The 254,564-nt window shown below is 40.4% G+C and overlaps 8 protein-coding genes and 3 pseudogenes across 8 annotated transcripts; 1 reads left to right on the top strand and 10 right to left on the bottom strand.

Moving 5' to 3' along the window:
* Positions 1-213: 213 nt before the first annotated feature.
* Positions 214-22,877, bottom strand: LOC137260541 (cell adhesion molecule 4-like; annotated as a pseudogene).
* Positions 15,883-17,614, bottom strand: LOC137258106 (uncharacterized). The gene has a single exon (XM_067795671.1). It carries the CDS (start codon positions 17,612-17,614, stop codon positions 16,196-16,198), a length of 1,419 nt encoding a protein of 472 aa, XP_067651772.1. The 3' UTR covers positions 15,883-16,195.
* A 6,946-nt stretch (positions 22,878-29,823) lies between the features above and the next one.
* LOC137260654 (carcinoembryonic antigen-related cell adhesion molecule 6-like) lies at positions 29,824-39,282 on the bottom strand (annotated as a pseudogene).
* A 10,096-nt stretch (positions 39,283-49,378) lies between these two features.
* LOC137260766 (nectin-4-like) lies at positions 49,379-59,015 on the bottom strand. The gene is made up of 11 exons (XM_067798367.1): positions 58,940-59,015; positions 56,969-57,268; positions 55,206-55,472; positions 54,335-54,465; positions 52,547-52,560; positions 51,847-51,902; positions 51,478-51,499; positions 51,085-51,140; positions 50,407-50,523; positions 49,909-49,924; positions 49,379-49,562 (listed from the first exon to the last, which is right to left on the bottom strand). Exons 1-11 carry the CDS (start codon positions 59,013-59,015, stop codon positions 49,379-49,381), a joined length of 1,239 nt encoding a protein of 412 aa, XP_067654468.1.
* A 12,200-nt stretch (positions 59,016-71,215) lies between these two features.
* LOC137260877 (cell adhesion molecule 4-like) lies at positions 71,216-80,467 on the bottom strand. The gene is made up of 12 exons (XM_067798452.1): positions 80,176-80,467; positions 78,900-79,199; positions 77,043-77,309; positions 76,467-76,589; positions 74,441-74,462; positions 74,008-74,063; positions 73,650-73,671; positions 73,256-73,311; positions 72,578-72,691; positions 71,992-72,007; positions 71,469-71,648; positions 71,216-71,318 (listed from the first exon to the last, which is right to left on the bottom strand). The coding sequence occupies exons 1-12, from the start codon at positions 80,465-80,467 to the stop codon at positions 71,216-71,218; spliced, it is 1,551 nt and encodes a 516-aa protein (XP_067654553.1).
* A 3,087-nt stretch (positions 80,468-83,554) lies between these two features.
* LOC137260961 (hemicentin-2-like) lies at positions 83,555-150,990 on the bottom strand. The gene is made up of 16 exons (XM_067798575.1): positions 150,645-150,990; positions 149,569-149,871; positions 147,706-147,972; positions 147,130-147,252; positions 146,943-146,952; positions 144,945-145,000; positions 144,587-144,608; positions 144,194-144,249; positions 143,516-143,632; positions 142,930-142,945; positions 142,414-142,586; positions 117,623-117,922; positions 116,803-117,063; positions 115,522-115,644; positions 90,497-90,838; positions 83,555-83,787 (listed from the first exon to the last, which is right to left on the bottom strand). The coding sequence occupies exons 1-16, from the start codon at positions 150,985-150,987 to the stop codon at positions 83,555-83,557; spliced, it is 2,745 nt and encodes a 914-aa protein (XP_067654676.1). The 5' UTR covers positions 150,988-150,990.
* Positions 150,991-161,293: 10,303 nt separating this feature from the next.
* On the bottom strand, positions 161,294-170,498 carry LOC137261020 (cell adhesion molecule 4-like). Its single transcript, XM_067798703.1, has 11 exons — positions 170,213-170,498; positions 168,956-169,255; positions 167,087-167,353; positions 166,388-166,510; positions 164,344-164,365; positions 163,911-163,966; positions 163,553-163,574; positions 163,160-163,215; positions 162,482-162,595; positions 161,896-161,911; positions 161,294-161,550 (listed from the first exon to the last, which is right to left on the bottom strand). The coding sequence occupies exons 1-11, from the start codon at positions 170,496-170,498 to the stop codon at positions 161,367-161,369; spliced, it is 1,446 nt and encodes a 481-aa protein (XP_067654804.1). The 3' UTR covers positions 161,294-161,366.
* Positions 170,499-179,563: 9,065 nt separating this feature from the next.
* Positions 179,564-193,187, bottom strand: LOC137261100 (carcinoembryonic antigen-related cell adhesion molecule 1-like). Its single transcript, XM_067798816.1, has 10 exons — positions 193,145-193,187; positions 192,532-192,900; positions 191,480-191,779; positions 186,409-186,675; positions 185,029-185,151; positions 181,226-181,348; positions 180,614-180,629; positions 180,149-180,328; positions 179,900-179,998; positions 179,564-179,666 (listed from the first exon to the last, which is right to left on the bottom strand). Exons 1-10 carry the CDS (start codon positions 193,185-193,187, stop codon positions 179,564-179,566), a joined length of 1,623 nt encoding a protein of 540 aa, XP_067654917.1.
* Positions 193,188-198,100: 4,913 nt separating this feature from the next.
* On the top strand, positions 198,101-221,112 carry LOC137261185 (vascular cell adhesion protein 1-like). Its single transcript, XM_067798927.1, has 15 exons — positions 198,101-198,287; positions 198,462-198,761; positions 209,133-209,189; positions 209,705-209,797; positions 212,251-212,564; positions 213,220-213,580; positions 214,156-214,422; positions 215,054-215,176; positions 215,936-215,957; positions 218,051-218,106; positions 218,448-218,469; positions 218,736-218,791; positions 219,842-219,958; positions 220,587-220,602; positions 220,929-221,112. The coding sequence occupies exons 1-15, from the start codon at positions 198,101-198,103 to the stop codon at positions 221,110-221,112; spliced, it is 2,175 nt and encodes a 724-aa protein (XP_067655028.1).
* An 8,352-nt stretch (positions 221,113-229,464) lies between these two features.
* Positions 229,465-233,414, bottom strand: LOC137261368 (cell adhesion molecule 4-like; annotated as a pseudogene).
* Positions 233,415-244,145: 10,731 nt separating this feature from the next.
* LOC137261466 (cell adhesion molecule 4-like) lies at positions 244,146-252,819 on the bottom strand. The gene is made up of 11 exons (XM_067799251.1): positions 252,528-252,819; positions 251,241-251,540; positions 249,894-250,160; positions 249,191-249,313; positions 247,123-247,144; positions 246,690-246,745; positions 246,332-246,353; positions 245,939-245,994; positions 245,261-245,374; positions 244,675-244,690; positions 244,146-244,329 (listed from the first exon to the last, which is right to left on the bottom strand). Exons 1-11 carry the CDS (start codon positions 252,817-252,819, stop codon positions 244,146-244,148), a joined length of 1,452 nt encoding a protein of 483 aa, XP_067655352.1.
* Between the last annotated feature and the right edge of the window lie 1,745 nt (positions 252,820-254,564).

A 254,564-nucleotide genomic window follows, 5' to 3' on the forward strand; every position in this document is an offset into this window, starting at 1 on the left:
TAAGTGGAGTACTCTTGTTTTTCCAGCTGAAATGATGAGCTAGCTGAGGTGTTAAACTGTATAGGTTCTGTGGAAGAAGTTGAAGAGTGGAGAGACGTATAGATGTGGAACTGTTCCGTCAGTTTAGGCTTCACCTGGTACTGTGATCCTCTGTTGAGGAAGATGAAGAGTGGTGAGACGTGTAGATGTGGAACTGAAATGTCAGTATAGGCTTCACCTGGTACTGTTGCCATGTGCTGAGGAAGATGAAGGATAGAGAGACGTGTAGATGTAGAACTGTTCCCTCAGGGGTAGCTCGTAATCATGTAGAGGTAAGAAATCGTTGTTGGAAGCACGAGGTACACCAATGAAGTCATGGGATAATCTCTCTGCCATCACAGTAAGGTAGTCACCACATCTGTAATTACAACATTACACTTATATTGCCCTTAATTTTGACTTGTCCATAAGTGCCTGCATTTTTCTTTCAAGTAGTGTGCAGTGGAAATCACCTCCCACTTCAACCATGATCATACATTTCCTACCCTTTTTTAACAAATTGTGCATAAGTTACATAGATACATTTGTTACTTTTTCAGTCATTTCCACAGTTAATCTGTGAAGGCTTATAGTCTAAGATTTCTGAAGTAAGTTGAGTAAATGGTGTTTCACACCAAAGACAACAATCGTTTATTTGATGACTTGTTCTCTGGTTATTACGATGTCTGACATACGAGTCCAGATGAAAACGTAAAAACATGTACCTGTTGTCCTGGTTCTCTGCATGTAAAACAAAAGACAAACTTGAACATTTCTGAACAGATCGGTTCGTCCACACAGAGTAACAGTAAAGAATAAGTCGCTTTTAGAATAGTCCATCAACATCACCAAAACCAGAACACCACAATTGCGCTTCATGATAACCATGTGGGGAATCGAACCTAAGTCTTTGGCGTGAACACCTTATCCAGTGGCCTACCGACCACTTCCGTAATGAATCGAAAAATCAAAAAAACATTTACAAACTAAAATGAGGACACATTTTGCAGCACATGAAGGTGAACCGCGGATATGCTCCCATACTGTTCGACGCTGCTTTCAGCAATATCCCACCAATACTACGCTTGTCTGAAATATGCCGAGAACACCCGGATTGTAACCTGTTGTAACATGCATGGTTGTATAAGACAGGTTCTGACCAGATCGTGCACGTTGGGGTAATATTGTGTCGTCTGTGGTGTGTTGGGAATTGTAGGGGGTTGACACTTACATTGCATGCAAAAATATTCATGCATTCTTTGTACCTTTTACGTCCTTGCAGACAAGAACAGCGACTGCTGCCACCACCACTGCCACAGCAGTCAGCATAACGGAGCAGACAGCTACGACAGGGACGATGTCGTCTACGTTTGCTTCACCCTCTGATATAAGACACATATAAGATGACACATATCTGTGTTAAGTATGACAATTCAAGTGACAATACAGCGACGTATTCACCATGGAGTATTGTCTTGTTCCTATTAAAGCATTAATCAACTTTATGGCATAAATAATGTTTTTAAACTGAGGAAATAGTATTTTTTCTCTACAGGAACGGTAAAGTAATAAAGTAAGCAAGCCATGAATAAGGAAGAATCATTCGGGATGACCGTTACAGCTGTCCAGACTAGTGGATCCTTTTCCCCAACACGACCCATCACCAATTTCTGGTTGAACACTGAAAAATGTCTTAAGTATTGGGACATCTAGAATATCAACGAATTTGACTCTATTTACAATGTTGTAGCTATTCTATTATGGCTATTTCAAACTAAATAATCGGGGGTTTTGGTATCTTTCCTTGGTTTGAGACACGACTCCTGTTCCAGGCTTCAGACATTAGACAGTTCGAGCTACGTTTCATTATACCATACACGGTAGTTCGTGTTTCACAGCCCATGCACTGTCTGTAAATTATCGAGTCTCGTCCAGACAATCCAGTGATCAACAGCATGACCACCGATCTGCTCAAATGGGAACCGATGACATGTGGGCATTGCAAGCATGGGTATCTGAAGGCTATCTACCCCAGATCTTCAAGGGTCCTTCAGATGGGAGATAGGTCGAGCTACGTTCACTCGACATATTAGTACCCTATACGGCAGTTCGAGTTTCACAGTCGTTACAAATCACGCTAGTTGTTAACCTTCAGACACCAACCTTCTATTTCCTGGTAGCTCCCATCGTTTTCGTCTTCCCAGTGATACGACACCAGGCTGATGAAAGTGAACATTGAACGTGAGCATAATGAGAGGAAATTATTAAGCTGGGACGCACTCTCAATTTATATCGCGCCCCAAATCGTGTATATTCTTGCCTGATTGGTTTGTTGTTTAACGCCACAATCAGCAATATCAAAGATATATGTCGACGGTCTGTAAATAAATGGTTCTGGGCCAGACAATCCAGTGTTCAACAGCATAACCATCGATCCGGTTCGTCAGCTTTCGCGACAAGTATGGGTTGATGAAAATCACTTTACCACGGGTAATTACACCTATGTGGTGATGAAATATTTATTCATCTTACTTGAAGATTGATGAACATACTCACCGATGACGAGCACATCCTCTCTCTGAAAGTTTAAAGTGTGTGGAAACAATTATGCATTCAAAATTAACTAATTAATTACTAACTTTAAGTTTCATCACGGATGTATTGTGCACATCTGTATATACCACCCCCGTACATTGCACACTGATGTTATTATTTTTCTCTACTTAGAAGTTTAAGAGTTTAAGAGATACTTTACATCATACGGCATTAGTTTCAGTAGGTCAATCACTGCTCATAGTTGTCAGAATTTGAAAATGCTTATACAACTTTAGTTTTGTATGTTGACAGCTTACCAAAAGTCCAAGACTGCTTTTCAGACATTGTACATAACACTACCCCTTTAATAATTCGTATGACCTGTTTAACGTCATCGGAATCAACTGACGTGGAGTACAACAATGACGTCCAGCACCAACCTGCTATCTCCTCGTAGCCTCCGTCTGTGTCTGCGTCACGGGTGTATGTGACAACGCTAGGGGAAAGAAATGTAGAAAGTGGTCGGAATCAAGGATATTTAAAAAAAACAAAAACAATCCGCTTTCCTTAGACACAGAATCTTGCAAAGGACAAGATAGTTGTAACAGTTAAATGCATGAATGTGTTCACAAAAAGGGTAAGCACGTTCTGAGTTATGGGTAGTTAAGGATCTTCTAACATTTGCCTGAAATGACAAAAACTGTGATACCAGCAGCTCATTAGCTCATTGTGCTATTAATTCAGATTGGGTTCAGTATTCCATATATACTGCTACTGATTAGTGTAGCATAGCCAATAAAATCACTGTGTTTGTAATTAAGTGTTTCTACAGTAACTTGGAAAAATAGCAGATACTACGAAGTTTTAAGTCAGTTGTTTAGTCATTTGTCTTACTTGTACCTGATAGCAGGTACTCACCTATTAAATGTGTATCCTTTACCTGAAACAAATAAGTCTGTGCAAATAGTTACATATGCGCAATGTTAGATGAAAAATATAAGATAAACAAATTTCCCGTATAGTTAGAAATAAACAACTTGAAATTTGTAGACCGACATGCTTTTTTAACAAATGTCGATTAAAATTAGTGTCTTCGAGACTGAAGGTCATTAAATCTGTAAATATGTGCACACTGTTGATTCATATCCTCTTCAAGCACCTTGGCTTGATTCCATACTGAACTACTTCTGAAACCCCAGCATACCATTATTATCATTAATCATGGAAGATGTAAAACGAATTTTGAACCCAAACTGTGCTTGAAGTAATCTGACTTTGACAGATAAACACGATGCACATTAAGAAATGCGTGCATTCCTGTCTGGTGACGTGATCCACCATTTGCTGAAAATGACCATTTTACCTGCAAATCACGTAGAAATACATAAAACGTGGCGTTTCCACAACACATTGTCAGATCAGTCAACTGTGTATCAAAATGATACCGAAAGTTTCAACAGCACCAAATTGTTGTGATCGAGCACACCCTTGACAACCATTTGTCCAGCCAGAGATCACCACATTTTCTTCACTCATTGAAGGAACAGGACTGAGTGTATTCTCTTCACAAGTCCTGATTTCATCTCAGTCAGGGGTATAGAAGGATCACACTGACGTGGAAAGTGTAACGCTGACTGTTGAGTTCAGCAGGGTTGATGGAAGCGTACTGATCTGTAGAGAGACTGGTAGTCATGACAGGACACATATACACGTCTGTTGTGGTCGAGTTACAGCTCAAACGCATACATACTGAGAGCCACTGTTGTTTCTGTTCCCAACATGGCGGAGATCAGCGCCTCCACATTTTGCAGAAGGATTATGCAAATGATGGCCATACCCGTTACTGACATTGACTGTGAAACCTTTGACCACGGTTGGAAATAAGTTTGACCCCCTTCAACGTTATCGTTAATTCATTTTTGCACTAATTTGAGAATGATTACTTTAGCTTTTATTTGTGTTTCAATCCTCATTGACAATTTCAGTGTCAACGGGGACAAGTTCTTTTCTTCGTGTACCACGGACATTAAACATTTTATCCCAGTGGTGCGTTTCTAAAGTAGTTCAGTATACTTGCACCGCCTTCTCTTACAATTTATCCTCTCTCTCAAACTCCTCCTTAAAGGCCGGTCTCAGACTCCATCTCCCCACAAGAGACTTAATGACACCACCAAGGACAATTTAATATTTAATCAAGATACACCACAGACACGTTGCAAATCAGACCTGGGCAGGATCAGTCACTATAGATAGGACAAAATGATCATATCGTCGAAAATGTCAGTATGAATGGATATACTTATCAGCTAGCTTTCTACTGAGTGTGAGTGGAAATAGACATCTAGACATCAGGCGCTACATACAAAAGTATTGTTATATGCTTTGCTCTGGACACCTCATTCACCCCACCCATCCACCCCCTGCCCCCAAACCCCACCCAGCCACCAACAACGCCCACCATCCCTCCTCGCCACCCACCCCCTTCACCCTTCACCCTTCCTCACCACCTCGCCCTTATCCCTGACTGTCATACATTATTCACCACATATAAGAATGTGCAGTTGGATAACTTAGTGACGATGCATACGCGCACACACTCAGGCAAGAGTATTACCTCCACGTCTGCGGTTTCTACAAACAACAAATATGACGACAACGGCGATGACCACGATCAGGACGGAGCAGACAGCAGTCACGGGGACGATGGAAACGACATCAGATTCAGTAACCTCACGTGCTGAAATATTTAATATGGACAATATTCAGTTCAGTATAATATAATCATGTTTACTTTTCAGAAAAAAATAACATCCAAGACACGTTGCTTTATTTAAGTTACATGATGTGCTTACAAAATACCAGACATATAATGTACACCAGGATTAGAAATATAACCAGGACTGCCCCGTATCTGCGAAATTGAGTGGGTAGGTGAGTGAGTATATGAGTGAAGTTTTGTGCCACTTATACCCCAAAATCACGCCTCTTCAGAAGTTCATCTGAAATAACACTTTCCAACTGCATTGCAACCTGTTGCGTTCTCGCTACAACGCCCATCGACTACAACGCCTATTTTCACAGACGGATTCAACGGTAATGGTCAAATTGCAAGTGATACAGTCATTGGATCCAAAACCATTCTAAGAACTTCATCGATTTTACAGTCAACCAGCCAGTCGGTCAATCAGCCAGTTAGTCAGTCAGTCAGTCAGTCAGTCAGTCAGTCAGTCAGTCAGTCAGTCAGTCAGTCAGTCAGTCAGTCAGTCAGTCAGTCAGTCAGCCAGTCAGCCAGTCAGTCAGCCAGTCAGTCAGTCAGTTAGTCAGCGAGTCAGACAGTTAGTCAGCGAGTCTGTTGGTCCGTCAGTCAGCAAGTCAGACAGACAGTCAGTCAGTCAGCCAGTCAGTCAGTCAGTCATAGAGTCAGTCAACTTGATACAACAATGTCACTCTTTACGTCAACACAACAAGAGACCATGCAACGTCAGCGTTCAACAATTTCCAAGTAACATCACTGGTCTTCAGGAGACTTCAATCTGATTCAGACATGTTTAATGGGTTGACACATGCGATGTTCATCTGGAATAATCTTTCTCACTGGACATCCCCATCAACCTCACTGTCTACGCCAGTTCAACAGGAGGCCATGCAACGTTGGAAACATCAGCGATCTAACTAGTGCAGGCGAAGTTCTAAAGAGACGGAAAAGTGTCGAGTTTGGTGTCACATATAAAGGGAAGATTAGGAGGCATCTGTGCCGCTTGGATGCTTTTTGATTTTACAAAAACATTGTCGTGATATTGACATTTGATTGACGTTCTTATCAATATTACGAGTTGATACGGCTAATGATTTTGAATCGTTGAGTACCACTGCCGTTGGTGTTCTCGCAGGTGTTCCATCACGTTAAGGTGAATGGAAAGGCAGATGTCATCCAAAAGACAGGTTGTATGTTATAGATTCTATTGTACAACTGTTGACTTACAGAAGACATCCAGTGTCAGGTTCCGTGATGCACTTCCATGTGTGTTGTTGACGTGACACATGTACTGTCTAGACACAGACACATCTACAGCTGGTATAGACAACACAGCCTTGCTGTGTCCTGTCATCACCATCTGTCTTGATGTGTCCCACCATGTTACAGTGCAGGCAGGGTTACAGTCAGCAGAACATCTCGTCGTTACAGGTTTCCCTTCCTCCAGTTTGCCCCTTATGCCGTCAAAGTGTATCTGGTCAGGTCCATCTGCAATGCATGTGAGATGGTCAGCTAGGAAGGAAGTCTTTTTCTGAGATATAAGTCTAGTTTCCGTCTGTGACGTAAATGTCTGAATAAAGACCAGCTGCTTGGTTTGGCCTGTGCTCTTGGGATTCATAAGAATGGCAAACTTCCCTGTTTCGCGATCTTATCAAGTTGTTTTCCTCTAACAATAAGTACCGTCTACAGCTGGGACACCGTTGTAACTCACCCACCCACTCTGTTGCTATGCGCAACTCTTGACAACATATCCGGGTGATCATACCAGCGCCCCGTTCCTCAAAGCGATCGTAATTCTCATACTTTACCACAGACGTACGACAGTTCGCTTTGAGGAACGGGGCCCAGCCGCAGTTTTGAACATTTCAACTGATCATTGAAGCAAACCTGTCGCTCATTCCTATCAGGACTTTCACAATAATGATTTCTGTTCTGTTTACACAGAACTTCTGCGAAAGAAACTTGTCACAAAAGTGTGATTCAGCAGAGTTTCAAGGATACTTAATACGAGGTTCTGTTACCTAAAGCAAGGTAGGTTCTTACTCACAGAGAACATCCAGCACATGTTCTTGACTCCAGTCAGACTTCAGTCCCTCCTCCACAGCCTGGCAACTGTAGATGTCTCCCCAGTTCTCTCTGCTGGCGTGAATTATTGTCAGGTCATCTCCACCTGTAGGAGACTCATCACCAGATTCTAGCAGGGTCCTGTCCCTTCTCCAGATGTAGGTCATGGTCAGTGGGGGATGGTCCTGGGGTAGACTCCGGGAGGTGGAGGAGCATGTAAGGGTGACATTCTCACCTGATACAGGTGAGGCAGGTCCGGTGATGGTAGGTGTGGTTGGCCTCTCTGTGAAAAAATATCACAAAGACCTTAACCTTAACGCTTGTGTCAATGTACTACAATGTCAATGTTTTTACTAAATCCTCTATACTTGTTCATTAATTTTCCATCTATTAAATGTTAAACAGTTTAAGTGTTCTCTCGTCACGCCAAGGATCCTCACTCACTCACTCAGTGTTCCACAGTTACAACAGGGAATACGTGTTGACTGGATCTTAATGCTTCAAACCGTTTTGTTGATTAAATATGATAGTTACCGCGCAACTACTTACTGAATCGAGTTAACAGTATTTTCCATAGAGAGGCGGTAAAAGATGCAAGACTGGTGCACTCGGATACACTTATTCATGTTAACCTGCGATAAAGCTTCTTTGTCGGCTTATATATCTCTTTTGGCATGGTTAATATCCTGCATTGGGAATAAACATTGTATTTAGCGACCCTTGTGCGTAGTAATGCGTGACGTCACAAGCTCAGTTTTCTAATGATCACTCATTTGACTGCGTTACATTATGTAGTTCCCAGTCAACTTTTATGTTAAAGAATGTATTGTTGTCACCAAATATTAACTTAGTTTGAAAAATGACAAGAAACACATATGGAATTTGGGAAACTTTCAGTTAAACTTTTGAACAACAAATATAATGTTCTCCCCATCGAAACAATACCCCTTATGAACTCTCCAGTCTCATGTGTAAATTACTCATCGGTATCATGAAAAAGAACGGATCTGACCCCGAACAACTAGTTCTCAGATGTAAATTAGAGAGATCATATCTCTCATTACGAGACAACAATTTTCTCTCATCAAGGCACTCACAGTGCACGGCCGTCAATCTGGACACGATCGCCAATAGATGGGCGTGTTTGTTTACCGTGTGAAAGTAGTCACTAAAATTTGCATATGACCTCTCTAATTTGCATCGGTATATGCATATGACCGCAAGGGATACCGAAAATATCCTTTGGCTTTATGGAATAGTTGACATAAATACCACACACAATACACACACATGCACACACACAATACACACATGCACACACACAATACACAAATTCACACACACAATATACCCATGCACACACAATGCACACATGCACACACACAATGCACACATGTACACACAATACTATGGAATATTGTAAGGGGCATTCTCGCGATCTCGACCTTTGGAAGCAATTTTAAATAGCCAAAAGTGCGAGAATGCGAGATCGCGTGAACGTGAGATTTGGCCAAAATCTCGCGTTCTCGCGATCTCGCATTCTCGTGTTTTTGGTACAGAGCACGTTTCTGTCAAAAGTCGATAACATGAGAATTCGACATTTGTACATGCTGTCAGATCTCGCAAACTCGCAAACTCGACTTGTCAAATAAGGCCACAAAAACACGAAATCACGAGAAAACGAGAATGCGACGTTTCATTTTCTCGCATTCTCGCGATCTCATGATCTCACGTTTAGACGTTGGTGTTGCGCATGCGCAATATCTCGAGGTCAAAGCGCATGCGCATGTTAGTAGCGTTGTGGTCATGCTTCATTCACGCTTTTTACTGCCCAAGCATTTAACAAATTTATGACAATGCTTGAAAATCCTTTGTAGTGTATGTAAGCCCGCTCCTGTTGTTATAATTTCTTATGTACTTCAAAATCCTGAACATGTTCGATATAATTTAATAAACGAAATCGTGAACATGGAGGTCAAATATAAGCGGAAAGACTAAAGTGTGCTGAAGCTGGAAAAGGTTAACGTCAGTGAGTGATAAACTATTGGATAAAGCCGCCTCAGTTCGCGACTATTCGCAGCTACACTGTATAGAAATAATCACTGACCTGGGCTTTTCTACATGATGTAATCTCATGCAAAGCTATCATTAGTCTGTCTCACAGTCCCTAAACACAACTTTGTCCCTCCTGCCTAGCCCTCAGTGCAATGCTTAAGCCCTAAGCGAAGCAAGTATAGATTTCATCAGGTCAGGTTCAGGTCTGGTCTCCCTTGAACTCCTTTTCATTTTATACCAATCTATTTGTCACAATCAAAATTATATATTCACAGACAAAGCCTTAGTCTATGCTAGTAGTGTGTAGCAGGCTGCTAAAATGTGCTTGTCTAGTGTTTATTCGACACCATATTAACTACTTTCGGCCCAAAATACTAGTTTGTCTTCCGCTCCCACCTGACTGCAAAACATCCTGACTTACACAGTTCTTTGTCTCCTGGCTCCAAGAAATAGAAATACATTTGTGTCGCTAATATTTGTGTTCCTGTAGCGGCCATGACACAGTGAGTCCAATGCTTTATTAACGCAGACTACGGGTTATGAGTGACATCTCTGTTCCATATCGGGGTGGAAGAAGGCTCTCTGTAACACAAATATACACAATATGCATAACATAGCATCACATCTAATAAGCTTGTCGTCATAATCATCATCATCGTAAATGCATAATCATAATGCATAAAGGTGCACGTACAGTGATTAAGCGCCGCAATATAGTACAGATGACTTACGTTATCACAGGTTTACAGTGATATACAAAACGAGAGTTAGCAAAAATATTTATATTAATACATAGTATAATAATGAAATGGACTAGATATACAGTGTACAGAACATGGGGGTAACGCGAAAGATATTGTACAAAGAAACCTATAACGTGTGAGTGACACGAGAGTGGGTCTGCATATCCAGCAACACCACAGTCAACGCATGCATTAAACGCATATATGTACAACACACTGATCAAATGTAATCTGTGTCAAGTACATACAATATACATGATAGGTGAGATAGATCAATCTTTGAAGATACAGACACTAGACAGCAAACAAGAACTCTATCCAGCATATTGCCTAAACAGAAAACAACTTAACCATAAATGATTCAAACTGATTCATACAAGTTAAATGGTACACTGTATATTGACTTTTGTTTTGTTTACCATGAGCACATTTGTACCTACTTTGTGTAGTGATTAATATTAGGGTTTAATTGACTATGTGTGTCACTATTAAAATGCCCAGCAACTAACCTTTGACTCTGACCTATAACTGTGACACAGCATTGTAAATGAAACTAAAAGACAAGATGCAGCTGACAACTACTTACAGCTGAAATACATAAAACATGCGTGCTCTACGAGACCACTATATTCTGATATAAGATAATATACAACGTATGCCTATTATTTATTTATTTGTGTACACAATATGCAACCACTTAATTCATCCCTATTACACCATACGTTCTTTCCTTGGTGAAATACTCCACAAACGTATCGTACGACAGTAATTTACACAGGTACCCAAAAAAGTTCGCCTTCAAAAAAGTAAATGTGGTTTAATATTCCTTCCGTCTTCCATGCTTTTTAGAAATTAATCAACCTCTCTGAGCTACCCGTGATCTGAATTCAACATGACTGTATAGGTAACTGGCAGAAAAGCGCGAGATTGCGAGATTGCGAGATTGCGAGATTGCGAGATCGCGAGATTTGTCAAGTGTCGCAATCTCGCGTTCTCACGTCCTCGCGTTCTCGTGTTTTTGAAAATGGCTATCTAGAACTGTATATGCAATTGGTACAAAAGCACGAGAACGCGACATTGCGAGATCGCGAGATCTCGTGTTCTCGCGTTCTCGTGTTTTTGAAAATGGGTATCTAGAACTGTATAGGCAATTGGTACAAAAGCACGAGAACGCGACATTGCGAGATCGCGAGATTTGTCAAGTGTCGCAATCTCGTGTTCTCGCGTTCTCGTGTTTTTGAAAATGGCTATCTAGAACTGTATAATTTTATGCAATTGGTTCAAAAGCACGAGAATGCAAGATCGCGAGATTTTTCAATTGTCGCAATTTCGCGTTCTCGTGTTTTTGCTAATGATTACATAGAACTGAATAGGTAAATGAAACCAAAACTACGAGAACGCGATATTGCGAGATCGCGAGATTTGTCAAGTGTCGCCATCTCGCGTTCTCGTGTTTTTGAAATCACAGTCTAGTACTATATTGGCACTTGGAACAAAAACACGAGAACGCGAGATCGCTAGATTTCTTAAAAATCGCAATGTCGCGTTCTCGTGTTTTTGAAAATCGCTACAATGCCATGGAAAAATATCTACTGCGCCAGTTGATGGTTAAAGTATGGATTGATAAGATGAAATCTATTTAACTTGATATTTCCATCTTCATTGTGATGGTAACAAATGAAACATTTGAAGTTTAACTATCTGCCAGTGGGAACATTGTGAGGACTGAAAAGTAACGAAGTCAATGTACATCTTTAGACTTATATAATAATATATAATCCTAATATATATATATATATATATAATCCTAATTAGTTTTGTTATCATATTATTTCGCGTTTTGAAACTTAATAAGAAGCGTCATCATATACGTATAGTGCATATATAACATTGTACATGTGGTAATATCTAGACATTTTATAGATTGGCAACCTGAATCATATTTCACACACACGCCTTAAGTGCGATCTAGTGTATGTTGAATCATTACCAAACTGAAAAATTAGTCTCATCGATCAGTTCAGACAATGATCTACAGCTCGTCCAATCCGATTTTTTTTCGTGTGAAAGTGAAAAGAGACAATGCAAACATCTATTGTTACACGAAATTCCAATTCCTTCTTTCATAAGCAAATGGTATTTACAAATTAATTTCAATTTTAAAGATTTTAAAAAGTCGTATTTCTATATTTAATATCGAGGTTTAGGCAGCATGGCGTTAACTGAGACGTCACAGACTGCCACTGTTTGAAGTTAAGGGGTTTGGTGGCAAATGTAAGCGGGCGGAGCAGAAAAAAAATCCCCAGCAAAGCCCGGAGAGATTTTCACGACTCAAAGGGGTTACATATGCTACCAAAACCGAGGAGGAGTATTTTATCCAAATTTGAACAGTCATGAATGTAAAACACAAATACTAGTTTGTATTAATTCAGATTTGTGCAATTTTTCTTGTGTGAACACTATATTGATGGAACAGCCCTCAAATGATGGATCAGCCTGGCATTCAAAACCTTGTCTTGCACGTTCATAACACGTGCTAAACGTGCCCTGCACGTGCGGCTGCTCATTCTTCTCTGGTATCCTTCGTAGTCTAGTGGATAAAACCTCCACGCAAGAGAGCGAACGGTTGCGGATTCCAAACCAGTTACCAGCTGTATTTTGGAGTGTGTGAGTGAGTATAGTTTTACGCCGCACTCACCAATATTCCAGCTATTTGGAAGCGGTCTGCAAATAATCGAGTCTGGACCAGACAATCTAATGAGCAACAACATGAGCAGAGATCTGTCCAACTGGGAACCGATGACATGTGTCAACCAAGTCAGCGAGCCTGACTACCTGATCCCCTGTATTTTGAAAGTTTTCAGTAATGTAATATTTTGTGATAGCTGTATCAGTCATAAAAAGCATGGTCATTCCACCTTTCATTTGGTTAAATAACGACCATTTCCAAACCTAAATTATGACATGGTCGAAATGTAACCTGACATGAGATTTCAAAACGTGTTCTTCAAAACCTAGGTTTAGATTGAGTGAGTTTAGTTTTACGCCGCACTCAGCAATATTACAGCTATATGGCGGTGGTCTGTAAATAATCGAGTCTGGACCAGACAATCCAGTGATCAACAACATGAGCATCGATCTGCGCAATTGGGAATCGATGACATGTGACCACCCGATCCCGTTAGTCGCCTCTTACGACCAGTTGAGTCGCCTTTTATGGCAAGCATGGGTTGCCGGAGGCCTATTCTACCCCGGGACCTTCACGGGTCCTAGGTTTAGAAATGATCAGTGCAACGTCACAGCAGAGCACTACCTGATTACGGAAGAAACCTAGTTTACTGCAGACAAAATCGGAGATAGGTTAATAAGAGATCGTTATCAATCTTCATTGCGCTTCTATGAACGTTTTATCACCGCCACTACGTTTCGTTTCGTTTCCTATGCTATCCTATTCCCTTGTTTTGTTTTGTTTTTTTCATTAAACGTCCGGCTCTCGCCGTGTCTGTATTGAAGCGTTGGTGTTGTTGTTTACTGGCGCTCGCTATACAACTAATAGTGTCCACGTTCTATCACGATCAATTACGCTCCTTTGTGCTACGACACATTCTTCTGCGTTTGGTGTGCTTTCCTATGAATTGTGTCACGCTGCCAGACAAAATTAATTATTGTGAATTCATGACATAGCTTGAAAATCCTTTGTAATTTGCATAACGAAGTGTATGGTAGTGTATATAAGCCCGCTCCCGTTGATAGAATTTCCTATGTACTTCAGAATCCTCAACATGTTCATTATACTTTAACAAACGAAATAGTGAACTTAAGTGTCAAATATAAGTAAAATCATGAAAGTGTCTGGAAGCTGAGGAAAATATTTACGTCAGTGAGCGATAAAATAATGCTTAAGGTCGTATCGGTTCGCAGCTATTCGCAGCAAGACCGGCAGTTACAGCAAAATTCACAGACCAGTGAGAATCTCAATAACGTAATATCACATACGGCTATCATTAGTTTGTCTCACAGTCCCTAAAGACGTATTTGAGCCCACCCATGGGAGAGATTTTTAATATCGCTCTCAATTAGCGGAATTAAATAAACATGAGCTGAAATTTGTCAGGATACTTACAGACATACTTTCATTTATTTAGAACCCCCAAAATATTACTTCGGCTAGGGCCGAGCTCTCAAAGCTTAAATCTAGAACATGGATCTTGAATTGTAGTTAAATCCCTAGATTGGTATCATATCTACAGATGTTTACGTAAATATGATTCCAATCTATGGCTTGAAATACACTTGAAGATACATTTGAGAGGTCAAAGATGCTTCTGAAGGAACGTGCCAAGCCGGACAGAACGCTTGTGATATAGTGTGTCTGTTGAGACTATATAGAAAAGAGTGCTGTGCTTTGAGCAAACTTGTTGGCTCATGCTCTATTAAGTTTTATTTAGGTAGATATAATTGCATTTTGTCTGTCATGTGTACTAGTAAATTTATGCATTTGCATACTCGCGGGCTAACGGCTTTCGGTTCAATTTATGCTTTTCAGAATACAGTGGAAATACATACGATTTTTGTACGTGCGAATGCTTGGTTTGATCCTTTATAACATAGTACAAAATGTTGTGATTTAATATATTTCTTTTAAGACATATTAATAATCATGTCACAGTTGCCCATGGCCACTCTTCTTTAACATAAACGTGCTGATGCAGCATGAGACAATAAAGGTTAATTAGGAAACCCCAAGAGTTTTAATTAAGGAAAGAAAAGCTGTCAAAACACTGTCACTTCCTGCCCAGGACCCCAGGATGTCACACCCTCACAAGCTAAGAGAAGTAAGGAACCTTCTCACACAGCTAGACAACACATAACAACAAGACAGTATCTTTTCTCTGGGACTCTCGGTATGTTATGAATGTTGGTTTTTCATCGTTAACTATACATTTTCAACCAAACCATACCTGGAATTCAGATTTCGTTTTAATATTCTGCATTCCAGTTTTAGTAGTACCCGGTGGCCCCATTTAGGCCATCCCGCAATCAGGTGTTCTCGCGTTCTTATGTTTATTGAGATCGGTACATAAAATAGAAGAGTACGGGCAACTCCTGCAAAAGCACGAGATCTGTCAAATGTCGCGATCTCAGAAATCATTACCTGGAACTGTATGGGCCATGGACACAAAAGCACGTGAACGCGAGACTGCGAGATATAACTGATGCAAACTCTTGTCAGTTTCAAGTCCTGCTTTGTACTTGGACGAATGACAGATTCCAGCCACGCAGTAGTTTACCATCTCTAATGACATGATTTTTGATTGGATCGAGCGCAAATTCAGAGAATTCATGTATTTTCCAAACCCAACATCTCTATATACATTCTTCATGGATAACGACTTGTTTTAGTGTGTATGATTTTGTTTGACAACATTATATGAATCCATACTGAAACGACGCATCAAGTACACAAAAAGAAGTTGTTATCCATAAAGAATCTTACTTTCTTGTGACTCGCTATACTTCTAAAATGCCCATCAAACAGATCATCTGTCTGTACACACAATGAACCCTCAGCATATCAGCAAATGAAACAGCCAGTCTTTCAATATCTTTCAATAGTTTATTTATTTCAATACTGAAAGGCCTCAGGCCTATAGTATAAAACACACATCATACTACTCATGATATAAAGTAGTATAATATCATGGAGTCATATCATACCATATAATGCTGTATCACGTCATATTAGATCATATGATATCAGATGGTACCATGTCATGTCATGTCGTATCATATATGTTCTCACATCGGAAATAGTATCATACCATATCATAATACATCATATCATCGTCTCACGTCATATCCTATATATCATATGTCAAAGATCAGCTTGTACATCATATATAATGGCATATCAAATCATATACATGACATTTTAGCAAATGTAATATAGTATCATGCTAAATCACTCACTTCTCGATATCACACATATCTTTATATCATTTGTAGGGCGCACTCCATATACATATCATTTATAGAAGAATTGTCTGGATAGCATAGCTTTGTGAATAAAAATTGCAATATTTTGGATTACCTTTTCATTTGAACACGTCAACAGTGAAGAGAATTTGGCAATCGATGGATGTACAAAATAGTATTCTTTCATATATTTTCTACGTAGTGTATCAAATGCTGGACAGACAAGAAGGAAATGATATTCGTCTTCTATTGCATTGTTAGTGCAACATTTACATAGTCTATCTTCTCTTTTTATATTCATAAATCTCCCCTTTTCAATCAATAAATCATGGGATGAGCAACGAAAACGTGATAATGCTGTTCTGAATTTCTTAACATTTACACATGATAGATAACCTTCAGTATAAATGTGGGTTTTTAGTGTTGAGTAATACTTACACTTTGTTGATAATGAAACAATTCCCAACCACTTTTGTTGATATATGTCTTTTAATCTTTGTGTGAATGTGTTTAAAAACAGTGATGGGGCGAACACTTTTTGATCATACCATAGGTTATGGAATCCAGTTGAGAAGAGTAGGTTTTTTACTTCTGATACCCAGTTCTGCTTACCGTTTTCATGCAACAATAACATCATTTCATAACATTTTTTGGGTAAACGGTGTGATGACATGTTTAATAACTTTATCCAATATTTGATCACTCTAGTTTGCTGGAATATGTGGAGGGGAAACCTGCCACATTCTCCATATACCATAACGTCTGGTGTGCTCATCTTTACTCCGAGAAATGTTTTACAAGCAAATAGGTGAACTTTTTCTATACAATCAAAGTATTTCAAGCCCCAAATTTCGGCACCATAAAGTAAAATCGGACTGATTTTGGTGTCAAATATTCTAAAAAAGGATGCTAGATTTATATCTCCTAATACTCTCAGGTTTCTTAATATACCGATTAGAGCCTTACGTGCTTGCACAGATGCGTATTTTGTGTGTGTCGACCATGACAGAATGTTTGTAAAATATACTCCAAGGTATTTGTATGATGTAGTTCTTTCTACGACATTACCCTTATAATACCATATTTCCTTTTTCGATAGTTTACCTCCTTTCTTGAATGCAATTATTTTTGTTTTATTCATGTTTACACTTAGACAATAATTTTGGCAATAGGTTTCTAATTCGTTTATCTGCTTCTGTAGGCCGTTTATAGTGCTAGAAATGAGAACAATGTCATCTGCAAATAATAAGAGGAAAAGATAGAACATATCGGGATGCAACTGGATACCATGTGAGCAATTTCGCTCAATCTGTACCGCTAGCTCGTTTATGAAAAAAGAGAACAGGAACGGGCTGAGTACGCATCCTTGCCTAACTCCAATGTTTACATCGAATGTTGCAGACACCTCGGTGTTGTTTCTAACACAGGCTTTCACATTTTGATATATATCACTTAATAACTTACTCATTTTGGGGCTAAGTCCATTCATGTTAAATAATGACCAAAGTTTATGTCTTTGGACAGAATCAAATGCCTTAGAAAAATCAACAAACATTGCATATAGCTTACCACTCTGTGTATTCAAATATCTCTGGATCACACTCTGTAGTATAAACATGTTATCGGTTGTTGTGTAACCCTTTCTAAATCCTGCCTGGGCTTCATTTATTTTGTCCATTGATTCACCCCAAAAAATTAGTCTTTGGTTAACAATCGATGTGAACACTTTACTGAATATGCTCAGCAATGTGATTCCTCTGTAGTTATCTACTTTATTTAAATTTCCTTGCTTATGTATAGGCACTATTATCCCAACCGACCAGGCTGTAGGAAAGGTCCCTTTTTCTAATATCAGATTAAAAATCAATTCTAAATACGGTAGAAGAAGATCAGCAGAGTGTTTAAAGAATTCTGGAATTACATCATCTATTCCCGGGGATTTGTTAACTTTAAGGTTATTGATACTTTCTAGAATCTCTTGTCTCGATATAGGAGAGTCAAGTATATCTTTTGAAACGTCACTGGTTGGGTTAGAGTCTTCTGGCCCACCTTCATTACTTTTTGTGTCTTCCTCGCTACCCGTATTTTGACATGCAAATAGGTCTCTAAAGTGGTGGAACCATTCCTGGGTTTGGATATCATTATAAGAATCCTTTTTCTTATTTAGGGATTTAAGTTCCTGCCAAAATCGTTTTGAGTCATTTATATTTTCTTCTATTATTTTTTGCTTATTGTTATAAAATGAAGTACGTTTATATTTGCAGAGGGCATTATATTTATTTCTTAACAGGTTATACTGTATCAATGAGCATTTATCTTTATCTTTCCTGAACCTATTCAAAGATTTACAGCGTTCAGCTTTGAGTTTTCTGCATTCATCGTCAAACCATTCGTTCAGATCATTTCTCGTACTTCTACACTTTCTTTTCATATCTGACGCTGCCAGGCAAAGGGCATCTACTATAAGATTAACGCTAGTGTCTATACATGTGAATGCACTGTCCACAGATTTATCTAAAATATCTTGCACAGGGTCCGAGAGAATGTTCTCTCTGAAGGAGTCAAGCTTGTTATGATCCCAAACAAATCTATAAGTATTCTTACAACCAGATTTCGTACGCGACGATTTCACATGAAGCGTACGTAACTTCATAGTGAGCGGAAGATGCGTTGACTCGGGTCGAGACGTTATCTCAAAATCAGATACATATTCAAACAACGGTGCAGATGATATAATATAATCGACGACGCTTGCGCCGTTATTGCCAATGAAAGTGAAATCTCCAACTTTAGTGTCAGACCCACATCGCCCGTTCATTATGTGTATGTTAATTACTGCACAGAGATCCAGAAAACATTTTCCAAAGTTGTTTATTATCTTATCGGCAGAGTAACGCACTTGGTTGAAATTATCACATATAAAGTCTAGGAATGCAAAGTTTTGATTTTCAACTTGTTCAAGTATATCGTCTTCGACAAAATCTGCATCTGTACCTGTCCGTGCGTTAAAATCTCCACCGCATAAGATCAAAACATCTTCGGGGATGTCACTAAGTATTTGCAGTAGACTATCTTGGAAAATACTAATACCATTTTTACATGATAACACAGGTCTGTTGTACCAGGTAGATGATTCTGGGTGTACATAGACACAGGCATATAGAATATTCTCATCCAGACCAAACATCTTTTTGTCAAACATAATAAATATGGAATTTTCAGTGATTTTCGACCACAGTAAAAAACTTCTCAAACTCTTTTTTTATCAAGACAAATATTCCACCAGATAATCTACCGCATTTAGCAATTCGTTCAGCATGTTTGCTTATCGAAACGTAGTTTGAAAATACATCTTGTATATACAGATCATCTACCCAAGTCTCAGTTAAACCTATTACATCAAAACTCTGTAAGTAATTTATAAAGTCGGATTCAGAAAGTTTATGGAAAATTCCTGAAATGTTCCAAAATATAAAATGGATGTCTTTATCTGACCCATTTGTGTTTGATCACATTTGTGTCAGAAGCCGTCGTTACTCCTGAGTGCACATTCAGGTGCTAAGACTGGGTTCGGTCTCCCGAGGACTTCGTTTCGGGGGAAGTAAGTCCAAGTACAACATATTGCACTTTTGAATCGCGATTGTACACTTATAATTTTGTTTATTTCTTTTTTGTAAAAGCAGCAATGTATATTACATATCATGAATAAGTGATGAATGTGTTTTAATTATGTTTGATTTTTTGGTTGCATGTGACCTTTAATCATTGAACACAACAGGTATTAATATGCTTGTAAACCAAATAAAACTCAGCACTCGGAATATCATTTAACAAATTGTAGTAGTTCGTGTTTGGTACTATGTTCTCTATCCTATAAGTATGAATACATTTGACCAGTGTATGGCACTTATACGAGGTTATTGCATACGTTGACTGTGCGGATGCTGGATGTGTGGACACAGTCCCGTGTCACCCACAAGATAGGTTTCGTTGTACAATATTTTTAGTATATTCTAATTCAGCTTAGTATGTAACACGACTTCTGACTGGTCAATGCTATGAATTTCCGACCGTATAATCAGCATATACGGCAGCAATTTGAAAACCGATTAACCAAAACCTTTGAATGAATCCCAACACTGTCAGGGTAACGCTGTTTTTTCATATTTTGTATACATTTGCAGAAGCACTAGGTCAGTTAACTCACCTATCCCACAAAAAATGGATGGAAAGACAGCGCAGTATCATAAATTTTGTTGTAAGATCAAACAATTTACTTGCAACAGGCTGTTCACCCATCATTGTTAGATCATGGAACAAGATTCATGACGTCATTATGGAGTGTCACGTCAACCACTATAACGTCATTTGACTAAAGAACTGTAACGGTCCGTCGGTAAGGAATCAAAGGACCATTATCATTTACAGCGGTCCGCTCATTTCTGATAACCAGAGGGCGGTTTCATGTTAATTCCATTTTATTTTAACTGTAACACTATGATTTATTCATCATAGTCAGGCTTAGTCAGTGTGAACATAACAACCGTGCTGAAGGGAACTAATTTGTCTGGTGATTGTGTAAGTTCATGGAGTGATATGATTAACCTTTGAGCTAGGGGAACTTTGACCTGATTTAAAAAAATAATTTTGTTTTCACTAAAACCAGCATAAAACGAGTTGAATTAGAATTGGGATAATGTACTGTGGTTGACGAATTAGGGACGTAATTAAGTTATATAACCTACGGTACACATCCCCAGTCCGTCAAACTCAGTACAGTTATCCCCTCTTTTCACCATTAGGCCACATGTTATTTTAAGGTAACGCTATTTTTCAGGGCATATCATTTGCGAAAGCCCGAGGTCTTTCACAAAATGCCCGACGAAGGATCGCAGTTAGAAAGGACCGAGGGATCCTGTAAATGATAATGCCCTGACAATTAGCGTTACCGTTATTATAGCTAAAATAAATATAATTTTAGTAAAAAAGAACACAAGCAACGCCATCGGTTTAGAAGCATTTACTGCTAACAACAAACGACGAAGATCAATGACACACATTTTACAAATATAGACACGACATAGAACAACACAGATGACGTCAGTGCTCAACAACGTTAGCCTTCCAGTCGATATTTTTATTGCTGTATGTTGTAATTTATGGAACGATTGTGATGGTTGGCACAAGCAAGAAAGTGCATGATGACACATGTGTATGTGACGAATGTGATCATTATATTGTCAATAATGAGCTCAGGTTCAAACGAGCCGTAGGTGATTGAACTTCAACTGCTGAGCTACTTATGACGTCACCTAACAACGGGATGGATAATGACCCTCATCAAGCATTTTACAGGCATTAGCAAGCTACATTGACCGCTCATTTCCGATAACGTGCGATAATAATTCTATCCATTTCAGCTCTAAAACTCTTTACGCAACGTTCATTTTGTTGATCACTGTAAACATGTAATCACGAAAGTGACCTGTGTTATATTGCATGGCGTAATACATGTATACGCCCTCTGTTCATTATGAAGGCATGTTCATCAGATGTGTTTTAATGTTATGTACATAGTGTATATTATTGTTATTACAGGGTGTGTTCTTCCCGAAATATATGGAAATAAACAGGTATCTCACACATAACCCCTAGTCTGTGGTTAATAAGACATTGGAACTTATGGCTACCACAGGAAAACTAATATTTACGAAACAAATGTATTTCTATTTCTTTGAATGTGGAGACAAAAGATTAATGCAAGGCAGGGTGTTTTGTAGTCAGGCTGGAGCAGAAGAAAATATATTGATTAATATTTCATGGCCCATAGTGATGAAAATGGTGTCGAGTAAAACATTGGACACGCTCATTTTAGCCGATTGATACAATTTGGTGTGTTAGAATTTTGCTTGAACGTATATGTTAGCCTGGCATTAACGTTTTGCCTGTGAATATATACATTTTTGATTGTATACCCATTTAAACTGAAACTGCGCCCAAGACAGAATAGACCTGAACCCGAGGAAAATCAAGACTTGCTTCATTTAGGGCTAAACCATTGCAGTGAGGGCTGGACAGTAGAGAAAGATAATGTCTTCAGGGACTGTGAGACAGACTAATGCTGGCCTCGTATGATATTACATAATGGAGAAACTCACTGGTCTGTGATTATTTCTGTGACTGCCGGTGTTGCTGCGACTAGCTGCGAACTGACGCGGCTTTAAGCATTATTCCATACAATACACACATGAACACACACAATGCACACATGTACACACTCACTGCACACTAACACACACATATTCGGACCCATGTCGCTATATACCAGCATACGATAATTTCCTCCCCTCAGCTTTCACTATTGGCAATAGAAGGTTAAACAGCTATTCATTCATGTTGGTGATGCATTGCAACAGTCAACCTTTATTCTTCATATACTACTCACGTACTACAACGAGGACCTGTCTACATCCAGTAACTTCCTACCTATTGGTTCCCTGACAGTAGTAAGTACCAGCGTCCTGTACAGTAACATTGTAGATGGTAAACCCCAGCTGTCCGGTCTGTGATGGTGAGTCCTCCCCGGTGTATCTGATCCTGGTCCTGTAGCCGGTGTGACTGCTGTTAATTACCTCTACACGGTGTGTCCTGGGCTGGACCAGTAACAGTCTCCCAGGTACCGAACCATTCAGCCATACAAAATATACGAAGCTGACATCCTTTGGCTTCATGGTCATGGTAACATCTTCGCCAACACGTGTAACAATGTATGGGTATCCAGTTGTCATGGAGGCAAGACCTGCACTCAAAACAAATAATACTCACTAGGTTGACATAAATATTGGAGCATATTATTTCAGCCTGCTCCATATAATACAAGTTCACAGATACATACCACATATACAGGCACGCAAACGAAATGTAAGTCACAAATTAAAGCGTCAAAATATGAAGCAATACTATTTTCATAGAAAACACTGGTCACTTATAAAAAGTCATGTAAAGCTCAGGATAATTCAAATGCTCTTTTCAGCTAGCACATACATACCACACACATGTAAGCCCCAAAACAGAATGTGAGTCACAGACATATCTACTGGCGTGGTAAATTCATACTGACACATCACGCACTTTGACATTTGTTTTTAAGCGTTGAAATATTTAGTTTCGCTGGATAATATTTCCCTAAAAAAGCGGGTAACTTCCCGTTGAATTTGAACCTATGTTTACGTGCGCTTAACGTTACATAGTCAGTAATGAGTTGTTTACATTCATATCCACAGACAAATAATGTTGGTGACAAATTACTCACAAAACTGCTTTTGTTAAGTATTATTGCAGCTATATGGCGGCGGTTTGTATATAATCGAGTCTGGAATAGAGAATCCAGTGATCAATAGCATGAACATCAACTGCTCAACCAAGTCAACTAGTCACCCGATACCGTTAATCAGACAGATTGTTGTATTGGTTATGGGGTCATGTTTGCCTGTACAGTTTACAAATCATCTACGAATGGTCAAAATATGGGTATAGAAAGGTTGATCGATGTTTGAAGATATTGTGAGGGAATAAAGTGGTTATATTGAACATTCGGCAGGAACAGTTAGTTGTCCATAATAAACATTTTGTAGCAGTGAAAACTATTCATCTCGTATATCCTGTTTTTTTCCTAACAAATGAAAAAAATAGGGTTGTATGTTTGAGTTTGTGCCGACCATCACAGTGTGAACGGTAAAATTCTGTTATTGGTGTATCATCGTCATTCCTATATATGTTGACTTTGAAATGGTTGTGGGATGCTCTATATTTACAAAATCCCTGGATCAAATGATGAGTTCTAGTTTCGAGCGTAATAATGTTCATTCATTAACAACAACTTGAAACAGAACTTACTTACTTTTATTTGGGTACGTGGAGTTCCTTCTTATTATTGAAAATTCTAAATACAGACAAACAGACTTTATACGCTTGTTGAACCAGTCTCGATGAAAATATTATACTGAGATATTTATAATGCGTCACTAACAGTCACTGACAATGATGACGTCGTTACGGAGCACAATAATAGCTGATGTGTCGAGATTCAGTTCCAAACCCACTGGGGCAAAACGATTCCAGAAAATTCAATTGTCTTTGGAGACCATAGATGATGTTACATAGACTTACAACTAGGAAATGAGTTAAATGGCCTACAAGCTATATTCAATCCAGAACGTTCATGTGTTAAGCCTTGAGTCGACGAACGGATTATATTTTCTTAGCCAATATCTATTGTCTATCTAATTAGCACATGAACTGAATCCACATGTAAACCTAATATCTACTTTTGTCCAGAGATGATTCAACCGTTTTCATTATGGTTTGCCTAAAGGGACACGCATTTTAAGCGAAATGTCTCGAGTGCGTGCCACTGTATACGTATTTGGGTATTACTTGCTTCTCCGACTAGTGAAGGTTCGGGGTAGAATAGACCTTCAGCAACCCATGCTTGCCATAAAAGGCGACTAACGGGATCGGATGGTCAGGCTCGATGACTTGGTTGACATACGTCATCGGTTCCCAATTGCGCAGATCGATGCTCACGTTGTTGGTCACTGGATTGTCTGATCCAGACTCGACTATTTACAGACCACCATCATATAGCTGGATTATTGCTGAGTGAGGCGTAAAACTAAACTCACTCACTCGTTTGCTTCTCCTAATATGTTTTAGTAGTATAAGCAGATTTGATATGTGTTATTGAAAACTGGAGATATTAAAACTAACTGACCATGCTTCTCAGTCTTAAATATGTCAAAGTTCACACTGGTAACGAGTATCCGGGCCCAGTATCTCTAAAGCTAATAGAACCAAGGCGTTGTACGTTTATCTGTTTTGAATGGATATATCCCAGGGTCAAATCCCCTACCACATATGCCCGTGGAATGCTTGCGACTGACTATCGTCCAAACTAATCTCAAGTTCACAATAGTAAGTTTTATATGTGAACGCGATTATCTGCGATAGCTAGAACAGAACAGAATACGAATAACAGTCGCAACTTAAGGGGTGTAGTAAATTCAGTCAGGTATGTAACGTTGCTTCCTTCTGGTTCGATAAATTTTTACTACTGCTATTCTATTTTAACTTCAATCTAACGGACATCGCTTTACTATTTGTTTCCCTTGGCACTACCTTCACGTTGATGTGCAACGGTGCAACCTCTACCAAAGTCAAAAGGTTTATTGTACAAACGGCAACCCACTCATATACATATCATACTGTTTCACACGGGAATGATACATTCTTTAAAGACTTTGTTACTTTTAACTAGTGCATGTTTATTATAATAATGTATAGTGAAAGGTTTGATATCTGAGGTTCGTTCTTAGTCCTTATCAAATGATTTGTAATATATTTCTTTCGAAGATCACTATAAAATGGACAGACGCACACAGAGTGAATTTCATTTCCTATTTGTATATGCATAACTGACATATTCGTTCCGATTTTGCAATGAACAATTTTCTTCCCTCATTTTCGACATGGTCTAATGAACCTAGCCCATATTAGATGAAACGGTTCCCTACAGTTTCCGGCGTGAGTATTGATGAAAAAAATTCCGGTTGAAATAAAGTCTTGAACGTTTTGTAATAGGCATAACGTGAATCATCTTCTAAAGTTGAATGCCACTCGAGCTAAATATATTTACAGACCGAGTTCAAAATTCTTTGAGAAACATGTCTACATTTCCAACTGAATCACCAAACCATATACAACCATAGCCATGGACAAATAGAAGATTCCTTACACGCGATACCTGTGTAATTTCCCCCATGTTATCTGAATGTAAAATCACGTTGTAGCTATACTGGGAAGACGGTGTCCATGCATATGGAGAAGTTTGAACCAGTGTTTTAAACATCTGGGAATTAATATATATTGGCTTTCTCCCACATTCACCATGCACCATACAATTTGGTGTAGAGGAGCCAACACTAAGAACGTTCTCCAAACATTCATACCGCTGGAATCCCCATACCCCTGAATCGTATGATAAAGTTGGTTGTATAATATGGCTCACGTATTCTGCATTACTGTTTAAGAAAGTTCATTTAATACGGTTAACGCTACGCTGTTTTGTGAAAATGTAGGTTGAGTGAACGTCCACCGTGCTGATGTGTGAGTATTAACTGAACAATTGCTTTACCTGTATACTTTTGAATGTTATCGAGACCAATGTAGTATCTGTAACAAATCTATATGTGATGTTTATGTTCTTTGTTAGCTGATTGCTTTGTGAACATGCTGTGATAATTCGTTGTAAACCATTCTGTTAATGACTACGTAGCACACCATTCAGCTACTGGTCGTTTATGTACGAGGGAATATAAAGGAGGTTCTAATTATCACCAAGACGTTTTCAGGGTAGAAACTTCATTTTTGATTTTTGGACCTTAAGAGCTCTTTACATTGTCACCATCCACAGTAACATATTTCTCCCAACATTTCTTGACCTTGTGCAGACCTCTTAAATAGACCCCCTAATTTCATGTAAACACTCCGTCTCTTCAATGACCTCAAAGGTATCATCATAATGGTGTCCACATCTTGGCTCATTTGTCAGCGACATATGTTCAGTTTGAAAATTCCGTTTTACATCTCACAAGTATCAAAAGATGGACTGTCTTCATCATAAACAGATTTCATCTCCTTTTGATTCTGTCGGGCAGTGCAACCATTCAATTGCAAAAGGTTGATAACACTGCATGACTCAATCTTCTGGAAACATGGGGTTACTTGTGTTTAGGATGAACTACCAGAAGAATTAATAAAGTGAAGCAAGACGTTACTGGTCCATTAATTAGATAGGGATTACTGATATTGCCTTGTCGTTTTCAGCACAATTTACAATACATTCCTGGCGATAAAATTATTCTTATTTTACTGCATGAGTCTGAGGTTTGCTGAGTTAGAGAGCGTAACAAATATACAAACCATTCACATCTTTGTATGTAGAAGCTTTCTTGGAGTGAAGACATTGACACCAACCTACACAGTATTGGGTATATGTGGCAGAAATCCTTTGTATATTCTTACATTTAAATGTTCCATGAAATATTGAATTAGAGTATTATATGTACCTAATTTAAGATAGCATATTTAATGCAAGTGGCAAGAATACAATGTTCGCTTGAACCGGACTCTCACTCCCATCGCTTCTGCAGTTCTAAACCTAGAAGTTATACTTTCTGAAAGGGTACTTTTGGCAGCATACCTCAAGTAACAAACAATTGCAAAATCCCCTAGGAAGAGAAGTGTCAGACAGGAATTAAAGACAGGAAACAGAAAGCAGTGGTGGAACTAGAAGAGCATGTCTTTGATGACTGGACGTGTTAATGACAGACTGGTAAATAAGTGGAAACATGAAGTAGTTGGAAACCATATTTTAAGAACCAGTCTGTAATGACGTCTTCCTTCCTGGTCATTAACAATCTATTACGCCCAGCTCCATTGAAAACTGCCTCGTGCCTTTGTCCGATCTGAAACCACGTACAGTTAAAATCGTTTTCTGTGCCACAGTACAGAAATACACAGCTGTATCGTTTTCGAAGGGTGTTATTTCACATTCCATTTGTAACTTCAGCATTTATCATCCAAAACTGTGTACAACAGGAGATATGGATTGTGTCAGATCAGACAACATCTCGTAGGAGATATCATTTTAACAGTAGATTTTGCACAAAGCCCTGACAATGCTATGACGTCATGAACTCGATAACGTCACAATGTTATGACATCGATGCACCGGAAGTCTGATGGCAGTGCAGTCTTCAGACATGTACAGTTTTCACTGAAAACTAATCAAGAATGATTTTGGATGATAAACAGAATCTCACTCTCGTGTTTACTGATATCAATTATATCAATACCCGTTGGTAAAGGTGATAATATCCTTGCCAAGCCTCGGATATTTGTTACTTTATCAACTTGTGTTGATATACTTGATATCAGTAGACATTTCGATGAGATTCTCTATTTCTTTACACGAGTGGTTGACTGATATCTGCAGGAAACGGGTTGTTCAAATGTCAGCTGGTGTTAAGCTACAGATCACGATACGTCAGTCCTAAGACAAATACCTCCTGAGGAATACATTCTAGGCAGAGTGATACCAATCCGGAAGTAGGATAGCAGTAATGTGAATTCCTGTTTAATGTGGGACATCTGTTTGAAGTAATCTGGTTGATCAAATTTGCAGCATTTAAAACTAAAGTAAAACTTTTAAAACATTTATAGAAGACATAAAAACAACGATTTAACGATTTTTAGCGATTCTTATTGAATCGTGTGTGAGAGTGTTAGTCCGTGCGTGCGTGCGTGAGTGCGTGCGTGCGTGAGTGCGTGTGTGTCCATGCGCGCGTGTGCATGTATGTTGAGAATGGGTATTATATTTATGTAGAGTTTTATTTGAGGTGCTGACAATCAAAAGATCACAATCGGAAACCGATCTGTTACTTATGATTTATGGAATTAAGAAATTGTGGAGCCTTGGCCGACAAGCCCATCCATTTACCTCATGTGCAAATTACCATGTGCAATCCTATTATGTGTGTAGTGTTTGATATATAGAGAAAACTAAACTATGTCCCATGTAATACCTTATTTATCAAACGAGTGAATGGTTTGGGGTCTAAATCGCTTTCGCTCGTTAGATACCGATGCCATTCACGAGTTTTATAAATATGGTGTTACACGGGACACAGTTTCGTATTTTATTTATTACTCACCCGGCATTAGCAAAATAATATCGAGCAAAGTACTTCTTTACTAGGAATTCCACGAGTGTGATGACACTAAGCTTTCCGAAAGTCAAGCAAGGTCTAATGCTATTGTGACCGAGGTATTAGCACGTCATAACAATAAAACACTTTGACGTCATACGTACGCCATCACGTGATGTTATTACACAATGTGTAACTTTCTAAAATTACCTAACAGTGATTTCTACAACGGATGAGTAATAAAATGTCGATCGGTGTGTTGAGAAAGCATAAGAGTTAAATCTTTCTGATAAAAAAGGTTAAAGCTATATTGATTGACAAATTGTGTGCACAATCCTCTGTTAAAAATAGCATCGTGGAAAACATTTCCTGTTGTTGGATGATTAGTAAATGAAGTACTTTTGTTTTGGCAGCTGAAACGTTAGCTTGTTGAGATGTTGAACTGTATAGGCTGTGTTGAAAAGTGGAGACACGTGCAGATGTGGAACTGTACCGTCAGTTTGGGTTTCACCTAGTACTGTGGTCCTCTGTTGAGGAAGATGAAGGATGGAAAGACGTGTAGATGTGGAACTGTACCGTCAGTTTAGGTTTCACCTAGTACTGTGGTCCTCTGTTGAGGAAGATGAAGGATGGAAAGACGTGCAGATGTGGAACTGTACCGTCAGTTTGGGTTTCACCTAGTACTGTGGTCCTCTGTTGAGGAAGATGAAGGATGGAGAGACGTGTAGATGTGGAACTGTACCGTCAGTATAGGTTTTAGCTGGTACTGTGGTCCCCTGTTGAGGAAGATGAAGGATGGAGAGACGTGTAGCCGTGGAACTGTACCGTCAGTTTAGGTTTCACCTGGTACTGTGGTCCATTGATGAGGAAGATGAAGGATGGAGAGACGTGTAGCCGTGGAACTGTACCGTCAGTTTAGGTTTCACCTGGTACTGTGGTCCTCTTTTGAGGAAGATGAAGGATGGAGAGATGTGTAGATGTGGAACTGATCCCGCAGGAGTCGTTCGTAATCGTATAGGGGTAAGACATCGTTGTTGGAAGCACGAGGTACATCACTGAAGTCATGGGATAATCTCTCTGCCATCACAGTGAGATATTCACCAAATCTGTAATCACAACATTACACTTATGTTGCACTTGCCCATAGGTGTATGTATTTTTCTTTCAAGCAGTGTGCAACGGAAATCACCTCCTATAAACCACTTCAACTATGGTCATAGATTTCCAACACTTTTTTAGCAAATTGTGCATCAGTTACATAGATACATTTGCTACTTTCTCTGTCATTTCCACAGGTAATCGATGCCGGCGTTTATCTAAGATTTCTAAAGGTACGTTGAGTAAATGGTGTTTGACACAGAAGACAGCAACCGTTCATATGAAGATTTGTTCACTAGTTATTACGATGACTGACTCCAGCACTTAAGATAAAAACATGAAAACGTGTACCTGTTGTCCTGGATCTCTGCAAGTAAAACAAAAGACTGAGTAACAGTAAAGAATTAGTCGCTCTCAGACTAGTCCATCAATATCACCAAAACTAGAACACTATAAATATGGCTTCATTATGCTCATATGGGGAATCGAACCTGCGTCTGTGGCGTGAACACCCTATCCACTGGCCTACCGACCGCTCCATTACTGAATAAAGGAATCAAAACAACTTCACAAACTAAAATGAGAAGAAAATATTGCAGCACGTCAAGGTGAACCACGGATATGCCCGTATACTGTTCGACGCTGCATTCAACAATATCCCAGCTAGACTACGCTTGTCTGATACACGCCAGACTTGCCGAGAACACCCAGTGGTTGATATAAAGATTTACGCAACTGGGATACGTCGGAAAAACATGCATGAGCATAATCAACCAGCGTTTCTCACCTGTTGTAACAAGCATGGTTGTTGAAGTTCTGACCAGGCCCTCACGTTGGGGTAAATTTTTGTTGGTTGTGGTGTGTTGGGGATTGGAGGGGTGGGGGTTGAAACTTACATTGCATGCAAAAATATTCATGCATTCGTTGTACCTTTCACGTCCCTGCAAACAAGAACAGTGACTGCTGCCACCACAACTGCCACAGCAGTCAGCATAATGGAGTAGACAGCTACGATGGGGACGATGTCGTCTACGTTTGCATCACCTTCTGATACAAGACAAAGATGACACATATCCGTATTAAGTATGATAATTCATGTGACAATATAGCGACGTATTTCACCATGGTGTATTTTCTAGTTCCTGTTACAGCACTAAATAACTTTATGACATAAATAATGTCAACTGACAAAACAGTATTTTGCTCTACAAGAACTATGACACAATAAAGTAAGCAAGCGATGAATAAGGAAGAATCATTCACCGGGATGACCATTACAGCTCTCCAGACTAGTGGATCCTTTTCCCCAACACGTCCTATCACCAATATCTGGTCGTCCTTTATGAACACTGAGAAATGTCCTACGTATTCGGACATCTGGAATATCCGACTCTATTTACAATGTTATAGCTATTCTATTATGGCTATTTCAGACTAAATAATCGGGGGTTTTGGTCTCCTTGGTTGGTTTGAGACACAGTCCTGTTCCAGGCTTCAGACACTAGCCAGTTCGTGCTACGTTTACTCGACATATCAGTACCCTATACGGCAGTTCGAGTTTCACAGTGGTTACACATCATGCTAGTTGTTAACCTTCAGACACCAACCTTCTATTTCCTGGTAGCTCCCATCATTTTCGTCTTCCCTGTGATACGACACCACACTGGTAAAAGGGAACATTGAACGTGAGCATAATGAGAGGAAATTATTAAGCTGTGACACGCTCTCAGTTCATGTCGCGCTCCTAGTCGTGTATAGTTTTGTCTGGTTGGTTTGTTGTTTAACGCCACACTCAACAATATGACAACTATATGTTGACGATCTATAAATAAATGGTCTTGGATCACATAATCCAGTGTTCAACAGCACAAGCTGTTCGTCAGCTTTTACGACAAGTATGGGTTGATGAAAATCACTTTACCACGGGTAATTACACCCATGTGGTGATGAAATATTTATTCATCTTACTTGAAGATTGATGAACATACTCACCGATGACGAGCACATCCTCTCTCTGAAAGTTTAAAGTGTGTGGGAACAATTATGCATACCAACTTAAAGTATATATTTATTTCTTGCACACTGATGTTACCATTTTTTCTCCATTTAGAAGTTTAAGAGTTTAAGAGATACTGTACATCATACGGTATGAGTTTCAGTAGAAGGTCAATCAGTGCTAATAGTTGTCAGAATTATAAAATGTTAATAGACCTGTAGTCTTGGTTGCAAACGGTTCCGGACTGTTTTTCAGACATTCTACATAACACTACCCCTTAAATACTTCGCATGACCTGTTTAACGTCATCTGAATCAACCGACGTGACGTACTAGAATGACGTCCAGCACCAACCTACTATCTCCTCGTAGCCTCCGCCTGTGTCTGCGTCACGGGTGTAAGTGACAACGCTGGGGGAAGGAAATGTAGAAGGTAGTTGGAATCAAGGATATTTACAAAAAGCAATCCGCTGTCCTCAGACACAAAATTTTGCAAAAGGACAAAAAAGTTGTTACAGTTATATGCATGAATGTGTTAGCAAAATGGGTAAGTAAGTTAATAGTATTTGAAGCTCTTCTAACGTTTGCCTGAAAGAACGAAATCTTTTTGACACCAACAGCTCATTACCGATGTGCCATTAATTCTGCTTGGGCTTATGCCTCACATATACTGCTACTGATAAGTGAAATAGAGCTAATCAAATCACTGTATTTGTGATTAAGTGTTTCCACAATAGCAGCTACTACATAATTTTAAGTCAGCTGTTTACACATTTGGCCTTACTCACCGATTACATGTGCATCCTTTACCTGAAACAAATAATTTTGTGTAAATAATGACATATCCACAATGTTAGATGCAAAATAGAAGATAAACGAATTTCCGGTATAATTATACATCTTTGAAGTGGAAATAAATATCTTGCTATTTGTAGAACGACATGTTTATAGAACGACATGTTTGTAGAACGACATGTTTGTAGAACAAACGCAACCTGAGTAACACCAGTGTCTTGAAGCATGAATGTCGATTAAAACTAGTGTCCTGGAGCCAATGTAAACATAAACTTGGAAACTGAAGTCCATTAAACATGTAAATTTGTGCACACTGTTGATATATATCCTCTTCAAGCATCATCTTGAAGGTTCCATACAGAATTACTTTAGAAACGCGAGTATCATATTATCATTCATTATGGAGGATGCAAAACGAACAGAAACTGTGCTCAAATTAATCTGACTTTCACAGATGAACTTGACGCATACCAAGAAATGCCCACGTGACCCACCATTTGCTGGAAATCAACTTTTCACCTGCAAAATCCGTGAAAATGCATAAACGTGGCGTTTTCACAACACATTGTCAGATCAGTCAACTGTATACCAAAATCACACCGAAATTTTGAACTGCACCAAATTGTTGACTTGGGTACAACATGTGATCGAGCACATCTTTGCCAACCATGTGTCTAGCCCGAGATCGCCGCATACAAGTTCAAGCCAGCCTCCAGAACAGATATTACCATTCATGGAAGAAGGGATATCGTCAGTCTCCAGACGGTACGATAGCGATTACGTCAGCAAGGGCTGCGTGCGCATAAGTATTCTATTCACTGACGAGTCCTGATTTCATCTCAGTCATGCGTATACAAGGATCAGAGTGACGTGGACAGCGTAACGGTGATTGTTGAGTTCAGCAGGGCTGAGGGAAGCGTATTACTAATGATTTGTTGAGAGACTGATAGTCATGGTAGGACACGTGTGGACGTCTGCCGTAGTCGAGTTACAGCTCAAAATGATACTTACTGAGAACAAGAGTCGTTCCTGCTCCCAGCATGGCGCCAGATCAACGTCTTCACATTTTGCAGCAGGATTATGCAAATGACGGTCAAAACCGTTACTGACATTGGCTCTGTGAAAGTTTTGAGCGCGTTTGGAAATAAATTTGATCCCTTCAACGTTATCGTTAATTCAACTTTGCACTGACTACTTTTGTTTTTTCTTGTGTTTCAACCCTGATTGACAATTTCAGTGTCAAGAGGGACAAGTTCTTTTCTTCGTTTAAAACGGAGATTCAACGTCTTATCCCAATGGTGCGTTTCTAAAGTAGTTCAGTATACTTCACAGTCTCCTCTCACAATCTGTCCTCTTTCAAACTCTTCCTTAAAGACGGTCTCAGATTCCATTTCCCCACAAGAGACTTAGTCTTCTTCCTTGATGAATTGTTACCATCAAGGACACTTTTACATTTAATCAAGATACACAACAGACACGTAACAAATCACACCTAGAGAGAATCAGTAATATAGGTAGGACAAAATCATCATTTCCTTGAAAATGTATCACATGTCAGTATGAAGTGAAATAATTATCAGCTAGCTTTCTACTGAGTATGGGTGGAAATAGACATCAGCCTCTACATACCAAAGTATTGTAATATGTTTTACAGACAAAGAAGAGGCTTGAAATCAATACTTATTAGTACTGCTTAACATTTCTATAGGTGCATAGATGTATATGAGTTGTGGGGTAAAACTATTTAAAGTACTACTCTGGTAACTATCTGATCCCCCATCCCCACCTTCCTAACCAGCGCGTCGTTTTCCCAGACTGTCATACATTATTCACTACATATAAGAAAGTGCAAAGGGATAACTTACTGACGATGCACTGAACACATACACACGCACACACGCACACACGCACACACGCACACGCACACTCACGCACACGCACAAGCATCCACTCAACACGCTATTAAGTGAGATCGGTATATGTAATTACTGAACCAAAGTGTTTGTGAGTTCTAGTCATTCACTGTCACATCACACCGTTTTACCTCCACGTCTCTGTTTTCTACAAACAACAACCATGACGACGACAGTGATGATCACGATCAGGATGGAGCAGACAGCAGTCACTGGGACGATGGAAACGACACCAGATTCATTAAGCTCACGTGCTGAAACATTTAATATGGACAACATTCAGTTTAGCATTGTATAATCCTGTTTACTTTTCAGAAACAAATAACATCCAAGATATGTTGCTTTATTTAAGGTACATGATGTGAGTGAGTAAATGAGTGGAGTTTTATATCACTTATACCCCAGAAACATCACCCCTCTTAAGAAGATTTTAATTAGGTTCATGGCATGTCAACCGGGTTGACCCTTCCGATGTTCATCTAAAATGACACTTTCCAACTGCAATATAACCAGTTGCGTTCTCGATACAACACCCATCGATCCATCTTCATAGAGGGATCCAATAATAATGGTCAAGTTACCAGTGCTACTGTCATTGCATCAATTTGAAGGGAGTAAAAACTTTATTACATATCTCATGCAAATATAATCTTGAATTTTACATATTCTGTCACAAAGCATGTTTCCGGAATCTGTGGAGGCCTTACTGAAGACCTCTAGTGTCAGGTTGCGTGATGCACTCCCATGGCTGTTGTTGACGTGACACGTGTACTGTCCAGACACAGACACATCTATAGCTGGTATAGACAACACAGCCTTCCTGTGTCCTGTAATCACCATCTGTCTGGATGTGTCCCACCAGGTTACAGTGCAGGCAGGGTTACAGTCAGCAGAACATCTCACTGTTACAGGTTTCCCTTCTTCTACCTCCAGATCGTCCCTTGTGCCGTGAAACTGTATCTGGTCAGGTCCATCTGCAAAGCATGTGATATAATCAGAAATAATAATTTGATAACTTGATATTTTCTTCTATCATACCAATACCACTGTCACATACCAAAGTAACCACAACAGAAGAATAGTTTGTTTTGCAAAACTTTATTCCTCCCCTTAAGATATAAGTAACCCCAATACCTATACTAAACTAATTCTACAGGTGCAAATACAACTAACTAATCTAATTACCTAACCTAGCTACATATACAGTTCTGTCTACCACTTATATTGCTAAAGTTCTAATAATACTACTACTACTACTAACTACACTAAAATCCTAATACCCTCACTAATATAGATAATGATTACATATAATCCCAATCAGAAACTAAACAATTGAACTAAATAACAATAAAGGAATTTTCCACTCAGAGAGAACACTTTCTCTTTACAATGTAATCAGAATGTCAGTGCACTTTGGTTCCACTTGGTGACGTCATAGTATTTGTGTGGTATCCCTCACACCCAGGCGATGGTTTCCCTCACGGAGTTTAAGGGGCTTGTGTAATGGTTGATGGCTGTGCCATATATAACAATATATAACACACTCTAACAATACCATACTACATCTATTTACAGTACCATAAACTAATTATATAAACGAAATCATCTGTGATCTTGACAACCACCTTATATCAATTTCACTTGAATTAATATTTCATCAACTTTCGGTTTAGACTTTTGAAGTTGGTTAGGTTTTATTTTTTACTCAATGCCTATTCTACTTTTAGTGTTGATCACATCTACATCTGCTAGCCTTGTCGAGTCTAGGCTCACCAATATAAGACTCCCAGTTTCAAAGATCTTACTGTTGTCACGAAAATATTACATTCAAATGCAAACGACGACACATTACGCACATTCTGTTTTCGTTCCTCTAAGTCATACGTGTACGTATCAGTCAGGTATTCCGACTGGATGGTCGACCGCGACCGCAGCAGGGGAAACGTCCAATGTTTTCTTTGTACGAGCTGGATAGCCGCTCAACTGTGATTTTGTTAACAGTGGGAATCTACAGTCAACTGTATTTTGTATGTACACGTCCGATATTGTCATGTGTATGCTCCGCCTGACCAACGTTGACAGTTCGAGTCATGTATTATCTTGACGTTCCTGTATATCTCATCTGATGCCCTTACGATTGTATCTCTAATGATCAGTGCCTGTACCAGATATTGTCAACGTTTCATGCATTTTACCGTATTCTTAATTGTAAACCCAATATTGTCACGATTTTAAAAAGAAGCGTTTTTGAGGACAAAAACCCCATGAGTGAGTGAGTGAGTAGGTTGAGTTTTACGCCGCACTCAGCAATATTCCAGCTATATAGCAGCGGCCTATAAATAATCGAGTCTGGACCAGACAATCCAGTGATCAATAACATGACCATCGATCTGCGCAAATGGGAACCGATGACATGTGTCAACCAAGTCAGCGAGCCTGACCACCCCATTCCGTTAGTCGCGTCCTACGACAAGCAGAGTCGCTTTTTATGGCAAGCATAGGTTGCTGAAGGCCTATTCTACCCCGGGACCTTTACGGGTACTCGTCGATAAATCACTGTAGATTATTTTTCCCATAATTTTCTTGCATCTGTGCATGGTCAGAGTTTTCAGGGTCAAATCACACACTCCTGACTGAAAATTGTAAACATGAAATTTTCATGCCATACTTTCAATCGCTTTGATCTGATTCAGTACATATTATGTATTGTTAGTTTTGTGTCGATCTTTCGTATTTCAGCTGAGTGGCCCGTGCCCGTTTTTTGCTCATTTAAAATATATGTCCAGGTGAGAAACAATGACATTACATAATTTTAAAGTGTTCGTGTATATTGGACATAACACCTGACACCGCTTGCCTTTGAAGCTGAAAGCCTTCACCACAGATTCTGGCTGTGTTCTCTTCCGAAAGTTCTATATCAACGGACGCCAGTAATGCCTTTTTGTTAGCGCTATGAGTAAACATGGTGTGGAGTTTGGAGCTATATAAATTGACACATTATTGTGTAGCTGTCATTAAGTCCTATCAGAACCACAAAGGTACTATCATAATAATGATTTAGAACATAACGGTTCTATGTAAGTTGTATGCTAAGTTGCATAGATATGCGAGGTTCCTGTACCGTAAACAAAGGTACGTTCTTACTCACAGAGGACATCCAGTACATGTTCGTGACTCCAGTCAGACTCCAGCCCCTCCTCCACAGCCTGGCAGCTGTAGGTGTCTCCCTGGTTCTCTCCGCTGACCTGGGTTATTGTCAAGTTATCTCCACCTGTTGGAGACTCATCACCAGATTCTAGGAGGGTCCTGTCCCTCCTCCAGATGTAGGTCATGGTCAGTTGGGGGTGGTCCGGGGGCAGACTCCGGGACGAGGAGTTGGAGCATGTGAGGGTGACATTCTCACCTGATACAGGTGAGGCAGGTCCGGTGATGGTAGGTGTGGTTGGCCTCTCTGTGAAAACAATTTAACAGCTTCGCCGAGACCTTAACACCAGTACTAATCAACATGGTTTTACGAAATGTGTGAAAAACATTTTAAAATATGAATCCACTGAGACATAATGAACTAAATGAACTGAATGAACTAAATGCTCTGACACTTTTATTAATGACGTATTCACCTTTATTGTCAATCAAATAAGCGCCAGCGACACGCTAATACTCCTAATCGGTTTGTTGATTAAATGTTCTACACAACATTTAATCAGTTGGCTGGACTAATCCCAAGGTGCGGCGTAAAAATGACATTAGATATGCTCGTTGTTGTTACCTTGACTGGCGCTCGGGATTATAGCAACGAGACAGGTGGATTCGGATATACTGCGAGTGAGTAGTTGGTTGGACTGTTGTTAACACGTAAGAACATTCCATATATATATATATATATATGGCTGCGATCTGTAAATAATCAAGTCTGGACCGGACAATCCCGTGACCAGCATCATGAGCATACATCTACGCAATTGGGATACGATAACATGTGTCAACCAAGTCAGCGAGTCTGACTACCCAATCCCATTAGTCGTCTCGTGCGACAAGCAAGGGGTAAAGAAGACCAATTCTAACCCGGATCTTCACGGGTATACTGTGAGTAGGCTTGCCATGTGTAACTCGACAAAAGCACATGCATGCACACGCACGTACACACACACGAGTCTTTATATATGGTTAATTACGTTTTAGTTTAGACGCATTCTTTTAGTTATCTACCGTTCTGTTAACTCCACTCAGTACTCACGTGCTACAACGAGGACATGTCTACATCCAGTAACTTTCTCTCCATTGCTTCCGTGACAGTAGTAAGTACCAGCGTCCTGTACAGTAACATTGTAGATGGTAAACCTCAGCTGTCCGGTCTGTGATGGTGAGTCCTCCCCGGTGTATCGTATCCTGGTAATGTAGCCATTGTTGAATACCCGTACACGGTGTGTCTTGGGCTGGACCAGTAACAGTCTCTTAGATACAGAACCATTCCCCGCTAAATAATACTGGAAGCTGACATTTTCTGGGTTCATGGCCATGGTAACATCTTCACCAGCACGTGTAACAGTGTGTGGGTATCCAATTGTCATGGACACTAGAGCTGTATACGAAAAGGTAATTAGAATCAGAACTCAACAACACTAGATACAGACGTTAGACATTGCGTAAGATTAAAGTGAAAAGCAACTTAATCAGAGATTCAATATATATTTCAGTTTTCGAAAACAGATACATACCAAACCCACATAGTGCTACGGACACAATGGAACCCAGAAACATTGTCACTACTACGGTGAGCAGAAACTGACAGATACAGTCTCTGATATAATGCGTCACATAATGTAGTTTCACTAAGCAATATTTCCTGATAAACATTTCCCGGTGAACCTTACGTTGTGCGACGATATTTCACTGTGAATGATATACGTTTTTTTGTGAATATGTCCTCCATCAACGCCCACATGGATACAATGTGTCAAACCCATCTCTGGTGATCACCCACTCACGCACAGATTCATCCACTCACTCACCCACCGATTCAACTACTCACCAAATCACCCACTCACTCATTCACCTACCCATTCACCCACCCATATTTACCTACCCAAACACTCACTCACCAACCCACCTATTCACACACCCATTCACCCACTGATTCACCAATCAGTTTTACTGCTTGTACGGAAAAGTACTGTGTTTGACTCGGGGTATCGCTACAAGTGATACCTATTTAAAATATTGATAATCTGTCTACAAATCTGACATGACGCGATAACGCTAAATATAATTTCGCTGACAAATGAGTATTAAATGTTAAAATCTCAGTGCTTACAAATACATATTTTCACCTCCTCCACAGCATGGCTGCTTAATTTGAATACACCTCTCTACCCACACACCACTGCAACCCAACCACTCACACCGAGATTCACCCTCTCGTGAACTGTCAAGAGTAATATTCCCTCTATCAAACATTTACTATTTGACCAGCCACGTCTTTCTCCTCTCACGTACACACATACAAAATATAATGCAGTACGAATATGGCAGGTAGCGTTTTGATGTGAAGAATGAAACACCACTCCGAAATTTTGATAGCAAGTGTAAACCAGCGGGGGAGGGAAAATCCCAGGGATATAGAAACGAGTTCCGTACTTCCGTAAACTTTGTGCGAAGCAGGTCTCCTGAACTATTTGTGATAGCTTGGTACACATGTCAAACATGATCCCAAGATGTGTGTTTTCGAGGTTAGACCCTGATATGGTTTCATATGGTTTCCCCGTTTGGAAATGACTTAGCCTGTGATTAAGGGGATGTCAACTTGTTCAGAGCAGATCTCGTAGCTAGCTTCGTAGAACTTGGAACACATGCCAAGCATAATTGATCCCTTTCGGGGATTAGACCCGGACACGAATTTTTTTTAGGTTTCCATGTCCTTTGCAGATCACCCAAACGTTTGCTTTATCAAACGTGGTACACATGTTCGCTTTGTTCACCATCATCCCTAGATGTGTCTTTCGGGTGTTGCACCAGTGTGTGAAATTTGTTTGTTATTTTTTGTTTGGTTGGTTGGTTGGGTTTTTTTTCTTTGTTACCTTGAGAAGACGTTTGACATTGAAATTGGAACAGAACCTTAAAACTGTTCACTATTACTTCACCAAACTTGGCATATGGATAGGCCTGGTGGTATAGTGACGCCTTCTTTTAGGTTTGGATATCTGAATAAAATATTTTGGGCGTTTAGATGGCAACAACTTCGACCTCGACTGACTTTGGTGGTAGTGTTCTTTCTAGGAGCACAACTGTAAAACCTTACAAGCCTCCCACTCTACCATATGCACAGCAAAACACTGGCATACAGTTGCGGGGGATATTGATGACTTTTGTCTTAATGGTTCGTTCCTATTGACAGCAGGGTGATTATTTAGAGAGATATTCAATCTACATACCTCAAGGAATATACAAATAGTCCTTATAAACCTCATTGCAAAATGCCTGCGATACTTGTGATCATATTCTGTCCTTCACTTGATGAAGGGAAGGAAGTAGCCCAGAAAAGTCGTGTTGTAAATAATAAAGACGTTGTAAATCCATACACGATGCAGTGGTTTGTCAGACAGCTTCTCCACAGTGACCGACTCCTGGTAGACTTGGTGAAGGATTTCACTTGATGTACATCACTGTACTGTCGATCATCACTGTACATCACCATCAACAAAACCTTCCAAATTCAAACCTTGGCACACAGAGAATAGCTGTGGAATTCCTTGTTTTCGTTATGAGTCTTGACATGCATCATCAGAGGATCATCACATAAATACATATGTGCAAAAGTACACAATAAGATTCTGCCATGAAGAGCCTCCACATTAATCAAAACCCGGCCTTCCGAATTGATTGGCATACACAAAGGATTAACAGACTTAGAAGCGTTAGAATGGAAAATTCTAAAACAGTGAATCACCATGTTTGAAAGGTATTTTTGACTAATAAGAATAAAGGAAACAGCTGTATGTGCTGCACTGCAACATGGCCATTACAGACAGTAACATTGGTGATTTATGGATTAAGCACGAGCCAAAGTGAGTGAATGTGTTGCAATATGGAAAGAACTAGATGACATTGAAAACTCAGTATCTGAAAAAGTTAATACAGCGTCTACAAGTACAGTTAAGTTCTGTCTGAAGTGTTGCCAAAACCTTAGTGAAACGACACTTTGAAATGAAAAGTCAAGGGCTGTTTGAGTATAGGTAGGTTCGATTCTCCTCGTATGAAAACTTGTTGAAGTATGTTGCATTTTTGGCATTCATGCCATAAATGGTACATTATGTGACCAGTTTATATGCTTTGCTTATAATAGTCTCAGTGCTGTTGCCTATGTTAGGTTCTTCCTCGTTGCTTCCCTTCATCATACACTTTAACTCATGTCACTTGCTCGTCTCATGCACAGTCAAGCTCCCCACATCGCTCTTTGACACACATTCACCTCTAACAGCAATACACATGAGGATAAACCGGACAAATGGACAAAATACATGTGGCACGAGGGTGAAAATAGTGCATTCTTTACAAACATTAGGTTACACTTTCACACTGGTAACTCTTTTTCCGAAAGCAGCTGATTACACAAAAACATACATGATGGTACATTTGCTTTAACAAATCAGAACACAACCGCTGTGGTGGGATTAGGAATTCAAAATATAAAGCATGAGAAATATGCAGCACTCTGAGCTCAAAGAGATCACAATGAAGAAAGACAGTTACGAACACTCTTCAAATATACTTTCGAATCAAAAACAAATTAACAAGCTCTAATCCTTAATTATTTTGGGAAACATTTTCAACTAATATCACAATTGTTACGGTTGATAAATTGCCATTAAAATAGGTATAAGAAATATCCATCGACAGATCAAAATATTACACAGACAAGTCTAAAATACTGCGAGTGAGTAGTTGGTTGCATGGCTGTTAACACTTATAAACATTCCATATATATGGCGGCGATCTGTAAATAATCGAGTCTGGACCAGACAGTCCGGTGATCAGCACCATGAGCATACATATACGCAATTGGGATACGATGACATGTGTCAACCAAGTCAGAGAGCCTGAGTACCCGATCCCCTTAGTCGTCTTTTACGACAAGCAATGGGTAATGAAGACCAATTCCCGCCCTGATCTTCACATGTATACTTCCATCTTTAACTCCTAAAAAGCACACGCATGCACACGCATGTACACACGCACGTATACAACACACACGTATGGTTAATTACGTTTTACATTCATTTACTTATATACCGTTCTGTTAACTCCACTCACGTGCTACAACGAGGACATGTCTACATCCAGTAACTTCCTGTCCATTGGTTCCTTGACAGTAGTAAGTACCAGCGTCCTGTACAGTAACATTGTAGATGGTAAACCTCAGTTGTCCGGTCTGTGATGGTGAGTCCTCCTCGGTGTATCTGATCCTGGTGCTGTAGCCAACTACTGTTGAGTACCTCTAGACGGTGTGACTTGGACTGGACCAGTAACAGTCTCTTAGATACCGAACCATTCACCCATACAAAATATAAGAAGCTGACATTGTCTGGGTTCATGGCCATGGTAACATCTTCACCAACACGTGTAACAGTGTATGGGTATCCAGTTGTCATGGAGACTAGAGCTGCACTCAAAACAAATATTACTCATGAAAACAAGGCTGACATAAATATTCAAGCACATTATTTAAACCCTCTCAATATATTACAAGCTGACAGATACATGGCACGTATACAGGCAAGCAAACGATATGTAAACCAGGAATTAAGGCGTCAAACTATCTAGTTTCTCTGAATAATATTTTATTAGAGAAATCTGGTCACTTATAAAAAGTCATGTAAAGCTCATGTAATTCAAATAATGTTCTTTTCAGCTGACAGGTACATGTCGCACGCACGTAAGCCCAAAAACAGAATGTAAGCCAAAAACCTAGCTACTGGCGTGGTAAATTCATACTGACACATCACGCACTTTAACAATTGTTTACAAGAGATGAAATATTTAGTTTCGATGGATAATATTTCCCTAGAAAAAACGGTAGCTTCCCGTTGAATTTTAACACATGCCTACGAGGTCTTAACCTTTAATAGTCAGTAATTAGGTGTTTACATTCATATGGACAGACAAGTAACGTTGATGACAGATTATTCACAAAACTGCTTTTGGTAGGTAATATTGCAGCTATATCGCACAGTTCTGTATATAATCGAGCCTGGATCAGACAATCTAGTGATCAATAGTATGAACATCAACCTGCTCAGTCGGAATACCATGGTATTTCTCAACCAGGTCAGCGAGTCACCAGATTTCGTTAGTCAGACAGATTGTTTTATTCATTATGCCGGCATATTTGCCCATAATACAGTTTACAGTTTGACGATATTGTGAGGGAATAAAGCGGTTATTTGAATATTCGACTGGAATAGTTAGTTGGCTATTATAAACATTTTGTAGCAGTGAAAACTAGTCATGCCGTATGTGCTGTTTCTTCTGACAAATGTGAAACATGAGGTTTTCAGTTTGAGTTTCAGGCCGACCAAAATTCTGTTGTTGTTAATGATCCCCGAGAAAGAGCCGTGAGACTTTCATCACCTCACAGAAATTAGGCAAGGAGCACTTCAGTATACTCTGCTTTTTCTTTCCTGCTTTTATTGTATTTTCTCAAACCGGCCTGGAATAGCTCAATAAAGTCCCAAGTGCTAAAACTGCCACATGTTAAGACATTAACTCGCAAGGTTCACCCGACGAAGGAAGAAGTTCACTGACTGAAATGAGAAATTAAAGGGATTCCACAGGAGGACAGAGGGGGACTACGGAGGTCTAGAGGTCCGACGATAAAAGTACAGTTTTAGTTGTTCTGTCGCCACAAATGCCGCCTTATACCAAGACGTCTCTTTCCTTGAAGACCCTCCGAGACATCGATAAACCCAGCCGCCGTTTCTGAACAGACTGATCCAACATTCATCAGTAGACAGCACTCTCTACCAATCACGTCGCTGCCACCCTCTTCCACTTGCAGTCGGCGTTGACGGTGTAGACGGGGGGTCAATGTCATTACACGGAAGGAGCGTGCCAGCCATACCAAGTCGTGGAAAGACTGTTCGTGTGCTCATGGCGTGTCCTAGTATTATAGCTGCCGTCCATAGTAAGGTCACGAATCTGCAGACTTTCAGTTTGTGTCGTGACTCTTTCCGATCTCATAATTTCAAGCATCTTTAGAATAAAATAGGCATCTATTTAGAGAAAAACGTCGTATATTTTGGACAATTGCCTACGACAAGGCCGGATTTTGACGAGAGATAGTCCACATTGACACGTATATTTATTCCCGTGATTTCACGGTTTTTATAGAAAAGAAAAGTGGGAAGTTTATTCTCTATTTGTAGATTTGATCAACCATGAATGATTTTGGGAAGGATAGGAGTTTCTTCAAAAATGTTAAATGGCGTACAAGCTATATACACTCGAGAACCTTCATGTGTTAAGCCTTGATTTGACGACAGGGTTATATCCTTAGCCAATATCTATTCTCTTTCTAAATAGCATGTGAACTGAATACACATGTAAACCTAATATCTAGTTTCGTCCAGAGATGATTGAACTGTTTTCACTATGGTTTGCCGAAAGGGATACGCATTTTAAATGGGATAAGACTGAAGTTGGTGTTTTAAAAAGTGGTAGTATTCTCTCAAGAAGTGGCAGTTGGTATAATTGGTAGAAAATCTCTCGAGAGCGTGCCATTGTATACGTATCTGGGTATTAATTGCTTCTAATATATCATCGTGGAATAAGCATATTTGATGTGTTATTGAAAAATGGAGATTTTAAAACTAACTGACCATGCGTCCCAGTCTTAACCATGTCAAAGTTCACACTGGTAACGAATATCCGGGCCCAGTATCTCTAAAGCTAACAGAACCAAGGCGTTGTGCGTTTTTCTGTATTGAGTGTATATGGCCCAGGGCCAAATCCCCTGCCACATATGCCTTCGTGGAATACTTGCGACTGACCATCGATGCTTCGTCCCAACTATATGATATAATCTCAATTTCACAACAAAACAACGTCGTCGTAAGTTGGGGTTTTTTTTTGTCTGTAAACGCGATTATCTGTGATAGCTAGAATAGAATAGAATATGGATTACAGTCACAAATCAGAGAGCCTAGTAAATTCAGTCAAGTATATAACCTTACTTTCTTCTAGTCCGAGAAGTCTTTACTATTGTTATTCTATGTTAACTTAAATCTAATGGACATATCTTTACTGTTTGTTTCCCTTTACACTAACTTCAGGTTGATGTGCAACGGTTCAGCCTTTATCGTATGGTTCATATATTCTGCATTAATGTTTAAAATTGTTTATATAAGACTCTTAACACTACGTTGTTTTGTGAAAATGTAGATTCTGTGAACGTCCACAGTGGTGATGTGTAGAGTATTAATTGAACAATTATCCTGACCATTCTAGTATCTGTAACAAATCTACATGTGATGTTCAGGTCCTTTAATGGCTGATTGCTTTGTGAACATGTTGTAATAATTAATTGTAAACCTTTCTGTTAAAGCCTAACCAACACGCCGTTCCTTCAATGACCTCACTGGTGACGTCAAAATGGTGGCCAGATCTTGACTCATCTGTCAAAGACATATAATCGGTTGGAAAATTTCTTTTTTTACATCTCACAACAGAATCATAAGATGGACTATTTCCAGATTTCATTTCCTCTTAATTCTGTCGGGAAGTGCAACCATTTAATTGCAAAAAGTTGATGCATGACTCAGTCTTCTGGAAACATGGGGTTACTGAAATACAAGAAGAATGAATAAAGTGAAGCAAATAGTTTCTGGTCCATTAACTAGGTAAAGATTACTCATATTGCCACATCAGTTTCAACATAATTTACAATAAATTCATGGCGATAATTAGAACATTCTTATTTCCCTTTACTAATATGTTGTGTATGGGTTGGTACGGTCAAACCTCTTACCAAGAGAACTGATTCCCTAACTCTCTCGCACTGTACTATGACAAATATTACATAGATTCATGCCATCAGTTTGAATAATTCTTCATGATATTTGACACTAAAATTATTCTTATTTTACTCCATGTGTCTGAGATTTGCTGAGTTAGAGAGCGTAACAAATATACAAACCATTCACATCTTTGTATGTAGAAGCTTTCTTGGAGTGAAAACATTGACACCAACCTACACAGTATTGGGTATATGTGACAAAAATCCTTTCTATATTCTTACATTTAAATGTTCCATGAAATATTGAATTGGACTATTATATATACCTAATTTAAGATAGCATATTTAATGCAGAACATGTGGTAAGATTAAAATGTTCCCTTGAACCGGACTATCACTCCACTCTCTCCTGCAGTTCTAAACCTAGAAGTTAAACTTTCTGAAAGGGTACTTTTGGCAGCATACCTCAAGTAACTAACAATTGCAAATTCGCCTTGGAAGAAAAGTGTCAGACAGGAATTAAAGACAGGAAACAGAAAGCAGTGGTGGAACTAGAAGAGCATGTCTTTGATGACTGGACGTGTTAATGACAGACTGGTAAATAAGTGGAAACATGAAGTAGTTGGAAACCATATTTTAAGAACCAGTCTGTAATGACGTCTTCCTTCCTGGTCATTAACGATCTATTACGCCCAGCTCGACTGAAAACTGTCTCGTGCCTTTGTCCGATCTGAAAACACGTACAGTTAAGATCGTTTTCTGTGTCACAGTACAGAAATACAAGGCTGTATCGTTTTCGAAGGGTGTTATTTCACATTCCATTTGTAACTTCAGCATTTATCATCCAAAACTGTGTTCCACGGGAGATATGGACTGTGTCAGATCAGACGACATCTCGTAGGAGATATCGTTTTGACAGTAGATTTTGCACAAAGCCCTGACAATGCTATGACGTCATGAACTTGATAACGTCACAATGTTATGACATCGATGCACTGGAAGTCTGATGGCAGTGCTCTGTTCAGACATGTACAGTTTTCACTGAAAACTAATCAAGATTGATTTTTGGATGATAAACAGAATCTCACTCTCGTGTCTACTGATATCAATTATATCAATACCCGTTGGTAAAGGTGAAAATATCCTTGCCAAGCCTCGGATATTTGTTACCAACTTGTGTTGATATATTTGATATCAGTAGACATTTCGATGAGATTTTCTATAGTCTTTTACCAGAGTGGTTGACTGATATCTGCAGGAAACGGGTTGTTAACAGTTGTTCAAATGTCAGCTGGTGTTAAGCTACAGATCACAATACGTCAGTCCTAAGACAAATACTTCCTGAGGAATACATTCTAGGCAGAGTGATACCAATACAGAAGTAGGAAAGCAGTACTGTGAATTCTGTTCATTCCTGTACAATAAGGGAGATCTGTTTGAAGTAATCTGGTTGATCAAATTTGCAGCATTTAAAAATAATGTAAAACTTTTAAAGCATTTATAGAAGACATAAAAACAACGATTCAAAGATTTTTAACGATTCTTATTGAATCGTGTGTGAGACTGTTAGTCCGTGCGTGCGTGCGTGCGTGCATGCGCGTGTGCCTGTGCATCCACGTGCGCGTGTGCATGTATGTTGCAAATGGGTATTATACTTATGTAGAGTTTTATTTGAGGTGCTGACAATCAAAAGATCACAATCGGAAACCGATCCGTTATTGATGACTTATGGAATTAAGAAATTGTGGAGCCTTAGTCGACAAGCCCATCCATTTAGCTCATGTGCAAATTACCATGTGCAATCCTATTGTGTGTGTAGTGTTTGATATATAGAGAAACCTAAACTATGTCCCGTGTAATACCATGTTTATCAAACGAGTGAATGGTTTGGTATCTAAATAGCTTTCGCTCGTTAGATACCGATACCATTCACCAATTTCATAAATATGGTGTTACACGGGACACACTCCCGTATTTTATTAATTACCCACCCAGCATTACCAAAATAATATCGAGCAAAGTACTTCTTTCCTGGGAATTCCACTAGTGTGATGACACTAAGCTTTCCGAGAGTCAAGCAAGGTCTTATGCTATTGTGACCGAGGTATTAGCATTTTGACGTCATAACAATAAAACACTTTGACGTCATACGTACGCCATCACGTGATGTTATTACACAATGTGTAATAACTTTCTAAAATTATCTAACAGTGATATCTACAACGGATGAGTAATAAAATGTTGATCGGTGTGCTGAGAAAGCATAAGAGTTAAATGTTTCTGATAAAACAGGTTAAAGCTATATTGATTGAAAAATTGTGTTTTCACATTATCGCTGTTGATGAAATATAACATAAGTTTCATGAAACGAAAATAAAAGGTTTTAACTTTATTAATTGAATAAAAATGTTTATGCTAAATCAGTGTTGTTAATATACTTTGATATACATTAGTTAAGCTCCTAGATCGATACCAGTACAATCCTCTGTTAAAAATGGCATCGTGGAAAACATTTCCTGTTGTTGGGTGATTAGTAAATCAAGTACTCTTGTTTTGACAGCTGAAACGTTAGCTTGTTGAGATGTTAAAATGCATCGGCTCTGTTGAAAAGTGGAGACACGTCCAGATGTGGAACTCTACCATCAGTTTGGGCTTCACCTGGTACCGAGGTCATTTGTTGAGGAAGATGAAGGGTGGAGAGACGTGTAGATGGGGAACTGATCCCGCAGGAGTCGTTCATAACCGTATAGGGGCAAGACATCGTTGTTGGAAGCACGAGGTACATGACTGAAGTCATGGGATAATCTCTCTGCCATCACAGTGAGATATTCACCACATCTGTAATCACAACATTACACTTATATTGCACTTGCCCATAGGTGCATGTATTTTTCTTTCAAGCGGTGTGTAGAGGAAATCAACTCCTATAAACCACTTCAACTATGATCATAGATTTCCAACACTTTTTTTTAGCAAATTGTGCATCAGTTACATAGGTACAATTGCTACTTTCTCTGTCATTTCCACAGGTAATCAATGCCGGCTTATAGTCTAAGATTTCTAATGGTACGTTGAGTAAATGGTGTTTGACACAGAAGACAGCAACCGTTTATATCAAGATTTGTTCACTAGTTATTACGATGACTGACTCCAGCACTTAAGATAAAAACATGAAAACGTGTACCTGTTGTCCTGGTTCTCTGCAAGTAAAACAAAACACAAACTTGTACATTTCTAAACGGATCGATTCATCCAACACTGAGTAACAGTAAAGAATTAGTCGCTCTCAGAATAGTCCATCAACATCACCAAAACCAGAACACCATAAATATGGCTATACCCATATTGGGAATCCAACCTGTGTCTGTGGCGTGAACACCTTTTCCACTGGCCTACCGACCGCTCCATTACTCAATAAAAGAATCAAAACAAACTTCACAAACTAAAATGGGAACAAAATATGGATATGCCCGTATACTGTTCGACGCTGCATTCAACAATATCCCAGCTAGACTACGCTTGTTTCATATATGCTGCATATAGATGATATATATGTTGTTGAAGACAGGTTCTGACCAGGCCCTGCACGGTGGGGTAATTTTTTGTTGGTTGTGGTGTGTTGGGGATTGGAGGTGGATTGAAAGTTACACTGCCTGCAAAAATGTTCATGCACTCTTTGTACCTTTCACGTCCTTGCAGACAAGAACAGTGACTGCTGCCACCACAACTGCCACAGCAGTCAGCATAACGGAGTAGACAGCTACGATGGGGACGAGGTCGTCTACGTTAGCATCACCTTCTGATATAAGACAAAGATGACACATATCTGTATTAAGTGTGATAATTCAAGTGACAATGCAGCGACGTATTTCATCATGGTGTACTTTCTAGTTCCTGTTACAGCACTGATTAACTTGATGACATAAATAATGTCAACTGACAAACTAGTATCTTCCTCTACAAGAACTATAACGTGATAAAGTAAGTAAGCGATGAATAAGGAAGAATCATTCACCGGGATGACCATTACAGCTCTCCAGACTAGTGGATCCTTTTCCCTAACACGGCCTATCACCAATATCTAGTAGTGCTTTATGAACACTGAGAAATGTCATAACTACTCGCACATCTAGAATATCCGAGTCTATTTACAATGCTTTAACTATTCTATTATGGCTATTTCAGACTAAATAATCGGGGGTTTTGGTCTCCTTGGTTGGTTTGAGACACGACTCCCGTTCCAGGCTTCAGACACTAGACAGTTCGAGCTACGTTTACTTGACATATCAGTACCCTATACGGCAGTTCGAGTTTCACAATCCTTACAAATCACGCTAGTTGTTAACCTTCAGACACCAACCTTCTATTTCCTGGTAGCTCCCATCGTTTTCGTCTTCCCTGTGATACGACACCAGACTGGTAAAAGTGAACATTGAACGTGAGCATAATGAGAGGAAATTATTAAGCTGTGACACATTCTCAGTTCATATCGCGCTCCAAGTCGTGTATAGTTCTGTCTGGTTGGTTTGTTGTTTAACGCCGCACTCAGCAATATCACAGGTATATGTCGACGGTCTGTAAATAAATGGTTCTGGACCAGATAATCCAGTGTTCAACAACATAAGCATCGATCCCGTTCATCACCTTTTACGACAAGTATGGGTTGATGAAAATCACTTTACCACGGGTAATTACACCAATGTGGTGATGAAATATTTATTCATCTTACTTGAAGATTGATGAACATACTCACCGATGACGAGCACATCCTCTCTCTGAAAGTTTAAAGTGTGTGGGAACAATTATGCATACAAACTTAAAGTATATATTTATTTCTTGCACACTGATGTTACCATTTTTTCTCCATTTAGAAGTTTAAGAGTTTAAGGGAAACTGTACATCATACGGTATGAGTTTCAGTAGAAGGTCAATCAGTGCTAACAGTTGTCACGGATTTTAAAATGTTAAAGATCCATAGTTTTGAATGTCGACAGCTTGCAACAAGTCCAGGACTGTTTTTCAGACATTCTACATAACACTACCCCTTTAACAATTCGTATGACCTCTTTAACGTCATCAGATTTAACTGACGTGGCGTACAACAGTGACGTCCTGCACCAACCTACTATCTCCTCGTAGCCTCCGTCTGTGTTTGCGTCACGGGTGTATGTGACAACGCTGGTGGAAGGAAATGTAGAAAGTGGTTGGAATCAAGAATATTTACAAAAAACAATCAGCTTTCCTCAGACACAGAATCTTGCAAGGAACAAAAATTGCTGTTACAGTTATATGCATGAATGTGTTCACAAAATGGGTAAGCAAGTTCTGCCTTATCGGTATTTCACGCTCTTCTAACATTTACCTGAAAGAACGAAATCATTTTGACACCAACAGCTCATTAGCGATGTGCCATTAATTCTGTTTGGGCTTATGCTCCACATATACTGCTACTAATAAGTGAAGTATAGCTAATCAAATCACTGTATTTCTGATTAAGTGTTTCCACAATACCCTTGACAATTAGCAGCTACTACAAAAATTTAAGTCACCTGTTTACACATTTAGCCTTACTCACCGATAATATGTGCATCCTCTACCTGAAACAAATCCTTTTGTGTAAATAATGACATATATACAATGTTAGATGAAAAATAGAAGATAAACGAATGTCCTGTATAATTATACATCTTTGAAGTGGAAATAAATATCTTGCTATTTGTAGAACGACATGTTTGTAGAACAAATGTCAGCTGATTAACACCAGTGTCTTGAAGCAAACACTTGGAAACTGAAGTCCATTAAACATGTAAATTTGTGCACACTGTTGATTTATATCCTCTTCAAGCATCAACTTGAAGGTTCCATACTGAACCACTTTAGAAACGCGCGTATCATATTATTATCATTCATTATGGAGGAGGCAAAACGAACAGAATCTGTCCTTGATGTAATCTGACTTTCACAGATGAACTTGATGCACACCAAGAAATGCGTGCATTCCTGTATGGTCAAGTGACCCACCATTTGTTGGAAATCACCTTTTCACCTGCAAATCGCGTAAACGTGCATAAAACGTGACGTTTTCACGACACATTGTCAGATCAGTCAACTGTGCACCAAAATCACACCGAAATTGTGAACTGCACCAAATTGTTGACTTTGGCACCACACGTGATCGAGCACATCCTGACAACCATGTGTCCAGCTCGAGATCGCCGCATTGTCTTCACTCTTTTCTAAGGAACAGGTTCAAGTCAATCTCCAGAAGAGACATTACCATTCACGGAAGAAGGGATATCGTCAGTCTCCAGACGGTACGATTGTGATTACGTCAGCTGGGACTGTGTGCGCATAAGTATTCTCTTTACTGACGAGTCCTGATCTCATCTCAGTCATGCATATACAAGGGCGACGTGGACAGCGTAACGCCCATTGTTGAGTTCAGCAGGGATGATGGAGGCGTAATGATTTGTAGCGAGTGTAGTGATGGCAGGACACACGTGCACGTCTGTCGTGGTCGAGTTACAGCTCAAATGAATACGTACTGAGAACAAGAGTCGTTCCTTTTCCCAACAGGAAGGCAGATCAACGACTTCACATTTTCCAGCAGGATGATGCAAATGATGGCCATACCCGTTACTGACACTGACTGTGAAACTTTTGAGCGCGTTTGGAAATAAATGTGACCCCCTTCAACGTTATCGCTAATTCATGTTTGCACTAAACTGAGAATGACTAATTTTGATTTTACTCGTGTTTCAATCTTGTTTGACGACTTCGGTTTCAACAAGGACAAGTTCTTTTCTTCGTTTATCACGGAGATTCAAGGTCTTATCCCAGTGATGCGTTTTTAAAGTAGTTCAGTATACTTTCACCGCCTTCTCTTATAATCTATCCTCTCTGTCAAACTCTTCCTTAAAGGCCTGGCTCAAATTCCATCTCCCCACAACAGACATGGCCTTCTTCCTTGATGAATACCAATTGTCACCATCAAGGACACTTTTACATTTAGTCAAGATACACCACAGACACGTTACAAATCACACCTGGAGAGAATCAGTTAATATAGGTAGGACAAAATGATCATTTCGTCGAAAATGTATCACATGTCAGTATGAAGTGAAATAATTATTAGCTAACTCTTTACTGAGTATGTGTGGCAATAGACATCAGACGCGACATACCAAAGTATTGTTGTATCTTCTGCAGACAAAGAAGAGGCATGAAATCAATACTTATTACTATTGCTTAACATTTCTATAGGTGTATATATGTATATGAGTTGTTGGGTAAAACGTTTTAAAGTACTACTCTGGTAAATATCTGACGTGCCCTTTTCCCCGCTCCCCACTACCCTCTCCCACTACCCTCTCTAGTGACGATGCACTCAACACGTACACATACACACGCACACGCACACGCACACGCACACGCACACGCACACGCACACGCACACGCACACGCACACGCACACGCACACGCACACACTCAACACGCTATTAAGTGAGATCGGTATACGTAATTACTGAACCAAAGTGCAAAGGAAGTGTTTGTGAGAGAGACCACTTCACGTCACTCTCGAGTTCTAGTCATTCACTGTCACATCACACAGTATTACCTCCACGTCTCTGGTTTCTACAAACAACAACTATGACGACAACGGCGATGACCACGATCAGGATGGAGGAGACAGCAGTCACTGGGACGATGTTGACGACACCAGATTCATTAAGCTCACGTGCTGAAACATTTAATATGGACAATATTCAGTTTAACATTGTATAATCCTGTTTACTTTTCAGAAAAAAATAAGATAAAAGATATGTTGCTTTATTTAAGGTACATGATGTGAGTGAGTAAATGAGTGGAGTTTTATATCACTTATAACCCAGAAACATCACCCCTCTTAAGAAGATTTTAATTAGGTTCATGGCATGTCAACCGGGTTGACCCTTCCGATGTTCATGTAAAATGACACTTTCCAACTGCAATATAACCAGTTGCGTTCTCGATACAACACCAATCAATCCATTTTCACACACGGATCCAATAATAATGGTCATGTTGCCAGTGCTACTGTCATTGCATCCAAGACTGTCGCCTCTAGAATTCCCGACAATCGTTCCATTTTCACTGCTGATGCCAAAGCTATCTTCACAGGTATTATATTATATTAAACAGCAGAACCATTCTAAGAACTTCATCGTTTTTACACTCAACCAGCCAGTGAGCCAGTCAGTGAGCCAGTCAGGCACTCACTCAGTCAGTCACTCAGTCAGTCATATCATCACATTAATAGTCAAGATTGACCTCCTGAGCCATATTGCTAGTTTGTATAATACCTGTTCAGAATGTCTGTGTGTTTTGAGAAATTTGAAGGGAGTAAAAACTTAAAAGTCATTATATAACTGATTCAAATGTAATCTTGAATTTTACATATTCTGCGACGAAATATGTTTCCGGAATCTGTGGAGGCCTTACTGAAGACCTCTAGTGTCAGGCTGCGTGATGCATTCCCATGGCTGTTGTTGACGTGACACATGTACTGTCCAGATACAGACATATCTACAGCTGGTATAGACAACACAGCCTTCCTGTGTCCTGTAATCGCCATCTGTCTGGATGTGTCCCACCAGGTTACAGTGCAGGCAGGGTTACAGTCAACGGAACATCTCACTGTTACAGGTTTCCCTTCTTCTACCTCCAGATTGTCCCTTGTGCCATCAAACTGTATCTGGTCAGGTCCATCTGCAAAGCATGTGAGATGAGAAATAACAATTTGTTAACTTGATATTTTTTCTATCATACCAATACCAGCATATATCAATTTCACTTGAATTGATTTTTCATCAACTTTGGGTTTAGAGGGGGTTTTTTTTCTCATGCCAATTCTACTTTTAGGGCTGATCACATCTACATCTGCTAGCCTTGTCGAGTCAAGGCTCACCAATATAAGACTCCCAGTTTCAAAGATCTTACTGTTGTCACGAATCATTACATTCAAATGCAAACGACGACACATTACGCATATTCTGTTTTTGTTCCTATAAGTCATACGTGTACGTATCCGTCAGGTATTCCGACTGGATGGTCGACCGCGAGCGGGAGTTTCCCGCTCGGCGGGAACGTCCAATGTTTTCTTTGTACGAGCTGGGCAGCCGCTCAGCTGAGATTTTGTTAACAGCTGGATTCTCCGATCACCTGTATTTTGTGTGTACACGTCCAATATTGTCATCGGTATGCTCCGCGTGACCAACGTTGACAATTCGATTCATGTATTATCTTGACGTTCCTGTATATCTCATCTGATGCCCTTACGATTATATCTCTAATTATCAGTGCTTGTATCAGACATTGTCAGCGTTTCATGCATTTCACCATATTCTTAAGTGTAAACCCAATGTTGTCACTATTTTAAAAAGAAGCGTTTTGAGGACAAAAGCCCCATGAGTGAGTGAGTGATTGGGTTGAGTGTTACGCCGCACTCAGCAATATTCCAGCTATATAGCAGTGGTCTATAAATAAGGTAACCAGTTAAAACCCCCTTCGTTTAGTGAACGCCCACCATTCAGCAATGCTTGCTTGAAATGCCGTGAACATTTAGCCCCGTGGTTGGTATTGAGTCTCCTGTCTTCCGTATTTTCCTGATGTTTTACATAACCTTCTTTTGACCTTTGTCCGTCACCGTACATTTACATTCTCTGAAATCTGCATGTTTGACGATAGAATTGCGAACCCGAGGAACATAAATTGGCGCTTTCCGTAACCCGATTCAATCTGATTCAGTACATGTTATGTATTGTTAGTTTTGTGTTGATCTTTTGTATTTGTGCTGAGTGGTCCATGCCCGATTTTGCTCATTCAAAACATATGTCCAGGTGAGCAACAATGACATGACATAATTTTAAAGTGTTCGTGTATATTGGACATAACACCCGACACCGCTTGCCTTTGGAGCTGAAAACCCTCACCACAGATTCTGGCTGTGTTCTCTTCCGAAAGTTCTAAATCAACGGACGCCAGTAATGCCTTTTTGTTAGCGCTATGAGTAAACATGGTGTGGAGTTTGGAGCTATATATATATATTGACACATTATTATGTTGCTGTCATTAAGTCCCATCCGAACCACAAAGATACTATCATAATAATGATTCAGGACATAACGGTTCTATGTAAGTTTCATACTAAGTTGCATAGATATGTGAGGTTCCTGTACCGTAAACAAGGGTACGTTCTTACTCACAGAGGACATTCAGTACATGTCCGGGACTCCAGTCAGACTCCAGCCCCTCCTCCACAGTCTGGCAACTGTAGGTGTCTCCCTGGTTCTCTCTGCTGACGTGGGGTATTGTCAGGTCATCTCCAACTGTAGGAGACTCATCACCAGATTCTAGCAGGGCTATGTCCCTCCTCCAGATGTAGGTCATGGTCAGTGGGGGATGGTCCGGGGGTAGACTCCGGGAGGAGGAGGAGCATGTGAGGGTGACATACTCACCTGATACAAGTGAGGCAGGTCCGGAGATAGTAGGTGTGGTTGGCCTCTCTGTGAAAAAAAATATAACAAATGATCCGAGATCTTAACACCAATGCCAATAAACATGGTTTTACTAAATGTGTGGTTGGCCTGTCTGTGAAAAACATTTTAGAATATGAATTCACTGAGACATAATAAACTGAATGAACTAAATGCTCTGACACTTTTATTAATGAAGTATTCACCTTTATTGTCAATTAAATAAGCGCTAGCGAGCTGCTAATACTCCTAACCGATGTGTTGATTAATGCACTACACAACTACTTTCCCCTTGGTCAGATGAATAAATCATTTGCCCGGAGAGAGATGGGTTGCTGGATTGATCCCAAGGTGCGTCGCAAAAATGACGTTAGATATGCTAGTTGTTGTTACCCTGACTGGCGCTTGGGATTATTGTAACAAGACAGGTGGATTCAGACTGTTGTTTTTAACACCGCGCTCAACAACATTCGAGCTATATGGCGGAGATCTGTAAATAATCGAGTCTGGGCCAGACAATCCAGTGATCAACATCATAAGCATACATTTACGCAGTTTGGGGTACGATGACATGTGTTAACCATGTCAAGGAGCCTGACTGTCCTACCAGTTGATCCCAAGGTGCGTCGCAAATGACGTTAGGTATGCAAGTTTTTGTTACCCTGACTGGCGCTTGGGATTACAGCAACAAGACAAGTGGATTCGGACTGTTGTTTTTAACACCGCGCTTAACAACATTAGAGCTATATCTTAATACTCCAAACCGTTTTGTTGATTACGTATGATAGTTACCAAACAACTACTGGCTGAATCGCGTTAAGCGTATTTTCCAGAGAGAGGCATTGAAAGATGCAAGACTAATCGATTCGGATACACTTATACATGTATTAACATGGTGGAAATGCACAATATTTTATAAAGATTCTATGACAGAATATTTTATTGAAATATCGAAATGCTACACGTGCCACATCTTCAGTCTGCCAAGGGTCACACTGATAACGAAGGTCCAAGACCAGGATCTTGTAAGTGTCAACAGATAGAGGTAGGCTAATCCAATTTATCGTGTACTTCACTCGTGGTCACACTGATATCGAATGTCCACGACAAATATCTTGTATGTGTCAGCAGATGCATCGTGTCTTTCGCTTGTCAACGCCGTTGTGGTCAAATACGTTATGAAAATCTTTATGTAATTCTGACAGATAGAGTAACTCAACTTCGCAGTAGGTACGTTATCGGTACTCGAATTAGGCAATAGGATTGAGATACAACAACTTATCAGCAATATTATCAGTAAACCCGATTAGCTATGACAACTGGGAAAGGGTATAAAACAGGGACGACCACAGTCACAAATCATCCTGTGACTGTGGCGCAATAAACTCCTTGTTTATTCACTCAGAGGGTCCCATGTGTTGTGTGGGTTGGTTGTGCCACTGGCGCCTCTGCTGAGCGAGTTGAAACTTCAGCTCGTTCTTGATGGGCGGCGGAGGGCCAGTAGTGACCATGGCGGCTCACCAACCCACACACGTGGCAACAACGGACGCAGGACCCAGACGACCCATCCACAGACGACCCCCTGACTCCACCACAGAACCGGGTGGAACGGACCAGCCACCGGAGGATCCCACAAACCACTGCCCCGGGCACCAACACCACAGGAACCCCCCAGTTACGATCTGTGGGTTTACGTCCTACCTGTCCACTTCGCAGTGAAGCACCGGTAGCTGGTTGACATGAGGGACGACAAAGACAGCGTCACCTCGATCGTCATCATGGATAACAATAGAAGGAGACCAGACGCAGAAGCCGTTACAATCCGGACATCATCAAGATGTCAGCCGTTTACCAACAAATCAACTCCTTCTGGACCCAACAATCAAGTGAGTGAATCAACGTTCAAGATCAAGTCAACCTCGGCATACCTCAAGAATCATCTGTAAGTTTCTTCCGATGTTTGTGACAATATCTGTGAACTTTGGTTCTGACTCTCACCGTCAACTGTGGACGTGAACTTTTCAAGGACGTTCTTGTGTATGTGAGGTATGTTAGTACTTATGTTGTATCTTCTCCGGTCACTGAAAGGTCGTGTTCACGTTTGTCATGGTTGCATATACTGAGTACGTATTGCAATCTATGTGATGTTATCAGACATGCATTTTTATCAGATGAAGTTGTTGAAATCGGCTAGGTTCTTACTCTACGGTACGATATGGTTACGTCCTACGTCCTACGTCCTACGTCCTACGCCCTACGCATTTACGCATTTAGTGCAGATCAACGTTATCTGCGGGATCCGAGTCTTCCCATACAAACCAGACTCCCGGTTTCAAGGATTTTTCTCATACGTTGTATGTCTATACCCATCGCTTTAGATAATAGCTCTCAAAGAGTTAATCAGTACCCTGTGATTTCATGCTTACATTTTCATATCGTTCTTTTTGAGCATGTGAGCATCAAATTTATAAGTACTCATTGTGGACATGATATATTCGTGCTTTATCATTAGCTACATGTAAACGTATACATATGTTGTGAAGACCCATTGCTTGGCATATTCCACGAGCTACCTATAAATATCTTCAGATAACGTAGATCACGGGGATTTGGGATGTGTCCTTCATACCTAAATTTAATTATGTCAACACCATCTAGATCAAACATAGTTCTAAAGTGCTAGAAATTGCCCGGACAATTTCACCCAAACCCTATATGTTGTTCTATTTGGTGTACACATTCAGTAACTCACATTTTCTTGTGTTTTGTTTAAAGGAAGGGGGCCCATCTTTAACATCCTCTGTATCCTGATAGTCGCCATTTCCCATCCATTGTTTGCCTCACCACCGCCCTTTGAAGGCTCCGTACATAACAAATGGTCCCAAATGCATTTTCATACCCATTGCCCAACTGACCAAATGCATCACGCAATACAACATAGAGGCTCCGGTGAACATCACCAATCTCCAGATAGTAGGTTGGTTTCGTCCTAGATTATATGTTGACATGACAGGGCTTACCATCACTGACGTTTCTTTAGGTAAGGCTGTCACCTTACCTTCTTCCTTTCTATTGCCATTCAGAATTGCCTCCTGTTTGCATCCAATTTTAAAGCGGCCATCATGGGTACATACTGCCAGTCGGCTCTGTGAAACGTGCAGGGACACTCTCTGCTATCTCTATCTACCCATCTCTGGTTGCGTAAATCTGTATAGCGTCATTCTTCATGCAAAATTTCGGGGCGAAATTTTAAAACGAACGGGGGAATATTATTAAGATGGTGGAAATGCACAATATTTTATAAAGATTCTATGACAGAATATTTTATTGAAATATCGAAATGCTACACGTGCCACATCTTCAGTCTGCCAAGGGTCACACTGATAACGAAGGTCCAAGACCAGGATCTTGTAAGTGTCAACAGATAGAGGTAGGCTAATCCAATTTATCGTGTACTTCACTCGTGGTCACACTGATATCGAATGTCCACGACAAATATCTTGTATGTGTCAGCAGATGCATCGTGTCTTTCGCTTGTCAACGCCGTTGTGGTCAAATACGTTATGAAAATCTTTATGTAATTCTGACAGATAGAGTAACTTAACTTCGCAGTAGGTACGTTATCGGTACTCGAATTAGGCAATAGGATTGAGATACAACAACTTATCAGCAATATTATCAGTAAACCCGATTAGCTATGACAACTGGGAAAGGGTATAAAACAGGGACGACCACAGTCACAAATCATCCTGTGACTGTGGCGCAATAAACTCCTTGTTTATTTACTCAGGTAAGACCCTTTACTTTCTTCTACCTTGGCAAATCGTTACCATTACTGTTCAATGTTTTCTGCAGTACATTTTTGCTATCATGACCACATGTTAAGATCCTTGGCAAGGTCGTAATGTTTAGGTGGAACGTGGTCGTTAATATATTTTAGACTGTATTACTCTCTATTGCTCTGTTCAGGAGCGGCGAGGTACCCTAGTGGCCAGAGCGTTTGCTCGTCACGCTGAAGGCCCGGGTTCAATTCCCCACGTGGGCACAATGTGTTAAGCCCATTTCTGGTGTCCTAAGCTATTGCTGAAATATTGTTAAAAGCGCTGTAAAACCCAAATCGCACCCTGTACTGCTGTTCATGTTTTGTCTGTTTGATAATAGTGGTTTCGTGGCTGTCGTAGAGCTTGTCGTGTATTGTTTCAATTGTTGTATTATGAGTAAATACTTTCCAGTGTTGAATGATCCTGGTATAATGTATAGAGTGTGTTCGACACTGTGTATTTCATTATGTACTGCGTAATGTTGTTTTGGATATGCTAGTATTTAATTTATAAGATGTATGAACGAAATTGTGTTGATGCTATGTGTTAGAAATGTATCTTGATTTATGTAGTATGTGTTGTGTACATCGACGTATGATGATTATGTACTTTGTATAGCAGCATGTAATGATAATGTATTTTGACAACTGATTACTGATTGTCTATATGTTTTAATAATTATTTGTACCCTATATTATTGTGATTAATTATGTAAAATCATCCTGTGACTGTGGCGCAATAAACTCCTTGTTTATTTACTCAGGTTCTCGTGTTGTGTGTGGGTTGGTATAGTTACACCTCCTAGCTGCCAAGCGAGCTGATTCCCCAAACTCGCGAGTTAACACATGTTAACCTGCGATAAAGCTTCTTCTCGGCAGGTACAGAAGAACCAGCGTTTCTCTGAAATAGTTGACATACACACCATACACACTTGCACACACGCAAGCACACACACATTAACACAAACATTCCCTCCAGACTCATGTCACCATATCCGATAATTTCCTCTCACCTAAGCTTTCGCTATTGGTAATACAAGGTTGCACAACTGTTCATTCATGTTGGAGATGCATTAAGACAGTTAAGCTTCATTCTTCATATACTACTCACGTGCCACAACGAGGACCTGTCTACACCCAGTAACTTTCTGTCCATTGCTTCCCTGACAGTAGTAAGTACCAGCGTCCTGTACAATAACATTGTAGATGGTAAACCTCAGCTGTCCGGTCTGTGATGGTGAGTCCTCCCCGGTGTATCTGATCCTGGTCCTGCTGCGTACCACTACACGGTGTGACAAGGGGTGGACCAGTAACAGTCTCACAGATACCGAACCATCCACCCATACATAATACACAAAGCTGACATTCTGTGGGTTCATGGTCATGGTAACATCTTCACCAACGCGTGTAACAGTGCGTGGGTATCCAGTTGTCATGGAGGCAAGAGCAGTATACAAAAAGGTAATTAGAATCAGATACATAGCCATTACTATGGTGAGCAGAAACTGACAGATGCAGTGTCTGATATAATGCGTCGCATAATGTAGTTTCACTGGACAATATTTCCTTATAAACATTTCCCGGTGAACCTTACGTTGTGCTACGATATTGTCCTGTGAATAATATATGTTGTTGTTGTTTTTTGTGAATATGTCCCCCATCAAGGCCCACATGGGTACAATGTGTGAAGCCCATTTCTGGTGATCACCCACTCATTCAACCACAGATTCACACACTCACCAAATCACCAACTCACTCATTCGCCTACCCACTCACTCAATCACTCATCCACTTACCTATTCGCACACTTCCTCGACCACTGATTTACCCTCCCACTCACTCGCTCACCGACTCACCAACTTGTTTTCACACACTCACTCACCCACTGATACAGCCTTTCAAAAATCAATTCTCCCATTCACTCTCTGATTCACCAATCACCTTTCACTGCACTGCTTGTACTGAAAAGTACTGTGTTTGAGTCGGGCTATGGCTACAAGTGATACCTATTTAAAACATTGATAATCTGTCCACAAATCTGACATGACGTGAAAACACAAACAGATGAACTTGGTACACATACCTAGCATAATTGATCCCTTTTAGGGGATTACACCCGGACATGAATGTTTTTAGGTTTCCATGTCCTTAGCAGATCACCCAAACGTTTGCTTTATCAAACGTGGTACACATAGTCGCTATGTTCACCATGATTCCTAGATGTGTCTTTCGGGTGTTGCACCAGTGTGTGAAATTTGTTTGTTATTTTTTCTTTGTTTGTTTGGTTGGTTGGTTGGTGGTTTTTTTCTTTGTTTCCATGACAAGACGTTTGACATTGAAATTGGAGCAGAACCTTAAAACTGTTCACTATTACTTCACCAAACTTGGCATATGGATAGGTCTGGTGGTATAGTGACGCCTTCTTTTAGGTTTGGATTTCTGAATAAAATATTTTTGGCGTTTAGATGGCAACAAGTTCGACCTCGACTGACTTTGGTGGTAGTGTTCTTTCTAGGAGAAAAAACTGTAAAACCTTACAAGCCTTCCAATCTGCCATATACACACGAAAACACTGGCATACAGTTGCGGGGGATATTGATGACTTTTGTCTTAAGGGTTTGTTCCTATTGACAGCAGGGTAATTATTTAGTGGGATATTTAAGCTACACAACTCAAGGAATATACACATATTCCGTATAAACCTCGTTGCAAAATGCCTGCAATATTTGTGATCATATTCTGTCCTTCACCTGATGAAGGGGAAGGAAGTAGCCGACAAACGTCGTGTTGTAAATAATAAAGACGTTGTAAATCCATACACGATGCAGTGGTTTCTCAGAAAGCTTCTCCACAGTGACCGACTCTTGGTAGACTTGGTGAAGAACTTCACTTGATGTACATCACATCGCTGTACTGTCGAGCAGTACATCACCATCAACAAAACCTTCAAACTTCAAACCTTGGCACACAGAGAATAGCTGTGGAATTCCTTGTTTTCGTTATGAGTCTTGACATGCATCATCAGAGGATCATCACATAAATAAATATGTGCAAAAGTACACAATAAGATTCTACCATGAAGAGCCTCCACATTAATCAAAACCCGGCCTACCGAATTGATTGGCATACACAAAGGATTAAGAGATTTAGAAGCGTTAGAATGGAAAATTCTAAAACAGTGAATCACCATGTTTGAAAGGTATTTTTGACTAATAAGAATAAAGGAAACAGCTATTTGTGCTGCACTGCAACATGGCCGTTACAGACGTAAATCGGTGATTTATGGATTAAGCATGTGCCAGAGTGAGTGAATGTGTTGCAATATGGAAAGATGACATTGAAAACTCTGTATCTGAAAAAGTTAATACGGCTTCTACAGGTACAGTTAAGTTCTATCTGAAGTGTTGCCAAAAAAAACCATTAACAAGCTGTAACCCTAAATTATTTGGGAAACATTTTCAACTAATATCACAATTGTTACAGTTGATAAATTGGCATGAAAAAAGGTATAAGCAATATGCTTCGAAATATCAAAATATTACACAGACAAATCGAAAACACTGCGAGTGAGTAGTTGGTTGCGTTGCTGTTTACACATAACAACATTCCATATCTATGGAGCCGATCTGTAAATAATCGAGTCTGGACCAGACAACCCGGTGATCAGCATCATGAGCATACATATACGCAATTGGGATACGATGACATGTGTCAACCAAGTCAGAGAGCTTCCCGATCCCGTTAGTCGTCTCGTACGACAAGCAGTGGGCAATGAAGACCAATTCCCGCCCTGATCTTCACATGTATACTGCCATCTTTAACTCCACAAAAGCACACGCATGCACACGCATGCACACGCACGTTTACACACACATGTTTATATATGGTTAATTACGTTTTAGTTTAGGCGCATTCATTTAGTGATTTACCGTTCTGTTAACTCCACTCTCATGCTACAACGGGGACATGTCTACATCCAGTAACTTCCTGTCCATTCTTTCCTTGACAGTAGTAAGTACCAGCGTCATGTACAGTAACATTGTAGATGGTAAACCTCAGCTGTCCGGTCTGTGATGGTGAGTCCTCTCCGGTGTATGTGATCCTTGTCCTGTAGCCGACTACTGTTGAGTAATTCTACACGGTGTGCCTTGGGTTGGACCAGTAACAGTCTCTTAGATACAGAACCATTCCCCCATACATAATATAGGAAGCTGACATTTTCTGGGTTCATGGTCATGGTAACATCTTCACCAACACGTGTAACAGTGTATGGGTATCCAGTTGTCACGGAGACTAGAGCTGCACTCCAAACAAATATTACTGATGAAAACAAGGCTAACAGTTGACATAAATATTCAAGCACATTATTTAAGCCAGCTCAATATATTACAAGTTGACAGACACATGGCACATATACAGACACGCAAACGAAATGTAAACCAGAAATTAAGGCGTCAAAATATCTAGCTTCTCTGAATAATATTTTATTAGAGAAGACTGGTCACTTATAAACAGTCATGTAAAGCTCATGTAATTCAAATAATGTTCTTTTCAGCTGACAGGTACATGCCGCATGCACGTAAGCCCCAAAACAGAATGTAAGCCCAAGACCTAGCTACTAGCGTGGTAAATTCATACTGACACATCACGCACTTTAACAATTGTTTTCAAGAGATGAAATATTTAGTTTCCCTGGATAATATTTCCCTAGAAAAAATGGGTAACCCGTTGTATTTTAACACATGCCTACGAGGTCTTAACCTTTAATAGTTAGTAATTAGGTGTTTACATCCATATGGACAGGCAATTAACGTTGATGACAGATTATTCACAAAACTGCTTTTGGTAGGTAATATTGCAGCTATATCGCAGAGCTCTGTATATAATCAAGTCTGGACCAGACAATCTAGTGATCAAGAGCATGAGCATCAACCTGCTCAATCGGAATACCATGGTATTTCTCAACCAGGTCAGCGAGTTACCAGATTTCGTTAGTCAGACAGGTTGTTTATTAATTATGCGGGCCTGTGTGCCTATAACACAGTTTACAAGTTTGAATATATTGTGAGGGAATAAAGCGGTTATTTGGAATATTCGACTGAAATAGTTAGTTGGCTATTATAAACATTTTGTAACAGTGAAAACTATTCATGTCGTATGCGCTGTTTTTTTTTCTGACAAAAGTGAAAAATGAGGTTTGCAGTTTGAGTTTCAGGCCAAAATTCTGTTATTGGTAATGATCCCCGAGAAAGAGCCGTGAGACTTTCATCACCTCACAGAAATTAGGCAAGGAGGTATACTCTGCTTTTTCTCTCCTGCCTTTATTGTATTTTCTCAAACCGGCCTGGAATGGTTCAATAAAGTCCCATGTGCTAAAACTGCCACATGTTAAGACATTAACTCGCAAGGTTCACCCGAAGAAGGAAGAAGTTCACTGACTGAAATGAGAAATTAAAGGGATTCCACAGGAGGACAGAGGGGGACTACAGAGGTCTAGAGGTCCGACGATAAAAGTACAGTTTTAGTTGTTCTGTCGCCACAAATGAAGCCTCATAAAAAAGACGTCTCTTTCCTTGAAGACCCTCCGATACATCGAAAAACCCAGCCGTTTCTGAACAGACTGATCCAACATTCATCAGTAGACAGCACTCTCTACCAATCACGTCGTTGCCACCCACGTCCAGTTGCAGTCGGCGTTAGCGGTGTAGACGGGGGGTCAATGTCATTGCACGGAAGGAACGTGCCAGCCATACCAAGTCGTGGAAAGACTGTTCGTGTGTTCATGTCCTAGTATTATAGGTGCGTTCATAGTAAGGTCACGAATCTGCAGACGTTCAGTTTGTGTCGTGATTCTTTCCTATCGCATAATTTCAAGCATCTTTAGAATAAAATAGGTATCCATTTAGAAAAAAAACGTCGTACATTTTTGACAATTGCCTACGACTTACCCGTGGAATTACAGGCCGGATTTTGATGAGATTCCCGTGATTTCACGGTTTTTATAGAAAAGAAAAGTGGGAAATTTATGCTCTATTTGTAGATTTGATCAACCATGAATGATTTTGGGAAGGATAGGAGTTTCTTCAAAACGGTTTAATGGCGTACAAGCTATATACACTCGAGAACTTCCCTGTATTAAGCCTTCATTCGGCGACCGGGTTATATATCCCTAGCCATATATCTATTCTCTTTCTAAATACCATGTGATCTGAATACAAATGTAAACCTAATATCTAGTTTCGTCCAGAGATGATTGAACTGTTTTCAGCGTGCCATTGTATACGTATTTGGGTATTAATTGCTTCTAATATATCATCGTGGAATAAGCATATTTGGTGTGTTATTGAAAACTGGAGATATTAAAACTAACTGACCGTGCTTCTCAGTCTTAACCATGTCAAAGTTCACACTGGCAACGAATATCCGGGCCCAGTATCTCTAAAACTAATAGAAGCAAGGCGTTGTGCGTTTTTCTGTATTGAGTGTATATTGCAAAGGGTCAAATCCCCTACCACATATGCCTTCGTGGAATACTTGCGACTGGCCATCGATGCTTCGTCCCAACTGTATGATATAATATCAATTTCACAACAAAACGTCATCGTAAGTTGTTTTTTGTCTGTAAACGCGATTATCTGTGATAGCTAGAATAGAACAGAATATGGATTACATTCACAAATCAGAGAGTCTAGTAAATTCAGTCAAGTATATAACCTTACTTTCTTCTAGTCCGAGAAGTCTTTACTATTGTTATTCTATGTTAACTTTAATCTAATGGACATCTCTTTACTGTTTGTTTCCCTTTACACTAACTTCAGGTTGATGTGCAACGGTTCAGCCTTTATCGTATGGTTCATATATTCTGCATTAATGTTTAAAATTGTTTATATAAGACTGTTAACACTAAGTTGTTTTGTGAAAATGTAGATTCTGTGAACGTCCACAGTGGTGACGTGTAGAGTATTAACTGAACAATTACCCTGACCATTCTAGTATCTGTAACAAATCTACATGTAATGTTTAGGTCCTTTAATGGCTGATTGCTTTGTGAAGATGTTGTAATAATTCATTGTAAACCTTTCTGTTAATGCCTAACCAACACACCGTTTCTTCAATGACCTCACTGGTAACGTCAAAATGGTGGCCAGATCTTGACTCATCTGTCAAAGACATATAATCGGTTTGAAAATTCCTTTTTACATCTCCCAACTGAAACGTAAGATGGACTATTTCCAGATTTCATTTCCTCTTAATTCTGTCGGGAGGTGCAACCATTCAATTGCAAAAAGTTGATGCATGACTCAGTCTTCTGGAAACATGGGGTTACTGAAATACAAGAAGAATGAATAAAGTGAAGCAAATAGTTTCTGATTCATTAACTAGGATTACTCATATTGCCACACTAGTTTCAACATAATTTACAATAAATTCATGGCGATAATTAGAACATTCTTATTTCCCTTTACTAATATGTTGTGTATGGATTGGTATGGTCAGACCTCTTACCAAGAGAACTGATTCCCTAACTCTCTCGCACTGTACTATGACAGATATTACATAGATTTATACCAATTCCGTTTGAATTATTCTTCAAGGTATTTGACACTAAAATTATTCCTATTTTACTGCATGAGTCTGAGGTTTGCTGAGTTAGAGAGCGTAATAAATATAGATACCATTCACATCTTTGTATGTAGAAGCTTTCTTGGAGTGAAGACATTGACACCATCCTATACAGTATTGGGTATATGTGGCAGAAATCCTTTGTATATTCTTACATTTAAATGTTCCATGAAATTTTAAATTAGAGTATAATATATGCACAATGTAAGATAGCATATTTCATGCAGGACATGTGGCAAGATTAAAATGTTCCCTTGTACAGGACTGGCACTCCCCTCTCTTCTGCAGTTCTAAACCTAGAAGTTCAACTTTCTGAAAGGGCACTTTTGGCAGCATACCTCAAGTAACTAACAATTGCAAAATACCCGAGGAAGAGAAGTGTCAGACAGGAATTAAAGACAAGAAACAGAAAGCAATGGTATTGCTAGAAGAGCATGCCTTTGATGACTGGACGTGTAATGACACACTGGTAAGTGGAAACATGAAGTAGTTCCAATACATATTTTAAGAGCCAGTATGTAATGACGTCTTCCTTCCTGGTCATTAACGATCTATTACGTACAGCTCCATTGAAAACTGTCTCGTGCCTTTGTCCGATCTGAAACCACGTACAGTTAAAATCGTTTTCTGTGCCACAGTACAGAAACACACGGCTGTATCGTTTTCGAAGGGTGCTATTTTACATTCCATTTGTAACTTCAGCATTTATCATCCAAAACTGTGTACCGCAGGAGATGTGGATTGTTTCAGATCAGACGACATCTAAGAGATATCGTTTTGACAGTAGATTTTCCACAAAGCCCTGACAATGATATGACGTCATGAACTCGATAACGTCACAATGTTATGACATCGATGCACTGGAAGTCTGATGGTAGTGCTGTCTTCAGACATGTACAGTTTTCACTGAAAACTAATCAAGAATGATTTTGGATGATAGACAGAATCTCAATCTCGTGTTTCCTGATATCAATTATATCAATACCGTTGGTAAAGGTGAAAATATCCTTGCCAAGCCTCGGATATTTGTTACTTTATCAACTTGTGTTGATATATTTGATATCAGGAAACACGAGAGTAAGATTCTCTATTTTTTTACACGAGTGGTTGACTGATATCTGCAGGAAACGGGTTGTTAACAGTTGTTCAAATGTCAGCTGGTGTTAAGCTACTGCTCACGATACGTCACTCCTATGACAAATACTTCCTGAGGAATACATTCTAGGCAGAGTGATACCAATACGGAAGTAGGATAGCAGTACTGTGAATTCTGCGCATTCCTGTACAATGTGGAACATCTGTTTGAAGTAATCTGGTTGATCAAATTTGCAGCATTTAAAACTAAAGTAAAACTTTGAAAGCATTTATAGAAGACATAAAAACAACGATTTAACGATTTTTAACGATTCTTATTGAATCGTGTGTGAGAGTGTCAGTCCGTGCGTACGTGCGTGTGTGTCCACGAGCACGTGTGCATGTAATTTGAAAATGGGTATTATATTTATGTAGAGTTTTATTTGAGGTGCTGACAATCAAAAGATCACAATCGGAAACCGATCTGTTACTGATGACTTATGGAATTAAGAAATTGTGGAGCCTTAGCCGACAAGCCCATCCATTTAGCTCATGTGCAAATTACCATGTGCAATCCTATTATGTGTGTAGTGTTTGATATACAGAGAAAACTAAACTATGTCCCATGTAATACCTTATTTATCAACCGAGTGAATGCTTTGGTATCTAAATCGCTTTCGCTCGTTAGATACCGATACCATTCACGAGTTTTATAAATATGGTGTTACACGGGACACAGTTTCGTATTTTATTTATTACTCACCCAGCATTAGCTAAATAATATCGAGCAAAGTACTTCTTTACTAGGAATTCAACGAGTGTGATGACACTAAGCTTTCCGAGAGTGAAGCAAGGTCTAATGCTATTGTGACCGAGGTATGAGCATTTTGACGTCATAACAATAAAACACTCGGACGTCATACGTACGTCATCACGTGGTGTTATTACACAATGTGTAATAACTTTCTAACATTACCTAACAGTGATATCTACAACGGATGAGTAATAAAATATTGATCGGTGTGTTGAGAAAGCATAAGAGTTAAATCTTTCTGATAAAACAGGTTAAAGCTATATTGATTGAAACATTGTGTTTTCACAGTATCGCTGTTGATGAAATATAACATAAGTTTCATCAAACGAAAATAAAAGGTTTTAACTTTATTAATTGAATAAGAATGTTGATGCTAAATCAGTGTTGTTAATATACTTTGAAATACATCAGTTAAGCTCAGAGACCAATACCAGTACAATCCTCTGTTAAAAATAGCATCGTGGAAAACATTTCCTGTTGTTGGGTGATTAGTAAATGAAGTATAGGGTCTGTTGAAAAGTGGAGACACGTCCAGATGTGGAACTGTACCGTCAGTTTAGGTTTCACCTAGTACTGTGGTCCTCTGTTGAGGAAGATGAAGGATGGAAAGACGTGTAGATGTGAAACTGTACCGTCAGTTTAGGTTTCACCCAGTACTGTGGTCCTCTGTTGAGGAAGATGAAGGATGGAGAGACGTGTAGCCGTGGAACTGTACAGTTAGTTTAGGTTTCACCTGGTACTGTGGTCCTCTGTTGAGGAAGATGAAGGATGGAGAGACGTGTAAGTGTGGAACTGTACCGTCAGTTTAGGTTTCACCTAGTACTGTGGTCCATTGATGAGGAAGATGAAGGATGGCGAGACGTGTAGACGTGGAACTGTACCGTCAGTTTAGGTTTCACCTAGTACTGTGGTCCATTGATGAGGAAGATGAAGGATGGAGAGATGTGTAGATGTGGAACTGATCCCGCAGGAGTCGTTCGTAATCGTATAGGGGTAAGACAACGTTGTTGGAAGCACGAGGTACATCTCTGAAGTGATGGCATGATCTCTCTGCCATCACAGTGAGATATTCACCAAATCTGTAATCACAACATTACACTTATGTTGCACTTGCCCATAGGTGCATGTATTTTTCTTTCAAGCAGTGTGCAGCGGAAATCACCTCCTATAAACCACTTCAACTATGGTCATAGATTTCCAACACTTTTTTAGCAAATTGTGCATCAGTTACATAGATACATTTGCTACTTTCTCTGTCATTTCCACAGGTAATCGATGCCGGCGTTTATCTAAGATTTCTAAAGGTACGTTGACTAAATGGTGTTTGACACAGAAGACAGCAACCGTTGATATGAAGATTTGTTCACTAGTTATTACGATGACTGACTCCAGCACTTAAGATAAAAACATGAAAACGTGTACCTGTTGTCCTGGTTCTCTGCAAGTAAAACAAAAGACTGAGTAACCGTAAAGAATTAGTCGCTCTCAGACTAGTATATCAACATCACCAAAACTAGAACACCATAAATATGGCTTCATTATGCTCATATAGGGAATCGAACCTGCGTCTGTGGCGTGAACACCCTATCCACTGGCCTACCGACCGCTCCATTACTGAATAAAGGAATCAAAACAACTTCACAAACTAAAATGAGAAGAAAATATTGCAGCACGTCAAGGTGAACCACGGATATGCCCGTATACTGTTCGACGCTGCATTCAACAATATCCCAGCTAGACTACGCTTGTCTGATACACGCCAGACTTGCCGAGAACACCCAGTGGTTGATATAAAGAGCGTCGATATACGCAACTGGGATACGTCGGAAAAACATGCATGAGCATAATCAACCAGCGTTTCTCACCTGTTGTAACAAGCATGGTTGTTGAAGTTCTGACCAGGCCCTCACGTTGGGGTAAATTTTTGTTGGTTGTGGTGTGTTGGGGATTGGAGGGGTGGGGGTTGAAACTTACATTGCATGCAAAAATATTCATGCATTCGTTGTACCTTTCACGTCCCTGCAAACAAGAACAGTGACTGCTGCCACCACAACTGCCACAGCAGTCAGCATAATGGAGTAGACAGCTACGATGGGGACGATGTCGTCTACGTTTGCATCACCTTCTGATACAAGACAAAGATGACACATATTTGTATTAAGTATGATAATTCATGTGACAATATAGCGACGTATTTCACCATGGTGTATTTTCTAGTTCCTGTTAGAGCACTAAATAACTTTATGACATAAATAATGTCAACTGACAAAACAGTATTTTGCTCTACAAGAACTATGACACAATAAAGTAAACAAGCGATGAATAAGAAAGAATCATTCACCGGGATGACCATTACAGCTCTCCAGACTAGTGGATCCTTTTCCCCAACACGGCCTATCACCAATATCTGGTAGTGCTTTATGAACACTGAGAAATGTCATAACTATTCGGACATCTAGAATATCCGACACTATTTACAATGTTATAGCAATTCTATTATGGCTATTTAAGACTAAATAATCGGGGGTTTTGGTCTCCTTGGTCGGTTTGAGACACGAGTCCTGTTCCAGGCTTCAGACACTAGACAGTTCCAGCTACGTTTACTCGACATATCAGTACCCTATACGGCAGTTCGAGTTTCACAGTCGTTACACATCATGCTAGTTGTTAACCTTCAGACACCAACCTTCTATTTCCTGGTAGCTCCCATCGTTTTCGTCTTCCCTGTGATACGACACCACACTGATAAAAATGAACATTGAATGTTAGCATAATGAGAGGAAATTATTAAGCTGTGACACGCTCTCAGTTCATATCGCGCTCCAAGTCGTGTATAGTTTTTGTCTGGTTGGTTTGTTGTTTAACGCCACACTCAGCAATATGACAACTATATGTTGACGATCTATAAATAAATGGTCTTGGATCACATAATCCAGTGTTCAACAGCACAAGCATCGATCCCGTTCGTCAGCTTTTACGACAAGTATGGGTTGATGAAAATCACTTTACCACGGGTACTTACACCAATGTGGTGATGAAATATTTATTCATCTTACTTGAAGATTGATGAACATACTCACCGATGACGAGCACATCCTCTCTCTGAAAGTTTAAAGTGTGTGGGAACAATTATGCATACAAACTTAAAGTATATATTTATTTCTTGCACACTGATGTTACCATTTTTTCTCCATTTAGAAGTTTAAGAGTTTAAGAGATACTGTACATCATACGGTATGAGTTTCAGTAGAAGGTCAATCAGTGCTAATAGTTGTCAGAATTATAAAATGTTAATAGACCTGTAGTTTTGGTTGCAAACGGTTCCGGACTGTTTTTCAGACATTCTACATAACACTACCCCTTAAATAATTCGTATGACCTGTTTAACGTCATCTGAATCAACCGACGTGACGCACTAGAATGACGTCCAGCACCAACCTACTATCTCCTCGTAGCCTCCGCCTGTGTCTGCGTCACGGGTGTATGTGACAACGCTGGGGGAAGGAAATGTAGAAAGTGGTTGGATTCAAGAATATTTACAAAAAACAATCAGCTGTCCTCAGACACAAAATTTTGCAAAAGGACAAAATAGTTGTTACAGTTATATGCATGAATGTGTTCACAAAATGGGTAAGCAAGTTATCAGTATTTGAAGCTCTTCTAACGTTTGCCTGAAAGAACGAAATCTTTTTGACACCAACAGCTCATTAACGATGTGCCATTAATTCTGCTTGGGCTTATGCCTCACATATACTGCTACTGATAAGTGAAATAGAGCTAATCAAATCACTGTATTTGTGATTAAGTGTTTCCACAATAGCAGCTACTACATAATTTTAAGTCAGCTGTTTACACATTTGGCCTTACTCACCGATTATATGTGCATCCTCTACCTGAAACAAATAATTTTGTGTAAATAATGACATATCCACAATGTTAGATGCAAAATAGAAGATAAACGAATTTCCTGTATAATTATACATCTTTGAAGTGGAAATAAATATCTTGCTATTTGTAGAACGACATGTTTATAGAACGACATGTTTGTACAACGACATGTTTGTAGAACAAACGCAACCTGAGTAACACCAGTGTCTTGAGGCATGAATGTCGATTAAAACTAGTGTCCTGGAGCCAATGTAAACATAAACTTGGAAACTGAAGTTCATTAAACATGTAAATTTGTGCACACTGTTGATATATATCCTCTTCAAGCATCATCTTGAAGGTTCCATACTGAATTACTTTAGAAACGCGAGTATCATATTATCATTCATTATGGAGGATGCAAAACGAACAGAAACTGTGCTCGAATTAATCTGACTTTCACAGATGAACTTGACGCATACCAAGAACTGCCCACGTGACCCACCATTTGCTGGAAATCAACTTTTCACCTGCAAAATCCGTGAAAATGCATAAACGTGGCGTTTTCACAACACATTGTCAGATCAGTCAACTGTGCACCAAAATCACGCCGAAATTTTGAACTGCACCAAATTGTTGACTTGGGCACAACATGTGATCGAGCACATCCTTGCCAACCATGTGTCTAGCCCGAGATCGCCGCATACAAGTTCAAGCCAGCCTCCAGAACAGATATTACCATTCATGGAAGAAGGGATATCGTCAGTCTCCAGACGGTACGATAGCGATTACGTCAGCAAGGGCTGCGTGCGCATAAGTATTCTATTCACTGACGAGTCCTGATTTCATCTCAGTCATGCGTATACAAGGATCAGAGTGACGTGGACAGCGTAACGGTGATTGTTGAGTTCAGCAGCGTTGAGGGAAGCGTATTACTAATGATTTGTTGAGAGACTGATAGTCATGACAGGACACGTGTGGACGTCTGCCGTAGTCGAGTTACAGCTCAAAATGATACTTACTGAGAACAAGAGTCGTTCCTGCTCCCAGCATGGCGCCAGATCAACGTCTTCACATTTTGCAGCAGGATTATGCAAATGACATTGGCTCTGTGAAAGTTTTGAGCGCGTTTGGAAATAAATTTGATCCCTTCAACGTTATCGTTAATTCAACTTTGCACTGACTACTTTTGTTTTTTCTTGTGTTTCAACCCTGATTGACAATTTCAGTGTCAAGAGGGACAAGTTCTTTTCTTCGTTTAAAACGGAGATTCAACGTCTTATCCCAATGGTGCGTTTCTAAAGTAGTTCAGTATACTTCACAGTCTCCTCTCACAATCTGTCCTCTTTCAAACTCTTCCTTAAAGACGGTCTCAGATTCCATTTCCCCACAAGAGACTTGGTTTTCTTCCTTGATGAATATTCACCATCAAGGACACTTTTACATTTAATCAAGATACACCACAGACACGTCACAAATCACACCTAGAGAGAATCACTTAATATAAGTAGGACAAAAATCATCATTTCCTTGAAAATGTATCACATGTCAGTAGGAAGTGAAATAATTATCAGCTAGCTTTCTACTGAGTATGGTGGAAATAGACATCAGACTCTACTCTACTCTGTTTTGCAGACAAAGAAGAGGCATCAAATCAATACTTACCAGTACTGCTTAACATTTCTATAGGTGCATAGATGTATATGAGTTGTGGGGTAAAACGTTTTAAAGTACTACTCTGGTAACTATCTGATCCCCCATCCCCACCTTCCTAACCAGCGCGTCGTTTTCCCAGACTGTCATACATTATTCACTACATATAAGAAGTGCAAAGGGATAACTTACTGACGATGCACTGAACACATACACACGCACACACGCACACACGCACACACGCACACACACACTCACGCACACGCACACGCACAAGCATCCACTCAACACGCTATTAAGTGAGATCGGTATATGTAATTACTGAACCAAAGTGTTTGTGAGTTCTAGTCATTCACTGTCACATCACACCGTTTTACCTCCACGTCTCTGTTTTCTACAAACAACAACCATGACGACGACAGTGATGATCACGATCAGGATGGAGCAGACAGCAGTCACTGGGACGATGAAAACGACACCAGATTCATTAAGCTCACGTGCTGAAACATTTAATATGGACAATATTCAGTTTAACATTGTATAATCCTGTTTACCTTTCAGAAAAAAATAACATGCAAGATATGCTGCTTTATTTAAGGTACATGATGTGAGTGAGTAAATGAGTGGAGTTTTATATCACTTATAACCCAGAAACATCACCCCTCTTAAGAAGATTTTAATTAGGTTCATGGCATGTCAACTGGGTTGACCCTTCCGATGTTCATCTAAAATGACACTTTCCAACTGCAATACAACCAGTTGCGTTCTCGATACAACACCCATCGATCCATCTTCATAGAGGGATCCAATAATAATGGTCAAGTTGCCAGTGCTACTGTCATTGCATCCATTTGAAGGGAGTAAAAACTTTATTACATATCTCATGCAAATATAATCTTGAATTTTACATATTCTGTCACAAAGCATGTTTCCGGAATCTGTGGAGGCCTTACTGAAGACCTCTAGTGTCAGGTTGCGTGATGCACTCCCATGGCTGTTGTTGACATGACACGTGTACTGTCCACACACAGACACATCTATAGCCGGTATCGACAACACAACCTTCCTGTGTCCTGTAATCACCATCTGTCTGGATGTGTCCCACCAGGTTACAGTGCAGGCAGGGTTACAGTCAGCAGAACATCTCACTGTTACAGGTTTCCCTTCTTCTACCTCCAGATTGTCCCTTGTGCCGTGAAACTGTATCTGGTCAGGTCCATCTGCAAAGCATGTGATATAATCAGAAATAATAATTTGATAACTTGATATTTTCTTCTATCATACCAATACCATTGTATATCAATTTCACTTGAATTAATATTTCATCAACTTTCGGTTTAGACTTTTGAAGTTGGTTAGGTTTTATTTTTTACTCAATGCCTATTCCACTTATAGTGTTGATCACATCTACATCTGCTAGCCTTGTCGAGTCTAGGCCCACCAATATAAGACTCCCAGTTTCAAAGATCTTACTGTTGTCACGAAAATATTACATTCAAATGCAAACGACGACACATTACGCACATTCTGTTTTTGTTCCTCTAAGTCATACGTGTACGTATCAGTCAGGTATTCCGACTGGATGGTCGACCGCGACCGCAGCAGGGGAAACGTCCAATGTTTTCTTTGTACGAGCTGGATAGCCGCTCAACTGTGATTTTGTTAACAGTGGGAATCTACAGTCAACTGTATTTTGTATGTACACGTCCGATATTGTCATTTGTATGCTCCGCCTGACCAACGTTGACAGTTCGAGTCATGTATTATCTTGACGTTCCTCTATATCTCATTTGATGCCTTTACGATTATATCTCTAATGATCAGTGCCTGTACCAGATATTGTCAACGTTTCATGCATTTTACCGTATTCTTAATTGTAAACCCAATGTTGTCACGATTTTAAAAAGAAGCGTTTTTGAGGACAAAAGCCCCATGAGTGAGTAGGTTGAGTTTTACGCCGCACTCAGCAATATTCCAGCTATATAGCAGCGGCCTATAAATAATCGAGTCTGGACCAGACAATCCAGTGATCAATAACATGACCATCGATCTGCGCAAATTTGAACCGATGACATGTGTCAACCAAGTCAGCGAGCCTGACCACCCCATTCCGTTAGTCGCGTCCTACGACAAGCAGAGTCGCCTTTTATGGCAAGCATAGGTTGCTGAAGGCCTATTCTACCCCGGGACCTTTACGGGTACTCGTCGATAAATCACTGTAGATTATTTTTCCCATAATTTTCTTGCATCTGTGCATGGTCAGAGTTTTCAGGGTCAAATCACACACTCCTGACTGAAAATTGTAAACATGAAATTTTCATGCCATACTTTCAATCGCTTTGATCTGATTCAGTACATATTATGTATTGTTAGTTTTGTGTTGATCTTGTGTATTTCAGCTGAGTGGTCCGTGCCCGTTTTTTTTCCTCATTTAAAATATATGTCCAGGTGAGAAACAATGACATGACATAATTTTAAAGTGTTCGTGTATATTGGACATAACACCTGACACCGCTTGCCTTTGAAGCTGAAAGCCTTCACCACAGATTCTGGCTGTGTTCTCTTCCGAAAGTTCTATATCAACGGACACCAGTAATGCCTTTTTGTTGGCGCTATGAGTATACCTGGTGTGGAGTTTGGAGCTATATAAATGGACACATTATTATGTAGCCGTCATTAACTCCTATCAGAACCAAAAAGGTACTATCATAATAATGATTCAGGATATAAAGGTTCTATGTAAGTTGTATGCTAAGGTGCGTAGATATGTGAGGTTCCTGTGCCGTAAACAAAGGTACGTTCTTACTCACAGAGGACATCCAGTATATGTCCGTGACTCCAGTCAGACACCAGACCCTCCTCCACAGCCTGGCAAATGTAGGTGTCTCCCTGGTTCTCTCTGCTGACGTGGGGTATTGTCAGGTCATCTCCACCTGTAGGAGACTCATCACCAGATTCTAGCAGGGTCATGTCCCTCCTCCAGATGTAGGTCATGGTCAGTGGGGGATGGTCCGGGGGTAGACTCCGGGAGGAGGAGGAACATGTGAGGGTGACATTCTCACCTGATACAGGTGAGGCAGGTCCGGTGATAGTAGGTGTGGCTGGCTTCTCTGTGAAAAATGTAACAGATGATCCGAGACTTTAACACCAGAGCCAATAAACATGGTTTTACTAAATGTGTGGTTGGCCTCTCTGTGAAAAACGTTTTAAAATATGAATCCACTGAGACATGATAAACTGAATGAACTAAATGCTCTGACACTTTTATTTATTAAGTATTCGCCTTTATTGTCAATTAAATAAGCGCCAGCGACTCGCTAATACTCCTAACCGGATTGTTGATTAAAAGTACATGTACGACACAACTACATTCCCCTTGGTCAAATGAATAAATCTTTTGCCCGGAGAGAGGGGGTTGGCTGGATTGACCCCAAGGTGCGTCGCAAAACTGACGTTAGATATGCTGGATGTTGTTACAGACAGATAGTTTATTTGACATATCACATGATCTGAAAGTATAAAACTAGCACGCTCCTGGCGTTCAGAGAAGTTGTCTAGTGCATCACAGCGTTCCATTAGCTCACGTCTGATATCATCATATAGTGGACATCTTAAAAGGACATGACATTCGTCTTCGTCTTCATCTGTACAAATAGAGCATGTTACACTTTCGGGATTCGGATTAGACAGGTGGATTCGGATATACTGCGAGTAAGTTGTTGGTTGGACTGTTGTTTTAACACCGCACTTAACAACATTCCATATATATGTCGGCGATCTGTAAATAATCGAGTCTGGACCAGACAACCCGGTGATCAACATCATGAGCATACATCTAATCAATTGGGATACGATGACATGCGTCAACCAAGTCAGCGGATCTGACTACCCGATCCCGTAAGTCGCCTCTTACGACAAGCAAGGGGTAATGAAGATCAATTCTACCCCGGATCTGTGAGTAGGCTTGCAAGCGCACGCATGCACACGCACGCACACACAAACGTCTTTATATATCCTTAATTACGTTTTAATGTAGGCGCATCCTTTTACTTATATACCGTTCTGTTAACTCCACTCAGTACTCACGTGCTACAACGAGGACCTGTCTACATCCAGTAACTTCCTGTCCATTGCTTCCCTGACAGTAGTAAGTACCAGCTTCCTGTACAGTAACATTGTAGATGGTAAACCTCAGCTGTCCGGTCTGTGATAGTGAGTCCTCCCCGGTGTATCTGATCCTGGTCCTGTAGCCGGTGTGACTGTTATTGAATACCATTACACGGTGTATCCTGGGCTGGACCACTAACAGTCTCTCAGATACCGAACCATTCACCCATACACAATATATAAAGCTGACATTCTCTAGGTTCATGGCCATGGTAACGTCTTCACCAACGCGTGTAACAGTGTATGGGTATCCAGTTGTCATGGAGACTAGAGCTGTATACGAAAAGGTAATTAGAATCAGAACTCAGTAACAGTAGATACGTTGACACGTTAGACGTTGCGAAAGATTAAACTGAAAAGCAACTTAATCAGAGATTCAATATATATTTCAGTTTTCGAAGACAGATACATACCAAACCCATATAGAGCTACGGACGCAGTGACACCCAGAAACATAGTCACTGCTGTGAGCAGAAACTGACAGATGCAGTGTCTGATATAATGCGTCGCATAATGTAGTTTCACTGGACAATATTTCCTTATAATCATTTCCCGATGAACCTTACGTTGTGCCAAGATAGTGCCCTGTGAATAATATATGTTTTTTTGTGAACATGTCCTCCATCAACGCCCATATGGGTGCAATGTGTGAAGCCCATTTCTGGTGATCCCCCACTCATTCAGTCACTGACTGACTGGTTCACTCATTCACCCACTCACTCACCATTCAACTACTCACGCACCAACGGATTCATCCACTACCTCATCCACCTATTCACTCACTCACCCACTCATTTACTCAACACCCACTCACTCATTCACTCACCCACTCAGTCACTCACCGACGTACCTATTCGCATCCTTCTTCGCCCACTGATTTACCCGCCCACTCACTCGCTCACCGACTCACCAACTTTTTTTGACACACTCACTCACCCACTGATTCACCCTTTCAAAAATTAATTCACAAATTCACCCACTGATTCCCCAATCACCTTTCACTTTCACTGCTTGTGCTGAAAAGTACTGTGTTTGACTCGGGCTATTGCTACAAGTGATACCTATTTAAAACATTGATAATCTGTCCACATATTTTCGCCTCCTCCACAGCAAGATTGCTTAATTTGAATACTCCCCTCTACCCAAACACCACTGCAACCCAACCACGCACACCGAGATTCACGCTCTCGTGAACTCTCAAGTGTAATATTCCCTCTATCAAACATTTACTGTTTGACCAGCCACGTCTTTCTCCTCTCTCACGTACACACATACAAAATATAATGCAGTACGAATATGGCAGGTGACATTTTGATGTAAAGGATGAAACACCACTCCGAGGTTTTGGTAGCAGGTGTACACCAGCGGAGGAGGGAAAATCCCAGGGGTAGAAGGCCGGGGCGATTTTACCAACTCCAAGGGTGGCCACGATGACAATGGTTAAGCTGCGTTAATTATTCCACGTTTTCCGTGGAAATATGACTTAGCCTGTGATTAAGGGGATGTCATCTTGTCCAGAGCAGATCTCCTACACTATAAATGCTAGCTTCGTAGAACTTGGTACACATGCCAAGCATGATTGATCCCTTTCGGGGATTAGACCCGGACATGAAGTTTTTGAGGTTCCCATGTCCTTAGCAGATCACCCAAACGTTTGCTTTATCAAACGTGGTACACATGTTCGCTATGTTCACCATGATTCCTAGATGTGTCTTTCGGGTGTTGCACCAGTGTGTGAAATTTGTTTGTGATTTTTGGTTTGTTTGTTTGGTTGGTTGGTTGGTTGGTTGGTTGTTTTTTTTCTTTGTTTCCATGACAAGACGTTTGACATTGAAATTGGAACAGAAGCTTAAAACTGTTCACTATTACTTCACCAACCTTGGCATATGGATAGGCCTGGTGGTATAGTGACGCCTTCTTTTAGGTTTGGATTTCTGAATAAAATATTTTTGGCGTTTAGATGGCAACAACTTCGACCTCGACTGACTTTGGTGGTAGTGTTCTTTAAACCTTACAAGCCTCCCACTCTGCCATATGCACAGCAAAACACTGGCCTACAGTTGCAGGGGATATTGATGACTTTTGTCTTAATGGTTCGTTCCTATTGATAGCAGGGTAATTATTTAGAGAGATATTCAATCTACACACCTCAAAGAATATACAAATATTCCTTTTAAACCTCGTTGCAAAATGCCTGCGATACTTGTGATCAAATTCCGTCCTTCACTTGATGAAGTGGAAGGAAGTAGTCCAGAAACGTCATGTTGTAAATAACAAAGACGTTGTAAATCCATACACGATGGAGTGGTTTCTCAGAAAGCTTCTCCACAGTGACCGACTCTTGGTAGACTTGGTGAAGGACTTCACTTGATGTACATCACATCGCTGTACTGTCGAGCAGTACATCACCATCAACAAAACCTTCCAACTTCAAACCTTGGCACACAGAGCATAGCTGTGGAATTCCTTGTTTTCGTTATGAGTCTTGACATGCATCATCAGAGGATCATCACATAAATAAATATGTGAAAAGTACACAATAAGATTCTACCATGCAGAGCCTCCACATTAATCAAAACCCGGCCTACCGAATTGATTGGCATACACAAAGGATTAAGAGATTTAGAAGCGTTAGAATGGAAAATTCTAAAACAGTGAATCACCATGTTTGAAAGGTATTTTTGACTAATAAGAATGAAGGAAACAGCTATTTGAGCTGCATTGCAACATGGCCGTTACAGACAATAAAATCGGTGATTTATGGATTAAGCATGAGCCAAAGTGAATCAATGTGTTGCAATATGGAAAGAACTAGATGACATTGAAAACTCTGTATCTGAAACAGTTAATACAGCTTCTACAGGTACAGTTAAGTTCTATCTGAAGTGTTCCCAAAACGTTAGTGAAAAGACACTGAGAGAGCTTTGAAATGAAAAGTCAAGGGCTGTTTGAGTATAGGTAGGTTCGATTCTCCTTCTATGAAAACTTGCTGAAGTATGTTGCATTTTTGGCATTCATGCCATAAATGGTACATTATGTGACCAGTTTATATGCTTTGCTTATAATAGTCGCGCCCCCACAGGGTGTCATACCTCTTCGTGGTGTGGGGGAGGCAATGCCTTCGGTAGCGAAATGACACCATTCCTGCTCTTCCTCTTTTCCAGCTTTCCTGTCTCCTTTCCCATGCTTTACCTTGAACTGTTCCTCTGATCCAGTCTTTTGTCCTGCTTTGCTGTCACTTATGCCTTTGGCTATTCTATCCTATCGCTTTCCTTACCAACCCGTGGGGTCCCCGGGTTTAGAATTGGTCTCCAGTATCCTTATGCTGGTCGTAGAAGGCGACTGAAATGAGGCGGCCTGTTGGCCGTGGGCTGCAGCCTCCTGTCGGGGGAGGATGGTTGTCTGGTGGTTGAGGGGTCAGGCCATTGGCAATTATATGACCTGACCTCAACACACCACTTTGACCCGGACTTCCCCTAGAGGGGCGGCCAAGTGGGCTCGTCTTGGTCAATCGGCTGGTCACGCCATGCCCTAGGAAGTCATACTTTATTGTGGCCAACATATAGTGATTATTGCTGTGTATTAAATGTACTAAAGCTCAGACGTTTCTTTGCCACCATCTTCCTAGAAGGCGGTGGCTCATGAGCCAAACTGTTGGTTTGAATTCGTTCAGTTTGAAGCTGAGAAAGGCTTGTTCTCTGATAGCGGGGAGGACTCTCCCTTTCTTCAGTGGATGACTGGGCAGACCTTACTTAGCAGTGTATATCATCCCTGTATCCCTGGTGCCAGTCTGCTGGAGATCCGCAGACAGTGGCACCGCCCTTGTTGGTGCTCGGTGGCGGGTGGGGAGCAGGGATGACGAACTTACTAAATCTCACCATGTCTTCCAAAACAACCGCCAAGAAAAGACATTTGTATTCTAGCTCATCTGACGAAGAAGTTGAAACAAATCCATTAAAGTCAAGTCACTGGTCCAAATTTATTGTCACTGAAGGTCAGGAATCTGCTGCAGTAAAACTCAACCCTTTTGCAGTAGAAAAGGCTATCAAAGGGATAGCAGGTGATGTTGACAACATTCGTAAGTTGAGATCTGGAGCCCTTCTTGTAGAATGTGCCAATAAACACCAATCATCAAACTTATTGAAAACCAAGTCACTGGCAAATGTACCTGTTCGTCCATCCGTCCACAAGGCTTTGAATTCCTGTAGGGGAGTCATCAGGGACAGAGATAAGCACTTAGCAGATATGAGTGAAGAGGAAATCGTTCATGCCCTCTCCCCACAAGGAGTATCCCATATTAAACGTTTCTCTCTGAAGAAACCAACTGGAACCATTGTCACTAATACCTATTTGATTACTTTTGCATGTGCTCAACTTCCAAAGGAAATTCGAGCAGGCTATTGTAATATCAAAGTGGACACCTATATCCCACCTCCACTACGGTGTTACAAATGCCAAAAGTTCGGCCATGGTGCGAACTCGTGCAGGAATTCAAAGGCTTGTTTTCGCTGTGGCTCATCAGAGCATGAAGGCTCAGAATGTAATGAGGAGGCACGTTGTGTTAATTGCTCGGGTCATCACCCAGCATTCTCAAAGCAGTGTCCAGTCTTCCAAAAAGAAAATGACATAGTAAAAATGAAAACACAAAGAAACATCACCTACTATGAAGCCAGAACTATCGTTGAAGGAAATCTGCCTAATATCAACCAATCTTACTCTGCAGCTGCTTCTCAATCAACTAGAAAGACCACTTGCTCTGCCTCTTGTCAAACTGACTTTACATGGCTTGAGGCAGAACAACCTAAACAAATCTCCCTTAAGTCAGCTCACTCTCAGACAGATAGCTCTTCTCAACCTTCTAATTCTACCAAATCTTTAGATTCCTCAACCTCTAAACAACAAAACCCTAACAATTCTGGCCGAGTCTCCAAGGGAGAATTAGACCCCGTCCAACAATTCTACGAATTGCAATCATCCCCAAATATCCAAAAAGCGCAGAAGCACGCTAAAACCGAATCCAACAAACAGATTGATTTACAACCAAAAACAGTTGAAACTAGGAATTCCTATGAAGTCTTTGAAAATATGGAACTTGGTCCTTCCTCTAGAACCCCCAGCCCATCACCTTCTCGTGATGAACATACGCCTCGGTCTAGAGGTGGCAACCGTTCTTATTCTTCCAGTAGAAGAAAAGGGAGATCTCCAATTCTTCCTCCAAGTAAGCATCCTTAATTATGGCCCCACACCTTATACAGTGGAACTGTAGAGGTCTTAGGAACAACCTTCCCGACTTGCAACTCTTGTCACAGGACTTCAATCCTGTGGCATTTTGCCTCCAAGAGACGTATATGAAAGAGACTGATCATTTTGATTTTAGACGATATAGTGGATATCACTCATTTTCACCTGCTAATGCAGATAAAGCTACAGGTGGCTCTTCTATATTGGTTAGGCAGGGCATCATTCATAGCCCTGTTCCATTAAAAACCTCATTGCAAGCAGTTGCTCTCAGAATAACATTAAAAATTGTTTTTACATTGTGTTCTATTTATATCCCTCCTTCAGCTCATTGTACACAGTCTGAGCTGCAGGAGATATATGATCAGTTACCTCAACCATGCGTTATCATGGGCGACCTCAATGGTCATAACCCTTTGTGGGGAATTAATGATTGTAATAGTCGTGGTAAGCTGCTTGAAAATTTCATTTTAAATAACGACCTGTGCATTATGAATGACGGGTCACACACATATTTACATCCCGGCTCAGGGACATATTCAGCTCTAGATTTAACGCTATGTAGCCCTAGTTTATACAGTGATTTATCTTGGTCAGTTCATGATGATCTTTGTGGTTCTGACCACTTCCCCACTCTATTATCAGTCTCAGACACATGTAGTGATTCTACTTTGCCACAGTGGAATTTCAACAAGGCAGACTGGCCTCGTTTCCAGCTGCTTTGTGAGGATGAAATTTCAAGTAAATCATTTGTTGATGCAAGAGATCCTATTCAAGCGTTCTCTGATACACTTTTAAATATAGCAAACAAGACCATTCCTAAGACCTCTGGTGTTCCACGTACTCGTAAACCTTGGTTTACGAGTGAATGCAAACAAGCTCGAAAAGTAAGGAAGAAGGCTGAAAAGTACTTCAGCCGACATCCTACCGGCCACAATCTAGGTCAACTCAAAATTAATGCTGCCAAGGCCCGTCGCTGCTTTAAATCATCAAAGCATGGGTCTTGGCATAAGTATGTTTCCAAGATTAATTCTCGGACCCCAATTTCAAAAGTTTGGAACATGATTGCCAAAATTAGAGGTAAAGGTTCTAAATCCTCTGTTCAACATTTAGTTGTTGGAAATGACACTTTAACTGATAAGTCTGATATCTCTAACAAATTGGCTGAAACTCTGGCAAAACATTCGTCTTCTGATAACTATGTGCCAGAGTTCCAGCGATATCAGAAAACTCAGGAAAAGTCCAAAATTGATTTCTCTTCAGACAATGGTGAAGAGTATAATGACGAATTTTCTATATCCGAACTGCTTACTGCTTTAAATAAAGCTCATGATACAGCACCGGGGCCTGATAACATACATTATCAGCTGTTGAAACACTTGCCCCAGTCATCTCTAGAATCTTTACTTCACATTTTTGACAAAATTTGGACTTCTGGCAATTTTCCAACCTCTTGGCGTAATGCTACCATAGTTCCTGTAGCTAAACCAGGCCGAGATGCCACTGATCCGTCTAACTATAGACCGATCTCGCTGACTAGCTGTGTTTGTAAAACAATGGAACGAATGATCAATGACCGCTTGGTGTATTATTTAGAACCCAACCATCTTATTTCTGATATTCAGTGTGGATTCAGAAAGAACCATAGCACCATTGATCATCTCGTTCGATTGGAATCATATGTTAAGGATGCTTTCATTGCCGGTGACCATGTTGTGTCGATCTTCTTTGATCTTGAGAAAGCATACGACACAGCATGGAAACATGGTATTTTAAAAGATTTACATTCATTAGGCCTCCGTGGCCGATTACCAGAATTCATTTCTAAATTTCTGAGTAACAGACAGTTTAAGGTCCGTGTGGGCACCACTTTTTCTGATTATTTTCAGCAAGAGCAAGGTGTCCCACAGGGCAGTATCCTGTCTGTTACTCTTTTTAGCATTAAGATAAACAGTCTGTCAAAAGTTTTAAATAATAATACTGATGGTTCTCTTTTTGTTGATGATTTTAATGTATCATGTCGTGGCAAACATATGCAGACCATCGAGAGGCAGTTACAACTGTGCCTCAATAAAATCCACAGATGGTGCTTGGAAAATGGCTTTAAGTTTTCTATGACAAAGACCAATTGTATACATTTCTGCCGTAAAACAAGTTGCCACAAAGCACCAAATCTTTATTTGAATAAACATCCTATTAAAGTTGTGGATGAAGCCAAGTTTCTTGGTCTTATTTTTGACAGACGTCTCACTTTCAAACCTCACATTAAGCAACTGAAACTTAAGTGCTTGAAGGCATTAGATATCATTAAAGTTGTTTCTAACACTAAATGGGGTGGCGACCAAGCCACACTCCTCAATCTCTACCGTTCCTTAGTCCGTCCCAAGCTGGACTATGGTTCTATCGTTTATGGTGGGGCCACTAAGGCCACTTTAAAGCTACTGGACCCTGTCCACCACCAGGGTCTCAGACTCTGCATGGGGGCGTTTCGCACATCTCCGGTAGAATCTCTGTATGTGGAAGCTGATGAGCTTCCACTGTCTCTAAGACGCATTAAACTATCTTTGCAGTATATAACCAAATTAAAATCAAACCCTTCTAATCCTGCTTTTAACTGTGTTTTTAACCCAAAGTATTCTCACCGTTATGATAAAAAACCTAATGCTGTTCCACCCCTCGGCATCAGAATTAGAGAGCACATATCTGCTGCTGACATTGATCTAAATCTTATTGCCGAATCCCGTCTTATATCTACATCACCATGGTGTATCGTTGAACCAGAGATTGATGTATCACTTTCCAAGTTTAAAAAATCAGAAACAAATGAATTGGTCTATCAGCAGGAATTTACTATCCTACAAGATAAGTATACTTCCTACTACCCTATTTTTACAGATGGATCCAAGGATGGTGGTAAGGTTGCTTCTGCTGCCGTCTTTGGATCTGAAGCATTGTCTTTTCGGCTTCCAGACAATGCTTCTATATTTACAGCTGAGGCAAATGCTTTGTTAACAGCTCTACAGTATATGAAACACAGCAATCTGCGTAAATTTGTTGTCTTCTCAGATTCATTGTCCTGCCTTCAAGCACTTAAGAATCGCTCTCCTTCTCATCCACTCATTATTAATATTCTGGAATCATACCAGTCGTTATGCATGAACTCGTACATCATCGTCTTTTGCTGGCTGCCCAGCCACATGGGCATTAGAGGCAATTCCAAGGCTGATGCAGAGGCCAAGGGAGCCTTGGACAAGGAAATCTCTCCTTTTAGTATCTCGTATAGAGATTTTAGGCCCTGTATCCGTTCATATGTACGCCAACTCTTTCAGGCGCTGTGAGATACACAGATCAATAATAAATTATTTCAAATTAAGCCAGCCATTGGATATACTCATCTAAATTGCGTTACTCGATTTGATGAAGTTATCCTTAGACGTTGCCGTATAGGCCATTCTCGGTACACGCACGAGTTCCTTTTGAAGGGTGAAGACGCCCCTTTCTGTATTCCTTGCCAGGAGCAAATAACAGTCAAGCATATACTACTTGACTGTGTGGATTTTGCTCCTGCAAGAAATACTTTTTATTCGTCTAATAGTTTAAAAGATCTTTTTAACAATGTGAGTTATCACCTAATTTTAGGTTACCTGAAAGAAATAAATCTGTTAAATAAGTTATAATTTGTCTTTTGACATACAGCATGCTTTTACTCCTATCATTTCATTGGTGTTCCAGGTAATCAAAACGCTATTTCTTATCTGTAGTTGTTAGTATTTTACAACAGTTGTGATATTGACTAACGTTTTACTGCCCTTTGTTGGTAGATTAGTGTTTTGCTTTTTAATATTATGATACTGACTTACATTTTGCGGCCTTTCATTGGCAGATTATTGTATTGCCTTTTAATATTATGGTACTGAGTAACTTTTTACTGCCCTTTGTTGGCAGAATATTGTCTGGATTCTCAATGTTCACGTCGCTATATGGCTGAAAGATTGCCGCCTGCGACGTTAAACCACACATCAATCAATCAATATAATAGTCGCAGTGCTGTAGCCTTTGTTAGGTTCTTCCTCCTTTTTTCAATACATCATACACTTTAACTCATGTCACTTGCTCGTGTCATGCACAGTCAAGCTCCCCAGATCGGTCTTTGAAACACATTCACCTCTAACAACAATACACATGAGGATAAACCGGACAAATGGACAAAATACATGTGGCACGAGGGTGAAAGTAGTGCATTCTTTACAAACTTTAGGTTACACTTTCACACTGGTAACTCTTTTTCCGAAAGCAGGTGATCACACAAAAACATACATGATGGTACATTTGCTTTAACAAATGAGAACACAACCGGTGTGGTGGGATTAGGAATTCAAAATATAAAGCATGAGAAATATGCGGCACTCTGACCTCAAAGAGATCACAATGAAGAAAGACAGTTACGACCACTCTTCAAATATATTTTCGAATCAAAAACACATTCACAAGCTCTAACCCTAAATTATTTTGGGAAACATTTTCAACTAATATCACAATTGCTACGGTTGATAAATTGGTATAAGAAGGTATAAGAAATATCCTTCGAAATATCAAACTATTACACAGACAAGTCTAAAATACTGCGAGTGAGTAGTTGGTTGCATGGCTGTTAACACTTAATAACATTCCATATATATGGCGACGATCTGTAAATAATCGAGTCTGGACCAGACAGTCCGGTGATCAGTATCATGAGCATACATACACGTATTTGGGATACGATAACATGTGTCAACCAAGTCAGAGAGCTACCCGATCCCGATAGTCGTCTCGTACGACAAGCAATGGGTAATGAAGTCCAATTCCCGCCCTGATCTTCACATGTATACTTCCATCCTTAACTCCACAAAAGCACACGCATGCACACGCACGTACACACACACGTCTTTATATATGGTTAATTACGTTTTAGTTTAGGCTCATTCATTTACTTATCTACCATTCTGTTAACTCCACTCACGTGCTACAACGAGGACCTGTCTACATCCAGTAACTTCCTGTCCATTGCTTCCCTGATAGTAGTAAGTACCAGCGTCATTGTAGATGGTGAACCTCAGCTGTCCGGTCTGTGATGGGGAGTCCTCCCCGGTGTATCTGATCCTGGTCCCGTAGCCGGTGTGACTGTTGTTGAGTCCCTCTAGTCGGTGTGAGCTAGGGATGACTACTAACAGTTTCTTAGATATCGAGCCATTCATAAACACGGAGTATACTGAGCTGACATTCTCAGGGTTCATGGTCATGGTAACATCTTCACCAACACGTGTAACTGTGTATGGGTATCCAGTTGTCATGGAGGCTACAGCTGCACTCAAAACAAATATTACTCATGACAACAAGGCTAACAGTTGACATAAATATTCAAAATCATTATTGAAGCCCGATCAATATATTACAAGTTGATAGGTACATACCACATATGCAGGTACGCAAACGAATTGTGAACGAGAAATTTAGGCGTCAAAATATCTAGTTTCTCAAAAAACATTTTCTTAGACAAAACTGGTCACTTATATAATGTCATGTAAAGCTCATTTAAGGGGTTTCTTTACAGCTGACAGGTACATACCACACACATGTAAGTCCCAAAAGAGAATGTGAGCCACAGACATGGCTACTAGCGTGGTAAATTCATACTGATACATCACGCACCTTAACAATTGTTTTCAAGAGATGAAATATTTAGTTTCGATGGATAATATTTCCCTACAAAAAATGGGTAACTTCCCGTTGAATTTAAACACATGCCTACGAGGTCTTAGCCTTTAATAGTCAGTAACTAGTTGTTTACATTCATATGGACAGACAAGTGACGTTGATAACAGACTACTCAGAAACCTACCTTTGGTTGGTAATGTTGCAGCTATATCGCAGAGGTTTATATATAATCGAGTCTGTACCAGAGAATCTAGTGATCAACAGCATGAGCATCAACCTGCTCAATCGGAATACCATGGTATTTTTCAACCAGGTCAGCGAGTCACCCGATTCCGTTAGTCAGACAGATTGTTTTATTCATTATGCGGACATGTTTGTCTATAATACAGTTTACAAATACAGTTTACAAGTTTGAAGATATTGTGAGGGAATAATGCTGTCATATGGAATATTCGACTGGAATAGTTAGTTGGCTATTATCAACATTTTGTAGCAGTGAAAACTGTCGTATGTCGTATGTGCTGGTTTTTCTGACAAATGTGAAAAATGAGGTTTTCAGTTTGAGTTTCAGGCCGACCATTACAGTGTGGACGGTACAATTCTGTTATTGGTAATGAGCCGTGAGAATGAACCGTGAGACTTTCATCACCTCAAAGAAATTAGGCAAGCAACACTTCAGTAAACTCTGCTTTTCTCGGCTGCCTTTATTGTATTTTCTCAAACCGGCCTGGATTGTCTCAACAAAGTCCCAAGTGCTGAAACTGCCACATGTTAAGACGTTAATCGTAAGGTTGACCCGAGGGAGAAAAAAGTTCACTGACTGTAATGAGAAATTACAGGGATTCCACAGGAGGACAGAAGATGACTAAAGGGGGCGTCTAGAGGTCCGACGACGAAAGTACAGTTTTAGTTGTTCTGTGGCCACAAATGCCGTTACATATCCCTAACCAATATCTATTGTCTATCTAATTAGCACATGAGTTCAATCCACGTGTAAACCTATTATTTAGTTTCATCCAGAGATGACAGAACTGTTTTATTATGGTTTGCCGAAAGGGATACGCATTTTAACTGGGATAAGACTGAAGTGGTTGTTGTAAAAAGTGGTGGTTACAATATGAAATGTTATGCAAAGGATTCATTTTATGTCAGTTTTACAAACGATTTTTTACTTGATTTGTACTGCAGTAATAACGATTCCTACTGGAAATTACTTCGGTTCTGGATTAAAGATTCAGGATCCGTCATTTGTATTCCGCCTTTGAAACAAAATGATGCAGATGAAAATCCAACTTTATTCACTGATATGCAGAAAGCAGAGAAACTTAATCAGTATTTTCAGTCTATATCTAGTATTAACGAAGTAAACACTGATTTGCCATTTTCTGACAAACGCACTGATTCTACTTTAGATTGTGTAACTGTTTATGTAAATGAAGTGTCTGATATAATCCAATGTTTACATCTTGAAAAAGCTTCTGGCCCGGACAGAATCAGTCATAAGTTTCTTAAAAGTGTAGCACATTCAATAAGTATTCCACTATGCATGTTATTCAATCAATCATTAAAGACTCGTATATAAATCAAGTATGAGGAAAGAAGCACATGTAAATCCCTTATTAAAAAGGGCGACCGCTCAATTGTCTCTAACTATCGACCTATGTCCTTGATCAGTTGTGTGGGCAAGGTGTTTGAGACAGTGATGTTCAAACATCTGTACAACTATTTTCATGTAAATCAATTATTATTATATAAGTACCAATCAGGATTTCAGTCTAGTCATTCAACTGGCCATCAATTATTTGAAATTTATGACCAAATATGTGAGGCCTTAGATGATAAAAAACACTATTGTATGGTGTTTTGTGATGTCTCTAAAGCTTTTGATCGTGTGTGGCCTAAAGGTTTATTGTTGAAATTAGAAAAGTACGGAATTCATGGTTCATTGTTAAATTGGCTAGCTGATTACATGAGTAATCGTTCACAAAGCGTCTTTGTAAATGGAGCCCTATCCAAGCCGAGGTATTTACAAGCTGGTGTCCCACAAGCTGATGACTTAGACTGCTTGACACGATTATTTGCTGATGATTCGTCGCTAGGCTTATCTTCTCATGATCATCTATTCATTGAAAGAGAACTGAATTCAAACTTGGAATATCTTCTACGTATCTGGTGAAAATTGGGCTTGGGCAAAGCGGTGGCTTATAACATATAATCCTGATAAAACTGAGGCAACTATTTTCACCTTACATAGGAATATTTAGGCATTCAATCTCTACTTCAACGGGGTTCGGGTCTAAACCGTTGAAAATCATAAACATTTGGGATTAACGTTTACAAAAGATTGTAAATGATATCTTCTCTGCGTAAACTTAATTTTTTATTACCGCGCTGTGTATTGAATAGAATTTATGTAATGTTCATAAGACCCCATTTCGAATATGCGTGTGAGGTATGGGATGGGTGTTCTCAATACCAACCAAATAGATTAGAACAACTGCAATTAGAAGCAGCAAGAATTGTAACAGGTTTACCCAAATATACACATCATGAACATATGTATTATGAAACTGGTTGGGAATCTTTAGCAGAGCGTAGGAGAAAACGAAAACGTTGTCTTTTTTACAAAATACAGCATAATATGGCACCATCGTACCTTAATGATCTTGTTCCTAGGAAGGTAGCGTCTAAAAGTAACTATAATCTTCGTAACTCTGACGATGTCTCGCTTCCCTTCTCCCGTTTGAAGTTTTCTTATAATTCGTATTTTCCATCCAAAATTAGAATGTGGAATGAATTTCCAGTTGAAGTTAGAAAAGCGTGTCACTGAATTCTTTTAAATCAAATGTTGTTGTAACACAAAACACAGCTCCCAAATACTTTGATTTTGGACCGAGAATCACTAATATCACCCTTACAAAACTACGTTACATGTGTAGTCAACTGAATTTCGATCTATTCCGTGCTGGCATAATAGATAACCCCAAATTTTCTTGTAGATATATATGTGAAAATTCTTATCATTACCTATTTGGCTGTCAACTATATACTCAACAGAGATCTACCATGATGTTACCAATGTTACTATAAACTCTGAGTTACTGCTACGTGGCAATGCAGATCTGACTTATCATGCAAATTAAAACATATTTAAACTTGTTCAAACATATATTTGTCAATCAAAAAACTTTTCTTAATTATTGCAATTGCCCCAGTAGTATAGGGAATGACAGTTCTAAAACACTTTCAAGAAATGTCTCTACAAAGCCTTATTTACTAAATAAGGCTTTGGTTGGGCCCTTAGCTCTTGCTACTATTACCCCTACTACAAAAAAGTTGGCGGTAATTACTATGCCTACTTTGTGTTGGTAGGAGGTAACACTGTGCCGTACGGTACGATCAATAATTCTTCTCTTACAAACCTCCTACCCGGCCCACCCCTCAAGTAGTACAAGTTAGGTTCGTCGGCTTTCATATCCACTTTATCTATGTTGTAAGTTTTGACTGACCATATAGGATCGGTGGCTCGCTTACGGCTATCGCCCTCGTGTTCCCCCGGCTGGTATAGGTACCTCACTTTGGCGGCCTATGTCATATTTATATCGATGAAACAGTTTAATGTGAACCGCCTACGATCACTTTGGTATTCGTAATAAAGGCTTGCTGGGCTTTTTGTATCCCCTGTTCTATGTACTTTTTTTTCTCGTCCTCGCTGATAGCAGACTTACGAGACTTGGACCGAATATCTTGTTTCATTCCGTTATATTTTTTGAGTTCAGATAGGATTGAACGAAACTCCTCTTCTGAGATCTTACTGTCAGAGAGTGCCGTGGAAATTCGCTCACTCACTGTGTTCAGCTTTGCTTCGGCCAGAACCCTGATCTCGTCGTGTTTCAATGCCTTACGATTAAGTCTGCGTGATACTAACTTAAGCGCCAACCCTACCAACCCTGTCACCCCAGCCGTTATTTCAATACCTAGCACTATAGGTGCAGCCACGATGGTAGCCAACAACCCAACGCCTGCCGCCCCTAGTCCCATGCTGGTTGCCATAAGGGTAGTGTCAGCCCCGTCCACGATATTGAAAGCTCTATTGTACTTTTTACATAGTGCTTTCCGCGTGTCACGGTCTTGTTCTAGTTGCCGTTTCACATCACATAACTGCCTCAAGCGGAACCCATCTACGGTTTCCAGCGTCTTCGCTACTTCCTCTACGACTGGGTACAGACCCATCCTATAATATATATTTTGAAAGATATTTTAATTGGGGTTCAGTTAATATTCTATCAATTAATTTGAAGTCTATAAGGTCTAGATTACTAGTCAGGGTAATAGGTGAGAGGCTAATAGAATTTCCTGTTGTAATAAAAACCCCACTGAGGTTTATTAAGCGGTTTATAGGACCCCCGTGGGTATCCTGTTGTATAACAATACGACAATATTTGTTTTTGTGTTCGTCAAACCAGTGTATTGACACCCCGGGTAAAATTTGGTGTACTCTTGAGATGTTTTCATGTTGTAAAAACGTAAATAAGACTTCTATGATGAGTGTGAAAGGGGTGTATATATCAGGCCTTAAGTTAGTAGGATAATTGCTAAATGTTAATTTATTTTTTACTTCACTCCTTAACCTATTTTTTTCGGTATTACTAGTTCCTATGGATACACTATCCGGAATGAAATCCCCGGCCCAGATGCCGTTGTTCCTAATCTTAGCGACAGTCCCATGTTCGGTTAATGTGATATAAGGTGAGGTGAGTGTTAAGTTGAGCAGCCATTTAGGCTCTTTTAAATCTGATAACGACATCCGTCTGTACACGTTGTCTTTGAATTGCAGGATGTATAATTCCTCTTCCTCACCAGGCTGATCGAATCCCTCCGTATCTCCTAAGTCGTTAAGCGTAGTGTTGGGATGATGACTGGTCATTATTATACTATTACGATATAATTTCCAACTGGTTTTTTGATAATAATTCAGGGGTTAACTTCATCCCCATGAAGTGTATGTTGTCAGGTAGGAAGATCTTGGTTAGTGATATCTTGTTTTCCACGATCACGTTGACCCCCTCCATACTGGTGTCGGCTCCAACACCCACCCGCACGTAAACGTTGCAAACTTGATACTGGTGTCGTTTCACCCACCCGAGTTTGATTCCCTTCACAATCTCGACATCATTCCCCGATGGTTCCCCTAGGTAGACTTTGATGATCAGTGTTGAGTTTGCCGGTAGACTCTCTAGTATCTTGACCACGCCTTCGAATTCAGACACCAACTGCAATGTCACGTTTTGTATGGCCGGTTTACTCGATAGCATGTGGGCTGCTATAGTGTTGACTGGGCTGACGACTACGCTACGTCTCTGAGTTGGGACGTAAGCCACGAGCAGGGTTCCATTGTTCACGACTTTGTTTAGGTGGTTGTCTTTGTTATCCGTGAACACGTAAGGGGAGACGAGTCTAATATTGAGAAACCAGTCGTTATCGGGTAACAACACCCACTTGTCATCTTCGGTGAAGACGAGCATATAGGGCTTGTTTCGGACGACGGTAGTGCTCTCAACATCGTCTAAGTCGAACAGTTTACCACCGAACGATGGGTATATTACCCAATTATTATTACCGGTGTTGACAAGGGCGTACTTAGTGTTGACTGTTGCTCTTGTGGTATCTATCATATCACTTAGGGTTCCACCGGAGGGGATTTCAACGCGTTTGTAAATGTTGTTTTTCAGTTGCAAGGCGTACGATTTACCATCTACTCCGGGAGCGTCGAAACCGCGCGTGTCTCCGAGGTCGGAGATCCCGATATTGACGCATTTTTTCACTCCGGGCCCTTGTGCGCTGGTCATTTTACATGAAGCGTTAAGCTGAGGTATCCTATATTTACAGGATTATGATTTATATCTAACACCGATATTGTCAGCTCAGGTATGTTGCCCTGGGTTAATCTCTTATACTGCCGTGGTGAAAACGACTCGGTTCTACCGTCGTTGAATTTCTCAGTTTTCACCGGCACTGCTCTCAGTATAGTGGAAGGGTGACCTCCTTGAATGTTGTACGTTGTGCTCACCTGATCGAGATGAATGTACAGCTCTCGGTACGGTACTAGATCGGGTAACTTCGTGCCTGTGACGGTTGTTGTTGGTTTTATCTCGTCAGGAGACATACCGAGTATCCTCGCTAATGGTCGGCCGAGCCTCAAGGAGGTTCTTCCGTTGTTGATTAACACCACTGGGCCGTTTGAGTCGTTCATCTTGAGTTCGGCTCCAAGGGGTTTGAAGACCTCGTCGTTTAGAGAGCACACGCTGTAGTAGCCGTCAGTTATCTGGCTGCGAGTTCCACTGACGAACAGCTTATTGTTGCTGATATTAATGTTAGTCCATTGCGGTAGGTAGGTGATATCGCAGAGTGCGACTTCGAGTTGACCTGACGTGTTATCGATCGCGTGCGTCAGCTGAACGGCTTCACCGCTCGTTATTCCTGGAAGTGTTATGTACATGTTAGAGTATATATGCTCATTATATAATAGTTTTAAAATGTATTCCCCTGGTGTGTTTTACCCTAAACTGGACGTAGATTTCTCCCCCATGAAGATCGTGGTTGCTCCTGAGTTGTATTTCAATGCCCAGCTTTTAGATGTGTTCGATAAGTATAAGCTTTCGGTGACTAACATCAAGGCAGTCCACGCTTGGTTCAACAACCCTATGCAGTTCTGGCAGAATCAATTCAACTTTGCCGTGTGGTGCGCTACAACGGGGTGTGGTGTGACATTGGCCGACACTCGGCGTGGACCGCTGAGTCAGTCTGTGTTCAAGTTCCACGTGTACTACCAGGTCAGACGTATCCTTAAAGAGATCAGCGCCCCCCTCCCACAGGATAAAGCGTGGGACGCAACAAACAACCCGTACGATAGACGGGCCTACGAACGTATTTGCAATGAATTCGAAATAAACCCGAAGACGGATTGGCGTTTGCCGGGGCCGAACCACGGGTTGGGTATTCCTTATGATGGCGCGCGATCAGTGAAAGAAGTCAGTGATGATTTACTGAAACGAGATATACTACGCCAGGACTTTGCTTTGTCGAGTAATGAATGGAGGGATGATCGTATGAACTTTAAAGGTGGTGTTGCTTTCACAGTCCAGAAAGTGGAGCAGTCAACCGCAGACGGGTGGAAAATGTTCATGCTGGACACGTCGAAAGGATTCACTCGTGCCGGGGTAGTCAGGTTGAACGACTCGATTCGAACGTACGTGTGGGCGCTGTTGGGTGCGCAGTCTATGACGCGTTCCAACATCCTCGGTAAGGGAACTGCTTACGACGCTCAGAAACAGTTCGTTTCCAACGTTGAGGATGCTATCAATTCTCCAGTTGATCTCCCGAGGGCCATCGACCGTTACCAAAACGTGTTAGAATACGCCAGATCGAAAGTCAATTACGTGTTCGGCGTGGGGTTGTACATGGCTCCGAGTGATATGCAACTGAGAATAAAAAAAGTGGTGGGTTATAACAACAAAATAGTCATAGCCACGGCGGACCAAAAATTGGGTATCAACCCCGATATTAACACCCCCTATATCCCACACATCCCACCACGTGAAACGGGTATAGTTGCGCCGCCCCCGGAGCCTAAAGTTCAACCAACACCACACCCCCATATTCAGACCTCCTATCAGCAGCATATTGATAATAAAACAGCCCTAGTGGTTGGTGGGGTAACTTTGGGACTTATTTGGTTAAAGATTTCTTAGCCGCTACGTACACCAGACCCGCCACGGCGACGATGGCTGCCCACATGTTTTGACTGAGCCACATGGCAGTTTTAGCCAGAGCGCCCAACAACCACGAGACGATGCTACCCAGGATGCCGGGAAGGGCTTCGGCGGCTTTACCAGCCAGTTTAGCTAGGCCTTCCCCGAGTTTTTTTATCCAGTCTTTAACACCACCGCCTGTGGGAGTGGGAGTTCCCCCGCCGGCAGGTGTGGGGGTTCCTCCCACCAGTGACACCACCAGGGTTGATATGATGAAACCCAATGCAGTCAGAATGCTGGCGATGGTGATCCCTTGCTCCCGGAATAATATCCGAATCCTGTTGGCTAAAGTTGTATCCTCATTCAGTATTCTATCGATTGTTTCCCGAATACGACTGATCTGGGATCGAAGCTGTTCATGATTCGAGGAAGCGGATTCCAATCGTGTACGTCTCTCGTCTTCTAAATCGCGTAGTCGTTCATTGATACGACGCTTCATATCATCGTTTTCAGTTTCGTTGAGTTTGGTTTTTTCCCTAGCGATGTGCTCGTCGATTTCGTTCAGTTTCCCCATGTTGTTCACGAGTTCTCCACGCACGCGTTTCACGGCTTCGTCTAAGCCGCGCAGTTCCCTTACCGGAAAGTCAAACCCCGGTAACGGTTTGTCCCAGTAGGTGCTCAACAGTTTTTCTATGCTGTCCGAGGCTTCTGTAGCACGCTGTGGTGTCATTTCATCTCTAGTGGTGAGGTGGGATCTGGTAGCTTGCAGATCTTCTTTAACGGCCTTAGGTATTGCACCACCGTAATCATTCATGTTTAGATTTTTACGGATAAATTCGACACCATGGCGGCTGGCTAGAGTTGACAAGGCCAGTGGTTTTTTATTGCTGTTGTTAAAGAGGTCAACCCCTGGGTCAGACTTAAGGCGTAGAACACCCTTTGTATCAATAAAAAAATTCTTATGGTATCGACCCTGTGGTTCAACGTAGTTTTTGTCTCTTCTTAAACTTTCGTAATAATCATTTACCGTTGTTTCCAAGAGTTCTTGGTTCAATGGTGAACTAGTAAATGAGGTCTCCTGCTCATCGAATGCCTGGGCACTAGCGCCCGGCATCTCCGTCATATCTATGTCTTCATCCATTAGTATTAAAAATATATTTCTTTTATATAACAATGTACGGCAGAAAATTAGATCCTTTCAGAAGATTGAGAGAGCCATTAGGAGCCAGAGCCGTGCGCCAGTCGGTGACCATCACCAACAATCCCAGCAAGATAGACCAGAATCAAACTCTGCTGGTTAGATTTCCAAACCTTGGTGAGAATGACCTCATTGTACCAGGCACTGTTCGACTGGCGTTTAATATCACGTTGACCTCCGACAACGACAAACGCGAGCTAGTGCGGAACGTGGGTCGAGCTATCATCAAGAAAACGACCGTCAAGATCAGCGGTAACGAGGTGCTGAGCATCGACGACAGCGACGTGTTTCACTGCTACAAAGATCTCTGGAAAAGCGAGAGAGAACGAGTCAATGATGTGTACCAGGGCATCAGTAAATCAACCCGGGCGCGCATAGGGTATGTCTTCACGCAAGACCAGCAAGACAAGCTATCGGACGGTGAAAAGGCCATCGCTCGAGCATACGGGAATCGATTCTGCGTGCCGCTCGACTTCGAGTTGCTCACGGGGCACGCGCCGTTTTACCAGGCCGCGCTGGGTGATAGGCTCGAATACGAGCTCACGTTTAACGACTATAGCAAAGTAGTGCGTACGCCGAACGGTGATGAGGCCAGTTATGCCATAGACAACATCTCTCTGGAGTTCGACATGGTCACTAGCCCGGAGCTGGCCAGGCAGGTTCGAAGCCAGTACTCTGGGAAGATGGCTATCCTGTACGATCGCGTACTGAGGCATAGATCAGTCGTGCGAGATAAGAGCGACACTGTGTGGAATATCAACCTGAACGTGCCGGCGCGATCGATGAAAGGTATCCTGGTCGTCCCCGTGGAGGATTACGATCCATTCCGGAGGGACAGCGAGAAGTTTTTCAACCCCGAGATTGAAAAGGTGGAAGTTACCATCGAGGGCGTGCCCAACCAGCTGTTCAGTCATGGTATGAGACCACACCAGCAATGGGATGAGATAAAAAAGCTACCAGTGGGGGATTATATAACAAAGGACCTGGACCTAGGCTCCGTGCAGATCGGTGAATACCTGACCACCAAGTACGCCCTATGGTTGGACATGCGATCCACGGATGATGATAAACTGCACGGTAGCGGGCGCCGTATAGATAACGGCAGCGAAGGGATAACCATCCAGATTACTAAGAAGGCTCAAACCGCTGGTAAGTTGAAATTATATCTGTACGTTATTATGGACGCGCAACTTAATATAGACAATGGGAGATTCGTGCAAGCCATCTACTAGTGGGGGAGACCCCCAGGGGTACCCACAACTACCCACTGACCCACACTGCGCCATAGTGTGCGGGCAGACTGGCTGTGGGAAGACCGTTTTCGTGTTGGATATGTTGGAGGGTTACTACAAGGATGTGTTCGATAACATCGTTATCATGTGCCCTACTCTGAGCATGAATAAAACGTACGCGCGACCTTGGGTGATGACGGACCCGGACGTACACAAAATCGACCCTGGAACACGCCTGCAGGACTGGTTGAAAGCTCTTCACGAGAAATTTAAAGGGGAACCGACGCTGTTCATACTGGACGACTGCAGCGCTAATCGCGAGATAACAAAAAAGAGAGACATGCTATCGTACCTGGCCTTCTCCGGCCGGCATGCAAATCACAGCGTCTGGGTGCTAACGCAGAAGTTCAACTCGGTGTTGAAAGACCTCAGGGAGCAGACGCGATGGGTGGCCTTATTTCACTGCAAGGACAGGGATTCGTTCGAGGAGTGTTTGAGAGAGAACGATGTGATGAGCAAATTAGAACGGGAACGGGTGAAGAAACAGCTCGCTGAAACTAAACACGCTAAGCTCGTGCTCAAGACCGACCAACCAGTAGCATATAGAGTGTGCTAAAGCTAAGCAAAGCTAAGCAAAGCTAAGCAAAGCTAAGCTAAAGCTAAGCATATAGCTATGATATTTGAAGTATTTGTCGTGTGCAACTTAACCTTCATTTCTCTGTGTTTTGTCTGCATCAGGTATTATATAGTTAAAACTAAATCTTACTTGTTATATTATAAGATGGAGTGTGAGGAACTGCTCGAACAATTGTTGGTACCTGAGGGTGTGGGGGATTCCCCCAAGCGAGAGAAACTGGTGGCGTTGGCTGTTGGCGGCAAAGCCAAACATTACTTTGGAGACTACACTCCGGATAAAATTAACAAAATGTCAGCCGAAGAAATCGATAAGCTGTACGCTAGATACGAGTCCCGGCTCGGAGCAGAAATGACAAAGACAATAGGATCGGCTATGACCCAGATATACACCGGTATTGTATCACACTTCCTTCCCATTCCACCAGAGCGCCGACTTTACCTGTGGGAGGACCTCGAGAAAGACCCTTTTATCGAACACGCCGTGAGCTCTATCAGCTGCGGGCTGTACCACAAATATGGTATGTTGTTGGCTCCAGTGACGGCGGCGATTATCACGGCAAAACATTGTCAATTTGAGAGAAAGAATAATAATAATAGTATAGATGGATGCTGCACAGGAAACCCCAATGGGGGAACTGAGGGAAACCCCTCCCGAGGTGACGGTGGAGACCCCACCCCCAACAGTGAGTCCCGAGGTGATACCCCCCACAGTAACCAGGCAGAAGAATCCTAAGAGAGTAGCTGCCGGTAAAAAACGGTGGTGTAACCAACATAAAGTGACCAACCCCCGACTGTTGTTGGCTGTAGGTGTAACTGCTGCCGTGGTTATAACATGGTTATACGTGGGGGTACCCTCCCACAGTGAGGGAAACCCTGGGGGTGTGGGGGTACCCCCCACGCCGCCGGCAGGCCCCACTGTCGACCCGCATATCATGTTATAATTGTAATATTTTATATCATATACATAATGTCTGAGGGGAAAACGTTCGTCAACGACGCATACCACGCCACAGTGGTCGCCAGTCTAGCCGTAGGGTACGCTCGGTTGACTAAAATGGTGCTTAAACAACCAACTATCAAGCTAGATTTCAACCTGCAGGATATGGGTATGCTCATAATGAACCTTGGTATGGCGATGGCCACAAAAGACATCCTAGTAAAACAAGGAATAATACCTGATAATATAATGAAATAAATATAGGGATGGCCACGATAGCTATGATGGTCGGTGGGGCGTTAGTGAATGCCCTGGCATTTTCCGGGAGTAATTTCCTCTTCTCGAAACTACGAGATGATCACGCGGCTGAAATACAGGAAGAAAGGAAGCGACACGATCTCACTACTGAGAAATTACAAAGGGCACAGGCTGAGTACGTTAAAAAACGCCTCCAGAGGATCGATTTTATTAATGAACAACTCCAGCGTGAAAACCATGCCGTTCAAACATTCAACGATGTCGATGAAGCAATGAAAGAATACTATCTACTAACTGGTAAACAATTGGAACCGCTCAATAAACCCACACTCGCTCAGTACTACACACCATCCAAGGGACAAATGAATCGTGAACTGGGCTTCATAGTGTTGGGTATAGCAGCTACTGCGTTGGTTGCGAAGCAATTAAATTAAAATACCTATATAAGTAAACATGAGACCCGCTCCATACCGATGCGAATACATACTTATGGGGAAGACCGAGGCCTGTGGTAGGAAATGCAGGAATCAGGGGTTCTGTTGTTTCCATATGGGAAGTCCTAACTACACGTGTTCTGTGTGTGGTATCGGGGTTAAAGGGCACTACTGTCTATGTAAAGCTCACGGAGCGAACGTAGTCAGACATCAACTCATCTACGAGAATAAAAAAGGCTACATAAAAGAACGTAGGCGACTGCTCAAGATAGCCACTTAAGGGTTACCTCCCCTTACTGTGAACCAATTAGACATTGGTTCTCTTAGGTGTAAACACGATGTCTACTGTAAGCGAGCTCAAGCGGGTCGCAAAACAGAGAGGTGTGATCGGGTATTCTAGAATGCGGAAGTCAGCATTGTTGAGATTACTAGGTTTAGAAGCCCCTCCTACAGTAAAACAATTAAAAGCTCAAGCAAAACAGCTTGGATACACGGGTTATTCAAACCTGGGGAGAGCCGGGTTAACCGCATTGTTATCACATGCCCCCGTAGCAAAACCTCCCACTGTAAAACAACTGAAAGCCGAGGCACAGGATTTGGGTTTAGGCGGGTATTCCCGTATGAGAAAACCACAGCTTATAGAATTATTACGACAGAATAGAGCTATTGACCTACAGTTCGTGCGCACTGAGCGCGCTGTAGGCAACTATTTGAGAGGTTGGCGCATGCACGTTGATAGAAACATAGACATTACAGATATCAAGCCTCTGATAGCTGATAAGGTCAACCAGGAACTAAATAACCTAGGAAGTATCAAGTTTCAGATCACAGTGAAAATGTCGCTCGATAAGCAGGTTGGGAGTACCACTGAGTATGTTCAGCCTTACTTCCGAGGTCAACAAGAGGTCGCCACACATACAGAGACCATTGATACATCAATCGATACCAGTTTTCAGCAGATACGAGAATACCTAGAACGCTACACACACTTGGGGTCCGGGTGGGTTGTAGATAAAATCGATAATATCTATCTAGACATAGCTAACTACGTGCCGTTCAGAGGCGGGTCATACCTAGCCTTGCCTCCCTACTATAGGAACAAACATGCTATAGTAAACGTTAAGAATAGAGGAAACGATTGCCTGAGGTTAGCTATCAGGTCAGCCTTATTTCCAGCTGACACTAATCCGAACAGGCCTTCTAATTATCCCCAAGACGATGGGCTCAACTGGGATGGTATAGATGAACCCACCCCCATATCCCAGATCACTAAAGTAGAAAAACAGAATAATCTGGCTATAAATGTCTTTGGGCACGAAGGTAACACAACAATAGTACACAGGGTCAGCCTGGTGAAGGATCGCCAAGTTATCAATATATTCATGATCCAACGAGGTGAAAAGTATCACTACACGTGGATAAAACATCTCAGCCGGTTGTTGCACGACCAGTCGAAACACGATGGGGAAAAACACTTTTGTGTACGATGCCTACACGGTTTCAGTCGAGCTGATTTATTAGAATCCCACCGGGAGGATTGCCAAGGTGTGGGGCAGACGACCATACGAGTCGACATGCCTAAGGAAGGTGACAATATCCTAAAATTCAGTAACCACAAGAATCAAATGTCTGTGCCTTATATTATATACGCCGACTTCGAAGCCTTAGTGGCTGCCGCCGGCGAGGCTCCCAGTGGTAGCTTCACCCACAAAACACAAGAGCATAAAGCCTGTTCGTTTGGATACATTGTCGTCCGTTGTGACGGGGAAACGAAAGCTCCGGTAGTGTATAGGGGGCCTGACGCGGCTGAAAGGTTTCTAAAGTGTTTGCAGGAGGAAGAAAAAATTATTAGGAATGCATTGTATAAAATCGCTCCCATGCGTCTGACCCGAGTCGACAGGCTAGCCCACGCTAGTAGCACTAACTGTCACGTGTGTGAATCACCACTTAACGGTGATTCGGTAAGAGATCACTGTCACATAACTGGTAAGTATAGAGGCGCCGCTCACAACGCGTGCAACCTCAAGCTTAAAATCAACCCTAAGACAATAAACATCCCCGTTGTCTTTCACAACTTGAGAGGGTACGACTCACACTTGATCATGCAGGCCATCGCGAAAATCGATGGTAATATAACGTGCATCCCCAACAACATGGAGAGATACATCTCCTTCAGCTTAAACGGACTTAGGTTCATTGACTCGTTTCAGTTCCTCCTGTCGTCACTCGACAGTCTGGTCAAGGCCAACAATACCTTCCCTATCACCGATCGATACACAGACGCCGAGACTAGACCCCTGCTTATGAGGAAGGGTGTGTACCCCTATGAGTACATGGATAGTTGGGCTAAGTTCACCGAGACCAGACTACCCCCTATTGACTACTTTTATAGCAAGCTGAATGAGGCGTCCGTCTCACGAGATGATTACTCGCACGCGACTAACGTATGGAATAAACTGGGTTGTAAGAACCTGGGTGATTATCACGACCTGTACTTGAGGACAGATGTACTTCTGTTAGCCCACGTGTTTGAAACGTTTAGGCGGACATGTTTCAAGCAGTATAAACTCGACCCCGCATGGTATTACACCAGCCCAGGACTGTCGTGGGACGCCTTGCTTAAAAAGACCGGAGTTAATTTGGAATTGCTCACAGATTACGACATGCACCTATTCATTGAGAAAGGTTTGCGAGGTGGGATTTCCATGGCATCCAAACGATACGCGAAAGCAAATAATCAATACGTGAAAGGTTACGATCCTAACAAACCAACCAATCACATTCTCTACCTCGACGCAAACAACCTGTACGGCTGGGCCATGAGTCAGTATCTACCTACAGGGGGATTCGAATGGGTACCCCACGTTGATGTTATGGGGGTTGCACCAGATTCGAACAAAGGATATATCCTCGAGGTTGACTTAGAGTATCCCAAGGAATTACACACATCGCACAACAGCTACCCCCTGGCCCCCGAACGTATGAGGGTTAACCCAGACTGGATGTCTGAGTACCAACATAACTTGTCAGGTGGGCGTGTGACAGACGTTGAAAAACTCGTGCCTAACTTAATGAATAAGACCAAGTACATCGTTCACTATCGCAACCTACAGCTGTACCTGTCGTTGGGTATGAGGCTGACCAAAATACACAGGGTGCTCATGTTCGACCAGAGCCCATGGATGGAGCCCTACATCAGAATGAATACAGACCTACGAAAAAAAGCCACCAGTGATTTTGAGAAAAATCTCTACAAACTCATGAACAACTCGGTGTTTGGTAAGACTATGGAGAACCTGAGGAAACGCGTGACCGTGAAGCTGGTTCGGTCGAGTGAGGAAGACAAGCTCAGGAGATTGATAGCCAGTCCGGCATTCAACCGTAGTAAGATATTCACAGACAACCTGGTTGCCCTACACATGAAGAAAAGTCACATAAAATTCAACCGGCCTGTTTACGTGGGGATGAGCATCCTCGATTTATCCAAACACCTGATGTACGACTTTTACTACAACGAGCTCAAGAAACAGTACGGTGACAGGTGTGAAGTGCTGTACACTGACACGGATTCCCTGCTGATGGAGATTCGAACCGAGGACGTGTACGAGGACATGAAAAAACACCTCGATTTATACGACACCAGCGACTACCCTAAGACCCATGCTATACACAGTACGGTAAATAAAAAGGTCCTAGGTAAGATGAAGGACGAGTGTGCTGGCACGCCCATAGCCGAGTACATAGGTTTGAGACCTAAGATGTACTCCATACTGAAAGCCGACAATAGTGAGATCCGGAAGGCTAAGGGGGTTAAGAAGTATGTGGTGAAACAACACATCAAACACGCCAGATTCAAGGAAGCCCTGTTCAAGACCCGTACCTTTAGACATAAAATGAACACACTTAGAAGTGATGGACATAAGATATACGGACTGACTATAAACAAGACGTCCCTGTCGCCTATGGACACGAAACGTTGGATAGCTATTGATGGGATAAACACATACGCGTATGGACATGAAAAAATTTGAGGCTATTTACTACAGCCCGCGTGGGTACTGGAAAGGAGGTAGCGCAGTAGATAAGATAGCTAAAATAGCGCGAGTACCCCCGGAGGAAGCCAAAGCGTGGCTTGAAAAACAAGCCCTGTGGCAGATCTATTTACCGGCACCACGCTACGTGCCTAGAAGGAGGTTCGGTATTAACATACCTAATAGCGTTCACCAGGCAGACCTACTGTTCCTACCCCACGACAAGAGTTACAAGTATGCCTTAACCGTAGTGGACGTAGCCAGTCGTTACAAGGAAGCCGAACCCTTGACCACGAAAGATTCGGCCCAGGTAGCCAGAGGATTCGAACGCATATACAAACGCAGTCCGCTGACGTGGTCAACAGAGCTGCAAGTTGACCCCGGACGGGAGTTCATGGGTGCCGTGTCACAACTGTTAGCCAAACACGATACAAAGGTCAGACGTGGCACGGCCGGAGCCCATCGCAGCCAAGCCATAGTTGAGAGATTTAATAGGACTTTGGCTGAGCGCTTGTTCGGCCATCAGTATGCTAGGGAGATGGCCACCCCTGGAAAACGATCGACTGAATGGGTCACGAGGTTACCCAAGGTGGTGTCGGCAATCAACCATGAAGTCACCCGTCTCACCGGTAAGAAACCGGCAGACGCTATCAAACTAAAATCAATAGTTGCAGAGTCGGCCGCTCCATTGCGTGGGAAGGAGAAACAGATACCAGATAGGGCCCTAGTGAGGTATCTATACCAGCCGGGGGAACACGAGGGCGATAGCCGTAAGCGAGCCACCGATCCTATATGGTCAGTCAAAACTTACAACATAGATAAAGTGGATATGAAAGCCGACGAACCTAACTTGTACTACTTGAGGGGTGGGCCGGGTAGGGGGTTTGTAAGAGAAGAATTATTGATCGTACCGTACGGCACAGTGTTACCTCCTACCAAGGCACAGTAATTACCGCCAACTTTTTTGTAGTAGGGGTAATAGTAGCAAGAGCTAAGGGCCCAACCAAAGCCTTATTTAGTAAATAAGGCTTTGTAGAGACATTTCTTGAAAGTGTTTTAGAACTGTCATTCCCTATACTACTGCCCCAATCCTTCTCATCTTTCTGTTCTTGTCTGTCCATCTTGTATAATGAATGTAAATAATATTATGTAAATACTACGGAGAAGGTGTTCTAAGTTGTACAACATGTACCCAATCCTTTTCTCATGAATAAAATATGTTTAAAACAAAAACAAAACAAAAGTGGTGGTATTCCTTTGAGAAGAGGCAGTTGGTTTAACTGGAGTGAAATGTCTCGAGTGCGTGCCATTGTATATGTATTTGGGTATTAAATGCTTCTCCTAATATGTTATTGTGGAATAAGCATATTTGATATGTGCTATTGAAAACAGAAGATCTTAAAGCTAACTGACCATAAACATGTCAAAGTTCACACTGGTAACGAGTATCCGGGCCCAGTATCTCTAAAGCCTAGAGAGCCATGCGTTGTGCGTTTATCTATATTGAATGTATATCTCCCAGGGTCAAATCCCCTGCCATATATGTCTTTGTGGAATACTTGGGACTGCTCGTCGTTGCTTCGTGTCTAACGTTACTTTCTTCTAGTCCCAGAAGTCGTTACTGGTGCTATTCTATGTTAACTTTAATCTAATGGACATCTCTTTATTATTGCCTTTCCTTGGCACTAACATCAGGTTGATGTGGAACAGTGCAAACTTTATCATATGACTCACATATTTAGCGTTAATGTTTGAGATTGTTCAATCAACACTGTTAACTCTATGCAGTTTTGTGAACATGTAGGTTGTGTGAACGTCCACCGTGTGTGATGTGTAGAGTATTAATTACACAATGTCATAACTTGTATACTTTTCAATGTCATCGTGACCATTGTAGAATATGTGGCAAATCTACATATGATGGTTAGGTTCTTTGATAGCTGATTGCTTTGTGAACATGCTGTTATGATGAATTGTAAACTATTCTGTCAATGCCTGACTACGTAGTACATCAGTCAGTTACTGGCCGTTTATTTACGAGGGGATATCAAAAAGGTTTTAATTGTCACCAAGACGTTTTCATAGTAGAAACTTCAGTTTTGATTGTTGGTCTTTAAGACATGTTTACATTGTCACCATCCAGAGTTACACGTTTCTCCCAACATTTCTTGACCTTGTGTAGACCCCTTAAATAGACCACCTAATTTCATGGAAAACCAACACTCCGCCTCTTCAACAGTATCTTCAAAATACTATTAGGTGTGTAGTGTTTGATATTATATTGGTCAGTGTGTTCAGAAAGCGTAAGAGTTTAGTCTTTTTGATAAAACAGGTTAAAGCTGCTATACTGATTGAAAAACTGTGTTTTCACATTATCGATGTTGATGAAATAAAACATAAATGTTATGAAATGAAAATGAAAGGTACAGCTTTATTGATTGATCAAAACTGTTTTTGCTAAATCAGTGTTGTTGATATACTGTGAGTAAAGTTCAAAGCTTGTCCTTACAAGTGCCCGCTTGCTGAAAGGACATGCTTTTTGGTAACTTCATACATCACTGCTTTGTGCAAACATCAACGTTCGCTGGGTATGTAGAGGACAAGCAGGAACAAATCTCATATTTCTACAATAGGTACAATCGGTTCAATCGGTACAGTCCTCTTTAAGAGTACCTCTGTAAAAGAGGCAACCGTGGAAACATTTTCTCTTATTGGGTGTGTAGTAAGTGGAGTACTCTTGTTTTTCCAGCTGAAATGATGAGCTAGCTGAGGTGTTAAACTGTATAGGTTCTGTGGAAGAAGTTGAAGAGTGGAGAGACGTATAGATGTGGAACTGTTCCGTCAGTTTAGGCTTCACCTGGTACTGTGGTCCTCTGTTGAGGAAGATGAAGAGTGGTGAGACGTGTAGACGTGGAGCTTAAATGTCAGTTTAGGCTTCACCTGGTACTGTTGTCATGTGCTGAGGAAGATGAAGGATGGAGAGACGTGTAGATGTGGAACTGTTCCCTCAGGAGTAGCTCGTAATCATGTAGAGGTAAGACATCGTTGTTGGAAGCACGAGGTACATCACTGAAGTCACGGGATAATCTCGCTGCCATCACAGTAAGGTAGTCACCACATCTATAATTACAACATTACACTTATATTGCCCTTAATTTTGACTTGTCCATAAGTGCCCCTGCATTTTTCTTTCAAGTAGTGTGCAGTAGAAATTACCCCCTACTTCAACCATGATCATACATTTCCTACCCTTTTTTAACAAATTGTGCATAAGTTACATAGATACAATTGTTACTTTTTCAGTCATTTCCACAGTTAATCTGTGAAGGCTTATAGTCTAAGATTTCTGAGGTAAGTTGAGTAAATGGTGTTTGACACCAAAGGCAACAACCGTTTATTTGAAGACTTGTTCCCTGGTTATTACGATGTCTGACATACGAGTCCAGCACTTAAGATGAAAACGTAAAAACATGTACCTGTTGTCCTGGTTCTCTGCAAGTAAAATAAAAGACAAACTTGTACATTTCTAAACGGATCGATTCGTCCACACAGAGTAACAGTAAAGAATAAGTCGCTTTTAGAATAGTCCATCAACATCACCAAAACCAGAACACTACGACTGAGCTTCATTATACTCATATGGGGAATCGAACCTGGGTCTTTGGCGTGAACACCTTATCGCCTGGTCTACTGATCACTTCCGTACTAAATCCAAAAATGAAAACAGTGTTTACAAACTAAAATGAGGACAAAATATTGCAGCACGTGAAGGTGAACCACGGATATGCCCGTATACTGTTCAACGCTGCTTTCAGCAATATCCCACCAATACTACGCTTGTCTGATATATGCCAGACTTGCCGATTACACCCACTGGTTGATATAATGAGCATCGATTTACGCAACTGGGATACGGTTGATAAACATGCATGAGCATAATCAGACTGTAACCTGTTGTAACATGCATGGTTGTTGAAGATAGGTTGTGACCAGATCCTCCACGTTGTGGTAATATTGTGTTGATTGTGGTGTGTTTGGAATTGGAGCGGGTTGACACTTACATTGCATGCAAAAATATTCATGCATTCTTTGTACATTTTATGTCCTTGAAGACAAGAACAGTGACTGCTGCCACCACAACTGCCACAGCAGTGAGCATAACGGAGTAGACAACTACGATGGGGACGATGTCGTCTACGTTTGCATCACCTTCTGATATCAGACACATAAGATGACACATTTCTGTGTTAAGTATAACAATTCAAGTGACAATACAGCGACGTATTCACCATGGAGTATTTTCGTGTTCCTATTAAAGCATTAATCAACTTTATGACATAAATAATGTTTTTAAACTGAGAAAATAGTATTTTTCTCTACAAGAACGGCAAAGCAATAAAGTAAGCAAGCCATGAATAAGGAAGAATCATTTCGGATGACCGTTACAGGTGTCCAGACTAGCTGTCCCAACACGACCCATCACCAAATTCTGAAAAATGTCTTAAGTATTGGGACATCTAGAATATCAACGAATTTGACTCTATTTACAATGTTATACCTATTCTGTTATGGCTATTTCAAACTAAATAATCGGGGGTTTTGGTCTCTTTCCTTGGTTTGAGACACGACTTCAGAGATTAGACAGTTCGAGCTACGTTTCATTATATCATACACGGCAGTTTGGGTCTCACAGCCCATGCACTGTCTGTAAATAATCGAGTCTCGACCAGGCAATCCAGTGATCAACAGCATGACCATCTATCTGCTCAAATGGGAACCGACGTGGATATTGCAAGCATGGGTTGCTGAAGGCTATCTACCCTAGATTTTCAAATGTCCTTCAGATGGGAGATAGTTCAAGCTACGTTCACTCCACACATCAGTAGCCTATACGGCAGTTCGAGTTTCACAGTCGTTACACATCATGCTAGTTGTTAACCTTCAGACACCAACCTTCTATTTCCTGGTAGCTCCCATCGTTTTCATCTTCCCTGTGATACGACACCAGACTGATAAAAGTGAACATTGATTGTGAGCATAATGAGAGGAAATTATTAAGCTGTGACACACTCTCAATTTATATCGCGCCCCAAATCGTGTATATTCATGCCTGGTTGGTTTGTTGTTTAACGATACACTCGGAAATATCACAGATATATGTCGACGGTCTGTAAATAAATGGCTCTGGACAAGATAATCCAGTGCTCAGAAGCATAAACATCGTCACCATCCCCTAGTCAAATTTTTGCGACAAGCATGGGTTGCTGAAAAACAATTCTAAATTGGATCTTCACGGGTACTTACACCTGTGTGGTGATGAAATATTTATTCACCTTACATGAACATTGACGAGCATACTCACCGATGACGAGCACATCTCTCTCTCGCGATCTGGAAACAATTATGCATACAAACGTAAAGTAAATATGCGTACAAACTTTTACTTTCATCACGGATGTTCTATTGTGCACATCTGTATATACCACTCCCGTACATTGTACACTGATATTACTATTTTCCTCTACTTAGAAGTTAATGAGTATAAGAGATACTTTACATCAAACGGCATGCGTTTCAGTATGGTCAATCACTGCTCATAGTTGTCAGAATTTGAAAATGCTTATACACCTTTAGTTTTGTATGTTGACAGCTTACCAAAAGTCCAAGACTGATTTTCAGACATTGTACATAACACTACCCCTTTAATAATTCGTATGACTTGTTTAACGTCATCTGAATCAACTGACGTGGCGTACAACAGTGACGTCCTGCACCAACCTGCTATCTCCTCGTAGCCTCCGTCTGTGTCTGCGTCACGGGTGTATGTGACAACGCTGCCGGGGGGAAGGAAATGTAGAAAGTGGTCGGAATCAAGGATATTTTTTTAAAAAATCCGCTTTCCTTAGACACAGAATCTTGCAAAGGACAAAATAGTTGTAACAGTTAAATCCATGAATGTGCTCACAAAAAGGGTAAGCACGTTCTGAGTTATGGGTAGTTAATGATCTTCTAACATTTGCCTGAAATGTCAAAAACTGTGATACCAGCAGCTCATTAGCGATGTTTTATTAATTCAGATTGGGTTCAATATTCCATATATACTGCTACTGATTAGTGTAGCATAGCCAATCAAATGTGTGTTTGTGATTAAGTGTTTCTACAGTAACTTGGAAAAATAGCAGATACTACCAAGTTTTAAGTCAGGTGTTTAGTCATTTGTCTTACTTGTACTGGATAGTAGGTACTCACCGATTAAATGTGTATCCTTTACCTGGAACAAATAAGTCTGTGTAAATAGTTACATATGCGCAGTGTTAGATGAAAAATATAAGATAAACAAATTTCCCGTATAGTTATCGATTAAAACTAGTGTCCTGGAGCCAGTGTAAACATAAACATGGAGACTGAAGGTCATTAAATATGTAAATATGTGCACACTGTTGATTCATATCCTCTTCAAGCACCTTGGCTTGATTCCATACTGAACGACTTCTGAAACCCCAGCATACCATTATTATCCTTAATCATGGAAGATGTAAAACGAATTTTGAACCCAAACTGTGCTTGAAGTAATCTGACTTTGACAGATAAACATGATGCACACTAAGAAATGCGTGCATTCCTATCTGGTGACGTGACCCACCATTTGCTGAAAATGACCATTTTACCTGCAAATACAGAAAACGTGGCGTTTCCACAACACATTGTCAGATCAGTCAACTGTGTATCAAAATGATACCGAAACTTTCAACAGCACCAAATTGTTGTCTTTGGCACGTGATCGAGCACACCCTTGACAACCATTTGTCCAGCCAGAGATCACCACATTGTCTTCACTCATTGAAGGAACATGAGTGTATTCTCTTTACAAGTCCTGATTTCATCTCAGTCAGGGGTATAGAAGGATCAGAGTATCAGTGTAACGCTGACTGTTGAGTTCAGCAGGGTTGATGGAAGCGTACTAATCTGTAGAGAGACTGGTAGTCATGACAGGACACAGACACACGTCTGTCGTGGTCGAGCTACAGCTCAAAAGCATACATACTGACAGCCACGGTTGGAAATAAGTTTGACCCCCTTCAACGTTATCGTTAATTCATTTTTCACTAATTTGAGAATGATTACTTTAGCTTTTACTTGTCTTTCAATCCTGATTGACAATTTTAGTGTCAACAAGGACAAGTTCTTTTCTTCGTTTACCACGGACACTAAACATTTTATCCCAGTGGTGCGTTTCTAAATTAGTTCAGAGTACTTTCACCGCCTTCTCTTACAATCTATCCTCTCTCTCAAACTCTTCCTTAAAGGCCGGTCTCAGATTCCATCTCTCCACAAGAGACTTACTGACACCATCAAGGACACTTTAACATTTTATCAAGATACACCACAGACACGCTGCAAATCAGGCCTAAACAGGATCAGTCAGTATAGACAGGACAAAATGATCATATCGTCGAAAATGTCAGTATGAATGGAAATACTTATTAGCTAGCTTTCTACTGAGTGTGAGTGCAAATAGACATCTAGACACCAGGCGCTATATACAAACGTATTGTTATATGCTTTGCTCTGGACACCTCATTCACCCCACCCATCCACCCCCTGCCCCCAAACCCCACCCAGCCACCCACAACCCCCACAACCCCCACCATCCCTCCTCGCCACCCACCACCTTCACCCTTCACCCTTCCTCACCCCACCCCCTTCACCCTTCACCCTTCCTCACCACCACGCCCTTATCCCTGACTGTCCTACATTATTCACCACATATAAGAATGTGCAGTGGGATAACTTAGTGACGATGTATACGTGCACACACTCAGGCAAGACGCTATCACATCACACCGTATTACCTCCACGTCTGTGTTTTCTACAAACAACAACTATGACGACAACGGCGATGACCACGATGAGGACCGAACAGACAGCAGTCACGGGGACGGTGGAAACGACACCAGATTCAGTAACCTCACGTGCTGAAACATTTAATTTGGACAATATTCAGTTCAGTAAAGAATAATCATGTTTACTTATCAGAAAAAAATAAACATGCAAGACACGTTGCTTTATTTAAGGTACATGACGTGCTTACAAAATACCAGACATATAATGTACACCAGGATTAGAAATATAACCAGGGCTGCCCCGTATCTGCGAAATTGAGTGGGTGGGTGGGTGAGAAGTTCATTTGAAATAACACTTTCCAACTGCATTACAACCTGTTGCGTTCTCGCTACAACGCCCGTCGATCTATTTTCACAGACGGATTCAACGGTAATGGTCAAATTGCAAGTGATACAGTCATTGGATCCAAAACCATTCTAAGAACTTCATCGATTTTACAGTCAAACAGCCAGTCAGTCAATCAGCCAGTTAGTCAGCGAGTCAGACAGTCAGTCAGTCAGTCAGTCAGTAAGAGAGTCAGTCAACTTGACACAACAACGACACGATCCAAAACCATTCTAAGAACTTCATCGCTTTTACAGTCAACCAGCCAGTCAGTTAATCAGCCAGTTAGTCAGCGAGTCAACCAGTCAGTCAGTCAGAGAGTCAGTCAGAGAGTCAGTCAGAGAGTCAGTCAACTTGATGCAACAACGTCACTCTCTACGTCAGCACTACAAGAGACCATGCAACGTCAGCGTTCAACAATGTCCAAGTAACATCACGGGTCTTCATGAGACTTCAATCTGATTCAGACATATTTGATGGGTTGACATGCGATGTTCATCTCAAATAATCTTTCTCACAGGACATCCCCATCAACCTCACTGTCTACGCCAGTTCAACAGGAGGCCATGCAACGTTGGAAACATCAGCGATCTAACTAGTGCAGGCGAAGTTCTAAAGAGGCGGAAAAGTGTCGAATTTGGTGTCACATATAAAGGGAAGATTAGGAGGCATCTGTGCCGCTTGGCTGCTTTTTGATTTTACAAAAACATTGTCGTGATATTGACATTTGATTGACGTTCTTATCAATATTACGAGTTGATACGGCTAATGATTTTGAATCGTTGGGTACCACTGCCGTTGGTGTTCTCGCAGGTGTTCCATCACGTTAAGGTGAATGAAAAGGCAGATGTCATCCAAAAGACAGGTTGTATGTTATAGATTCTATTATAGGAGTGTTGACTTACAGAAGACATCCAGTGTCAGGTTCTGTGATGCACTCCCATGTGTGTTCTTGACGTGACACATGTACTGTCTAGACACAGACACATCTACAGCTGGTATAGACAACCCAACCTTGCTGTGTCCTGTCATCACCATCTGTCTTGATGTGTCCCACCAGGTTACAGTGCAGGCAGGGTTACAGTCAGCAGAACATCTCGTCGTTACAGGTTTCCCTTCCTCCAGTTTGCCCCTTATGCCGTCAAAGTGTATCTGGTCAGGTCCATCTGCAATGCATGTGAGATGGTCAGCTAGGAAGGAAGTCTTTTTCTGAGATATAAGTCTAGTTTCCGTCTGTGACGTAAATGTCTGAATAAAGACCAGCTGGTTAGTTTGGCCTGTGCTCTTGGGATTCATAAGAATGGCAAACCTCCCTGTCTCACGATCGTATCAAGTTGTTTTCCTCTAACAATAAGTACCGTCTACAGCTGGGACACCGTTGTAACTCACCCACCCACTCTGTTGCTATGCGCAACTCTTGACAACATATCCGACTGATCATACCAGCGCCCCGTTCCTCAAAGCGATCGTAATTCCCATACTTTACCACAGACGTACGACAGTTCGCTCTGAGGAACGGGGTCCAGCCGCAGTTTTGAAACTTTCAACTGATCATTGAAGCAAACCTGTCGCTCATTCCTATCAGGACTTTCACAATAATGATTTCTGTTCTGTTTACACAGAACTTCTGCGAAAGAAACTTGTCACAAAAGTGTGACTCAGCAGAGTTTCAAGGATACTTAATACGAGGTTCTGTTACCTAAAGCAAGGTAGGTTCTTACTCACAGAGAACATCCAGCACATGTTCGTGACTCCAGTCAGACTTCAGTCCCTCCTCCACAGCCTGGCAACTGTAGATGTCTCCCCAGTTCTCTCTGCTGGCGTGAATTATTGTCAGGTCATCTCCACCTGTAGGAGACTCATCACCAGATTCTAGCAGGGTCCTGTCCCTTCTCCAGATGTAGGTCATGGTCAGTTGGGGGTGGTCCGGGGGCAGACTCCGGGAGGAGGAGGAGCATGTGAGGGTGACATTCTCACCTGATACAGGTGAGGCAGGTCCGGTGATGGTAGGTGTGGTTGGCCTCTCTGTGAAAAAATATAACAAAGACCTTAACCTTAACGCTTGTGTCAATGTACTACAATGTCAATGTTTTTACTAAATCCTCTATACTTGTTCATTAATTTTCCATCTATTAAATGTTAAACAGTTTAAGTGTTCTCTCGTCACGCCAAGGATCCTCACTCACTCACTCAGTGTTCCACAGTTACAACAGGGAATACGTGTTGACTGGATCTTAATGCTTCAAACCGTTTTGTTGATTAAATATGATAGTTACCGCGCAACTACTTACTGAATCGAGTTAACAGTATTTTCCATAGAGAGGCGGTAAAAGATGCAAGACTGGTGCACTCGGATACACTTATTCATGTTAACCTGCGATAAAGCTTCTTTGTCGGCTTATATATGTCTTTTGGCATGGTTAATATCCTGCACTGGGAATAAACATTGTATTTAGCGACCCTTGTGCGTAGTAATGCGTGACGTCACAAGCTCGGTCACGCAGTTTTCTAATGATCACTCATTTGACTGCGTTACATTATGTAGTTCCCAGTCAACTTTTATGTTGAAGAACTTATTGTTGTCACCAAATATTAACTTAGTTTGAAAAATGACAAGAAACACATATGGAATTTGGGAAACTTTCAGTTAAACTTTTGAACAACAAATATAATGTTCTCCCCATCGAAACAATACCCCTTATGAACTCTCCAGTCTCATGTGTAAATTACTCATCGGTATCATGAAAAAGAACGGATCCGACCCCGAACCACTAGTTCTCAGATGTAAATTAGAGAGATCATATCTCTCATTACGAGACAACAACTTTCTCTCATCAAGGCACTCACAGTGCACGGCCGTCAATCTGGACACGATCGCCAATAGATGGGCGTGTTTGTTTACAGTGTGAAAGTAGTCACTAAAATTTGCATATGACCTCTCTAATTTGCATCGGTATCCGCATATGACCGCAAGGGATACCGAAAATATCCGTTGGCTTTATGATAAATACAGAAGAACCAGCATATCTCTGGAATAGTTGACATAAATACCACACACAATACACACACGTGCACACACACAATACACACATGCACACACACAATACACACATTCACACACACAATATACCCATGCACACACAATGCACACATGCACACACACAATGCACACATGTACACACAATACTATGGAATACTGTAAGGGGCATTCTCGCGATCTCGACCTTTGGAAGCAATTTTAAAAAGCCAAAAGTGCGAGAATGCGAGATAGCGTGAACGTGAGATTTGGCCAAAATCTCGCGTTCTCGCGATCTCGCATTCTCGTGTTTTTGGTACAGAGCACGTTTCTGTCAAAAGTCGATAACATGAGAATTCGACATTTGTACATGCTGTCAGATCTCGCAAACTCGCAAACTCGCAAACTCGACTTGTCAAATAAGGCCACAAAAACACAAAATCACGAGAAAACGAGAATGCGACGTTTCATTTTCTCGCATTCTCGCGATCTCACGATCTCGCGTTTTAGAAGTTGGTGTTGCGCATGCGCATTATCTCGAGGTCAAGGCGCATGCGCATGTTAGTAGCGTTGTGGTCATGCTTCATTCACGCTTTTTACTGCCCAAGCATTTAACAAATTTATGACAATGCTTGAAAATCCTTTGTAGTGTATGTAAGCCCGCTCCTGTTGTTATAATTTCTTATGTACTGCAAAATCCAGAACATGTTCGATATAATTTAATAAACGAAATCGTGAACATGGATGTCAAATATAAGCGGAAACACTAAAGTGTGCTGAAGCTGGAAAAGGTTAACGTCAGTGAGCGAAAAACTATTGGATAAAGCCGCATCAATTCGCGACTATTCGCAGCTACACTGTATAGAACTAATCACTGACCTGGGCTTTTCTACATGATGTAATTTCATGTAAAGCTAGCATTAGTCTGTCTCACAGTCCCTAAACACAATATTGTCCCTACTGCCTAACCCTCAGTGCAATGCTTAAGCCCTAAGTGAAGCAAGTATAGATTTCATCAGGTCAGGTTCAGGTCTGGTCTCCCTTGAACTCCTTTTCATTTCATACCAATCTATTTGTCACAATCAAAATTATATATTCACAGACAAAGCCTTAGTCTATGCTAGTAGTGTGTAGCAGGCTGCTAAAATGTGCTTGTCTGGTGTTTATTCGACACCATATTAACTACTTTCGGCCCAAAATACTAGTTTGTCTTCCGCTGCAAAACATCCTGACTTACACAGTTCTTTGTCTCCTGGCTCCAAGAAATAGAAATACATTTGTGTAGCTAATATTTATGTTCCTGTAGCGGCCATGACACAGTGAGTCCAATGCTTTATTAACGCAGACTACGGGTTATGAGTGACATAACTGTTCCATATCGGGGTGGAAGAAGGCTCCCTGTTATAACACAAATATACACAATATGCATAACATAGCATCACATCTAATGAACTTGTCGTCATAATCATCATCATCGTAAATGCATAATCATAATGCATAAAGGTGCACGTACAGTGATTAAGCGCCGCAATATAGTACAGATGACTTACGTTATCACAGGTTTACAGTGATATACAAAACGAGAGTTAGCAAAAATATTTATATTAATACATAGTATAATAATGAAATGGACTAGATATACTGTGTACAGAACATGGGGGTAACGCGAAAGATATTGTACAAAGAAACCTATAACGTGTGAGTGACACGAGAGTGGGTCTGCATATCCAGCAACACCACAGTCAACGCATGCATTAAACGCATATATGTACAACACACTGATCAAATGTAATCTGTGTCAAGTACATAAAATATACATGATATGTGAGATGTATCAATCTTTGAAGATACAGACACTAGATAGCAACTACTAGCCGGCATATTGACTAAACAGAAAACAACTTAACCATAAATGATTCAAAATGATTCATACAAGTTAAATGGTATACTGTATATTGACTTTTGTTTTGTTTACCATGAGCATATTTGTGCCTACTTTGTGTATTGATTAATATTAGGGTTTAATTGACTATGTGTGTCACAATTAAAATGCATAGCAACTAACCTTTGACTCTGATCTAACTGTGACACAGAATTGTAAATGAAACTAAAAGAAAAGAGGCAGCTGACAACTATTTGCAGCTTAAATACATAAAGCATTCGTGGTCTACGAGACCACTATATCCTGATATATGATAATATATGCCTATTATTTATTTATTTGTGTACACAATATACAACCACTTAATTCATCCCTATTACACCATACTTTCTTTGCTTGGTGAAATACTCCACAAACGTATCGTACGACAGTAATTTATACAGGTACCCAAAAAAGTTCGCCTTCAAAAAAGTAAATATGGTTTAATATTCCTTCTGTCTTCCATGTTTTTTAGAAATTAATCAACCTCTCTGACTTACCCGTGATCTCGGTTCAAGATGACTGTATAGGTAACTGACAGAAAAGCGCGAGATTGCGAGATTGCGAGATTGCGAGATTGATAGATTTGTCAAGTGTCGCAATGTCGTGTTCTCGTGTTCTCGCGTTCTCGTGTTTTTGAAAATGGCTATCTAGAACTGTATGGGCAATTGGTACAAAAGCACGAGAACGCGACATTGCGAGATCGCGAGATTTGTCAAGTGTCGCCATCTCGTGTTCTCGTGTTTTTGAAAATGGCTATCTAGAACTGTATAATTTTATGCAATTGGTACAAAAGCACGAGAATGCGAGATCACGAGATTTTTCAATTGTCGCAATCTCGCGTTCTCGTGTTTTTGCTAATGATTACATAGAACTGAATAGGTAAATGAAACAAAAACACGAGAACGCGATATTGCGAGATCGCGAGATTTGTCAAGTGTCGCCATCTCGCGTTCTCGCGTTCTCGCGCTCTCGTGTTTTTGAAATCACAGTCTAGTACTATATTGGCACGTGGAACAAAAACACGAGAACGCGAGATCGCTAGATTTGTCAAAAATCGCAATTTCGCGTTCTCACAATGTCGCGTTCTCGTGTTTTTGAAAATCGCTACAATGCCATGGAAAAATATCTACTGCGCCAGTTGATGGTTAAAGTATGGATTGATGAGATGAAATCTATTTAACTTGATAATATTTCCATCTTCATTGTGATGGTAACCAATGAAAACATTTGAAGTTTAACTATCTGCCAGTGGTAACATTGTGAGGACTGAAAAGTAACGAAGTCAATGTACATCTTTATACTTGTATAATAATACATAATCCTAATATATATATATATATATATATATGTATGTATGTATGTATGTATGTATGTATGTATGTATGTATGTATGTATGTATGTATGTATGTATGTATGTATGTATGTATGTATGTATGTATGTATGTATGTATGTATGTATGTATGTATGTATGTATATATATAATCCTTATATATATAATCCTAATATATATATAATCCTAATTAGTTTTGTTATCATATTATTTCGCGTTTTGAAACTTAATAAGAAGCGTCATCATATACGTATAGTGCATATATAACATTGTACATGTGGTAATATCTAGACATTTTATAGATTGCCAACCTGAATCATATTTCACACACACACGCCTTAAGTGCGATCTAGTGTATGTTGAATCATTACCAAACTGAAAAATTAGTCTCATCGATCAGTTCAGACAATGACCTACAGCTCAACCAATCCGATTTTTTTTCGTATGAAAGTGAAAAGAGACAATACAAACATCTATTGATATTGATTCCTTGTTTCATAAGCAAATGGTATTTACAAATTAATTTCAATTTTAAAGATTTTAAAAAGTCGTGTTTCTATATTTAATGTCGAGGTTTAGGCAGCATGGCGTTAACTGAGACGTCACAGACTGCCACTGTTTGAAGTTAAGTGGTTTGGTGGCAAATGTAAGCGGGCAGAGCAGAAAAAAATCACGAGCAAAGCCCGGAGAGATTTTCACGACTCAAAGGGGTTAAATTTGCTACCAAAACCGAGGAGGAGTATTTTATCCATATTTGAACAGTCATGAATGTAAAACACAAATACTAGTATGTTTTAATTCAAATTTGTGCAATTTTTCTTGTGTGAACATGTACTGAACAGAACACTATATTGATGGAACAGCCCTCAAATGATGGATCAGCCGGTGCGACTGGCTTTCAAAACCTTGTCTTGCACGTTCATAACACGTGCTAAACGTGCCCTGCACGTACGGCTGCTCATTCTTCTCTGGGATCCTTCGTAGTCTAGTGGATAAAACCTCCACGCAAGGGAGCGAACGGTTGCGGATTCCAAACCAGTTACCAGGTGTATTTTGGAGTGTGAGAGTGAGTATAGTTTTACGCCGCACTCACCAATATTCCAGCTATTTGGAAGCGGTCTGCAAATAATCGAGTCTGGACCAGACAATCTAATGAGCAACAACATGAGCAGAGATCTGTCCAACTGGGAACCGATGACGTGTGTCAGCCAAGTCAGCGAGCCTGACTACCTGATCCCCTGTATTTTGAAAGTTTTCAGTAATGTAATATTTTGTGATAGCTGTATCAGTCATAAAAAGCATGGTCATTCCACCATTCATTTGGTTAAATAACGACCATTTCCAAACCTAAATTATGACATGGTCGAAATGTAACCTGATATGAGGTTTCAAAACGCGTTTTTCAAAACCTAGGTTTAGAAGTGATCAGTGCAACGTCACAGCAGAGCACTACCTGATTATGGAAGAAACCTAGTTTACTGCAGACAAAATCGGAGATAGGTTAATAAGAGATCGTTATCAATCTTCATTGCGCTTCTATGAACGTTTTATCACCGCCACTACGTTTCGTTTCGTTTCCTATGCTATCCTATTCCCTTGTTGTTGTTTTTTCATTAAACGTCCGGCTCTCGCCGTGTCTGTATTGAAGCGTTGGTGTTGTTGTTTACTGGCGCTCGCTTTACAACGAATAGTGTCCACGTTCTATCACGATCAATTACGCTCCCTTGTGCTACGACACATTCTTCTGCGTTTGGTGTGAATTGTGTCACGCTGCCAGACAAAATTAATTGTGAATTCATGACATAGCTTGAAGATCCTTTGTAATTTGCATAACGAAGTGTGGCACCCGTGAACGGCCACCTCCTCGTGGTGGGTGCTGGGTCACGCCAAGAGCCGTTCAAAGCCCCGTGTGGACCCGGGTCAACTAGGTCCATAGCACCCCATTGCTGGTTGCAAGGAGCAGCCGAATTGGGCAACCCGTTTGCCGTGGGTTGCGTCCCGTGTCGGTGGAGGACGGTAGTCTGGTGGTTGAGGGCAGCAGGAGCCTGAATCGTGTTCCTGTTGCCCAACACACCACTTCGGCCCTTACTTCACCTAGACGGGTGGTAGAATCGGCCCGATTCTATCAATCGGCTGGTCACGCCAAGCCCTGTGTGTATGGACTATACTTATTTGTCATCACACAATTTGGATTTGTTCATGTTAACCATTGGGTCTTGTTGAAATTGTTCATAACAGATGTTTAAACTTTTGAACAATGATGTTTTTCACTTTGCCTAGAGTCCTAAGCCAGAAGGCGGTGGCTCATGGGCCAATCTGGTGGATTTGTTATCTGTAACTCTTCTGCTGGAGTATATCATCCGAGTATCCTTGGTGCTGCAAGCTGGAGATCCGCTTGCTCTAGCATTGTCCCTGTGATACTCCATGGTGGGTGGGGAGCTCGGATGATGAAATGGAAAAACAATAACCATGGCGTATGAAACCCCCTACAAAAAAACAAAACGTCTCCTTGAAGAAGATCATACTGATACTGACCTTAGACTGTCCAATCCTACTGAATACTGGCCACGTTTTCTAGTTGTTGAGACTGAAGATAGAACACCCTTGAAATTAAACCCTTTTGCTGTGTCGAAGGGTATCCAAGGCATTGCTGGGGACGTAAAAAATATCAGAAGATTACGTTCTGGTGCACTCTTGATTGAGTGTACCAAAAAGCAACAGTCAACAAACCTGTTGAGCACTAAGACATTTGTCGGCATTCCTGTCACAATCACGGCACACAAAACGCTCAACACGAGTAAGGGAATTGTACGGGACCGCGATAGATTACTCGCTGACATGTCAGAATTAGATATTGCCTCTGAAATGAAAGATCAGGGTGTTCTTTATGTGAAACGATTCTCAACTCGTAAAAATAATGAAACTGTCACAACCAACACTTATCTGTTTTCCTTTTCCCTACCTTCTGCTCCAAGATCACTCAAGGCCGGCTATTGCAATCTAAATGTTGACACGTACATTCCGAATCCTCTCAGATGCTTCAAATGCCAAAAATTCGGACATGGTGTAAATTCTTGTACATTATCCGTTGTGTGTGCTCGCTGTGGTGAAAAGACACACACAACAGAGGATTGTGACAGTTCTGTTACAAAATGCACCAACTGCTCAGGGAATCATCCGTCTTATTCTAAAGAGTGTCCTGTTTGGAAACAGCAAATGGCAATCAATAAATTAAAGTTTACACAAAACATCAGCTTTGCTGAAGCAAAGAGACAAGTATTAAACTTAGAACAAACAGAAAGCTATGCTTCCATTGCCAGAAGAGCGCCAGAAACAGCAACTAGAGTATCTACAGTATCCACTAGCTGTCAGACAAACTTGACTTGGGTCAAAACGGATTCCCCAAACCTTTTCTCACCCGCTACATCTACTCAAACACGAGAATCACTTACTGGTACGTCCCAAATACAATTAGAAACATCCCCTGATCTAGAACCATCTTCTCTGTCTTCGACAAAGTCTCAGCAAAGTCTCAGTAAAATTAAAGGTAAACAGCAAGATTCTTCAAAGAAACTGAGTGGGAGAGCCCCGAAAGGGTCACAAAATAAAATTCAGTTATTCAATAAATACGGATCGCTTGAGGATATGGACGTGTGTGAAAACGTCCATTCTAGGGCTCACAGCTTGTCGCCCACCAAAAAAGTGCGGGGTAGATCCCCAATAAACCCCCCAAAAAGATAGGTTATCAGAATAATCTTTTACAGTGGAATTATAGAGGTCTAAGGACTAATTTTAATGAGTTGCAGCTCTTAGTCCAGGATTTAACACCATCAGCTTTCTGTCTGCAGGAGACCTATTTAAAACAGACAGATACTTTTGACCTGCGTCATTACAAGGCATATCATTGTTTTTCACCTCCGGGTGACAGGGCCACGGGAGGGTCTTCCATCCTAGTCAAACAGAATATTATCCATAGCCCTGTTTCACTTACTACTGATCTTCAGGCCGTCGCAGTGCGACTAACTTTGCATGTTGCGTTTACACTATGCTCTCTCTATATTTCTCCGTCATCAACGTTTCACAAAACCGATCTTCAAGTGCTGTATGATCAACTCCCGAAGCCCTGTATCATAATGGGAGATCTGAATGGACACAACCCACTCTGGGGTAGTGTAACTACAAACACTAAAGGTAAATTGTTGGAGGACTTTTGTTCTGACAATGATTTATGTATTTATAATGATGGTTCCAACACATATTTACACCCTGGGACAGGGACTTATTCTGCTCTCGATTTGTCACTTACAAATTCAGAACTACTAAATGAATTTGAATGGTCAGTCCACGATGACCTCTGTGGAAGTGACCATTTTCCTACTATATTAAAAGCTGTAAATCCATCTGATGTACGTCCATCATCAAGGAGGAATTTTAAAAAGGCTAACTGGACTTTATATGAAACATTGTGTGCTGAAAAACTTCAACCCGAACGTTTTATTGACGTTCCTGATGCTATTCAATGTTTTTCTGAGGAACTGAATTCCATAGCTGATGAGTGTATACCAAAGTCCTCTGCAGCTCCACATATTCGAAAACCATGGTTCAGCGATGACTGCAAACAAGCTAGGAAGGCAAGGAAAAAAGCAGAACATTATTTCCGTCGCCATCCTATGGTACATAATTTAAATAAATTTAAAATTTTAAATGCTAAAGCACGGTGTACTTTTAAACAGAACAAACGCCAATCTTGGCAAAATTATGTATCCAAAATAAATTCTCGGACACCCATGTCCAAGGTATGGAACATGGTCCAGAAAATTAAAGGTAAAGGTACTAAATCTACTGTCCATCATCTTAAACATGGAGATCAATTACTTACTGATAAATCAGATATTGCTAATAAACTGGGTGAAACCCTCGCAAAACATTCTTCCTCTTCTAATTATGTACCAAAATTCCAGCAATATCAGAAGCAACAAGAAAAGAAAACTATTACTTTCAATTCAGATAATGGGGAAGATTATAATGAAACATTTTCTATTCATGAACTCCATACTGCTCTTGATCAAGCTCATGACACTGCTACAGGAGCTGATAACATACATTATCAACTCCTTAAACACTTACCGGAGTCCTGTTTAGAGACGCTCTTATATATTTTTGATGATATTTGGACTTCAGGTAAATTTCCTTCTTCATGGCGTGACGCTATAGTAGTACCAATACCTAAACCTGGACGTGATCATACGGATCCATCTAATTATCGTCCGATTTCTTTAACTAGCTGTGTTTGCAAGACCATGGAACGCATGATAAATAATCGACTTGTTTGGTACTTGGAAACAAATAACCTTATAACTGATATACAGTGTGGTTTCCGGAAAAACAGAAGTACTGTCGATCACTTAGTGCGTTTAGAATCATTTGTTAAAAACGCACTAATTAATACACAACATGCTGTGTCTATCTTTTTTGATCTCGAAAAAGCATATGACACAACCTGGAAATATGGTATTTTGCGAGACTTACATGACTTCGGCTTGCGAGGTCGTTTATCTCAATTTATAGCCAACTTTTTAAATGACAGACAGTTTCAAGTTCGAGTGGGTTCTACCCTGTCTGATCATTACAATCAGGATCAGGGTGTTCCACAAGGCAGTATTCTGTCTGTCACACTTTTTAGCATCAAGATAAATAGTTTATCGAAAGTTTTAAACGATTCAATTGATGGATCGTTATTTGTGGATGATTTTAATATTTCTTGTCGTGGTAAAAATATGCATACCATTGAACGGCAACTGCAGCTTTGTTTAAACAAAATAAATAAATGGTGTCTTGAAAACGGCTTTAAATTTTCTAAATCCAAAACAAGTTGTATACATTTTTGCAGAAAATATAAACCACATAAGGACCCTGAACTATCTCTAGATGGCACTCCCATCAAAGTTGTAAAGGAGGCCAAGTTCTTGGGACTTGTTTTTGATTCACATTTGACCTTTTTGCCCCATATTAAATCCCTTAAAACCAAATGCTTGAAGGCACTCGATTTATTAAAGGTTGTTTCTAATTCAAAGTGGGGAGGGGATCAGACTACCCTCCTTCACTTGTATAGATCACTCATCCGCTCAAAACTTGATTATGGCTCAATCGTATATGGTGGAGCCTGTAAAAGCAACCTGAAACTATTAGATTCTGTCCATCACCAAGGTCTAAGACTTTGTCTTGGTTCCTTCAGAACTTCACCTATTGACAGTCTCTACGTTGAGGCTGATGAACCATCTCTTGAGCAGCGCCGTATTAAGTTAGCTTTACAATACATTACTAAATTATACTCTAATGAATCTAACCCTGCCTATAACTGTGTTTTCAATCCCCTTTACGAGGATTTATACAATAAAAAATCTTCTGTTGTTCCACTTCTAGGACACAGAATTAAACCATTTCTTGCTGCTGCCGGCATTGAGCTGGAAAATATAGCTCCTTCCCGTCTTCTTTCTTCTCCTCCTTGGCAGTTGGTTAGGCCCCAAGTGGACCTAACACTGACCACATTTAAAAAATCAGAAACCAATGAATTACAGTATAAACAAGAATATAATGAATTGAAACATAAATATAGCAGTTACAAATCCTTATTTACAGATGGGTCCAAGGACGGTGGCGCAGTAGCTTGTGCCACTGTCATTGGATCCAGAACAATATCTTCTAGATTACCAGACAACAGTTCTATTTTTACCGCTGAGGCTAACGCCATATTAACAGCTCTTAAATATATTCAAAGACGCCATAAACATAAACAATATATAATCTATTCCGACTCTCTTTCTTGCCTTCAGGCTATTAAAACTCTTTCTTGTAAACATCCACTTTTAATAGAAATTATTGAATTGTATAATGATCTTGCTACTGGCCAATACGACATCGTCTTCTGTTGGTTACCCAGCCACGTAGGCATTTCCGGTAACGCAATGGCCGATCTTGCTGCTAAGGCAGCACTCAACAAATCTGTGACACCACTTCTTATTCCTTATTCTGACTACAAAGCTAGCATTAGAGCTTACACTCGTGATCTGATGCAGAAGAAGTGGGACACCCAAGTAGGTATAAATAAACTACATGAAATAAAACCCTACATTGGTTATACATACTTGGGTTGTCAGTCCAGATTAGAAGAAGTCATTTTGCAACGATGTCGTATTGGCCATACAAGATACACTCATGTATACCTTTTAAAAGGTGAGGATCCTCCGTTTTGTATCCCTTGTGATGAGAGAGTCACGGTCAAGCATATTCTGCTTGACTGTGTTGAATTCTCCATCACAAGGGATAAATTTTTCAATGTCAAAACTATCAAGGACCTTTTTAGCACTGTTAGTTGTCATTTAATCATTGGTTTTTTAAAAGAAATTGATTTTTTTGTGGAATTTTGAAAATTATGTTGTGTAAATAGATGCATTTTAATGATTGGTAGTTTGAATTAGTAACTTGAATTGTTGGTGGCTGTACCCTCGAAGGGGGTTGAAGTATTGTAAAATTATTGTCCTCCTGAGAGGGTACGTAAGTCCAAAAGCATTTACAGTAAATTTAAACTTTCCATTGTTCTTAATCGTAGTATATGTGTATTTTTAATTTTTGGCTAGATGTGACTAAACTGCTGACAGCTGAAGGGATGTTGTAAATCCAACTAGGGTCCATGCAGGCAGCAAAGGTACCGTAAGTCCCCATGGTCCCTAGTATGGTGATCTACCTTCAGTTGTTGGCAATCTGTAGCCTGATTTTATGTTGTATTGTCCGAATAGTGATATTAGTTTTAACATTCCACACTAGTTTTAATCCAAATTGTGATACTCTAGTTGTTTTACTGTCCGTCGTTGACAGGTTTTTATAGTATCCATATATTTCATTTCAGTATTTAACGTTCTCGTCACGATATGGCTGAGATATTGCCGATGTGACGTTAAATATTAACTCACTCACTCACTCACTCATAACGAAGTGTATGGTAGTGTATATAAGCCCGCTCCCGTTGATAGAATTTCCTATGTACTTCAAAATCCTCAACATCTTAACAAACGAAATAGTGAACTTAAGTGTCAAATAAAAGTAAAATCATGAAAGTGTCTGGAAGCTGAGGAAAATTTTTACGTCAGTGAGCGATAAAATAATGCTTAAGGTCGCATCGGTTCTCAGCTATTCGCAGCAAGACCGGCAGTTACAGCAAAATTCACAGACCAGTGAGAATCTCCATAACGTAATATCACATACGGCTATCATTAGTTTGTCTCACGGTCCCTAAAGACGTATTTGAGCCCACCCATGGGAGAGATTTTTAATATCGCTCTCAATTAGCGGAATTAAATAAACATGAGCTGAAATTTGTCAGGATACTTACAGACATACTTTCATTTATTTAGAACCCCCAAAATATTACTTCGGGAGGAAACATTCTCGCCCATGGGCGATAAATTTTGGGTTTTCGAAAATTGTTTTTGTTTCTTTTTCATCATTAGCACATATTAATAACAGCTGTATGTTATTATTTGTCAAGTCCCTTGTGAGAGAGTAGTCACAGTGCCGGAAGCATGTGAGTCCAGAATTTAATTTGTGTATTACAATTAAAATGTACAATAGCTAACGGGCCACGGCGGGCCAAATATAATTTGGCTAATAAAGCCATTAATGAACACCACGCCAACAAAAGATTAATGTAACATTCACCCATGATAATAATAATAATCAATTTTATGCCACAAACGCGTACCATATATAGTTTACTAAGAGTGAATCGGCTAAAACTCATGAAGACGAGTTTCCTGCGAACTGGCTGAACGAGGTTACGTCTAAAAATGGAATCGATAAACGAAACATGATTTAAAATACATAAGTATTAGACTTCTTTCGGATACAGGTTTCCGTCGCCCCGAAAATGTTTCCCACGCCTATATTCAATTAATACCACCCCATAAATTCTCTATTCATAGTATTTAAAGCATGCATGATACGATCTCCTTCCCACATTCTAAACATCATCTCGACCACAATTGTCCGGCCCGGCTTGGCCCGAGCTCTCAAAACCAGCTTAAATCTAGAACATGGATCTTGAATTGTAGTTAAATCCCTAGATTGGTATCATATCTACCGATGTTTACGTAAATATGATTCCAATCTATGGCTTTGAATACACTTGAAGATACATTTGAGAGGTCAAAGATGCTTCTGACGGAACGTGCCAAGCCGGACAGAACGCTTGTGATATAGTGTGTCTGTTGAGACTATATAGAAAAGAGTGCTGTGCTTGAGCAAACTTGTTGGCACATGCTCTACTAAGTTTTATTTGGGTAGATATAATTGCATTTTGTCTGTCATGTGTACTAGTAAATTTATGCATTTGCATACTCGCGGGCTAACGGCTTTCGGCTCAATTTAATCTTTTTAGAATACAGTGGAAATACATACGATTTTTGTACATGCGAATGCTTGGTTTGATCCTTTATAACATAGTACAAAATGTTGTGATTTAATATATTTCTTTTAAGACATATTAATAATCATGTCACAGTTGCCCATGGCCACTCTTCTTTAACATAAAAGTGCTGATTCAGCATGAGACAATAAAGGTTAATTAGGGAACCCCAAGAGTTTTAATTAAGGAAAGAAAAGCTGTCAAAACACTGTCACTTCCTGCCCAGGACCCCAAGATGTCACACCCTCACAAGCTAAGAGAAGTAAGGAACCTTCTCACACAACCAGACAACACATAACAACAAGACAGTATCTTTTCTCTGGGACTCTCGGTATGTTATGAATGTTGGTTTTTCATCGTTAACTATACATTTTCAACCAAACCATACCTGGAATTCAGATTTCGTTTTAATATTCTGCATTCCAGTTTTAGTAGTACCCGTTGGCCGCTTTTAGGCCATCCCGCAATCAGGTGTTCTCGCGTTCTTGTGTTTATTGAGATCGGTACATAAAATAGAAGAGTACGGGCAACTCCTGCAAAAGCACGAGATCGCGATATAGCGAAATCACGAGATCTGTCAAATGTCGCGATCTCAGAAATCATTACCTGGAACTGTATGGGCCATGGACACAAAAGCAAGTGAACGCGAGTTTGCGAGATATAACTGATGCAAACTCTTGTCAGTTTCAAGTCCTGCTTTGTACTTGGACGAATGACACATTCCAGCCACGCAGTAGTTTACCATCTCTACTGACATGATTTTTTATTGGATCGAGCGCAAATTCAGAGAATTCATGTATTTTCCAAACCCAACATCTCTATATACATTCTTCATGAGATAACGACTTGTTTTAGTGTGTATGATTTTGTTTGACAACATTATATGAATCCATACTGAAACGACGCATCAAGTACACAAAAAGAAGTTGTTATCCATAAAGAATCTTACTTTCTTGTGACTCGCTATACTTCTAAAATGCCCATCAAACAGATCATCTGTCTGTACACACAATGAACCCTCAGCATATCAGCAAATGAAACAGCCAATCAGAAGCCGTCGTTACTCTTGAGTGCGCATCCAGGTGCTAAGACTGGGTTCGGTCTCCCGAGGACTTCGTTTCGGGGAAAGTAAGCCCAAGTACAAAATATTGCACTTTTGAATCGCGATTGTACGCTTATCTTTTGTTTATTTCTTTTTGTAAAAGCAGCAATGTATATTATATGTCATGAATAAGTGATGAATGTGTTTTAATTATGTTTGGTTTTTTGGTTGCATGTGACCTTTAATCATTGAACACAACAGGTATTAATATGCTTGTAAACCAAATAAAACTCAGCACTTGGAATATCATTTAACAAATAGTAGTAGTTCGTGTTTGGTACTATTTTCTCTATCCTATAAGTATGAATACATTTGACCAGTGTATGTCACTTACACGAGGTTATTGCATGCGTTGACTGTGCGGATACTGGATGTGTGGACACAGTCCCGTGTCAGCCACAAGATAAGTTTCGTTGTACAATATTTATAGTATATTCTAATTCAGCTTAGTATTTAACACGACTTCTGACTGGTCAATGCTATGAATTTCCGACCGTATAATCAGCATATACGGCCGCAATTTGAAAACCGATTAACCAAAACCTTTGAATGAATCCCAACACTGTCAGGGTAACGCTGTTTTTTTTTCATATTTTGTATACATTTGCAGAAGCACTAGGTCAGTTAACTCACCTATCCCGCAAAAAATGGATGGAAAGACAGCGCAGTATCATAAATTCTGTTGTAAGATCAAACAATTTACTCGCAACGGTCTTTCACTAAATGCCCGACGAAGGAGCGCAGTTAGAAAGGACCGAGGGATCCTGTAAATGATAATGCCCTGACAATTAGCGTTACCGTTATTATAGCTAAAATAAATATAATTTTTAGTAAAAAAGAACACAAGCAACGGCATCGGTTTAGAAGCATTTACTGCTAACAACAAACGACGAAGATCAATGACACACATTTTACAAATATAGACACGTCATAGAACAACACAGATGACGTCACTGTTTTCAGTGCTCAACAACGTTAGCCTTCCAGTCGATATTTTTATTGCTGTATGTTGTAATTTATGGAACGATTGTGATGATTGGCACAAGCAAGAAAGTGCATGATGACACATGTGTATGTGACGAATGTGATCATTATATTGTCAATAATGAGCTCAGGTTCAAACGAGCCGTAGGTGATTGAACTTCAACTGCTGAGCTACTTATGACGTCACCTAACAAAGGGATGGATAATGACCCTCATCAAGCATTTTACAGGCATTAGCAAGCTACATTGACCGCTCATTTCTGATAACGTGCGATAATAATTCTATCCATTTCAGCTCTAAAACTCTTTACGCAACGTTCATTTTGTTGATCACTGTAAACATGTAATCACGAAAGTGACCTGTGTTATATTGCATGGCGTATTACATGTATACGCCCTCTGTTTATTATGAAGGCATGTTCATCAGATGTGTTTTAATGTTATGTACATCGTGTATATTATTGTTATTACAGGGTGTGGTCTTCCCGAAATATATGGAAATAAACAGGTATCTCACACATAACCCCTAGTCTGTGGTTAATAAGACATTGGAACTTATGGCTACCACAGGAAAACTAATATTTACGAAACAAATGTATTTCTATTTCTTTGAATGTGGAGACAAAAGATTAATGCAAGGCAGGGTGTTTTGTAGTCAGGATGGAGCGGAAGATGGCCCATAGTGATGAAAATGGTGTCGAGTAAAACATTGGACACGCTCATTTTAGCCGATTGATACAATTTGGTGTGTTAGAATTTTGCTTGAACGTATATGTTAGCCTGGCATTAACGTTTTGCCTGTGAATATATAAATTTTTGATTGTATACCCATTTAAACTGAAAACGCTCCCAAGACAGACTAGACCTGAACCCGAGGAAAATCAAGACTTGCTTCATTTAGGGCTAAACCATTGCAGTGAGGGCTGGACAGTAGAGAAAGATAATGTCTTCAGGGACTGTGAGACAGACTACTGCTGGCCTCATATGATATTACATAATGGAGAAACTCACTGGTCTGTGATTATTTCTGTGACTGCCGGTGTTGCTGCGACTAGCTGCGAACTGATGCGGCTTTAAGCATTATTCCATACAATACACACATGCACACACACAATGCACACATGTACACACTCACTGCACACTAACACACACATATTCGGACCCATGTCGCTATATACCAGCATACTATAATTTCCTCCCCTAAGCTTTCACTATTGGCAATAGAAGGTTAAACAGCTATTCATTCCTGTTGGAGATGCATTAAGACAGTCAACCTTTATTCTTCATATACTACTCACGTACTACAACGAGGACCTGTCTACATCCAGTAACTTCCTGTCCATTGGTTCCCTGACAGTACCAGCGTCCTGTACAGTAACATTGTAGATGGTAAACCTCAGCTGTCCGGTCTGTGATGGTGAGTCCTCTCCGGTGTAACTGAACTTGGTCCTGTAGCCGGTGTGACTGCTGTTAATTACCTCTACACGGTGTGTCCTGGGCTGGACCAGTAACAGTCTCCCAGGTACCGAACCATTCAGCCATACAGAATATACGAAGCTGACATTCTTTGGTTTCATGGTCATGGTAACATCTTCGCCAACACGTGTAACAGTGTATGGGTATCCAGTTGTCATGGAGGCAAGACCTGCACTCAAAACAAATAATACTCACTAGGTTGACATAAAAATTGAAGCATATTATTTAAGCCTGCTCCATATAATACAAGTTCACAGATACATACCACATATACAGGCAAACTAAATGTAAGTCACAAATTAAAGCGTCAAAATATGAAGCAATAATATTTTCATAGAAAACACTGGTCACTTATAAAAAGTCATGTAAAGCTCAGGATAATTCAATTGCTCTTTTCAGCTAGCACATACATACCACACACATGTAAGCCCAAAAACAGAATGTGAGTCACAGACATGTCTACTGGCGTGGTAAATTCATACTGACACATCACTCACTTTGACATTTGTTTTTAAGCGTTGAAATATTTAGTTTCGCTGGATAATATTTCCCTAAAAAAGCGGGTAACTTCCCGTTGAATTTTAACCTATGTTTACGTGCGCTTAACGTTACATAGTCAGTAATGAGTTGTTTACATTCATATCCACAGACAAATAATGTTGGTGACAGATTACTCACAAAACTGCTTTTGTTAAGTATTATTGCAGCTATATGGCGGCGGTTTGTATATAATCGAGTCTGGAATAGAGAATCCAGTGATCAATAGCATGAGCATCAACTGCTCAACCAAGTCAACTAGTCACCCGATCCCGTTAGTCAGACAGATCGTTGTATTGGTTATGGGGTCATGTTTGCCTGTACAGTTTACAAATCATCTAAGAATGGTCAAAATATGGGTATAGAAAGGTTGATCGATGTTTGAAGATATTGTGAGGGAATAAAGTGGTTATATTGAACATTCGGCTGGAACAGTTGGTTGTCCATAATAAACATTTTGTAACAGTGAAAACTATTCATCTCGTATATCCTGTTTTTTTCCTAACAAATGAAAAAAATAGGGTTGTATGTTTGAGTTTGCCGACCATCACGGTGTGAACGGTAAAATTCTGTTATTGGTGTATCATCGTCATTCCTATATATGTTGACTTTGATATGGTTGTGGGATGCTCTACATTTACAAAATCCCTGGATCAAATGATGAGTTCTAGTTTCGAGCGTAATAATGTTCATTCATTAACAACAACTTGAAACAGAACTTACTCACTTTTATTTGGGTACGTGGAGTTCCTTCTTATTATTGAAAATTCTAAATACAGACAAACAGACTTTACACGCTTGTTGAACCAGTCTCGATGAAAATATTATACTGAGATATTTATAATGTGTCACTAACAGTCACTGACAATGATGACGTCGTTATGAAACACAATAATAGATGATGTGTCGGGGATTCAGTTCCAAACCCACTGGGGCAAAACGAATCCAGAAAATTCAATTGTCTTTGGAGACCATAGATGATGTTACATAGACTTACAACTAGGAAATGAATTCAATCCAGAACGTTCATGTGTTAAGCCTTGAGTCGACGAATGGGTTATATATTCTTAGCCAATATCTATTGTCTATCTAATTAGCACATGAACTGAATCCACATGTAAACCTAATATCTACTTTTGTCCAGAGATGATTCAACCGTTTTCATTATGGTTTGCCTAAAGGGACACGCATTTTAAGCGAAATGTCTCGAGTGCGTGCCACTGTATACGTATTTGGGTATTACTTGCTTCTCAGACTAGTGAAGGTTCGGGGTAGAATAGACCTTCAGCAACCCATGCTTGCCATAAAAGGCGACTAACGGGATCGGATGGTCAGGCTCGCTGACTTGGTTGACATACGTCATCGGTACCCAATGGCGCAGATCGATGCTCACATTGTTGGTCACTGGATTGTCTGATCCAGACTCGACTATTTACAGACCACCATCATATAGCTGGATTATTGCGGCGTAAAGCTTAACTCACTCACTCGTTTACTTCTCCTAATATGTTTTCGTAGTATAAGCAGATTTGATATGTGTTATTGAAAAGTGGAGATATTAAAACTAACTGACCATGCTTCTCAGTCTTAAACATGTCAAAGTTCACACTGGTAACGAGTATCCGGGCCCAGTATCTCTAAAGCTAATAGAACCAAGGCGTTGTACGTTTATCTGTTTTGAATGGATATATCCCAGGGTCAAACCCCCTACCACATATGCCCGTGGAATGCTTGCGACTGACTATCGTCCAAACTAATCTCAAGTTCACAATAGTAAGTTTTATATGTGAACGCGATTATCTGCGATAGCTAGAACAGAACGGAATACGAATAACAGTCGCAACTTAAGGGGTGTAGTAAATTCAGTCAGGTATGTAACGTTGCTTCCTTCTGGTTCGATAAATCTTTACTACTGCTATTCTATTTTAACTTCAATCTAATGGACATCGCTTTACTATTTGTTTCCCTTGGCACTACCTTCACGCTGATGTGCAACGGTGCAACCTCTACCAAAGTCAAAAAGCTTATTGTACAAACGGCATCCGGCTCATATACATATCATACTGTTTCACACGGGAATGACACATTCTTTAAAGACTTTGTTACTTTTAACTAGTGCATGTTTATTATAATAATGTATAGTGAAAGGTTTGATATCTGAGGTTCGTTCTTAGTCCTTATCAAATGATTTGTAATATATTTCTTTCGAAGATCACTATAAAATGGACAGATGCACACAGAGTAAATTTCATTTCCTAGTTGTATATGCATAACTGACATATTCGTTCCGATTTTGCAATGAACAATTTTTTCCCCTCATTTTCGACATGGTCTAATGAACCTAGCCGATATTAGATAAAATGGTTCCCTACAGTTTCCGGCGTGAGTACCGATGAAAAAAATTCCGGTTGAAATAAAGTCTTGAACGTGTTGTAATAGGCATAACGTGAACTATCTCCAAAGTTGAATGCCACTCGAGCTAAATATATTTACAGACCGAGTTCAAAATTCTTCGTGAAACATGTCTACACTTCCAACTGATTCACAAAACCATATACAACCATAGCCATGGACAAATAGAAGATTCCTTACACTCGATACCTGTGTAATTTCCCCCATGTTATCTGAATGTAAAATCACGTTGTAGCTATACTGGGAAGACGGTGTCCATGCATATGGAGAAGTTTGAACCAGTGTTTTAAACATCTGGGAATTAATATATATTGGCTTTCTCCCACATTCACCATGCACCATACAATTTGGTGAAGAGGAGCCAACACTAAGAACTTTTTGAGATGCTAATAAATGAATCTTCTCCAAACATTCATACCGCTGGAATCCCCATACCTCTGAGTCGTATGATAAAGTTGGTTGTATAATATGGCTCACGTATTCTGCATTACTGTTTAAGAAAGTTCATTTAATACGGTTAACGCTACGCTGTTTTGTGAAAATGTAGGTTGAGTGAACGTCCACCGTGCTGATGTGTGAGTATTAACTGAACCGTTGCTTTACCTGTATACTTTTGAATGTTATCGAGACCAATGTAGTATCTGTGACAAATCTACATGTGATGTTTATGTTCTCTGTTAGCTGATTGCTTTGTGAACATGCTGTGATAATTCATTGTAAACCATTCTGTTAATGACTACGTAGCACATCATTCAGCTACTGGTCGTTTATTTACCAAGGGATATCAAAAAGGTTCTAATTATCACCAAGACGTTTTCAGGGTAGAAACTTCATTTTTGATTTTTGGACCTTAAGACCTCTTTACATTGTCACCATCCACAGTAACATATTTCTCCCAACATTTCTTGACCTTGTGCAGACCTCTTAAATAGACCCCCTAATTTCATGTAAACACTCCGTCTCTTCAATGACCTCAAAGGTATCATCATAATGGTGTCCACATCTTGGCTCATTTGTCAGGGACATATGTTCAGTTTGAAAATTCCGTTTTACATCTCACAAGTATCAAAAGATGGACTGTCTTCATCATAAACAGATTTCATCTCCTTTTGATTCTGTCGGGCAGTGCAACCATTCAATTGCAAAAGGTTGATAATACTGCATGACTCAATCTTCTGGAAACATGGGGTTACTTGTGTTTAGGATGAACTACCAGAAGAATTAATAAAGTGAAGCAAGACGTTACTGGTCCATTAATTAGATAGGGATTACTGATATTGCCTTGTCGTTTTCAGCACAATTTACAATAAATTCCTGGCGATAAAATTATTCTTATTTTACTGCATGAGTCTGAGGTTTGCTGAGTAAGAGAGCGTAACAAATATACAAACCATTCACATCTTTGTATGTAGAAGCTTTCTTGGAGTGAAGACATTGACACCAACCTACACAGTATTGGGTATATGTGGCAGAAATCCTTTGTATATTCTTACATTTAAATGTTCCATGAAATATTGAATTAGAGCATTATATGTACCTAATTTAAGATAGCATATTTAATGCAAGTGGCAAGAATACAATGTTCGCTTGAACCGGACTCTCACTCCCCTCTCTTATGCAGTTCTAAACCTAGAAGTTATACTTTCTGAAAGGGTACTTTTGGCAGCATACCTCAAGTAACTAACAATTGCAAAATCCCCTAGGAAGAGAAGTGTCAGACAGGAATTAAAGACAGGAAACAGAAAGCAGTGGTGGTACTAGAAGAGCATGTCTTTGATGACTGGACGTGTTAATGACAGACTGGTAAATAAGTGGAAACATGAAGTAGTTGGAATACATATTTTAAGAACCAGTATGTAATGACGTCTTCCTTCCTGGTCATTAACGATCTATTACGCCCAGCTCGACTGAAAACTGTCTCGTGCCCTTGTCCGATCTGAAACCACGTACAGTTAAAATCGTTTTCTGTGCCACAGTACAGAAATACACAGCTGTATCGTTTTCGAAGGGTGTTATTTCACATTCCATTTGTAACTTCAGCATTTATCATCCAAAACTGTGTACAACAGGAGATATGGATTGTGTCAGATCAGACAACATCTCGTAGGAGATATCATTTTAACAGTAGATTTTGCACAAAGCCCTGACAATGATATGACGTCATGACTCGATAACGTCACAATGTTATGACATCGATGCACCGGAAGTCTGATGGCAGTGCAGTCTTCAGACATGTACAGTTTTCACTGAAAACTAATCAAGAATGATTTTGGATGATAAACAGAATCTCACTCTCGTGTTTACTGATATCAATTATATCAATACCCGTTGGTAAAGGTGAAAATATCCTTGCCAAGCCTCGGATATTTGTTACTTTATCAACTTGTGTTGATATATTTGATATCAGTAGACATTTCGATGAGATTCTCTATTTCTTTACACGAGTGGTTGACTGATATCTGCAGGAAACGGGTTGTTAACAGTTGTTCAAATGTCAGCTGGTGTTAAGCTACAGATCACGATACTTCAGTCCTAAGACAAATACCTCCTGAGGAATACATTCTAGGCAGAGTGATACCAATACAGAAGTAGGCTAGCAGTAATGTGAATTCCTGTATGATGTGGGACATCTGTTTGAAGTAATCTGGTTGATCAAATTTGCAGCATTTAAAACTAAAGTAAAACTTTTAAAGGATTTATAGAAGACATAAAAACAACGATTTAACGATTTTTAGCGATTCTTATTGAATCGTGTGTGAGAGTGTTAGTCCGTGCGTGCGTGCGTGAGTGCGTGCGTGCGTGAGTGCGTGTGTGTCCACGCGCGCGTGTCCATGTATGTTGAGAATGGGTATTATATTTATGTAGAGTTTTATTTGAGGTGCTGACAATCAAAAGATCACAATCGGAAACCGATCTGTTACTTATGATTTATGGAATTAAGAAATTGTGGAGCCTTGGCCGACAAGCCCATCCATTTACCTCATGTGCAAATTACCATGTGCAATCCTATTATGTGTGTAGTGTTTGATATATAGAGAAAACTAAACTATGTCCCATGTAATACCTTATTTATCAAACGAGTGAATGGTTTGGGGTCTAAATCGCTTTCGCTCGTTAGATACCGATGCCATTCACGAGTTTTATAAATATGGTGTTACACGGGACACAGTTTCGTATTTTATTTATTACTCACCCGGCATTAGCAAAATAATATCGAGCAAAGTACTTCTTTACTAGGAATTCCACGAGTGTGATGACACTAAGCTTTCCGAAAGTCAAGCAAGGTCTAATGCTATTGTGACCGAGGTATTAGCACGTCATAACAATAAAACACTTTGACGTCATACGTACGCCATCACGCAATGTTATCACACAATGTGTAACTTTCTAAAATTACCTAACAGTGATATCTACAACGGATGAGTAATAAAATGTCGATCGGTGTGTTGAGAAAGCATAAGAGTTAAATCTTTCTGATAAAACAGGTTAAAGCTATATTGATTGAAAAATTGTGTTTTCACATTATCGCTGTTGATGAAATATAACATAAGTTTCATGAAACGAAAATAAAAGGTTTTAACTTTATTAATTGAATAAGAATGTTGATGCTAAATCAGTGTTGTTAATATACTTTGATATACATCAGTTAAGCTGAGAGACCAATACCAGTACAATCCTCTGTTAAAAATGGCATCGTGGAAAACATTTCCTGTTGTTGGGTGATTAGTAAATGAAGTACTCTTGTTTTGTCAGCTGAAACGTTAGCTTGTTGAGATGTTAAACTGTATAGGCTCTGTTGAAAAGTGAAAACACGTGCAGATGTGGAACTGTAAAGTCAGTTTAGGTTTCACCTAGTACTGTGGTCCTCTGTTGAGGAAGATGAAGGATGGAGAGACGTGTAGATCTGGAACTGTACCGTCAGTTTAGGTTTTACCTGGTACTGTGGTCCTCTGTTGAGGAAGATGAAGGATGGAGAGACGTGTAGATGTGGAACTGTACCGTCAGTTTAGGTTTTAGCTGGTATTGTGGTCCTCTGTTGAGGAAGATGAAGGATGGAGAGACGTGTAGCCGTGGAACTGTACAGTCAGTTTAGGTTTCACCTGGTACTGTGGTCCTCTGTTGAGGAAGATGAAGGATGGAGAGACGTGTAAGTGTGGAACTGTACCGTCAGTTTAGGTTTCACCTGGTACTGTGGTCCATTGATGAGGAAGATGAAAGATGGAGAGACGTGTAGACGTGGAACTGTACAGTCAGTTTAGGTTTCACCTGGTACTGTGGTCCTCTGTTGAGGAAGATGAAGGATGGAGAGACGTGTAGATGTGGAACTGATCCCGCAGGAGTCGTTCGTAATCGTATAGGGGTAAGACATCGTTGTTGGAAGCATGAGGTACATCACTGAAGTCATGGCATAATCTCTCTGCCATCACAGTGAGATATTCACCAAATCTGCAATCACAACATTACACTTATGTTACACTTGCCCATAGGTGCATGTATTTTTCTTTCAAGCAGTGTGCAGCGGAAATCACCTCCTATAAACCACTTCAACTATGGTCATAGATTTCCAACACTTTTTTAGCAAATTGTGCATCAGTTACATAGATACATTTGCTACTTTCTCTGTCATTTCCACAGGTAATCGATGCCGGCGTTTATCTAAGATTTCTAAAGGTACGTTGACTAAATGGTGTTTGACACAGAAGACAGCAACCGTTGATATGAAGATTTGTTCACTAGTTATTACGATGACTGACTCCAGCACTTGAGATAAAAACATGAAAACGTGTACCTGTTGTCCTGGTTCTCTGCAAGTAAAACAAAAGACTGAGTAACAGTAAAGAATTAGTCACTCTCAGACTAGTCCATCAATATCACCAAAACTAGAACACTATAAATATGGCTTCATTATGCTCATATGGGGAATCGAACCTGCGTCTGTGGCGTGAACACCCTATCCACTGGCCTACCGACCGCTCCATTACTGAATAAAGGAATCAAAACAACTTCACAAACTAAAATGAGAAGAAAATATTGCAGCACGTCAAGGTGAACCACGGATATGCCCGTATACTGTTCGACGCTGCATTCAACAATATCCCAGCTAGACTACGCTTGTCTGATACACGCCAGACTTGCCGAGAACACCCAGTGGTTGATATAAAGAGCGTCGATTTACGCAACTGGGATACGTCGGAAAAACATGCATGAGCATAATCAACCAGCGTTTCTCACCTGTTGTAACAAGCATGGTTGTTGAAGTTCTGACCAGGCCCTCACGTTGGGGTACATTTTTGTTGGTTGTGGTGTGTTGGGGATTGGAGGGGTGGGGGTTGAAACTTACATTGCATGCAAAAATATTCATGCATTCGTTGTACCTTTCACGTCCCTGCAAACAAGAACAGTGACTGCTGCCACCACAACTGCCACAGCAGTCAGCATAATGGAGTAGACAGCTACGATGGGGACGATGTCGTCTACGTTTGCATCACCTTCTGATACAAGACAAAGATGACACATATCTGTATTAAGTATGATAATTCATGTGACAATATAGCGAAGTATTTCACCATGGTGTATTTTCTAGTTCCTGTTACAGCACTAAATAACTTTATGACATAAATAATGTCAACTGACAAAACAGTATTTTGCTCTACAAGAACTATGACACAATAAAGTAAGCAAGCGATGAATAAGGAAGAATCATTCACCGGGATGACCATTACAGCTCTCCAGACTAGTGGATCCTTTTCCCCAACACGGCCTATCACCAATATCTGGTCGTCCTTTATGAACACTGAGAAATGTCCTAAGTATTCGGACATCTAGAATATCCGACTCTATTTACAATGTTATAGCTATTCTATTATGGCTATTTCAGACTAAATAATCGGGGGTTTTGGTCTCCTTGGTTGGTTTGAGACACGAGTCCTGTTCCAGGCTTCAGACACTAGCCAGTTCGTGCTACGTTTACTCGACATATCAGTACCCTATTCAGCAGTTCGAGTTTCACAGTCGTTACACATCATGCTAGTTGTTAACCTTCAGACACCAACCTTCTATTTCCTGGTAGCTCCCATCGTTTTCGTCTTCCCTGTGATACGACACCACACTGGTAAAAGGGAACATTGAACGTGAGCATAATGAGAGGAAATTATTAAGCTGTGACACGCTCTCAGTTCATATCGCGCTCCTAGTCGTGTATAGTTTTGTCTGGTTGGTTTGTTGTTTAACGCCACACTCAACAACATGACAACTATATGTTGACGATCTATAAATAAATGGTCTTGGATCACATAATCCAGTGTTCAACAGCACAAGCATCGATCCCGTTCGTCAGCTTTTACGACAAGTATGGGTTGATGAAAATCACTTTACCACGGGTAATTACACCAATGTGGTGACGAAATATTTATTCATCTTACTTGAAGATTGATGAACATACTCACCGATGACGAGCACATCCTCTCTCTGAAAGTTTAAAGTGTGTGGGAACAATTATGCATACAAACTTAAAGTATATATTTATTTCTTGCACACTGATGTTACCATTTTTTCTCCATTTAGAAGTTTAAGAGTTTAAGAGATACTGTACATCATACGGTATGAGTTTCAGTAGAAGGTCAATCAGTGCTAATAGTTGTCAGAATTATAAAATGTTAATAGACCTGTAGTTTTGGTTGCAAACAGTTCCGGACTGGTTTTCAGATTTTCTACATAACACTACCCCTTAAATACTTCGTATGACCTGTTTAACGTCATCTGAATCAACCGACGTGACGTACTAGAATGACGTCCAGCACCAACCTACTATCTCCTCGTAGCCTCCGCCTGTGTCTGCGTCACGGGTGTAAGTGACAACGCTGGGGGAAGGAAATGTAGAAAGTGGTTGGAATCAAGGATATTTACAAAAAGCAATCCGCTGTCCTCAGACACAAAATTTTGCAAAAGGACAAAATAGTTGTTACAGTTATATGCATGAATGTGTTAGTAAAATGGGTAAGTAAGTTAATAGTATTTGAAGCTCTTCTAACGTTTGCCTGAAAGAACGAAATCTTTTTGACACCAACAGCTCATTAGCGATGTGCCATTAATTCTGCTTGGGCTTATGCTCCACATATACTGCTACTGATAAGTGAAATAGAGCTAATCAAATCACTGTATTTATGATTAAGTGTTTCCACAATAGCAGCTACTACATAATTTTAAGTCAGCTGTTTACACATTTGGCCTTACTCACCGATTACATGTGCATCCTTTACCTGAAACAAATAATTTTGTGTAAATAATGACATATCCACAATGTTAGATGCAAAATAGAAGATAAACGAATTTCCGGTATAATTATACATCTTTGAAGTGGAAATAAATATCTTGCTATTTGTAGAACGACATGTTTATAGAACAACATGTTTGTACAACGACATGTTTGTAGAACAAACGCAACCTGAGTAACACCAGTGTCTTCAAGCATGAATGTCGATTAAAACTAGTGTCCTGGAGCCAATGTAAACATAAACTTGGAAACTGAAATCCATTAAACATGTAAATTTGTGCACTCTGTTGATATATATCCTCTTCAAGCATCATCTTGAAGGTTCCATACAGAATTACTTTAGAAACGCGAGTATCATATTATCATTCATTATGGAGGATGCAAAACGAACAGAAACTGTGCTCAAATTAATCTGACTTTCACAGATCAGTCTCCAGACGGTACGATAGCGATTACGTCAGCAAGGGCTGCGTGCGCATAAGTATTCTATTCACTGACGAGTCCTGATTTCATCTCAGTCATGCGTATACAAGGATCAGAGTGACGTGGACAGCGTAACGGTGATTGTTGAGTTCAGCAGCGTTGAGGGAAGCGTATTACTAATGATTTGTTGAGAGACTGATAGTCATGACAGGACACGTGTGGACGTCTGCCGTAGTCGAGTTACAGCTCAAAATGATACTTACTGAGAACAAGAGTCGTTCCTGCTCCCAGCATGGCGCCAGATCAACGTCTTCACATTTTGCAGGAGGATTATGCAAATGACGGTCAAAACCGTTACTGACATTGGCTCTGTGAAAGTTTTGAGCGCGTTTGGAAATAAATTTGATCCCTTCAACGTTATCGTTAATTCAACTTTGCACTGACTACTTTTGTTTTTTCTTGTGTTTCAACCCTGATTGACAATTTCAGTGTCAAGAGGGACAAGTTCTTTTCTTCGTTCAACGTCTTATCCCAATGGTGCGTTTCTAAAGTAGTTCAGTATACTTCACAGTCTCCTCTCACAATCTGTCCTCTTTCAAACTCTTCCTTAAAGACGGTCTCAGATTCCATTTCCCCACAAGAGACTTGGTTTTCTTCCTTGATGAATATTCACCATCAAGGACACTTTTACATTCAATCAAGATACACCACAGACACGTCACAAATCACACCTAGAGAGAATCACTTAATATAGGTAGGACAAAAATTATCATTTCCTTGAAAATGTATCACATGTCAGTATGAAGTGAAATAATTATCAGCTAGCTTTCTACTGAGTATGGGTGGAAATAGACATCAGACGCTACATACCAAAGTATTCTTACATGTTTTGCAGACAAAGAAGAGGCATGAAATCAATACTTATTAGTACTGCTTAACATTTCTATAGGTGCATAGATGTATATGAGTTGTGGGGTAAAACTGTTTAAAGTACTACTCTGGTAACTATCTGATCCCCCATCCCCACCTTCCTAACCAGCGCGTCGTTTTCCCAGACTGTCATACATTATTCACTACATATAAGAAAGTGCAAAGGGATAACTTACTGACGATGCACTGAACACATACACACGCACACACGCACACACGCACACACGCACACTAGCACACACGCACTCACGCACACGCACAAGCATCCACTCAACACGCTATTAAGTGAGATCGGTATATGTAATTACTGAACCAAAGTGTTTGTGAGTTCTAGTCATTCACTGTCACATCACACCGTTTTACCTCCACGTCTCTGTTTTCTACAAACAACAACCATGACGACGACAGTGATGATCACGATCAGGATGGAGCAGACAGCAGTCACTGGGACGATGGAAACGACACCAGATTCATTAAGCTCACGTGCTGAAACATTTAATATGGACAATATTCAGTTTAACATTGTATAATCCTGTTTACCTTTCAGAAACAAATAACATCCAAGATATGTTGCTTTGTTTAAGGTACATGATGTGAGTGAGTAAATGAGTGGAGTTTTATATCACTTATAACCCAGAAACATCACCCCTCTTAAGAAGATTTTAATTAGGTTCATGGCATGTCAACCGGGTTGACCCTTCCGATGTTCATCTAAAATGACACTTTCCAACTGCAATATAACCAGTTGCGTTCTCGATACAACACCCATCGATCCATCTTCATAGAGGGATCCAATAATAATGGTCAAGTTACCAGTGCTACTGTCATTGCATCAATTTGAAGGAAGTAAAAACTTTATTACATATCTCATGCAAATATAATCTTGAATTTTACATATTCTGTCACAAAGCATGTTTCCGGAATCTGTGGAGGCCTTACTGAAGACCTCTAGTGTCAGGTTGCGTGATGCACTCCCATGGTTGTTGTTGACGTGACACGTGTACTGTCCAGACACAGACACATCTATAGCTGGTATAGACAACACAGCCTTCCTGTGTCCTGTAATCACCATCTGTCTGGATGTGTCCCACCAGGTTACAGTGCAGGCAGGGTTACAGTCAGCAGAACATCTCACTGTTACAGGTTTCCCTTCTTCTACCTCCAGATTGTCCCTTGTGCCGTCAAACTGTATCTGGTCAGGTCCATCTGCAAAGCATGTGATATAATCAGAAATAATAATTTGATAACTTGATATTTTCTTCTATCATACCAATACCACTGTATATCAATTTCACTTGAATTAATTTTTCATCAACTTTCGGTTTAGACTTTTGAAGTTGGTTAGGTTTTATTTTTTACTCAATGCCTATTCTACTTTTAGTGTTGATCACATCTACATCTGCTAGCCTTGTCGAGTCTAGGCTCACCAATATAAGACTCCCAGTTTCAAAGATCTTACTGTTGTCACGAAAATATTACACTCAAATGCAAACGACGACACATGACGCACATTCTGTTTTTGTTCCTCTAAGTCATACGTGTACGTATCAGTCAGGTATTCCGACTGGATGGTCGACCGCGACTGCAGCAGGGGAAACGTCCAATGTTTTGTTTGTACGAGCTGGATAGCCGCTCAACTGTGATTTTGTTAACAGTGGGAATCTACAGTCAACTGTATTTTGTATGTACACGTCCGATATTGTCATTTTTATGCTCCGCCTGACCAACGTTGACAGTTCGATTCATGTATTATCTTGACGTTCCTGTATATCTCATCTGATGCCCTTACGATTATATCTCTAATGATCAGTGCCTGTACCAGATATTGTCAACGTTTCATGCATTTTACCGTATTCTTAATTGTAAACCCAATATTGTCACGATTTTAAAAAGAAGCGTTTTTGAGGACAAAAGCCCCATGAGTGAGTGAGTGAATAGGTTGAGTTTTACGCCGCACTCAGCAATATTCCAGCTATATAGCAGCGGCCTATAAATAATCGAGTCTGGACCAGACAATCCAGTGATTAATAACATGACCATCGATCTGCGCAAATGGGAACCGATGACATGTGTCAACCAAGTCAGCGAGCCTGACCACCCCATTCCGTTAGTCGCGTCCTACGACAAGCAGAGTCGCCTTTTATGGCAAGCATAGGTTGCTGAAGGCCTATTCTACCCCGGGACCTTTACGGGTACTCGTCGATAAATCACTGTAGATTATTTTTCCCATAATTTTCTTGCATCTGTGCATGGTCAGAGTTTTCAGGGTCAAATCACACACTCCTGACTGAAAATTGTAGACATGAAATTTTCATGCCATACTTTCAATCGCTTTGATCTGATTCAGTACATATTATGTATTGTTAGTTTTGTGTTGATCTTTCGTATTTCAGCTGAGTGGCCCGTGCCCGTTTTTTGCTCATTTAAAATATATGTCCAGGTGAGAAACAATGACATGACATAATTTTAAAGTGTTCGTGTATATTGGACATAACACCTGACACCGCTTGCCTTTGAAGCTGAAAGCCTTCACCACAGATTCTGGCTGTGTTCTCTTCCGAAAGTTCTATATCAACGGACGCCAGTAATGCCTTTTTGTTAGCGCTATGAGTAAACATGGTGTGGAGTTTGGAGCTATATAAATTGACACATTATTGTGTAGCTGTCATTAAGTCCTATCAGAACCACAAAGGTACTATCATAATAATGATTCAGAACATAACGGTTCTATGTAAGTTGTATGCTAAGCTGCATAGATATGCGAGGTTCCTGTACCGTAAACAAAGGTACGTTCTTACTCACAGAGGACATCCAGTACATGTTCGTGACTCCAGTCAGACTCCAGCCCCTCCTCCACAGCCTGGCAGCTGTAGGTGTCTCCCTGGTTCTCTCCGCTGACCTGGGTTATTGTCAAGTTATCTCCACCTGTTGGAGACTCATCACCAGATTCTAGGAGGGTCCTGTCCCTCCTCCAGATGTAGGTCATGGTCAGTTGGGGGTGGTCCGGGGGCAGACTCCGGGACGAGGAGTTGGAGCATGTGAGGGTGACATTCTCACCTGATACAGGTGAGGCAGGTCCGGTGATGGTAGGTGTGGTTGGCCTCTCTGTGAAAAAAATTTAACAGCTTCGCCGAGACCTTAACACCAGTACTAATCAACATGGTTTTACGAAATGTGTGAAAAACATTTTAAAATATGAATCCACTGAGACATAATGAACTAAATGAACTGAATGAACTAAATGCTCTGACACTTTTATTAATGACGTATTCACCTTTATTGTCAATCAAATAAGCGCCAGCGACACGCTAATACTCCTAATCGGTTTGTTGATTAAATGTTCTACACAGCATTTAATCAGTTGGCTGGACTAATCCCAAGGTGCGGCGTAAAAATGACATTAGATATGCTCGTTGTTGTTACCTTGACTGGCGCTCGGGATTATAGCAACAAGACAGGTGGATTCGGATATACTGCGAGTGAGTAGTTGGTTGGACTGTTGTTAACACGTAAGAACATTCCATATATATATATATATGGCTGCGATCTGTAAATAATCAAGTTTGGACCGGACAATCCCGTGACCAGCATCATGAGCATACATCTACGCAATTGGGATACGATGACATGTGTCAACCAAGTCAGCGAGTCTGACTACCCAATCCCATTAGTCGTCTCGTGCGACAAGCAAGGGGTAAAGAAGACCAATTCTAACCCGGATCTTCACGGGTATACTGTGAGTAGGCTTGCCATGTGTAACTCGACAAAAGCACATGCATGCACACGCACGTACACACACACGAGTCTTTATATATGGTTAATTACGTTTTAGTTTAGACGCATTCTTTTAGTTATCTACCGTTCCACTCAGTACTCACGTGCTACAACGAGGACATGTCTACATCCAGGAACATTCTCTCCACTGCTTCCCTGACAGTAGTAAGTACCAGCGTCCTGTACAGTAACATTGTAGATGGTAAACCTCAGCTGTCCGTTCTGTGATGGTGAGTCCTCCCCGGTGTATCGTATCCTGGTAATGTAGCCAGTGTGACTGTTGTTGAATACCCGTACACGGTGTGTCTTGGGCTGGACCAGTAACAGTATCTTAGATACAGAACCATTCCCCGCTACAAAATACTGGAAGCTGACATTTTCTGGGTTCATGGCCATGGTAACATCTTCACCAGCACGTGTAACAGTGTATGGGTATCCAATTGTCATGGACACTAGAGCTGTATACGAAAAGGTAATTAGAATCAGAACTCAACAACACTAGATACAGACGTTAGACATTGCGTAAGATTAAAGTGAAAAGCAACTTAATCAGAGATTCAATATATATTTCAGTTTTCGAAAACAGATACATACCAAACCCACATAGTGCTACGGACACAATGGAACCCAGAAACATTGTCACTACTACGGTGAGCAGAAACTGACAGATACAGTCTCTGATATAATGCGTCACATAATGTAGTTTCACTAAGCAATATTTCCTGATAAACATTTCCCGGTGAACCTCACGTTGTGCGACGATATTTCACTGTGAATGATATACGTTTTGTTGTGAATATGTCCTCCATCAACGCCCACATGGATACAATGTGTCAAACCCATCTCTGGTGATCACCCACTCACGCACAGATTCAACCACTCACTCACTCACCCACTGATTTACCCACTCACTCACCATTCACCCACTCACGGATTCATCCACTCACTCACCCACCGATTCAACTACTCACCAAATCACCCACTCACTCATTCACCTACCCATTCACCCACCCATATTTACCTACCCAAACACTCACTCACCAACCCACCTATTCACACACCCATTCACCCACTGATTCACCAATCAGTTTTACTGCTTGTACGGAAAAGTACTGTGTTTGACTCGGGGTATCGCTACAAGTGATACCTATTTAAAATATTGATAATCTGTCTACAAATCTGACATGACGCGATAACGCTAAATATAATTTCGCTGACAAATGAGTATTAAATGTTAAAATCTCAGTGCTTACAAAAGCATATTTTCACCTCCTCCACAGCATGACTGCTTAATTTGAATACACCTCTCTACCCAAACACCACTGCAACCCAACCACTCACACCAAGATTCACCCTCTCGTGAACTGTCAAGAGTAATATTCCCTCTATCAAACATTTACTATTTGACCAGCCACGTCTTTCTCCTCTCACGTACACACATACAAAATATAATGCAGTACGAATATGGCAGTTAGCGTTTTGATGTGAAGAATGAAACACCACTCCGAAATTTTGATAGCAAGTGTAAACCAGCGGGGGAGGGAAAATCCCAGGGATATAGAAACGAGTTCCGTACTTCCGTAAACTTTGTGCGAAGCAGATCTCCTGAACTATTTGTGATAGCTTGGTACACATGTCAAACATGATCCCAAGATGTGTGTTTTCGGGGTTAGACCCAGATATGGTTTCATATGGTTTCCCCGTTTGGAAATGACTTAGCCTGTGATTAAGGGGATGTCAACTTGTTCAGAGCAGATCTCGTAGCTAGCTTCGTAGAACTTGGAACACATGCCAAGCATAATTGATCCCTTTCGGGGATTAGACCCGGACATGAATTTTTTATAGGTTTCCATGTCCTTTGCAGATCACCCAAACGTTTGCTTTATCAAACGTGGTACACATGTTCGCTTTGTTCACCATGATCCCTAGATGTGTCTTTCGGGTGTTGCACCAGTGTGTGAAATTTGTTTGTTATTTTTTGTTTGTTTGGTTGGTTGGGGTTTTTTTCTTTGTTACCTTGAGAAGACGTTTGACATTGAAATTGGAACAGAACCTTAAAACTGTTCACTATTACTTCACCAAACTTGGCATATGGATAGGCCTGGTGGTATAGTGACGCCTTCTTTTAGGTTTGGATATGTGAATAAAATATTTTGGGCGTTTAGATGGCAACAACTTCGACCTCGACTGACTTTGGTGGTAGTGTTCTTTCTAGGAGCACAACTGTAAAACCTTACAAGCCTCCCACTCTACCATATGCACAGCAAAACACTGGCATACAGTTGCGGGGGATATTGATGACTTTTGTCTTAATGGTTCGTTCCTATTGACAGCAGGGTGATTATTTAGAGAGATATTCAATCTACACACCTCAAGGAATATACAAATATTCCTTATAAACCTCATTGCAAAATGCCTGCGATAGTTGTGATCATATTCTGTCCTTCACTTGATAAAGGGAAGGAAGTAGCCCAGAAAAGTCGTGTTGTAAATAATAAAGACGTTGTAAATCCATACACGATGCAGTGGTTTGTCAGAAAGCTTCTCCACAGTGACCGACTCCTGCTAGACTTGGTGAAGGATTTCACTTGATGTACATCACTGTACTGTCGATCATCACTGTACATCACCATCAACAAAACCTTCAAACTTCAAACCTTGGCACACAGAGAATAGCTGTGGAATTCCTTGTTTTCGTTTTGAGTCTCGACATGCATCATCAGAGGATCATCACATAAATACATATGTGCAAAAGTACACAATAAGATTCTGCCATGAAGAGCCTCCACATTAATCAAAACCCGGCCTTCCGAATTGATTGGCATACACAAAGGATTAACAGACTTAGAAGCGTTAGAATGGAAAATTCTAAAACAGTGAATCACCATGTTTGAAAGGTATTTTTGACTAATAAGAATAAAGGAAACAGCTGTATGTGCTGCACTGCAACATGGCCATTACAGACAGTAACACCGGTGATTTATGGATTAAGCACGAGCCAAAGTGAGTGAATGTGTTGCAATATGGAAAGAACTAGATGACATTGAAAACTCAGTATCTGAAAAAGTTAATACAGCGTCTACAAGTACAGTTAAGTTCTGTCTGAAGTGTTGCCAAAACCTTAGTGAAACGACACTTTGAAATGAAAAGTCAAGGGCTGTTTGAGTATAGGTAGGTTCGATTCTCCTCCTATGAAAACTTGTTGAAGTATGTTGCATTTTTGGCATTCATGCCATAAATGGTACATTATGTGACCAGTTTATATGCTTTGCTTATAATAGTCTCAGTGCTGTTGCCTATGTTAGGTTCTTCCTCGTTGCTTCCCTTCATCATACACTTTAACTCATGTCACTTGCTCGTCTCATGCACAGTCAAGCTCCCCACATCGCTCTTTGACACACATTCACCTCTAACAGCAATACACATGAGGATAAACCGGACAAATGGACAAAATACATGTGGCACGAGGGTGAAAATAGTGCATTCTTTACAAACATTAGGTTACACTTTCACACTGGTAGCTCTTTTTCCGAAAGCAGCTGATTACACAAAAACATACATGATGGTACATTTGCTTTAACAAATGAGAACACAACCGGTGTGGTGGGATTAGGAATTCAAAATATAAAGCATGAGAAATATGCGGCACTCAGAGCTCAAAGAGATCACAATGAAGAAAGACAGTTACGAACACTCTTCAAATATACTTTCAAATCCAAAACACATTCACAAGCTCTAACCCTAAATTACTTTGGGAAACATTTTCAACTAATATCGCAGTTGCTACGGTTGATAAATTGGTATAAGAAGGTATAAGAAATATCCTTCGAAATATCAAAATATTACACAGACAAGTCTAAAATACTGCGAGTGAGTAGTTGGTTGCATTGCTGTTAACACTTAACAACATTCTATATATATGTCGGCGATCTCTAAATAATCGAGTCTGGACCAGACGATCCGATGATCAGCACCATGAGCATACATATACGCAATTGGGATACGATGACATGTGTCAACCAAGTCAGAGAGCCTGACTACCCGATCCCGTTAGTCGCCTCTTACGACAAGCAAGGGGTAATGAAGACCAATTCCCGCCCTGATCTTCACATGTATACTTCCATCTTTAACTCCACAAAAGCACACGCATGCACACGCATACACACGCACGTACACACACACGTATGGTTAATTACGTTTTAGTTTAGGCTCATTCATTTACTTATATACCGTTCTGTTAACTCCACTCACGTGCCACAACGGGGACCTGTCTACATCCACTAACTTCCTGTCCATTGGTTCCTTGGCAGTAGTAAGTACCAGCGTCCTGTACAGTAACATTGTAGATGGTAACCCACAGCTGTCCGATCTGTGATGGTGAGTTCTCCCCGGTGTATCTGATCCTGGTCCTGTAGCCGACTACTGCTGAGTACCCCTACACGGTGTGACTTGGGCTGGACCAGTAACAGTATCTTAGATACCGAACCATTTACCCATACATAATATACTAAGCTGACATTGTCTGGGTTCATGGTCATGTTAACATCTTCACCAACACGTGTAACAGTGTATGGGTATCCAATTGTCATGGAGACTAGAGCTGCACTCAAAACAAATATTACTCCTGAAAACAAGGCTGACATAAATATTCAAGCACATTATTTAAGCCCGCTCAATATATTACAAGTTGACAGATACATGGCACGTATACAGGCAAGCAAACGATATGTAAACCAGAAATTAAGGCGTCAAACTATCTAGTTTCTCTGAATAATATTTTATTAGAGAAAACTGGTCACTTATAAAAAGTCATGTAAAGCTCATGTAATTCAAATAATGTTCTTCTCAGCTGACAGGTACATGCCGCACGCATGTAAGCCCCAAAACAGAATGTAAGCCAAAGACCTAACTACTAGCGTGGTAAATTCATACTGACACATCACGCTCTGTAACAATTGTTTTCAAGAGATGAAATATTTAGTTTCGCTGGATAATATTTCCCTAGAAAAAAACGGTAACTTCCCGTTGAATTTTAACACATGCCTATGAGGTCTTAACCTTTAATAGTCAGTAATTAGGTGTTTACATTCATATGGACAGACAAGTAACGTTGATGACAGATTATTCACAAAACTGCTTTTGGTAGGTAATATTGCAGCTATATCGTAGAGCTCTGTATATAATCGAGCCTGGACCAGACAATCTAGTGATCAATAGCATGAGCATCAACCTGCTCAGTCGGAATACCATGGTATTTCTCAACCAGGTCAGCGAGTCACCAGATTTCGTTAGTCAGACAGATTGTTTTATTCATAATGCCGGCCTGTTTGCCTATAATACAGTTTACAAATACAGTTTACAAGTTTGAAGATATTGTGAGGGAATAAAGCGGTTATTTGGAATATTCGACTGGAATAGTTAGTTGGCTATTATAAACATTTTGTAGCAGTGAAAACTAGTCATGCCGTATGTGCTGTTTCTTCTGACAATTGTGAAACATGAGGTTTTCAGTTTGAGTTTTAGGCCGACCAAAATTCTGTTATTGGTAAGAGCCGTGAGACTTTCATCACCTCACAGAAATTAGGCAAGGAGCACTTCAGTATACTCTGCTTTTTCTTTCCTGCCTTTATTGCATTTTCTCAAACCGGCATGGAATGGCTCAATAACGTCCCAAGTGCTAAAACTGCCACGTGTTAAGACATTAACTCGCAAGGTTCACCCGAAGAAGGAAGAAGTTCACTGACTGAAATGAGAAATTAAAGGGATTCCACAGGAGGACAGAGGGGGACTACAGAGGTCTACAGGTCCGACGATAAAAGTACAGTTTTAGTTGTTCTGTCGCCTCAAATGCCGCCTTATACCAAGACGTCTCTTTCCTTGAAGACCCTACGATACATCGAAAAGCCCAGCCGCCGTTTCTGAACAGACCGATCCAACATTCATCAGAAGACAGCACTCTCTACCAATCACGTCGCTGCCACCCACTTCCAGCTGCAGTCGGCGTTAGCGGTGTAGACGGGGGATAAAAGGCATTGCACGGAAGGAACGTGCCAGCCATACCAAGTCGTGGAAAGACTGTTCGTGTGCTGATGGCGTGTCCTAGTATTATAGCTGCCGTCCATAGTAAGGTCACGAATCTACAGACTTTCAGTTTGTGTCGTGACTCTTTCCGATCTCATAATTTCAAGCATCTTTAGAAAAAAAATAGGTATCTATTTAGAAAAAACGTCGTACATTTTGGACAATTGCCTAGGACAAACCCGTGGAATTACAGGCCGGATTTTGATGAGAGATAGTCCACATTGACATGCATATTTATTCCAGTGATTTCACGGTTTGTATAGAAAAGAAAAGTGGGAAGTTTATGCTCTAATTGTAGATTTGATCAACCATCAATGATTTTGGGAAGGATAGGAGTTTCTTCAAAAATGTTTAATGGCGTACAAGCTATATACACTCGAGAACCTTCATGTGTTAAGCCTTAATTTGACGACAGGGTTATATATCCTTAGCCATATATCTATTCTCTTTCTAAATAGCATGTGAACTGAATACACATGTAAACCTAATATCTAGTTTCGTCCGCAGATGATTGAACCGTTTTCATTATGGTTTGCCGAAAGGGATACGCATTCTAAATGGGATAAAACTGAAGTGGGTGTTTTAAAACATGGTGGTATTCCCGTGAGAAGTGGCAGTTGGTATAATTGGTAAAAAATCTCTCGAGTGCGTGCCATTGTATACGTATCTGGTTATTAATTGCTTCTAATATATCATCGTGGAATAAGCATATTTGATGTGTTATTGAAAACTGGAGATATTAAAACTAACTGACCATGCTTCTCAGTCTTAACCATGTCAAAGTTCACACTGGTAACGAATATCCGGGACCAGTATCTCTAAAGCTAACAGAACCAAGGCGTTGTGCGTTTTTCTGTATTGAGTGTATATGGCCCAGGGCCAAATCCCCTACCACATATGCCTTCGTGGAATACTTGCGACTGGCCATCGATGCTTCGTCCCAACTACATGACATAATCTCAATTTCACAACAAAACAACGCCATCGTAAGTTGTTTTTTTTGTCTGTTAACGCGATTATCTGTGATAGCTAGAATAGAATAGAATATGGACTACAGTCACAAATCAGGGAGTCTAGTAAATTCAGTCAAGTATAGAACGTTACTGTCTTCTAGTCCGAGAAGTCTTTACTGTTGCTATTCTATGTTAACTTTAATCTAATGAACATATCTTTACTGTTTGTTTCCCTTTACACTAACTTCAGGTTGATGTGCAACGGTTCAGCCTTTATCGTATGGTTCATGTATTCTGCGCATTAATGTTTAAAATTGTTTATATAAGACTCTTAACACTACGTTGTTTTGTGAAAATGTAGATTCTGTGAACGTCCACAGTGGTGACGTGTAGAGTACTAATTGAACAATTATCCTGACTATTCTAGTATCTGTAACAAATCTACATGTGATGTGTAGGTCCTTTAATGGCTGATTGCTCTGTGAACATGTTGTAATAATTAATTGTAAAAGATTTTGTTAACGCTTAACCAACACACCGTTTCTTCAATGACCTCACTGGTAACGTCAAAATGGTGGCCAGATCTTGACTCATCTGTCAAGGACATATAATCGGTTGAAAAATTCCTTTTTAAATCTCACAACTATTTCCAGATTTCATTTCCTCTTAATTCTGTCGGGAGGTGCAACCATTCAATTGCAAAAAGTTGATGCATAATTCAGTCTTCTGGAAACATGGGATTACTCAAATACCAGAAGAATGAATAAAGTGAAGCAAATAGTTTCTGGTCCATTAACTAGGTAAGGATTACTCATATTGCCACATCAGTTTCAACATAATTTACAATAAATTCATGATGATAATTAGAACATTCTTATTTCCCTTTACTAATATGTTGTGTATGGATTTGGTATGGTCAGACCTCTTACCAAGCGAACTGATTCCCTAACTCTCTCGCACTGTACTATGACAGATATTACATAGATTTATACCAATTCCGTTTCAATTATTCTTCAAGATATTTGACACTAAAATTATTCCTATTTTACTTCATGAATCTGATGTTTGCTGAGTTAGAGAGCGTAACAAATATACAAACCATTCACAACTTTGTATGTAGAAGCTTTCTTGGAGTGAAGGCATCGACACAAACCTACACAGTATTGGGTATATGTGGCAGAAATCCTTTGTATATTCTTACATATAAATGTTCCATGAAATTTTAAATTAGAGTATCATGTAGGCACAATGAATCATAGCATATTTAGTGCAGGACATGTGGCAAGATTAAAATGTTCGCTTGTACGGGACTGGCACTCCCATCGCTTCTGCAATTCTAAACCTAGAAGTTAAACTTTCTGAAAGGGTACTTTTGGCAGCATACCTCAAGAAACTAGCAATTGCAAAATACCCGAGGAAGAGAAGTGTCAAACAGGAATTAAAGACAAGAAACAGAAAGCAATGGTATTGCTAGAAGAGCATGTCTTTGATGACTGGACGTGTAATGACAGACTGGTAAGTGGAAACATGAAGTAGTTGGAATAGATATTTTAAGAACCAGTATGTAATGACGTCTTCCTTCCTGGTCATTAACGATCTATTACGCACAGCTCGACTGAAAACTGTCTCGTGCCCTTGTCCGATCTGAAACCACGTACAGTTAAAATCGTTTTCTGTGCCACAGTACAGAAATACACGGCTGTATCATTTTCGAAGGGTGTTATTTTACATTCCATTTGTAACTTCAGCATTTATCATCCAAAACTGTGTACCGCAGGAGATATGGATTGTGTCAGATCAGACGACATCTAAGAGATATCGTTTTGACAGTAGATTTTCCACAAAGCCCTGACAATGATATGACGTCATGAACTCGATAACGTCACAATGTTATGACATCGATGCACTGGAAGTCTGATGGCAGTGCTGTCTTCAGATATGTACAGTTTTCACTGAAAACTAATCAAGAATGATTTTGGATGATAAACAGAATCTCACTCTCGTGTTTCCTGATATCAATTATATCAATACCCGTTGGTAAAGGTAAAAATATCCTTGCCAAGCCTCGGATATTTGTTACTTTATCAACTTGTGTTGATATATTTGATATCTGGAAACACGAGAGTAAGATTCTCTATTTTTTTACACGAGTGGTTGACTGATATCTGCATGAAACGGGTTGTTAACAGTTGTTCAAATGTCAGCTGGTGTTAAGCTACTGCTCACGATACGTCACTCCTATGACAAATACTTCCTGAGGAATACATTCTAGGCAGAGTGATACCAATACGGAAGTAGGATAGCAGTACTGTGAATTCTGAGCATTCCTGTACAATGTTCGACATCTGTTTGAAGTAATCTGGTTGATCAAATTTGCAGCATTTAAAACTAAAGTAAAACTTTTAAAGCATTTATAGAAGACATAAAAACAACGATTTAACGATTTTTAACGATTCTTATTGAATCGTGTGTGAGAGTGTTAGTCCGTGCGTGCGTGCGTGCGTGCGTGTGTGTCCGTGCACGCGTGTCCATGTATGTTGAAAATGGGTGTTATATTTATTTGAGGTGCTGACAATCAAAAGATCACAATCGGAAACCGATCTGTTACTGATGACTTATGGAATTAAGAAATTGTGGAGCCTTGGCCGACAAGCCCATCCATTTAGCTCATGTGCAAATTACCATGTGCAATCCTATTATGTGTGTAGTGTTTGACATATAGAGAAAACTAAACTATGTCCCATGTAATACCTTATTTATCAAACGAGTGAATGGTTTGGTATCTAAATCGCTTTCGCTCGTTAGATACCGATACCATTCACGAGTTTCATAAATATGGTGTTACACGGGACACAGTTTCGTATTTTAGTTATTACTCACCCAGCATTAGCAAAATAATATCGAGCAAAGCACTTCTTTACTAGGAATTCAACGAGTGTGATGACACTAAACTTTCCCAGAGTCAAGCAAGGTCTAATGCTATTGTAACCAAGGTATTAGCATTTTGACGTCATAACAATAAAACACTTTGACGTCATACGTACGCCATCACGTGATTTTATTACACAATGTGTAATAACTTTCTAAAATTACCTAACAGTGATATCTACAACGGATGAGTAATAAAATGTTGATCGGTGTGTTGAGAAAGCATAAGAGTTACATGTTTCTGATAAAACAGGTTAAAACTATTTTGATTGGAAAATTGTGTTTTCACATAATCGCTGTTCATGAAATATAACATAAGTTTCATGAAACGAAAATAAAAGGTTTTAACTTTATTACTTGAATAAGAATGTTGATGCTAAATCAGTGTTGTTAATATACTTTGATATACATCAGTTAAGCTCAGAGACCAATACCAGTACAATCCTCTGTTAAAAATGGTATCGTGGTAAACATTTCCTGTTGTTGGGTGATTAGTAAATGAAGTACTCTTGTTTTGTCAGCTGAAACGTTAGCTTGTTGAGATGTTAAACTGTATAGGCTCTGTTGAAAAGTGGAGACACGTGCTGATGTGGAACTGTACCGTCAGTTTAGGTTTCACCTGGTACTGTGGTCCTCTGTTGAGGAAGATGAAGGATAGAAAGACGTGTAGACGTGGAACTGTACCGTCAGTTTAGGTTTCACCTGGTACTGTGGTCCTCTGTTGAGGAAGATGAAGGATGGAAAGACGTGTAGACGTGGAACTGTACCGTCAGTTTAGGTTTCACCTGGTACTGTGGTCCTGTGTTGAGGAAGATGAAGGATGGAAAGACGTGTAGACGTGGAACTGTACCGTCAGTTTAGCTTTCACCTGGTACTGTGATCCTCTTTTGAGGAAGATGAAGGATGGAGAGACGTGTAGATGTGGAACTGATCCCGCAGGAGTCGTTCGTAATCGTATAGGGGTAAGACATCGTTGTTGGAAGCACGAGGTACATCACTGAAGTCATGGGATAATCTCTCTGCCATCACAGTGAGATATTCACCAAATCTGTAATCACAACATTACACTTATGTTACACTTGCCCATAGGTGCATGTATTTTTCTTTCAAGCAGTGTGCAACGGAAATCACCTCCTATAAACCACTTCAACTATGGTCATAGATTTCCAACACTTTTTTTTAGCAAATTGTGCATCAGTTACATAGATACATTTGCTACTTTCTCTGTCATTGCCACAGGTAATCGATGCCGGCGTTTATCTAAGATTTCTAAAGGTACGTTGACTAAATGGTGTTTGACACAGAAGACAGCAACCGTTGATATGAAGATTTGTTCACTAGTTATTACGATGACTGACTCCAGCACTTAAAATAAAAACATGAAAACGTGTACCTGTTGTCCTGGTTCTCTGCAAGTAAAACAAAAGACTGAGTAACAGTAAAGAATTAGTCGCTCTCAGACTAGTCCATCAACATCACCAAAACTAGAACACCATAAATATGGCTTCATTATGCTCATATGGGGAATCGAACCTGCGTCTATGGCGTGAACACCCTATCCACTGGCCTACCGACCGCTCCATTACTGAATAAAGGAATCAAAACAACTTCACAAACTAAAATGAGAAGAAAATATTGCAGCACGTCAAGGTGAACCACGGATATGCCCGTATACTGTTCGACGCTGCATTCAACAATATCCCAGCTAGACTACGCTTGTCTGATACACGCCAGACTTGCCGAGAACACCCAGTGGTTGATATAAAGAGCGTCGATTTACGCAACTGGGATACGTCGGAAAAACATGCATGAGCATTATCAACCAGCGTTTCTCACCTGTTGTAACAAGCATGGTTGTTGAAGTTCTGACCAGGTCCTCACGTTGGGGTACATTTTTGTTGGTTGTGGTGTGTTGGGGATTGGAGGGGTGGGGGTTGAAACTTACATTGCATGCAAAAATATTCATGCATTCGTTGTACCTTTCACGTCCCTGCAAACAAGAACAGTGACTGCTGCCACCACAACTGCCACAGCAGTCAGCATAATGGAGTAGACAGCTACGATGGGGACGATGTCGTCTACGTTTGCATCACCTTCTGATACAAGACAAAGATGACACATATCAGTATTAAGTATGATAATTCATGTGACAATATAGCGAAGTATTTCACCATGGTGTATTTTCTAGTTCCTGTTACAGCACTAAATAACTTTATGACATAAATAATGTCAACTGACAAAACAGTATTTTGCTCTACAAGAACTATGACACAATAAAGTAAGCAAGCGATGAATAAGGAAGAATCATTCACCGGGATGACCATTACAGCTCTCCAGACTAGTGGATCCTTTTCCCCAACACGGCCTATCACCAATATCTGGTAGTGCTTTATGAACACTGAGAAATGTCCTAAGTATTCGGACATCTAGAATATCCGACTCTATTTACAATGTTATAGCTATTCTATTATGGCTATTCCAGACTAAATAATCGGGGGTTTTGGTATCCTTGGTTGGTTTGAGACACGAGTCCTGTTCCAGGCTTTAGACACTAGCCAGTTCGTGCTACGTTTACTCGACATATCAGTACCCTATACGGCAGTTCGAGTTTCACAGTCGTTACACATCATGCTAGTTGTTAACCTTCAAACACCAACCTTCTATTTCCTGGTAGCTCCCATCGTTTTCGTCTTCCCTGTGATACGACACCACACTGGTAAAAGGGAACATTGAACGTGAGCATAATGAGAGGAAATTATTAAGCTGTGACACGCTCTCAGTTCATATCGCGCTCCTAGTCGTGTATAGTTTTGTCTGGTTGGTTTGTTCTTTAACGCCACACTCAGCAATATGACAACTATATGTTGACGATCTATAAATAAATGGTCTTGGATCACATAATCCAGTGTTCAACAGCACAAGCATCGATCCCGTTCGTCAGCTTTTACGACAAGTATGGGTTGATGGAAATCACTTTACCACGGGTAATTACACCAATGTGGTGATGAAATATTTATTCATCTTACTTGAAGATTGATGAACATACTCACCGATGACGAGCACATCCTCTCTCTGAAAGTTTAAAGTGTGTGGGAACAATTATGCATACAAACTTAAAGTATATATTTATTTCTTGCACACTGATTTTACCATTTTTTCTCCATTTAGAAGTTTAAGAGTTTAAGAGAAACTGTACATCATACGGTATGAGTTTCAGTAGAAGGTCAATCAGTGCTAATAGTTGTCAGAATTATAAAATGTTAATAGACCTGTAGTTTTGGTTGCAAACGGTTCCGGACTGTTTTTCAGACATTCTACATATCACTACCCCTTAAATAATTCGAATGACCTGTTTAACGTCATCTGAATCAACCGATGTGACGTACTAGAATGACGTCCAGCACCAACCTACTATCTCCTCGTAGCCTCCGCCTGTGTCTGCGTCACGGGTGTAAGTGACAACGCTGGGGGAAGGAAATGTAGAAAGTGGTTGGAATCAAGAATATTTACAAAAAACAATCAGCTGTCCTCAGACACAAAGTTTTGCAAAAGGACAAAATAGTTGTTACAGTTATATGTATGAATGTGTTCACAAAATGGGTAAGCAAGTTATCAGTATTTGAAGCTCTTCTAACGTTTGCCTGAAAGAACGAAATCTTTTTGACACCAACAGCTCATTAGCGATGTGCCATTAATTCTGCTTGGGCTTATGCCTCACATATACTGCTACTGATAAGTGAAATAGAGCTAATCAAATCACTGTATTTGTGATTAAGTGTTTCCACAATAGCAGCTACTACATAAATTTAAGTCAGCTGTTTACACATTTGGCCTTACTCACCGATTATATGTGCATCCTCTACCTGAAACAAATAATTTTGTGTAAATAATGACATATCCACAATGTTAGATGCAAAATAGAAGATAAACGAATTTCCGGTATAATTATACATCTTTGAAGTGGAAATAAATATCTTGCTATTTGTAGAACGACATGTTTATAGAACGACATGTTTGTACAACGACATGTTTGTAGAACAAACGCAACCTGAGTAACACCAGTGTCTTGAAGCATGAATGTCGATTAAAACTAGTGTCCTGGAGCCAATGTAAACATAAACTTGGAAACTGAAGTCCATTAAACATGTAAATTTGTGCACACTGCTGATATATATCCTCTTCAAGCATCATCGTGAAGGTTCCATACTGAAGTACTTTAGAAACGCGAGTATCATATTATCATTCATTATGGAGGATGCAAAACGAACAGAAACTGTGCTCAAATTAATCTGACTTTCACAGATGAACTTGACGCATACCAAGAAATGCCCACGTGACCCACCATTTGCTGGAAATCAACTTTTCACCTGCAAAATCCGTGAAAATGCGTAAACGTGGCGTTTTCACAACACATTGTCAGATCAGTCAACTGTGTACCAAAATCACACCGAAATTTTGAACTTCACCAAATTGCTGACTTGGGCACAACATGTGATCGAGCACATCTTTGCCAACCATGTGTCCAGCCCGAGATCGCCGCATACAAGTTCAAGCCAGCCTCCAGAACAGATATTACCATTCATGGAAGAAGGGATATCGTCAGTCTCCAGACGGTACGATAGCGATTACGTCAGCAAGGGCTGCGTGCGCATAAGTATTCTATTCACTGACGAGTCCTGATTTCATCTCAGTCATGCGTATACAAGGATCAGAGTGACGTGGACAGCGTAACGGTGATTGTTGAGTTCAGCAGCGTTGAGGGAAGCGTATTACTAATGATTTGCTGAGAGACTGATAGTCATGACAGGACACGTGTGGACGTCTGCCGTAGTCGAGTTACAGCTCAAAATGATACTTACTGAGAACAAGAGTCGTTCCTGCTCCCAGCATGGCGCCAGATCAACGTCTTCACATTTTGCAGGAGGATTATGCAAATGACGGTCATAACCGTTACTGACATTGGCTCTGTGAAAGTTTTGAGCGCGTTTGGAAATAAATTTGATCCCTTCAACGTTATCGTTAATTCAACTTTGCACTGACTACTTTTGTTTTTTCTTGTGTTTCAACCCTGATTGACAATTTCAGTGTCAAGAGGGACAAGTTCTTTTCTTCGTTCAACGTCTTATCCCAATGGTGCGTTTCTAAAGTAGTTCAGTATACTTCACAGTCTCCTCTCACAATCTGTCATCTTTCAAACTCTTCCTTAAAGACGGTCTCAGATTCCATTTCCCCACAAGAGACTTGGTTTTCTTCCTTGATGAATATTCACCATCAAGGACACTTTTACATTTAATCAAGATACACCACAGACACGTCACAAATCACACCTAGAGAGAATCACTTAATATAGGTAGGACAAAAATCATCATTTCCTTGAAAATGTATCACGTGTCAGTAGGAAGTGAAATAATTATCAGCTAGCTTTCTACTGAGTATGGGTGGAAATAGACATCAGACTCTACATACCAAAGTATTGTTACATGTTTTGCAGACAAAGAAGAGGCATGAAATCAATACTTATTAGTACTGCTTAACATTTCTATAGGAGTATATATGTATATGAGTTGTGGGGTAAAACTGTTTAAAGTACTACTCTGGTAACTATCTGATCCCCCATCCCCACCTTCCTAACCAGCGCGTCGTTTTTCCAGACTGTCATACATTATTCACTACATATAAGAAAGTGCAAAGGGATAACTTACTGACGATGCACTGAACACATACACACGCACACACGCACACACGCACACACGCACTCACGCACACGCACACGCACACGCACAAGCATCCACTCAACACGCTATTAAGTGAGATCGGTATATGTAATTACTGAACCAAAGTGTTTGTGAGTTCTAGTCATTCACTGTCACATCACACCGTTTTACCTCCACGTCTCTGTTTTCTACAAACAACAACCATGACGACGACAGTGATGATCACGATCAGGATGGAGCAGACAGCAGTCACTGGGACGATGGAAACGACACCAGATTCATTAAGCTCACGTGCTGAAACATTTAATATGGACAACATTCAGTTTAGCATTGTATAATCCTGTTTACTTTTCAGAAACAAATAACATCCAAGATATGTTGCTTTATTTAAGGTACATGATGTGATTACAAAATACCAGAGATATAATTTATACCAGGATTACAAATATAACCAGGGCTGCACCGTATCTGCGAATTTGAGTAGGTGAGTTGATGAGTGAGCAGGTGAGTGGGTAAGTGGGTGGGTGGGTATGGGTGAGTGAGTAAATGAGTGGAGTTTTATATCACTTATAACCCAGAAACATCACCCCTCTTAAGAAGATTTTAATTAGGTTCATGGCATGTCAACTGGGTTGACCTTCCCGATGTTCATCTAAAATGACACTTTCCAACTGCAATATAACCAGTTGCGTTCTCAATACAACACCCATCGATCCATCTTCATAGAGGGATCCAATAATAATGGTCAGGTTGCCAGGTTGCATCCATTTGAAGGGAGTAAAAACTTTATTACATATCTCATGCAAATATAATCTTGAATTTTACATATTCTGTCACAAAGCATGTTTCCGGAATCTGTGGAGGCCTTACTGAAGACCTCTAGTGTCAGGTTGCGTGATGCACTCCCATGGCTGTTGTTGACGTGACACGTGTACTGTCCAGACACAGACACATCTATAGCTGGTATAGACAACACAGCCTTCCTGTGTCCTGTAATCACCATCTGTCTGGATGTGTCCCACCAGGTTACAGTGCAGGCAGGGTTACAGTCAGCAGAACATCTCACTGTTACAGGTTTCCCTTCTTCTACCTCCACATTGTCCCTTGTGCCGTCAAACTGTATCTGGTCAGGTAGATCTGCAAAGCATGTGATATAATCAGAAATAATAATTTGATAACTTGATATTTTCTTCTATCATACCAATACCACTGTATATCAATTTCACTTGAATTAATATTTCATCAACTTTCGGTTTAGACTTTTGAAGTTGGTTAGGTTTTATTTTTTACTCAATGCCTATTCTACTTTTAGTGCTGATCACATCTACATCTGCTAGCCTTGTCGAGTCTAGGCTCACCAATATAAGACTCCCAGTTTCAAAGATCTTACTGTTGTCACGAAAATATTACATTCAAATGCAAACGACGACACATTACGCACATTCTGTTTTTGTTCCTCTAAGTCATACGTGTACGTATCAGTCAGGTATTCCGACTGGATGGTCGACCGCGACCGCAGCAGGGGAAACGTCCAGTGTTTTCTTTGTACGAGCTGGATAGCCGCTCAACTGTGATTTTGTTAACAGTGGGAATCTACAGTCAACTGTATTTTGTATGTACACGTCCGATATTGTCATTTGTATGCTCCGCCTGACCAACGTTGACAGTTCGATTCATGTATTATCTTGACGTTCCTGTATATCTCATCTGATGCCCTTACGATTATATCTCTAATGCTCAGTGCCTGTACCAGATATTGTCAACGTTTCATGCATTTTACCGTATTCTTAATTGTAAACCCAATATTGTCACGATTTTAAAAAGAAGCGTTTTTGAGGACAAAAGCCCCTTGAGTGAGTGAGTGAGTGAGTAGGTTGAGTTTTACGCCGCACTCAGCAATATTCCAGCTATATAGCAGCGGCCTATAAATAATCGAGTCTGGACCAGACAATCCAGTGATCAATAACATGACCATCGATCTGCGCAAATGGGAACCGATGACATGTGTCAACCAAGTCAGCGAGCCTGACCACCCCATTCCGTTAGTCGCGTCCTACGACAAGCAGAGTCGCCTTTTATGGCAAGCATAGGTTGCTGAAGGCATATTCTACCCCGGGACCTTTACGGGTACTCGGCGATAAATCACGGTAGATTATTTTTCCCATAATTTTCTTGCATCTGTGCATGGTCAGAGTTTTCAGGGTCAAATCACACACTCCTGACTGAAAATTGTAAACATGAAATTTTCATGCCATACTTTCCATCGCTTTGATCTGATTCAGTACATATTATGTATTGTTAGTTTTGTGTTGATCTTGTGATCTTCAGCTGAGTGGTCCGTGCCCGTTTTTTTTCCTCATTTAAAATATATGTCCAGGTGAGAAACAATGACATGACATAATTTTAAAGTGTTCGTGTATATTGGACATAACACCTGACACCGCTTGCCTTTGAAGCTGAAAGCCTTCACCACAGATTCTGGCTGTGTTCTCTTCCGAAAGTTCTATATCAACGGACGCCAGTAATGCCTTTTTGTTAGCGCTATGAGTATACCTGGTGTGGAGTTTGGAGCTATATAAATGGACACATTATTATGTAGCCGTCATTAACTCCTATCAGAACCACAAAGGTACTATCATAATAATGATTCAGGACATAAAGGTTCCATGTAAGTTGCATACTAAGTTGCATAGATATGCGAGGTTCCTGTACCGTAAACAAAGGTACGTTCTTACTCACAGAGGACATCCAGTATATGTCCGTGACTCCAGTCAGACACCAGCCCCTCCTCCACAGCCTGGCAACTGTAGGTGTCTCCCTGGTTCTCTCTGCTGACGTGGGTTATTGTCAGGTCATCTCCACTTGTAGGAGACTCATCACCAGATTCTAGCAGGGTCCTGCCCCTCCTCCAGATGTAGGTCATGGTCAGTGGGGGATGGTCCGGGGGTAGACTCCGGGAGGAGGAAGAGCATGTGAGGGTGACATTCTCACCTGATACAGGTGAGGTAGGTCCGGTGATAGTAGGTGTGGTTGGCCTCTCTGTGAAAAATGTAACAGATGATCCGAGACTTTAACACCAATGCCAATAAACATGGTTTTACTAAATGTGTGGTTGGCCTCTCTGCAAAAAATGTTTTACAATATGAATCCACTGAGACATAATAAACTGAATAAAGTAAATGCTCTGACACTTTTATTTATTAAGTATTCGCCTTTATTGTCAATTAAATAAGCGCCAGCGACTCGCTAATACTCCTAACCGGTTTGTTGATTAAAAGTACATGTACGACACAACTACATTCCCCTTGGTCAAATGAATAAATCTTTTGCCCGGAGAGAGGGGGTTCGCTGGATTGATCCCAAGGTGCGTCGCAAAAAAAGACGTTAGATATGCTGGATGTTGTTACAGACAGATAGTTTATTTGACATATCACAGGATCTGAAAGTATAAAACTAGCACGCTCCTGGCGTTCACAGAAGTTGTCTAGTGCATCACAGCGTTCCATTAGCTCACGTCTGATATCATCATATAGCGGACATCTTAAAAGGACATGACATTCGTCTTCGTCTTCGTCTTCATCTGTACAAATAGAGCATGTTACACTTTCGGGATTAATAAAATTCGGATATACTGCGAGTAAGTTCTTGGTTGGACTGTTGTTTTAACACCGCACTTAACAACCTTCCATATATATGGGGGCGATCTGTAAATAATCGAGTCTGGACCAGACAACCCGGTGATCAACATCATGAGCATACATCTATGCAATTGGGATACGATGACATGTGTCAACCAAGTAAGCGGATCTGACTACCCGATCCCGTTAGTCGCCTCTTACGACAAGCAAGGGGTAATGAAGACCAATTCTACCCCGGATCTGTGAGTAGGCTTGCAAGCGCACGCATGCACACGTCTTTATGTATCCTTAATTACGTTTTAATGTAGGCGCATTCTTTTACTTATCTACCGTTCTGTTAACTCCACTCAGTACTTACGCACTACAACGAGGACCTGTCTACATCCAGTAACTTCCTCTCCCTTGCTTCCCTGACAGTAGTAAGTACCAGCGTCCTGTACAGTAACATTGTAGATGGTAAACCTCAACAGTCCGGTCTGTGATGGTGAGTCCTCCCCGGTGTATCTGATCCTGGTCCTGTGACCGGTGTGACTGTTGCTGAATACCATTACACGGTGTGACTTGGGCTGGACCACTAACAGCATCTCAACTACCGAACCATTCACCCATACACAATAGAAGAAGCTGACATTCTCTGGGTTCATGGCCATGGTAACGTCTTCACCAACACGTGTAACAGTGTATTCAGTTGTCATGGAGACTAGAGCTGTATACGAAAAGGTAATTAAAATCAGAACTCAGTAACACTAGATACGTTGACACGTTAGACGTTGCGAAAGATTAAACTGAAAAGCAACTTAATCAGAGATTCAATATATATTTCAGTTTTCGAAGACAGATACATACCAAACCCATATAGAGCTACGGACGCAGTGACACCCAGAAACATAGTCACTGCTGTGAGTAGAAACTGACAGATGCAGTGTCTGATATAATGCGTCGCATAATGTAGTTTCACTGGACAATATTTCCTTATAAACATTTCCCGGTGAACCTTACGTTGTGCCACGATATTGCCCTGTGAATAATATATGTTTTCTTGTGAATGTGTCCTCCATCAACGCCCATATGGGTACAATGTGTGAAGCCCATTTCTGGTGATCACCCACTCATTCAGTCACTGACCTACTGGTTCACTCATTCACCCACTCACTCACCATTCATCCACTACCTCATCCACCTATTCACTCACTCAACCACTCATTCACTCACCCACCCAGTCACTCACCGACTTACCTATTCGCACCCTTCTTCGCTCACTGATTCAGCCTTTCAAAAATTAATTCACAAATTCACACACTGATTCACCAATCACCTATCATTTTCACTGCTTGTGCTGAAAAGTACTGTGTTTGACTCGGGCTATCGCTACAAGTGATACCTATTTAAAACATTGATAATCTGTCTACAAATCTGACATGACAAACAAATGAGTATTAAATGCTAAAATCTCAGTGCTTACAAAAACATTTTCGCCTCCTCCACAGCATGACTGCTTAATTTGAATACACCTCTCCACCCACACACCACTGCAACCCAACCACTCACACCGAGATTCACCCTCTCGTGAACTGTCAAGAGTAATATTCTCTCTATCAAACATTTACTGTTTGACCAGCTACGTCTTTCTCCTCTCTCACATACACACATACAAAATATAATGCAGTACGAATATGGCAGATGGCGTTTTGATGTGAAGAATGAAACACCACTCCGAAATTTTGATAGTAAGTGTAAACCAGCGGGGGAGGGAAAATCCCAGGGATATAGAAACGAGTTCCGTACCTCCGTAAACTTTCTGCGAAGCAGATCTCCTGAACTATTTGTGATAGCTTTTTACACATGTCAAACATGATCCCAAGATGTGTGTTTTCGGGGTTAGACCCAGATATGGTTCCATATGGTTTCCCCGTTTGGAAATGACTTAGCCTGTGATTAAGGGGATGTCAACTTGTTCAGAGCAGATCAGAGACACATGCCAAGCATAACTGATCCCTTTCGGGGATTAGACCCGGACATGAATCTTTTTAGGTTTCCATGTGCTTAGCAGATCACCCAAACGTTTGCTTTGTCAAACGTGGTACACATGTTCGCTATGTTCACCATCATTCCTAGATGTGCCTTTCGGGTGTTGCACCAGTGTGTGAAATTTGTTTGTTATTTTTTCTTTGTTTGTTTGTTTCGTTGGTTGGGGTTTTTTTCTTTGCTTCCATGACAAGACGTTTGACATTGAAATTGGAACAGAACCTTAAAACTGTTCACCATTGTTTCTCTAAACTTCGCAAATGGATAGGCCTGGTGGTATAGTGACGCCTTCTTTTAGGTTTGGATTTCTGAATAAAAATAAAATATTTTTGGCGTTTAGATGGCAACAACTTCGACCTCGGCTGACTTTGGTGATAGTGTTCTTTCTAGGAGCAAAACTGTAAAACCTTACAAGCCTTTCACTCTGCCGTATGCACACCAAAACACTGACATACAGTTGCGGGGGATATTGATGACTTTTGTCTTAATGGTTCGTTCCTATTGACAGCAGGGAAATTATTTAGAGAGATATTCAATCTACACAACTGAAGGAATATACAAATATTCCTTATAAACCTCGTTGCAAAATGCCTGCGATACTTGTGATCAAATTCCGTCCTTCACTTGATGAAGGGGAAGGAAGTAGTCCAGAAAAGTCGTGTTGTAAATAATAAAGAAGTTGTAAATCTGTACACGATGGAGTGGTTTCTCAGAAAGCTTCTCCACAGTGACCGACTCTTGATAGACTTGGTGAAGGATTTCACTTGATGTACATCACTGTACTGTCGAGAAGTACATCACCATCAACAAAACCTTCTAACTTCAAACCTTGGCACACAGAGACTAGCTGTGGAATTCCTTGTTTTCGTCATGAGTCTTGACATGCATCATCAGAGGATCATCACATAAATAAATATGTCAAAAAGTACACTATAAGATTCTGCCATGAAGAGCCTCCACATTAATCAAAACCCGGCCTACCGAATTGATTGGCATACACAAAGGATTAAGAAATTTAGAAGCGTCAGAATGGAAAATTTTAAAACAGTGAATCATCATATTTGAAAGGTATTTGTGACTAATAAGAATGAAGAAAGCAGCTATTTGTGCTGCATTGCAACATGGCCGTTACAGACAATAAAATCGGTGATTTATGGATTAAGCATGAGCCAAAGTGAATCAATGTTTTGCAATATGGAAAGAACTAGATGACATTGAAAACTCTGTATCTGAAAAAGTTAATACAGCTTCTACAGGTACAGTTAAGTTCTATCTGAAGTGTTCCCAGAACGTTAGTGAAAAGACACTGAGAGAGCTTTGAAATGAAAAGTCAAGGGCTGTTTGAGTATAGGTAGGTTCGATTCTCCTTCTATCAAAACTTGCTGAAGTATGTTGCATTTTTGGCATGAATGCCAAAAATGGTACATTATGTGACCAGTTTATATGCTTTGCTTATAATAGTTTCAGTGCTGTAGCCTTTGTTAGGTTCTTCCTCCCTTTTCCCCTTCATCATACACTTTAACTCATGTCACTTGCTCGTCTCATGCACAGTCAAGCTCCCCGCATCGCTCTTTGAAACACATTCACCCATAACAGCAATACACATGATGCTAAACCGGACAAATGGACAAAATACATGTGGCACGATGGTGAAAATAGTGAATTCTTTACAAGCTTTAGGTTACACTTTCACACTGGTAACACTTTTTCAGGAAGCAGGTGATCACACAAAAACATATATGATGGTACATTTGTTTTAAAAAATGAGAATACAAACGCTGTGGTGGGATTAGGAATTCAAAATATAAAGCATAAGAAATGTGCATCACTCAGAGCTCAAAGAGATCACAATGAAGAAAGACAGTTACGAACACTCTTCAAATATACTTTCAAATCCAAAACACATTCACAAGCTCCAACCCTAAATTATTTTGGGAAACATTTTCAACTAATATCACAGTTGCTACGGTTGATAAATTGGTATAAGAAGGTATAAGAAATATCCTTCGAAATATCAAAATATTACACAGACAAGTCTAAAATACTGCGAGTGAGTAGTTGGTTGCATGGCTGTTAACACTTAACAACATTCCATATATATGGCGACGATCTGTGAGTAAATAATCGAGTCTTGACCAGACAGTCCGGTGATCAGTATCATGAGCATACATACACGTATTTGGGATACGATGACATGTGTCAACCAAGTCAGAGAGCTACCCGATCCCGTTAGTCGTCTCGTACGACCAGCAATCGGTAATGAAGACCAATTCCCGCCCTGATCTTCACATGTATACTGCCATCTTTAACTCCACAAAAGCACACGCATGCACACGCATTTATATATGATTAATTACGTTTTAGTTTAGGCGCATTCATTTACTTATCTACCGTTCTGTTAACTCCACTCACGTGCCACAACGAGGGCCTGTCTACATCCAGTAACTTCCTGTCCAATGCTTCTGTCAACGGGTGGATGAGATCGACGTGATTACTTACATGCAATACTTTGACGAAATGAAGGCATAGTTTAGTTGTTCAAACTTCTTTAGATGGTTTCACAAGATATGACAAACAAGTATACATCAATGAGGTGAGCGGACTTCCAGCTCAACCCCAGGGCCTTTCCTGCGAGCGGCATAATCCTGCTCACTGTCGTCCCTACACAGACAGTCGGAACACCGGTCTCCACACTCACATCACACGTCTCACGTACAGTATAGATGTGAGCATGCATATATATATAGTTTTTAACAACAATAGACAGGCAAAAATTCAACAAAGGACAGATAGAGAAACAATAGCACTTCTTTCTACAGTTGATGTGATGACAGACACAGCCAAGGGGGGTGACCAATAAAGGCCATAAATGTCATATACAGTAATTAATGGAAGTGACAAAGAGGAACAAGGTAACTGACAAAACAATGTACTCTGCGGTAGTGATAAAGATCAAGATTGTAGATCGAATAATAATAACTAAATATCATATAGCCTGGCTATATTGTTTTTGGTCTGTAGAAATATTTGGGCATGACTGTCCTGAAGTAGACACTATAACATTTCTTTGACAGTAGTAAGTACCAGCGTCCTGTACAGTGACATTGTAGATAGTAAACCTCAGCTGTCTGCTGTATCTGATCCTGTTCCTGTAGCCGGTATGGCTGTTGTTGAGTCCCTCTAGTCGGTGTGAGCTAGGGATGACTACTAACAGTTTCTTAGATACCGAACCATTCATAAACACGGAGTATACTGAGCTAACATTCTCCTGGTTCATGATCATGTTAACATCTTCACCAACACGTGTAACAGTGTATGGGTATCCAGTTGTCATGGAGGCAAGACCTGCACTCAAAACAAATATTACTCATGAAAACAAGGCTAACAGTTGACATATGTATTCAAACACAGTATTTAAGCTCGCTCAATATATTACAACTTGACAGATACATACCACATATACAGGCACGCAAACGAAATGTAAACCAGAAAATAACGTGTCAAAATATCGAGTTTCTCTCAAAACTATTTTCTTTGACAAAACTGGTTACTTATAAAAAGTCATGTAAAGCTCATTTAATGGGTTTTTTCAGCTGACGGGTACATACCGCACACATGTAAGCCCCAAAACAGAATGTGAGTCACAAACATGGCTACTAGCGTGGTAAATTCATACTGACACATCACGCACCTTCACAATTGTTTTCAAGAGATGAAATATTTAGTTTCACTGGATAATATTTCCCTAGAAAAAATGGGTAACTTCCCGTTGCATTTAAACACATGCCTACGAGGTCTTAGCCTTTAATAATCAGCAACTGGTTCTTTACATTCATATGGACAGACAAGTAACGTTGATGACAGACAAATCACAAACCTACCTTTGGTAGGTAATGTTGCAGTTATATCGCAGAGCTCTGTATATAATCGAGCCTGGACCAGAGAATCCAGTGATCAATAGCATGAGTCTCCCGATTCCGTTAAGACATTAACTCGCAAGGTTCCCCCGAAGAAGGAAAGAGTTCACTGACTGTAATGCGAAATTAAAGGGATTCCACAGGAGGACAGACGGGGACTACAGAGGTCTAGATGTCATACAATAAGAGTACAGTTTTAGTTGTTCTGTCGCCTTGATTCGGCGACCGGGTTATATATCCTTAGCCCAAATCTATTCAGTTTCTAAATAGCATGTAAACTGAATACACATGGAAACCTAATATCTAGTTTCGTAAAGGATGATTGACCTGTTTTCATTATGGTTTGCCGAAAGGGATACGCATTTTAAATGGGATAAGACTGAAGTGGGTGTTTTAAAAAGTGGTGGTATTCTCTCGGGTTGATATAATTGGTAGGAAATCTTTCGAGAGCGTGCCATTGTATACGTATTTGGGTATTAATTGCTTCTAATATATCATTCGTGGAATAAGCATATTATATGTGTTGTTGAAAACTGGAGAAACCTAACTGACCATGCTTCTCAATCTTAAACATGTCAAAGTTCACACTGGTAACGAGTATCCGTGTCTCTAAAGCTAATAGGACCGAGGCGTTGTGCGTTTTTCTGTATTGAATGTATATAACCCAGGGTCAAATCCCCTACCACATATGCCTTCGTGGAATACTTGCGACTGGCCATCGATGCTTCGTCCCAACTATATGACATAATCTCAGTTTCACAACAAAACAACGTCATCGTAAGTTGGGGTTTTTTTTGTCTGTAAACGCGACTATCTGTGATAGCTAGAATAGAATAGAATATGGATTACAGTCACAAGTCAGGGAGTCTAGTAAATTCAGTCAAGTATATAACCTTACTTTCTTCTAGTCCGAGAAGTCTTTACTATTGCTATTCTATGTTAACTGTAATCTAATGGGCATCTCTTTACTGTTTGTTTCAGGTTGATGTGCAACGGTTCAGTCTTTATCTTATGGTTCATATATTCTGCAGTAATGTTAAAATTGATTATATAAGACTGTAAACACTACGTTGTTTTGTGAAAATGTAGACTGTGTGAATGTCCACAGTGGTGACGTGTAGAGTATTATTTGAACAATTATCCTGACCATTCTAGTATCTGTAACAAATCTACGTGTAATGTTTAGGTCCTTTAATCGCTGATTGCTTTGTGAACATGTTGTAATAATTAACTGTAAACATTTCTGTTAAAGCCTAACCAACACACCGTCTCTTCAATGACCTCACTGGTAACGTCAAAATGGTGGCCAGATCTTGACTCATCTGTCAAGGACATATAATCGGTTGGAAAATTCCTTTTTACATCTCACAACAGAATCATAAGATGGACTATTTCCAGATTTCATTTCCTCTTAATTCTGTCGGGAAGTGCAACCATTCAATTGCAAAAAGTTGATGCATGACTCAGTCTTCTGGAAACATGGGGTTACTGAAATACCAGAAGAATGAATAAAGTGAAGCAGATAGTTTCTGGTCCATTAACTAGGTAAGGATTACTCATATTGCCACATCAGTTTCAACATAATTTACAATAAATTCATGGCGATAATTAGAACATTCTTATTTCCCTTTACTAATATGTTGTGTATGGGTTGGTATGGTCAGACCTCTTACCAAGCGGACTGATTCCCTCTCTCGGACTGTACCATGACAAATATTACATAGATTTATACCAATTCCGTTTGAATTATTCTTCATGATATTTGACACTAAAATTATTCCTATTTTACTGAATGAGTCTGAGGTTTGCTGAGTTAGAGAGCGTAACAAATATACAAACCATTTGAAAACTGTCTCGTGCCTTTGTCCGATCTGAAACCACGTACAGTTAAAATCGTTTTCTGTGCCACAGTACAGAAATACACGGCTGTATCGTTTTCGAAGGGTGTTATTTCACATTCCATCTGTAACTTCAGCATTTATCATCCAAAACTGTGTTCCACGGGAGATATCGCTTGTGTGAGATCAGACGACATCTCTGAGGAGATATCATTTTGATGGTAGATTTTCCACAAAGTCCTGACAATGCTATGACGTCATGAACTCGATAACGTCACAATGTTATGACATCGATGCACCGGAAGTCTGATAGTAGTGCTGTCGTCAGACATGTACAGTTTTCACTGAAAACTAATCAAGAATGATTTTGGATGATAAACAGAATCTCACTCTCGTGTTTTCTGATATCAGTTATATCAATACCCGTTGGTAAAGGTGAGAATATCCTTGCCAAGCCTCGGATATTTGTTACTTTACCAACTTGTGTTGATATATTTGATATCAGTAGACATTTCGATGAGATTCTCTATTTTTTCACGAGTGGTTGACTGATATCTGAATGAAACGGGTTGTTAACAGTTGTTCAAATGTCAGCTGGTGTTAAGCTACAGATCACGATACGTCAGTCCTAAGACAAATACTTCCTGAGGAATAGATTCTAGGCCCAGTGATACCAATACAGAAGTAGGATAGCAGTAATGTGAATTACTGTATAATGTGGGACATCTGTTTGAAGTAATCTGTTTGATCAAATTTGCAGCATTTAAAACGAAAGTAAAACTTTTAAAGCATTTATAGAAGACATAAAAACAACGATTTAACGATTTTTAACGATTCTTATTGAATCGTGTGTGAGAGTGTTAATCCGTGCGTGCGTGCGTGTGTGTCCACGCGCGCGTGTGCATATATGTTGAAAATGGGTATTATATTTATGTAGAGTTTTACTTGAGGTGCTGACAATCAAAAGATCACAATCGGAAACCGATCTGTTACCGATGACTTATGGAATTAAGAAATTGTGGAGCCTTAGCCGACAAGCCCATCCATTTAGCTCATGTGCAAATTACCATGTGCAATCCTATTATGTGTGTAGTGTTTGACATACAGAGAAAACTAAACTATGTCCCATATAATACCTTATTTATCAAACGAGTGAATGGTTTGGTATCTAAATCGCTTTCGCTCGTTAGATACCGATACAATTCACTAGCTTCATAAACATTGTGTTACAAGGGACACAGTTTCGTATTTTATTTATTACTCACCCAGCATTAGTAAAATAATATCGAGCAAAGTACTTCTTTACTAGCAATTCAACGAGCATGATGACACTAAGCTTTCCGAGAGTCAAGCAAGGTCTAATGCTATTGTGACCGAGGTATTAGCATTTTGACGTCATAACAATAGAACACTTTGACGTCATACGTACGCCATCACGTGATGTTATTACACAATGTGTAATAACTTTCTAAAATTATCTAACAGTGATATCTACAACGGATGAGTAATAAAGTATTGATCGGCGTGGTGAGAAAGCATAAGAGTTAAATCTTTCTGATAAAACAGGTTAAGGCTATATTGATTGAAAAATTGTGTTTTCACATTATCGCTGTTGATGAAATATAACATAAGTTTCATGAAACGAAAATAAAAGGTTACAGCTTTATTAATTGAATAAAGAATGTTTATGCTAAATCAGTGTTGTTCATATACTTTAATATACATCAGTTAAGCTCAAAGATCGATACCAGTACAATCCTCTGTTAAAAATGGCATCGTGGAAAACATTTCCTGTTGTTGGGTGATTAGTAAATGAAGTACTCTTGTTTTGGCAGCTGAAACGTTAGCTTGTTGAGATGTTAAACTGTATAGGCTGTGTTGAAAAGTGGAGACACGTGCAGATGTGGAACTGTACCTTCAGTTTGGGTTTCACCTGGTACTGTGGTCCTCTGTTGAGGAAGATGAAGGATGGAAAGACGTGTAGATGTGGAACTGTACCGTCAGTTTAGGTTTCACCTGGTACTGTGGTCCTCTGTTGAGGAAGATGAAGGATGGAAAGACGTGCAGATGTGGAACTGTACCGTCAGTTTAGGTTTCACCTGGTACTGTGGTCCTCTGTTGAGGAAGATGAAGGATGGAAAGACGTGTAGATGTGGAACTGTACCGTCAGTTTAGGTTTCACCTGGTACTGTGGTCCTCTGTTGAGAAAGATGAAGGATGGAAAGACGTGCAGATGTGGAACTGTACCGTCAGTTTAGGTTTCACCTGGTACTGTGGTCCTCTGTTGAGAAAGATGAAGGATGGAAAGACGTGTAGATGTGGAACTGTACCGTCAGTTTAGGTTTCACCTGGTACCGAGGTCCTCTGTTGAGGAAGATGAAGGATGGAAAGACGTGCAGATGTGGAACTGTACCGTCAGTTTAGTTTTCACCTGGTACTGTGGTCCTCTGTTGAGGAAGATGAAGGATGGAAAGACGTGTAGATGTGGAACTGTACCGTCAGTTTAGGTTTCACCTGGTACCGAGGTCATTTGTTGAGGAAGATGAAGGATGGAGAGACGTGTAGGTGTGGAACTGATCCCGCAGGAGTCGTTCGTAATCGTATAGGGGTAACACAGCGTTGTTGGAAGTACGAGGTACATCACTGAAGTCACGGGATAATCTCTCTGCCATCACAGTGAGATATTCACCACATCTGTAATCACAACATTACACTTATGTTACACTTGCCCAGTTCAACTATGGTCATAGATTTCCAACACTTTTTTAGCAAATTGTGCATCAGTTACATAGATACATTTGCTACTTTCTCTGTCATTTCCACAGGTAATCGATGCCGGCGTTTATCTAAGATTTCTAAAGGTACGTTGACTAAATGGTCTTTGACACCGAAGATAGCAACCGTTCATATGAAGATTTGTTCACTAGTTATTACGATGACTGACTCCAGCACTTAAGATAAAAACATGAAAACGTGTACCTGTTGTCCTGGTTCTCTGCAAGTAAAACAAAAGACTTGTACATTTCTAAACGGATCGATTCATCCAACACTGAGTAACAGTAAAGAATTAGTCGCTCTCAGACTAGTCCATCAACATGACCAAAACCAGAACACTATAAATATGGCTATACTCATATGGGGAATCGAACCTGCGTCTGTGGCGTGAACACCTTATCCACTGGCCTACCAACCGCTCCATTACTGAATAAAAGAATCAAAACAACTTCACAAACTAAAGTGAGAACAAAATATTGCAGCACGTCAAGGTGAACCACGGATATGCCCGTATACTGTTCGACGCTGCATTCAACAATATCCCAGCTAGACTACGCTTGTCTGATACATGCCAGACTTGCCGAGAACACCCAGTGGTTGATATAAAGAGCGTCGATATACGCAACTGGGATACGTCGGAAAAACATGCATAATCAACCAGTGTTTCTCACCTGTTGTAACATTGGTTGCTAAAGACAAGTTCTGACCAGGCCCTCACGTTGGGGTAATTTTTTGTTGGTTGTGGTGTGTTGGGGATTGGAGGGGTGGGGGTTGAAACTTACATTGCATGCAAAAATATTCGTGCATTCTTTGTACCTTTCGCGTCCTTGCAGACAAGAACAGTGACTGCTGCCACCACAACTGCCACAACAGTCAGCATAATGGAGTAGACAGCTACGATGGGGACGATGTCGTCTACGTTTGCATCACCTTCTGATGCTAGACAAAGATGACACATATCTGTATAAAGTATGATAATTCATGTGACAATATAGCGACGTATTTCACCAAGGTGTATTTTCTAGTTCCTGTTAAAGCACTGATTAACTTTATGACATAAATAATGTCAACTGACAAAATAGTATTTTGCTCTACAAGAACTATGACACAATAAAGTAAACAAGCGATGAGTAAGGAAGAATCATTCACCGGGATGACCATTACAGCTCTCCAGACTAGTGGATCCTTTTCCACAATACGACCCATCACCAATATCTGGTAGTGCTTTATGAACATTGAGAAATGTCCTAAGTATTCGGACATCTAGAATATCCGACTCTATTTACAATATTATAGCTATTCTATTATGGCTATTTCAGACTAAATAATCGGGATGGGGGGGGGGGGTCTCTTTGGTTGGTTTGAGACACGACAACTGTTCCAGGCTTCAGACACTAGACAGTTCGAGCTATATTTCATCATAAAATGCACGGCGCGGCAGTTCGAGTTTCACAGCCGTTCCACTGTCTGTAATCGAGTATGGATGAGACAATCCAAATACCAACAGCATGACCATCGATCTGCGCAAATGGGAACAAATGATATGTGTCAAACATGTCTGCGAGAACGACGTGCCGATCCTTTTAGTTGCCTCTTACGACAAGCATAGTCGACGTTTATGACAAGCATGGGTTGCTGAAGACTATCTACCATGGACATGTAAGAGTCCTTCAGACAGGAGATAATTCGAGCTACGTTTACTCGACAAATCAGTACCCTATACGGCAGTTCGAGTTTCACAGTCGTTACACATCATGCTAGTTGTTAACCTTCAGACACCAACCTTCTATTTCCTGGTAGCTCCCATCGTTTTCGTCTTCCCTGTGATACGACACCAGACTGATCAAAGAGAACATTGAACGTGAGCATAATGAGAGGAAATTATTAAGCTGTGACACACTCTCAGTTCATATCGCGCTCCAAGTCGTGTACAGTTTTGCCTGGTTGTTTTGTTGTTTCGCGCCGCACTCAGCAATATCACAGGTATATGTCGACGGTCTGTAAATAAACGGTTCTGGACCAGATAATCCAGTGTTCAACAGCATAAGCGTCGATCCCGTTCATCAGCTTTTACGACAAGCATGGGTTGATGAAAACCAATTCTAGCCTGGATCTTCACGGGTACTTACACCAATGTGGTGATGAAATATTTATTCACCTTACATGGAGATTAATGAACATACTCACCGATGACGAGCACATCCTTTATCTGTAAGTTTAAAGTGTGTGGGAACAATTATACATAAAAACTTAAAGTATATATTTATTTCTTACACACTGATATTACCACTTTTTCTCCATTTAGAAGTTTAAGAGTTTAAGAGATACTTTACCTCATACGGTATGAGTTTCAGGAGAAGGTCAATCAGTGCTAATAGTTGTCAGAATTTTAAAATGTTGATATACCTCTAGTTTTGGATGTTGACAGCTTACCAAAAGTCCAAGACTGCTTTTCAGACATTCTACATAACACTACCCTTTTAAAAATTCGTATGACCTGTTTAATGTCATCTGAATCAACTGACATGGCGTACTAGAATGACGTCCAGCACCAACCTGCTATCTCCTCGTAGCCTCCGTCTGTGTCTGCGTCACGGGTGTATGTGACACCGCTGGGGGAAGGAAATGTAGAAAGTGGTCGGAATCAAGGATATTTAGAAAAACAATCCGCTTTCCTCAGACACAGAATCTTGCAAAGGACAAAATAGCTGTTACAGTTATATGCATGAATGTGTTCACAAAAAGGATAAGCACGTTCTGCCTTATCGGTAGTTCACGCTCTTCTAACATTTGCCTGAAAGTAAGAAATCTTTGTGACAAGAACAGCTCATTAACGATGTGCCATTAATTCTGCTTGGGCTTATGCTCCACATATACTGCTACTGATAAGTGAAATAGAGCTAATCAAATCACTGTATTTCTGATTAAGTGTTTCCACAATACCCTTGAAAAATAGCAGCTACTGCAAAATTTTAAGTCAGCTGTTTACACATTTTGCCTTACTCACCGATTATATGTGCATCCTCTTCCTAAAACAAATAATTTTGTGTAAATAATGACATATGCACAATGTTAGATGAAAAATAGAAGATAAACGATCCACCATTTGCTGGAAAACACCTTTTCACCTGCAAATCGCGTGAAAATGCTTAAAACGTGTCGTTTTCACAACACATTGTCAGATCAGTCAACTGTGTACCAAAATCACACCGAAAGTTTAAACTGCACCAAATTGTTGACTTGGGCACAACACGTGATCGAGCACATCCTTGACAACCATGTGTCCAGCTCGAGATCGCCGCATTGTCTTCACTGATTTTTAAGGAACAGGTTCAAGCGAGCCTCCAGGACAGATGTTACCATTCATGGCAGAAGCGACGGTACGACAGTGATTACGTCAGCTAGGACTGCGTGCGCATAAGTATTCTATTTACTGACGAGTCCTGATTTCATCTCAGTCATGTGTATACAAAGGATCAGAGCGACGTGGACAGCGTAACGCTGATTGTTGAGTTCAGCAGGGCTGAGGGAAGCACAATGATTTGTAGCGAGATTGGTAGTGATGGCAGGACACATGTGCACGTCTGTCGTGGTCGAGTTACAGCTCAAACGAATACGTACTGAGAACAGCAGTTGTTCCTGTTCCCAACATGGCGGCAGATGAACACCTTCACACTTTGCAGAAGGATTATGCAAGTGATGGCCATACCCGTTACTGACACTGACTGTGAAACTTTTGAGCGCGTTTGGAAATGAGTTTGACCCCCTTCAACGTTTTCGTTAATTCATGTTTGCACTAAACTGAGAATGACTACTTTTGATTTTATGTGTGTTTCAATCTTGTCTGGCGACTTCGGTTTCAACAGGGACAAGTTCTTTTCTTCGTTTATCACGGATATTCAACGTTTTATCCCAGTGATGCGTTTCTAAAGTAGTTCAGTATACTTTCACCGCCCTCTCTTATAATTACAATCTGTTCTCTCTCTCAAACTCTTCCTTAAAGCCGGTCTCAGATTCCATCTCCCCACAAGAGACTTGGTCTTCTTCCTTGATGAATAGTCACCATCAAGGACACTTTTACATTCAATCAAGATACACCACAGACACGTCACAAATCACACCTAGAGAGAATCACTTGATATAGGTAGGACAAAATCATCATTTCCTTGAAAATGTATCACATGTCAGTATGAAGTGAAATAATTACCAGCTAGCTTTCTACTGAGTATGGGTGGAAATAGACATCAGACACTACATACCAAAGTATTGTTACATGTTTTGCAGACAAAGAAGAGGCATGAAATCAATACTTATTAGTACTGCTTAACATTTCTATAGGAGTATATATGTATATGAGTTGTGGGGTAAAACTGTTTAAAGTACTCTGGTAACTATCTGACGTCCCCTACCCTCTCCCCCACTCTAGTGACAATCCCACACACACACACACACGCACGCACGCACGCACGCACGCACACAAAGCACACACGCAACACGCTATTAAGTGAGATGAGTATCTGTAATTTCTGAACCAAAGTGCTGAGGAAGTGTTTGTGAGAGAGGCCACTTCACGTCACTCTCGAGTTCTAGTTATTCACTGTCACGTCACACCGTATTACCTCCACGTCTGTGTTTTCTACAAACAACAACTATGACGACAACGACGATGACCACGATCAGGACGGAGCAGACAGCAGTCACTGGGACGATGGAAACGACACCGGATTCACTAACCTCACGGACTGAAACATTTAATATGGACAATATTCAGTTCAGTATAGTAAAATCATGTTTGCTTTTTCCAAAAGAAACATCCAAGATATGTTGCTTTATTTAAGGTACATGATGTGATTACAAAATACCAGAGATATAATTTATATCAGGATTACAAATATAACCAGGGCTGCACCGTATCTGCGAATTTGAGTAGGTGAGTGGATGAGTGAGCAGGTGAGTGGGTAAGTGGGTGGGTGGGTATGGGTGAGTGAGTAAATGAATGAAGTTTTATGTCACTTATACCCCAGTCACATCATGCCTCGTCAGAAGATTTTAATTAGATTCATGACATGTCAAGTGGGTTGACCCTTCCAATGTTCATCTGAAACAACACTTTCAAACTGCAATACAACATGTTGCGTTCTCGATACAACACCCATCCATCCATTTTCACACACGGATCCAATAATAATGGTCAAGTTGCCAGTCAGTCCGTGAGCCAGTCAGTCAGTCAGTCAGAGCCAGTCAGTCAGTCAGTCAGTCAGTTATGCGACTTTAGGAACAATACCCCAGTAACATCACTTCACTTCAGGAGACTTTAATAGTCATATTAAATGGGTTGCCCCTGCCATGTTCATCTGAAATAATCTTTCAGTGGTGCACTGCACATTCACAACAACAACATCACTGTCTACGTCAGCTCAACAAGAGACCATGCAACGTCGGAAACATCAACGTTCTCATTTGTGCAGGCGAAGTTGTAAAGAAACGGAAACATGCGAAAAGTGTCGATACATCACATATCAAGAGACAACTAGGATTCCGAGTCATCTTGATTTCTTTTTAAATTTTCGAATTAACAGAAACATTTGGAGAAACACGTTTTGGAGAATCTGAACTTACAAAACATTGTCGTGATATTGACATTAGATTGACCCTCTTATCAACGTTACGGGCTCCAAGCACAAATAATCTTGGATTTCATTTCATATCTGCTCATAACGAAGCTAAATAAAGTTCGCAATAGTAAAGCTAGTAGAGATTGAAATTACCACTCTTCGATAAATAGTCCATTAAACATTAACATCATGTATTGTGTCATAAAATGGAAAATTAGTCATGAACCCCTGATTACGGGTTGTTATGGTTATCTGTTAGTGGTTGAATCTTTGGGTGTCATTACTGTTGGTGTTCCAGCGGGTGCTCCATAAGGTTAAGGTGAACAGAAAGGCAGGCGTCATCCATGTTTTGTTGCAGATTTCATTATTGAAGTGTTGACTTACAGAAGACCTCCAGTGTCAGGTTCCGTGATGAACTTCCATGGCTGTTGTTGACGTGACACGTGTACTGTCCAGACACAGACACATCTACAGCTGGTATATACAACACAGCCTCCCTGTGTCCTGTCACCACCACCTGTCTGGATGTGTCCCACCAGGTTACAGTGCAGGCAGGGTTACAGTCAGCAGAACATCTCACTGTTACAGGTTTCCCTTCTTCTACCTCCAGCTTATCCCTTGCGCCTTCAAAGTGTACCTGGTCAGGTCCATCTGTAATGCATGTGAGATGGTCAGTTAACATCGGAAATCTATTTCTGAGATATAAGTTTGTCGTCTATGACGTAAATGTAAACAATAAAGACAAACTGCTTGGTTTGGTCTGTGGAATTCACACTAATGACAAACCTCCATGTCTCGTATCAAGTTGTGTTTTCCTCCCACAATAAGTACAGGCTACAGCTGGGACACCGTTGTAACTCACTCACCCACTGGGTTGCTATGTGTAACTCTTGACAACATATCCGAGTGATCTTACAGTGACGTCATACCACGACCCCGTTCCTCAAAGCGATCTTAGAGCTAAGACGATTGTTACTCCCATACTTTACCATAGACGATTGTTACTCCCATACTTTACCATAGACGATTGTTACTCCCATGCTTTACCATAGACGATTGTTACTCCCATGCTTTACCATAGAGGATTGTTACTCCCATACTTTACCATAGACGATTGTTAATCCCATACTCTACCATAGACGATTGTTACTCCCATGCTTTACCATAGACGATTGTTACTCCCATGCTTTACCATAGACGATTGTTACTCCCATACTTTACCATAGATCATTGTTACTCCCATACTTTCACATAGACGATTGTTACTCCCATACTTTACCATAGACGATTGTTACTCCCATACTTTACCATAGACGATTGTTACTCCCATACTTTACCATTGACGATTGTTAATCCCATACTTTACCATAGACGATTGTTGCTCCCATACTTTAACATAGACGATTGTTACTCCCATACTTTACCATAGACGATTGTAACTCCCATACTTTACCATAGACGATTGTTACTCCCATGCTTTACCATAGACGATTGTTACTCCCATGCTTTACCATAGACGATTGTTACTCCCATACTTTACCATAGACGATTGTTACTCCCATACTTTGACATAGACGATTGTAACTCCCATGCTTTACCATAGACGATTGTTACTCCCATACTTTACCATAGACAATTGTTACTCCCATACTTTACCATAGACGATTGTTACCCCCATACATTACCATAGACGATTGTTACTCCCATACTTTACCATAGACGATTGTAACTTTCATACTTTACCATAGACGATTGTTACTTACATACTTTACCATAGACGATTGTTACTCCCATACTTACACATAGACGATTGTTACTCCCATACTTTACCATAGACGATTGTTACTTACATACTTTACCACCGACGATTGTAACTCCCATACTTTCACATAGACGATTGTTACTCCCATGCTTTACCATAGACGATTGTTCCTCCCATACTTTACCATAGACGATTGTAACTCCCATACTATACCATAGACGATTGTTACTCCCATGCTTTAACATAGACGATTGTTACTCCCATACTTTCACATAGACAATTGTTACTCCCATACTTTCACATAGACGATTGTTACTCCCATACTTTAACATAGACGATTGTTACTCCCATGCTTTCACATAGACGATTGTTACTCCCATACTTTATCATAGACGATTGTTACTTACATACTTTACCACCGACGATTGTTACTCCCATACTTTCACATAGGCGATTGTTACTCCCATGCTTTACCATAGACGATTGTTCCTCCCATACTTTACCATAGACGATTGTAACTCCCATACTTTACCATAGACGATTGTAACTCCCATACTTTACCATAGAGGATTGTTACTCCCATACTTTACCATAGCTTATTGAAACTCTCATAGTTTACCATAGACGATTGTTACTCCCATACTCTAACATAGACGATTGTTACTCCCATACTTTACCATAGACGATTGTTACTTACATACTTTACCACCGACGATTGTTACTCCCATACTTTCACATAGGCGATTGTTGCTCCCATACTCTACCATAGACGATTGTAACTCCCATACTTTATCATAGGCGATTGTTTCTCCCATACTTTACCACAGACGATTGTTACTCCAATACTTTCACATAGGCGATTGTTACTCCCATACTTTACCATAGACGATTGTAACTCCCATACTTTACCATAGACAATTGTTACTTACATACTTTACCACCGACGATTGTTACTCCCATACTTTCACATAGGCGATTGTTACTCCCATACTTTACCATAGACGATTGTTACTCCCATGCTTTACCATAGACGATTGTTACTCCCATGCTTTACCATAGACGATTGTTACATACATACTTTATCATAGACGATTGTAGCTCCCATACTTTATCATAGACGATTGTAACTCCCATACTTTATCATAGACGATTGTAACTCCCATACTTTATCATAGACGATTGTTACTCCCATACTTTACCATAGACGATTGTAACTCCCATACTTTAACATACACGATTGTAACACCGATACTTTCACATAGGCGATTGTTACTCCCATACTTTCACATAGGCGATTGTTACTCCCATACTTTATCATAGACGATTGTTACTCCCATACTTTACCATAGACGATTGTAACTCCCATACTTTACCATAGACGATTGTTACTTACATACTTTACCACCGACGATTGTTACTCCCATACTTTACCATGGACGATTGTAACTCCCATACTTTATCATAGACGATTGTTACTCCCATACTTTACCATAGACGATTGTAACTCCCATACTTTAACATACACGATTGTAACACCGATACTTTCACATAGGCGATTGTTACTCCCATACTTTCACATAGGCGATTGTTACTCCCATACTTTACCATAGCTTATTGAAACTCTCATAGTTTACCATAGACGATTGTTACTCCCATACTCTAACATAGACGATTGTAACTCCCATACTTTACCATAGACGATTGTTACTTACATACTTTACCACCGACGATTGTAACTCCCATACTTTCACATAGGCGATTGTTACTCCCATACTTTCACATAGGCGATTGTTACTCCCATACTTTATCATAGACGATTGTTACTCCCATACTTTCACATAGGCGATTGTTACTCCCATACTTTACCATAGACGATTGTAACTCCCATACTTTACCATAGACGATTGTAACTCCCATACTTTACCATAGACGATTGTAACTCCCATACTTTACCACCGACGATTGTTACTCCCATTCTTTCACATAGGCGATTGTTACTCCCATACTTTACCATAGACGATTGTAACTCCCATACTTTACCATAGACGATTGTAACTCCCATACTTTACCATAGACGATTGTAACTCCCATACTTTACCATAGACGATTGTAACTCCCATACTTTACCATAGACGATTGTTACTTACATACTTTACCACCGACGATTGTTACTCCCATACTTTCACATAGGCGATTGTTACTCCCATACTTTACCATAGACGATTGTAACTCCCATACTTTACCATAGACGATTGTAACTCCCATACTTTACCATAGACGATTGTAACTCCCATACTTTACCATAGACGATTGTAACTCCCATACTTTACCATAGACGATTGTTACTCCCATACTCTACCATAGACGATTGTAACTCCCATACTTTACCATAGACGATTGTTACCCCCATACTTTACCATAGACGATTGTAACTCCCATACTTTAACATACACGATTGTAACACCGATACTTTCACATAGGCGATTGTTACTCCCATACTTTACCATAGACGATTGTAACTCCCATACTTTACCATAGACGATTGTAACTCCCATACTTTACCATAGAGGATTGTTACTCCCATACTTTACCATAGCTTATTGAAACTCTCATAGTTTACCATAGACGATTGTTACTCCCATACTCTACCATAGACGATTGTTACCCCCATACTTTACCATAGACGATTGTTACCCCCATACATTACCATAGACGATTGTAACTCCCATACTTTACCATAGACGATTGTTACTTACATACTTTACCACCGACGATTGTTACTCCCATACTTTCACATAGGCGATTGTTACTCCCATACTTTACCATAGACGATTGTAACTCCCATACTTTACCATAGACGATTGTAACTCCCATACTTTACCATAGACGATTGTAACTCCCATACTTTACCATAGACGATTGTAACTCCCATACTTTACCATAGACGATTGTTACTCCCATACTCTACCATAGACGATTGTAACTCCCATGCTTTACCATAGACGATTGTTACCCCCATACATTACCATAGACGATTGTAACTCCCATGCTTTCACATAGACGATTGTTACTCCCACACTTTATCATAGACGATTGTTACTTACATACTTTACCACCGACGATTGTTACTCCCATACTTTCACATAGGCGATTGTTACTCCCATACTTTACCATAGACGATTGTAACTCCCATACTTTACCATAGACGATTGTAACTCCCATACTTTACCATAGACAATTGTTACTCCCATACTTTACCATAGACGATTGTTACCCCCATACATTACCATAGACGATTGTAACTCCCATACTTTACCATAGACGATTGTTACTCCCATGCTTTACCATAGACGATTGTTACTCCCATGCTTTCACATAGACGATTGTTCCTCCCATAGTTTAACATAGACGATTGTTACTCACATACTTTACCACAGACGATTGTTACTCCCATACATTACCATAGACGTACGACAGTTCGCTTTGAGGAACGAGACCCAGCTGCAGTTTTCTGAAACTTTCAACGGATCATTGAAGCAAACTTGCCACTAATTCCTATCCGAACGTACACAATATTAATTTCTGTTCTGTTTACACAACAAAGACAAGTTGTCACAAAACTGTCACTTAAAAACAGAGTTTCAAGGAGAAGTAATGCTTCTGTTACCTAAACCAAGGTAGGTTCTTACTCACAGAGGACATCCAGTACATGTTCGTGACTCCAGTCAGACTCCAGACCCTCCTCCACAGCCTGGCACCTGTAGGTGTCTCCCTGGTTCTCTCTGCTGACGTGGGTTATTGTCAGGTCATCTCCACCTGTAGGGGACTCATCACCAGATTCTAGCAGGGTCCTGTCCCTCCTCCAGATGTAGGCCATGACCAGTGAGTTGTCGTCCGGGGGTAGACTCCGGGAGGAGGAGGAACATGTGAGGGTGACATTCTCACCTGATACAGGTGAGGTAGGTCTGGTGATGGTAGGTGTGGCTGGCTTCTCTGTGAAAAATATAACAGCTGTGCTGTAACCTTACCACGGGTCTCATTGTACAAGATTTCCCTAACTCCTTTATACTTGTATTTATATGCTATTCATCATTATTATCCATCAATTGTTAAACAGTTAAAGTGTTCACTCGTCACGCCAAAGATCCTCCTTCTCCCTCCCTCCCTCCCACACTCACTCACTCACTCACTGACTCACTCAGTGTTCCACAGTTACAGCAGGGAATACGTGTTGGCTGGATCGTAAAACTCCAATTGTTGATTAAATGTGATAATTACCACACAACTACTGGCTGAATCGAGTTAAACGTACTTTCGAGAGAGAGGCATTAAAAGATTGTGAGACTGATAGACTCGGATACACTTATCCATGTTAACCTGCGATAAAGCTTCATTGTCGGTAAGTATAGAAGAACCAGCATTTCTTTGGAATAGTTGACATACACACCATACACACAATACACACAGTCACACACGCACATTAACACGCAATACACATAAGCACACACAAAATACACACATGCAGTCACACAATACACACACGCACAAACAGTACACAAAAGCACACACACAATACACACATGCACACACGCGCGCACGGGCACTCGCACACTAACACACACACATCTGGATCTATGTCGCCATGTACCAGGCCAGTGTCCAATAATGTCCAATGTCCAGCTATTCATTCATGTTGGCGATGCATTACAACAGTCAACCTTTATTCTTCATATACTACTATACACGTGCTACAACGAGGACCTGTCTACACCCAGTGACTTCCTGTCCATTGCTTCCCTGACAGCAGTAAGTACCAGCGTCCTGTACAGTAACATTGTAGATGGTAAACCTCATCTGTCCGGTCTGTGATGGTGAGTCCTCTCCGGTGTATGTGATCCTGTTCTTGTAGCCGGTGTGACTACTGTTGAGTACCACTACATGGGGTGACATTTGCTTGACCAGTAACAGTTTCTCAGCAACCGAACCATTCACCCATACAAAATATAGAAAGCTGACATTCGCTGGGTTCAAGGTTATATTAACATCCTCGCCAACACGTGTAACAGTGTATGGGTATTCCGTTGTCATGGACGCTGCACTCAAAACAAATATTACTCATCAAAACAAGGCTAACAGTTGACATATGCATTCAAACACAGTATTTAAGCTCGCTCAATATAACACAAGTTCACAGATACATGCCACATATACAGGCACGAAAATGAAATGTAAACCAGAAATTAACGCGTCAAAATATCTAGTTTTTCTCAAAACTATTTTCTTAGACAACACTGGTTATTTATAAAAAGTCATGTAAAGCTCAGTTAATGTTTTTTTTTTCAGCTGACAGGTACATACCACACACATGTAAGCCCCAAAACAGAATGTGAGCCACAGACATGGCTACTAGCGTGGTAAATTCATACTGACACATCACGCACTTTCACAATTGCTTTCAAGCGTTGAAATATTTAGTTTCGCTGGATAATATTTCCCTAGAAAAAGTGAGTAACTTCCCGTTGAATTTTGACATATGTTTACGTGCGTTTAACCTTTAATAGTTACTAATTAGTAGTTTACATTCACATCGACAGACAAAACGTTGATGACTGATGACTCACAAATCTGGTTTTAGTGGATAATATTACAGTTATATGGCAGAGGTCTGTATGTAATAGAGTCTGGACCAGACAATCCAGTGATCAATATCGTAAGCATCAGTCTGCTCAATCGGGATACCATATATTTATCAACTAAATCAGCGAGTCACCTACTCCCGTTATTCAGACAGATAGTAACACAGTTTACAAATCATCTAACACTGGTCAAAATATCAATATACGAAAACTGATCTCAGTTTGAAAATATTGTGAAGGAATAATGCTGTTTTATGTTATTTTCTGACAAATGTGCAAAATAGAGTTTTCAAAATCAGTTTGTCGACCATCACAGTGTGGATGGTGCAATTCTGTTATTGGTGTATCATCGTTATTCCTGTATATGTTGACTTTGAAATGGTTCTAGGATACCAGATATTTACAAAGTGCCTGGATCAAATGATGCCTGAACGTAATAATGTTCATTCATTAACAACAACTTGAAACAGAACCTAATCACTTTTATTTGGGTACGTACATACATGGGATACATAAGAATGAAGATTTTTATGGATATCAACCAATATCGACCAAGGAGTGTACCTACCAAGTGCCTGGGACTTATTGATAAATTAATCTCATCTATCTGTGTACATTCTATCTATGTAATTCATGTATAGTCAATCTACCCGAGTACATCCTTACCTACTTGTGTTTGTACATCATCAACCCTCATGTAAACATGCTCACCCCCTATCGTGTGTTATGTACATCATCCTATCATGCGCAATGTATCACCATTGGCTTCCATCCTTATCCCCAATCATGTACATCGTACTTACCCCGTATCTGTGTTATGTAAACATATCCAATCACCATTGGCTTCCATCATTGTTATCTTAACTATCGGCTTCCTATCAGTGCTTGTTTATAGTAGCTTTCGTTAACTCATTCCACTTGTTACTTTGTTATTGTTTTACCTGTACATATAAATACACCTCTGTATCCCTTTCTCAATCAACTGATGAAGGAGTAAGCATTAACTCCGAAACGTTGTGTTCTCTCATAAAGAAGTTGATATCCATAAAAATCTTCATTCTTATGTATTTTCACTTCTAAATGACATTCAAAGACTTGATGGGATACATAGTTCACCGAGGGAGGCTTTGCTTGATTCATATCTCTCAATTTTTAGAAATCTTTTAAAAAAACTTCTTATAGATAATATCTATTTCTTTTGAATAAGTCTCCAAATTCCGGCTCCATAATGTAATATAGGTGTTATTTGTTTTTCGAATATGATCCAGGCGATTGTAGAAGAGAATGCCTTGTTCTTGTTGAAAAGTCTAAATACAACCAAGCAGGCTCAAAACGCCTTTGTGCAAACCAGTCTCGATGAAAATACTACACTATGGTGTTTTTAGTATGTCTTTTCCGTTAGCAGTTGAATGAAGAAAACCCGTCTCTCACAATGATGACGCCGCTATGGAACACAACAATATTTGATTTGTTGAGATTCGGTTCCAGATCCGATTTGAAGCAAAGCGATTCCAGAAAGTTCTACTCTCTTGACGCAGCTACAGAATAGAACAATATCGTCTGCATACATTAGCAATAGTAGATCTTGGATGTCTTTTGTAACGAACATTCCAGTATTACACAATTTATTAAGCTCATATGCATGCTCATTAATGAAGAGCATAGGACTGAGGATGCATCCTTGTCTCACTTACAGGGAAATGTCGGAAGTCTTTTTGCGTTAATTGTTTACTTTAACACTTGCCTTTATAGATGCGTACATGTGTTTTGTAATGATTAACTTGCCATGGTATCCATATTTAATCACTATGTAAAGCAATTTGTTCCTGGCAACAATTTGAACAATTGTTTGCAATCTGTGAATCCACAGTAAAATCGACCCTTTGTCTTTCACGGGTACTTGGAACATAAGGCCTGTAGCGTGAGTATGTGGCCTGCTTGACTTTCATTCATATCAAGCCTTTTTCTCACATGTATATCCAAAAGAGGAATGAAGATTTTACCCACAATGTTAAACAGAGAGATTCCGCGGTAGTTGCCAGGGTCCAGCTTGTCATATGTTTTATATCGGGAAGAATTAATATAATAATATTCCACTGACTCGGGGTCTTTCTCGTTGGTTGTTTTTTACTACAAGTAATGCCGTTAGGGACTTTGGTAATTTCACGCATTCCATTTCTTCTTGTTGAAGAACGTTGAAGCGTCAGTATAAGAACCTCTGTTGCGTCAGCAACTTATGGCTACAGCCCGATCCCGTCTCAGTCGAGGCATTGAGCGTACTAACGTAGGCCTTCCCGCTTGAGACGAGTAACTGTTCATCGAAACTCACAGGCGGTAGGCTAGCAAATGATATTATCCTTGTCAAATCCAGATAGCTCAGAAATCCACTCCATCGTAGCACTATACTCTGCGTTTTCTCTACAGCCTGTATTTTATTTTCCCAAACCTTCCTGGATCTAGAGGTGAATCTAGAGGTCAGATGATGAAAGTACAGTTTTAGTTCTGTGGTCACAAATGCACCCCATACCATGACGCCTCTTCCCTTAAACGGATGAACCTCCGCTACGTCGAAATACTGCCGTCGTCTCTGAACAGACTGATCCAAACATTCATCTATAAAGAGCACCCAATCACGTCCCTACCACCGACGTACAGTTGCAGACAGCCATAAAAGGAGCGCTAAGGTAATTTACCAACCATACCAAGTTGTCGAAAGACTGTTCGCTCATGGCGTGTCCTAATGTTCTCGTCCCCGTCGATATCACTATCATGAATCTTTTCTGAGGGTGGATCTTCAGTCAATGTTGTGAATCTTGGTCTTTCCGATCTTATAATTTCAAGCATCTTTAGTAAAATATATGTATCTATTTTGAAAAGACGTCTTACGTTTTGGACTAACACCTACGATAAACCCGTGGAATTACAGGCCGGATGACCGTGAGAGATGCTCCACAAAATAAATTTATTTCCGTGATATAACGCTATTTTTCAGAGAAAATAGTGCAAGTTTTTTTATGGTATTTGTAGAATTTTTTACAACGTTAAAAGGACGGTTTTGAAAAGGAGAGGGGCTTCTCCAAAAATGTTTAATGGAGTACAAGCTGGAGAACATCCATGTGTTAACCCGTGAGTGGACGATAGGGTTGTGTCCTTAGCCCATATCTATTCCGTACCTTTATCATTGAATTAGCACATGAATTGAATCCACATGTAAACCTACGATCCAGTTTCATCCAGGGATGATTGAGCTGTGTAAAGTATGGTCTGCATTACTGTTTATCTAAAATTGATTAACACGTCGCTGTTTCGTGAGAATGTAGATTGTGGAAACGCCCATGTGGTGATGTGTAGAGTATTAACTGAACAACTGCATTACCTGTATACTTTTGAATGTTATGGTAACCGATGTAGTGTATGACAAATCTACATGTGATGTTTATGTTCTTTGTGAGCTTATTGCTTTGTGAAGATATTGTAATAATCGTAAACCATTCAATTATTGCCTGATTGTGTATCATATCATTCAGCTGCTGTGTATTATAAACTGGTCGTTTATGTAGTGTTGTGTGTGGGTTGGTATAGTCAGTCCTCTTGCGAGCAGATTCCCTAACTCTCGTGTTTTAATATTAAGGATATTACACAGATTTATGCCAATTCTTCAAGATACTTGACCACTAAAATTATTCATATTCAATGCATGGGTCTGAGGTTTGCTGTGTTAGATAGCGTAACAAATATACAAACCATTCACATCTTTGTATGTATATGCTTTCTTGGAGACGTCGACACCAACCTGCATAGTATTGGGTAAATGTGGCAGAAATCCATTATATATTTTTACGTTTAAATGTGCCATGAAATATTGAATCAGATTATTATGTATGTCTAATGTAAGATAACCAAAGGAATGTTTTAGAATGCTTTTACAAGCAGGTAATAATGGCAAAAAAACTATTGGATGTAAAGGCCGAATTTGTTGTTTCGTCTTGGATTCGACTATTATGGGATTCACAAACCGTGAGTAAAGAATCCTTCATGGCGGGACACATGGCATGATTAAAATGTTCGGATGAACAGGACTGACACTTCTCTCTCTTCAACAGTTCTAAAACTAGAAATTATGCCTCCTATAAGGTGCCTTTGGAATTATGCCTCAAACGATTAACAACTGCAAAAATCCGCGTGGCCATGGCATAGTTTCGTTGCAGTTCCAATGGTCTCAAAATAGCAACAGGAAGATACAAATAAGAGTAAATGCATTATTTCGGAAAACAAGGATATGACTCATTTGACTGGGAATATTGTCAACTGAAAGGATAGAGCGACGCAGGAATCGCAAAGCAGTCAGCATCAGTCCATCAAGCCTGTGACCATGTTTCTGTTATACGTTGTTACCGGAGGGCTATATGTGGGTGGTAAGTATCTTGTAGTTGGCATTTTACGTTATGTCCTTTCAATTCGTAACATTCTATCAATTGTAAACCGCACATGACGTTTTGATGATGAGCATATTGCTTTGCATACAGGTTTTGTCTACATGACAGCTGGATACGAACACACTGTTGCGCGCGTAGGCGACGATGTCGGCGTAACCATGAGCCCAACGAATGTCAGCTTCCCATGTTACGCATGGGTGAATGGTTCGGTTGCTGTGAGACTGTTACAGGTCGTGCCCAGAATGCATCGTTTATTAGTACTCATTAGTGTTCACTCCGGCTACAGGATCACGTACGGAGTGACGGACTCACTGTCACGGCTGAGGTTTACCATCAGCAATGTTACTGTGCAAGACGCTGGTACCTACTACTGTCAAGGAACCGACGGACACAGTGCTGCAGGATGTACACAGCTCCTCGTCGTAGCGCGTATGTAGTAACGTGGAATTAACAGAATAATATTTTAAGGGGTTCAACGCTTTAACCGTTTAACATTTGATGGATAATAGTGATAAATAGTATATACATTTACAAAAGTATAAAGGATTTATTAAAATCTTGACACTCGTGTTAAGGTCTCGGTGAATTTCACATTTTACACAGAGAAGCCAACCACACCTACCACCACCGGACCTGCCTCGCCTGTATCAGATGAGAATGTCACCCTCACATGCTCCTCCTCCTCTCGGAGTCTACCCCAGGACCATCACCCACTGACCATGACCTACATCTGGAGGAGGGACAGGACCATGCTAGAATCTGGTGATGAGTCTCCTACAGGTGGAGATGACCTGACAATAACCCACGTCAGCAGAGAGAACCAAGGAGACATCTACAGGTGCCAGGCTGTGGAGGAGGGGCTGGAGTCTGACTGGAGTCACGGACATGTACTGGATGTCCTCTGTGAGTAAGAACCTACCTTCTTTCGATATAGTTGAGTTGAGCTGCACTTTACGCTACATCGGCGTTATTGCAGCCATATAGGAACCTCCTGGATGTAATATGTGCAACTGTGCGACAGTTTTGTAAGAACTGTTTCTGGTTTTGTTTGAAAAACAACATTTCTCTCCTAAAAATCAAAGCCTTTTTGCTGGAATAAATCTATAATCTTAATAGTCTTGTCAAAGTTTCAACTACATAGAACTTTTAGTTTTAGAAGCCAAGTCTGAATGCATGCATGATCACTAGTCACTAAAAACAGTTCCATGTCGCTGTAGCTCACGTGGACATGTTTTACAAATTTTAAAGGGGGTGAGTGAGCGAGTTACGGGAGCTTTTAGCGGTGTTCCATATCAGTTGCCCATATAATATTTCTTAGCAATAAATACGAAGGATCATTCACTCACACTAATGATGACGGTATATGACGTCATAATAACAAGTACTTCCCTAGATTTATATTCCTCGGGTGAAGGTGGTGTACCCTGTTGGATAAAGCGTTCGCTCTTGGCACCAAAGATCTGGGTTCCGTTTTCCACACGGCCTCATCGTGTGAAGGCCATTTCTGGTGCTCCCCGTCGTGATTCTGATGGAATATTGCTAAGTGTTGTAAGGTCTTCAGGCCCACATAACACAACGCAGATACGAGGGGCTGTCAATAAGTTTTGAGCCTTGAGCATTTTTCATACCTAGGTGTCACAACCTATGGTACGACATTGAACCTTGGGGTGTAGCTGATGTGATATATAAGTTTTGGTATCCTACTCTCAGAAGTTATTGAACAGCTCTCATTGACAGAAAGAGACCCCCCTCACGGCAGTGAAAATGATTAAAATTGAGTATAGAGCAGTAATTAAGATTTTAGTTCTTGAAGGAAACTCGGCGAAGAACAGTGAAAAAAGGCTTTCAGCAGTTTATGGGAAGTCTTCTCCTTCATCTGCTACCATCAAACGATGGGTCAATGAATTTAAGCATGGTATAGAGAGTCTTGAAGATGACTCCCGTCCAGATCGCCCAACAACAAGCAGTAGTCAGGAAAACTTTGTCAGAGTGCATAGACATGTGCTGGAAAATCGTCGAATCACACTCCACGAGTTAGAGGAGACCACAGGCATTTCACATGGATCCATCGAGACAATTCTTCATGAACATCTCGTCATGTCTAAGGTGTGCGCAAGATGGGTGCCAAGAATGCTTATAGATGAAATGAAGCAAACAAGGGTCACCATGAGCAACTCCATGCTAACCAGATACGACAAGAATCCAGAAGATTTTCACTTTAGGCTAGTAACCTGTGATGAAACCTGGATCCACCACTATGATCCTGAGAGCAAACAAGAATCCATGGAATGGAAACATGTCACTTATCCCAGGAGCAAACAGTTCAAAGATCAGTGCAGAAGGTAATGGCGACAGTCTTCTGGGATAGCAAAGGCGTCACCCACATAGATTACTTACCAAAAGGAAGAACAATGAATGGGGAATATTACGCTAACTTGTTGAGGCAAGTGCAACAGTCAATCAAGGAGAAGCGCCGGGGCAAGATCAGACGTGGTATTCTTCTACATCAAGACAATGCGCCAGTACACACCTCTCGCGTTGCAACTGCTGCTGTCCAGGAATGCGGGTACGAAATCTTGCTGCATCCCCGCTACTCTCCAGACCTGGCACCAAGTGATTACCATCTGTTCCCAGATCTCAAGAAACACTTGCGTGGTCGTAGATTTCAGGATGATAATGAGCTTATTGCTGCTACTGAGGCTTGGTTTGAGGACCAAAATGGCGCCTTCTACAGAGATGGCATCAGCGCCTGGCAGAAAAGATGGAACAAGTGTCTTGGCTCACAAGGGGACTATGCTGAAAAATAAATGTGGTTCATACCAATATTTTGTGTTTTTCTATGCAAGGCTGAAAACTTATTGACACAAGACGTTTACTGGACGAAGACAAAGACAAGACTGACAACAATCGAAAAACGATCTCGCATCACAGTTTATGAGTCCACGTGCAGGTGCACGCTGCTGTTGATCAATGTTGCGTTTGGGCGATGCTGTCCAATTACCGGGAACAACCTCACATCCCTCCCCTCTCAAGAAAGGTCTGGCACAACCTGATCAACACTTACGACGACTGTTTTTCTCGATGAACGATTAGATGACTTGACTTGGATATAACAAATCCTGACTTGTTTCTTGAACTAGTGTCCTCCTAAGATTTTGACTGCAACACGATCACCAACAACGAACTTCCTTGACACTGTTTTCGTTGTCTGCTCTCGACGATGTAATTTAGCTGACGTATGGGATTCGACACACATATTCCACACATCTACACAGCTGTCCATCTCCTCCCCCACAGAGGAAACATCGTATGACTTCAACTGATGAATCAGACTATTACGACCAAACATAACAAAATAGAGAGCAAAACCCGTTGTGCGATTTAACACCGAATTATGTGCTAACACAATATCAGGTAAAACTCTGTCCCACGTTTTGTCACACTCTGATCTTTTTACTAAAGACGTTTTTAATGTTCTGTGAGCTCTTTCTACTGGATTAGCTTGTGGTCTAGTAACTGGAGTGTAACTGCACCTGATTCGCCACCTATAAGTAAATACAGAAAACTCTTCTGATGTAAAAACAGAACCATTATCCATATGTAAAACACAGGGCGGACCAAATATGGAAAACAGACGTTCAAGCACTGTTGTTGCACTAGATGTCGTCGCCATACGAACCGAAAAGGCGAAAAACATCCTACTCAAATCATCTAAATATGTAAACATACACAAATAACCACAAGACGAACGTGGAAGTGGACCAACAAAATCACAATGAAGAACCTCCCAAGGACGCAAAGCAGTAACAGTAACACCTAACGGAGACCTTGGTATACCATGTGGACCCTCTATACACACAGTACATTTCTCCACAATTTCAGCTACCTCAGGTTGAGTAATTGAAAAATGTTCTTTTTACACCAAAGTGACCCAGTTTATGAGCCTTCAAAATAATATCCCGTCGTCTTCCCTGACCTCTAGTCACAGCTAATACTGGCAATTGATTGATGTCTTCAACAGACATACGACTGAAAACATCACTTGGAATGTTTTCATTCCCTGGAATGTGATCAGTGTCAAATGAGTACTCAGAAAGTTCTAAATTCCATCTGACTAATTTCTCTGATTTTGATGCCAAAATGTATGTCAGAGGTTTGTGATCTGTTCTCAAACGAAAAGTCTTCCCAAATACATAAGGTCGAAATTTTCTGTACAGGAATGAGTGAGTGAGTGAGTGAGTTTAGTTTTGCGCCGCTCTCAGCAATATTCCAGCTATATGGCGGTGGTCTGTAAATAATCGAGTCTGGACCAGACAATCCAGTGATCAACAAAATGAGCATCGGTCTGCGCAATTGGGAACCGATGACATGTGTCAACCAAGTCAGCGAGCCTGACCACCCGATCCCGTTAGTCGCCTCTTACGACAAGCTGGTTGCTGAGGGCCTATTCTACCCCGGGACCTTCACGGATTGTACAGGAATTAACTAACACATCATCCAAATGCACCAAAACGTGATCACGAGTTAAACCACCTAGTACTACATGCATCATACGTTGAAAAGGCTAATGGCGCAGCCTTTAACCCGAAACACATTCGTGTGAACTGGTAAACACCCGAGCCTGTCTGAAATGCAGTGAAAGGACGAGATTGCTCAGCAAGATTTATCTGATTGTAAGCAGCATTCATGTCAAGTGAGCTAAAGTATTTGGAATTCTTAAGTCTCACAAGGGCTTCATTTGGAGACATTAATGGAAAATGTTCATCTTTTGTCTGCTTGTTTATAGCACGTAGATCAAGACAAAATCTCAGTGATGAATCAGATTTGCGTACCAGAACTATTGGTGATAACACAGTAGAGGTACTTGGTTCAACGATGTCCTGTTCAATCATAGAGTGTGTCTGTTTGTCGACAATGTCATCGATATGAGGACTGAAATGACGTCGACCATGTGGCACTTGACTGAGATCAGCATCATCCTTAAGATTCAGTTCATAGGTAAAGTCTTTCACAAAACCTAATCCACGAAAGATGCTTTTCTCATATTGCTTCAACAAACTGTATAATTGTCACTTGTGTTCACTGTCAATGGGAGCTATATTCCAATATGTGGAACCAGATTCCAAAGACACACAGATTCATTCACAGATTGATTTCCGACAATGTTAGACGCCTGTCCTACTGTCGGACACCTATAAACCCGTTTGCTGACAACGTCGGGATTCATGACAGTCACATAAGCACCATTAGTTCCCGAAACAGATCTACCAACTATCAACCTAGTCCTAGATTCAAACTCAGAATGTTTTTCTAGCATCACATTTTCGGCCACACTATGAGACTGACCAATAGCTACTCTCAAGATTATTTGACTTCTTGTTGGAATAGTAGTACTTTCAGCAATATGAACTGTGTGTACACTGCCATCAGTAACTAAATTTCTAAATTCCGCCGACTTTTCCTTTGGCTTTATGACTACTTCCTCGAACCTACACATAAAGTCCCATCCTAGCAACAAATGGTCATCACGAACATCCAACACATGGAATCTACAATCACGGACTTCACCACTGATGTTTGTAGTTGTATCGAACACACCGATAACACACAAAGAACCCGACAGATCAGTTAATTTAGATTTTGTCTCTTCAAGACAAACACCATTTGGAAAAGCTCTCTTAAGCAAAGACACACTTATACACGAGACGCTAGCTCCACTATGACTGCAGTGAAAGACTCGCTACCAAGACGGATTTGTGTGGTTGGTGAGTTTTGAGAAATTGGAGGAAAGTTACTGTTGGTGTCTGACGAAACACAATGCACATGGGATTTATCTGGACATTTGGATGCAATATGCCGATATTTCCGACAGTTATAACACCGAATGTTCCTGAACTTTGACATATCACTTGACTCTGCATCACGACCATCAGCAGCTGACTTTGAAGAACAAAACTTGCCACGAATATTTGATGAACCTATATCTCGTTTCTTCTTGTAACACTGTCTCTTTATGACCTTGCAATAATTACACTTGATAAGAAACACAGACTTATCACTGTCCTCACACAGAACCAACAAAACGTCTTGCCATCTCTACAAGAGCATCACATTTTGGAGATTTAGATTGTTGACAAATGGCAATGTTCAGTTGTTCTCTTAATTTCTTACTTGACAAACCATCAAAACATTTTTAGCACAAAGTTCATTTTTGTTAGCTTTTGCGAATGAGGGATATGTTTCATCAACCTTGACCTGAAGACGGTGTGCGAAATTATCGATCGATTCATAGGGTTTTTGACACATGTCTCTGAAGTCCCTAGCAGCAATTTGAGTACGCTCTTGGGTTCTATCAAGTTCTTTAATCAAAGCGGCTTTCAGAGTTGCATAGTCAGTCATCAGAAATATCGTTGAATACTCGTGAGCAAAACCCTGCAGGAAGTACTAAAGCTAACCCTCGTAACTTCTTATCAGAGTTCCAGTTTAGGCCCCACGCTTTCACTTCATACACATTTTCAATAAAGTTCGCAAAAGTTGACCGTTTGGGGGTCAAACATAGGTATTTTGAAATGCTTGATATCGCCAGAATGTTCTTGACATGTACCACCTTCAGCCATGATGAAATGAAACATATTCTTGCTTAAATGTTCAATGTCAATCACACAGAAGAAACAGTTCAACCACAAGGTCAAAATGGCAAAATGGAACAAACTCACGTTACAGTTCGACGAAGAGCACATTCCTTGTAATTCTCCATAAAGTTGCAATTCGTAAGTTCTTCTCGGCCACCGTTGCCACCATTGTAAGGTCTTCAGGCCCACATAACACAACACAGATATAACATAAGATGTTTACTGGAAGAAGACAAAGACAAGACGGACAACAATCGAAAAACGATCTCGCATCACAGTTTATGAGTCCACGTGTAGGCGCCCGTTACTGTTGATCATTGTTGCGTTTGGGCGATGCTGTCCAGTTACCGGGAACAACCTCACATCGTGGCGTAAAACCCAGCTAACTCACTCATATTCCCCAGACTGGGTATTTTGGAGATTACCATTAAGCAGAATTACCATTTTGTACATCTGGGTATTCGCGCATGTACGTCACAGAAACAAACTGCACATATATATCTCGGTACTCATACATATACGTCACTGATATGATCTGTACATACACCTCGGTATTCACACATATACATCTCTAAACAATCTGTACATACACCTCGGTATTCACAGTCAGTATTCACGGGATCTTTATATCAAACGTTAGACGCCACGACTTATCAAAAACAGCTACTTGCACAATTTCACGCCAAAATCATGGATCACCCGAGACAGCGAAACGTAAATTCGTTAATTAATTTCAGTCAAGGCCATCTATGGCCGACAAGTCGGTACGATTTTGGAAATGATATATATGATGTTGCAAAAGGTTTTTAGACCCGTGGAATGCTGCTGGCGATCGATTCTAACCCTACACAGGTGCTGTCAACGTGGCTTGTATTAATAAACGACTTTGAAAGGTGAATTTTGGCTGTCTTGGGAGATCCAAGACCACTATAGAATAATTGCTCATATTGTGACCAGTCATCTACCTCCAGTTGCTGGAGATCTATAGCATATCCCTATGTTCTAATGTCCTACTTGGTATACAATTTTCAGCTACATGATAGTTTTTAATGCCTTACCATGATATACTAGTTGTGTTCTTGCCGTTTGGTGACAGTTTTTAATGAAATAAATTTATATAGCATTAACTGTTTTAGTCACGAGATGGTTGAAATATTGCCAAAGTGGCTTTAAAACTTTAACTCACTCTATCACTATAATCACTCTATCACTTTCTTCTGACTTCCAGCACATTCTGACTACAGGTACTTTTGACCTGAGATAACAGTCACTTCTGTCATCACAACGTTTACTTTTACCAACGCGTTTAGTAGACGGGTGCTTCGGACATAACATAACTGATACACAAATGTATTGATCTTCACCTGTAGCATGATGTACATTTTAAAAACATGCCCAATGTGGACCATAAAGACGGCAGTGGGTTCAACATTTTGCAAACCGATTAATGAAGTCCACTCTCAGTTTTAGGTTCTTGTATCTCTACAGTCCATGTGTCTGTAATAGTGTCTCCCGTCCTTCTGTGCTGTGGCAACATTCATCCTAATCCTGGGCAGAATTATTCAGACCCTTTGAAATAATACATATTGGAAGACAAACTTTATTTCCCTGTCACAGAATTTTGACTTCTGACTTTAAATGTCTTACAGAAACAATGTTGCACGCAGACATCCGCAGTGTTGATGTAGCAATACCTGGACACCACCTGCCATTCGGGAAATATAAGCAAACTCGCGGTGGTGATTTGGCGATCTAATAGTATGTCAGCAGGGTTTACTCCTTCTGTGACCACCTTTTTATATACGCTGTGACAGTGTTATAACAACATATCAACCTATCTGGAAACACCAGTTCATGAGAGACGCAATCAAGGTATTGCGGAACAGAATTTCTTCCATGGTGGAGAAAATCCTTCAGAGTTAGGAAATTTACTGTTTACGTCTCAATACCTCTTCTTTGATGGACACAGCTTGCCGTAGTTCTGCAGATGAAGGATGGTTCTTATTTAAGTCATTCATCCATAGTCGCTCGGCAGTCTTTGACACAGCATCTCCAGTAGTCTATTATTCTTTCTGTTCTTAATCCTAAACTTACAGCTGTCATATATCAGATTTTGTCCACCACGTGCGTAGCTACAATAATATAGAAGCTCACTGATATGCTGTATTTTTTTAAAATGTGCCAAAAGAGGTGAGACTCTAACAAATAATTGTCTGTCCAGAATAAAAATCCCCGGGCTTACAATTGATTGTTACTAAAAAAGGCTGTACAAGCCTTCAATACTATCTAAAAATGAAGTTTTGTAACCTATCGGGCTAACACCAAAAAGAAATGGCTTACAACACGTCTGTCCACCTTGTGGATTTATGACGTACTGGACGCCTACTTGGGCATTAGCCATGATGGTGAATGATGAACTGGGGGATCGTTTTATCATTCATATTCATGGCTGTGACATTTGTTAGTGTTCACAGAGAGAAAAGAGAGAAAATTTGTATTTATGTGTCACGTGTTATGAATACATAAAATATACATACATAATTTAAAACACTGACAAAATATAACATCCGGCCATATGGCCTACGAGACACAAGACACTACAGAACGTATAGTGCTTGAAGTGAATAATCTATCACAGTATATAAGCACCATTAATAAAAGAAAACGTTATAGTGAATAATGTATCGCCAGTCCCATGTTCACCAGTAAAGGGTTGTATGTGTAGTCACAGGATTACAATATGCGTTTACGTCTATTAAACATTTCAGTAACCATTGCAGCTAGAGGTTTAATTATCTTAGCATTAGAAAGTATGAATGCGGCGTGGTCGGTAGGTGACAGGAGAGGGGAAAAAGATTAGTGTTTAGTACATATTCCTATAAGTCATATCGTAAGTCCGAATATAACGGACATTTGTTCTGAAATGTGCTTACCAATTTAGTAGGACTTGTGGTCACGGTGTCACCAGACATACCTTGAAACAGACTATGTAACTAATCCCCCTGTTGTTCTATGGGTGACTGCATTTTGCTGTTTTAAGAAATTTGGGCATAGTGGGGATACACCGTCAAAAGTATCGGTGTCAGGCATATGCCAGATCATACCTACCTGATGCAATACAACTGTGGAATTCCCTAAGTTCTGAAATTCAATTACTAGTATTTATACTTTATCCCGATTAAAAAACTCGATATTAAAACCAAATAACTCCCCATGTTTGACCTAAACTGGGGAGTAAGAAGCTTCCATTGTAGTGATTTGAATGCTGATAGGTTTGATAGACACATCGTCGACAGTCCCTCGTGCTCATGTTGTCATCCAGTCAAAATGTTGTGCATTATTTCTTCACATGCAATAAATACACGGAGATAAGACGAAAATCGTATTATTAATTAAAGACGTTTAATATCAACTTGGCACTATGGAGATGTGCATCCCTCACAAGCACCAATGTACATGTGTATGCCATGTGTATGAACCAAGAGAATCAAAATACTTGCCAACTCATTAAGATATTACATTGTTGTATGGTTTCTTCATGTACTGTATCGTTATAACCATGCGTTGTAAACTCAACCATCTGTATACAATGCTTTGTATACATGTGTAAATGTACGTACATTTTGTATATGTATGTGATAAGGGCTTGTGGCCTATAGACGATAACAAACTTGACTTGAAACTAAAATATTTCATCTTTAATTACCTTAATTGTTTGATCTTTGTTAGATATATCAAAGAGCCCGACCTATTCAGTTACTGTATTCATAAGAAACAACTCCTATTCACTTAGGCCTAAACTCAGCCTACTGTTTATGTCATCACGACGCTAACGCTACACTAGACGCTGTCTTTAACGTCAGTACCGGTTGCGACCTTCGCTCGCTTGGAGCACTGTTTGGCATCTCCTGGACATAGAATAACTGTTAAGATCCCAGCCCTGGGTATTCTAGGTCATTCATTATGCAATGCTTGTCGTAGTTGTTGAAGCGTCTGGACTCGTGGAAGACGTTGTCGGAGCCGTCGATCGAGATAATCCCAAAGGTGATTGATTGGGTTTTAATGTGTGGCTTTAAAAGGCCATGGAAGCACTGGTTTCTGGTTGGCGAAGAAGTTCATTGTTTTCTGAACTGATTTAGTCGACAGTAATAAATGAATTTCTCTTGATATAGCAAGGCGTAGTCGGTTAGAACATACATGATGGCGATTCAACATTGGTGCTAACTTTAACCACACCAATTATTTGACCGGCATTCGAAACGCTGAGGAATCAATAACGAACAAAGTTAGATTGTACCCTTGGTTTGAACGAAGCCTATGCAGGTGGTCCCAGAGTTCCTTTGTCAGAAGTCGACCCAGACATCACCTAGGTGAGTGGTACAATGGGCCCGGGTCTATCAACCGGCTGGTCATACAAGGTTCTGTGCTATTACGATATGTTACACAAAAGTGATAACGAATGACAACAGGAATTTTTCAGCATTGACCAAATGATTTGTATCTAGGAATGTCAAAAGCATACTGTCAGTTTTAATATTTGCCAAGACGGTGTGGCTCAAGGGCAATCATGATAAAAAAATAATCTTTCAGTTTTTCTGCTGGAGTATATAATCTGAGTACCTTTCCAATTGGTACCTTTCAGTTTCTAGCATCTTCTTTGTGATACTCTGTGGTGGGCGGGCAGCTCGGATGATGAAACGTAAACACTGAAACTGGCTTGAAAAACTAAAACCTAAAGAAGACACACCATTCACATGACAATGATCCTGATGATAATAAACATGGTTGCCTGGATGTTCAACGTCACACTCAGCAATAGTGCAGCTATATGGCGGTGGTGTATAAATAATCGAGTCTGGACCAGATAAACCTGTGAGCAACAGCATGACCACCGATCTACACAATTAGGATTCGATGACGTGTCAGCCAAATCAGCGAGCCTGCCCACCCGATCCCATTAGTCGCCTTGATTGCCAGTATATCCAAGGACACACAAGGGCGTGCAACAACGAGAACGTATGAGTAATGCAACAGGTCCTCCTGTGTTTCTCACTGGTTACAACACGGTGTCTATATGCAGTTTTCGCTCCCCATTTCCTCCACATATTAAAACGTTTTAATAGCGCCACGATGACCCTTAATAACACGGAAATACTTCATCACAGTCCTGGCTAACAAATAGTTATATGAATCATCTGAAGTGCTTTGTGGTAGTCAACGCACTGGAAGAAAACACACCTATTATGATTTTTCATTTTTTTTGTCTGAAAACTGTGATCTTCTTTGGATGCACACTGGAATTTGCTGGTAAGCGTTTATCTTTACTTTTTATCATTCCAGTTAGGTATAAGGTGTGTTCTAAGTTTGTCATATTTTGGCAGAAACGTTTGAACTTTTTTGGTGTTTTGTTTTTCGTACCATTCGACAGAACTCTAACTGAAGTAATCATCAACGATTAATACGATGTGCAAGGTCGGTGTTGCTGGGCAACAAGCCATTGTCTGTCCACTCCATATTACTCGCCTCCTTCCACAATATGAGGTAAAATGTGTTATATCTTACACGAGGTCAGAAAGAAGGCCCAGGAAGCTGGGTCAGAATGCGGTCCTTTGTGAACATAACTGTTATCATAACTATTTTCTAGTAATTCATTCACACATGCTCTTGGCCGAAATCTGAAACCGGGACACCAAGCTCCCAACTGAGAACCATACTTTTATATCGTGGTCAGTGTTGATTGAGTTTGGTTTTACGCCCCTCTAATTGGCAATATTCCAGCAATATCACAGCAAGGGAGACGGAAAATGAACTTCACACAATGAACCCATGTAGAAAATCGAACCCGAGTGTTCGGTGGGGCCAGTGAAAGTTTTAGCCACTAGGCTGCCCCGCCGCCATTTCTGTATGATAAAGAAGTCTTGTGAGGACATGTAACTAGATAAAGACATATCAGATCACAAAATCTTTAAAACGTCCTAAAGGACATGGTAGCGGTTGGTTTTATGATGTACATTCGTCTAGAATGGAAGATAATGAGATCGTATTTTATATTAAAGAAACTGTTTATACTGTACGAATGGAACATTTCCATCAAAATACGATAGTCAGGCGTTCGTAAATCCAAACGAATGTTTTAAACGTTCGTGGCATGTTTACGGTACTTCAGAAAACTGCCATTAAAATTAGAAGCGGCTTGTGGCAATCATGTGCTGCTACAAATATCAGTGATAACGAAAGTCAACGTCTGTTATACATTTGTTGACTTCATGAAATTGGTGAAAAGACGAAATAGATGCCAATCGCAACATCCCATTACGAAGTCTCGAAGCTGGAACGTACCAGACCGGATTTGCAAATCCCATCAACGTACACAAGAACACCATATCTCGTTAAATTAACCACCTCAAAGCAATCATGAATGTGGGGTAGCCTTGTGGGTAAGGCCTTCCATGTGGGTTCGATTCCCAACATGGGTACAATGTGTGAAGCCAATTTCAAATGTTCTCAGCTATTGCTGGAATATTGCGAAAAGAGGCGCAAAACTAAACTACTTACTCACTCACTCACTCACTCACTCACTCACTCGTCTCTAGTATTGTGATCAACCTTCAGCTGTCGGTGTATAGCCCATCTATAGCCCATTCTTCTGTCTCTAGTGATAGTCTGTATGATAGCGTACTAGTTTCAAATTAAGAGACGTGATAATCTAATATTTTACTGTCCAGTGATGACAGCTTTACGTTAAAATTATATTGATTTTAATATTGATATAAATGAAATAGTTCTCGTCACGATATTGCTGCGATATAACTTGCAAAACATCGCAACAATCGTGTCTTTTATCAACCTCACTGCCATATACTACTAACGATACTGCTGGACATGTGTATTCTATGTGCTGTTGATCGACCAAACAACATGAAATTAGACACCAAAGTATTTGTTCCTTTGTTGAGTAGGGAGTGAGTAAGGTGAGTGAGCTAAGTTTTACGCCGCACTCTACAATATTCCAGCTCTATGTGGCGGTCTGTAAATAATCGAGTCTGGACCAGACAATCCAGTGACCAACACCATGAGCATCGGTCTATGCAACTGGGAACCGATGACATGTGTCAACCAAGTCAGCGAGCCTGACCACACGATCCCGCCTTTGTTGAGAAGTCTGCACCGACGACGCCGACGTGCAGCATGGAGCAACACCTTGCATGTGTGGAGAAAATGGCGTTGTGTCAGGAGCAATGATGATTCGTGAATTCTCCCTCAATGCTGAAATTGTTGGTAGCCTGTCGTCTGACGTCAAATGAAGGATTGAGCACTTTAAGACAGGTCGACAGGTTTGGTGTCGAAAGTGTGAAAGCGTGGGGAATCATATCCTTGGGAAGATCTACAGGGTGGCGGTTCAGGGAACTGGTGCAGGGACCATATTTTTCAAACGGCAGACATCGTAGGATCTTAATCCGATACAGCATCTTAGTGTTTGCATTGAGGTCAACATCAGACTGAAACACGTTTACAATGCATTGCGGGAAGAATGGCAGAGAAATCCACATAACATAGTACAGAGAAGTGATGATCGACAGCTCACTGAGTGGGCATCTTACGACAGGGCAGTTAGCATTGCCATTATGTGATTATCACCATAATGTCATCTTTGTATCAATCAAAATGGATCAAATATGCAATTACGCGTATTTATTTTTCAAAGTTGGCCTTTATGTTTCTTTTCTGTATCGTGTACTAATTATGCTGACATGTTTCAGCTTCTTATACCAACACTGTGGCCCGTGTCGGACAAAATGTCAACATGACCTGGAGTGTCAGTCAGTCAGTTCAGGATTTTAAGATAACATCTATCACATACAAACAACAGACACCCAACAGAAATGATTCCACTGTCCTGTTCATTGTGGATGAACATAAGCTTCAGTCTACAAGTGTCAACACACACACAGAGAACGGGACGAGGATTCAGTTGAATGTCAGTACATCTATGGAGGGGAGGAAGCAAGTCATTCTCACATTCCACAGTGTTGACGTACAAGACGCCGGAGTCCCAAATATAAATATAAATTCCGCATCAAAAGCGTGTGTTTTTGAGACACATTGATAGAAATTTGACGGTCACAGGCAGATAATCTGCGAAATAATAATCCATACTTACACAGGAACTTTTATCATTATAGCATTATAGTTTAATGTCGTTTACACAGACGTCATTGCAAGAACTAATTACGTTAGCGATGAAGCTATAAAGCTTCATCCTGTAAAAGAATCCAGATGAAATATATCTTATTATTGTTGAAGGGTAAACTATGACACTGGCCAATCTTCTTCCATGGCACTTTCATGAAGGTGTTGCTTGTGTTTTATGACACCTGACCTTCCTTTCTCCTTACAGATGTTTTGTAACACCTGACTTTCCCCTCTCACTACAGACGCTTTATAACACCTGACCTTCTCTCCGTGCAGACGCTTTATAACACCTGACCTTCCTCTCTCCCTACAGACGTTTTATGGACAGTACCACGGATGTGGTCAGCGATTCTGCCTCACTACATTCATTATCCATCTGTTATTGCTTCCTTGGGAATGCATAGAAGTTATGTCGGGAATGACGTTCACTAAGATCAATTCATATATACTCTCCGTTCAAACGACATTCTGGCATATGATGACTTAATGTCACTGAATCTATCGTACAAATTCATATATCATTCATAATTAATAAGAATAAGGACAAGATTACAACCATTTCCATTCATCTTTTCACAGAGAAACCATCAAAACCAAACATCATCACGACTGTCGCTGACCCTGTATCCGGTGATCCTGTCAACCTGACCTGTTCCACAACCTTCCGGAGTCTTCCTGCAGACCAGTCTCTGTACCGATATACTCTGAACACGTCCTACACCTGGAGGAGAAACAACAGCAGTGTAGACAGCAGGGTAGACAACAGAGTGCACGTGGACGGACAATTCCTGACCATAGACTACGTCACCAAGGAGGACAAGGGAGTGTACTCTTGTCAATCTGGAGAAGAAGGACTACTGTCAGACTGGAGTCGGGGATACACACTCAGTGTTTTATGTGAGTTCAGTTTGAGTAATGTTGAAACAATAACTAGAAGCTAGATGTTTCTTCATATATAATCCTCAAAAAATCTTATTCTACTTCATGTGTTGTCACTATCAACGTTTGATGCCTAACTTCAAGTGAACATGAAGCTTGCCCATTCGATTATACACAGAAAGTACAAACTTCCTGAAACGGATTATTTATGGAAAGACCCGAGCTATTGTGTCTCGAGATATCGCCAGAGAAATTCCGATCCGATTCATCATCACACCTTATCATATTGCAATTGCTCAGCCATTCTGCACATATACACATAAATAGAGATTATCACCTTCGCCTCTACTGATATCAATTATATAAACAGAGTCTATATATTGATAGAGTTACAAAGGCGTTCCCAGGATATCTTTATTTTTATCCACGTGTGTGATATCAGTAGACTCGAGGTTGGGATTCGAGTTATAATCAAATATCATTCTTCAATCTTGAATCCCTTTGGAAGACAGCCACACTAGATATATGGTGGCATGGTTATGACAGAAGAAAATTTCAAATTATTATTTCTGACCATCTCACATGCATTCCAGATGGACCTGACCAGATACACTTTGACGGCACAAGGGACAAGCTGCAGATAGAGGAAGGGAAACATGTAACAGTGAGATGTTCTGCTGACTGTAACCCTGCCTGTTCTGTAACCTGGATGGAGATATCCAGACAGGTGGTGATTACAGGACACAGGGAGGCTGTGTTGTCTATAGCAGCTGTAGATGTGTCTCTGTCTGGACAGTACACGTGTCACGTCAACAACACCCATGGGAGTGCATCACGCAACCTGAAACTGGAGGTCCTCAGTAAGACCTGCACACATTCTTTAGTAACATAATATGTAACATTTAAAGTTGTATTTGGACAAAACCTGTAATGACACTATTCACAATTAGTAAACATTTCAACCCGTAGTACTCATTAAGAATTCAATTTTGACCATTATGCAATAGAAACATTACGCCAAGGTTCTCAGTTATCAGCTACAATCCCAGGAGCGTTGACTCGTCACGCTTATAACCTAGGTTCGAATCTCCACATGGGTACAATATATGAGGCCCATTTTTGGTGGACCCCTTTGTGATGTTGCCAGAATATTGCTGAAAGCGGCGTGAAAAAAAAAGAAGTCAGACAGTCAGTCCAACAATCTCAAATGTTTCTGTTTGTCCTATAAACTGAAAATATACTATGAAAAGAAAACGTGCAACGTGACAAAAGGAAATATTATTATAGATGTCGTTTGGAAGTGCCACCGTATACCCTTTGTAATATTACGTATTGTGGAATACTGAGAGACATCCAAAGAAAGAACGTGCCATGCACACGTACAGAAAGTGGATACGGTATTGCCGATATAGTAGATCAGGTATTGCATATTTGCATTCAAAACAGGATTAGACACATACTAAACTTCATGGTACATATTAAATGTTTCAGTACGTGAGCTTAATGAATCTGGTGTCGTTTCCATGGTCCGCGTGGCTGCTATCTGCTCCGTCCTGATCGTGGTCATCGTCGTTGTCGTCATAGTCGTTGTTTGTAGAAAACACAGACTCGGGGGTAATACGTGTGATGTGAGAGTGAATGAGAAGTGTTCCACGGCGGTATTTTAGAATCTTGCGTTCGTGTTTGTCTGTACGTGGTATTATTAAATTTATGTTATGCCATGATTCAGCTTGACTTTATAACCAAGGAATGCATACGTTCAAAAGCACTTCTTTCGCACTTCCAATTGCAAGTAGGGGCGGTGGGGAAGCCTAGTGGTTACAGTGTTTGCTCATCACGCCAAACACCTGGGTTCGATTTCCGACATAGCCACATAGGAAAAATATGTGAAACCCATTACTGCTGTCCTGTCCTATTGCTGAAATGTTGCTAAAACTAAACTCAGTCACTTAGTTGCAAAATTTAGTACTTTAAGGTGTGTTGCGATTATTCCCTGCATGTGTTATTCTCTGCAATCTTAATAGCACGGTGTTCAGGCATTGATGTTAACAAGAAAGGAAGAAAGTCGCCTCTTTGTGGCGAAAAGGAACCTGAGTAAAGCCTTTAATGCAGTGTTTATACCCTTTAAGAGACACGATTATTGAGTGACATAAACTCATCCGAGAAGTCATGTGAAATAAACGCCACCTGTGTTGTATCTACTTGATATTTTGCTCCGTTTCCTGACCTAACAATTGTGTAAAGAGTCTAGAATTGTTCTGCAAAATTAAATTTGGTATTTATGAATCGCCTGCGTGCAACTACACCAATAATTCGTTGATCGTATATTTGTCGTGTAACATTTTGCACGTGTAATTGTCTACTCCCTTTCAGGGAGGGGATGCATTCTTAATCGGTGAGTATAATGGCTTTGACATTTTCTGACACAGTCTTAATTGATAGTATGTCACAGATCAGGCTGCTGGTGGCTGGGAATAAATACGTACTGAGTTTTCATCTCTATTGACGTTTATGTATGCACAAGTATATTAATCCAGTACAACCACTTTTTTACTTGATAAGTACGAAGCACGACCAGTCTTGTCTACACACACAAACGTGAACGTCAACATCGACTGGAAGTATGGTTCCTATCAGTGCGTCACCGACTGGGTTGTGACGCATTTCTCAAATCATGGTTGTGGTTACTGCTGCTAGACACATATTAGATGATCCTGCGCACTAAACGCATTTGTGACAAGAGAGGTGGTACAACGAATTGGGCGAGTACACTCGGCTGCTACAGGTAGCTTGACGATTATGCACGTGCAATACATGCTAACCGTGACATGAAATCAACACCGCTGCTGATTAACACCTGTCTCGCTACTGTGTAACACCTGTCTCGCTACTGTTTTACACCTGTCTCAATACTGTTAAACAGATTTAAACATATCAAAAAGTTAAATGAAACACAATTAACTATATATAGTTATTATCTCTTTAATATTTAGCAGACGAAAAGTCAACTTTACCCATTAAAACAACACCGCATATTCCTTCGAATGATAAGACTGCAATTTCAGGCATAAGATACTGATATTCCACGCTAACCTTTAGTTAAGACGAAGACATATAGATGATTGGGGCATTGACAACCATTTTAGATATTCAACAATTTTGTTTAAAAAACCCCAAGGAAAATGTCATTTGCTTCGTGAAATGGATCGGTGGTCCTAAACATATTTGCTCAGTATATTTTGTTGATTCAATTCTTTGGGATTGTACCTGTTCCCAAATCGAGTGTGCTATAACAATTCATGCGTGAAACGCACGAGGAAAATGAACTTCTCGATATTGATCAGACAACCTGTCTCCCTCTTGTTTCAAGTGGATCGTTCTGTGGGGCGTTCCCAAGTATGCAAATTGGGGTCATTTGTCAGGTCGTGGATCATCTTATATGTGTTTACCAGTAGACGAATCACCACTAGCGACCACAGGTGACTTGAAACGCTTCACAGTACATTATGTCTAGATATAATGCACTGTGAAGAGTTTCAAGTCGTGGGTCATCTCAAATTTTCATATTTAAAATAATCTGTAATCCTCGCAATGACACGAGTGCCTGTGCTAGAGACCACATTAGTACCTAGATGGCTGTCTCATGGCTAACATCCCTCAGTCTCCCAATAAATGGGAATCAAGTCCCGAATCAACTACCATTCATTTTATAGAGCTAATCGAAAGACTTTCGATTTGATTGATATCGTCAAATCATGGCTTACAAAATGTGGCACGACAACGGTATACTTCCTGTTGATAACGTCGATCGGTGACTGTTCTTCAGAACCGCAGCTACAATCTCATTCTAATGGTACTGGATAGAAACCCGTGAAATCTGAGTGAGTCAACCCATGTCTGTTAGAGGCGACTAACGGGATCGGGTGGACATGCTCGCTTATTTGGTTAACACATGCCATTGTATCTCAGTTGCAAAGATCGATACTCATACTGTTCATCACTTGATTGTCTGGTCCAGACTCGATAATATAGATGAAATAGTGCTGTGTGCAACATTGAGAAAAACAAGTAAGCAAACAAAACTAGTGGAGAGTCGGACTCGCCAGTCTTTATTACTGACAGAGTACTTCTGTCTGTGTCATGGTATTACATGTTTCCAGACGAAACAGGACTCGATCATCAAGGCCATTGGTCTTTCTTGGTCTTTACTTTCCCAGTGGTCACTTACTTCCTCACTAGTCGACTAAAACAATTTTGGTGAATGTACAAGTTAGCACCGAGTCAACAACAGGACATTTCATGTTTTCTGCAAGTCTGTCTTGCCGGTGTAAAAACATTTCCCGTTATATCACTGTCGTTAGGAAACTACAGTTATGAAATTTTCAGCACGTTTACATGTATGTAATAGATTTTGTGAATCAATTACATTCCAGTGTGTTTGACTGTCTGTTTGGACAAACTTAAACCTTTGTAAAATTCTGTCCGCAGCATTGTCACATACACCCGGGACTCAGGAGCAGACGGGGGCTACCAGGAGATAGTAGGTTGGTGTCATAAGTCATTTCTAACATATTAAATGAAATATGTAATACATCAGAAGACCTTTCTATAAAGGTTAAAAGGTTACCCATGAATCATTAAATACTTAATGTACCACGTATGAGTAACTATTCCTGTTTTTTCTTTATTCATTCTGAACATTTGAAAATTCACGACAAATGGTGGTTACCTATTTGAGCGCAGTTTCTTTTCCACTTGTAATTTCTGAAACGTGTTTAAAGAGTACCAAAGTCGCATATCGACGTGCAGTAATAAAGTCCTTAAGGGTTGACAAAGAACCATCTCTTTGAGTTCATCATTAACCACAGAATATTGTAACTTTCAGAGACAGGATACGCTGATTATCGGTGAGTTTCAAATGAAATGAATAAACAGTTCATCGCCTCGAATAGCTGCCAAATTAATGCAGCATGAAGCAATACTCATTCATTTATTCTCCACAAAACGGTGTGACCTTGAACGACTTCAGAGTGAAACTACACAAAATCCACATCATAATGTAATATTTTGTGTCAGTGACTTTGTGTGGACCTAATTATCTTTATAATGTCCTCATCATGTTTAATATTCATTTCCTCACATTTTCCTCGTGTTCAATAATCACGTTCATCAGTCTGGTATCGTATCACAGGGAAGATGAAAATGACGGCAGCTACCAGGAAATAGAAGGTTGGTGTCTGAAGGTTAACTACGAGCATGCTTAAGGATTGTGTGAACTGTGTCAATTCGGAGCCAAGAAATGTTGCCATATGAGTCTTATTAGTTATTACAATTTTATTATTTTTAATTCCTGTTATAAATTAAGTCACGAAACATAACCAGGGTCCAGTGATAACAGATCCACTAGCCTGGACAGATGCAACGGTTATACTTCCCGTCGTGCCTCACGGATAATTCTTCCTTCTTCATTAATTGCTTGCATCCTTTTCCCGTTATGCGATGTAGACAGGACTCTCCTATCTTATACATAATCGTAGTTTCTTTGACAAGTTGGTCCTAGAACAAATACCGTTTTCTTATGTTAAAAAAATCTTAGCTGGCCATTATTGATGTCCGAAATATATTCAGCGTTTAGTACGAACAAGGTAATATTTCATACCTCACGGATGAATCTTTTTCCATTGTCCATCTCTCGCTTCAGTTGATGTTTTGTGATGAAGACAGGGCTCTGTTAGTTTGTTATGAATTGTAGTATCTTTGAAAAAATAGCTACAAAAAGCATTTCTGCCAAATATACTGTAATCAGTATCTGTGATTTGAAAGTAAATAGAGGATACTAAACGACCTTCCGTGTAATACCATTTTTATTAAACGAGTTAATGGTTTGGCATCAGACGAGTGAAAGTGAGTTTGATACTAAATCTTTAACGAGTTTGATGAAAATGGTATTTCACGGAAGCGAGTTTAGTATTCTGTTTATTACTCGCCAGCATAAATTGACAGAAACTGCGGCGAAATTGCCTACAGTGTGAGGACTCTCAGCTTTCAAGTCAAACAAGGTCTAGTAAAATCGCGACATCAACATTAGCATTGTGACGTCACAACTGTGAACCGTTTTGACGTCATACGTCAAGTGATATTACACTAGTGTATTACTGTATTAGTGTATTATTGAAGCGAAAATATTACACTGCAGTATCTTCAACGGGCGAGTAATAATAAGGAATATTAACGACGGATCTCATATGTGTCCAATACTAAATACATGTGTTATATTAGGAGGTGATGTCAACGTAGACGACATCGTCCCCATCGTAGCTGTCTACTCCGTTATGCTGACTGTTGTGGCAGTTGTGGTGGCAGCAGTCACTGTTCTTGTCTGCAAGGACGTGAAAGGTACAGTGAATGTATGAATCCTTTCCATCAAATGAATCAAATGCATTGAGTCATCAGTTCACTCCCCTCCACAAACCAACACACCTGAAGCAGCACGCCCTTACCCCAAAGTGAACTGGTCTTCAACAACCCACTGGTATGCTCGTCATAACAGGCGAGTAACGCTATCTGATTTCTTCAGCGATTTCAGTATAATTTACCAATCAGTGAAGGGGTACCCGGTAGGATGAGATGATAATGACTGTAAACCATATACTGTCTTACAGTACACATTGGAGATTCGGTTTAGAATTGATCCTGTGCAACTTATGCTTGTCACAAATGCAAATGTCTCTTTTATTCGTTGTTCTTTGGATTCAGTAAAGGTCAGTGCTGTAGCATTATGGCTAAAGCGATCATTCGCCACGTGTGAAGCCCATTTCTGGTGTTCGCGACATGATATTGCTGGAGTATTGCCAAAGGTGACATAAAACTACACTTAGTCTCTCAGTCTGGCGTTCTAATCCGTGATATTTTATGAATATTGTCATAAGCAGAGAAAAACAATACTCACTCACTTACTCGTGTTCAGTAAGTGGTAATGTAGACGATTAATTCATTTTAAGTGTTCCCTTTGTTTCGTTTTCAGAGGATCAGGGAAGAAGGTAGATATATATACTTTTGTATCTTAAATCCTGGAGTAGTATGGAGGAAAATCTTTATATACTTGTCCAGTTACAGTCTTAAGTCTATGTAAAGACTATTTACTCGACTTATATCAGAAGCCTAAGGTCATATTTAAACAAACAACCCAATTGCGTAGACCGATGCTTATGCTATTGATAACTGGATTGTCTGGTCCACACTCGATTATTTACAGACAGCTGCCATACACCTGAAATATTGCTGAGTGTGGCGTTAAATAACGTACAACCAAACAACAGCCATCAGGATCATCTAGATAGATATAAATGTAATGTTGTAATTACAGATGTGGTGACTACCTTACTGTGATGGCAGAGAGATTATCCCATGACTTCAGCGATGTACCTCGTGCTTCGAACAACGATGTCTTACCCCTACATGATTACGAGAGACTCCTGAGGGAACAGTTCCACATCTACACGTGTCTCCACCCCCAATCTTTCTCAACAGAGGACCACAGTACCATGTGAAGTCCGAACTGACTGTACAGCTCCCCATCTACACGTTTCTCCACCCTTCATCTTCCTCAACAGAGGACCACAGTACCAGATGGTAGTGGTACCAGTACCTAAACTGATGGTAGAGTTCCACTTCTACACGTGTCTGCACCCTTCATACTCCTCAGCAGAAGACCACGGTACCATGTGAAGTCTGAACTGACTGTACAGCTCCCCATCTACACGTTTCTCCACCCTTCATCTTCATCTTCCACAGTACCAGGTGAAGCCTATATATACTCGTCCCAAAAAGAAAGTGTGCATTGAAGAAATTGATCAAACTAAAAAAGAAAACAATTTCGTAAGTGTAAAAAATGTTAACCTGTTCATGAATAAGTTATATTGAACACAAAAACGGTTTTCCCCGTTACAATGACGTTAAATGACGTGCTGCACGTTTGTGAAAAGGCATGTTTTACACCTGGAGAGTGTGAAAATTCAGGCAGTAGTGTGAAACCTTGGGTATTTAAACACAAAAGAAAGGCCTTCCTATCATTCACATTTTAACTTGCGCTGCTGTTGAAACGACTCCAATTTAGCATGTCAAGATTGACAATAAATCAACATCTCCTTGCCCTGGGTATGATTAGAGCTGGCAGAACACACAGAGAGGTTGCCCAGCATTTCAACTGCCACTGTAAGACTGTAGACAGGCTAGTCCATCGACATGCACATCATGCTGACGTTCGAGACCGACCCCGCTCCCGGAGACCCCGAGTTACCACCCCTGCACAAGATCGGTATACCCGTGTCACCCATCTCCGGAACCGGCAAAAAACGGCAACGACGACAGCCAGGAACACCCCTGACCTGAGACGGATACATCCTCAAACAGTAATCAACCGGCTGAGAGAATACGGCTTACGTCCTCGAAGACCGTCCGATTTTGACGTTACGTCATCGACGTGCTCGTCTGCAGTGGTGGCGACGTGTTTTATTCACAAATGAAAGTCGTTTCCATCTTTCATCATCAGATGGCCGCCAGAGAGTGTACAGATTTTGAAACGAACGCTACGCAGATCCATTTGTCGTGGAGCGAAACCGTTATGGAGGAGGGTCTCTCATGGTGTGGGGTGGCATCATTGCCCGTAACAGAACTGCGCTGGTCATTATTGATGGCAACCTCAATGCAGCCAGATATCGTGATAAAGTGCTTGCACCTGTTGATGTACCGTTTCTGCAACATCACGGCCCCGGCGTCATTCTACAGCAGGAGAACGCCCGGCCCCAAGCAGCTCGTGTTGTTCAACAGTATATGCAGCAACAACAAGTGGATGTTCTTCTCTGGCCCGCAAATTCGCCCGATATCTCACCCACTGAGCACGTATGGGACGAAACGAAACGCCAGCTACTCCGGCTTCCCCATGCACCGTCAACGCTTGTGGAACTCCAAAGACTGCGAATCAGAATATGGAACAACATCCCACAACACTCCCATGCTAACCTGTTCGCTTCCATGAGGCGTAGTAGATGCACAGCATTAGTCGATGCAGACGGAGGTCATACTAGATACTGAGTGTGTGACTTTTGTGTTAAACCCCTAGTGTCTGACTCTCCATGGCCCCAAGAGTATTCGTCGTAGCGTAATGAAATTTCTCGTGTTGATCACAAATTGATTGATCTGTGATGTTATGAAATTTCCATGAAATAAAATTATATATCATAGAAATTTGTGGTATTTCTGTTATTTCTTAGCATGCACACTTTCTGTTTTTGGGAGAGTATAGTTCAACATCTACAAATCCTTACAATTTCAAATTCTTCAAAGGCATTTAGAAGTTGGTGAGGTAATACAAGACAATATTATGGATGACAACTTCTTTAATTCTTTTAACACTACGTTTCAAGGCTAATTCGTGCCCCTTCGTCAGGTGGGTAATGAACATAGGTAACATTGCAGAATATATACAGGTATACTTGAAGCCAGAGAGGTAAGATGTATATAGAAGCACATAAATGTAATTAGGTATGTACAATCACAAGCGGACGCTTGTAAGGAAAAGTTTTGAGCTTTACCCACAGTATATATAGTACATCAACAACACTGATTTAGCAACATTTTTTTCAGTCAATAAAACCTTAACCTCTAAAACATATTTTAAATCAATATAGCTTTAACCTGTTTTATCAAAAACATTTAACTGTTTTGTTTCCATGACCCAGCAGGTACAGGTCGGTTTCCGATTGTGATATTCTGATTGTCAGCACCTCAAACAAAACTCCAGATGAATAGAACACCCATTTCAAAATAAACACTTGCGTGCTAACACACATGCACACACACACACGCTCAAACACGATTCAAATACATAGTTAAAGAATTGTTTTACATATCTCCCTCAAATGCTTTCAAAGCTTTACTTTAGTTTTATATGCTGTAAGCTTGATCAAACTATTTATTGCATACACAAGGCATGACACACGTTCCTTATTGTACAGGAATGCGCAGAATTCACAGTACTGCTACCCTACTTCTGTATTGGTGCCACCCTGCCAAGAATGTATCCCTCATGAAGTATTTGTCTTAGGACTGACGTATCGTGATCTGTAGCTGGACACCAGCTGACATTTGAACAACTGTTCACAACCCGTTTCCTGCAGATATCAGTGAACCATACTTTCTCGTGTAAAGAAATGCTGAAGGTGTCATACGGATGGAATGTGAAATATTCCTCTTGAAAATAATACAGCAGAGTATTTCTGTACTGTAGGGCCGTAAACAACCTTAACTGTACATGGTTTCAGATCGGACAAAGGCACGAGACAGTTTTCAGTGGAGCTGGGTGTAATAGATCGTTAATGACCAGGAAGGAACACGTCATTACATACTGGTTCTTAAAATATGTATTCCAACTACTTCATGTTTCCACTTATTTACAGTCTGTCATTAACATGCCCAACCACCAATGTCATGCCGTTCTAGCCAAACGTGACTGAGAACAGTAGAAATACGTACTTAACACCTAATACGTCAGCACAATTGCCACAATATATATTCTAGAAAGCACACAGTTGATCTCCGTAACGGGTTATAATAGTCGGTATGGTCAAGTACGTTTACAGTGTCAATGCCACTGTCTATATTCTAGAGGCCTCAAATGGTCTGTAGTCACGTCAACCGCCCTCGCATGGGTAATGAGAATCAGTATGGTCTTACTTACAATGTCAGTGTCACTGTCTATATTCTAGAAAGTCATCCACACTGGCATGGGTTCTGATGAGTATAGCCTTGTAGAAGTCGGTTCTACTCAAATTACTTGATTAAATTAGGTTATCATGTCATTTAATTACAATGGCCATTTGACATATTGGCTTTGACACAGACACACTATGAAATTCCTCATACGACACGAATAGTTTATTATTACATGTCATCCAAGGGTTGAGTATAACTTGTGTGAACGAGCTGGTCTGCTAGCTTTTAACAATGTATTATTATTATTTATTATCCGTGAATATGCGGGTTACAATGAATCTTCATCACCCCATGCTTGTCGTAAGAGGCGACTGACAGGATCAGGTGGTCAAGGTCTCTGACTAACACGTCATCGTATCCCAGTTGCGTAGATCGACGTTCATGCTGTTGATCACTTGATTGTCTGGTCCAGGCTCGCTTATCCACAGACCACTGCCATACAGGTGAAATATTGCTGAGTGCGGTGAAAAACTAAACTCACTCACTCCATCCACCCATCCCTTGTTTAAGTTTTGTCTCGTTTCTATATATCAAAAATGAATTCTTATTCCTAAAATTGGTCTTGCATGGCTGCTTCCACATCTCACTCATATGCAGAATTTGAACTGAATTTCAAGGATTTCACTTGAGACATATTCAATGGCTATGATATTTTCTAGCAGATCTTGTATAGAAAGAGTGGAATGTGTTGAAATCAAGAGTTTGAATGCATTACAAATCATTTTGCAATAAGCCGTAGGGAGTATATTGGTACTGTTATTGCGAATTGCCTTAAGAGCATCGGCTGACAGTCAGAACATAGCACGCAATCCTTAACAAACCTCTGGCACCTAGCGATGTAACGGGCTATGTTTGGGGCGGTACTGAGCCTACTAATACTTTTCCCGATCGCGAGTAAATGTCTCTGGCGTATGAAGTCTCTATACTCGGTTCATGGGAATCCAAAATTGTCCACAGATCCGTTCCAATCCGTAGTCCAATGCACCGTGTTCACCTGTGTCTGTCTGTTCATCAGTCTGTGTAGCTGTGTGTCTTTTTCTCGGTTCAGATGTGTCATATTCCCAAGTCTGCAGATTGAATCACTCAACGATGTTTCGGGGTTCTCAGTCCGAGGAAGATTGTTTGGCCTCACGTAGGTTTGTTTGTTTATTTGAACCACATCATGAACCACGGCCTGACAAATGACCCCAATTTGCATATAATGAAAAGGCCCTCCAGAACATTCCACTTGCAAAGTGAGTGAAACGGGGTTGTCGCCTACAATTTAACTAATTTCCTCGTGCGAATCGTGTCTGCGGGACACGTGTTAAACAGAAGCGGCATTGAGTTCACGCCACAGTCAGCGTGTATTGCACGTGCTTACTACCCGATCTACCTCATGTACCTGCAGCAATCAAATGTATTTGTCTACATTCCCGCCCCGCCTACTTGTCACACACGTGTTTACTGCGCAGGCTCATCGCATTCGTGTCAAGCAGTAGTATTATGCAAAGATATGTGTCACGATAACCTAACCACAGGTTGATTTTTTCGTACCATCAGTTCGCAGAAAAAAACGAACTTCATTGTGCCAACCATGCACCTGTCCAGCATCAAGAAGGGGTTTTGCAGTTCACTGTATACCTGGATATTTCAATCCATAAACATTGGTAAACTTTTCATGCGAGGTTTATTTTTCAGACCATAAAATCTTGCCTCCTTGAGAAGTAAAGTAGGGCTATAGCATCATGTCAACCTACACACTGCGGTCAAGACGTGCGCTCTCACATTGTAATGCCACGCCCACTTGATGCCACAGCTGTCATTTCAATCTTGCCTGCCCACGAATACACAGTGGATTGTTCACTACTTACTTGGAATCCTCCATAGTCATCTTTCTAAGCCTAAACATTTTGACAATGTGCATCTTTGACTATTTTCAAGACCCTTGTCTGGACTATGTGGTTTATGTTCACTCATCATTCATCCATTTACCCATAGGGGCACAGTGGTAGAAAATAATCTTTGTGTCTTTACTGTGATATTGCTGGGAGCAGTGTAAACACTGTGAAGACAGTGAGGGAGGGAGTGAGTTCAGTTTTGTGCTACTCGTTGCACTTTTCCAGTAATATTTCTGCAAGTGACACCAGAAATGAGCTTCACACATTGTGCCCACGACAGGAATTAAACCCAGGTGTTCAGTGTGCCTTAACCACTAGACTACCCTGTCGCCTCATATTTGAATGGAAGTGATTATACTTTTTTTCAACATCCGTCAAATTTCCAAGATACTTTAACATTTGCAGCAAATAAAAAAAAACTGCTAAATGGACAAAACATTCAAAAGCTAAGCATATAGAGCAGTTTATTGGAGTCAACTCACAGTGGATACAAATACATAAGAAACTGGTTTCCTCTCTTATGTACATATTTCAACAACAGCGCCGGGAGTGACAGACTTCCAGGTGTATTTACAAAAGAATGACATATACAAGACACATTGATAGTTTTATTTACCTACAGTCATCATTACCATAAATAAGCACTTTGGAGATTAAATGCATTAGCATGTTAACTATTAACCCAAGTAACGCAACTGAGAAAAACAGATACTATTGTTATAGTAAATATATTCTGAGGATTACTCAGAAAATACTATATACCGTTAAAGGGCATCACAGAAGTTATTTATTTTTTAAAAATAACAATAGAGCACTGACGCAATGTAGGACACAAGGAATGGGCACTGACCATGCAAGGCATTGAACAAGTCCCTGTGGCATAAGTGATCACTACCCCACCTCAAAAACACCTGGACACAAATGTCTGGAACAGACCTCATTAGAAGCTAGGGTGATGTTCCTATTATTAAAAATGGATCAGTCTTGTCTCAAAATAGGTATCATTTACTGCAGCTGCCTGGAGATCAAAGGAATCAGTTCTACACGATGGGTTCATGCAGAAAACAATGTTTCCTCAGCCAGAAAAACATCAGCCATTTTAAATATTACAGGTATTTGGGTTTGAGACCCCTACTATCTCTAAATAATAAACATAAAGGTAACAAAAATATGGAAAGACCATTGTATTCGTTCTCAGTTTTGAATTATGAAAGATTGTATACTTAATGACAACTGGACTACATCTTGATAATCTATTGGTTGGTGACTTGCTTTTCCCCCACCTGATCTTACAACCTTGTTTGCCAGGCATCACGTATTGTCCTGCCATCTTACAAATGATACGCCCTCATTGGCTGCATGAATGTATCTACAATGCATCTTAATGATTCATTAAAAACACTGACAGATGTGTCATACGTATTTCATTTTTAGATGCTTCCATGGACACACCTTGGACCTTCAACAGAACATCTTTTGAGTTGATCGTGAATGATAAGCTGTCTGCCCTTGCTTTGATCCGCAAACTATCTATCTACCAATTAAGTTCCTGCTTGCTGTCATACTCCAACAATGGTCTTGTCAGTGATCATATTAAGTTAGCCAGTAATGTTTCTGTACCAGTTTCCAGGGGTTGACCACCAGTTTCAGTTGTGCTTCCCCAGTAAACTCTCATGACAAATATTTAGCATGCATGATTACTTACTCTTATGGCAACGTACTGAAATGTGTGAAAAAGTTGACAGATATGAGATACTTTATGTTTTATGTACAAAGAGGCTGAAAACATGGCCCACGTTTCCCCACACAGAATATATACAAGAACATTCATCGCTTTCTCTCCCACATGATAGAAGAAAACTTGGCTGCTGACTGTCAGACAGTGGAATTATGACATTCATCACACATCTCGAAACTCTTAATCAAGAATATTCTGTTCACTTCCGATGGGATGTCACACCAGTTTGTTATCATGTATGGATGATTCTCAAAGATACATCTTGATGTTACGTGATGTTTCACACAGATACACCATGATGTTTCATGAATTTTTCACGCATGCCAACCGTGATGTTACACAAATGTTACACAAGTGACTTCTTCCCCAAGGTGTGTGGATGTTCTTCACCAAATGAATGACAACTATACTGATCTTCAATCCAATGCCTGCTAGTGATCGTATATCAGCCGTATTCAACCCTAACTTTACTTCGTACACCTGCTTAACATTCACGTGACACACAAGTTGATATAACTGTATTATAAATATGACATTCTAGCTTCTCTTGTTGATGTGTGTTACATAATGTAACATCCCTGTTACCTCTTGATGTTGCTCCATGCATGGCTTCCAAGCTATCATTTCTCTCTCTCAAGTCCACAGCCTTAATATGTCTTCATAACAGAGTTTAAGTTAACAAGTGTCATATTCCATGGGTACACTGCTATTACACTAACTCATACTTGTCCACGTAGAAGAGAACTTCGTCGGAGTACTTGACTGATTGGTCATCTTCGACTGACCTCACATCCTTGATCTGAAGTAAGAGAAATCAATCAGTGCTGCAGTTCTCTGTGTCGGAGAAATGGATGGAATGTATGTACAGGATTTACTGGCCTTCATGCCAAGCCAAGCAACGAAACAAGAATTAATTTCTTTCAACAAATACATCTACACATTAAAATTAAGAGTGTTCCTAATACAAAAACTAATGTTACATCTTGGATAAACCAGCATTGTATCTTTAAAAAATGCAGGTATTGTTCAACTCTCAAAGGCCAGTAGAAATGGGAAATTGCCTCACCTGAATATCACAATAAGATTTCCAGATATGTTGCTTTATTTAAGGTACATGATGTGATTACAAAATACCAGAGATATAATTTATACCAGGATTACAAATATAACCAGGGCCACCCCGAATCTGCGAATCTGAGTGGGTGGGTATGGGTGAGGGTGTGCGCGGGTAAATTGGTGGGTATGAGTGAGTGAGTAAATGAGTGGAGTTTCATATCACTTATAACCCAGGAACATCACCCCTCTTAAGAAGATTTTAATTAGGTTCATGACTTGACCCTTGCGATGTTCATCAGAAATAACACTTTCCAACTGCAATGCAACCAGTTGCGTTCACGATACAGCACCCATCGATCCATTTCATAGCGGGATCCAATAATAACGGTCAAGTTGGCAGTGCTACTGTCATTGCATCCATTTGAAGGGAGTAAAAACTTTATTACATATCTCATTCAAATATAATCTTGAATTTTACATATTCTGTCACAAAGCATGTTTCCGGAATCTGTGGAGGCCTTACTGAAGATCTCTAGAGTCAGGCTGCGTGATGCATTCCCATGGCTGTTGTTGACGTGACACGTGTACTGTCCAGACACAGACATATCTACAGCTGGTACAGACAACACAGCCTTCCTGTGTCCTGTAATCGCCATCTGTCTGGATGTGTCCCACCAGGTTACAGTGCAGGCAGGGTTACAGTCAGCAGAACATCTCACTGTCACAGGTTTCACTTCTTCTACCTCCAGCTTGTCCTTTGTGTCGTCAAACTGTATCTGCCAAGGTCCATCTGCAAAGCAGGTGAGATAATCAGAAATAAGAATTTGTTATAATAACTTGATATTTTCTTCTATCATACCAATACCACTGTATATCAATTTCACTGGAATTATTTTTTCATCAACTCTCGGTTTAGACTTTTGAAGTTGGTTAGGTTTTATTTTTTACTCATGCCAATTCTACTTTTAGTGTTGATCACATCTACATCTGCTAGCCTTGTCGAGTCTAGGCTCACCAATATAATACTCCAAGTTTCAAAGATCTTACTGTTTCATTCAAATGCAAACGACGACACATGGCGCACATTCTGCTTTTGTTCCTCTAAGTCATATATACGTGTACGTATCAGTCAGGTATTCCGACTGGATGGTCGACCGCGACCGCAGCAGGGAAAACGTCCAATGTTTTGTTTGTTCGAGCTGGATAGCCGCTCAACTGTGATTTTGTTAACAACTGGAATCTACAGTCAACTGTATTTTGTGTGTACACGTCCGATATTGTCATTTGTATGCTCCGCCTGACCAACGTTGACAATTCGATTCATATATTACCTTGACGTTCATGTACATCTCATCTGATACCCTTACGATTATATCTCTAAAGATCAGTGCCTGTACCAGATATCGTCAACGTTTCATGCATTTTACCGTATTCTTAATTGTAAACCCAATATTGTCACTATTTTAAAAAGAAGCGCCTTTGAGGACAAAAGCCCCATGAGTGAGTGAGTGAGTGAATAAGTTAAGTTTTACGCCGTACTCAGCAATATTTCAGCTATATAACAGCGGTCTGTAAATAATCGAGCCTGGAGCAGACAATCCAGTGATCAATAACATGAGCATCGATCTGCGCAAATGGGAACCGATGACATGTGTCAACCAAGCCTGACCACCCCATTCCGTTAGTCGCCTCTTACGACAAGCATAGTCGCCTTTTATGGCAAGCATGGGTTGCTGAAGGCCTATTCTACCCCGGGACCTTTACGGGTACTCAGGCAGGTCTTTAAATCACTGTAGACTATTTTTTCCGATAATTTTCTTGCATCTGTGCATGATCAGGGTTTTCAGGGTCAAATCACACACTACTGACTGAAAATTGTAAACCTGAAATTTTCATGACATACTTCAATCACCTAACAAGGGGGTTAACTCAACGAACAACTTTGTTTTGAATGAAATCCATGTGGTGATGCATTCTCAAAACATCCATTATTATTGTATCAACAATGATTCAATCCCATATATCTCCCAATTTCGACAATCGTACATTGAAGGTACAGTTCCCCTACTTTTTGGAAGAGTATATATGAAATCATCATGTTGAAACACGATCAAGGCTGAAATATCAGTTATAAGGTAACCAGTTAAAACCCCCTTCGTTTAGTGAACGCCCACCTCTCAGCAATGTTTGCTTGAAATGTCGTGAACTTTTAGCCCCGTGGTTGGTATTGAGTCTCCTGTCTTCCGTATTTTCCTGATGTTTTGCATAACCTTGTTTTGACCTTTGTCACCGTGCATCTACATTCTCTGAAATCTGCATATTTACCGCTACTTTAAATATGCAAGCCTGATGAACATAAATTGACACTTTCATCTGATTCAGTACATATTATGTATTGTTGGTTTTGTGTTGATCTTTTGTATTTCAGCTGAGTGGTCCGTGCCCGTTTTTTGCTCATTTAAAATATATGTCCAGGTGAGAAACAATGACATTACATAATTTTAAAGTGTTCGTGTATATTGGACATAACACCTGACACCGCTTGCCTTTGAAGCTGAAAGCCTTCACCACAGATTCTGGCTGTGTTCTCTTCCGAAAGTTCTATATCAACGGACACCAGTAATGCCTTTTTGTTAGCGCTATGAGTATACCTGGTGTGGAGTTTGGAGCTGTATAAATGGACACATTAGTATGTAGCTGTCATTAAGTCCTATCAGAACCACAAAGGTACTATCATAATAATAATTCAGGACAAAACGGTTCTATGTAAGTTGTATGCTAAGTTGCATAGATATGCGAGGTTCCTGTACCGTAAACAAAGGTAGGTTCTTACTCACAAAGGACATCCAGTACATGTCCGTGACTCCAGTCAGACTCCAGCCCCTCCTCCACAGCCTGGCAACTGTAGGTGTCTCCCTGGTTCTCTCTGCTGACGTGGGTTATTGTCAGGTCATCTCCACCTGTAGGAGACTCATCACCAGATTCTAGAAGGGTCATGTCCCTCCTCCAGATGTAGGTCATGGTCAGTGGGGGATGGTCCGGGGGTAGACTCCGGGAGGAGGAGCATTCTGAGGGTGACATTCTCACCTGATACAGGTGAGGTAGGGCCGGTGATAGTAGGTGTGGCTGGCTTCTCTGTGAAAAATGTAACAGATGATCCGAGACTTTAACACCAGTGCCAATAAACATGGTTTTACTAAATGTGTGGTTGGCCTCTCTGTAAAAAATGTTTTACAATATGAATCCACTGAGACATAATAAACTGAATAAAGTAAATGCTCTGACACTTTTATTTATTAAGTATTCGCCTTTATTGTCAATTAAATAAACTCCATCGACACGTTAATACTCCTAACCGGTTTGTTGATTAAAAGTACATGTACGACACAACTACTTCCCCCCCCCGGTCAAATGAATAAATCTTTTGCCCGGAGAGAGGGGGTTGGCTGGATTGATCCCAAGGTGCGTCGCAAAAATGACGTTAGATATGCTGGGTGCTGTTACAGACAGATAGTTTATTTGACATATCACAGGATCTGAAAGTATAAAACTAGCACGCTCCTGGCGTTCAGAGAAGTTGTCTAGTGTATCACAGCGTTCCATTAGCTCACGTCTGATATCATCATATAGTGGACATCTTAAAACAACATGACATTCGTCTTCGATGTCATCTGTACAAATAGAGCATGTTACACTGAATGGCGCTCGGGATTAATAAGACAGGTGGATTCGGATATACTGCGAGTAAGTGGTTGGTTGGACTGTTGTTTTAACACTGCACTTAACAACCTTCCATATATATGGCGGCGGTCTGTAAATAATCGAGTCTGGACCAGACAACCCGGTGATCAACATCATGAGCATACATCTATGCAATTGGGATACGATGACATGCGTCAACCAAGTCAGCGGATCTGACTACCCAATCCCGTTAGTCGCCTCTTACGACAAGCAAGGGGTAATGAAGATCAATTCTACCCCGGATCTGTGAGTAGGCTTGCAAGCGCACGCATGCACACGCACGCACGCACGCACGCACACACGCACGTCTTTATATATCCTTAATTACGTTTTAATGTAGGCGTATCCTTTTACTTATATACCGTTCTGTTAACTCCACTCAGTACTCACGTGCTACAACGAGGGCCTGTCTACATCCAGTAACATCCTGTCCATTGCTTCCCTGACAGTAGTAAGTACCAGCGTCCTGTACAATAACATTGTAGATGGTAAACCTCAGCTGTCCGGCCTGTGATGGTGAGTCCTCCCCGGTGTATCTGATCCTGGTCCTGCTGAGTACCACTACACGGTGTGACAAGGGGTAAACCAGTAACAGTCTCACAGATACCGAACCATTCACCCATACATAATACACAAAGCTGACATTCTGTGGGTTCATGGTCATGGTAACATCTTCATCAACGCGTGTAACAGTGCGTGGGTATCCAGTTGTCATGGAGACTAGAGCTGTCTACGAAAAGGTAATTAGAATCAGAACTTAGTGATTCTACATACGTTGACACGTTAGACGTTGCGAAACATTAAACTGAAAAGCAGCTTAAATAAGAGATTCAATATATTTTTCACTTTTTGAAGACACATACATACCAAACCCATATAGTGCTACGGACACAATGAAACCCAGAAACAATGTCACTACTACGGTGAGCAGAAACTGACAGATGCAGTTTCTGATATAATGCGTCACATGATGTAGTTTCACTGGACAATATTTCCCTATAAACATTTCCCAGTGAACCTTACGTTGTGCTACAATATTGCTCTGTGAATAATATATGTTTTTTTGTGAATATGTCCTCCATCAACGCCCACATGGATACAATGTGTGAAGCCCATTTCTGGTGATCACCCACTCATTCAACCACTGACTGACTGGTTCACTCATTCAATCATCCACACACCATTCAACTACTCACGCACCAACAGATTCATCCACGCACTCATCCACCTATTCACTCACTCACCCACTCATTTACTCAACACCCACTCACTCACTCATTCACCCAAACACCCAGTCACTCACCGACTTACCTATTTGCACCCTTCTTCGCTCACTGATTTACCCGCCCACTCACTCGCTCACCGACTCACCAACGTTTTTCACACACTCACTCACCCACTGATTCAGCCTTTCAAAAATTAATTCACAAATTCACCCACTGATTCACCAATCACCTATCACTTTCACTGCTTGTGCTGAAAAGTACTGTGTTTGACTCGGGCTATCGCTACAAGTGATACCTATTTAAAACATTGATGATCTGTCTACAAATCTGACATGACAAACAAATGAGTATTAAATGCTAAAATCTCAGTGCTTACAAAAACATTTTCGCCTCCTCCACAGCATGACTGCTTAATTTGAATACACCTCTCTACCCAAACACCACTGCAACCCAACCACTCACGCCGAGATTCACCCTCTCGTGAACTGTCAAGAGTAATATTCCCTCTATCAAACATTTACTATTTGACCAGTTACGTCTTTCTCCTCTCTCACGTAGACACATACAAAATATAATGCAGTACGAATATGGCAGGTGGCGTTTTGATGTGAAGAATGAAACACCACTCCGAAATTTTGATAGCAAGTGAAAACCAGCGGGGGAGGGAAAATCCCAGGGATATAGAAACGAGTTCCGTACCTCCGTAAACTTTGTGCGAAGCAGATCTCCTGAACTATTTGTGATAGTTTGGTACACATGTCAAACATGATCCCAAGTTTTTTCGGGGTTAGACCCAGATATGGTTTCATATTTCCCCGTTTGGAAATGACTTAGCCTGTAATTAAGGGGATGTCAACTTGTTCAGAGCAGATCTCCTACACTATAAATGCTAGCTTCGTAGAACTTGTTACACACGCCAAGCATAATTGATCCCTTTCGGGGATTAGACCTGGACATGAATCTTTCTAGGTTTCCATGTTCTTTGCAGATCACCCAAACGTTTGCTTTATCAAACGTGGTACACATGTTCGCTATGTTCAACATGATTCCTAGATGTGCCTTTCGGGTGTTGCACCAGTGTGTGAAATTTGTTTGTTATTTTTTCTTTGTTTGTTTGGTTGGTTGGCTGGGTTTTTTTTCTTTGTTTCCATGACAAGATGTTTGACACTGAAATTGGAACAGAACCTTAAAACTGTTCACTATTACTTCACCAAACTTGGCATATGGATAGACCTGGTGGTATAGTGATGCCTTCTTTTAGGTTTGGATTTCTGAATAAAATATTTATGACGTTTAGATGGCAACAACTTCGACCTCGGCTGACTTTGGTGATAGTGTTCTTTCTAGGAGCAAAACTGTAAAACCTTACAAGCCTTCCACTCTGCCGTATGCACACCAAAACACTGACATACAGTTGCGGGCGATATTGATGACTTTTGTCTTAATGGTTCGTTCCTATTGACAGCAGGGAAATTATTTAGAGAGATATTCAATCTACACAACTCAAGGAATATACAAATATTCCTTATAAACCTCGATGCAAAATGCCTGCGATACTTGTGATCATATTCTGTCCTTCACCTGATGAAGGGGAAGGAAGTAGCCCAGAAACGTCGTGTTGTAAATAATAAAGACGTTGTAAATCCATACACGATGCAGTGGTTTCTCAGAAAGCTTCTCCCCAGTGACCGACTCTTGGTAGACTTGGTGAAGGATTTCACTTGATGTACATCACTGTACTGTCGAGCAGTACATCACCATCAACAAAACCTTCCAACTTCAAACCTTGGCACACAGAGCATAGCTGTGGAATTCCTTGTTTTCGTTATGAGTCTTGACATGCATCATCAGAGGATCATCACATAAATAAATATGTGCAAAAGTACACAATAAGATTCTACCATGAAGAGCCTCCACATTAATCAAAACCCGGCCTACCGAATTGATTGGCATACACAAAGGATTAAGAGATTTAGAAGCGTTAGAATGGAAAATTCTAAAACAGTGAATCACCATGTTTGAAAGGTATTTTTGACTAATAAGAATAAAGGAAACAGCTGTATGTGCTGCACTGCAACATGACCGTTACAGACAATAACATCGGTGATTTATGGATTAAGCACGAGCCAAAATGAGTCAATGTGTTGCAATATGGACAGAACTAGATGACATTGAAAACTCTGTATCTGAAAAAGTTAATACAGCGTCTACAAGTACAGTTACGTTCTGTCTGAAGTGTTGCCAAAACCTTGGTGAAAAGACACTTTGAAATGAAAAGTCAAGGGCTGTTTGAGTATAGGTAGGTTCGATTCTCCTCCTATGAAAACTTGCTGAAGTATGTTGCATTTTTGGCATTCATGCCATAAATGGTACATTATGTGACCAGTTTATATGCTTTGCTTATAATAGTCTCAGTGCTGTAGCCTTTGTTAGGTTCTTCCTCCCTTTTTCCCTTCATCATACAATTTAACTCATGTCACTTGCTCGTCTCATGCACAGTCAAGCTCCCCACATCGCTCTTTGAAACACATTCTAACAGCAATACACATGATGATAAACCGGACAAATGGACAAAATACATGTGGCACGAGAGTGAAAATAGTGAATTCTTTACAAACGTTAGGGTACACTTTCACACTGGTAACTCTTTTTCCGAAAGCAGCTGATCACACAAAAACATACATGATGGTAGATTTGCTTTAACAAATGAGAACACAAACGCTGTGGTGGGATTAGGAATTCAAAATATAAAGCATGAGAAATATGCGGCACTCTGAGCTCAAGGAGATCACAATGAAGAAAGACAGTTACGAACACTCTTCAAATATACTTTCGAATCAAAAACAAATTAACAAGCTCTAATCCTTAATTATTTTGGGAAACATTTTCAACTAATATCACAATTGTTACAGTTGATAAATTGCCATTAAAATAGGTATAAGAAATATCCATCGAAATATCAAAATATTACACAGACAAGTCTAAAATACTGCGAGTGAGTAGTTGGTTGCATTGCTGTTAACACTTATATATGGCGGCGATCTGTAAATAATCGAGTCTGGACCAGACGATCCGATGATCAGCACCATGAGCATACATATACGCAATTGGGATACGATGACATGTGTCAACAAAGTCAGAGAGCCTGAGTACCCGATCCCCTTAGTCGTCTTTTACGACAAGCAATGGGTAATGAAGACCAATTCCCGCCCTGATCTTCACATGTATACTTCCATCTTTAACTCCAAAAAAGCACACGCACGCATACACACACGTACGGTTAATTACGTTTTAGTTTAGGCTCATTCATTTACTTATATACTGTTCTGTTAACTCCACTCACGCGCTACAACGAGGACATGTCTACATCCAGTAACTTCCTGTCCATTGTTTCCCTGACAGTAGTAAGTACCATCGTCCTGTACAATAACATTGTAGATGGTAAACCTCAGTTGTCAGGTCTGTGATGGTGAGTCCTCCTCGGTGTATCTGATCCTGGTCCTGTAGCCGACTACTGTTGAGTACATCTACACGGTGTGACTTGGACTGGACCAGTAACAGTCTCTTAGATACCGAACCATTCACCCATGCATAATATAAGAAGCTGACATTGTTTGGGTTCATGGCCATGGTAACATCTTCACCAACACGTGTAACAGTGTATGGGTATCCAGGTGTCATGGAGACTAGAGCTGCACTCAAAACAAATATTACTCATGAAAACAAGGCTGACATAAATATTCAAGCACATTATTTAAGCCCTCTCAATATATTACAAGTTGACAGATACATGGCACCTATACAGGCAAGCAAACGATATGTAAACCAGAAATTAAGGCGTCAAACTATCTAATTTCTCTGAATAATGTTTTATTAGAGAAAACTGGTCACTTATAAAAAGTCATGTAAAGCTCATGTAATTCAACTAATGTTCTTTTAAGCTGACAGGTACATGCCGCATGCACGTAAGCCCCAAAACAGAATGCAAGCCAAAGACCTACCTACAAGCGTGGTAAATTCATACTGACACATCACGCACTTTAACAATTGTTTTCAAGAGATGAAATATTTAGTTTCGCTGGATAATATTCCCCTAGAAAAAACGGTAACTTCCGGTTGAAATTTAACACATGCCTACGAGGTCTTAACCTTTAATTAGGTGTTTACATTCATATGGACAGACAAGTAACGTTGATGACAGATTATTCACAAAACTGCTTTTGGTAGGTAATATTGCAGCTATATCGCAGAGCTCTGTATATAATCGAGCCTGGACCAGACAATCTAGTGATCAATAGCATGAGCATCAACCTGCTCAATCGGAATACCATGGTATTTCTCAACTAGGTCAGCGAGTCACCAGATTTCGTTAGTCAGACAGATTGTTTTATTCATTATGCCGGCCTGTTTGCCTATAATACAGTTTACAAATACAGTTTACAAGTTTGAAGATATTGTGAGGGAATAAAGCGGTTATTTGGAATATTCGACTGGAATAGTTAGTTGGCTATTATAAACATTTTGTAGCAGTGAAAACTATTCATGCCGTATGTGCTGTTTCTTCTGACAAATGTGAAACATGAGGTTTTCAGTTTGAGTTTTAGGCCGACCAAAATTCTGTTATTGGTAAGAGCCGTGAGACTTTCATCACCTCACAGAAATTAGGCAAGGAGCACTTCAGTATACTCTGCTTTTTCTTTCCTGCCTTTATTGTATTTTCTCAAACCGGCATGGAATGGCTCGATAACGTCCCAAGTGCTAAAACTGCCACATGTTAAGACATTAACTCGCAAGGTTCACCCGAAGAAGGAAGAAGTTCACTGACTGAAATGAGAAATTAAAGGGATTCCACAGGAGGACAGAGGGGGACTACAGAGGTCTACAGGTCCGACGATAAAAGTACAGTTTTAGTTGTTCTGTCGCCTCAAATGCCGCCTTATACCAAGACGTCTCTTTCCTTGAAGACCCTACGATACATCGAAAAGACCAGCCGCCGTTTCTGAACAGACCGATCCAACATTCATCAGAAGACAGCACTCTCTACCAATCACGTCGCTGCCACCCACTTCCAGCTGCAGTCGGCGTTAGCGGTGTAGACGGGGGATAAAAGGCATTGCACGGAAGGAACGTGCCAGCCATACCAAGTCGTGGAAAGACTGTTCGTGTGCTGATGGCGTGTCCTAGTATTATAGCTGCCGTCCATAGTAAGGTCACGAATCTACAGACTTTCAGTTTGTGTCGTGACTCTTTCCGATCTCATAATTTCAAGCATCTTTAGAAAAAAATAGGTATCTATTTAGAAAAAACGTCGTACATTTTGGACAATTGCCTAAGACAAACCCGTGGAATTAAAGGCCGGATTTTGATGAGAGATAGTGTACATTGACATGCATATTTATTCCCGTGATTTCACGGTTTGTATAAAAAAGTGGGAAGTTTATGCTCTAATTGTAGATTTGATCAACCATGAATGATTTTGGGAAGGATAGGAGTTTCTTCAAAAATGTTAAATGGCGTACAAGCTATATACACTCGAGAACCTTCATGTGTTAAGCCTTGATTTGACGACAGGGTTATATATCCTTAGCCATATATCTATTCTCTTTCTAAATAGCATGTGAACTGAATACACATGTAAACCTAATATCTAGTTTCGTCCGGAGATGATTGAACCGTTTTCATTATGGTTTGCCGAAAGGGATACGCATTTTAAATGGGATAAAACTGAAGTGGCTGTTTTAAAACATGGTGGTATTCCCGTGAGAAGTGGCAGTTGGTATAATTGGTAAAAAAATCTCTCGAGTGCGTGCCATTGTATACGTATCTGGTTATTAATTGCTTCTAATATATCATCGTGGAATAAGCATATTTGATGTGTTATTGAAAACTGGAGATATTAAAACTAACTGACCATGCTTCTCAGTCTTAACCATGTCAAAGTTCACACTGGTAACGAATATCCGGGCCCAGTATCTCTAAAGCTAAGAGAACCAAGGCGTTGTGCGTTTTTCTGTATTGAGTGTATATGGCCCAGGGCCAAATCCCCTACCACATATGCCTTCGTGGAATACTTGCGACTGGCCATCGATGCTTCGTCCCAACTACATGACATAATCTCAATTTCACAACAAAACAACGCCATCGTAAGTTGTTTTTTTTTGTCTGTTAACGCGATTATCTGTGATAGCTAGAATAGAATAGAATATGGACTACAGTCACAAATCAGGGAGTCTAGTAAATTCAGTCAAGTATAGAACGTTACTGTCTTCTAGTCCGAGAAGTCTTTACTGTTGCTATTCTATGTTAACTTTAATCAAATGAACATATCTTTACTGTTTGTTTCCCTTTACACTAACTTCAGGTTGATGTGCAACGGTTCAGCCTTTATCGTATGGTTCATGTATTCTGCGCATTAATGTTTAAATTTGTTTATATAAGACTCTTAACACTACGTTGTTTTGTGAAAATGTAGATTCTGTGAACGTCCACAGTGGTGACGTGTAGAGTATTAATTGAACAATTATCCTGACCATTCTAGTATCTGTAACAAATCTACATGTCATGTGTAGGTCCTTTAATGGCTGATTGCTCTGTGAACATGTTGTAATAATTAATTGTAAAAGATTTTGTTAACGCTTAACCAACACACCGTTTCTTCAATGACCTCACTGGTAACGTCAAAATGGTGGCCAGATCTTGACTCATCTGTCAAGGACATATAATCGGTTGAAAAATTCCTTTTTACATCTCACAACAGAATCATAAGATGGACTATTTCCAGATTTCATTTCCTCTTAATTCTGTCGGGAGGTGCAACCATTCAATTGCAAAAAGTTGATGCATAATTCAGTCTTCTGGAAACATGGGGTTACTCAAATACCAGAAGAATGAATAAAGTGAAGCAAATAGTTTCTGGTCCATTAACTAGGTAAGGATTACTCATATTGCCTCATCAGTTTCAACATAATATGCAATAAATTCATGGTGATAATTAGAACATTCTTATTTCCCTTTACTAATATGTTGTGTATGGATTTGGTATGGTCAGACCTCTTACCAAGCGAACTGATTCCCTAACTCTCTCGCACTGTACTATGACAGATATTACATAGATTTATACCAATTCCGTTTCAATTATTCAAGATATTTGACACTAAAATTATTCCTATTTTACTTCATGAATCTGATGTTTGCTGAGTTAGAGAGCGTAACAAATATACAAACCATTCACAACTTTGTATGTAGAAGCTTTCTTGGAGTGAAGACATCGACACCAACCTACACAGTATTGGGTATATGTGGCAGAAATCCTTTGTATATTCTTACATATAAATGTTCCATGAAATTTTAAATTAGAGTATCATATATGCACAATGAATCATAGCATATTTAGTGCAGGACATGCGGCAAGATTAAAATGTTCGCTTGTACAGGACTGGCACTCCCATCGCTTCTGCAGTTCTAAATCTAGAAGTTATACTTTCTGAAAGGGTACTTTTGGCAGCATACCGCAAGTAGCTAACAATTGCAAAACCCCCGAGGAAGAGAAGTGTCAAACAGGAATTAAAGACAAGAAACAGAAAGCAATGGTATTGCTAGAAGAGCATGTCTTTGATGACTGAACGTGTAATGACAGACTGGTAAATAAGTGGAAACATGAAGTAGTTGGAATAGATATTTTAAGAACCAGTATGTACTGACGTCTTCCTTCCTGGTCATTAACGATCTATTACGCACAGCTCGACTGAAAACTGTCTCGTGCCCTTGTCCGATCTGAAACCACGTACAGTTAAAATCGTTTTCTGTGCCACAGTACAGAAATACACGGCTGTATCATTTTCGAAGGGTGTTATTTTACATTCCATTTGTAACTTCAGCATTTATCATCCAAAACTGTGTACCGCAGGAGATATGGATTGTGTCAGATCAGACGACATCTAAGACATATCGTTTTGACAGTAGATTTTCCACAAAGTCCTGACAATTATATGACGTCATGAACTCGATAACGTCACAATGTTATGACATCGATGCACTGGAAGTCTGATGGCAGTGCTGTCTTCAGATATGTACAGTTTTCACTGAAAACTAATCAAGAATGATTTTGGATGATAAACAGAATCTCACTCTCGTGTTTCCTGATATCAATTATATCAATACCCGTTGGTAAAGGTAAAAATATCCTTGCCAAGCCTCGGATATTTGTTACTTCATCAACTTGTGTTGATATATTTGATATCAGGAAACACGAGAGTAAGATTCTCTATTTTTTTACACGAGTGGTTGACTGATATCTGCATGAAACGGGTTGTTAACAGTTGTTCAAATGTCAGCTGGTGTTAAGCTACTGCTCACGATACGTCACTCCTATGACAAATACTTCCTGAGGAATACATTCTAGGCAGAGTGATACCAATACGGAAGTAGGATAGCAGTACTGTGAATTCTGCGCATTCCTGTACAATGTTCGACATCGAAAACTGTGAACAACAGGAGATATGGATTGTGTCAGATCAGACAACATCTCGTAGGAGATATCATTTTAACAGTAGATTTTGCACAAAGCCCTCACAATGCTATGACGTCATGAACTCGATAACGTCACAATGTTATGACATCGATGCACCGGAAATCTGATGGCAGTGCTGTCTTCAGACATGTACAGTTTTCACTGAAAACTAATCAAGAATGATTTTGGATGATAAACAGAATCTCACTCTCGTGTTTACTGATATCAATTATATCAATACCCGTTGGTAAAGGTGAAAATATCCTTGTCAAGCCTCGGATATTTGTTACTTCATCAACTTGTGTTGATATACTTGATATCAGTAGACATTTCGATGAGATTCTCTATTTCTTTACACGAGTGGTTGACTGATATCTGCAGGAAACGGGTTGTTAACAGTTGTTCAAATGTCAGCTGGTGTTAAGCTACAGATCACGATACGTCAGTCCTAAGACAAATACCTCCTGAGGAATACATTCTAGGCAGAGTGATACCAATCCGGAAGTAGGATAGCAGTAATGTGAATTCCTGTATAATGTGGGACATCTGTTTGAAGTAATCTGGTTGATCAAATTTGCAGCATTTAAAACTAAAGTAAAACTTTTAAAGCATTTATAGAAGACATATAAACAACGATTTAACGATTTTTAACGATTCTTATTGGATCGTGTGTGAGAGTGTTAGTCCGTGCGTGCGTGCGTGTGTGTCCGTGCACGCGTGTCCATGTATGTTGAAAATGGGTGTTATATTTATTTGAGGTGCTGACAATCAAAAGATCACAATCGGAAACCGATCTGTTACTGATGACTTATGGAATTAAGAAATTGTGGAGCCTTGGCCGACAAGCCCATCCATTTAGCTCATGTGCAAATTACCATGTGCAATCCTATTATGTGTTTAGTGTTTGATATACAGAGAAAACTAAACTATGTCCCATGTAATACCTTATTTATCAAACGAGTGAATGGTTTGGTATCTAAATCGCTTTCGCTCGTTAGATACCGATGCCATTCACGAGTTTCATAAATATGGTGTTACACGGGACACAGTTTCGTATTTTATTTATTACTCACCCAGCATTAGCAAAATAATATCGAGCAAAGCACTTGTTTACTAGGAATTCAACGAGTGTGATGACACTAAACTTTCCCAGAGTCAAGCAAGGTCTAATGCTATTGTGACCGAGGTATTAGCATTTTGACGTCATAACAATAAAACACTTTGACGTCATACGTACGCCATCACGTGATTTTATTACACAATGTGTAATAACTTTCTAAAATTACCTAACAGTGATATCTACAACGGATGAGTAATAAAATGTTGATCGGTGTGTTGAGAAAGCATAAGAGTTACATGTTTCTGATAAAACAGGTTAAAACTATTTTGATTGGAAAATTGTGTTTTCACATAATCGCTGTTCATGAAATATAACATAAGTTTCATAAAACGAAAATAAAAGGTTTTAACTTTATTACTTGAATAAGAATGTTGATGCTAAATCAGTGTTGTTAATATACTTTGATATACATCATGAAAAGACGTGTAGACGTGGAACTGTACCGTCAGTTTAGGTTTCACCTGGTACTGTGGTCCTGTGTTGAGGAAGATGAAGGATGGAGAGACGTGTAGACGTGGAACTGTACCGTCAGTTTAGGTTTCACCTGGTACTGTGGTCCTCTGTTGAGGAAGATGAAGGATGGAGAGACGTGTAGATGTGGAACTGATCCCCCAGGAGTCGTTCGTAATCGTATAGGGGTAAGACATCGTTGTTGGAAGCACGAGGTACATCACTGAAGTCATGGGATAATCTCTCTGCCATCACAGTGAGATATTCACCAAATCTGTAATCACAACATTACACTTATGTTACACTTGCCCATAGGTGCATGTATTTTTCTTTCAAGCAGTGTGCAACGGAAATCACCTCCTATAAACCACTTCAACTATGGTCATAGATTTCCAACACTTTTTTTTAGCAAATTGTGCATCAGTTACATAGATACATTTGCTACTTTCTCTGTCATTTCCACAGGTAATCGATGCCGGCGTTTATCTAAGATTTCTAAAGGTACGTTGACTAAATGGTGTTTGACACAGAAGACAGCAACCGTTGATATGAAGATTTGTTCACTAGTTATTACGATGACTGACTCCAGCACTTAAAATAAAAACATGAAAACGTGTACCTGTTGTCCTGGTTCTCTGCAAGTAAAACAAAAGACAGAGCAACAGTAAAGAATTAGTCGCTCTCAGACTAGTCCATCAACATCACCAAAACTAGAACACCATAAATATGGCTTCATTATGCTCATATGGGGAATCGAACCTGCGTCTGTGGCGTGAACACCCTATCCACTGGCCTACCGACCGCTCCATTACTGAATAAAGGAATCAAAACAACTTCACAAACTAAAATGAGAAGAAAATATTGCAGCACGTCAAGGTGAACCACGGATATGCCCGTATACTGTTCGACGCTGCATTCAACAATATCCCAGCTAGACTACGCTTGTCTGATACACGCCAGACTTGCCGAGAACACCCAGTGGTTGATATAAAGAGCGTCGATTTACGCAACTGGGATACGTCGGAAAAACATGCATGAGCATAATCAACCAGCGTTTCTCACCTGTTGTAACAAGCATGGTTGTTGAAGTTCTGACCAGGCCCTCACGTTGGGGTAAATTTTTGTTGGTTGTGGTGTGTTGGGGATTGGAGGGGTGGGGGTTGAAACTTACATTGCATGCAAAAATATTCATGCATTCGTTGTACCTTTCACGTCCCTGCAAACAAGAACAGTGACTGCTGCCACCACAACTGCCACAGCAGTCAGCATAATGGAGTAGACAGCTACGATGGGGACGATGTCGTCTACGTTTGCATCACCTTCTGATACAAGACAAAGATGACACATATCTGTATTAAGTATGATAATTCATGTGACAATATAGCGACGTATTTCACCATGGTGTATTTTCTAGTTCCTGTTACAGCACTAAATAACTTTATGACATAAATAATGTCAACTGACAAAACAGTATTTTGCTCTACAAGAACTATGACACAATAAAGTAAGCAAGCGATGAATAAGGAAGAATCATTCACCGGGATGACCATTACAGCTCTCCAGACTAGTGGATCCTTTTCCCCAACACGGCCTATCACCAATATCTGGTAGTGCTTTATGAACACTGAGAAATGTCCTAAGTATTCGGACATCTAGAATATCCGACTCTATTTACAATGTTATAGCTATTTTATTATGGCTATTCCAGACTAAATAATCGGGGGTTTTGGTATCCTTGGTTGGTTTGAGACACGAGTCCTGTTCCAGGCTTTAGACACTAGCCAGTTCGTGCTACGTTTACTCGACATATCAGTACCCTATACGGCAGTTCGAGTTTCACAGTCGTTACACATCATGCTAGTTGTTAACCTTCAAACACCAACCTTCTATTTCCTGGTAGCTCCCATCGTTTTCGTCTTCCCTGTGATACGACACCACACTGCTAAAAGGGAACATTGAACGTGAGCATAATGAGAGGAAATTATTAAGCTGTGACACGCTATCAGTTCATATCGCGCTCCTAGTCGTGTATAGTTTTGTCTGGTTGGTTTGTTCTTTAACGCCACACTCAGCAATATGACAACTATATGTTGACGATCTATAAATAAATGGTCTTGGATCACATAATCCAGTGTTCAACAGCATAAGCATCGATCCCGTTCGTCAGCTTTTACGACAAGTATGGGTTGATGGAAATCACTTTACCACGGGTAATTACACCAATGTGGTGATGAAATATTTATTCATCTTACTTGAAGATTGATGAACATACTCACCGATGACGAGCACATCCTCTCTCTGAAAGTTTAAAGTGTGTGGGAACAATTATGCATACAAACTTAAAGTATATATTTATTTCTTGCACACTGATTTTACCATTTTTTCTCCATTTAGAAGTTTAAGAGTTTAAGAGATACTGTACATCATACGGTATGAGTTTCAGTAGAAGGTCAATCAGTGCTAATAGTTGTCAGAATTATAAAATGTTAATAGACCTGTAGTTTTGGTTGCAAACGGTTCCGGACTGTTTTTCAGACATTCTACATAACACTACCCCTTAAATAATTCGAATGACCTGTTTAACGTCATCTGAATCAACCGATGTGACGTACTAGAATGACGTCCAGCACCAACCTACTATCTCCTCGTAGCCTCCGCCTGTGTCTGCGTCACGGGTGTAAGTGACAACGCTGGGGGAAGGAAATGTAGAAAGTGGTTGGAATCAAGAATATTTACAAAAAACAATCAGCTGTCCTCAGACACAAAGTTTTGCAAAAGGACAAAATAGTTGTTACAGTTATATGTATGAATGTGTTCACAAAATGGGTAAGCAAGTTATCAGTATTTGAAGCTCTTCTAACGTTTGCCTGAAAGAACGAAATCTTTTTGACACCAACAGCTCATTAGCGATGTGCCATTAATTCTGCTTGGGCTTATGCCTCACATATACTGCTACTGATAAGTGAAATAGAGCTAATCAAATCACTGTATTTGTGATTAAGTGTTTCCACAATAGCAGCTACTACATAAATTTAAGTCAGCTGTTTACACATTTGGCCTTACTCACCGATTATATGTGCATCCTCTACCTGAAACAAATAATTTTGTGTAAATAATGACATATCCACAATGTTAGATGCAAAATAGAAGATAAACGAATTTCCGGTATAATTATACATCTTTGAAGTGGAAATAAATATCTTGCTATTTGTAGAACGACATGTTTATAGAACGACATGTTTGTACAACGACATGTTTGTAGAACAAACGCAACCTGAGTAACACCAGTGTCTTGAAGCATGAATGTCGATTAAAACTAGTGTCCTGGAGCCAATGTAAACATAAACTTGGAAACTGAAGTCCATTAAACATGTAAATTTGTGCACACTGCTGATATATATCCTCTTCAAGCATCATCTTGAAGGTTCCATACAGAATTACTTTAGAAACGCGAGTATCATATTATCATTCATTATGGAGGATGCAAAACGAACAGAAACTGTGCTCAAATTAATCTGACTTTCACAGATGAACTTGACGCATACCAAGAACTGCCCACGTGACCCACCATTTGCTGGAAATCAACTTTTCACCTGCAAAATCCGTGAAAATGCGTAAACGTGGCGTTTTCACAACACATTGTCAGATCAGTCAACTGTGTACCAAAATCACACCGAAATTTTGAACTTCACCAAATTGCTGACTTGGGCACAACATGTGATCGAGCACATCTTTGCCAACCATGTGTCCAGCCCGAGATCGCCGCATACAAGTTCAAGCCAGCCTCCAGAACAGATATTACCATTCATGGAAGAAGGGATATCGTCAGTCTCCAGACGGTACGATAGCGATTACGTCAGCAAGGGCTGCGTGCGCATAAGTATTCTATTCACTGACGAGTCCTGATTTCATCTCAGTCATGCGTATACAAGGATCAGAGTGACATGGACAGCGTAACGGTGATTGTTGAGTTCAGCAGCGTTGAGGGAAGCGTATTACTAATGATTTGTTGAGAGACTGATAGTCATGACAGGACACGTGTGGACGTCTGCCGTAGTCGAGTTACAGCTCAAAATGATACTTACTGAGAACAAGAGTCGTTCCTGCTCCCAGCATGGCGCCAGATCAACGTCTTCACATTTTGCAGGAGGATTATGCAAATGACGGTCATAACCGTTACTGACATTGGCTCTGTGAAAGTTTTGAGCGCGTTTGGAAATAAATTTGATCCCTTCAACGTTATCGTTAATTCAACTTTGCACTGACTACTTTTGTTTTTTCTTGTGTTTCAACCCTAAATGACAATTTCAGTGTCAAGAGGGACAAGTTCTTTTCTTCGTTTAAAACGGAGATTCAACGTCTTATCCCAATGGTGCGTTTCTAAAGTAGTTCAGTATACTTCACAGTCTCCTCTCACAATCTGTCCTCTTTCAAACTCTTCCTTAAAGACGGTCTCAGATTCCATTTCCCCACAAGAGACTTGGTTTTCTTCCTTGATGAATATTCACCATCAAGGACACTTTTACATTTAATCAAGATACACCACAGACACGTCACAAATCACACCTAGAGAGAATCACTTAATATAGGTAGGACAAAAATCATCATTTCCTTGAAAATGTATCACATGTCAGTAGGAAGTGAAATAATTATCAGCTAGCTTTCTACTGAGTATGGGTGGAAATAGACATCAGACTCTACATACCAAAGTATCTTTACATGTTTTGCAGACAAAGAAGAGGCATCAAATCAGTCCTTATTAGTATTGTTTAACATTTCTATAGGTGCATAGATGTACATGAGTTGTGGGGTAAAACGTTTTAAAGTACTACTCTGGTAACTATCTGATCCCCCATCCCCACCTTCCTAACCAGCGCGTCGTTTTCCCAGACTGTCATACATTATTCACTACATATAAGAAGTGCAAAGGGATAACTTACTGACGATGCACTGAACACATACACACGCACACACGCACACACGCACACACGCACACACGCACACACGCACACACGCACTCACGCACACGCACAAGCATCCACTCAACACGCTATTAAGTGAGATCGGTATATGTAATTACTGAACCAAAGTGTTTGTGAGTTCTAGTCATTCACTGTCACATCACACCGTTTTACCTCCACGTCTCTGTTTTCTACCAACAACAACCATGACGACGACAGTGATGATCACGATCAGGATGGAGCAGACAGCAGTCACTGGGACGATGGAAACGACACCAGATTCATGAAGTTCACGTGCTGAAACATTTAATATGGACAATATTCAGTTCAGCATTTTATAATCACGTTTGCTTTTTCCAAAAATAACATCCAAGATATGTTGCTTTATTTAAGGTACATGATCTGATTACAAAATACCAGAGATATAATTTATACCAGGATTACAGATATAACCAGTGCTGCCCCGTATCTGCGAATTTGAGTGGGTGGGTGAGGGAGTGAGGGGGTGAGCGGGTAAATTGGTGGGTATGAGTGAGTGAGTAAATGAGTGGAGTTTTATATCACTTATAACCCAGAAACATCACCCCTCTTAAGAAGATTTTAATTAGGTTCATGGCATGTCAACTGGGTTGACCCTTCCGATGTTCATCTAAAATGACACTTTCCAACTCCAATACAACCAGTTGCGTTCTCGATACAACACCCATCGATCCATCTTCATAGCGGGATCCAATAATAATGGTCAAGTTGCCAGTGCTACTGTCATTGCATCCATTTGAAGGGAGTAAAAACTTTATTACATATCTCATGCAAATATAATCTTGAATTTTACATATTCTGTCACAAAGCATGTTTCCGGAATCTGTGGAGGCCTTACTGAAGACCTCTAGTGTCAGGTTGCGTGATGCACTCCCATGGCTGTTGTTGACGTGACACGTGTAATGTCCAGACACAGACACATCTACAGCTGGTATCGACAACACAACCTTCCTGTGTCCTGTAATCACCATCTCTCTGGATGTGTCCCACCAGGTTACAGTGCAGGCAGGGTTACAGTCAGCAGAACATCTCACTGTTACAGGTTTCCCTTCTTCTACCTCCAGATTGTCCCTTGTGCCGTGAAACTGTATCTGGTCAGGTCCATCTGCAAAGCATGTGATATAATCAGAAATAATAATTTGATAACTTGATATTTTCTTCTATTATACCAATACCATTGTATATCAATTTCACTTGAATTAATATTTCATCAACTTTCGGTTTAGACTTTTGAAGTTGGTTAGGTTTTATTTTTTGCTCAATGCCTATTCCACTTTTAGTGTTGATCACATCTACATCTGCTAGCCTTGTCGAGTCTAGGCTCACCAATATAAGACTCCCAGTTTCAAAGATCTTACTGTTGTCACGAAAATATTACATTCAAATGCAAACGACGACACATTACACACATTCTGTTTTTGTTCCTCTAAGTCATACGTGTACGTATCAGTCAGGTATTCCGACTGGATGGTCGACCGAGACCGCAGCAGGGCAAACGTCAAATGTTTTCTTTCTACGAGCTGGATAGCCGCTCAACTGTGATTTTGTTAACAGTGGGAATCTACAGTCAACTGTATTTTGCATGTACACGTCCGATATTGTCATTTGTATGCTCCGCCTGACCAACGTTGACAGTTCGAGTCATGTATTATCTTGACGTTCCTGTATATCTCATCTCATGCCCTTACGATTATATCTCTAATGATCAGTGCCTGTACCAGATATTGTCAACGTTTCATGCATTTTACCGTATTCTTAATTGTAAACCCAATGTTGTCACGATTTTAAAAAGAAGCGTTTTTGAGGACAAAAGCCCCATGAGTGAGTGGGTTGAGTTTTACGCCGCACTCAGCAATATTCCAGCTATATAGCAGCGGCCTATAAATAATCGAGTCTGGACCAGACAATCCAGTGATCAATAACATGACCATCGATCTGCGCAAATGGGAACCGATGACATGTGTCAACCAAGTCAGCGAGCCTGACCACCCCATTCCGTTAGTCGCGTCCTACGACAAGCAGAGTCGCCTTTTATGGCAAGCATAGGTTGCTGAAGGCCTATTCTACCCCGGGACCTTTACGGGTACTCGTCGATAAATCACTGTAGATTATTTTTCCCATAATTTTCCCATAGTTTTCAGGGTCAAATCACACACTCCTGACACACACACCCGTTCTTACTCACAGAGGACATCCAGTATATGTCCGTGACTCCAGTCAGACACCAGACCCTCCTCCACAGCCCGGCAAATGTAGGTGTCTCCCTGGCTCGCTCTGCTGACGTGGGGTATTGTCAGGTCATCTCCACCTGTAGGAGACTCATCACCAGATTCTAGCAGGGTCATGTCCCTCCTCCAGATGTAGGTCATGGTCAGTGGGGGATGGTCCGGGGGTAGACTCCGGGAGGAGGAGGAACATGTGAGGGTGACATTCTCACCTGATACAGGTGAGGCATGTCCGGTGATAGTAGGTGTGGCTGGCTTCTCTGTGAAAAATGTAACAGATGATCCGAGACTTTAACACCAGAGCCAATAAACATGGTTTTACTAAATGTGTGGTTGGCCTCTCTGTGAAAAACGTTTTAAAATATGAATCCAATGAGACATGATAAACTGAATGAACTAAATGCTCTGACACTTTTATTTATTAAGTATTCGCCTTTATTGTCAATTAAATAAGCGCCAGCGACTCCCTAATACTCCTAACCGGTTTGTTGATTAAAAGTACATGTACGACACAACTACATTCCCCTTGGTCAAATGAATAAATCTTTTGCCCGGAGAGAGGGGGTTGGCTGGATTGACCCCAAGGTGCGTCGCAAAAATCACGTTAGATATGCTGGATGTTGTTACAGACAGATAGTTTATTTGACATATCACAGGATCTGAAAGTATAAAACTAGCACGCTCCTGGCGTTCAGAGAAGTTGTCTAGTCCATCACAGCGTTCCATCAGCTCACGTCTGATATCATCACATAGTGGACATCTTAAAAGGACATGACATTCGTCTTCGTCTTCATCTGTACAAATAGAGCATGTTACACTTTCGGGATTCGGATTAGACAGGTGGATTCGGATATACTGCGAGTAAGTTGTTGGTTGGACTGTTGTTTTAACACCGCACTTAACAACATTCCATATATATGTCGGCGATCTGTAAATAATCGAGTCTAGACCAGACACCCCGGTGATCAACATCATGAGCATACATCTATTCAATTGGGATACGATGACATGTGTCAACCAAGTCAGCGGATCTGAGTACCCGATCCCGTTAGTCGCCTCTTACGACAAGCAAGGGGTAATGAAGATCAATTCTACCCCGGATCTGTGAGTAGGCTTGCAAGCGCACGCATGCACACGCATGCACGCACGCACACACGCACGTCTTTATATATCCTTAATTACGTTTTAATGTAGGCGCATCCTTTTACTTATATACCGTAATTCTGTTAACTCCACTCAGTACTCACGTGCTACAACGAGGACCTGTCTACATCCAGTAACTTCCTCTCCATTGGTTCCCTGACAGTAGTAAGTACCAGCTTCCTGTACAGTAACATTGTAGATGGTAAACCTCAGCTGTCCGGTCTGTGATGGTGAGTCCTCCCCGGTGTATCTGATCCTGGTCCTGTAATCGGTGTGACTGTTACTGAATACCATTACACGGTGTGCCTTGGGTTTGACCACTAACAGTCTCTTAGATACCGAACCATCCACCCATACACAATATATAAAGCTGACATTCTCTGGGTTCATGGCCATGGTAGCGTCTTCACCAACGCGTGTAACAGTGTATGGGTATCCAGTTGTCATGGAGACTAGAGCTGTATACGAAAAGGTAATTAGAATCAGAACTCAGTAACAGTAGATACGTTGACACGTTAGACGTTGCGAAAGATTAAACTGAAAAGCAACTTAATCAGAGATTCAATATATATTTCAGTTTTCGAAGACAGATACATACCAAACCCATATAGAGCTACGGACGCAGTGACACCCAGAAACATAGTCACTGCTGTGAGCAGAAACTGACAGATGCAGTGTCTGATATAATGCGTCGCATAATGTAGTTTCACTGGACAATATTTCCTTATAGTCATTTCCCGATGAACCTTACGTTGTGCCAAGATATTGCCCTGTGAATAATATATGTTTTTTGTGAACATGTCCTCCATCAACGCCCATATGGGTGCAATGTGTGAAGCCCATTTCTGGTGATCCCCCACTCATTCAGTCACTGACTGACCGGTTCACTCATTCACCCACTCACTCACCATTCAACTACTCACGCACCAACGGATTCATCCACTACCTCATCCACCTATTCACTCACTCACCCACTCATTTACTCAACACCCACTCACTCATTCACTCACCCACTCAGTCACTCACCGACGTACCTATTCGCATCCTTCTTCGCCCACTGATTTACCCGCCCACTCACTCGCTCACCGACTCACCAACTTTTTTTGACACACTCACTCACCCACTGATTCAGCCTTTCAAAAATTAATTCACAAATTCACCCACTGATTCCCCAATCACCTTTCACTTTCACTGCTTGTGCTGAAAAGTACTGTGTTTGACTCGGGCTATTGCTACAAGTGATACCTATTTAAAACATTGATAATCTGTCCACAAATCTGACATGACGTGAAAACGCAAACAAATGAGTATTAAATGCTAAAATCTCAGTGTTTACAAAAACATATTTTCGCCTCCTCCACAGCAAGACTGCTTAATTTGAATACTCCCCTCTACCCAAACACCACTGGAACCCAACCACGCACACCGAGATTCACGCTCTCGTGAACTCTCAAGTGTAATATTCCCTCTATCAAACATTTACTGTTTGACCAGCCACGTCTTTCTCCTCTCTCACGGACACACATACAAAATATAATGCAGTACGAATATGGCAGGTGACATTTTGATGTAAAGGATGAAACACCACTCCGAGGTTTTGGTAGCAGGTGTAAACCAGCGGAGGAGGGAAATCCCAGGGGTAGAAGGCCGGGGCGATTTTACCAACTCCAAGGGTGGCCACGATGACAATGGTTAAGCTGCGTTAATTATTCCACGTTTTCCGTGGAAATATGACTTAGTCTGTGATTAAGGGGATATCATCTTGTCCAGAGCAGATCTCCTACACTATAAATGCTAGCTTCATAGAACTTGGTACACATGCCAAGCATGATTGATCCCTTTCGGGGATTAGACCCGGACATGACGTTTTTGAGGTTCCCATGTCCTTAGCAGATCAACCAAACGTTTGCTTTATCAAACGTGGTACACATGTTCGCTATGTTCACCATGATTCCTAGATGTGTCTTTCGGGTGTTGCACCAGTGTGTGAAATTTGTTTGTGATTTTTGGTTTGTTTGTTTGTTTGGTTGGTTGGTTGGTTGGTTGGTTGGTTGGTCGTTTTTTTTCTTTGTTTCCATGACAAGACGTTTGACATTGAAATTGGAACAGAAGCTTAAAACTGTTCACTATTACTTCACCAA

The sequence above is a fragment of the Haliotis asinina genome, chromosome 1 (genome assembly GCF_037392515.1).
Source record: "Haliotis asinina isolate JCU_RB_2024 chromosome 1, JCU_Hal_asi_v2, whole genome shotgun sequence".
Classification (NCBI taxonomy): Eukaryota; Metazoa; Mollusca; class Gastropoda; order Lepetellida; family Haliotidae; genus Haliotis; species Haliotis asinina.

Excerpts from the sequence above, each read along its gene's own strand:
- LOC137258106 (XM_067795671.1), bottom strand. The coding sequence starts at position 17,614 with ATGAGTAAGTTATTAAGTGATATATATCAAAATGTGAAAGCCTGTGTT.
- LOC137260766 (XM_067798367.1), bottom strand. The coding sequence starts at position 59,015 with ATGACGATCGAGGTGACGCTGTCTTTGTCGTCCCTCATGTCAACCAGC. Across the intron at positions 54,466-55,205 it reads CCTGACACTAGAGGTCTTCA|CACGTGAGCTTAATGAATCT; the intron begins GTAAGGCCTCCA and ends TAAATGTTTCAG. Across the intron at positions 51,500-51,846 it reads AGGCTACGAGGAGATAGTAG|AGAGAGGATGTGCTCGTCAT; the intron begins GTTGGTGCAGGA and ends TTAAACTTTCAG.
- LOC137260877 (XM_067798452.1), bottom strand. The coding sequence starts at position 80,467 with ATGGCCATGAACCTAGAGAATGTCAGCTTTATATATTGTGTATGGGTG. Across the intron at positions 76,590-77,042 it reads CCTGACACTAGAGGTCTTCA|CACGTGAGCTTAATGAATCT; the intron begins GTAAGGCCTCCA and ends TAAATGTTTCAG. Across the intron at positions 71,319-71,468 it reads TCAATGGACCACAGTACTAG|AGGACCACAGTACCAGGTGA; the intron begins GTGAAACCTAAA and ends CTTCCTCAACAG.
- LOC137260961 (XM_067798575.1), bottom strand. The coding sequence starts at position 150,987 with ATGACAATTGGATACCCATACACTGTTACACGTGCTGGTGAAGATGTT. Across the intron at positions 149,872-150,644 it reads ACATGTCCTCGTTGTAGCAC|AGAGGCCAACCACACCTACC; the intron begins GTGAGTACTGAG and ends TTTTTTTCACAG. Across the intron at positions 147,253-147,705 it reads CCTGACACTAGAGGTCTTCA|CACGTGAGCTTAATGAATCT; the intron begins GTAAGGCCTCCA and ends TAAATGTTTCAG.
- LOC137261020 (XM_067798703.1), bottom strand. The coding sequence starts at position 170,498 with ATGAACCCAGAGAATGTCAGCTTCTTCTATTGTGTATGGGTGAATGGT. Across the intron at positions 164,366-166,387 it reads TAGAAAACAGAGACGTGGAG|GTAGAGGATGCACATATAAT; the intron begins GTAAAACGGTGT and ends TATTTGTTTCAG. Across the intron at positions 162,596-163,159 it reads GAGCTACCAGGAAATAGAAG|GTGATGCAAACGTAGACGAC; the intron begins GTTGGTGTTTGA and ends TTGTATCAGAAG.
- LOC137261100 (XM_067798816.1), bottom strand. The coding sequence starts at position 193,187 with ATGTCTGTGGCTCACATTCTGTTTTGGGGCTTACATGTGTGTG. Across the intron at positions 192,901-193,144 it reads TTGGGGCTTACATGTGTGTG|TAATATTTGTTTTGAGTGCA; the intron begins GTATGTACCTGT and ends TGTTTTGATGAG. Across the intron at positions 186,676-191,479 it reads ACATGTACTGGATGTCCTCT|ATGGACCTGACCAGGTACAC; the intron begins GTGAGTAAGAAC and ends CATGCATTACAG.
- LOC137261185 (XM_067798927.1), top strand. The coding sequence starts at position 198,101 with ATGCATCGTTTATTAGTACTCATTAGTGTTCACTCCGGCTACAGGATC. Across the intron at positions 198,762-209,132 it reads ACATGTACTGGATGTCCTCT|TTTCTAGCATCTTCTTTGTG; the intron begins GTGAGTAAGAAC and ends GGTACCTTTCAG. Across the intron at positions 215,958-218,050 it reads AGGGGATGCATTCTTAATCG|CATTGTCACATACACCCGGG; the intron begins GTGAGTATAATG and ends TTCTGTCCGCAG.
- LOC137261466 (XM_067799251.1), bottom strand. The coding sequence starts at position 252,819 with ATGGCCATGAACCCAGAGAATGTCAGCTTTATATATTGTGTATGGGTG. Across the intron at positions 251,541-252,527 it reads ACAGGTCCTCGTTGTAGCAC|AGAAGCCAGCCACACCTACT; the intron begins GTGAGTACTGAG and ends CATTTTTCACAG. Across the intron at positions 250,161-251,240 it reads ACATATACTGGATGTCCTCT|ATGGACCTGACCAGATACAG; the intron begins GTGAGTAAGAAC and ends CATGCTTTGCAG.